Source organism: Crotalus tigris, unplaced genomic scaffold (genome assembly GCF_016545835.1).
Source record: "Crotalus tigris isolate CLP2741 ecotype Arizona unplaced genomic scaffold, ASM1654583v1 scf7180000020033.632256, whole genome shotgun sequence".
Lineage (NCBI taxonomy): Eukaryota > Metazoa > Chordata > Lepidosauria > Squamata > Viperidae > Crotalus > Crotalus tigris.
Genome location: NW_024097828.1, coordinates 364,488 through 632,256, shown reverse-complemented (window position 1 = coordinate 632,256; position 267,769 = coordinate 364,488). Strand labels below are relative to the sequence as shown.

Sequence of the window (267,769 nt, the reverse complement as noted above, 5' to 3'; positions counted from 1 at the left end):
TGCCCTTTCTATGTTTCCTGATAAAATACATGGGAAAATACCATTGTAGGAAAATTTCCACTTAGGGTTAGGGTTACGTCACCGTGAACTCCTAGAGCAAAATGGACATTGCCAACAAACTCGGAGTGCTTGGGTATGGTTAGGAGGGCACTGACCTTTCTAGGCTGCCCTATGTATATTTCCTGGTAAAATACATGGGAAAATCCAATTGGAGAAAAATTCCACTTAGGGTTAGTGTTACGTGACTGTGAACTCTTAGAGCAAAATGGACATCGCCAACAAACTAGGAGTGCTTGGGTATGGTTAGGAGGGCACTGACTTTTTTAGGCTGCCCTTCCTATGTTTCCTGGTAAAATACATGGGGAAATCCCATTGGAGAAAAATTTTACTTAGGGTTAGGGTTACGTCACCGTGAACTCCTAGAGCAAAATGGACATCGACAACAAACGTGGAGTGCTTGGGTATGGTTAGTAGGGCAGTGACTTTTCTAGGCTGCCCTATGTATGTTTCCTGGTAAAATACATGGGAAAATCCCATTGGAGGAAAATTCCACTTAGGGTTAGGGTTACGTCACCTTGAACTCTAGAGCAAAATGGACATCGCCAACAAACTCGGAGTGCTTGGGTATGGTTAGGAGGGCACTGACCTTTTCTAGTATGCAATATCTATGTTCCTGGGTTAGATACATGGGAAAAATCCCCATTGGAGAAAAATTCCACTTAGGATAGGTTCGTCACTGTGAAACTCCTTAGAGCAAAATGGACATTGACAACAAACTCGGAGTTCTTGGGTATGGTTAGAAGTGCACTGACTTTTCTAGGCTGCCATTTCTATGTTTCCTGGTAAAATACATGGGAAAATCCCATTGTAGGAAAATTCCACTTAGGGTTAGGGTTACGTCACCGTGAACTCCTAGAGCAAAATGGACATCGACAACAAACATGTAGTGGTTGGGTATGGTTAGGAGGACACTGACTTTTCTAGGCTGCCCTATGTATGTTTCCTGGTAAAATACATGGGAAAATCCCATTGGAGGAAAATTCCACTTAGGGTTAGGGTTACGTCACCATGAACTCCTAGAGAGGCGAGATGGACATCGCCAAAGAACTCGGAGTGCTTGTGTATGGTTAGGAGAGCACTGACCTTTCTAGGCTCCCTATCTATTTTTCCTGGTAAAATACATGGGAAAATCCCATTGCAGGAAAATTCCAGTTAGGGTTAGGGTTACGTCACCGCTAACTCCTAGAGCAAAAGGATCATCGCCAACAAACTCGGAGTGCTTGGGTATGGTTAGGACGGCACTGACTTTTCTAGGCTGCCCTTTCTATGTTTCCTGGTAAAATACATGGGAAAATCCCATTGTAGGAAAATTCCACTTAGGGTTAGGGTTACGTCACCGTGAACTCCTAGAGCAAAATGGACATCGACAACAAACGTGGAGTGCTTGGGTATGGTTAGTAGGGCAGTGACTTTTCTAGGCTGCCCTATGTATGTTTCCTGGTAAAATACATGGGAAAATCCCATTGGAGGAAAATTCCACTTAGGGTTAGGGTTACGTCACCGTGAACTCTTAGAGCAAAATGGACATTGCCAACAAACTAGGAGTGCTTGGGTATGGTTAGGAGGACACTGACTTTTCTAGGCTGCCCTTTCTATATTTCCTGGTAAAATACATGGGAAAATCCCATTGTAGGAAAATTCCACTTAGGGTTAGGGTTACGTCACCGTGAACTCCTAGAGCAAAATGGACATCACCAACGTACTCGGAGTGCTTGGGTATGGTTAGGAGGGCACTGACTTTTCTAGGCTGCCCTATGTATGTTTCCTGGTAAAATACATGGGAAAATCCTATTGGAGGAAAATTCCACTTAGGGTTAGGGTTACGTCACCGTGAACTCCTAGAGCAAAATGGACATCGACAACAAACGTGGAGTGCTGGGGTATGGTTAGGAGGGCACTGACTTTTCTAGGCTGCCCTATGTATGTTTCCTGGTAAAATACATGGGAAAATCCCATTGTAGGAAAATTCCACTTAGGGTTAGGGTTACGTCACCGTGAACTCCTAGAGCAAAATGGACATCACCAACGTACTCGGAGTGCTTGGGTATGGTTAGGAGGGCACTGACTTTTCTAGGCTGCCCTATGTATGTTTCCTGGTAAAATACATGGGAAAATCCCATTGTAGGAAAATTCCACTTAGGGTTAGGGTTACGTCACCGTGAACTTCTAGAGCAAAATGGACATCGACAACAAACGTGGAGTGCTTGGGTATGGTTAGAAGGGAACTGACTTTTCTAGGCTGCCCTATGTATGTTTCCTGGTAAAATACATGGGGAAATCCCATTGGAGAAAAATTTTACTTAGGGTTAGGGTTACGTCACCATGAACTCCTAGAGCAAAATGGACATCGACAACAAACGTGGAGTGCTTGGGTATGGTTAGTAGGGCAGTGACTTTTCTAGGCTGCCCTATGTATGTTTCCTGGTAAAATACATGGGAAAATCCCATTGGAGGAAAATTCCACTTAGGGTTAGGGTTACGTCACCGTGAACTCTTAGAGCAAAATGGATATCGCCAACAAACTCGGAGTGCTTGGGTATGGTTAGGAGGGCACTGACTTTTCTAGTCTGCAATATCTATGTTTCCTGGTAAAATACATGGGAAAATCCCATTGGAGAAAAATTCCACTTAGGATTAGGTTACGTCACTGTGAACTCTTAGAGCAAAATGGACATCGCCAACAAACTAGGAGTGCTTGGGTATGATTAGGAGGGCACTGACTTTTCTAGGCTGCCCTTTCTATGTTTCCTGGTAAAATACATGGGAAAATCCCATTGTAGGAAAATTCCACTTAGGGTTAGGGTTACGTCACCGTGAACTCCTAGAGCAAAATGGACATCGACAACAAACGTGTAGTGGTTGGGTATGGTTAGGAGGACACTGACTTTTCTAGGCTGCCCTATGTATGTTTCCTGGTAAAATACATGGGAAAATCCCATTGGAGGAAAATTCCACTTAGGGTTAGGGTTACGTCACCATGAACTCCTAGAGCAAGATGGACATCGCCAACAAACTCGGAGTGCTTGGGTATGGTTAGGAGGGCACTGACTTTTCTAGGCTGCCCTTTCTATGTTTCCTGGTAAAGTACCTGGGAAAATCCATTGTAGGAAAATTCGACTTAGGGTTAGGGTTACGTCACCGTGAACTGCTAGAGCAAAATGGACATCGCCAACAAACTCGGAGTGCTTGGGTATGGTTAGGAGGGCACTGACTTTTCTAGGCTGCCCTTTCTATGTTTCCTGGTAAAATACATGGGAGAATCCCATTGTAGGAAAATTCCACTTAGGGTTAGGGTTACGTCACCGTGAACTCCTAGAGCAAAATGGACATCGCAACAAACTCGGAGTGCTTGGGTATGGTTAGGAGGGCACTGACTTTTCTAGGCTGCCCTATCTATGTTTCCTGGTAAAATACATGGGAAAATCCCATTGGAGGAAAATTCACACTTAGGGTTAGGGTTACGTCACCGTGAACTCCTAGAGCAAAATGGACATCGCCAACAAACTCGGAGTGCTTGGGTATGGTTAGGAGGCACTGACTTTTCTAGGCTGCCCTATGTATGTTTCCTGGTAAAATACATGGGAAAATCCCATTGGAGGAAAATTCCACTTAGGGTTAGGGTTACGTCAAGTGAACTCCTAGAGCAAAATGGACATCACCAACAACTCGGAGTGCTTGGGTATGGTTAGGAGGGCACTGACTTTTCTAGGCTGCCCTATCTATGTTTCCTGGTAAAATACATGGGAAAATCCCATTGGAGGAAAATTCCACTTAGGGTTAGGGTTAGGGCACCATGAATCTATGTTTCCGAGAGGAAAATTCCACAAAATAGAGCCGCCAACAAACTCGGAGTGCTTGGGTATGGTTAGGAGGGCACTGACTTTTCTAGGCTGCCCTTATCTATGTTTCCTGGTAAAATACATGGGAAAATCCCATTGGAGGAAAATTCCACTTAGGGTTAGGGTTACGTCACCATGAACCTAGAGCAAAATGGACATCGCCAACAAACTCGGAGTGCTTGGGTATGGTTAGGAGGGCACTGACTTTTCTAGGCTGCCCTATCTATGTTTCCTGGTAAAATACATGGGAAAATCCCATTGGAGGAAAATTCCACTTAGGGTTAGGGTTACGTCACCGTGAACTCTAGAGCAAAATGGACATCGCCAACAAACTCGGAGTGCTTGGGTATGGTTAGGAGGGCACTGACTTTTCTAGCTGCCCTATCTATGTTTCCTGGTAAAATACATGGGAAAATCCCATTGGAGGAAAATTCCACTTAGGGTTAGGGTTACGTCACCGTGAACTTTAGAGCAAAATGGACATCGCCAACAAACTCGGAGTGCTTGGGTATGGTTAGGAGGGCACTGACTTTTCTAGGCTGCCCTATCTATGTTTCCTGGTAAAATACATGGGAAAATCTCATTGTAGGAAAATTCCACTTAGGGTTAGGGTTACGTCACCGTGAACTCCAAGAGCAAAATGGACATCGCCAACAAACTCGGAGTGCTTGGGTATGGTTAGGAGGGCACTGACTTTTCTAGGCTGCCCTATGTATGTTTCCTGGTAAAATACATGGGAAAATCCCATTGGAGGAAAATTCTGTCAGAATACAGCTGGAAGGGACCTCGGAGGTTTTCTAGTCCAGCCGCCTGCTGAAGCAGGAGACCCTAAGTGGAATTTTCCTCCAATGGGCCCTATTAATAAGGTGTTAATACCGTTAATAAAGGTAGAGAATACCGTCATTTTAAAATGCCATTAAAAAGGTTTATTTCTTTTGTTGTTGTTGTTAATTGCGAAGTCGTGTCCGACCCATCGCGACCCCATGGACAACGTTCCTCCAGGTCTTCCTGTCCTCTACCATCTTCTGGAGTCCATTTAAGTTCACACCTACTGCTTCAGTGACTCCATCCAGCCATCTCATTCTCTGTCGTCCCCTTCTTCTATTGCCCTCAATCTTTCCCAGCATTAGGCGCTTCTCCAGTGAGTCCTTCCTTCTCATTAGGTGGCCAAAGTATTTGAGTTTCAACTTCAGGATCTGGCCTTCTAAAGAGCAGTCGGGGTTGATCTCTTCTAGGACTGACCGGTTTGAACGCCTTGCAGTCCAAGGGACTCGCAGGAGTCTTCTCCAGCACCATAGTTCGAAGGCCTCAATTCTTCGGCGCTCAGCCTTTCTTACGGTCCAACTTTCACAGCCATACATTGCAACTAGGCAAACCATGGCCTGGACTATACGCACATTTGTTGGCAGGGTGATGTCTCTGCTTTTTAGTACGCTGTCTAGATTTGCCATAGCTTTCCTTCCCAGGAGCAAGCATCTTTTAATTTCTTGGCTGAAGTCCCCATCTAAGGTGATCTTGGAGCCCAGAAAAATAAAATCTGTCACCACCTCCATTTCTTCCCTATCTATTTGCCAGGAATTGAGTGGGCTGGATGCCATGATTTTGATTTTCTTAATGTTGAGTTTCAAGCCAACTTTTGCACTCCCCTTCTTCACCCGCATCAAGAGGCTCCTTAGTTCCTCTTCACTTTCTGCCCTTAGAGTGGTATCATCTGCATATCTTAGGTTGTTGATATTTCTCCCGGCAATCTTAATTCCAACTTTTGTTTCATCTAGCCCTGCCTTTCTCATGATGTGCTCTGCATATAAGTTAAATAGGCAGGGCGACAGTATACAGCCTTGCCGGACTCCTTTTCCAATTTTGAACCCATCAGTGGTTCCGTGTCCAGTTCTCACTGTTGCTTCTTGACCCGCATATAGGTTTCTCAAGAGACAAATAAGATGGTCTGGTATTCCCATCTCTTTAAGAACTTGCCACAATTTGTTATGATCCACACAATGAAAGGCTTTAGCGTAGTCAATGAAGCAGAAGTAGATGTTTTTCTGAAACTCCCTAGCTTTCTCCATGATCCAGTCGTATCGCACTTCCCTGTGTTACACCTTAAGAGGTTGCTCCTAAAAGTGCACCCCGCTCGCCCCTTCAAACAAACCCAGATGTTTTTATTCAAGCATAGTTTTGTTTGTCCTGCACTTCTTTTTCTTTAAGGAGATCGTACGTATGTAGGTTTGTATTTAGGTTTGGTGTTTCTAAACTATATTTCTTAGAGATACCTATGTATTAATATAAGCGCAATATCAAATATCTATTTGAAATATTGTGTATTTTTATTACGAAAGGATCAATATAAAAATAAATGTAGTTTATTTTGAAAAAGTATATAACCCATCGTTCCCTTATAGCAGGGGTAGGCAACCCAAAACACTCAAAGAGCCACTTGGACCCGTTTCCCACCAAAAACAAAACACCGGGAGCCGCAAAATCCTTTTGACATCTAAAATGAAGATAACACTGCATATATCCTTTTTTACCTTTATTATAGGTGTGTGTGTGTTTGTGTGTGTGTGTGTGTATACTTATGTATACACACACATATATATACACATACATACACATACACATACACATACAGGTAAAAAAAGGATATATGCAGTGTTATCTTCATTTCAGATGTCAAAAGGGTGTCTCTCTCTCTCTGTCTCTCTCTATCCCTCCCTCTCTATCTGCCCTTGATCTGCCTGCCACTCCTCTTCCCCCACTCTTTTTCTTTCTCTCTCTCTCTCTTTCCTATCTCTCTCTCTCTCTCCCTCCCTCCCTCCCTCCCTCTCTCTCTCTCTCTTTCTCTCTCTCCTATCTGCTGCTCACCTGGAAAGCTTCAAGCTGTTGTCCAACAAGATCAGGGTAGGCAACCTCGTCTCTTTTATGACTCATGGACTTCAACTCCCAGAATTCCTGAGTCAGCCTAGCTGGGCTAGCTAGCTCTCTCCTGCCCTTCCTGCTTCCTGCAGAGACACAGCAAAGGGAGGAGCTCCGTCCAGAAAGCTTTTCAGCTCCTCAGAGAACACTGTGAGTGCAATCTTTTACACACACACACACACACACACACACACACACACAGAAAGAGAGAGAGAGAGAGAGAGAGAGAGAGAGAGAGAGAGAGAGAGAGAAGCAGGGAAGCGCAATTGCCTCTCTGTCTCTGTCCCTCTCTGCAAAGGCAGAGGAGGCTGGGAGCCACAGGGGAAGGCTCAAAGAGCCACATGCGGCTCCGGAGCCACAGGTTGCCGACCTGTGGCCTAGTCATTTCTATTATCCATTTCCAGACCATAAGCCAGTACACCTGTGCTTCTCTACATGTCCACCATACATGAGAAAATGTGCCCTTTTTTTTTGCACTTCCAGCATATAGGTGAGTATCCATTATACATTTTAGCTAATCTGGCCGGAGGCAGATGCCATCTATACATCATCTTATAGAGATTTTCTTTATATGATGTCGCCAGTGTAATTTTGTTATTTCTTTCCCATACTTGCTGCCATTGATCCATGTTTATATTATATCCAAAATCTGTTTCCCAGGTCACCATTGTTTCTTTAACCTGTTCCTCATATAGCTTATATTCCAACAAGTATTTATAAATATTTTTAATTTGTTTTTTTTCCAGGCCTAACAGTATTTTATCTAACCCCGTGTCTTGTCTGTTAATTCCCCACTCTTGCTTATCCTTCATGTATCTTGCTTGTATCTGAAGATAGGACCACCATTCCAAGGCTATTCCTTGTTGTCTTAGCTCTTGTTTTTGTTTTAAGTGACCTTCTTCTATCAAGATGTCTTTATATATAATAGCCTTATCTTTCCTATACAGATTGGGATATGTGACTGCCTCTAGTGGCGATAGCCAAACTGGAATTTTTATATAATGTTGGCATTTATTGAATTCCAGCTTTTTATAAGTTCTTGCCGAACCTTATGTCTCAAAAAATACTGGTGGTTTCTGCTTTTCCCTGTCCATATATGTGCGTGCCAGCCCTGCTGGAGATTGTAACCCTCTAAATGTAGACATCTTTTATTTTCTAAAGTAATCCAGTCTTTAATCAATGTCAGGGCCGCTGCTTGGTAATACAGCTCCCAGTCTGGGAAACCTAAGCCTCCTTTCTCTTTGGCAACAATTGATGCAACATTTTAATAAGCCAGGGACAATTAGGGCCATCAAAGTCAAGTTATCTACTTGTAAATTAGCAACAAAAGTTAATTGCCAAAATTGATAAGGAACAAAAGAACAAAACATTCTACAGTAAAAAGCTCCACTTACAGTATTACAGGTTGCAAACCTCTTTCTTTTATGCTTTGACCAGTAGGTGGTGACACTGTTTTGAAATCCTGGATTGTTTAAGAATTATCTTTGGCTCTGCTTTTTTCAAACTAGCAATGCTACTTTGAGCTTCTCAGAAGGTTGATAATAAAATTTCTTTCTGATGACATTTATTTGAACTATTGACCACAATTGTAATGTATTCAAAATATGAAGGATTTATTCTTTTCTAAGTTTTGATTTCATCAGGCAATGTAGCCCCAAAAGCAGCAAATAAAAATAAATAATCCCAAATTAGGCCAGATCTTTTTTCATTTTGAAAAAGAAGACAGCAAATTGGAAAAGGTAGTAAGTAATTAATCAGGTTATGAGACTATACCTGGCAATCTGGGTCATTTTTACTGCACATATTGCATCATATATGGAATTGAACTAAAATCTATTACAAAATCTGACATAGCCATTTCATTCTGCTTGATGAACACAAAAACTTACATTCTTTAATTAGCCAACAGATGGTGGGAGATTTCAAAACTCTGAAAATAATAACATCAACTCCAAAGTTGAAGAGTTTTTATTGGATCTAGTAAGTAACTGATCAACTGTAATCAATATCGATGTCTAGATTTATAAATACTCCATTTGTAGTCATTTTTCAGATTTTTACTTCTAGGCATATGCCTAGAAAATATATAAAGGCAACACTTTTTTTCTGTCCATAATTAACTGGGATGAGCATAACACTAACACATAATACATCTAAAATTAAAAATATCCACTTTGAAATGAAAACTCTGGTTGGAAGCTATGTTGAGCTTGCAAATAAACTGGAGTTGCAAAGCTTGTAATTAAATTCATACAGACCCTTTTCCAACTGATTAGTCAGATATTTTTCTTTGTGTGAATATTAAAAACAAAAACAAGCTAATTTGCTATCTAAGTGACATTAAAGGAAAAGAGGCCCCAAATTGAGCTCCAGGAAATAATAAAGCTCTCTTATGTCCTGCATACATTTTCTAAGCTGCTGGTTTGACTTCAATAGTAAACTGTTGTATTTGAACAACTAATCTCTTAGGATCAATCTTGCTGAACTAAGTCATCTCTGTTCTAGTTTATGAGAATATCTGGTGTTTAGCTAGTCAGATAACATTAACTCATACTACTCTTCTTACAGTCCAAAATCAATGTAAAGGTGCAAACAGCTGATGACCACATTTCAATAATGGGGGAGACACTGGACAACTGGTGTCAACCGGGTTGTAATCTTCTAGGGTAGGTTAAATGAAGACCAGAAGATTTTAGGATTTAAGTGGCTATGATATGCATTGGTCACAACCATTAGTTCCCATCTGGCTATATAAATGGTGCATCTCTATAATATATATTATAGAGTCAGAGAAACATCCATATATATAGGCATTTCAGGCTCTATTTACATACGAAGCTTGTCTCATTCATAGGACTCATTAATCATAGTTCTCTTACCTACTTGTACAAGATTTTCAATAATTTTTCTTCCAAATTTTTGTTTCTAGTTATGGAATTTAAATCTATGTGGAATCCATGCTCAATGCAACTGGACCCATAAAATAGACAGTTCCGCCCAAACACAGAAATATTTGGATCCCAACCTGTGCTGGACACTTAAACATCACCATTACCATCATCTCCAAGGTTTCAGATTGTAGTCTGTTGTGTGATCCTATGGTATGTATGACAGACACATTTGGAAATGACTACTGTCTTGGAATCAATGAAAACTAACGTTAATAGTTAACATTAAAAGGAAAACAGAATTCTACTGCATAGGAACTGTTAATTATATTATTCACACATATTAGAATAAATCTCTAACTCTTCCACATCAGAGAGACTGGAATTCACAATCCCCTAAAAAAAAAAAAAACTAAACATGTCACAGTCCGATTCATAGTAGCATTTTGCTTAATGGAACAGAATGTACAACAGAGCTACTTCCAAAGCACCCATCACATACTATATCACTTGGACTCAAATCACCCCTTTTCCCAGTTTTGAATATTATCAAAACCCTCCCCCCCTTCAAAACCCATACAAGAGTCTTGACAGAGTTTTAATGGCAACAATCCTTTAGCATTACCGCCAGGATATGCCCAAAACTACCATAATGGCTTGTTTCCTGAATTGAATGAGAAATTACAATCCCATTCAATTTGTAAAGAATAAAAAAAAATATTAAGAACTGTGTCCTCGAACCTTGAAGTGGAGCTGAGAGGAGATTCTTGTGGTTTTTAGTATGCTCTGGGAGGAAAAATATATTGCCTGAAATCCAGCTAGGAAACTGGACAAATCCTTTGAGAATCCTGCCTTGTGATGCAGGAAGTAATTGGATTGGGAAGAAATAGGCTAGCATATTTTGACTTGACAACCAATTGTCCTAGGACTGCACAGTAAAATACATATAGTGGAGGAGCATAGAATTGTTGTCCTGTGGTGCACAATATTGAATTTCTGGGATGTCCTGGAGATAAAATAGCCTTAGGATTCTGCTGTGAATGACCTCCTACAACTTAGAAGGGCAGGGCTATCATTCCTAATCGTTTTTCTCAGTAGTTCCTAATACATTCCATTCATTTTCATTTATAGGAGCTACCGAATTATTCTAGCATGTTCACTCCTTCCTGGCTTTTCCTTGTTTAAAGATAAAAGGATAAATTTAAATAAACTCTGTGTGTATTCCTAAAGAGAAGGGTGTGCAGTTTATGCCTTCGGAAAGGAAAGGGAGGGGGCATTTTTCACCAGCATCTCTTCGCTGCAATGTCTCCATTCCTCCAGAAGGTTTGACGTTCATTCGTTAAATTGAGAAAAATGGGTGCCAAAAACTCATGCCTGATAAGAAAAGTTTGCAGAGGTGGAGAAAGAGTGCCAGCCTAAAGAAAGCAGCCTTTGTTCTCCTGCTTGTCAAGGCAGGCGGTGCTCGGCTCCGCTGTTACTCTCAGATCAGACTTCGCTGTCGGGCGGCAGGCGCAGGAGTTGCTTGGAAGCTCAGCAACCACTTCGCCGGCCACATGGCAAGCTCGAGGCTTTCTGCTGATTTCAGCTCGCCCCGCCCCGCCCTTTCCTGGGACCCAGCACCAGCCTGCGGGCTTCTGACTAACCCTACTGGGCCTGGATAACTGCAGCATCGCGCGTCATCCGCCCCCGAATGGCGGGGCTCCGGCCGTCAGGCCCTGCCCTCCTTCACTCTGATTGGCAGAAGTTGGGAAAGCCCGCCCCGCTTTCCTGGAAAGTTCTTGGAAATCTATCAAAGGTATTTCCTTGAACTGAGAGAGCGGCCAGAGGCAGCGCTGCATTAAAATGAAAACACGCAAGTTTTCAAATCATTCGGCGCAGATCTCTTAATATGCTTCTCTTTCCACTCGTGTTTTGATGCAGGATTATTTCTGACCTTAGGAGACCGCAAACCTGAAACGAAGGTACCTGGAATGGCCCCTTCTATTTATACTTTTCTTTCTTTTTTTGTGCCTGTCGGAACAGTGATGTGAATACAATACAATTCCAGGAATTCACCACTTCCTGGAATAGATTAAAAGGACGCAAACAAAAGATTACTGAGTAGTGGTTTCCCCCCTTCGGCTCCCCGCGATCCTCATTTCTTCAAGAGCCGGCGTCGAGGCACAACGGCTGCCCGGTCCGCTCTCTTCTTCTCCCCGAACTTTTTACACGGGGAGAGGTTATTTATTCAGGCAGGTATTTATTATCATTTTTTATTCTAGTTTTTATTCGAGCCGACTTTCCAGGCCACCGAGAAGGAGGAGATTGTTTCTAAAGTAAACGTAATTTTTAATATTTGTTTTTTTATTGCCATATTTTAAAACTCAGCCGGAGTTCACTGGAAAAGAGCTGCAATCCCACGCATTTTTTTCGCGTAACTTGATGCGGGAAAGATTTCTCTGGGACTACCTGCAGCTTATTTCGTATAGGCGATTCTTCAGTGCATTTCAGAAACCTTGTTGGGACACTTCTGGATTTCTGCTAACTTGCGGACGGACTGTGGCAGGTTTTCTGTTTGGGAACAAAGAAGAAGCGCGGCTTTGCCCCATTTCTCTGAGGACTTGATGCTTTTTCCTGGGTCCTGGAGTGACATGATCCTCTGCGTTCAAGGGTAAGTTTCTTTACAAACAACGACTTTTTTAAAAACACAGGTGGGGTCCTCTAAAAGCTTGCTCTGAAGCCAGTCCAGCTTTCAGTGACAGTTTACTCCAGCTCCCTAGAATTTTACTGATACAACCACAAGAAAAGGATAGCAAATGGATTCTCCTGCCCTGGGGTTTTTTGTTTTTTTTTTTGTTTTTTTTGTGTGTGTATGTATAAAATTATGGGCTTCCACTCAAAATCCGTGACCTCGACAAAGGTGATTTCTAACCTATCAAAAGTCTTCACATTTTCTGTACTTTTTCATTTAAAGCAAAGCACAGTAGTGATTAATTATGTACTCCACCACATTTAGAGGTCTCTGAAAGTGAGCATTTGTTATATAGTTATAAAGAAATATATCTTCTAAAGTGAAATGTCTTAAATCCAACTAAAATGAAAAAAGGTGGAGCAGCCATCAAGAAACGGAGAAATCCAGATCTGATCTGGGTCAGAGCACTTTGCTTTGAATAGCTGAGAATACCTGAATTGAAGTGCCAACAAAATATGTTGAGGACAATTAACCAGTGGAACAGCCGGCCTTCCTTCAGAAGTTGTAGGTAGGTGCTCCATCCATGGGGGGGGGAGGGTGAGAAAAGACAGGACAGCCACATGAAATGGTACAAGGTCTCCAGCTTGAGCAGGGGGTTGGACTAGAAAACCTCCAAGATCCTTTCCAGGTCTATTCTGATTATGTTATTAGTTGTGATAGACTAAACCTACACAGATTATGACAGTGGGTAATAGGTGTATGTGCATATGTTGAGACAGGTTAAACATACGATGCTAAGCAAAGGCATTACATGTTTGTTTCAGGGTGACTATTCAGAAGTCAAGGCCATTGAACCGACTTGTAAATGAGATGAGCCTGTACAGAAATGCTGCCCTTAGGGGAATACACATTGGACAATTGGGTTGTTTTTTTTTGCCTTCAGTTTAATCTTCTTCAAGTTCTTCTCTTACTATTATACATGTTTCTAATAACAAATCTTGTGTATTTATATGTTTACCCAACCTAACATTTATTGTTTCTTGGGTCATATATAATGTAAAATGATTACATTGTTTCTTTCAATCTTATGTGGGCAGGCCAACAAACTACTAAGCATGTCCTATAGGCATTAAGATGTTGGCCATTTAAAGCTGTTCTAAATAAGGTATTAGTATTTTTCATTTCTTAAAAGTTACAAAAATTGGAGTTTTCCTTTGGGCGTTTGTTTTATTACTATATTAGACATATTACAATCACATTTGTTTTTTATGTTTAGAATCCATGTTATGCTTTTTATACTATATCTGTTTCTGAATTAATGCTGGATTAAAGTTATAGATTTATACACACTATCCTGGAAACACTGTGCTGAATTACATCAGGCTTACTTAGGCATGTACTGTAAAGTTGCATTTTAATTGTAGTAGTAGTTAGGTTAGTAGAAGGAGATATCTGATTTCTGTATGACCCTCTCTTGCTTCACCATTTAATTGCTTCTTGAGCTAACTTATCACTTTGGATACATTTTACTCACTAGAACAGAGTTTCTCAACTTTGGCCATTTAAGATGTGTAGATTTCAATTCCCAGAATTCCCTAACCAACATGGCTGAATATGGAATTCTGGGAATTGAAGTCCAAACATCTTAAAAGTTTTCAAGATTGAGAAACACTGTTCTAGAGTGACATATAGTACAGAAGCCCAATATCTTATCACAATGAAAATGAGAATGGCCTAGTAACCTCCAGTAAACTTCCTGACTGCACAGGGATTTGAACTTGAAGATTTTTAAGGCTAACTTTGCCAACAGCAGCAGACTCCTTTTTTCACCCTGATGTACACACTTTTCTGGTTCTGTCAATCTTCAACTTGACAGTTCTATTTGTTATTCAGTAGTTTGTCCTGAAGCTGTTTTGGCTGCTGTGGAGTCTTTCCCTGGAAGGTTCTTTTACTCTGGGTGCATAATTCAGTATTGATAGCCACTGTGTCATATAGTTGCATTCACTCTATGATGTTTCCTAACCTACAACTCTGGCAGTCTCTTTCATATTCTCAGTGGATGCTTCTGCTAATTCTCACATGTACATTTTCCCTCTCACAACTTTGTTATGTCCTGCCATTTAATGAAGAACAAATCTGCTGTTTCCCCTTTCCTACTCCTTTCCCCCACCAAGGGGAAAAAAAACCCCTATAAACTGTGGAGCTATTGAACCCCAAGGGATTTATTGCTTGCAGCATATATATCAAGACCCTAAAAACAAAGAAAACAAACAAAAAGCATCTCCTTTAAGCCTCTCACCCCAAAAATAATTAAAATGTGTAACTAGTTTGGTTTTAGGAGTAATTCAGCTTTTAACTCCCTCATTTGACAGTTACATGAGCAAACAAGAGGCTTTTAGCTCTCACAAGTTACACAGAAGGGTTCTTGCTCAAAGAATCCCAGCCAAGTATTTATTCACTTAAGAAAATAAGATGGTTTACAGTGGCATGTGCCCTCTTCTCCTCTTGGCAAGGAAGCCCTAAGATTGCCAGTGCCAACCACACTACTTGCCTCATTAATTGTGAGAGTGAGACAGTATAATTACTTCATTTTCCATTTGTTCATGATTATGAACATTCATTTACAGGGCGGCAATAGTGATGGAAAGAACAGGGACTTTAAATGGTCTACATGTTGAGGCCATGTTGTGGAGGGGGAGCAAATGGCACTGGAAAACCACTGATAAGAGCAGATTCAGGATTCTTCTGCTCCTGAAGTTTTAGATGTTAAGAAAATGGAGGAAGATTTCATTGACAGATGTGTCTTTGTCACTTGTATAGCTTTAGATATTTATATAAAGTACCAGCAATAAATGGAGACTATAATGAGCAAAAAAAGTCAAGAAGTCTGAAATAGACTCAAGTGTTGTAGAGGATTAATTAAGAGGAAAAGGTTAAATGTTATCTCAGTTACAAAAGGGGTAAGTTTTAAAGGCTCAGGTAAAAACATGATTGCTGCAAAAGAACAGCACCAACATAATGTCAAAGATCCCAAATTCCCAAAGATCCTAGGAATAGCAGCAGTGATCTTCATGAGTTATCCTTAGTAGACTATTTGAACATTAATTAATCTTAATTAATTAATTCTTTCTGAAATTAATTCTTTCTGAAGAAATAGTCTGGAAACCTTTTATCCCTACTGTATATTTGCAAAACAAACAAACAAAACCCCTAAAAGCCATCCTCCCAATGTTATGTCTTGTTTTCTCACCCGTTACCACACCCACTTTAGAGAAATAGATAAATAGATAGATAGATAGATAGATAAAAACCTACTTGTTGAAGTCAATGTAGATACTTTCCCTAAAATCAGCAGCAGACTCAGCAGAAGTTATTTTATTTAACCCAATTAGGATGCTGAATAAAGATACCATTCCTTACATGGAAAGGAATCTATATCAGGTTTGTGGAGAAAAGTTGAATTTCAATGTAGCATTTAAATTATTCCAGATTTTATCTAGAGGTTGATTTTTAATCATATTTGTCATTGCATCTCCTTTCTCACTAGACACCAGGAAGTATTTTATAGAAGTGATTTTTGAGTACTCATATACATTTCCATTTTAGGGAGATGCAGAATGCTTATTGGTCAGGAAGTGGTAAAATTTAATTTCTTAATAAGAGAGTTTTCAGTTCCTAATGGATGGTTTTACTTTATGTCTGCTTTTACTTGACTAATAGTTGAACTTGAGTATTAAACTGAAATAATTGCAAAGAAAGAAAAGGCTGAATACAGGGAAGGAAAAGAAAAATAGGAAATTAGCCCTGCTTTCACTGGTAACACATTCATATTGCACACAACCAGTACTGGGGTATTGTTTTAACTATTCAAAAGAGAAACTATATAAGCAAAGCAGAAAGGTATAGTACTGTTACTTGTGGGCCTGTTATGTGTGTAGGGTTGAATGATAAGTAAACTGGGGGAGGGGGTGAATGATCAATTTTCTATTAATGAAATATTTACAGCCTTGTGAGCAGTTGGAAATAATTGTTAATGCATTTATCGGATAGGAGAGAAAGCACCTATCTGTGCTTTTCAAAAGATTTTCAACTGTGTGAAAATCTTTTGAAACTCATAGTTTCCAAGAATATCCTGTTACAACTTAGACAAAGTTACAGATTGGCACAGTGTAAATAAAATGCTTCTTTAATATACCAAAGCAGTTTCACACAATTTGGAATGCTTAAGTGGCTCCTTAAAAGTCACCACCTGGCAATGTGTTTCTCTGAAATCAGATTGTCAAGCATTCAGCCGCAAAGAGAGTCAAATGCTACTGTCTAATATTTGCTCCCTGGCAACTCTATAAGGTTGGATGTCACTACTGAGGATTGACAGTGGTCACCTGGATTGGAGGATAGAGGAGATCAGCTCATCATGTACTTGGAGCCACCACAGGACTATCAGCGTACAAGGGAGACCTATATAAATGGCCATTTCAGATCATCCCATGAGAGAGACTTTCAACATTCACATTTCATCTGCTGTACATTTACACTCTATTAAATAGTCACATTTATTTTAATATTAAAATGAATGTTTTAATTTTTGGAAGGAATCTTTCCAAATACCAGCATGTCTATCATAATGTTATATTTCCTTACCAAATTAAATTTGGGGGATTATCTTAAAGTTGCAAAGAAGCTAGTGACATCATTAAAGGTCCAATGGAAAGTTACATTGAGCTAAGTGGGACATCCTTTGGAGGAAATATGCATAACCCTGCACAGAGGGAGACCAGAATAATATAAAATATAGGATGACAGTTTAGAATAGAGATTTTTTTTTACTTCATGGCTGGCTCACACATGTTCCTACATTTGTTTTTGTGAAAAATAAATTTACCAATTTTCTGATTCAGGTAAGATGGTCTTTTAAAGATTGGTAACTGTAAAATATAGGAAACAAAGAGTTTTTTTTTAAAAAAAAAATCCCTGGAAAGGTGGAATGTTTTCCAAGAATCTATGTTATGTTTTTTCTTTATCTGTTTGTGATACCTGCAAAGCATCAAGATGAATTTTTTATCTTCTTTGCTTTGGTGACTGCCATTAATACAATTGTCTTATTTGTGGAAATGAACTGTACAGACCCAGGTATGTGTTCTCAAAAGTAGTGATGTTGTGTTCAGTGATGCATTCATTTCAGCCAGAAAAGGAATAATCCAAAATGCTCTTCTTTTCAGATCCTATCCTTTGGTATCAGAGGAGAAACTCCGGAGACTGCCAGTTGAAGGCCTTGCAGTGAATATGTCAGAAGAGATGATGCAGCCTCTATCAGTCACATCCTTCCAAGAACAGTCCGCCCCTCCCTTGGTAATGCCCAGGCTTGAAAGCAACTCACCTCAAACACGAGACCCAGAGGAGGATCTGCTATGCATTGCCAGAACATTTTCATTTCTGCGAGAATCTGGTAAGGATCCAATCGGTACTTTCAATACTTGGAATAAGAACCTATTGTATGTTGTTAAAGTGCCCAGTTCCTCTATATCTCCTTTAGGGCATCCTGGATTTGAAAGAGCAGAATTCCAAAAAGGCAAAATGACTCCCCAATATGGTTAGCGGCAATTGTATGGGGCTGCAATTCCATAGCTCTTTTTCCACAAACAAGCCCCACTCAATTCAGGGACACTTCCATAGCTTCTTGAATATATCACCCCAAAGCTGACTTCATAAATGCCTTTTCAAAAATCTGTGATAACTTCCCATTATATATATATAATAATTTTTATTTTTCGGTCACAGACCAAAATACAAGTGCAACAAAAGAAAACACAAGAAAAATATAATCACAAACAATTAACACGAGACGCCTTGGCTAAGGGGAATTACAATGTTCTCCTCTAATATTTACAGCTCTTAAAAGAAATTTAGAAACCTGAGAAGTAATATAGGAGGAGCCATCCCCTAGACAATATAAAACCAAATTACTAACATTAGAACCAGAGGGATCAATTCCAAGGAGAGGCAATAGTTTAATTCTGGCTGTATTATACATAAGGCAGTATAATAAGACATGCTCCACAGTTTCAACTTCAGCCCTATCACAGGGGCATAATCGCTCACTAAACGGGAGCCTCTTGAATCGCCCGTCGAGTAGTGCTGAGGGCAAAACATTGAAATGGGCTAGGGAAAAGACTCTTCTATACTTGGGGATGGTTAGAGTATAGAAATAAGAGGCCATCCTCAATCCATAATTATTAGAATGGCTAAAGATCAAAGGGGAGCAGGTTTTGTTGGCTCTGGCTCTTAAGTATTGCAAATCTATGTCCACAAGCCATTGGACTACCCTGAACTGGGCATCCTTGAGACCATAATCTCCCAGAGCATCCCCCGTAAAACCTAGCAAGTGGAGTTTCTTTGTCAGCTCCCTCTCTCAACGAGAAGTATGAGAGTCAGCAAACACCAGGGAGAGGTAGTTACCAGGGGCTGCTGAAAAGAGCACCCGAAACCACCATTTGAAGGTGTTAATCCACACCATGCATTTGACTGAACGAATGCCCAATTCCGGGTACATCGAAGCAAATCCAACACAGGGAGGAAGACTCAAAAGTTTCCTAAGAAAAACAGCCTGGGTACTTTCAATACAATCCTTGAAGCCTCGTATCCATATGGGAATTCCCTAAAGAGTTTGGGCCAGGGTTTTGGCTTGATATATACGCAGAGCAGAAGGAATAAACTGGCCTCCTTGGGTAAAAAAAAATCTTATAATCTGTTGATGGCTACAGGAGGCCGAATTCAGCACCTGGGTTCGATGATTAGTCCAAGCACAAGTATTCTGAAATTGAATACCTAAATACTTAAAATGGAAAACCTGCCTAAGAACATTACCATTGATAGCCCAGTTGTATAATTTCCGGGCTCTAGAGAATACCAATACTTTGGGTACTTCCCATTATGATACTGGCTAAATAGTACTACTTCGGGTGGGAGTGCACAGTAAATGCCACTATTTGTTCACAAATATATGTATATGCATATATGTCAATAAAATAGAAAATGAACCAATAAATGTTTCTTTCCCTGTTTTTTTAAAATGAATAGTTTGTCCTTCTTATCCATGTCTTTTCTGGGATTCTCTTCCAGGCTGGTATTGGGGTTCCATTACAGCCAATGAAGCCAAGCAGCAGCTCCAGAAGATGCCGGAGGGGACTTTTCTGGTACGGGACAGTGCTCATCCCAGCTATCTGTTCACACTATCCGTAAAGACCAACAGAGGTCCTACCAATGTACGCATTGAATACGCCGATAGCAAGTTCCAGTTAGATTCCAATTGCCTCTCCAAACCTCGGGTTTTGGCCTTCCCGGATGTGGTTAGCCTCATCCAGCATTATGTTCTTTCTTGTACTGTAGAGAGCAAGAGCGATGCTCCCTACCCGCCTCCCATGCCTTTGCCTCCCCCACAAAAGGAGATGATAGCATCGGCAGTACATCTGAAGCTCATCCGGCCGCTCGGCCGCAAGGACATTGCCCCCAGCCTGCAGCACCTCTGCCGACTACAGATCAATCGAAGCACTGGAAAGACAGACCAATTGCCTCTACCAAAGAGAATGAAGGACTATTTGAAGCAGTACCCTTTTCAACTTTAAAGGCAGCCAGTCTGACTGGGACAAGTAACCAAAATAACGTGGGAAAACATCCCATTCTGGCAACAGATGGACTTTGACTCATTGATGAGGTTATGTTCTTAAGTGGGCACAGTATATTAAATTGCCAAAGGAAGAGACTGTTTTTCCCATCATCCTCTCCCTTATTTTTCTCAGTTACCTAATTTCATTCTTATGCCATGGAGGAGGCAGTATGCACAAGGTACACAAATCCAAGGCTAAAAGCTCAAGGCGATTCTCTTTTTTTTTCTGCAGAAAGGAAGGACTCTTGGCATGTGCAGACTACTTGAATTGGGCAGTCACAACTGGTGCAAGGAATGTTCAGGCCTCAGACTGTATTATTTATTCCCATGGTACTCTCTCTTTTTTTGCTATTTCTGAGTACATATAGATTGAATATCCTTTTACTTTTGCAAGCAAGTTTTTTAAAGATGGGCTCAAACTATAACTATGTGAGACAGTCTTGCAGTAGTTCATTATGGACTTGAATGAAGTCTTCTGGCCATTGGCTACTCTATAATCTGTCTTGATATCTTCATACTCAAATATAAGATAAATATATTGGAAGTGTATACAAGTTTGATTCCAGTTACAGTCAACATCCAGTCTTCAGGGTTCCCATTAAGTTGATAAAGGAAAAAACTTGCTTATTCAAGTTTATTGAGCTTGGATTAGTAAGTCCACTTTTCTTTCCCCTTTTGAAGAGGCTATTCCTAATTTGAATCAATTAAATCCAAATGATGTTTTGTTAAAATTACACAGTGAAGATGCCTATATATCTGTCCTATGAAGCATAGCATTGTCCTTGGAGAAATGGTCACATCCTGAACTTTGTATAAAGTTCATTTCTGTAGCATTTTGTTTATATCTTTTGGGAGGGAAAATTCAGGAAACAGGCAATTTTTCTCCTATTACCATATTGGTGTCAACTTGTTAGCTGAAATATTAACTCACATTATTGCTGTATTAGCACAAAGGAGCTTCAGGGAGAACACAATATCGATAAGATTATTTACCACCATTTTTCTGAGTACTTGCCCACTTTCATTCTGATGCTTGTCCATGGGCAGAGAAGATAGCAGGAATTAAGTGTCACTCCAGCTTCCATCTTTTCCAATTGCTCTGATGCACCTTATATTTGTTAGGTAGGAGGCTAAGACACTACATTGTTGGTTGTATAAGGGTAAGAAAGAATTATTGGCATTAATTCTGCCTTCCATTCCTTCCTCTGTCTTACAATAACAGTAGCTGAGGATGGAAAATTTGTGTTGTCAAAAGACTGTCCTTCATTATATGTCAAATCCTCAGGAGAGTTATACATATTTTCATGGTTTTATAGTTCAACAGTGAATACCTCTGCTACCTGTGTGAGCTCCAGGAAGGGATAAAATTATAGGGCAGTTTTTTCTAACCTGGCACTCTTCAGATGGGGGACTACAACATCCTGAATTATAATTGGCCCTGCTGGTGGAGAATTCCCAGCATATCTGAAACTGTCCTAGATACAACTTGAAACAAAAGGAGCAGTATACTCCTTCAACAATCCAACGTGGCTTGGTATATTTAGTCAGCGTCCATTTCTTCTCATGTTTTTTTTTCCAGAATTTGTTGTACATCTGGTTTTATTTTAGATACTTTAATAACTGACCGAATGTGTGTGTGTGTGATGTTTGGTTTGTTGATCACAATGCTCTCCATTTCTGGAACAAGGGCAAATGAATGGGAGACTATCTATTAAAAACAGAAAATACAATAAATGATATTTTTAAATACTAAAAATGTTTAAAGCATTCTTTTCTTCCAATTGCATGCACGGTTAATTTTTAGCCATTACTTGAAGTATAGAAGTGAGTACATCAAATGCATATATGCTAATCTTGCAATTTTAAATATTGCCATTGATGTTTTAAATAGTGTTAAATATTAGAATAAAATTGCCACCATATTGCAGCATTAGGATTGTCCCTCATCTCAGCCTTACAATCACAGTGTTTGGGGTGCTTTTTCCTGTTACCTGAGAAAAAAAATTGAAAGCTGCTGCAGTGATCCCCAAAGGGGAGAATTAGATCAGTGATCCCTCTGCACACATGGACTGCCTGCTGTTTCTGTGCATGAAGTAGATAAACCAGATATGAAAAATGCCAAATAATGCTAGCAGCAGAATGGCAACCTGGTGCCTTCCACAGTCTGGACTCGACTTTCTTCAAATGGTGGAAATTGAAATCCAAAAACAATGAGGCTAACTTGGTAATACCAGCTTTTATGATGACGGTCCAATTTCCACACCTGGTCAATTTTTGTGGGGGTGGAGTGGGTTTGGAGGGGTTAAGCATGCTGCAGGAATACTGGAATAACTGGTAAACTGATCGAGTCAACCAATTTAATAAAACTACAATTGATTAAACCAAGTCAAGAAAAAGGTTACACTAATTACACAGCACTACATTGTGCTATGGGGACACTTAAACTCAGTCATCTTAGACCTGAACAGAGAAATGGCTGAAAAAGTCCCGTACACATCTAAAAAACAATGCTGAACAATGTTCAAAACTCCCTAATACCTACAATCTGCAAGCCATTCCCCTCCAAATATGATACTTGCAGATACACTTCCAACAAAGCAAAAATGGAGTGGAAAATGAAAGAGATACAAAGAGATTCAAAGACTTGCATGTGCTCCTAAATGTCAACAAACAGCCATCAAATAGCTGTTGTGCCCCCCAAATTTAAGTAAGGAAATTATGTAATAAACCAAGGCTAAGCTGCAAGCTACCAACCTAGTCTGGGAAGATTCCTCCATCCCATGATGATCACAGAAATTTCACATATGGACATAAATTAGATAAGACCAGGATACCATGAACTACATGGGATAACAATGAAATAAATTTCCACAAGCATCCCATTCTACAAGCATCCCATCTCCTGCCAGATAAGGTTTTAACAAAAGCCAGACAGCCCATCGAATCAGAAGGAAGCTAGTGTAGTGAAGTGTAGCAGAAGGAAGCTAGTGTAGTGAAGTGTAGCAGAGCCGAAAGCATTCCTCACCTGCCCACACAACCCCTTCTAGCACCCACTGCAAAAAGTCTTGTTAAAGTGGAGCTGGACGGGAAAAGTAGGTGTCATCTCCCAGGATGACTAGAAGCTTTGGACAATTAAAGCAGGAAAAAGGTGGGAAGGCTTGAGCCACCAGCTTAGGAGGCCCACTCAGCTAGAACTGCAGGGAAGCCTTCTCTTCATCCTTTGTCATAAGGAAGTTCTTCAGAAGAAGGCTGAATTTCCAAAGCAAGCAGAAGCAGAACAAAGTGGTTGGTTGATTGTTAGAAGTGAGGGACATAGATGCAACTCAGGAGGTGCCTTTGGAGAAATGATGGTCAAAATGGCATCAGATCAAACATTCTTTGCCCAGCCTCTTTAAATATGTACAAGACTAAGTTGCTTTAAGTACATAGTTGTTTTGGATACTGATGTTCCTGTTTGTATTGTAAAAGTTTCAGTATGTTTGGAAAAAAAATCTAGCAATGTACCTACTTAGTAAAAGATTATATAGAAATTGAAGAAGCAGAGCCTAAACAGTGCTTAGGTTCCACTTTCTGCTCTCTTCCTCCCGTTGAAGACACAGTGCATTCATGACACTAAAAGTATTGGGGATTCAAGAAAAGAAAGAAACTAATATTTAACTAGTGCTATAGAAGACAGGGGAATTTAAGAGACTTCTTGTATAAGCAGCCGTAAGTGGTTAATGACAGAGTATAAACACTATAAAACTCATACCCAGAGGTGTGTGCAGAACTGTTGGCATGGAGCCAAAGCCACTTTTAGAAGAGTGGAACAGTTAAGAGAGGACAGAAAGGATGACTTGTAGACATACACTGCTTCAGCTCTTGGTACAGAACCTACTCTTCTCCAGCAGATTTGGGGGTGGGCGGTGAGAAGCCTTCTGGTTAGTTATTGTGAGTGATAAAGAATCTCATTCTTACAAAGAGAATTTGCTTTAGAAGATAGGTAATTCTGCTGAAGAGGATGAGAAGGGCTAATGATGTATAGTAGTGGTAGTAGTTCATTTTTCAGATGGCCACAAGAGCCATAAGGAGTACTGTATAAATATTAGGTGTCATGTTTGTGAGACGGGATATAGAACTGGGCTGAGACACTTATGCTAAATATTTTCATTCTCTCTTTGTGAAGAGATATTAGGAAATATTGGTAGTTTTGTTCTATTCTCCTCTTTTTTATTTGTCAATCTGTATGCTGCCTCAAATCACAAAGTGATTCTGGTGGCTTACACGTTAGAATTAAAACTTCAATAAATAACAATAACCACAAATTTAATACCTGACACCAGCAAGCTGGGATAGACAGCTACTGCCAGTCAGCTGCAAGCAATAAGGAGGTACTGTAGATAAGTGCTGTCCATTGGCAGGACCCATTCTAAATGGAAAACAAATAGCAAAAAGGAATCACATATAAACCATACATTTTTGGATGTGCTAAAATATTTATTTAGTACATTAATTTAGACTACATGGATACTCCTCTGGGCATCTAACAACACATTAAAATAATTTTTTAAAATAGTGGAATAAAAAAACAACAACAATGGTCACCAAAGGTGAACCCAAGAAGGCAAGAAGAACCCTCCTGCAGCAGTGTTGGCAACAAGATGTGTTAACTTCAACATGCTGATGGGGGAATTCCAAGAGCTGAAGATCACATATTAAAGTTCCAGAGCATAAAATAGCTGTCCATTCCTGCCCATATCCTCTATTTTTCTAGATGTTCTGGGTTTATTCATGTGCTAGCATGATACGGATTTACCAGTAAGAGGACAGGTTGGGCAGTTCTATTCATATGTCAGTATTAAAAGACAATTCCCCATTTTTATATTTTGGGTATATTTTGCAAAGGCAATCTTTTCTGTCATGGGTGGATAATCAGGAGTTTCAGTCGAAAGTGAATTTATTTATACAACTGAGTTATAAAAAGATGTGCATGGATACGAAGACAGAACTTTAATTATAACAGCATGTTGTCCTTTGCTGAACTCTAAATTCACACAGTGCAGTGAAATAAACAAATTGGATTGGATTGTCACTTTCTATATCAAAAGTATTTATAGTACAATGTAGAAATCCACTGGGAACAGTGTACATCTCTGGATAATTCAGAGTTAGTGTGATTGCATGTCTAAGGGAAGCAGCTATGCTTGATAATGAATAACATTCCCAAGTTTAAATGGAATTAGCAAAAATCTCATTATATATCCACCCCACCACTTGACAGAGCTATTCAGACAACAGTTAGGCAATGACGGACACACCGTAGTATGCATTTGTTGGTGAAAGGTGGGTTCTTTTTGTTAAATCTGAATCAAAACCAATATAATATATAATTAAAAGATAACACATTTATTGGTTTTGATTCAGACTTAACAAAAGAACTCACCATTCAGCAACAGGGGTGTGTGTGTGTGTGTGTGTGTGTGTGTCTTTCTCTCTCTCTGTGTTTGTGTGTGTACCTACGTAGATCCATGCATACATACATACATGCAATGTAGAATATATTTAAATTATTTTCTATCCTCAGCATCAAAATAAGAAGAGAAACAGCAGAAAAAACAGGAGTGATCTAGCTATGAAAGGCATCTCTAATGTAAATTACAATTTATCCACTATCACAATAATAATAATTGTTACTATAGCCAAGGGTTACACATTAATCTCCATATTTTAATTTTGGTGTCTTTGAGTCAGGTTTTTTTTTAAACTCGCGGTGACTGCCTTGCCAAGTCCCTGCAGTTTTCTTGGCAGGGTTTTTCAGAAGTGGTTTGTCCTTGTCTTCTTTCTAGGGCTGACACAGAGAGAGACTAGCTCTCTCTTTAGGCTGACTTTACTGTATGCCTGAAGAACTCACAGACTCCTGGTTTCTAGTCTGGTGCCTTAACCACTCTAGCAAACTGATTCAATTGCAGGATTTATCCTATCCAAAACATAATATAAAAACTCCTTTTGTTAAGAAAAACCATGCACTCCCCTGAATTAAGCATGATTATACAAGAGATCTAGATAGAAACCAATATATGGACAGACCATAATTCGATAAAGATGACTTGGAGAGAAGCTAAGAAAAAACTAAGATGCTCTCTGACTCAATCTTTACTGAAAGAGAAAAAATGTATACAAATAGCAACAAAGGAAATGGAATTTTTCTTTAAAATAAACAAAAAAAGAAGAGACAACTCTTCAAAATGTGTGGGATACAGCTAAAGCATACTTCAGAGGTTTGGCTATAACTTACATGGCGAAAAAGAATAAAAGAAAAAAAGCAACAACAAACGAAGTTAAAGGAGGAATTTATAAAACTGGAATCAGAACTACAAAGGGATCCACAAAAGAAAACTCTTAAAAAGCAAATGGAAATAATAAAACGTAAACTTAGCAGAGGCTGAAAACATGGCCCAACAAATTAAAAGGGCAAAACAAAACTTTTTTGAAAATGCTAATAAACTGGGTAGGTGGTTAGCATACAAACTGAAAAAAGAAAGAGAGAAAAAATTGATAAATAAATTGCAAGATTCAAAAGGCGATTTACAATTCCAAAATGACATAATTAAAAAAATAATCAAAGACTTTTACGAAACACTTTACGACACAGAAGAAACTTCTTAAGAAAAAATAAAGCAATATATAAAAAAGCTGACTTACCAAAAATTTCAGAGAACATCCAAAACATGCTAAATGAAAAATATCAATGATGGAGGTAAAGGAGGCCATAAAATGGCAAAAAAAATGATAAGACTCTGGGTCCAGATAGGATACCTGCAGAGTTTTATAAATGCCTACAAGATATATTAAGCCCATTAATGAAAGAGCTGTGTAATTAGGTACTTTTAGAAGCTAAAATACCAAATACTTGGATAGAAGCCAACATTACTTTAATACCCAAAGAAGATTCAGACTTGTCACAGATAAAGAATTATAAACCAATATCCCTATTAATCGTGGACTATAACATTTTTGCTTCAGTAATAGCAGAAAGATTAAAGAGATTTTTGATTGAATTTATACATACAGACCAAAATGGATTTTTACCTAAGAGACAAATAAAAAATAATTTAAAGATTATTTTAGATACTTTGGAATACTGTGAAATGCACCCAGGGAAGCAGATGGCACTAATATTTCTAGATGAACAGAAGGCTTTTGATAACTTAAATTGGCAATTTATAATTCAACAACTAAACGAAATGGACTTTGGAGAAAACTTTAGAAATATAATTAAAACAATTTATTATAGAGAAATAGCTAAAGTAATCATAAATGGAGATTTTACAGAAAAAATTAATATTAAAAAAGTCACAAGACAAGGATGTCCATTATCCCCATTATTATTTATATTAACACTGGAAGTATTGAATAGAAATATTAGATAACACTCAGAAATTAAAGGAATGGAGATAAAAGATGAAAAATATAAACTACAAATATTTGCGGATGACTTGGTTTTTATATTAGAAGAGCCACTTGAGACAAGCCTCAAGGTTCTGAAAAAGATAGAAAAATTTGGAGAAGTGGCAGGACTGAAAATAAATAGAATGATAGCCAAAAACCTTACAGATAAACAAAAAATGAACTGTCAGAAAAAAACAGATCTTCAAATAGTTAAGAAAGTTAAATACTTGGGGATATACTCAACAGCAAGATGTGCAATAAAAGAAGACAACTACATAAAATTATTAAAACAAATAAAATGTATTACAGATGGCACCTTGATCCACAAAAAATGTCTCGTATGTATCCTGACTTACAGCCCAAATGTTGGAGATGTGGTTGTTTGGATGCTACTTACTATAATATTTGGTGGTCGTGTAAAAATATAAAAGCCTTTTGGATTAAGATATGGTGGAATATTCAAAGAATTTTTAGAAGGAGGGTAAAATTTACCCCACAATTGTTTTTATTAGGTATTGTTATTGATTGTGATATTAAAGAGACCACATTGATGTTAAATTTAATTACAGCTGCAAGGCTGCTAGTAGGGCAATGTTGGAAGAAGGAATCTTTGCCTACTTTGCAAGAGTGGTTTTTAAAAGTTTCTTATTTGGCGGAAATGGCAAAGATCTCGGCTTTCTTGAAGGATCAATCGCAGGAGAAGTATTTTGCGGTATGGAAAAAATGGATAGATTTTATACAATATAAGTTGGATATTAAAAAATACTATTTAGTTTTTCAATAACTTATATTTAAAATTTAAAATATTTTATAGATTTTATTCCCTTTTTTATTTTTATTATACTTTCTTTTATCTTTTTCTTTTTTCTTTTTCTTTATTCTTTTTTCTTTCAAGTATTATTCTTTTGGTATTTATGTTTTCTTATACATATATTATTGTTAATTATCTTATAGTTTGTTTGATTAATGTATTTAGTATTTAGATTTATTCATGGTTTATATTTTCTTTTAGATTATTTGAAGAAATTTTAATTAAGCCTATGTTCAGCTCTGGGAAGGTTGGGGGAGGGAATGGGAGGGTTGGGGAGGTTTGGGGATGGGTTGTTTTGTTTTTGTAAAATTTTAAAAACTTAATAAATATTTACAATAAAAAAAATTATTAAAATAAATAAAACTAGACTTGAAAAAATGGAAAAATCTACAACTTTCGATGGCTAGAGAGAATAGCAACCGTGAAGATGAATATCTTACCAAAATTACTCTTTTTATTTCAAACAATAGCTATAAAACTGGAAACAAAATTCTTTGACATTTATTTGGCAAGGAAAAAAAGCCAGAATTAGATTGAAAATGCTACAAGAAGCAAAAGAAAATGGAGGATTTGGGCTGCCAGGTTGGGCTTTATATTATCAAACTTTTGTATTAACATGGTTAAAAGAATGGATAACTGTTAGACATAAAAGATTACTATACCTAGAGGGGCATGTCTTACAACTTGGATGGCATGCCTTCCTATGGTATGGGAAGAACAAAATACATAGATACCTTCAAAATCACTATATAAGAAATGCACTTCTTCTAGAATGGGAAAAGGTAAAAGCGAAAATTTACATCAAAATACCTGGAGGGCTTTCAACAATGAAAGCGTTTCTTTATCCAATTGTGACTTATAAAGACATTTTGAATATTGAAGGGAAACTAAACTCTAGACAAGAACTGGAGGAACAGGGATTGATCTATCATGGTGGCCACACCTGCAAATTCAAAAGAGATATGAAAAAAATGTTAAAACAACTGGATTTTATAAAGAACAGACAGAATTTGACCACATAACATTGACATCAGATGAAAAATTGATTAAGAAACTGTATAAGTATATGTTAAGTTTAAAGATAGAAAGGGAACAAGTTAAAGAAACAATGATAATATGAGCAAAAAACATTGGGCATAACATAGAATTAGAAAACTGACAAAGCCTTTGGGAAAGAAATAAATAAATAACAAAGGTGGTGGCTTACAAAGAAAACCTATATAAAATGTTTGACAGATGGCCCTTAACACCTATGAGGTTAGCAAAAATGTACAAAAATATGTCTAGCAATTGTTGGAAATGTAGACAAAAACCAGGCATATACTATCATGTTTGGTGGACATGCCCTAAAGCCAAAAGATTTAGGTCAAGAATACATACATGGTTATAGAAAATGATAAAAAAATGTAGATTTTAAGCCAGAATTATTTTTGTTAGGTATAATTGTAGGAAATTGTGAGAAAGAATGTGTATATTTAATGTTACATGTACTAACATGCAGCAAGAATTGTATTTGCTCAACATTGGAAAGATGAAGAATTTCCAGCAGAGGAAGAGATAAGAAAATTTTGGACTGTGCAGAAATGGACAGACTTACACTGAAAATGAAAGAAAAAGAAGACTCAGAATACTTTAGAACAGGGGTCCCCAACCCCCGGTCTCTGGACCGCTACTGGGCTGCGGCATGCCAGCAACCGGTCCGTACAAACAAGGAAAGTCTGACCTGCGGGATGTAGGCAGCACACAAAACCATGCCCCTTCCGGTCTGCGGAAAAAAATCTCTCCATGTAACCGGTCCCTGGTGCCCAAAAGTTTGGGGACCTCTGCTTTAGAACATGGGATACATTTTATCAATGGCTAACAAAATGAGGTAGAGCAAAAGGAGTTTAACATTAGTAAGCTAAATATTGGAACCCAGACAACATGTTGTTGATAAAATATTAAGGATTTGTGATTTTAAAAAATTAATAAAATATTTTTTTTTAAAAAAAAAGAAAAACCATGCGCTCCTGAAGCTACTGGAAAACTTGCTGCCATCCGGAGATAGAGTTTTAGACTATTGGGCTGTCAACTGGAAAGATGCTGAAATTAAACAGCAAGGTTTCTTTAAATGAGATGGAATGAGTAGACAATATAATATAAACCAGACATATCTTGATGCTTTGGACTTTGAATCCCATAATTTGAGAGCTGCTGCATTGAAATGGTTAAAAGGTTGGCCTAAGATCTGAGAGACTCAAGTTCAAATCCACACTTAGCCAGGGAAACTCACACAGTGACCTTGCACCAGCCATGTTTACCTACCATTAAAGTTAGTTGGGATGGTGATGGTGGGAATGGGAAAAGGGAGTTGTGTATATGTTGCCATAAGTTCCTGGAGGAAAAGCAGGATATAGATCCAACGAATAGGACAATCAACATTATCATCAAGTTGGGTTAGGCCAGTGATGGCAAACCTTTTAGAGACCAAGTGCCCAAACTGCAACCCAAAACCCACTTATTTATTGCAAAGTGCCAGGACCACATCAGCATTGTGGTGCCCTCAGGAGAGTGGGGGTGGGTGTAGCCCATTGGGTGGGGGTGGCTGCGGTGGTCATGGCAGATGGGATGTGTTTGGCTGGGGTGGGCGGGGCGGGGCCACCTTGATGTTGCTGGGGGGAAGCCTGTGATGGGGGAGATCCAGGGGGTCTCTGGTGGGTGGGGCGGTGGGCAGGAGGCTCGTCCTGTGGGGTGAGGCAGAGTGCAGGTTGGGGGTGCTATTGCCACGGGGCAAGGCAAGGCGAGGCAGGGGCCGGGGCAGCTGCTGCCTGACATCACCCCTCACACAGAGGCCAGCAAGCGCATGAGGGCCGACAGTGTCTGTCAGCAGCCACAGCCTGCCAGCACACTGTGGGGCTCTGCAGCCTGCTGCCAATACTGGGCCAGCCCTCCAGCAACAGGTGGAGAAGGGGAGGGGGAGGCATGTGATGCAGATCGCCAGATGCGCCTACTCTGTCCCATCTGTTTTTGCTTGTGGTTGGAGAGCAGGTCATCTCCTCGGCCCCCTTGCAGATCTTGCCCTTGGCCCATACGTGGAGCCTGTTCCCCTGGCGACCCGACACACCTTGGCCCCGCCTCAGGCTGCCACCACCAGCAGCTTGTGCAGGTCCATTAGGCTGCTGCCACCACCCGGAGTGCCTGGCCCGCCCAGCACAAAGGAAGTGAAATGGCCGGCTAGCAAGCTCAAGTAGAAGTGGTATAGAGCACGTCCACACCCAGCAAGCCAAAGGCCTCCCTGAGCATGGAAAGCCGGATCCCCATCTGCCCCATGGCCTCCCAGTCCCAGCTAGGATTGCGTGCCTACCCCTCATCTCTGCTGGCCCTGGACGTGCTCTACCACCTTTGCGCGGGTCTTCTTAGCTGACTGCTTCGCCTTCTTCATGCTGGATAGGCCTGCAGCTCTGGGTGGCAGTCTAATGGACCTGCGAGAGCAGCTGGCAGCTGCGGTAGGTGCTGAGGTGCATGAGGGGAATGTGCTCCACCTGCGGGCCAAGAGCAAGACCCTCAAGGGGGCTGAGGAGATGATCAGTGGTGACTAGCTCTCCAACCAAAAAGAGATAGGATGGTGTAGGCGTGTCTGACAGTCCACATCACATGGTCCCCTGACTTGGAGGACCGGCCCAGTATTCACAGCAGGCTACGCAGCCTCTGCTGCTGGATGCAGTTGGCCTCCGTGCGCTCACTGCCTCCTATGCGCATGCCTTGGGGGCTGCCGGGCTGGGCGGGGCTGGGGCCAGGGCGGTAGGGAGGCAGTCCCTCCCCATCTCCGAGGCATCCCCGGGGGGCCAATGAAGCTTGTTTGCTCACTTCCTGCCCTGTCACTTCCAAACGCCACGTACTCGCTACTCTGGCAAACTCTGCTAGGGCGACGCCACGCATGCCCATAGAGAGGGCTCTGAGTGTCATCTCTGGCTTGCGTGCCATAGGTTTGCCACCACTGTTTAGGCGAATATGAAGTCAGCTGCAATAGGAATCAGCTCTATGATTCCAAATACAGGCTAAATAGTGCAACATTTTAAAAATTCAGGACTACAGACAATGGAGTTAAAAATAAAGCAAAAAAAGAAATCTGCTACAATCCTTAGAATAAATCTTAGTTTAACCAAATTTCTTATCACTTTGTATGTTGCCATGTTTTTCTCAATTCAACCAAATTCCTTAGAGCTAATATTCTTGGAACAGAAAGTGTTATCAATCCATCAGTAAAAGAAACATCAGGAGATATTTTCACCAGGAGGTATTTATATTTTGTCCATTCATTTATCACAATATTAGGATAACATATCTACTTTCACAGGTTAGTTTCTATTCACTACAGAGATTCCCAAGTCTTTTTTTACTTAATGGTACTGAAGGAATGAAAGACACAATTATTTCCAGAGATTTATACTAAAATTATCCTCAAGTGTTAGGGTAAATTACAATTTAATTAATACAGGCTGTTTGTAATAGAACGAATGGATACAAAAAAATGCTTTCCCATCAGTTTGTGAATCTGAAATGCATAATATCTCTCATTTCAGGATCACAAAGAATGAAAACGTTTTTAACTTTAAAATGAGCTTGTAACCCACCATTATTTTGGCAGATGTTAAAACACACAGATTATAGTTTCAGCTATGGATTGTCAGCTTCAATTGTTTAAAGTACTTACTGCTTGAAGGAAACTGTAGTTTCACAGTGAAATGCAAGTCAATATTAATTAACAACCCAGCCTGCAGCCCTATATGGCCATAGAATGTCTGTGAGTTCATCTATTATCAACTTCATTTGTAGACTGAATTAGAGTAGGAGGAAGCAACCGTTGGACCAAAGAATTTTGAGAGCAAACTATGGGCAGTTCCAGTTCAATCTGTTAAAATGGATGCCAGGTTGAGGCTTTATAGACAGTAAGGAAGTGTACCTTGACAGAGATATGCAAGATCTGATGACAGGGCAACCGTGGATGAAACATATTTTGTCAGACCCAAGCTCAAAGATGACAGAGCAAACTCCAATTGAGCACAATCCTTTATTTGCTTACAAAATCTTGCCAAACTAAAGCTATAACCTTCTAGTCTAATAGATGAACTCAGAGAAATTCTAGGGGGTGGATACCCTAAAATCTTTCCCCCTTCACCCAATTTGGGACTGCACAGTTTCTTAATCTGGGACTTTCTCTGATGAGATTTACTGCTTCCTCCTGGGAAAAGCTCTGTGTTGTCAAATCTCCTATCCATTGATTCTCCAGGTGCACATTCTATCACATATAGTCCAAATAGATATTCAGACGTGGGTCAGCCAGAGGCCCTCTGCAGATTGAAGTCCACAACTTTGAGCAGACTTACTTTAACCCAACAATCTGGAATAATAAGCAACTTGGCAAATGTTCCAGCAGGACTCTTCCAAAGTAGGGATTTGATTCCCATAAACTCCAGCCAGAATAACCAGTGACAAGGGATTGTGTGAGTTATAATCCAAAACATCTGGGGGGAAACACAAAGATGCCTATCCCTGTTTGGAATGCCTTATGTAGCTACTTTGAATGTTAAAGTTGTATGTGGTGGTTACTGAAGAAGTTGCTACCATCTTTTTTACCAGGATAATTTTCAAGATCTTCTGGATCAAGTACATAATTGTGATTTAATTTTTCAGCATTATAATATTATATAAGCTATGTCATTTATTGCTCAATTTATTGAAGGCATTGCATTGATGATAATATGACAATGACTGTAACCTATATCAATCTTCCCCAGTCTAATATCCTTCCAGTAATGCAGCAGGTTCCCAGAAAGGAGGGAACTCATTCTAAAGAGTAGGCTGAGACAAGAGACAGCGCAGTCTGGAGCTGGATTGTGGAAAGACGAAGAGATTTAGGCAGGGCTTTTTTTTCTCATAGAATGCCCAGAACGGAGTTCTGGCACCTTTTTTGGATGGAACCTTGTAGGGTAGGCAAGGCGGGTTGTATGACATGTGTGAGTTCCGGCACTTTTTTTTTTTTTTTTTTTTTTAAGAAAAAAAGCACTGGATTTAGGATAGCCATTCCCTAAAACCTTCCAGGTTATGTCCATTAGGGTAGAGTGACAAGATTTTTTCTATATCGTGTAAGCAAATAAAGAACTGGCTAGATTGTATTATATTGTTCTTAGGCTGGGTCAGACATGAGGTTCATAGACCAATGAGGGCTACTTTAATTACAGTATAAGCCAGTGGTAGTCAACCTGGTCCCTACCGCCCACTAGTGGGCGTTCCAGCTTTCATGGTGGGCGGTAGGGGTTTTGTCCGATACTGAAGCATTTTCCTTTTTTTTAATTTAATTGACTTTAAAAAAAAATTACATAGCATTATTTAAAAACATTTTCATTAGGTTTTCATAAAATTCCCCGTGACAATTTAAATTTCTGAAAGTATACTATTTGTATTGCCCGCGCATAAGTTTAGTTCACGTTATGTAAGTGAAACTAAATGGCACTATAGTGCGACCGCAAACAAAAGAGCCTCGTCTCAGAATAGCTCGCACATCTCCCCCCCACACCACCCAGCTGTAACAGACAAGCAGAGCTGGTAGCCGGCACCCCCCAAACCCAATCCACGATGCGCGAGAGGCATGCGCAGATGACGATACACGGCGCAGGCTCTTTTGTTTGCGGTCGCACTGGTCAGTACGCAGTTAGATTTGTGAGAGTGAGCACTTGCCTACAGCTTCAAACAAAATATTGTGAGTCCATGTCTCAAAAAAAGAAATACGCTCGTGGCTATTTGCCAGAGTATCTGAAGATGGGTTTCATAGAATCTGTTGTAAATAAACAACACCCAATGTGTTTATTGTGTCATAAAACATTATCCAATGAGGCAATGAAGCCAAGTCGATTGCGAGAACATCTTTCTACAAAGCATCCAAATGATAAGGACAAGCCCATTGAATATTTTCAGGAAATATATAAAAAAATTCAAAATCGTTCAACAATCGTTGCATCATTTAAGAAACAACATGCAGCGAACGAAGATGGATTAATTACCACTTATCGCATTTCACAATTAATTGCAAAAAGTGGTAAAAGCTATAATATTGGAGAAACTGTAATAATACCCTCTATAAAAGAATTTATCTCAACAGTAATGCATCAGGATATACCTGAAATTTTAAAAACGTTGCCCCTAAGCGATAGCACAGTAAAGCGACAAATTGAAGAAATGGCAGTTAATGTTGAAAAAAAACTGATAAGTATTCTCCAAAACTTTTCATTTTCCATGCAATTGGACGAGTCTACCATTGCAGATAATAATGCTTTATTAATGGCATATGTACGTTATTTTGATGAAAACAATACATTACGAGAAGAAATGTTATTCGCAATAAATCTCATTATAGACACAAGAGGATTATACTGTGAAATCATACTTTACAAAAAATAATACAAATAATATTTGAATAATATTGTTGCATGCGCTACTGATGGAGCACCATCAATGGTAGGTCGCTATTGTGGATTTGTTGCTTATTTGAAGGAAGAAGTGCCAAATGTTTTATGTATTCATTGTGTGGTGCACAGACAACATCTTGTAGGAAAATATCTAAGTACAAGTCTCCATTCATCATTAACTATAATAATTTGAGCCATAAACAAGATCAAATCCAATGCAAACAATGATAGAATATTTTGTCAGCTTTGCCAGGACAATAATGTAGATTTTATTACATTACTTTTGCACACACAGAAGTTTGTTGGCTGTTAAAGGGTACATTTTTGGCTTGTTTTGTAGCATTATATGATAGTGTCATACATTTTTTTGAAAGTAATAATGAAACCAATCTGTGTGAACAGTTAAAAACAGTAAAGAATGATGCTTTTTATTTGGCAGATATTTTCAAGAGATTTCATGATGTCAATTTGCAGCTTCAAGGAGCTAATAAAACTCTTATAGGTTGCCAAAGTATTGTGTCATTATTTATTGACAAACTTGAACTACTTAGTTATAATCTATTGAAGAGAGAATTTCATCAGTTTCCTGAATTATCATCTATAAAAGATGATGTAACTCCAGAGGATATTGACAGATTCAGTAGCCTCCTCAACGAACTTAAATTGGACATGGAAAAACAATTTGAAGATATTTTGAAATTGAAGGTATATGACTGGATGAAAAATCCTTTTACTGCAAATATTGAAGAGGCTGATACAACTTGCCAAGAAGAACTGTTAGAAATTAGATATGATAAGAAAGTAAACATAAATTCGATAGTGGTGGATATGAAAATCTATGGCGGACTGTGTTGTTTGGCGACCCCCGTGAAATGGTCATTCGACCCCAAATGGGGTCCCGACCCACAGGTTGAGAACCGCTGATTTATACTGTTATAACTATGTATCCATAGTTCTATTACATCAGTGGTTCTCAACCTGTGGGTTGGGACCCCATTTGAGCTCGAACGACCATTTCACGGGGGTCGCCAAACAACGCAGTCCGCCATTTTCCCCCTTTTCCTTAGCTGTGCTACTCCCTTTTATTCTATTGGTTTTTGAAAGCCAATAGAATAGACTCTCTTGAATAGAGTCTAATTCTATTGGCTTTCAAAAGCCAATAGGAATTGTCCAGGCTGTCTCTGCCCTGCTGAGCCCGACAAAAGTCCCATTCTGCAAATGGTGCTGCAAGTTGTCTGCAGCGAAGGCGAGCTGTCTGGAAGTTTCCACCCCTCCCTGCTGAGCAACTACTAAAAATGTAAGTAAAAGAGGGCTAGGGGTGGGAGGTGGGAGGCCGGCAGGCGCAGGGAGGGTTGCTGGCGTGCGTGGGGCCTGGTGGGTGCCTTACCTCCCTTAGGCTGGGCCAGCTGGTGGCCCAGCCGGTGGTTGGCCTGCGCCATCTCTGCCGCTTGCCAGCTACGCCTCGGCTGGCGCAGGGGGTGGCACCACGCATGCGCGGCACTCTCAGGCAGGGAAAGTCCTCGACTTACGACCGGTTGGGTGGTCTTCGACTTACGACCGGTTGGGTAGTCCTCGACTTACGACCGGTTGGGGGTTGCGGCATTAAAAAGGTTGAGAACCACTGTATTACATTCTATTACAAACCATAAATGTAACTACCATGCTCCCCTTATGCTACTAAACTGATCAATCACCTAAATGCTTTTGCAATCTGAACAAAATTTGACTGCATCCAAAATCAGCCTCCGATTATTTGTATTTTGCAATATAGTCATTTCCCCAGCAGAATTTTACATTGATGTTCAAGAAATCCAGTACTCTATACCATTTCCGATACAGTATTACCTTTTCTGATGAACAACAAAATGCAGAGCATACACACTAAAATTTTAGGGAATGTATGGATACACTTATGGAGAGGCTGCGATCTGCTGCATAAGAATTACGTAAGAATAATTCTGCTGGATCTAATCAAAATTGAGCACCCTATTTTCCACAGTAGCTAACAAGATGTAGTATTGATGGGAAATTGGCTAGCAGATGTGATCCAGGGCATGTCCCACTTATGCTAACCATGATAGTAAAGGCAATACTGAATTATCACAATTATATACCTTTATTGTAATGAATTGGCCTAACTCCTTTTAAAGCTGTCCAAGTTGCAGCCATCACAATTTGCTTAAATGTATATTGCATCTTGAATTTCCTTCTCTATATTGTGAAAAGTGGATCTTCCCACGACCTAGCTTAACTCTCTAAGACTTACATTTTAGTGCTGCTTTGAGTTGGTTGGCCCTAGGGAATTTTCCAACTATCATGGCAGGCATGTGAGTAGTGTTCAGTCTTATCTGTTCCATCTTATTTGTCCGAACGTATCCAAGCTGTTCTGTTGGTGCCCAGGCTGTTTCTATAGTGAGATGTCCTGTATTTATTTTTAAATCATTCAGTGATCTTCCAAATTTGCATCTATGTTAGCACATGTTAGCAAACAGGGCTCCTAGTCTTTCAGTTACACATTTTATGGCTATATCTTTACCTTCTTCTCTTTCTTCCAGCTAATAGTATGTCATGATATGCCAAAGATGCTTTTTCATGAGGTAGCTAGACTTTCTTGTTTTTCTTTGAAGACATTTAGCTTCTCATCCAAGAAGCTTCTTCAGCTCTGACTGGATGGTAGGGAAATGGAAGGATTTATACTCCTGACCACTACCTGACCAATACCTATTTTACATACAATGAAGGTTTCTGCAGACAAAAACACAGCTGCGCTATGTGTCCCCCATTGTGGCCAATCTCTACATGGAAGAGGGAGAAACCAAAGCCCTAAACTCTTTCACAGGAATTCTACCCACTCACTGGAATAGGTATGTGGACGATACTTGAGTCAAGATCAAAGCACAGGGATTCGAAGCGTTCAACAAACACATCAACACTGTGGACAGATACATCATATTCACATGGGAAGATGTTAAGGAAAATAATCTGGCCTTCCTGAACTGTGCAGTACATATTAAGGAAGACAGAAGCCTTAGCATTAAAGTTTACAGACACCCCCCCCATGGATCAATATTTACATTTTGATTCTCACACCCACTGGAGCACAAAATGGGAGTTATCAGAACCCCAAACCACCAAGCTGAAGGCCTGCCTACCAACAAAGATGGAAAGAAAAAGAACAAAAACATACCAAGGAAGTCCTCAGAATATGAGGCTATCCCAAGTGGGCCTTCATCAAATACCAAAAAAGACCCAGCAGGAGCTCCTCCATAACAGACAAAGAAGAAAACAATAAACGAAGCAACACTGTCATTCCATACATTGCAGAAATATCGGAAAAGCTCAGTAGGATCTGCAGCCAACACAACACATGTGCGTACTTCAAACCCATGAATACACTAAGGCAGAAGCTTGTCCATCCCAAGGATAAAACACCCAGACACAAACTGAGCAACATGGTATATGTAATACAATGCAGTGAGCCATGTGCAAATCTGTACATTGGGGAAACAAAACAACCACTTCATAAACGCATGGCACAACATAGGAGAACAAACCCATCAGGACAAGACTCAGCAGTCCATCAGTATGTAAAAGACAAACACCACTCTTACAAAGACAGCAAAGTCCACATTTTGGACAGAGAGGACCGCTGGTTTGAAAGAGGGGTCAAAGAGGCCATCTATGTCAAAATTGAACAGTCCTCTCTCAACAGAGGGGGAGGGATACAACAGCTTCTATCTCCAATCTATAACACAATCCTTTCAGCAGTTCCATTTGCACTACAGGTGACCCTGATGACACAGATAAACCTCCAGGTGGCCTCAACCAATCTCTAAAATAATGCAAATGTCTAGCTGTCTGCAAGAAGTATAAATCCTTCCATTCCCACCATCCAGTCAGAGGTGAAGACGTTTCTTGGATGAGAAACGAAATGTCTTCAAAGAAAAACAAGAAAGTCCAGTTGCTTCGTGAAAAAACATCTTTGGGATAACTAGGACCTGGATGCCTGAGAATCTCCATAGACATTTATGTCATAATATGTTTGCTTACTCATAAGCTGCACATTATCAACAAACATGTCCTGATTTTCAGCTCAGAATGTGAGACCAAAGAATAAACATTAAAATGCTTTACTATACAGTATCTTTGATTACATGAAAAAAAATGAAGACTGCTTGTTAACTAAAAAGGATAGTAGTGAGTATGGAGGAGGGAGGGGAGAAGTAACAGATGAAGCCATTCTTAACCATCTTTACAGACTGTTGGAAGAACTTCTGGAATCTGTATCAGTGATTTAAAAAAAATGGGCTAGTTGTTTAATAACTCTGAGAACATGCACTTTCTACAGTATGTGTGTGTTCGAGACAGAGATGAAACGAATCACTGGGTGTTATGTAAAGAGAACAGGAAGGAGACATTATGCTGTTGTTGTATAACTCAATTTTCCAAGAACATTGCATTAGTCAGATGTCAGTTAAATAAAGATAGGGTGGAATATAGAATTTAGCTTTGTTATATTATGAAAGGGCGCGGTTATTTAATAACAGACTTAATTTTATGGGAGAAGCTGATTATCTCTTGAAAGCTTTTGATCTCTACAAGTACTTTCAGTGCTGCAAAACATGAGAATAGAGAGAGATTTCCACAACAGTTGTCTTCCCCACGATTTTTTTAGCTGCTTTTCATAAGTCTCCCTGAACTGGAAGCAAAAGGTAAGATTAACAAAAGAAATGATATCTTGTGTGTATGTTGGTGGGAGTTAGGAATAATACCCATTCAATTTACCAGAAGAGATACCTCAACAGAAAGTCAGGACATATTTTCAGAGCACCATGACATGGTATAACGGTCCTAAGTTACAGGATAGAAAATTCCAATTGAATGTTATGAAGGTATTCTCAGAGATAGGGCAGTTTAATAGGGAGTCAATTTAGATTATGGACTTCCCTTTGCTGGATGTATTCAAGCAGAGGCAGCATAGCCATACTGTATATCATAAATGCTTTGAGTTCTTTTTCTATACTACAGGTAGTGCTCGACTTACAACCATTTGTTTAGTGACCATTTAAAGTTACAATGGTATTAAAAAAGTGACTTATGGCCATTTTTCAAACTTAGGGCCGTTGCAACACCCCCATGGTTTTATGATCAAAATTCAAGTACTTGGCAATTAGTCCATATTTATGACTACTGCAGTGTTCCAGGGTCATGTGATCACCTTTTGCAACCTTCTGATAAGCCAAGTCAATGGGGAAACTAGATTCAGTTAGCAACCTTGTTACTCACTTAAGAACTGCAGTGATTCACTTAACAACTGTGGCAAGAAAGTCATAAAATGGGCAAAATGCATTTAACAACTCTTTCACTTAGCAACCAAAGTTTTGTGTTTAATTGTGGTCGTAAGTCAAGAACTACCGTATTTTTCTGTCTATAAGATGCACCCTTGTATAAGACACTCTGGCATGCAAGTTTCTCCGCGTTGAACAGCTGAGCCGGCAAATCTGGAAGTTCGGCCAGCCGACGATCTTGCCCCCTCCCTTCTCCCGTTAGTGGCAAGCCCACAGGGCCTTGGCACCTGCACCAGGTGGCATGGCAACCCACACAGGCATGCCCTGGGCTGTGGAGGTTACCATTATTTTTCCGTGTATAAGACGCTGCACTTGTATAAGACGCACCTAAGTTTTGAACAGGTTGTTTGCAGGAAAAAATAGCGTCTTATACATGGAAAAACATGGTACTTGTACTAGGCAGTAGAATTTGAAGGCTAATATGGTCCTTTCAACTCTAAGAGTCTAAATCATATCTGTTATTTTATATAAGAAAGAAATACATGCATATAGCCTTTTTTTAAAAAAAGCTTAGGACTGAAAAGGGAATAGAAAGTGAATGTTGTTTGTCTGGAGCTTTACGGCTTTTTCCTCTAATTACATTGTTCTTTCTGCATAGTATTTCCATTTATGAAATAGTGACAATAAGGGGAAAAGTTTGGTTTCACTATAGTTGGATTTCCACACTGCAGTTATATACTGTAAGTTCAGGAAGTTTCAGGAAGTACGCCATACGTCTTGTGTCCCTTGGTGGTCTAGTGGCTAGAACTACGATAATGAAGATAATAATACTTTATAAGAGTTCTGTCTCTATTCACAAAAGGCTCATTACTTCTGCCATGCTAATTTCTTCTGCCATACCAGTTCCTAAAGTTTTATTTTAAAAGAGTTAGGAAAGGTCATTTTTGTATTTGGAATATTATTATTTTATTAAATTTGAAAATTGACCGTCAGCCTTAACCCATTGCACTAGGTTTTGATTTTTGTCTTGCTAGGTACTAATCCTTTCATTTTTTTATTTTTTATTATATGCTTTTCATGGACTCATAATATTCAATATTATGATGCACTCTCACCGTCATTGTCTGATACAGTGCAAAACTGTAATGAATTAAAAGCAAGAAAGAGCGGAATCCATCTTTTCTAGAAAAGGCAGAAGTTATATTTATGTTCTGATTGGTCACCTTCCCTAACTTGCTGAACTCCAGATGAATTGAACTACAATTCCTATAATCGTCATCTCTCTTCTATAAATAAGGCATAGAACAATTAGATATTAGGGTGGCCTACAAAGTATCCTGAAGGAGAAGAAAAATTCTAATATTAGTTTGAACATTCAGAATGGGACTCAAAATGTCAAGGGGCAATATATGACATCAATGGAGGAAATTTGCAGTTATAATTTTTTTGTTATAAAAAAAAATTAGATGACATATATCAATTTTGACACCACAAATGGTTTTGTGCTTTCAGAGTTTAGAAGAACAACCATTTTCTCAGTATTTGATGTAAAGAGACATCAACACCTTCCACATATAATGTAGACAGTCTATAGCAGGGGTGACGTGTTGCGACATATCACGACTTGTATGCCTGGCAATGGGGTGGGTGCGGTTTTGCTATGATGCCTCCAGCCCACCAGCCAGCAGTTTGACACTCCTGGTCTATTTTCCATTTTAAGACTGACTTTAAATTAGAGATATACTGTAAATGCCGGCGTATAAGGCGATTTCCGCAAGCGCTGAAATCGGCGCCAAAGACGGGGGTCGTCTTATACGCCGAGTCATCTTATACGCCGGAAATACTGGTAGTTTCCGCTGTATAAGACGATGTTCTAGGAATGCGGCCCGGCGATAAAGACGGGGGTCGTCTTATACGCCAGGTCGCCTTGTACGCCGGCATATGCGGTACTGTATTCTGTAGACTTAACTTAGTTTAGAGATTGGCTTCTTCCCCATGCCTTTTCTTTTTGCTAACATCTTGCCTGAGGAATGCTTCTAGAGAGGTCAAAAGAAAGTTTGCACATTCCATTTCCATTAAAGCCAATAGTCCAGGACTCAAAGTCATTCTGCCTTGGAGAGAATCTGAGCATGTTTCTTCCCATCCTCATTCAAAATCTGACAACACCCAGGTCAGCACTTCTACTGCATTTTTGTTATGAGGCCAAAATATATAACTGGATATCATCAGCATAATGAAGATACCTGATCCTATGCTGACAGTTGACCTCTCCTGTCGTTTCATGCAGTTACTGGAAAAGTGGAATACTAGAGTGTAGTGGTGCACAGAACAGACATCTCTAAGTAGATCTCTCTTTCCTCTCCACTTTAGACTAGTTCTGACTTCTTAGGAGAAAAGAGAGCCATCAAAGGCTGCTGCCATCACTCCAATCCTTTGATCCAAAAGGATACTATGGCTGATGGTATGACACCATTGAAAGATCAAGGAGGACAACTTTTAGCTTGAATCTGAGTGAATTTGTCTGCCAAAAGTCATGAGAATTTTTCACAATGGGATTCTTCCACATCTTCCTCATCCCTACAGGGAATAGGTTGCCTTAAAAAGGGTCACTGGGCATACAGTAATTCAACAGAGGTAATAAAAATGGCAAAATATTTTCTTTTTGTCACCTAAGTCCCATGGCATAGATTCAAACACACACTTATACCACTGAACAGTAAGATTCCTCCAATAGCATTCTAGATGCCTCCTCTGCTTAGTAGTAAGATCTAATCACCACCAGCTTTCTGGAAATGAATTTTCCAGAAGAAGAAACGGTTCTTAGAAAATTATCTGACTATAACTGGATTGATGCATCTGGAAAAAAAAATAACATGAACTTTCCTGGAACATCCTGTTTCTATTACACTGAAGTTTGCACACAAATATCTAGAACTGTTGAACTTGACCAAATATTGCCAATTCTTTTCCACTTATAAAAGTACTTCTCAAACTTTACTGTTCCTAGCCAGAGGTTTCTCCAAAAACAAAGGAAACAATTAATACAAAAATTGAATTATAAGTTGCCTAGAGTCATTGACTAAGATGAGCAGCTATAGAAAACAAACAAACAAATACATAAATAAATTATCTTTTTCCTGACATTATGTTGCCAAAGTTTAGGAAACATTATGAAATGTTTATAGGAACTGCTGAAATATGTTTTTCTATTTGTTTATATAATCTGTCTTGTTTGCAGTTTCTACTATGTTTATTGTGGAGGCTAAAGAAGCTTCTAGATTAGTATTAAATATTTAGCCCTAAGGATTTCCAGTTACATAGTACAGATTTTTAAATACAATGAACTGATTGCATATGAACAATTGTGTTGCTGCTTTCAAAGAAAGTACACTTGCTACTGTGTTACAACTGCATATGCATATGCAGTTCATAATTACATTAGACCAGTCCTGCTGATTCAGGTCAAGAATCATTTTAATCTGGCAGAATCACTTCTATCCACATACTCTTAAAAACCCCTCTAAGTCTAGAACAGGGGTGTCAAACTCATTTTCATTGAGGGCTGCATCAGCATTGCGGTTGCCCTTGGGTGGCCAGGTGGGCATGGCCTACTGGGTGGGCGTGGCCAGATCTACATCGTTCGCGTCAAGGGTGCCTGTGGGGGCCTGGGCAGGAGTGAGATAGATGTTCGGTCTCTGGCAGAAAGGGGTGGGACCAGGGCAAGAGCCAAGTCATGGTCCACTGGAGGAGCCTCACTGTGAGGAGAGCGCCCCGCTGCCTGCCGAAACCAGGCAGGCTGGGACCTGGGTGGCCTCGCACTTCTTTTTGGATTTGCACTGCCTGGCTCAGCCTCTCGGCGCTATGAGAGAGCACCCCGCTGCCTACCAAAATCTCTCCCCCGAAGCCCATCAAGCTGGATATGTGAAGTAGGCCAGGGCTATTTGCTGGCCATTGTGCATTTCATCATTCCTCACAAAGGGTGACACCTCCCTAGCATGCACCCAGGAGGCGGGGCTGATGCAGCCGGGGCTGATTCCTCACTGTTTCCAGATGGCCTTGTGGAGCTAAGACTGAATGCGTTTCAGCATAGATGGCCACCACAAAATTGTACATGGATGGCCTGGGCCAGGGTCAAGGCAGCAGGGGCTGTTTCATCACTGTTTCCAGGATGGCTTCGCGGGCCACATGAAACCACTTTGCGGGCCGCATCCGGCCCCTGGGCCTTGTGTTTGACATGTCTGGTCTAGAAGATCGGTTAAGGCAGGATTTAACTTTGCAAAATTCATACATGTTTCCTTTTATGAAGTTTGTTCTTCATGTGCTTATTTTTTCTTTATTACAATTTCAACAATTTGCTTGGAATAGATGCTAATGTTTCAACCCTACAATTTTTTAAATGTGCCATATTAGCTACATTCCAGTGTCTGGTACTCAATCTGATTTGAGGAACATATTACATGTTTCTACTAAGAGGCCAACAATTTCATACAGTGCAGTTCAAGAAAAAGCTTTGTTGAAGAAAGGCAATGAATACAGATTTTGTATAATACTCCTACAGAGTATCTTACACAATTTTTTTCTGGAATCCCTCTTGGGCAGTATGACATTTGGACCAATTTAGGCACCACTATGAAAGTCAATATTAGTTACTGAAAACCCAAAGTACAAATAATTGTTTCTGCCAGAACACCATTTCCGATTGCATCATAAAAACTCTAAAACTGCCAGAGAAAAAATTAAGAGCAAAACAAAGTATTAAAGAATTAATTCCCGGAAAGAGCTTGATTCCATATACTTCACCATATAATTAACCAGGAACATTTGCACTTGAGTAGCCACCATTGCTCCAAAATTAAATTAAAACATAATAACATTAAATGACCTGCAAATGAGGATACTGCCTCATCAAGAAAGTGAGGAATGTCTAGGAATCTTCCTATTTCCATTACTCATAATTTAACTTAATCCTGCATGATTGGGCAGCCAGAAATTTCACATTACAATCATGGTAAAAACAGAAGGCAACATTTAAACTTTTTTCTATTGGTAGTAATCAGGATGTGTTTATATAAGGCCTCTTTGTCATATTAAACTATCTTTTAATCAGTCTTTACTTATTCATTAAATATTGCATTGTTTGCTTTCAGAATGGCAATGTTGGTATATTCTTAGTTTATATTTGTTTTGCCTCAGTAAAGACAAATCTGATACATTATGGCTGGGAAACAGTATCAATACTATTATTTTGCCAAAATTTACAAAAATTTTAGCAAAATAATAGTATTGATACTGTTTCCCAGCCATAATACATTCATTTTGTTTACAGTAAAAATTTTCTTCACTTCCTATTCTGGAACATTGTTTTGTCTGTCTGTCTGTCTGTCTATCTATTATCTATATATCTAATTTTTGCCATTATAGACTGTTACAAGCAGAAGACAAGACAACTGTGGATCAACTTTAGAGTGAGTGATTAGCAATCTTGAGACTACCATAATTTCAATTCCCATTTTTAGCTTCTATAGTTGGGAATTCTGGGGATTACAGTATGGCCAAGCTATGTTGTGGAAGAGTAACTTAAATTCTATCATACCAAACCTGTTCAATAACCAAACCATTTTCTATAAGAAAACTGCCTATAAAATAATAGTGAAACAATTTTTTTACCATTGTAAGTTGCAATCTATCCTCTTCTAAAGAGCTTCTAACACATTATAAACAATAACAACTTCATTCAATAATGGTTAATTTCACTGTATTTTCTATAATGGTACTCATAAGATTTCCAGGACTAAAGGAATGAAATATGTTTAGCACTTGGGTTTAATTAACAGGGTTTTTACCATGAAATACTTTTTTTTGTAAAATCCGTACATGCAAGTATAAAATGCATTATAAGTGTAACATGCAAATACATAAAAAAGCAATTTGGCAAATAAAAATATTATATCCTTATTCATATTTATTTATGTAAAACATTTATATAGCTGCTCATCTTATACCAAACTCTTAATATATAATGAAAAGTTATTATATGTGTGACATTACCTTTCATTTCATACATGGCATTCCTGTATCATTTTACAATGTTTACGCTGTTCTCTATTCTGCTTAAGAACATCTAATGAGTTCTTAGTTAAAACAAAATTTGCATTCTTGAAGGTAGTAACTCATATCTGTAATCAGTGTGGGATCTAATTTAGGTATATAACATAGAGCAGAGTTCCCCAATCTTTCTGGCTTTGCAGACCAGGGGGGAGGGGGGAGAGGGGATGGTTCCACGTGAGCGGTGGACAAGCGCACTCATGTACATGGAGTGTGCGCATACGTGCTTACCCACCACTTCCGTGGCCCAGTTCCAAATGGCTCAAGGCCTGGTAATGGGTTATGGCCCAGGGGTTAGGGACCCCTGACAGAGTAAGCAAGAGCTAACCATATTGATGGTTCAGACTGGACAGCCACTTGTCTGAAATGGTATAAGGTCTCCTGCTTGAGCAGGGGGTTGGACTAGAAGACTTCCAAGGTCCCTTCCATTTCTATTCTGAACTGAATTAAATTTTGCAATAATTTTCACTAAGGATGGCAGTGCTAATAATATTAATGGGTGGAAATTATGAGAAGTATACTTTGGCTAATTAAGAAATTAGGATATGTTTTCTAATGGTAAGAATTCTTTCTACAGTATAACTGTTTACTGAGTGGGTGGGTTGTATCTGAACTGAAAATGTTTAAGCAAATGGACAATAATTTTTCAGGAATGCAGCTTGTCTCCAAGTTCTCATGGTGCTATGGTGTATCTCATTGATATAAAATGTGGTATTTTCCAGAGTATAACTATAGCACTCTTTAACAAATGTTTCCAGTAGTTTCATTTTTTTCTTCTGTTCAATTCTTGGAGATTTCTGGACAAGTCCTGCAGTTTTCTTGACATGGTTTTTCAGAAGCCGTGGCCTCCTTCCTAGGACTGAGAGAAAATGACTAGCCCAAGATCCCCCAGATGGCTTTGACCCTCAAGTGGGAGTAGAAATCATGGTCTCCTGATTTCTAGCTTAACCATTATACCAAACTGGCTCTCGATTTAGCATCATTAATAAGTTTAGAAGATGTCTTCTTCAAATTGAAATTGACTTTCTATGACTTCATGATCACATTTCTCTCATTTTCTTGTAGCAGTATAAAAATATCTGCCATTGTTTTCTTCCAGAATTTTTCTTTGACTTTCTAGTCTAGACTTTAACCCAAATATTCCTGGCTGTCTCTCATTTAAGTATAAACTTGGCCTAACTCAACTTTATTTTGGGGATATTTTGGGGCTATAAAAGTGCTTTCATTTAACAAGATAGCACTATTAAAAACTTGCAAATATTTTTCTCTTGTAACTATGGAACATACAATTCTTTTTGCTGAAATATATTCAGCCACTTCTTTATAGGCTTTCAGGGCAAATGAAATACAGATAATCCTCAATTTACAACAGTTTGTTTAGTTTAAAAGTGCTTAGTTTCACTGAAAAAAGTGACTTATTACTGTTTTTCACATTTATGACAGTTGTAGTATCCCATGGTCATGTAAGCAAATATTTATATTTGCTCTATCAAGGGATTTATAAATATGTTGGGTAAAGCATATAGATTTAATTATAAAATAGGGAAAATAACCAGGGCAAGGTTTGAAAAAATGTTTCTATTGATAGATGAAAAATTTCAAAAATTAAGGTTTTAAAATGCACGATTCTGCTGCATTTTATTTAATATATACATTAATGAATAATATCCTTTAGAGATTAAGTATTTCTAGATTTTAAGTATTGCTGATTTCAAGTTGTTCTAAGACATGCAACCTATATCTCAATTTCATTAAATGCTCTTGTATTCTGAGAAATATGTACCTTCCTCTTTAAGTCAAGGAGAAGTCTTTACCACTCAAGAAGAAATGACAGAAATGCCTCAGTGAAGACATAATTGATAAAGTTGAATAGTTACTGAGGGCAACAGCCTCAGAATTTGTATTGTGATGTATTTAGAGATTTCTTTGTCATTAGCTTTGTTTTAGTTACATACCTAGGAATATAGCTAAAGGGTAGGTAAAACATGAATGCAACTTTTTCAATTCAGTTCAATTCAGAATAGAGATGGAAGGACTGTTGGAAGTCTTCTAATCCAACCCCCTGCTCAAGCAGAAGACCCTATACCAGGGGTCTTCAAACTTGGCCCTTTTATGACTTGTGGACTTCAACTCCCAGAATTCCTCAGCCAGGCAAGGGAGTTGAAGTCCACAAGTCTTAAAAGGGTCAAGTTTGAAGACCCTTGCCCTATACCATTTCAGAAAAGTAGTTGTCGTCTCTTCTTAAAAACCTCCAGTGATGAAACACCCACAACTTCTGAAGTCCAGTTGGTCAATTGTTCTCACTGTTAGGAATGTTTTTTTTAATTTCAGGTTGCTTCTCTCCTTGATTAGTTTTCATCCATTGTTTTTTGTCCTGTCCTCTGGTGCTAGGCAAAATAAGTTGACACCCTCTTCCTTGTGGCAGCCACTCAAATATTGGAATAGTGCTATCATGTCACCACTAATCCTTTTTTTCTAGATTAGCTATACCCAGTTCCCGCAACTGTTCATCATATGTTTTAGTCTCCAGCCCTTTAACAAAATTAATGGCACAACAAAATTACATTTAATTTTTCTCAGTACATATATGTCATAGTTAAATAGATTTTGTGTATTTAATGCAGATCCAGAAATAGCTGATGTATTACATTTATTTTTCTTTCAAATGCTTCCTTGTTTCATCAGCAGAGCCAATACAAAAACATATGAGAAGCTGTGGCGTGAATAAAAATTTGTTGGAGCATTCTGATAGCTGGGTGCTTTCACTTTGACATCTTGATTGTTACTATTAGGGATACTTTTGCTTTGTTCATTCTATTTGATGTTTTTTTTTTATTGATCAATGACCAAAATAAAGTTTTGGTCTGTCTATGGAGTGCTATTTATAGTTATGCATGAAAAAAAGCTGTCCATATGATTAGTATTCAATTTTACCAGTTTGCATTTGAATCACCTGGTGACATTACTGCAGTAAGAATCTGCATTTGTTCCATCTGGGTCTAAGAGGCACAAATTAAATTGTGTTGGACCATGGTAGCTTTGTTTTGCTGATTACAAACTTTTAAAAAATCACTACACTTTTAATGGATGGGATTGTGCAGGAATAGGGATTTCTGTTACATGGCATGTAATTAGCTTTGTGCAACACATTTCTACTAAGTAAATCTGATAGATACCTGTAACTATCCTGCAATTATAAAACCATGTAATTATAAAGTCAAAACATAAATTATATAGAATTATAGAATTGGAAGGTGTCATTTATGCCAATATCCCTCCTCAATGAAACATCCCAAAAGCACAGCCCCACAATGAACACATCCATTAAAAGGCAGCCAACTAATTCCCCCTAGTAATAAATTCCACTATATGCTGCTCTTACACTGTGGACATTTTTCTTAACATTAAACTGGAATCTGCCTTTATGTAACTTGAGACCATTATTTATTTAGGCAAGAAAAACCAAATGCACAGCTATAGTATAGATCAGGGGTGTCAAACTGCTGGCCCATGGGCCGGATGCGCCCACCCCATTGCCAGCAATGGAAAAAGTCGTGATATGTCACAACATGTGACATGACGTTGCGAGTTTGACACCCCTGGTATAGGTGGTACCTTGCTCAATAGTAGCAACTGTGAGAGGGATCTTGGAATCCTAGTGGACAATCACTTAAATATGAGTCAGCAGTGTGCCGTAGCTGCCAAAAAAGCCAACACAGTGCTAGGCTGCATTAACATAGGGATAGAATCAAGATCACGTAAAGTGTTAATACCACTTTACAATGCCTTGGTAAGGCCACACTTGGAATATTGCATCCAGTTTTGGTCACCACAATGTAAAAAATATGTTGAGACTCTAGAAAGACTACAGAGAAATGCAACAAAGATAATTAGGGGACTGGAGACTAAAATATATAAGGAATGGTTGCTGGAATTGGGTATGTCTAGTTTAATGAAGAGAAGGACGAAGGGGGACATGATAGCAGTGTTCCAATATCTCAGGGGCTGCCACAAAGAAGAGGGAGTCAAGCTATTCTCCAAAGCACCTGAAGGCAGGACAAGAAGCAACGGATGGAACTAACCAAAGAAAGAAGCAACCTAGAACTAAGGAGAAATTTCCTGACAGTTAGAACAATTAATCAGTGGAACAACCTGCCTCCAGAAGCTGTGAATGCTCCAGCACTGGAAGTTTTTAAGAAGAGACTGGGCAGCCATTTGTCTGAAATGGTGTAGGGTTTCCTGGCTGAGCAGGGGGTTGGACTAGATGATGTCCAAAGTCCCTTCCAACTTTATTATTGTTGTTTTTGTTATTATTATTATTATTATGTGTCCTTACTTTTGGGGTGTGTCAGGCTGGAATAATCTCTGTAGTATTACTTCAGGTACTAAAGAAAAGTGCCATCATATTGTCTTCATTTGTCTTTCCACAAGGTAAATATACCATACTTTCCGGCGTATGACTTTCTAAAGCGTTGAAATCGGCACCGAAGTCGGGGGTCGTCTTATACGCCGAGTCGTCTTATACGATGGAAATTACGGTAGTTTCTGGCTTATAAGACGACTTTCTAGGCATGCAACTCGGCGCTGAAGTCGGGGGTTGTCTTATACGCTGGGTCGCCCTATATGCCGGAAAATATGGTATCTAAGGAAGTCCATGGTAAACTGAGATTTTATTAAAATGATAAAAAGTGTATTGTCATATATTTTCATGCAATCTTGCAGTCTAAATATAAGAGGAAGAGCTTGTGTCATGACACCACAATGTATGTTTTGAATGCTCCTTGCGTGAGTATGCATGATTCATGTAGAAATAGTTCATAATTTGCAACATTTCTTGTGGTTTTCTCAGAAACTGAAATACCCACATGTAATTAGGTGCCCCAAATCTCTAGAACCGGAACAGCATATAAACAGATGAAATTGCCTCTATACATAAGACACATTCTTCCATAGCGTAGTACATTCTCATGTTAGGAAAGGAAGGAGTCCGATTATGGCATGCAATTATGGTGCAATTATATGGGGGGGGGGGAATTTGCATCACAACATCCCTGTATGTGTGTCATCGTTCTGCTACTGTTGTTTCTGTATGACTCACAGCTTGAGTGAACTCACCATGAGGCTCAGGTTTATATGTAAATATATGTATAAATATGGAATTTGTATAATTTTACAGAAATAATAATAATAAATGTTGGAAGGGACCTTGGAGGTCATCTAGTCCAACCCTCTGCTCAGGCAGCTAACCCTATACCATTTTAGACAAATGGCTGTCCAGTCTCTTCTTAAAAACTTCCAGTGTTGGAGCATTCACAGCTTCTGGAGGCAGGTTGTTCCACTGATTAATTGTTCTAACTGTCAGGAAATTTCTCCTTAGTTCTAGGTTGCTTCTTTCTTTGGTTAGTTCCATCCGTTGCTTCTTGTCCTGCCTTCAGGTGCTTTGGAGAATAGCTTGACTCCCTCTTCTTTGTGGCAGCCCCTGAGATAATGGAACACTGCTATCATGTCCCCCCTCGTCCTTCTCTTCATTAAACTAGACATAACCAATTCCAGCAACCATTCCTTATGTTTTAGTCTCCAGTCCCCTAATTATCTTTGTTGCTCTTCTCTGTAGTCTTTCTAGAGTCTCAACATCTTTTTTACATTGTGGTGACCAAAACTGGATGCAGTATTCCAAGTGTGGCCTTACCAAGGCATTGTAAAGCGGAATTAACACTTTACGTGATCTTGATTCTATCCGTATGTTAATGCAGCCTAGCACTGTGTTGGCTTTTTTGGCAGCTATGGCACACTGCTGGCTCATATTTAAATGATTGTCCACTAGGACTCCAAGATCCCTCTCACAGTTGCTACTATTGAGCAAGGTACCACCTATACTGTTCAGGAATTCTGGGTATTGAAGTTCACAAGTCATTAAAGAGCCAAGGTTGCCTACCCCGACCTATACTTTATCTGTGCATTTGGTTTTTCTTGCCTAAATGTAGAACCTTACTTTTTTCACCATTGAATTTCATTTTGTTAGATAACACCCAATGTTCATGTCTGTCAAGATCTTTCTGTATCTTAAGCCTATCTGGAGTGTTGGCTATTCCTGCCAGCTGGTGTTGTCTGTAAATTTGATGAGTTCCCCATCTATCCCTTTGTCCAAATCATTGATGAAGATGTTGAAGAGCACTGGGCCCAGAACTTACTTGAACACAGCTCTTCCTAGTAATATCCTTCATCTTCTTTTACAATTCAGCATCTTTTCTTTTCACAATTTTCAACTTCATAAAAAATTATATTGACAATACAGGCTGATTTATAAAGACCAAAGTAGCAACAGAAATTGAAAGTTAATAAAAGATGGAAAATACCATTTTGATAAACACATTATAAGATAATTTTCCACTGAGAGCCTAATCTAGGCTACAAACACATTGTGGTTAATATTGCAATTGTAATTTTTTCCACATAGGTTTAGCTATGACATGACATTTATATAGGACTGTGCCGTTAGTAAAAAATATATTTTTATGCAGAAGTTTTCAATTTCAACCCTTAGCATCTGTAGGCTGGGGAAAATCTGTCTACTGCCACTTTATATATAAAAAAAATCCAACTTAGTGCCTTATAAATAAGTTAAGACTATGTCTCCCAGGATTCTTATCTATTTGCCATGTTAATTCAGAATTTTAATTGCAACTATACTTCCCCTAAGAAACTGGAGGAGGCTAGCACAGCTCATACCAAGCATAGGTTGGACAACTTAGTTCAGAGGTCCCCAACCTTTGGGGCACCAGGAACTGGTTTTGTCAAGATTTTTCCATGGACCTGAGAGTGCATGGTTTTATGTGCTGCCTGCATCTCGCAGATGGGGCTTTGCTTGTTTATACAGACTGGTTGCTGGCATGCCCAGTACTAGTCTTCATTTAGCAACCACAACTGGGACCACCACTACAGTGATATTACCTAGAGTAGGTGGATAATGAAATGTCTGCAAGCAAACAACCAAATTCGGAGAGCACCAAGGACTCCCTATTTTTCCTCTAGCACCTCAAGGAAGGCCACATACTATTTCCTCCTTCCGTTTTCTTCAGACAACAGCCCTGTAAGGAAGCTTTGAATGCAGAGATGGCTCCAAATTATCCAGGGTGTTTTTATAGATGGTGGATTTAAACTCGAGGTAGGATCTTAAACCAAGCAATAGTATTATACCTCAGGTTAAGAATCGCTGCAAACTTGGATGAGGTACGCGTGTGAATGACTGCTTTCTCCTTCCGCCATTTTAAAATCCTTCGTTTTGTTCCTCCTCATTCCCGCTTTTATTATTTAAGTTTACTTTAAATTGTGTGTATGGGGTGGGGTTGCGGGGGAAAAGCTAGAGATACAATGCACAGACAACATTATTGGCCCCGCCCTTTCGTTGAGCTCTGAGGGGAACGTACTGCATTTGCGTGCAAGCTCTAAGATTAATGCCGTTCTTGGCTGAGCAGAGGTCGCCACCCGAGTTCACCTTTTCTTGAGCTTGGCAGTCGAGCGGCGTCATCTATTAACCTGACAGATATTCCCTTTCCAAGTCCCGTGGCAGTTAACTCTTCCCCCCCCCCTTCTTCCTCGCCGGTTTCCCACACTTTCCCTGCGGAAAGGAGTAGGGAAATGAATCATCTGTACGCCAAGCCAGATAACCAAGCGGCTTCCCCGCCTTTCTGCCAGCGCGGCCCCTCCTCGCGCTGCCGGGATTCTCGTCTTCAGACGTTCTAAGGTCACGGCGAGAGCGCGCTTGCTTGTTGCATTCCACAGAAGGATCCAGAGGATTCCCAGAAGTGCTGCTCCAAGCCCAAGCAGCCACGCTTCCAAGAACTGGAATCGACAGCTGCTGAGTCCACAACCCTTTTCCTAGAAAAGCTGGGCCTGTAATTGCCTCGGGGAGGGCGGGCAAGGAGAAAGAGAGAGAGAGAGAGAGAGAGAGAAATCCTTGTCCCGAGCAAACGAGAGTTCACGGGCAGGGCTTCCTAATTAGAGGAAGAAAAACACTCAGAATTGCCTCTACAGTAGTATACTGTATGTGTTTCTTCCTTTTGTATTTAATTCAGACCCAAGTAAAACCAATGTCTTCCCTTTTCCTATTCAGGGTTCCATAGAAGCATGAGCGAGTAACAGTTGGTGACTCAGTCCCATAGTGGATTTTGCAAGATATTCCGCTAGTAAAGCCTTTTCAGAATTCTTTTTACTGGAGATGAGTTTTCAGAAAGAAGAACTAGTAGTGACAATGCAGTATGTGGTGATACAACTAAATATTCTTAGAGTCTGAATGTAACAGTATTATGGTCCTACACTAGAATACTCTCATATACCACTCCAATTGTGAAGAAAAGTATCATTTTATTTTTTTAATCTTTCCAATGAATCCACTGTTTTCAGCTTCTGAACGTGAACAGTTTCTCAAACTTACTTGAACTGTAACATTCTAGGTCAATAAAATAATATTTGCCTTAGCACTGGGTCAAGAAAAGGATTATAGTAGCCATCCTTTATGTGTTAAGAGATATTTTTCTCTGTTCCACTTCTAAACTTGTTTTCTAGGAAAAGTAAAATAGATTTCAGTGAAACTTATTAATTTAATTGGCTTTAAATCATAGCCTGAAAATGTTTTAAGGCATGAGGCCAACATAGATGCTTACTTAACTTTTGTAAATAATGCAAATTAGATACAGGCTGGGACAATGTTGAACAGTATCTGGGTACTTCTTGGTGCTTGGTATATTTTCTCCCCCATTTGACTTCAGCTTTTTTTTTTTTTTTAAGAACTGGGTTCATTCAAGGCGCCATACACCTATAAAACATGGATCAGTATGTTAGGTGAACATAGCCTAGATATTAGGAATTTGGGGGGTCTAAGCAGTTTTAGGGTGAGTAGACAAGGAAGGTTTGGGAATCATTCATTTGAGGAAGCCAAAAAACTGAAAATAATCCAACTTCTTTTTCTCCATTTTTTTTATTTGAAAATCTCAGTGAAATGTAATTAATGAAATGAAGGATCTGGAACTGTACTGTAACTCTACCTTGTTCTCTATGTTTTGTAGTACTGTACTAGATGATTGATGCATGGCAAAGGTGCCCACAGCAGGAATATTGTAGGCTGCTTTACTCAGATAAAATTATTAATTAGGAAGCAGTGTGGGTGAAAATCAGATGAGACATCATTTGTATAAGACATGGTTTGCTTGTAAAAAGTTCACCTTAAATGAACAGATGGTACATAAATTGTATTGATGCTATTGCTGATGCTTGTTCTGGAAGTCTAAAATTTGATTACTATTCTTCTATCTTCGCTTTTTATTTTTTCTTATGGAAAAATAAAGGTAGCTCTAGACCATAAGAGAAATAAAGATTTTTGTTCTGAAGAGAAATTATTTTAAAAAATAGAAGAATAGAATAGAGCTGGAAGGGACCTTGGAGGTCTTCTAGTCCAGCCCCTCGCTCAAGCACGAGAACCTACACCATCTCAGACAAGTGACTATCCAGTCTCTTCTTAAAAAGTGATGGAGTGCCCACAATTTCTGGAGGCAAGCTGTTCCACTAGTTAATTGTCCTCACTGTTAGAAACTTTCTCCTTAATTCCAGGTTGTTTCTATCTTTGATCAGTTTCCAACCATTGTTTCTTGCCTTGCCCTCTGGTGCTTTGGAGAATAATCTGACCTCTCTTGTCTTTGTGCTAGCCCCTCAAATACTTGAATATTGCTATCATGTCACCCTTATTTCTTCTTTTTTTAGACTAGCCCAGTGGTGGCGAACCTATGGCACGGGTGCCAGAGGCGGCACTCAGAGCCCTCTCTGTGGGCACGTGCGCCATCGCCCCAGTCCTAGGCCTTCAGCTGGGTTTTATAAAACCTTTTCACTTTAGGCCTCCGCTGCCGTGTGCAAAAAAAAAAGAGGTTCAATCAGTCAATTTCAACTTCTCACGGGGGAAAAAAAGATCTTGCAAAGTTGGAATTGATTGATTAAACTTTTTAGTCCCACCCAGTCTGCTGTTACCACCGCAGCCACGCCCACCCAATGGGCCATGCCCACCCGGCACCCGACAATGCATACGTGGGTTTTGGGTTGCAGTTTGGGCACTCGGTCTCTAAAAGGTTCGCCATCACTGGACTAGCCAAACCCAAATCCTGTAGCTGTTCTTCATATGTTTTAGTCTCCAGGCCTTTGATCATCTTAGTTGCTCTTCTCTGAATTTTTTCCAAGGTCTCAACATTTTTTTTATAGTATGGTGATCGAAATCGATTGCAGTGACCAAAATTGGTTGCAGTAGTATTAGTATTCTGCATTCTTTTTTAAGATTCAAGCTAGATACAAATCTTATGCCTTAAATACAGTATTGATACATTTGTCAGTTCATTTTTAAGTTCACTCTTCATTGTGCATATTTGTTTTGCAAGCATAGAAGTAGTAGTTATTGATCCACTAAATAACCAGAAAGGTTTTTTTGAAGGTTAAACTTATTCTTATTTTTCAGCAAAGCAACCAATTTCCCAATTCATATTTTTCCCTTTTGCCTCAGTATGCCTTAGAACAGTTTATTGATGATGTTAACCAAATAAGTCACAAATAGCCTGAGTTATGATGGTTTTCTAAAAATCGTATAATAATGTTATGAAGGGTCTCTTAGAAGAACTAAATCTTGGAACAGTATTTCATCATATTGCCAAGTTCAGCTGAAAGCCTGTGGGAACATTTGGGCAAATTTTAAGGTCAAAATGCCCCAGAACATATTACATAACTGTCATTTTTGGAAAAAAAAAAGAACACAAAATACATGTGATACAGCAAATTGGGTGAAAATAGTGGGTCCTGTGGAGATGGTTGAAAATGTAGATTACTGAATCCATTGATAACAATTTCAAAACCCAAGGTTTTGGTTTAATTTTAATTTTCCTCTGAACTTTGTAGGGTTTTTAAAAGGGTATTTATAGTTTTCTATCATTCAATAAAATCATTTGTCTGAATTTGATTTTTAGAATATATTATTATGCATTTTAGAATATACTAGTGTAAAGCATAAATATCTGAATTTAAAAAACCTTGATGCACTGCTGTTTACAGCTGTTCTGGAACCTTGAAAAGAGCTGAAAAATATGGCCATCTTATTTATTTATTTACAAATATATTAGACTGATGTAGAAAGTAAGGAGGATAACCTTCAAGGGAATATTCAGAAACTATTACTCTTAGACAAAAGGCACTGGAATATTTTTTAAGCCCAGAACAATGTAATAACATTTGGAAGTAGCTTAGGCAGATCCTTCTCTAAATCACTCAAGTATAAGAAGGAAGAAGTACAGAACAATCAGACTTGCCAGATTTTGTTACTATAGCTCAGTGATGGCAAACCTTTTAGAGACCGAGTGCCCCAAAACTGATCCCGCCCTGGCTCCGCCCCCTGCCCCCCACTCTGCTCCCCCATCACCCTCCCGTCTGCCTGCAGGGCCACTCACTGCCTCCAGGGCCCCCCCGCAGATCACCCAGGCAGCCCAGCAGCGCTATGGCAGTCACGCCCTCTGCCCACGCCCTGCAGCATTAGCTGTGCACAATGGGGTGTGGGGCAGAGTCTTGTCTACGCTGTCTGGCTGCCATGTCCTTGGCTGTGCTGCTCTGCATGGGCCACGCTCAGGGGTGACTCTCCTTCCGGGGGGTTGCTGGAGAGGAGGGGGTCACGGGGGGAGGCGAGGCTGGGGCAACGGCACGTGTGCCCACAGAGAGGGCTCCGAGCTCATTTCAATTAGAGTAGTTTTAGCCTTTGGAGTTGATTTTCTGGTCTGATCTATCTGATAGCTGGCCATCTCTGTAGAGACTCTGGGAGGCATATCTTAAAAACAAAGTTACAAAGTTACATGTGGACAGCAATAAAAATTAAAAATGGATACATATGATATGAAGTCATGCATTTAAGAGCTACTTAACATATGCAGAATGTTTAGTTCATTAGAACCAGTGTTCCTGAGTGTACTTTGAGACTATAGTCTGCAGCAGTGAAATGGATTAAGAAAATCAGTTTCATCCATACACTAGGTCCTTTTGTCCAGAAAGAGAATTTTAGTTAACATGCTATAATTTAGATTATCTAGATCTAATGAGGTTTTTTCCCATAAGAGATCTTTCTTCAGCCTCCTTAAGAGTGAGGAATTTATAACCTGGATCCAACTATACACTCCCTTCCTACTAAATATAAATAAACCCTGAGGGACCAGGGTCAAATAAGCATGTGATTGGCTTCAGCCAAGAACCTTGTCTGCCTCATTAAGCCTTAAAACTGAAACCCATTAAAAAAATCTGACCGGTTCATACCCTGGACATTTGCTAAAAGTGCAGAGACTAAGTGGTTATAAATTAATCAATCCTTAAATTGTCTAGTCAGTATGTCACAGTGAGCTATCAAGGGTTGTATATAATCTTGTCAGCCCTCCCAGGTAAACCAATCAAGAAACACAACCAGATGAGCTAATTCTACTTTATTGAAGGATACTTTACCAGTATATTGCAGGTCCCATCACCATTTTTAACAACCTGATCCATTAGGATGGGTCTTTCCTAGGTTTCTGTCCCTGATTATTAACCAACTGCAGGCTCCGCCCTCTTTTTATTTCCTAGGCAGCATCTTTTCCCTTTATCTCTCAAGGTCATTGTCACCTACCACTACAAATCCTTATACTTTTGCACAGTTTTCTCAGAAGTAGATGCCAGTAACTAAAACATGTTGGAGGATCCTACTAATCCGTGCAATGCAGGTTCTTTTCGGTGTTTTTGGAGGTGGCAGGTGAGCTAGCCCGCTTAAAGCTTAATAAAATAATAAGTCCAGATGATATTCATTACAAGTTCTGAGGAAGCTTCTAGGTGTGCTTGCTGGATCATTAACTGATCTGTTTAACCAGTCTTTTCTAACAGGTGAAGTTCCCCATGACTGGTTAACAGCTAATGTTGTACCCATCCATAAGAAGGGATAAGGAAGAAGCTGGAAACCATACATCAGTGAACGTAACATCTGTGGTAGTGAAGTTAATGGAATCACTCCTGAAAAAAAGGATTAACAAACATTTAAAAGCACACAACTTGATGGGCCCAAAGCAGCAGGGCTTTACTAAGGACAGATCATGTCAAACTAATCTGATTTGACTTTTAGGATTCCTCAACCCCATATTCAAAACCACCTCTACCAGGTGAGGAATGGAAACTTTTGGGTACAGGGTAGGCAATGCATCACCAGAACCCTCAATTTGTCTTGAATGTTCAATTAAAATTTCAACATTTTGTGTTGAGAGTTGAATGGACAGGAATCCTGAGGAGAAAAATAAAAAACTTATTTATTAGACTTATATAGCCATCTATCTTATATACCCTAAAAGCTCAAAAAAATAATAACATAAAAATTAAATAAAATCACCATAAGAAAGTAGTAGTGACTTGATTATGGAATGCTTTAGAACAATGGTAGGCAACCTTGCCTCTTCTATGACTGGTGGACTTCAACTCTCAGAATTCCTGAGTCAGCCATGCTGGCTCAGGAATTCTGGGAGTTGAAGTCCACGAATCATAAAAGAGCCAAGATTGCCTACCCCTGCTTTAGAGGAACTGATTACCTAGTGCCTTCTTGTTCTGAATTCCGATCCAAGCATAAGATGAGATGATCCATCTCACTCTAATGGATGACTTTTGTTATGGCCCAGTTGAGGGGAGAGAATGTGTTGCTTCTGGTCTTAAGTCTTCTCAACTGTATTCACTACTGATCATAGCATCCTTCAGGATTTCTGTGGAAACAGTCTGGAGTTGCCATGGAAATCTTGATCTAGTGTCTTGAGGCTGTTAGATTCGAAATGAGAAAAAGCAATCTTAGTCTGAATCCTCTCAAATTGCTGTTTATTTAGAAGGCTTCTGGCTATAATTATAGAGGGGGTGGGACTACATAGGAAAAGGGACTTAGGGACTTGGCGCTCTTCTTAGACTCATAGCTACTGCTTCACAGGCAGGTGAAGCTTGCCCAGGAAGGCCTTTGCTCAATTTCAGCTAGTGTGCCAGTTGCAGCTCTACTAGGAGCAGGAGGCCCTGGCAATAATGATCTATGCTTGTATCAGAACACAACTGGACTATTCCCTGGCACTTTACAGCAGACTTCCCTTGAAGACCATTTTGAAGCAGAAATTGGCTTGCTGGCAAACAGTAGTCATAGCCATGTAGTCCCTGGTTACTAATAGGTTTTCAAGTGCAATTCAAAGTGTTGTTGAATTATAAAGCCCAATATGGATTGACTCTTTAGGCTTCAGAAGTATTTCAGGACTGGCTTCTTTAGTTCTCTGGTGTGCAGTTCCTAGTAAAAATTAATAGTCTCCATTATGCAGAGAATAAGGAGGGATTGGTCTAACAATGAATTTCTGTGGCAGTCCATTAATTATGAAACAGCTTCTTTCTTGAGAAGACCATTCTAATGGATTCTAAATACTAGTAAAAACGAAGCTTTCCCAGAGAGCATTTGGAGAATGATGAATGTGCACAACTTGTATTGCTGTAATTTATTATTATTATATTTTGGACTTGGTTTTAATATGTTTTTGTTGTAAACTGATGGAAGTGTGTACAAATAACAACATGGTACATAAATTGCAGAAATAAATAAAAACATACATAATGTACAAGAAACACATATAAAACAAGATCATGCTAACTTGGTAAAGCAAACAAAACAAAATAGGACAAATATTCAGCAGCAGGAAAGACAAAGAAAAGTGGATCGGTAATTTATCTGAAATCATCTTCTTGGGAAGTACTGGAACCATAAAAAGACAAGGAAGAATTTTAATTCTGAAATTAAGAAAAAGAAGATTAAAACCTTAACACTGCCATCCATGTTCCACATAAGATCCAGGAACAATTTTAGGAAAGTTTTTGCAATAATACAAATCATGGAGGTGAAATAACCATTGTTGGATACATTAACAGAGTGCTAGATTTGAATGCAGCCAAATCATTTCAAGGCAAAAAAAAAAGAGGAAAGCCTCTGAGAAATGTTTTTCAGTATGTGGATATATACTTTGATAAAACGCTTGGAGACCCCAAAAATCCAGAAGAGACAACCCATTCTCAGCAAGACATCAAATGTGCCCGAGAAGTGTTTATTGGGTTTCCAAGGCTCTCCCACGTTCTGTCAGGGAAGTGAAGATCCTTTCAATGACATACACAATTTTATTATCATGATTCCAAGGAGAAATTTTTTTTAAAAGGGGAATAGTTACTCTGAGGAGGGATATTACAAAAGAGTTAAGAAAGCAGCCATTTTTATTAAGATCCCAGCCTTCTCTGTGGAAAATTAGCTGTTCTGCTGTCTTTATCCTTCCTATTTTAAAAAGTAAATATCCATGCTAGCCTAAGCAATGTCAGAACCACCCCTGATGAATTGGTGGTGGTGACTTAGCTCTTTTCACCCTGGATCTATAGGGGGACTAAATAAAATAAATCAGAGGCCTCAAAGGCCACCCTTTTCACAAGGCTACTACTGTTTCTGGCAATTGGAAGAAGGGTTAACACTTTGTTAACCATCTTTTTATGTTTCTGCTAGCCTAAGCAAGGTCAGAACCACCCCTGATGAATTGGTGATGGTGACTTAGCTCTTTTCACCCTGGATCTACAGTTTGGCAGAACCAGTGGCTAATGTTTTGTTGCCCAGGCCCAGAATGGACTTTTGGAAGCAGCATCCATACAGAGAACCCATTGTTCACATATTTGAATCCCACCACTGACCCCATCCCCACATTTGATGTAGCTCAGCATTTCTTCTGAGCATGTTTATCCTGTTTGACTTTCTCTCTATGCTGAGCTTTATTTATTATGCTCTTTATCTGTTGAATTTCTACCCTGTTTTCTCCATCAAGGCAACTTACAGAGACAAAAGCATCATAAAGTCCAAACTGAACATTGATACGGTTGAAATCAGAAATAAAATTAAGTGCTGGAATAATTTGTAGACAATATTAGAATAAGATTGGCATGTTGATTTTGATACGGCATTTGGAAATGTTAAACTAGCAATGATTTAGAAAGGCGATAGAGACCTCCCCTCCCCTCTGTTTTTGGATGACTATCCTGACAGCAGCTGTCTGCAAAGGCTGTACAAGAATATGAGCTCTGAGAAGTTTCTCTTCTCAGCCAAAGTTTCTGCTACTAGCTTGCTGCAAAACAGGGCATCCATCCCCCCCTCCCTTTCATTTGTGCTTCAAAGCTTCCAAGAAATTAGACAAGGTGAGAGCCAAGCCACTCCTTGAGCAGCTATCCAATAAAGCCAAAAAGAGCATGATTCTAAGTAGCATCAGATTCTCTGCAAAGAAACAGCTGCATGATGTTAGGCTCTAGCTTCTTGTGTGGTGGGAACAAATACACAAGGTAAGAGCTTTTTTAAAATCCAGAAGGGTATAAGGAAGGCAGGTTCTGAGAGAAGTTTCCAACACAGTTAATTATGAAGAGGTCATTCATAAAATGCTTTCCTCAGAATGTCTAAATACATGCAGAGATAGTCCTTCCTACTTCTTGACTCACCTAACTCTTAACACCTAACTCTGAAGCTCATAAGCAAATCAGTGTTTAATGCAAAATAAAGGTCTGTCAGATACTTTTTTTTCCTTAAAAGGAAAACTGTTTAAATATATAAACTTTCTTGTGTGGAACTGGCAACAGGAGGACTTGCATAACTCTTTAACTGCTGGTATCTTTTGCCATACCCAGGACCTATGGAATTGATTTTCCTGTCTCCACATAAGATTGTAAATAATTACTTTGCAAAAGTAAATGTATACTTGAAACCACACAGGTGAAAATGAAGCAGACGGGTGCAGTTTGGCCATTAGGAAAGGGTTTACTTCTTTCTTTCACTCAAAATAGCCCTTAGGCATTTATTTTCATATTTTTAAAAAAGATTATTTTAAAGAATTACATTTTATGATTTCTAAAATATTCGGATATGAATTTAATTTAAATATGACAGGACAATTTGTTTTTGATTTTTGTCATTAGAAACAATAAAATGAGATCTGATAACCTGCTCTGATCCCTCTTCACAATCAGATTCTTTCTGTTTTCTACATCTGCTTGACCTCCCCATAGAAATAAAAATAAGGAGATATGCAAGATGAAAGGCAGTGTTTTTTTTAAAAAGCTGGTATCCATAACTGCATGATTGAAACCTTGCCATTTTTCCCTACATGCTTTCCTCCAAATATTAAAGGCCACACAGGTATCAGTTATTTCTCTACTCTTTTTCCCTCTGAAGCAACAACATCCAAAGTAGATTGTTCTGAGTGATAGTATTTGGCCTAAGTTAAGGTCAACAGCAATCTTCTAAGGCCAAGAGTAAATTTGAATCTAGATGCTTTTAGCCCTAATCCAATGCCGATTAAAGCTTAAATTATAGGCTTATATGTTCCTTGCAAAGTCCTTAAACTGGTGGTTCTATCCTACTCACAACAATATTCAGTGATAAAGACCTGCATGTTGGAAAGATACATGCCATTTATTTATTTCTTTAAAACATTTATATAGCCGCCCATCTTTTAACCAGTTCTGGGTGACTCCCAATCAAAGATTTAAAAAACATACAATCATTTTAAAAACTACAAACGCAACTAGTTAAACATAAAACATTAAAAACAACTACTTTCCCTGTACGTTGGTTTAGTGATGGCAGCTATTCTATTCTACGTCATTCTTTCCAGTGAAAGAAAGAAAGAAACAATGATCTTCCTACCTTTGCATAATTGGCCTCTGGACTTGGCCACCGCTACCTGCTTCTGCCTGGTTGATGCCCTGCTTCCTTCTGACTTCCTTTGTTTTTGTTACAACTTAGATGGTGATCAACAATGGATTCAGAAAAGATTACTTATAACAGGTGTCAAACTGCCGGCCCATGGGCAGGATGCATCATAGCAAAAATGCGCCCACCCCATTACCGGCAATGGAAAAAAAGTCGCGATACGTCGCAATACGTCACGTGACATTGTGAGTTTGACACCCCTCACTTATAAGGCATATTACTGAATGTATTTTGCCTGATGAGGAATTCATAGGAATAGGATTCTTAAATAGTAGGAATGGAAAGAGGCAGAAGCCAATCATTGTGGGACAAAATAGAATAATCCAATAAGGTTGGTTCAGAAGATTTACTGGGCTGAAAAGAAAACAGCAATGTGGTTAATTTAACCTTTTGAAAGTTTGCAGAAACCACAGTGCTATCTACTTTCCGTTATGCATAAGTGAAATATTCTTGAGAACTTCCTCAGGTTTCATTTAATTCAAAAGAAAACATTTCAAGCTATAGTATGTGTTGGCACACAAAAATATAAAATATCCCATTACTTCTTAGGATAGTGGAAATTCAGCTAAAATATATATGATAGGTTGGAAAAGATACTGAGAATGCAAGGGTCTGAAAACTGGTAGCAAATAATGTTACTAAACTATTAGAAAAGGGCAGTTTCTATTGCTTGAAAGTGGAAAATGAAAAAAATACATAAATTTTCACAGATAGGATTTAGAGGACCCTCTCTCTAATAACATACAGAATCATATAACTGTGTTAGAAGCAGGAGAAGGGACAAGAGAGTTAAAGAAATGCTAAGTAATTTTCAACTTGTGTGAATTTGGTCTTTGCTGCAGGTATCTATGGCAGATTACTTTGAGGTAGTGGAGAAAACAAATGGAACATTAGAATTTATTGACAAATTGAAAAAAATACTGACTTGAAATAGTCTCCATATGAGAATTCTCAACTAAGTAAAATGGCTGACCTGTCAAAAATATGTAATTTTTCCTAAGATCTTCCTCTCTACCAGAGACCTGAAAGCCATTCATTAAAAGGAGCTCAAAGGAAAAAAATTCATGTAAATGATAATGTTTTATCTGTATTTTTATCTGTATTCTGGATAAGATGGTGAAAATAATTATTAAATATAAATGTATTCAGTATATAAAGGGTTCAGTAAGAACAAACATGGTTTAGGAAAAATAATGGGTTCAGAATTTCCTGAATGTCAACAAGACTATAGACAGAGGTAGTTCAGTAATCATGTAATTGGGCTTTCAAAATCTCTCACTGAAGTCCATGATTTTTGCATTCATGAACAAGAAGATAGGATTTTTAATGGCTAAATTTATACTTTTCAAGGAATTGTCTGAGATATCTAAATTAAGACTAGTGATTTTGAATTTTGTTATGGATGAACTAGATTTGGGGTGAGCAATGCCATTACAAATTGTTAATTTAAAGTGATTAAAATTAAAAAGAAAAAAGAAATTTTTAATGGTCAGATCTGTGGAATGGATAGTGAAATGGCAAATTCAGCTCAATTTATGCAAGTGTAGTGATTCATAATGAGGCAAAAGACCCAACTTCATAATTGTTTCATGAAATTAACCCCATCTGTAAAGATCTTAGGGTTTGGGTGGTCAGTTGGATAATAAAGTTTATCCAGTGTGTAGCTGTTGAGAAAAAAAGTAAAACCATGTTACAGTTTAATTGGAAAGGAACTGAAATAGCTGAAACTTTCATGTGACACACTTGGAATATGAAGTACAATTTTGGGTCAGGAAAAAAGCAATAAAGCATCTAGGTCAATTTCTCCCTTAAAGAAAAAAGCTTTATTTAAACATAAAAAAAAAAGAGATACTAGAGAAGATGACAATGATGCTAAAACATAAAGCTTTTCCCCTTTTCCTATAATGGCAGTATTTCAATGCAACTAATTTAAGTAATGCTGAGAGATTTAGTACAAATAAAAGGAAATCTTGCTTCAGAGCATACAGTTAATCTGTGGGATTCCCTCAACAAGGTAAATTATTACTTGAAATAAGGATTAGACAAAATCATACAAAATAACCTGTCAACAAAATACTAGGATACTCAAATCTTAACTAGAGCTATCTGGTTACTGTGAGATCAAAGTATTGAAGTACATCAGGTTTATTTTTATATTTTTATATTCTGCAGCACCCCCAGGGTCACATGATCAAAATTCAGATGCTTGGCAACTTCTATTTATGATGTTGCAGTGTCCTGGGGTCATGTGATCACCTTTTGCAACATTCTGACAAGCAAAATCAATGGGGAAACCAGATTCACCTAACAACTGTGTTACTAATTTAACAACTGCAGTGATTCACTTAACAATGTGGCAAGAAAAGTCGTAAAATGGGGCAAAAATCACTCAACAAATTTTTCACTTGGTAACATAAATTTTGGGCTGAATTGTGGTTGTAAGTTGAGGACTACCTGTATACATCAAACATGGAATGGGTTCATTGTCTGCTATGCCATGCTGTATTTATCTATAACTGATTAAATGAATTAACAACTGGCTGGATTCACACAGCATCCTAAGCAAAACACAAGCAAACATGGACCATAATGTGTGATTCCAATTGCACCCATCAAAGCTACTCATCAAGAGAAAGGTATGGGACAGTATTTCACATCCCTCCCTCCCTGTGGTTTCTGAAAGCAGATATGCAGAGTCATACTATCTATATAAACCTCCTAAGCAACATTCAGTTTTCAATTTTAAAGAAAAATCTTATATTGGGAATGTTGAAGCTTGGATGCCAAGTAAACAGTTCTACTTGCTAATTGAATTTCAAAGAATGTGGGCCCTTTTAATGTGGCCTTGCCAGTTCTGAGTATTAATTAATGGTATGGCAGGAAAGGAGATAACTGCATATTGGATGGCAATTTATTTGTGTAGATTGCTACTTAAGTACTCTCTTATCTGTTGATTGCTTAACCATGCTGCTGGGAAGGTTCGTGGGATTGAAAGATTGTAGCACAGTGACAAAATTCCTTAGGCATATTTCCTAGAATATGACTGCCTCAACATCTTTGCATTTTATCTAATTTTAATTGAAGGATACCCACTAGGCTATCAAAATATCTCCAGACAAGTATTTCTCCATCACAGTGAGATCTTAAAATTGGCACAGTACATTCAGAAATGGTTTAGAAAACAAACAAGGAGAAGGCTAGTTTAATATTAAACTTTATTAGAATAATGGCAACATATGAGAACAAGCCGAGGTGGCGCAGCAGTTAGAGTGCAGTACTGCAGGCCACTTAAGCTGACTGTGTTCAGCAGGTCAGCGGTTCAAATCTCGCCGGCTCAAGGTTGACTCAGCCTTCCATCCTTCCGGGGTAGGTAAAATGAAGACCCAGATTGTTGGGGGCAATGTAAATATATATATACATTGCTTACTGGTGTACACCGCTTAGAGAGTGCTTGCACTTAAGCGGTATATAAGTCTCATAAATAAATAAATAAATAAATAAATCCAGATAAATAGGTTTAGCATATTTACACTGTATCTTTCAAGAAAATGCATTCACTTCCTCCACCCTATTTCACTGGTTCTCATTTATTTAACTCATTTATAGGTCTTACAACCATTCATTTAGTGCAGGGGTGGGCCTACCCCTGGTTTAGTAACTGTTCAAAGTTACAAAGGCACTGGAAAAAGTGGCTTATGGTCATTTTTCACACTTATGACTGTTACAGCATCCCCATAGTCATGTGATCAAAGTTTGGATGCTTGGCAACTGGTTGCAGTGTCCCGGAGTCATGTGATTGATTACATTTGTGACGTTCTGACAAGCAGAGTCAATGGTGAGGCCAGATGCACTTAACATCTGAGCTATTAACATAACCATAGTGATTCACTTAACAACTGTGGCAAGAAAGGTCATAAAATGGGGCAAAACTCATTTAACAAATGTCTAGCTTAGCAGCAGCAAATTTTGGGCTCCATTGTGGTTATACATTGAGGACTACTGTAGTTAGTTGAGAAGTCCTTGATTCAGTAAAAGCCCCAGAGATGAGAGTCCTCTAGAGTCTGGTGCTGAAAACACCCCATATTGAAAATACCCAAGATTGGATTTTGGCATGCAGTTTTTCTGCCAGCCCCAGAGTGTAGCGGAGTCCTCTCATCTCGGGGAGCTGACAGAAAAAGCTCCACGCTGAAATGCATGCAGTGCAAAACCAGCTCCATGTGGCCCAGGAATATGATGCAAAGGGGAGTTTTGGTGTGCTGCGGCCCCTTTAAGCTACTTTTGCTTTTTTTTGCTTTTTCATTGTGTGAATCCAGCTTTTTAAGTCCAGCAGCCGGGTCAGGCACATCTTGTCAGCAGTGGGGGCAAGAAGACAGTGGCAAAAGCTAGCTAGGGTGGTGGAATGTAGAGTGGCGGGAGGGGGGATGTAAAAGGAAACAAATAGGGGGAGCTAGGTAGGTGGGTGAAGTTGCCCCTGCGGTTGTATGTGAGAGTGGATTGCCAAGTGCCTGGATTTTGATCATGTGACCATGGGGTGCTGCAACGGCTGTAACTTTGGGCATGGGCCAGAAGTCCCTTTGTGTAAGTGTGACTTTATGTCATTTTGTGTAACTTTGAACCGTTGCTGAACAAATGGCTATAAGTTGAGGACAACTGTTTAATGCAGGCTGAGGTAACTGTATTAATTAAGAGTCATGATTTATGGTTCATTCCTGGGTCAAGTAACAATTGCTGCCTATATCTGTTGTGCTAGTTCAAGCTTTAAACTCTATGTATTTTACCTTTTAGAATACTCAAATTTGATGTCATTAACACTTTCTGCTTCACATGAGGAAGATTTCCAAATTCACATGAAAGGGAGCCTTAGTGTACTCATGCAGCATAGCTACTGACTTCAACAATCCAGTTATCTGCTTTTCTTGCTCATTTTAATATTGGAGCAGCAGCTGGCCTGCCACAAAGAGTGGGCTGATTTATCATTTTAAATGAAGAGATGCATGATATGATTTGGGAACCAGAACTAACTTGCAAGCTTAGAGAGTCCAACCTGCCTTTTCTGTTCTGCTAACCCATAATGAAACAACACTAGGAGGAAGTGAGTCAGATAACTCCACACCGCTTTGAGGGGGAGTATGATTCACTGTAGTATTGGCCTAGTTCTCCAAGGGCTTTGCAGGAGGTGATAAAAAATTGTGTAATTCACCAAGACAGCTCACTGTACATCCTAAATGATCTTCCCATGGTAGGAGTGCTCCTACTTAGTACTGTATGTGAGCAGATTTCTTGGAAAAACATATTTAAGCGGAGTGAGCTCATTCAGTTGAAAGCTTTAGTCCTGGCTGTCTGCCCGTACTGACATCTGAACTAGAAACCACAGAAGAATCAGATGAATGACAAGCTCAGCAATGATTTGGCAGAGGCCTTGTATCTAATCTCCCCTTGTGTCTAGTGTACAGATTAGAAAAGCTAAAGAGATTCATTTGTATTGACTGAAAAGATGAAATGACAACCAAGTTATGTTACCTTGGAGACATGTAAAGAATAGAGGAGAAAGAAATGAAGGAGCAATAGATAGATCCTTTAAAATTTTCCCTGGTTAATGGGATTATGCTTTAATTTTGAAGAAAATAAAAATAAGGAAATAACGCCACTTCCCAAACAGTGAGAGATGTAACAACATCCTATTGTGGTTTAATGTAAATGTAACTGACAAGAGGAACCTTGTGGGATGCTATTAGTTACAACCTAGATGTTGAAAAGCAATCACCTAGGGTGCTGGTCAGTCTATATGTATAGGAATAGGATAAGCTACCATTATTTAGATTTAATCAAATCAGTGTATTCAAGCCAAACACACATAGGTAAGCAAAGGCATGAAACAACTAGAATTGGTACCAGCACTCATGACATTAAATAACTCTCCATATACCTGCTGTTGAAGCATTGTCTCAGTAAAGGATTGAATTACTTAAAGAACTTATAGGAGTCCACTAGGTGTGTCTATCAAAATACAACTCGAATATGGCAGTCCCTAACTAGCCCTCACCCTCTATTGGCCCTAAAACAATAAAATAATTAAATAGTAATAATTTAAAAGGTAATAAAAACTTAGATTTTTCTCTTAGATTTGGTGCTTGGACGATTGGAGCTTGCCATCCAGAGAATGTAATTTCCTGGTCCCTTATTAACAATTTAGATTTTAACTGAAATTGTTCATTTTTTGTTATAAGTTTATTGTACAGTATGTTCAAATATTCAAGCTGGGCAGCCATATAAATTATTTTCCGACCCCCTTCCCTGAACTATTTATAGTACTAATAGGCTTATGCAGATTTACAAAAAATATGTGAATAACAGTGGCAGTACTCTGAAGGGAAAGGAAGCTTAATAGAAAATGTGCTGCAAAAGTATTGCTTTGTCTGATACAGGCAGCTCTATGCATAAGCCTGAGCTTCCTATGTGTATGTAAGGTGTAAAATACACTGGAAAGTACCAAATTGAAAATAACTTTGCAATCTTGCCATGCCAGTACTAGTATTCTCATTGAGCACTGAACTGTATTAGGTCACATGTGTCTAGAATACAGTATAGCCCAGAGGATCATCCAGATGTCTGAATGCATCATAGACCAGACCAGTTCTTTATACTCTCCCCAATTATTCTTCTAACCAGATGACATGATCCACAGCTCATATATAGATTCATGAATGATTCCCATGTTGTTTTTCCCTACCCAAGAACCATGCTAGAACATTAAGCTACATTAGATGCAGTCTACCACTACTCTGTAAGAATTATGCAACCCCATTTGCATATGAGAATGGATATTCCAATTATATAAAGAGAAGCCAACCACGACTAATTCCCAATCATTGTTGTGACAGTCATTTCTCCTGTTTCACCTTCCTTTTTACTCCACTCTAAGTAGTCATAAGGGATGAAAAGTAAAATGAGCAGTGGGAGAGATCCCGTTTTTGTTTGACCATCCTAGGACTTAATCGTTCTGCTAGCAGCATTTTAATCCTTGTTTCAACAACATGGCTAATCAAGTTAAGTTAAGGCTCAACTATTGCAATGCACTGTATACGGGGCTATCTTGAAAAACAATTGGAAGCTTCAGCTGGTCCAGAATACAGTGGCACGGGCAGTGAGGTTTTGTGTTTTGTGAACTACATTGCTGCCAGTACACAATTCAAGATCACTTATCTGCCATAGTTTCTACTTGCTTGGTATGTGTCAGTACAGCTGAAGCGTTTGGGCCCCTTCAATTAAAATAATGCCAAAGAAGCATGCCTTCTTTATCAAGGCACCTGCCCTTTGGAATGAGATCTCTCCTGAAATCCATGTTCCTCCCACTCTGTTGGCATTTTAGTCTTCAAGACCTGAGTGAGGTGGCAGGGGCCCCATAGATGTGTTTCTTATTTTTGGTTTCTGTCTCTATATTCCACCTAGATCTATACTGTTTTGATTTTTTTGTATTTTTTATTGTTATTATTTATGAACCGTCCAAATCAGAGTCCAGCAATATCCAAATCAAATATATAAGCCAAAACCTAAAGCCGTTTGGCTGTAACTGACCCTTTCTGTAATAACTCTGTAATAACTTTACTCAGTTATAACTAACCATGTAAAGCAACTATTGAAGTAAAGAGGCCTTCACGATAGAAAGAAAAAATGGAAAACAAAACAAGGGAAACATGTAATAGCAAAATATAGGCTAAAAACTGAAAATCCAGGGCCAACTAAAAGATATGAAAGAGTTGTGAGCAACTTAAGGTACAAAGCCATAAGCAGCCCCTCAGCCCCGCTTTAAATCAGACATTATTGCGGAAAATCAGTGGTATCGTTTCCCACCATTTTGAAGTGAGAAGCACCCAAAAGCAGTCCAAACGTTTCTTCAAAATCTAAAATAATAACCCAGTGTACATGACACACCTTGCTCTGCCATTGTACACAAAGTGTGGATCTCAATCAACCCCAAAATAGCAGGAATGGCTTTAGCAACAAAAAGTGACAATAAAAGTCCCAAGAAAGAATAAATAAGTTCAAGGCTTGCAGTTAACAATTACTGTGTTTCTCCCAAAATAAGACCCACCCTGAAAATAAGCCCTAGCCTGATTTTTTAGGGTGGGCCTAATATAAGCCTTACCCCCAAAATAAGTCTGGGGGGTGGCAAGCACAAGTAGTGGCGCATATGCGGGGGCCAATGGTGTCCGACCGTAGCCGCAGCCCGCCAGCCCCTTGGAGCAATGCAGGTAAGTCCAGCATGGAGGCGGGGGGGGGGGCAAAGGGAGACTGGAACCTTTGCTTGCAAATGGGGTGCTTGGAAACAGAGAGATTCGCTTTGTTTCCAACTGCTCCATTTGCAAGCAGACAAAGCTTCCAGTCTCTACCATTTCTGCGCCCAGGCAAAAAGTGTTTGGGTGCCTATGGGGCATTTGGAAATGGAGTGTGGTGCAGTGAAATGTGATGGAGCTGGAAAGCAGGCTAGCAAAGGAATGCTTTGGGAAAGAGAGGGGAGCTGAGTGGTAGTGCGCCAAGCTCTCCAACTCCATGGCGGTGGAGAAATGCGTTGGAGCTAGAAAGCAGGTGGCAAGGCAAATCCGCCAAGGACTCCAGGTGCTGAAATGGGCCTGTCTCTCTCCAGAAGCAGCCCAGGCCTGCCGGAGAGCAAGGCCACATTTACTGAAATGTGGTGGCATTCTGGCTCTGACAGGGAAGGGGGAGCTGGCATGAACGCTGCAGCAAGACGCCTGCTCATTTCAGCATTCTCCCAGACTCTCCGGGGCTCCACTGGTGCTTTGGCCCTGGGCTGCTGCCTCCCCCCTCACCTCTTGGGTGAGGCAGGCCAGGAAGGCAATCCCCCAGCATTCCTGGGGCAAAGGCTCCCTGCTCTGCCTGGAGAAGCATTGGCCTGCCTGCCCCCCCCCCACTGTGCCCTTCCCGCCACCACCCAGCACGGCCGCCCCAGAGTTGCAGGGGCCGGCCTGGCATGGGAAGGGCATGCACACCCCTCTGCCTGAATTCTCTCGTAGTAGTAGTTGGTCCATCCCCACACTACAAGGTTGGCCCAATTGCCGCTGCACTTTGAAGGTCTGCACCCACCCCATGGGTGCAGGCCACGCCATAAGTCCTGGTCTTATTTTCAGGGAAACATGGTAGGAGAATCCTGGCCACAGAATATCATATGCAGGTGTCTAGGTGAGAGAGAAATTGCAGTTGAAGAACAAAATATTTCATACTGACTCAAAGGACAAAGGCAAACTGTTATGTTGAAGGAAAAGGCAACCAATTAATTTTGTTGAGGCTGGTCAGCCAAAGTACAGCTATTCACTAAGAGCATTTCTTTTTTTAAAAAAACCCAATAGCTGAAGGGGATATATATTTTAGGCTCTGTTAATTTAAAGTCTAGGGGGAGGCTCATGGATCTGAATGCTTTCTCTACAAAAAAAAATCAACTTCCTTGGGCACAGAAACCAGAAGAAAGAGGACTCTGTAATTAAGCTTTATCCCTGATATGCTAGCTATTGTAGCATCCTGAAGATCCCAATTCTTAGCAATATAAAACTTGCATATATACGTGCATCATTTAAGAATGGCCAAAAGAACTCAGAGCTCTTCACTGAAAAATATGAAGGACATGTTTAAAAAAACAAACAAACACTGGCGCTCCATAAGGTTCTGCATGAGTTTTTGGAGGGAGCTTTGAGGGAGTTGCTTTTTGAAAAAAATCATTGCTTCACGATAAATATGTCAAAGAGACTCTTGTTCCATCAACAACATAGCAGTTAACAAACAATTTCCATGCTTTTTAGGTCCAGGGCAGACAGATAAACATCAGAAAAACTGGGGAAAGGACAGTAGAGGAGAGATGGCTGTAAGACTAATCTTTTCCATTCAGCAGCTTCTAGCTACTGAGAATGTCTGTTTCCTGATATAATAAGCCTCACTGACTTCCAGGAACAGAGAGCTAAACTCCTCTGCTTTTCCCAGCAGCATCCGAGGGAGTGGCTAGAGACTGCACAGTTATGTTCTTGGAAAATCCAGAAAAATAAATCCTTGCCAAGGCTACAACATTTTCCCTTCCCACTCTGTCTGTCTGTGAGTTTGGCAACTCCCTAGGCAAAAAGGAGCTTTGCTTAATTTTATCAAATAAACACACAAATGTCATAGGTGGTAATGAAGGGTAATTGCTTAAATGAACAAAGACTAAAATGTGAAGCTTATTATAGTAATTCTCAGTTTTCCACTTTGGAAATGTATGGTCATGTTAGCTTTCATTTTTATTATAAGATCAGAGATTCTAATAACATAAAACATAAAACAAAAACATAATTGTTTAAGCAAAATGAAATAGGCACAAAAGATCAAATGCAGACAACTTGCTAGGAATATTGAATAGTAACTGGCTGAGCCTGAATGGAAATCTAGGTGTTTTTATTAGAAAATAGCTTCTACTGAAAGCAGTGACAGCTGCTTTTGAGTAGAACAGGGTTTATTATTGCACTGATATTTTAAAACCTTTTTTTAAAATTTTGGGAATTCAAAGAGTGGAAGTTAAGAGAGAACTTAACATTAACTTAAGTTAACGAGCCGAGGTGGCGCAGCAGTTAGAGTGCAGTACTGCAGGCCACTTTAGCTGACTATGTTCAGCAGGTCAGCGGTTCAAATCCCACCGGCTCAAGGTTGACTCAGCCTTCCATCCTTCCGGGGTAGGTAAAATGAGGACCCAGATTGTTGGGGGCAATGTAAATATATATATACATTGCTTACTGGTGTACACCGCTTAGAGAGTGCTTGCACTTAAAGCGGTATATAAGTCTCATAAATAAATAAATAAATAAATAAATAAACCACAGCATCTTATGTAACCTCAAATACAGTTGAGTTCCTGAGTCTCTTAGGAATCCTACATAATGCAGTCTTCTGCAAATTTGTTCAGATTTAAGTAAGCTCATATGGAATTCCAATCTGAATATAAGAGTCTCACTGAAAATGATCTTTGAAATATAATCATACCTATGAAATCCCTCTGTAAAGTAAACATTTTTCAGTAATGAGGAGATCTCTGCTAGAAGCTGCTTTATGATCAATATATCATTCCAGTTCCCATTTTCAGAATAGATCCCTTCTAAAGGAATTATATCAATTCCTTATGATTCTCCTATGGAAAAGACCGAAAGTATTGGCCTCCTCTGGTTAGAAAGTAAAACGGATCAGTTTAACAAAAAGATTCAAGAGGTTTCTATGTCATTCTTGCTTAAGAACCTGAGTGGGAGATAAAATGTGTGTGTGTGTGCGCTTCATCTTGAATTTAAAGTTTTCTGAAATCTAAGCTGAAAAAAGAGGCTAATTGTGGAATATTAGTAGACAAGGCAATCCTCTGCATATTTCTAAGTAGCTGCAAATCTAAGGCTAGAATTTAAACAGGCATATGGTACACTTGGTAGAGTTCTGAATGAAAGGCACAATATGTACCAACAAGTAAACGTGGATTTCTCCCTTGAGGTGATGATCACCAAAAACAAATTCATATATTTTGGAAAGGATGGTCTAGAAAAAATGACTGCTTGGCAAGTTGAAAAAGGTCAAAGAGAAAGAAAATGGAAAAGTGGATCGGTGGAATCAAAATAAATTACACTCTCCTTGGAAGAATTACAAGTTATTAGAGAAACTGATTGAGATGGTGTGCATCTGTCTATAAAGTCACCAGGAGCTGGGCCCAAACAAATGACATCTACTGTAACTAACAAACTGGTATGAATTGGGTGGTGTGTGTAATTTTATTGCTGCAAAAGCATTGGCAATATGGAGCACCTTTTTGGGGTTTTATAAAGCATTACATAGATCAGAAGCATGGACACAGTATAAGCACATTAATTTTTATTAGTCTTACCAAGACGTGGGTATTGCATAACACTACAAATTAGCATGATCTGTCAGTTTCTGTGTCTGTAATCATGTCTTGAAAGTAAATACCATGAGTGCTTTGAAAATGATTCTGACATTCTAGGAATAGAAATTGAGAAAGACTTTTCAGAATTTTGTGAAATGATAGCTCAGATGCAAATTTTTTTTGCAGCCCGCAAGAAGTTGTTAAATCATTCTTTCTTTAAAATGTTTCAGTGCTTCTCTGTTGGTAAATGTTAATAATAAATGGAAAAAAATGTTCAGAAATCCTTTTCTTTCATAGCACCATGGTACCTCCCTGACCACAATCTTGCTAATCATTCATAAAGCATAGAAGACCAGGATCTTTGTCAATTGTTTTGTTTAGATTTTTCCTTAGTGACCATTGTAGATTTTTGATTGTTTGCTAATAACAGTTTTTCTTTTGTTCTTTTGAGGCACCTAGAGTCACATTCACAAGATGGGCAGCCAAATAAATAGATTAAATAAATAAATGGACAAATATCTCCTATACATTTATAAATCTCATGATCTCAGAACACTGTGGTATCACTTTTTTGGAAAAACGGTGAAGAAAATTCTCTTAAAGAAGGAGGTTACGTTAAATTAATCATAAATAAAGGTTGATTGGTGGAGAGGCCAAATCAGTAATTTGGAAGAATATGATTACATTTCTTAGCCTTTAAAATAACAGCAAATTTTTCTTGTGTCTGAAATACTAATAATAAAATTACTAGTTTTTATAGTCATGTAGAGGAATATTGTTTTCCTCAAATAAATATTCTCCAAATATTAAATATTGCTAGGTCTTTGAACTGCATTGATTCTATAATACTAATACTTTATTGATTAGCCATATTTGGCCACATCAGAATACAATATATATATTATAGAACAGTAATAAAGCCATGTTGAAAACAGACTAAAAATAATTAAAAGAAATGCAGATCATATTTCTGTGTCACTCCTACAATTTACCCCAAACAGATCTGCACATGCTTGTTCAGAAAAATGCTGTTTATATGTAATTTTTTATTCTGAGTGCACATATATGTGCTTTAATATAAGGATCCTAGTATGTCATTCATCTATTGTACAGTGCAAGATACTAATTTCTCTTTTTCTCATACAACTGACATTCAAATATATATATGTGTTGTGTCTTCTATCTCTGGGGCTTTGTAAATACAAGTCCATTCATTATAAGGGACTTGGTTAAAACATCCTTATTTAACCATTGTTTCCAGATGTTCAAATCTTGCTCAAGTAATTACCTCGTTAGGGCATTTTTGCATTTAAATACTTGGCAATTTTAAGGTATATTTATAGCGGCTTATCAATTTCAATGTGCCAACCTTACTGTGACATTCAATATTCAAAATTATCTATGCAGCAATACTTTTGTGTTCTAAATATAAGAAACAGTGAGACCACAGCTCCTGTACAGTCCAAGAGGTGTATAATTGAGATTTTGTCTGTTCCAACTGCCACACTTTCGGTTTTCATAATAATGATTTTTCACCAATTATTCTATGCCCTGATTTTACACAAACAATGAATTGTTTAAGTTACTAATTTGGCTTTAACTGCAGTATTGAGGACTTTTTATGCATACTCAAGTTACTTCTCAGATGCTACACAATCCAACTTGCAAATACAATAGTAAAATCATATTGTTAGCATACAGCAATATGTTGCAATGTGTGCTGAATGCCTTAGGCATGTATACTTCAGAATCCTTCATTAGTACTTGTAAATTGTTAATGTATAGACTGAATAGCAATTATGCAAATATATACTCTTGACTTATCCCTTTAATCCCAAACTGTACTCAAGTAAATATGTGTGTAAAGGGCTTTGAACACTGTCAACAGTCTGAGAACAATTTCCTCCATAATGTTTCTTTATTTACTACGTCAAATGCTGCATTAAGGTTTATAAAGGTATCACAAAGTTGTTCCCATTTAAGGATAAATTTTGTAATAAGATGTTTCAAGACAAAGCAATTGTTGATAGTGGATCAACTCAATAATAATAGAGTTGGAAGGGACCTTGGAGGTCATCTAGTCCAACCCTCTGCTCAGGCAGGAAACCCTATACCATTTCAGACAAATGGTTGTCCAGTCTCTTCTTAAAAACTTCCGGTGTTGGAGCATTCACAACTTCTGGAGGCAGGTTGTTCCACTGATTAATTGTTCTAACTGTCAGGAAATTTCTCCTTAGTTCTAGTTCCCTGTCCAAAGCCAGCTTGTTCTTTGGCAAGGATGTTCTTTCTAGCTACTCAACTCACAATTCTATTCAAGAGAAATCCGCTCTACATTTTAGACACTATTAGACTAATGGGGCTCTAATTGTTAGAGTCCTTTTTATCCTCTCACCCTTTTGTATATAGAAACTAGTATTGCCATTTTTCACTCAGCTGGGATAAATAAAGTATTAGTTATATGTTTGAATAAACCCACTGAAGAAAGGGCCCAGTAGCTTGGCTGGTCGAAAACACTCACCAGTGTCTTATCCTTTATGATAAGAGATTTGATCTTGATTTCTAATACTGATGGCCAGAGGGGTGAGTCTTCAGTAAGTGGTAAATCACTACTTAAGAACTGTTCCCAAGCAGGTTCTGAGAAAGCAAACAAGATATGATAATAGTTTCCCAATCCTCAGCAAAGATGGGTATGCTGAATGCAAATCTCTTTTATTTCAGGAATCAGGCCACACAGTGCCAAAATATATCTGAATTATCATTTTTTGCTGACAGCTCAAATCCTGACCAAATTGAAGCAACATGGCATTTTTTTAAATTTAATGAGTTTCTTTTCTTAGAGATAGCATCTTAGCTTGAATATAGAAGGAGGAATGCCTCTGAGCAAGTCTCATAGCTGCCTTTAATTTCTTTTTCACCAAACATTCATTTCATCAAACCATGAAGGTCTACCCATAGGCAAACTTTTGAAGAAGGGTTTTAGTTATTAGGTACAATTTTGTGGATGCATTGGAGAATGACTGCCAGTCAGCTGTGGGTGGATTGTTAGGGCTCAAATGACTGCATTCTTTAATTCAGTATTCCCTCATGATTTACTTTGGACTATAATAATCGTTTATTCTGACCCACCTCTGAATTCAGAATTTTATTCTGAGCCACCTATCAGCCAAGTTATATGATCTTTAGTCTGAACAGCCTAGGAATTTCACACTCATTAGCCAATTGTTGCTTTCTCCTGTTGGCTAGATAATGACCTCTAAGGCAGTGTTTCTCAACCTTGACAATTTTAAGGCATGTGGACTTCAACTCTCAGAATTCCACAGCCAGCAATGCTGGCTGTGGAATTCTGGGAGTTGAAGTCCACCTGCCTTAAAATTGTCAAGGTTGAGAAACACTGCTCTAAGGAGAGAGTGGCTTTACTTTTCAATACACAAATAAGATCTAACAACACTGCTCAAACAGCCTCAGTGGAAGCTTATTGTCCTTACCTTCCAGAATATGAAGCTTACATTTACAAAGCAGTGACACCAAGTATATACCCGCAGTACGTATTATTTTTGTTATCTCTTGAAAACCAATATGGATGATTATCAAAACATTCATTCGGGAGACTACTATATCAAGGGAAAACTTGAAAAGATTGGCCAAGTATAGCATTTAAAATTACCAAGTAAAATAATTATTGCTTGGGTATGCCAAATAATTATTTCTTCCCATATTTCTAAATGCATCCAGTAGTCAGAACTTATAATAAGAGAATATATTTGTGGGAATATATACATTTACCATGATAAGCTCAAAACTTACAACAGTGGCAAGAATATTTGTGCAATATTGGAAAAGTGAAGGAATACCACCAGATGAAGAAATAATCAAAAAAATATTGGAATGCGCAGAGATGAATAGATTGACCATGAGACTGAAATAAAAAGAAGAAACAGAATATTATCAAACTTGGGACTTACTTTACCGATGGTTAGAGGAAAGAATAAAGCATTAGGAATTTAATATGTATTAGGGTATTTAAACTCAGACAGCACGTTGGTTGAAAAATTATTATTATATGTATGGAAAAAAATAATAAAATCTTACAAAAAAAAGATAAGCTCAAAACTTTATATCTGAATTTCGCTGCCAGTATTATGCAGATAATCCTCGTTACATTATTCCTCACCCTGCCATTGCAATTCTTCCTTAATAAGAATTGAGAAATGAGGTTCATCTTTTTTTCTTTAATTTTTGCACAGGGGTATACAAACATTGAAGAACAGGGAGTTGTCCTGTGTCATTCTTTCTTGCTAGCCAGGTTTCTCCTCTAAACGATTGTCTCAAATTCAGAAAGGAATTTCACCAAATCACTTTCAGCAGATTCTTTCCAGCCATCTTACATTCCAAGTTACAATTTATATGGGTCTCTCTGAGACAAAATGTTCTGGATTGGGATGGTTGAGTAGAAGCTGAATATTCAGACAGTCGATTTCTTTCTGAGGCTGGAACAATATTGTCAATGCTTTCTGAACATACACAATTATTATAAAATTTAGCTCTCCTCTCATTTTCTAACTGCTGGGCTTGAGGAAAATAGGATCAGATTGAGGGTTTACAGCAGAAAACTGCTCCAATTCAGGGTTCCTGTGGCTAGAACTGGCTTGCCATTATGAATGGGTAGGTGTGGGTAGAACATCAACTTAGAGAACAAGGTCACCATTAGGGCTCATTCTAAAATTGAGCATTATATTTTTAGATCTAGGCCTCGGTAAAAAGCCAGAAGTTTTCTCTAAGATCATTAGAGTATACTTTACAATGAAAAAGTTGTGAAAAGAAGCATATATTGCCAGTCCGTTGTGTCATCTACCCTCATGCAAAGGAGCATCAGCAACTTGAAGCAACATCCTGTGTCTCTGCAAAGTTAGTTCCTCTTCAGTGGCTCCCTTAACTGGAAACTTTCGTACAGTCCACTGAGGTTAGTTTTGAAATACAGTATATGAGTTGCTGTTTGATTCTATCAAATAGCTTTAATAGTTTTCCATTAAAGTCTTTAACCCATCCATTTTTTATTGGCATCCAGAAGTTGATTGACTATAGAAAAAACTGAGCTGTTAAAAGGCAATTTTTAGCAATCAAATCCAAGTCTCCTTTCAAATTACTCCTAGTATAAGCAAAATGCTCCCGTCTATCTCCTATCAGAACCATTTCTTCAGAGGAAGGACAATAATCCACTTCCTAATCTAATGAGGAACAAGAATGAAGAATAAGAAGGATTCACGAAGATTACAAAAGGGGAAGGGGATTTTCATGCATTGTTTTTAAACTGGAATAAGTCCTCTATTTTTAGTTGCCTAGAACAGGGTGTTGAAAGAAAAGTCTTCATCCAGTCCAAGCTGGCAATAAACAAAATGGAGACTGCTCTAGAAAGAAGGTTGTAGTTTATTGAAGAGGTGAGCCAGACAGAAAGATGACCACATGTATTAGGGAATGGTTGGTTTTTATACTTTCTTGAGCTTTTGTTTGGAGTTGTTCCTGTGGCATGAACTTTGACCTGAGTCTGAGTGTGCCTTTCTGGTATTCTGATGGTCGTGGGTTAATCCTATTATGTCCCAAAGGTCATATCCTGCTTCCCTGAGGCTGTGACTGATGGCTGTTGGGTTTTTTGGTGTGAGGGATTGTTGATTCTAGGGATCTTTTGTCTTTCTAATCCAAGCTTCCTGGCTCCAATCTTTTTGACAAGATTATCACATCTGCATTTCTGCAGGCCTGATTTTTGTTTGGGGCAGAGAGACTTGGGGGGAGGGGTTTGGTTTCTGCCTTTAAGATCCTTTGGGGAAATATATTCTGCCTTTTTAATATTTCCCAAAATATTTCTTTCTCTGGATTCTTCCCACAAGGGCTTTTTAACCGGTGGTACCTGGCAGGTGGTACACGATCGTCCTAGACAAGTGTAGCGGGGGAGGAGAATGAGCTGAAGCAGCAGTCTGAGGAGGAGACAGATGGAGCTTGCAGGGCTGTTAGGGTTTGGCAGAAGGCGCCTGCAGCTACGGCTGATCAGCACTTCTACAGGACTATGGGGACTGGGCAGAAGCCCCAGGATTGGCATGCCACCGAAGAAATTAAAACCGGTACTTTTTTCCTTTCCTTTTTTTTAACAGTTTGTAACATTTTATTAGATTATAGAATAAAATAGAAAAATACAAAAGCAAATAGTAGGACACAATGGGGAGGAAAAAGGGGAAAAAAGTGAGGGGGAGAAGGGAAAAAGAAAAGGCATTGACTTCCGACTTCCTTTGTTGCAGTAGAAAGAAGCATTAACATCGAACTTCAACTTTTTACTTTTCCATAATAGTATACACTAGCCATTTCTATAACAACAAATGAATCTAATCAGTAAAACCCAACACCCCCCCCCTTTTTTAGTCATCAAGTTTTTGACACCTTGCTAAGCACTGGTGGTACTTGAATATTGTCAAGTGCTAAAAGTGGTACAATCTGTGAGAAGTTTGAAAAGCCCTGGACTAGAAGTCATCCCAGTGTTAGAAGTAAGGTCTTCATCCTGGTTCATCCAAGCCGGGAATAAATAAGCAAACATGGTGACTGCTTTGGGAAGAAGGTTACAGTTTATTGCAGAAAGATGGTTCTTCAGGAAAGTGCAGAGGAGAGAGAAGGGAGGCAAAGAGGAAGGGGAGATTGAGCACATGGGCAGTAGGTTTTATACCCCCCCTAGCCCTTTGTTTGGAATAGTTTCCTGTTCCTGTGGCATGAACCTTGAGGCTGTTTCTGAGTGTTTGTCTAGGCCTTGATATCTGTGGTTTAATTCTATTATCATATCCTGCTTCCCAGGTGATGGGGCTGACTCCTAGAGTTTGGGTGGGGTATGCAGATCTTCTCTTTTGTCTTCTTGATTGCTCTAGCTCCAACTTTCTGATGGTTTTACATTTGCATTTGTATAGGCTAAAGTCTTGCTTGGGGCAGAGAGATAGATTTGGGGCCAAGTTTGGTTTTAAAAAGTCCTTTTGAGGAAAAATATATTTTTCTGCCCTTTTTAATATTTCCTTCTGGGCTAACTTTCATCAATCCCCCGCTTTGTGCCTTAAGTGTGTAAATTTATGACACACTTATTGGCACAACATTAAAATTGATCTGGTCAGGGAGACTTGGTAGACAAGCTTTTAAACTGTTAAGCAAAATAATAATAATAATAAGACATTAATGGAGGCAGCAGAAAAAGATCCCTTTAGTGGCTCCCAAAAGGGGAGCTTGCACCCATAAAGTTCTAAAAGTCAGGGCAAAATTTTGTTAGATAGAAATTTATAGTGTCCAATATTCTGTGCCAATCATTTTCAAATGTTGGATATCACCTTTAGCTTCCAGTCAGGTTTGCATACCTCCCAAAATTCTTCACAGCCATGGTTTTCCTTAGTATATGACCACTGGCTGCCCAATTTCAAGGGTTGTTTCCTGCCTTAGCTCTTAATTCAGTGCATCTAGGTTTGTAATGCCCAATTGAGGTTAGCCAGTATGCCAGGCTATTAAATTTTTCTTTAAATTGCACATAATGAGCTCTAGGAATCCCAATCTGAGCCCAACAGTGCAAGATATTCAGGGCTGAAGTTTGGGATTTTTCCTGTTGCTTCCTTAGTCAGGGCATATGAATTGCAAATTACCTGAGGGGGCCTAGTTCCCTCCCCCTTGTTATCTGTTGGAGGTTGGTCCCACAAAGCTTTGGTGCAATAGAGCAAAAATCAGCCTGAGGAACTTTACTAAAGGTAGCTGGAGGGGATAGACTCTGAATGGTGTGAATGGTGTATGTGTGCATATGCAGGTATTTCTACAAAACAGGCAATACAAACATTCTGGAAGTTTTCCCTCCCGCCAGATAGAAGTCCAAGGTGTTCAGTACTTGTTCTGCCACTTATTCCCAAGTGCCATCTCTCCACTAATACATTCAACTGGCTTGTTACAATACAAATGGGGCAAGAAAGAAAAGTTTACAATGAGTTTCCACCCTCCCCCCACAGTCTAATTTTCTCTTCTGAGGCTTCACATGGCACCACCTTCCTTCTGCAGCTGTCACAGGCATCTGGGTAAATGGTAGGACTTGGGAAGATGTTCCGCTCAGATTGCATGGTGGCTTTTTAGTGGATGGCTGGATTCAAAACTCAATTCCATGGCTCAAATGGATGGAGGCAGCATCTGGGTCCGTGTGTTCTGCTTCCAAAGGCTTGGGAGAGGGTTTCAGGGCTGAAAGATACAAGAACAAGGTCTCCCCCCTCTTTCTGGGTGGACTCTACCAGGAGAGGCAAACAAAAGGTATGGAGAGCAAAGGGCAGGAAAAGAATTGGAAGGGGGGTAGCTTGCAGACAGTTTGAGAATGCTGAAAACTCCAAATAATTTTAAAAGCCTAATATTTTAATATGTGCAACTTGCCAGGGGCAGGAGAACATTTATTCTAAAATAGACCACATCATTTTAGAGATTAGAAAATGCTTATTTGTTTCAGAAAAGTTTCATAGTAGTTTCACCAGTAAGTTTTAGGATATGAAAAGTAACTTAGGAAAATTATTTCCCCACACAAGCAGACTTGAGCTTCAAAAGGCTCTTGTAGATAGACACACATTTTTCAGGAAAAGGATAGATAAAACACATACAGTAAATGCAAGTGAAACTTTTCCAACAAATAAACTTAAAACAATCCCTCCTGATAACTTAAGGCTGTTCTTGAGCGTACACAGAGAGAAAGAGAAAAACAAACAAACAAACAAACACAATTCTTTTTCTTCACTCTGTTTGTTGGCCAGACAAACAGAGTGAGGTATTTCCTTTTTGTGGCTTATTTTAAGCAGAATTTCTAGCAGAATTTAAAATTCTTTTTCCTTTGGATTTGAAACAGTTAACAGTCACATTTACCTCTCACACACAGACTTTGACAAACATATATACACAAATACAAGAGAACAGAAGTCTTAGTTTTACACATCCTAGTCATTCCCACCATAAATTTCAGATAACTCAAGTTAGGGAAGGCACACATTTTAAACATACCATGTGGTTGCATAGAGAGAGAGAGAGAGAGAGAGAATCACTATTTCTTATTTTCCCTTTTAAGTACCTTTATTTAGCCAAATTGGTTTCCCAGCAAGGCCCTAAGCAAAGTCTATTTTTCTTTCATACGCTACACAGTCGAAGTCTCCTTGTGAGACTTCTTTCCTAACACAGTCGAAGTCTATTTTTCTTTTTTTTCATATAGTTTCTTTACCTACCTCTTTTCCATTCCGGCCTGGACAGGAAGCTGATTCCTGTCCCAGGCTACGAGCAAGCTTTCAACTGGGAAACCTACCTCAGCCCTTGAATTGGAATCTCCCATTCTTATATGATGAGATTTTCCCTTGACGCTAAAGGGCACTACACAGTCAAAGCCTCCTTTTGAGACTTCTTTCTTCCACCACGATTCTTTGTGAGTCCGGTAAAAATGGGACTCACGGAGCACTCTGGATCCCTCACAGAGTTCGTGGGACAGCTCCTCTGAGGGATCCTGCCATGTTTTCAGACCAAAAAGGGGTCTGCAGAGACACTTCTGGTTTCCTCGTTAGAAGGTACTGGCTACTCTTCGACCGGCCGGCTTCACACCACTGTTTACGGACGCCTCTAATGTCCGTGGGCACCTCCACTTGCTCTCGGAGGTAAGTGGCCGCTCCCTTCCTGAGGCTTAATTTCCTAACTTTGCTTTGCTTACAGGGCCTTACCAGCTAGTTGCCCAAATCCAATTCTTTCATTCACTCATTCCATTTCATTTTCACACAGCCTCTCCCTTTTCCCTAACAAAAGGTTCTGTGCTCTGGCCAACCCCCATGCTTTCCAGGTTCTGCCAATTAAACAGATCCTTTCTGCGGCTAGGAAAGACCAGAAGGAGCAAAATCCAATTGTGATTGGGAAAAAAAAAGGTCTTCTCACTCACACAAACAGAAATACACAAATTTTCTTTGTTCCCCTGGGCTTTAAACTTAAAATTTAGAGGTACTCACCTTCATCTTCTTTCCAAAGCAGCCCTTGAGCTCAAACTCTCAAAACTCCCTTTACTACCCTAGCTCCACATGGGCAAGGCCTGGGAAACCCATCCACAGACACAAGGGGGTCTGCTGCCGGCAAGATGGGGCTTACCAGTCTCAGTCCATTGGAGAGGTTAGCTTGGAGTCCCATCTGGGGTGCCAAATTGTTAGAAGTAAAGTCTTCATCCTGGTTCATCCAAGCCGGGAATAAATAAGCAAACATGGTGACTGCTTTGGGAAGAAGGTTACAGTTTATTGCAGAAAGATGGTTCTTCAGGAAAGTGCAGAGGAGAGAGAAGGGAGGCAAAGAGGAGATTGAGCACATGGGCAGTAGGTTTTATACCCCCCCTAGCCCTTTGTTTGGAATAGTTTCCTGTTCCTGTGGCATGAACCTTGAGGCTGTTTCTGAGTGTTTGTCTAGGCCTTGATATCTGTGGTTTAATTCTATTATCATATCCTGCTTCCCAGGTGATGGGGCTGACTCCTAGAGTTTGGGTGGGGTATGCAGATCTTCTCTTTTGTCTTCTTGATTGCTCTAGCTCCAACTTTCTGATGGTTTTACATTTGCATTTGTATAGGGCTAAAGTCTTGCTTGGGGCAGAGAGATAGATTTGGGGCCAAGTTTGGTTTTAAAAAGTCCTTTTGAGGAAAAATATATTTTTCTGCCCTTTTTAATATTTCCTTCTGGGCTAACTTTCATCACCAGTCTTGTCTTGTTTGGGAATTCCTCTCTGCTGAATCTCAGGCTTTCACTTCCCTTTGACCTTTCTTTTCAGGTTCTTCTTTGTTCCTGGTATATAATTTTGCATCCTCAATTAGCATTTGAAATTGTGTAGAACAATCTAGGATAACAGGAAATCTTATTTCATATACAAAGAATTAAAAATAAAAATGAAAGGGTAATAAGGAATTGAAAAAAACCAGGAAAAATACTAAAAGTACTTTATTAAAACTAGATTAAGAGAACTAAAATGAATAGAAAATCAGGAGCTCTTTAAAGAGCTGTCACTCTGTTGTCATCTTGAGTGGGAGTCAATCTCCACTGCATCAATTCTATAACAATTACAAGTAGGTTACACTACTTAAGGTAAGATTTACTTTATTGATTGGAGCTAAATATTTCTTGAAAATAAACTGTTTTTGAAGGCTTATTATTTAGTTTTTCTTTTTAGAAAATCAATATTTTCATCTCAATTTTTAAACTATTCATTGATTGTATTTTATAATTTTGTCACCAGACCTCCAGGAAATTCAGCATTATAAAGTTTGGTATGAGGCTTAATGCACAAATAAACACTGGGGTTTCTCTGCAGACTACCTCATATTTTTTTTTAAAAAGTAAACCATTTCCATTTCCCCCAATATTATTATTCTTTCCCCTCCTACTCCTTCAAGCTGGAAATAGTTTGTTATTTTAACTAGAACACTTAGATCCCTCAATAACTGTTTCTTAAAAATGTGTTTCTATTATTCCCGGATTTAGCACATACCAGTTTAGCTGCTACTCACAAAATTCCTTTGAATATTCTTCTTATTATGGACTAATCTTAAGGCCCATGGCCCTTAGCCTAATTTTAAAGCTTTCTGCAAATTATCAAATCAAATGTCTGGGAACAAAAGTCTGATCCTCCTCTGATAATGAATCAACCACAAACTAGCTAAGTACATTTTAACCTAACATATTATTTGGACTCAATCTATGGAAATAGTTTATGACTGTCATGTGGGCATAAACAGAGTGATAAAAATGATGGTCTTACAGAGCCCTTGTTTTGGCTTATGCAGATGTGGCTCCTAGTAAACTATGGCACTCAGCACACAATATTTTGAAATCATTCTAGAGCAGGTAAAGGAAAATCTGTTATATTTTTGTTTTCTTTATAAAATTCTTTTCAAGACTATATAGATGATAATGTTGTTGATGATCCGCCCACATCAATCCTCTGTCACTGAAGGTTATGGACCAAAAACTACCATGCTGATCTATTAGAAATTGGTAGATATATGTTCTCCAGCATGATGAGTATAGAATCCACCGGTGGGTAATCTCAGCCTTCCTGCTCAGTTGAGACTAAGTCAGAAATCTGCCACGCCTCCTTCTGGGCTGGACCTTGCCCAGTTTTTGACTTAGTCTTAGCTCAGAAGGACGCAATTTTCTTGGTTCCTCTGAATACTAGATTAAATATTTAGGTTAAATATTTAGCAGCTAATTAAATTATTTAGTTAATCCAAATTAATTATTAGTCTTACTGGTTAATTTGGCTCCAAATTGTATAGGATAGCTGGCAGCTGACTGCAGCCTCGGCTCTAGCGAGCCTTGCAGGCTCCACCCGAGCTGTCCTTCCTCAGACTCACAGGCCTCCAATAACATCGCAAAAAGAATTTCTCCAGATCTTCCTTCCAGGAGGCACGGGGGCTAGCCTCAGCTGAGCGATCCCCTTGGGAGGCTGGACGGCTTCACCGGAGCCCGTTTTCACCGCAAATCATCCAGACGCGATCCGGATCACAGCGGAGGCTGCACAACACTCCGAACTGCAAGTGGCTTGTTTTTCAGCCTCAGAGGGAGTGAAATAATTACAAAATACTTTTAGCAGCCCCCTCGAGGTTCCCCTGGACAGGGAAGGCCCAGCCGCCTCACAAACGGCTGTTATTTTTGGTGCGGCTGCCATTTTGAAAGCTTTGCAAGTCACAGCCACCATTTTGGGAGCCGCACAACTCCTCAGCGAGGCTTCCCGGCCCACTAGGCCAACTCTATTAATACCCTGCCATGACAGGCATGGATCGGGGGGACGAACTGGACAGCACTGATTCCTATCCCTTTCCATTAAAAATTTAGACCACAGGCCAGTGTACCTGACCATTGGTGACATTGGTGGCAGACCGCCATTTGGGTTCCCCAGTCAACTTCTTGGCCTATCAGCAATCTCTTGACCTGCGGCCTTAACACCTCAATAGAGGTCTTCCAAGCCTTACAGGGCCATGGGACAATTTGTCACGGCCAACTCACTGTGGGACAACTTGCCATGGGACAAAAGTTACATAACGTTGAAGAAATGGTGAAATAGAATCATTAAAGAAAGGATGCAAAAGGAAGGACAAAATGAAACGTGAATGACAGCAATTAAAATAATTGTTTAATTAGTTTAAATAATTAAATAAAAATTTTGATTCGTCCCTTGGCAAGTTGGCTATGGCGAGCTGGCCACGGTGAACTGACCATGTTGAATTGGCAGCAGTAAGTTGGCCACGGCAAGTTGTCCCATTCCGAAATGAAAGGAAATGAAACTTTTTAAATAAGTTAGAAAGACAGATTCACTAATAAGGAATACTTTTTCTCTGTATGTATGTAGGTTTGAGGAGGGGAGAAGGGAATATTCAGGAAGAGATGGATAGTGTAAGAATAAAAATGACAGGTGTACCTCAAAGCATCTTGGATGATGAAGTATATGGGTGTGTGTGTGTGTGTGTGTGTGTGTGTGTGTGTTTGTTTGTTTGTGGAGGGAGGATAATATAACTGCAACTTTCAAGTTAATACAGAAGATTGATCAACACCCTAAAACACCCCGATTTCTAGGAACCCAGAGAGACAGATGGGCTCAGATGGTGCAAGAATATTTAGATTTTCATTTCACTTCTCTATGGAGTTTGATGACAACTATTAATTAATCTCTATATTTATTTTACTGTACTCTATGTGAAGCAATCAAAATGAATCCTCAAATAAGCGCTTAACAAAAATAAAGGTATTGATTACTTTGTTGGAATCAAAGACAAAATCATGAAAGAAAAGAAGGTAGAAGGTTGATAATAATACACTTTAACTACCGTCACTTACTGTAAGCATACTTTCCTAAAGCCATACACAATGTGACTGTGCCCCAAAAGATTTGTGGTTATATGACATACAGGAGGCCTACTAAAAGTTTAATAATTCCAAGATATTTCAATATTACCGTTTATGCTGGAGGAATTAATGCCTATATACACACTGTTATGTATATTGAGAGTTTTGCCTCATTATGGGCATTTAAAGAGTTGGTTTCATAACTCCCATGGGAAATGCAAAAGTTACCAGTTTTATGAATAGTCACAAAGAACTAGACTAGACAGTGGAATTCTTACAATTTCTTAGGCTTCCTGGAAAGTTGTCTGCCGGGTCACGTGAACTTTCAAGCATATCATTAAGCCAGTTATTTGATACACCAAATCATGGAGTTGGAAACAACTTCAGAGATTCAACTTCCTGCTTATGCAGGATCTGTTAATGAATTTCAGAAAAATGGCTAGCCAGATTTTGTTTGAAGTCCTCCAACGAAAGAAAACCATTAGAGGGACAGTTCTTATCATCAGAAAAGTAGTTATAATAGCCAGCCTGAAAATATTTCTCTATGGTTCTGCCCTCTTGGGCAACACAAAAACATTTTCAGTCCCTAATATATACGATAACTATTTAGAAATCTGAAGACTGCAATCCTCTATTTGCTCAGTCTTCTCTTCAACTGGCTAAACATAATTGTTTTTCTTACAACTTGGCTTCCATATCCTGCATCACCTGGATTACCCAGAATTTGCTCCAATTTGTCAATGCCTTTTTTAGACTGATGTTCCGAGAAATGGACATAGTATTTTGAGTGGGGCTTGGCCAAGGTAGAGTGGAATCATTTCTTCCTATTGTGACTGTATATCAATGTATTCCAAACTACCATTTTCCTTTTTAGTAACTACATCACAATGCTGGCTCCTTTTACCCAATTTTCCATGAGGATACCCAGATTTCTTTCACATGGAATCAACTACTATAAAGTCAGTTTGCCCCGATCGTATAGTGTTGATTTTATTTTTCCTCTCTAAAAACAGGACATTGCATTGTTAAATTTCATCCTGTTCATTTTGACCAACTGCTCAAGCATGTTTATATAGTTTGAATCTTCTCTTTCTCTTCTAAATTGTTAACTACTTCTAGTTTTGTGTTTTCTGAAAATTTGATATTTGATGTGGTGACTACTTAGTAGATTCTAAGAACAGGCATGGATGTACTTTATGGAAAGTATTACTTTATGTTTTTACATTACTATGTTATAATAGCTCAGTTCCTCTACTTAGAAAGCATTCTTTGATCTTCATTTAAAGGAAATATTTATTCCCTTACTAGTCGATAAATAGATTAAGTTCAAGCATCTCTCTAAGCAAAAAGTGCATTATGGCTTAGAATGATACATAAATCCAGCTATACAGTAAAGCAGAAAAAAATGTGTGTGTGTTAGTCCCATTTGATAGACCAGACCTAGAATTCAACTCCTCAGGAGGGCTAAAATTGTCTTTATTAGATTGGCTATATAACAATAAGAAACCTTTGCAAATCTGATTGTGCTGTATCTCTTGACCATTCTTATATTCCCATGAATCACAGTAGTGTCTGTCTGAGCTGTTTCCAAATATTATCTCATTTCTCTGGACTGAAAAAATGTTTCCACCCTCTTTTCCCTAGGTTTTTGCATTTTCCATCGAAGTCATATTTCTTACCTTCTACAATACATATATGTATGTATGTATTCATGTTTTTATGCTGCATCTTTCACCTAACTCTATGTGGCTTACCATAATAAGATCAAATACATACAATAACTATTGAATTATCAACATAACAATCAATTTGGTATAATAATCAGTTTATTAATTTGATTTGATAAGTAATAATCAATAGAATAGCGATCCCTAATGTTTCCAGCTTTGTGGATTGGCAAGTGAGAGGGGGAGAGAGAGGGATTGGTTACATGAGAATGGCGGGTGAGTGAGCACAGTTCCATTTGCATGAACGGTGGGCACATGTACTCACTGCACACACAAATGGAGCTGTGTGTGCGCATGCGCTCACCCGCGACTTCCGTGGCCCGGTTCCGAATGGGCAAAGGCATGGAAGGGATTGGGGATCCCTGCAATAGAATATCAAATAATAAATACAATTAACATAAATCATAATATAAAAAATATCTTATAACCCAGCCTTGAACAGTGAGATGGGAAGCATATAAATTTAATACATAAATAAATAACTAGATTCAAACTCCTATACCTTGCCTGTTCAAACCTCAGTGTACAAACACTTATTGGAAGAGCTATCTTTTACAAATCATCTTAAATATTAAAGTACATTATCAAGTACCAATGCCAGGTTTATTATGTAAAATTCTGGAAGTTATTACCGTTAGTGCTTGACCATTTGTTTAGTTACTGTTCAAAGTTGAAAAAAGGGACCTATGACTATTTTTCACACTTATGGTCATCACAGTTTCCCCATGTGGACACTTGGCAACTGGCTTGTATTTATGACAGATGCACTGTCCCAGAGTTATGTGACTTTTGCGATCTTCTGACAAGCAAAGTCAATGGGGTTACAACGGATTTATATTTTAGGGTAAAGAATGTAAAGATATTTCCAAGGACACTGACAGATCATAGTCCAGTATGGATGGAACTGGTTACTGAAAAAGAGGAGAGAAGATCTTGGAGGTTGAATGAAAATTTGTTTAGGCAAGAAATGAATGTTCAGAAACTTAAAGAGCATTTAAAGGAATATTTTGTTTTAAATATGCATAAGGGTACTTCAATGTCAATGGTATGGGATGCAGGTAAAGCTTATATGCGTGGGGTATTGATGCAAATGAATAAGATTCATAGACAAAAACAGGTGCAGAAACGTAATGAGTTGGAAGAAGAGATTAAATTAAAAGAAAAAGTCTTAATTTCGAATCCTACAGATGAGAAGATTAAGGAATCTATAAAACTGCTTAAATCGCAATTTAATATGTTAATAGCAGATCAGACTGCAACTAACTTATTGTATATGAAACAGAACACATTTTGTAATGCTAATAAGCCAGGGAGATGGTTGGCTTATCAATTGCAAAAGAAACAGAAGTTGAGAATTATAGACAAAATAAATTATAAAGGTAAATTGGTATTTCAGAAGGAATTGATTAAGAAATCTTTTTTAGATTATTATAAAAAATTATATATGGGTAGGAAAGTACAGGCTTTAGATATAGATAAATATTTACAAGACGCTCATTTTCCTAAATTAACAGAAGATCAGAAACAAGAAATTAATGGATTGATTACTACAGAGGAAATTGTGAAAGCAATCAAAGAATTAAAGTTAGGTAAAGCACCTGGTACTGATGGACTGACATCAATTTATTATAAGACTTTGATAGATGAGTTGATAGAACCTCTAAGGGAACTTTTTAATAATATATTACAGGGTTTAGAGACCCCCTTGTCTTGGGGCAGAGCTTTTATATCTTTGATCCCAAAAGAAGACCAAGATCTTACGTTACCAAAGAATTATAGACCTATATCTCTTTTGAATGTAGATTATAAGATTTTTTTCAAAAAATTTAGCTAATAGACTTATGATTGTGTTGAATCAATTAATACACATGGACCAAACTGGTTTTATAACTGGAAGGTATATGAAAAATAATGTCAGACAAATTATTAATTTAATAGAATATCTGGATAAGAATAATCAAATTTCTGCAGGATTGATATTTTTAGATGCTGAAAAAGCTTTTGATCAATTAAATTGGCAATTTATGTTAAGATTGGTCGAGGAGATGAATTTTGGAGATAAAATTTTACAGGCCCTTCGAGCCATTTATCAAAAACAAACGGCACAACTTATAGTTAATGGAGGTTTATCAGAGGTATTCCCAATTGAAAAGGGTACTAGACAGGGTTATCCATTGTCCCCATTGCTGTTTGTTTTAACCTTGGAAATTTTATTGATCAAAATTCGGGAATCATCGAAGATAATAGGAATAGAAATTAATAAAAAAGAATATAAATTAAGGGCTTTTGCAGATGATCTAGTTGTTACATTATCTCAACCAACTTATTCTGTAATGGAGTTGTTACAATTGATAAATCAATACGGACAAGTTTCAGGTTTTAAAATTAATAATAATAAGACTAAAATATTGCCTAAGAATATGACCAACTTGGATAAGGAGACCTTGGTTAGATTGACAGGTTTTGAGGTTGTTAATAAGGTAAAATATTTGGGTGTTATTTTATCAGCTTCTAATGTAAAACTGTATAAAAATAATTATGAAATGTTGTGGGTTAAAATACAAAAGGATTTGGATAATTGGAAAAAGCTGCAATTGTCCCTCTTGGGGAGAATTGCAGCGATTAAAATGAATGTTTTGCCAAAATTTCTTTTCTTATTTCAAATGATATCTATTTTAAAGAAAGAAGCAAATTTAGATGAGTGGCAGAAAGGCATCAATAAATTTATCTGGGCAGGGAAAAAACTTAAAATTATACAAGATATATGAGAGAGAGATGGACTCAAGGTACCGAATTTGAAATTGTATTATGATGCTGTGGTTTTGACATTAATTAGTGTTTGGGTTAACTTAACAAATGTAGATATACTCCTTCTGGAGGGATGGGTTTTACTGTTTGGATGGCATGCCTATTTAATTTATAATAAAAAAGTTGATAGGTTTTTTAAATCTCATATTTTAAGAATTTCTTTACTTCGGGTTTGGAAGAAATATTATAGAAGTGACTCAAGAATTCCATTATGGGCTATTCCATGGCATGCAATAGAAGGAATAAGGAGAGGAGTTAAGATGGATGCTATTTCTTATACACAATTACTTAAGTGGGATGGTAAAAATTGGCAATTAAAATCTATTGATGAATTAGTACAAGAAAATATTATCTATTCTTGGTTTCAGTATAGATAACTATCGGAAAGGTGGAAGATAGATTATAAGGTGGGCTTGTTTAGAGAGGATGAGAATTTGTTAAAACAAATCAGAGATCAAAGTCGAACTCACATTAAAAGAATTTATGGTGTGTTAGTGGAATTGGATTCAGAAGCAGAGTTAGTTAAAGACTGTATGGTTAAGTGGGCACAAAATTTTGATGAACCGATTCTATTAGACACATGGGAGGTTATTTGGGTGAGGAATGTCAAATTTACACAAGCCCAAAATCTACAGGAAAATTTTTATAAAATGTTTTATAGATGGCACCTTGATCCACAAAAAATGTCTCGTATGTATTCAAACCTGCAGCCTAAATGTTGGAGATGTGGTTGCTTGGATGCCACTTATTATCATATTTGGTGGTCATGTAAAAGTATAAAAGCTTTTTGGATTAAGATATGGTGGAATATTCAAAGAATTTTTAAAAGAAGGATAAAATTTACTCCACAACTGTTTTTGTTGGGCATTGTTTCGGATTGTGATGATAAAGAGACTATTTTAATGTTAAATTTAATTACTGCGGCTAGGCTGTTAATAGGGCAATATTGGAAGAAGGAATTTTTGCCTACTTTGCAAGAATGGTTTTTTAAAGTATCTTATCTAGCGGAAATGGCAAAAATTTCGGCTTTCTTGAAAGATCAATCGCAAGAGAAGTATCTCTTGGTGTGGAAAAGATGGATAAATTTTATACAATATAAGTATGATATAAGAAAATACCATCTAGCTTTTGAATAATTTATATTTAAAGTTTAAGATATTCATGTAGAAGTATAATTATTATTATTCTTTAATTTTTTTTATTTTTTATTTATTTTATCCTCCTTTTTGTTTTTTACATATAATGGAGTTAAAGTATGTCATAATTTGTTTATTGAGTGTAATGATATTAGTTTAAGGTTTATTTGGGTTTAAATTTTTTTTTTCTTTTTCTTTTAAGTTCTAGTTAAGCCTGTATTCAGCTCTGGGAAGAATGGGGGAGGCTTTTGGGGAGGGTTGGGAGGGATTGGGGAAAGGGTTTTTATTGTAAAATTTTAAAAACTTTTAATTAAAGAAAAAAAAAGCAAAGTCAATGGGGGAAGCCAAATTTCCTTAACAATTGTGTTACTAACGTAACAACTGCAGTGATTCATTAAATAACTGTGGCAAGAAAGGTCACAAAACGGGGCAAAACTCACTTAACAATTGTCTTGCTTAGGAACAGAAATGTTGGGACTCGGTTGTGGTTGTGTGTCGAGGACTACCTGTAGAAATTCCACCATTTTGTTATTCTTTCTGTTTTTGTTGCCATAGCTTTCCCATTAATGCAGCCTTTAAAGGCTTGGAGATTTTCACGAGACTTCTCATTATATTCTGTAATGGAGAAGACAGAATTAGTCCTCCTTCAATTTTGTTTCTGATAAACATGTTTCCCTGGCTGAGAATTGATAGCTTATTTAATGGAATGAAATGTGTAACATGCTTTTCCTTGTCCCCTCAAAAATTTTATGCCAGTTGAGATAGTACTTAGCAAGCAAAGTGATTAAGGAACATATTAGGAGAGGCATTTTTAGCATGATATTTATCCAATGTCATAACTGAGTATTGGGTGAGATTTTTGGAAGAGAGCAATAGGCCTTTTTCAGATGGAAATGAATGAGGGTAGGAAGGGATGAGGACAGAAAGGGATTAGAGTCTATTTTTTCATAGAAGATATTATAGTAGTAAAACTAAGACAAAGTTTTCCAGTGTAGCCAGTGCTAATTGATAAAAGGAAAAGAGATACATTGACTTTGTCTATATTTGTATGAAGGAGAGAGGAGGTAGGGTTAGTGTCTGACACACACCAGATACAAACTTCCCTGATGAATATCCATTCTATATCTACAAAACTTGCCAGGTATTAATTATGTAAATTGAACATTTATATGAGGACACTTTATATAGCAGCTTTTTCCTATCCTAAGATAATTAGAGAGTAACAGTAGTAGTGTAGTAGTAGCTGTTTTATTTGGACATATTATCAGTATGTAGGTTATCGCTTTTAGTTAGAGCTCTGTAAACTCCTACTTGTTTCACACACCCATGTTTCATATTTTAAACATCATAAAGCCTTCTTCATTATAAAGATTGATGCAACAGATCAGTTAAGCAAATGCGTTAATGCAGTCTTTCCCAACCAAATATTATTTAGACATGAGGATTGCAATTCCCAGAATTTCTTGCCAGCATTACTGAAAATGCACAATGTTATTAAAGCTGGGGTATGTAAAGGTTGATTAAGAATTCATTTAATCACTGAAAGCATGGCTTAAAGTTGGTAGATACCATTAAAAATATTCAGATGATGAATTGGAACCTGCTAGCTCACTTAATGGTAGTTATAAAAGAAAATTGCATTTATTTATTTAAGAAAATTGGTATGGCCGCCCATTCAGACTCAGTGATTCTGGACAGCTTACAAAAATGTGTATGTTATATGTTTATTAAGAGTTCTGTATTTTTGTTACTTTAAACATGCTTAAATGATGCTGGTGAGATTACTGGAGCAAACTATATATGGTATTTACACGGTATGCTTGTATAAATGTGATTTGAAGTGAAGGAACTTCAAGTTTTTATTTTCAGCGCTATGAAAGGATTTATATTTATAAATTATATTCTGGTTAGACTGCTGCAGATGATCCTTTTGGGTGGAGTATACCGGCTCCACAGATGCTTGTGGAGAGTATAAAATATGGGTCTCTTCCATTTCACTATCTAGGCCTGGAGAGCATCTCACTGCAGGATAATGCCAGCTATACTAGTTGTCTATTCATTTTTGTATGCAGTGCTGCTTTTTAAAAAATCCTTTAGTATATTAGGACTTAATGGATGCTTGAACATAGATGAGGCTGTCTGAGCTAAAAACTGGCCTTTTTTTGAATGTTCAGTATTTTTGCATAAATGTGACCAAAAGTATGATCTGTTTGGGCACCAGGGACTGCTTCTGTGGAGAAAAGTTTTTCTGCAGCCCAGAGGGGGCGTGGTTTTGTGTGCTGCCTGCATCCCACAGATGGGGCTTCGCTTGTTTGTGCGGAATGATTGCTGGCATGCCGCAGCCCAGTACTGGTTCATGGACAGGGGGTGGGGGACCCTTGGTTTAGAGGAATTTTAGCCCATTTCTTCTTACAGAACAGCTTCAAGCCTGGAATGCTGGTGGATTTCCTTGCCCAAGCTACCTGCTTCAGGTCATTACATTTCTTCTGTTTTAATAATTTTTTGCTTGTCCTTCATTACTATTTTGATGTTTGGGCAACAAAATAGGATCATATATTACAACTCATTACAGATAGTCCACAACTTATGCCTACAATTGGGTTCAGAACTTTCATCTGATTTTATTAACTTTTTCCTCCCCATGAACATTAAGCAAATCTGGCTTTCCCCTTTGACTTTACTTGTCAGAACCCCCCTGGGAATGGCGATCATGTGACCCTGGGATGCTGCAACTGTTGTAAATTCATGTTGGTTGCTAAGAGCTTGTTCATGTGACTTCTGGGATGCTGCAATGGTTGCAAATGAGAGGAGCAATCATAAGTGACTTTTTGGAGCAGTGTCATAACTTCATAAGGTCACTGAACAAATGGTCATAACGTTGAGGACTACCTGTATATTACCTGAGGAGGATAATAATTATCTAAACCCAAGGAGTCCATTTCAAAGGTTTTCTTTTTCTAGGTTTGTAGATATTTACTGATTTTTGAAATTTGGAGATCACTATAACGTAACGAATGGATCTGAATTCATGTTGCTTCCTGCTGTATGATATTGGGGCAGTCTTCTCTTAATTTGCTTTGATGTGAAAGGATATTAACTTACTAAGAAAAAGAAGAGAAGATATAATTAGCATTGCATCATCTCTACCATAAGGCATGATGGCCTCCGGAACATCTGACTCATGTCGGTAAATTAGAAAGGAACAGAATTACTTATGATCTCTAAGCCTAAAGGATGGGACAGAAATTCTAGCAGCACTGTAGTCTATTGCAGCATGGATATTCCTGTAACATGAATGGTAGGAGAACTCAAATGTCCCCCTCCTGGTTCTGCACTCAGTCTTGCTCTACCTCTTGTGGTTTAGTGGCTTAATGATTACTATTGGCACCACCTCTTCCAGGGTGGCATCTCTCCTGCTGTTTTCCCTGTATCACTGGCATGTGAGAAAGACTGGGCTCCTACAAGCTATACTGTTTTCCTGGTAGTTACAAGGTAAAGATGTAATAAGTTAATTGCAGTAGTACCACTCGCAGCTATACAGCGTGAAGCTGTGCGATTGGGATATTAACTTCCTCCTCTCCAACATCTTGGATGATAGATCAAACTCACAAATGATAAATAAAATCAAACTTTATTAAAGGAAAATAAACAATCACACCTAAAAGCCTTGTTTAATTTTAAATTTGTTATTGTTGTTGTTATTGTTAATTGCGAAGTCGTGTCCGACCCATCGCGACCCCATGGACAACGTTCCTCCAGGTCTTCTTGTCCTCTAATTTTAAATATCAACATGCAAATAATCAAAGTTAAACTACCATAGATGCTGAATGGCTTCACAACTATTATTTTTCAGCACAAGAACTTACAACCATGTTCTGCAGCTGCCAAAAAAGCCAATGCAGTCCTAGGCTGTATCAACAGAGGAATAGTATCAAGATCATGTGAAGTATTAGTACTGCTATATATCGCCCTGGTGAGACTAACTTGGAATACTGCATCCAGTTCTGGTCACCATGATACAAAAAAGATCTTAAGACTCTAGAAAGAGTTCTCAGAGAAGCAACAAAGATAATTAGGAGGCTGGAGGCTAGGACATATGATGATCTGTTGCAGGAACTGATATGTCTAGTTTAACAAAAAGAAGGACTGAGACATGATAGCAGTTTTTCAATATTTGAGAGGCTGTCACAAAGATGAGAGGGACAACCTATTCTCTAAAGCACCTGAAGGCAAGACAAGAAGTAATGGATTGAAACTTATCAAAGAGAGATTCAACCTAGAACTAAGGAGAAATTTCCTGACAGTAAGAACAATTAATCAGTGGAACAGATTGACTTCAAAAGCTGTGTATGTTCCAATACTGGAGGTTTTTAAGAAGATATTGGACAGTCATTTGTCCAGAATGGTATATGGTCTCCTGCTTGTACAGGGGGTTGGACTAAAAGATCTCCAAGGTCCCTTCCAACTATGTTATTTATAGTCTAAGCTAGTTCCGATAGGAAAGGTGATAAACTGGCATGTTGAGCAATAATGCACTGTTGTTTAGATAGTTTAAATCAATGTATTCTGCATGCTGGATAACAGAAAACAGATCTGTTGCCGTTTGTCTGATCTGTCTTAAAATGTAATACCTGGAATTGGACATAGTGCTTGGGATGGGGTCTGACCAATACAAAATATAATAGAACTACTTCTTCCTATTCTTTGGATGCTATACCTCAATAGTGCAGCTTAAAATTGCATTTGGCTGTTTTAGCCATATTGTTGCTGATTCATATTTAGCTTGTAATCAATTACTACTCTAAGCACATTTTCACACATATTGTTACCAGGCCAAGTACTGCTGTTCCTATAGATGTGAATTTGATTTTTCCCCATTACATTTGCCTCTATTAAATTTAATTCTGTTATATTTAGCCAATTATCATTTTGAATCTTTTTTTTTTTTTTAGAATACTAGCTGTTCCATCTAGTTTTGCATCATCTGCAAGTCTGATAAGCCTTTAATCCACCACTTTGTCTGAATCCTTACAGAAAGTGTTGAAAAGTACTGGGCTCAGAACCAACATCTATGTCATCTCACTCCAGATTTAAAGGGAAACCACTTTTCAACAATTTAAGTATGATTTTTAAGCCACTTGTGGATCTATCCAAATAGTAGTAGTAGTAGTAGTAGTAGTAATAATAATAGACATGACTGAGTTGCTAAATTAATCCACTGGGCATTGTGTAAAAAATACGACTTGCCTGTGTCCCAAAAGTCGTGGGAACACAGAGTGGAAAAAGTTGTTGAGAATGAGAGGGTGAAGATCTTGTGGGACTTTCGAATACAGACAGATCGCCATTTGGAACACAATACGCTGGATATCACAATTGTAGAGAACCGAAGCATACAGCTGATTGATATCGCTGTACCAGGAGATGCCAGAAAGTCGAAGAAAAAGAACTGGAAAAAATTACGAAATATCACGACCTGGCCATCAAAACTGCGCGATTATGGATGAAACGTGTAACAGTGGTATCCATTGTCATCGGGAGACTGGGCAATGTTACAAAAAACTGCGCTACTCGGAACATCTTATATTTTAAGGAGATACCTGGTTGACACCTAGGATACTGCTAGCAACCCGGTGTCAACTATCAGCGCCAGCCAATTTGAATGTTCAGTTGACTGAGGTTCATGTTTAATGAATAAAAGATAATAATAATAATAATAATAATAATTTGAAGGGACCTTAGAGGTCATCTAGTCCAACCCCCTACTCAGGCAGGAAACCCTATACCATGACATCGTGCAACCTATCGGGAGAGTTTTCCATTGCCGGCAATTGGGTGGGCGCAGCTTCCGCATGACGCGTCTGGCCCACGGGCCAGCAGTTTGACACCCCCGCCCTATACCATTTCAGACAAATGGCTGTCCAGTCTCTTCTTAAAAACTTCCAGCGTTGGAGCATTCACAGCTTCTGGAGGCAGGTTATTTCACTGATTAATTGTTCTAACTGTCAGGAAATTTCTCCTTAGTTCTAGGTTATTTCTCTCTTTGATTAGTTTCCATTCGTTGCTTCTTGACCTGCCTTCAGGTGCTTTGGAGAATATGCTATCTAGGTAATATTCAACTATTTTGTTAATCAAAACATTGCTATATAATACAATGTTTTGCTGAATTGCAATATATTATGTCTACACTAATCCCAGATCCTACTAAGGAAATTATCTGATGAAAAATGTAATAAGATTAGCCTGCCACAACCTGTTCTTGATAAATCCATCACAGATAATAGCTATTACTGCATTATTTTCAAGATGTTTATAAGCCAATCACTTTCTAATCTATTCTGTGGTTCCCTAGATCCATCTTAGCCTGCTTTTTGAAGAGCAGCATTTGTCATACTCTAGTCATCTGGTATGTCATCAGTTCACGAGGTTTTCTTCAGTGGGTTGGTTAGAGATTCAGCAAGACTTAAGCTTTTGGAGATATGAATTCCTTCAAGGTCAATACATACTCCCTGACAATATTTCTATCAAACTCAGGCTACAATCCCTCCCGCCAATATGTCATAACTGCTTCATGGGACATATATCCTGGAGGGCAAGGATCTCATTGTTGGAATGTAAAGACTGACTGCAAATTAAAACTGGGGAGCATGAAGCTTCAGCTTAGTGGAAACAAACAAATTTCATTTGAAAATATAAGAAACAAATAAAAAAAAAACCCCAGCTAATTCTAAAGCAGGCAAGTCAAATTGCCGGCTCATCAGCTGAGTGCATCATGCCGAAACCGTGCCCACCCCATTGCTAGCAATGGGGAAAAGTCGCAATACGTCGCGTGATGTCACAAGTTTGACATGCTTGTTCTAAAGCATAGATCAAAGCCTGGTATCAAGTAGCTTTTCTCCTCTTAATCAGTTTGTACACCATATGCAAATTGTGCTTGGTGTCTAACTCTGAAAAATGCATTGTAACATGATAGAATTAGACAACTGATGCACCTGGCTTTTATATTCTCGAAAGTGATAAACATACTACTAAACCATTCTCTAAAAAAGAAGTAGTTATAATATTATTACTGTGGGCAAAGAGATTTCTTTTTTCAGTTGTGTACCATTGTACATATCACTAATTGTTTATTTCTGAAAAAGCCAAAAGCAAAGCAAGCATGGCTTGGCCAATCTGTTTTCTGTTTGTAGCTTTATTTTATTTTTATATTTTTTATTTTATTTTATTTTATTTATACACAGACATACATACATACTTGTAAACTGCTTCAATTTAGATGAGTCTGGGCAAACCAATACAAAATTAATATTTCCATACCTTAAAAAGAGCCCTCAAGATTATAATAAGATTTTCAGAGAGTTGGGTGGAACACACAAAGCAGACCAGAAATAGGTAGTTAACCACAAACCAATCATGTTTTCTCATTGGTTAAGTCACAGCTGCAACCAGAAAGCCAACAACGTCTTGTTTTCAGATTGTATGTTACTTCCCTAAAAAACACTCAAGGTTTATTCACTGAACAATACACCAAGTAAAAAACAATACCACTTAGATAAATTCAGTCATTTTACAGCTTAGATCAGGGGTAGGCAACCCTGGCTCTTTTATGACTCATGGACTTCAACTCCCAGAATTCCTGATCCAGCATGGCTCAGCTTGGAAACCTCTCCCTTTCCCCTTACCATGGCTGGCTCAGGAATTCTGGGAGTTGAAGTCCACGAGTCATAAAAGAGCCAAGGGTTGCCTACCCCTGGCTTAGATGAACTGTGTCACTATTAAAAAAAAATTGTGACAAAAGACCAGTCTACACTCTCCCTTCTTTGATTTTCTCTTCATTGGGAGACTCCTACCTTCACCTATGCAACCAATATTTTGCCTCCAGGTGTGTTTAAACAATAAGTGACATAATTAACCAGCAGCTGTTCAAATGACATGTGATGGGGCAGAGAATTTCAGTCTAATACTGAGTTAAGATCATTGATCTTAACGCTACAAAGAAATGGTGAAGTCAGGCTATGCTTCCTCGAAAACAGCCAAAATCAATTACAGGTAGTCCTCGTCTTAGAACAGTTCATTTAGTGACTGTCTGAAGATACAATGTAACTGAAAAAATGTGACTGTTTTTCACACTTACGACCATTGCAGCATCACCATGGGCATGTGATCAAAATATGGATGCTTGGCAACTGGTTCATATTTATGATGATCGCAGTGTTTCGGGATCATGTGATCACCTTTTGGGACTTTCCGGCAAGTAAAGTCAATAGGGAAGCCAGATTCACTTAACAACCATGTTACTAAATTAAGCCCTTCAATGATTCACTCCACAACGTTGGCAAGAAAGGTTGTAAAATGGGGCCAAATTCACTTAATGACTGTTTCACTTAGCAACAGAAATTTTGGGCTCAATTGTGGTCGTAAGCTGATATTTTTTACTCCTTCCTTCACCTAATTTTTTTAAAAAATCCAGTCAATTAGTGCTTGTGGGTCTGTAACAAAGTAGGATTGCATTTATCACAAGTGCAAGTCCTCTGGCTTTGAATCAAGCATTTCAGGCAGTAGACTTAGCAGAAAATACAAAACTATTTTATACAAGACCGTTTCAAGAGTAGTTAGAATCTCCAAAAAGTTAATTCGTATAATAACTCTACAAAGTCTTGGATTTAGTCTAAAAAAGCAACTTGCCTACTGCCCTTTCAATTCTATGGTTTAGATTGTTATTTTTAAACCTTGGCAACTTTAAGACAAGTGGACTTTAACTCCCAGAATTCCCCAGCCAGCGTTGCTGGCTGGGGAATTCTGGGAGTTGAAGTCCACCTGTCTTAAAAGTCCCCAAGGTTCAGAAACACTGGTTAGATGAAATGAATGAGGATATCCAGTCTCTCACTTTGCCCTCTTTACTGCTAGATCAGCAGTTCTCAACCTGCATTTGGGGTCGAACGACCGTTTCACGGGGGTCGCCAAACAATGCAGTCTGCCATTTTTTCCCCTTTTCCTTAGCTGTGCTACTCCCTTTTATTCAATTGGCTTTTGAAAGCCAATAGAATAGACTCTCTTGAATAGAGTCTAATTCTATTGGCTTTCAAAAGCCAATAGGAATTGTCCAGGCTATCTCTGCCCTGCTGAGCCCGCCAAAAGTCCCATTCTGCAAACGGTGCTGCAAGTTGTCTGCAGCGAAGGCGAGCTGTCTGGACGTTTCCACCCCTCCCTGCTGAGCAATTACTAAAAATGTAAGTAAAAGAGGGCCAAGGGTGGGAGGTGGGAGGCCGGCGGGCGCAGGGAGGGTTGCTGGCGCGCATGGGGCCCGGAGGGTGCCTTACCTCCCTTGGGCTGGGCCAGCTAGTGGCCCAGCTGGTGGTCGGCCTGCTCCGTCTCTGCCGCTTGCCAGCTACGCTTCGGCCGGCACAGGGGGCAGCACCAGGCATGCGCGGCGCTCCCAGGCAGGGAAGTCCTCGACTTACGACTGGTTGGGTAGTCCTCGACTTACGACCGGTTGGATAGTCTTTGACTTACGACCGGTTGGGTAGTCCTTGACTTACGACCAGTTGGGGTCGCGGCATTAAAAAGGTTGAGAACCACTGTGCTAGATCAACCAATCTTTGACTTTCATACAGGGAAGACTATCAGGGTGAAACTGAACAGACGCAGTTAGCAGGGCAATATTTTGTTGAAGTCTCCAATCCTAATTCTGGGGATAAAGAAGTATAATCCTCACCTGGTCTCTTATTAAGAGTTTAGACCTCTGATTAGGCTGAAATTTCATTTGCACCCTTGGAGCAAAGTGCCTCTCTCTCAAGTCAGAAACCACAGCAACTTTCTAACTTTACTTAAGTTCCTCTTGATAATTACAGCCAGGTATCTACCACTAGAAGCACTGTGCCACCACCTGGCACCAAGCCCATGTTATTTCTAAGAAAACTGACACTGTTGAACAGCTATAGTATACTCATCTACTAGCAGCTGCAGGGCAAACAAAACCCAACCTCTGCACATTCATTGTTGAAAACCACTACCTACTTTCTTACCCTTGTTAATTCTACAAGGAACTGAAATCTGTGCCAGCTTGTACCAACAGCATAACAGCATGTTTTATGACAAAATTACTAAGTTTGGGAGAGCTCGTAGTTAAATAATAAAAGCTTTCCGGGTTAGAACCTCCCCTCAAGGGACATCGGATGGGTTTGGGAATGTCACACTACTTACAGGCTGCCATGTTAACATATTTTATGAAAGGCATCTGTAGTCTTTTGCCAAAAGTGTATCAGATGTTATGGTACACACTGTAATGAAAAAGACAGGTTGCTCTTTATCAATGTACTTTGGCAAAGAATCCCACCATGTGCAAGAAGAAATGGCAATTCCATTTGTGTCCTTAAGCGAGGGTCAGTATTTGTGGTATCATTTTACAGATCACTGGCACAAGGTTGAGGAAATGAATGTGACCAGAAAGAAGAAAACAGAAGAACGCAGTACAGCGATACAGGCAGCATGTACCAGTGGAAAGTTATATTCAGATCCAGCTTCGAATTTCAATGAACCTATTGGGCAAATTTTTAAAAAATGCAAACAGCTGAATACAACAGAGTGCTTTTTTCATTCCTAAAATAATGCACTGGAAAACAACAACATGCCATTTTACAATAGTATTTATCAAAAGGGAAATTAAGCAGCAAAATCCAATACTAATACATTATCAAGCACAGAGTACACTTTGAAGCTTCCCTCTGACATGTACTAATTATAGACACATACACATTTTGTTCAGCAAATTCAATTCCTGCTTCTCAGCACCTGAATTACAGATCAAAAACTCTAAATAGGCAAACACTTAAATAGCAATTAGGGGACAATGGAATGGAAAGGAAAAACAATCTCTTTCTAAGTTTCTCCTTATGATTTAAAAAAATGTTTCTATATCTCATGTTTCTATAAAAGTATTTTATTCTGCATTTATAGTATTTTATTCTTACCTCCATTCTACGCCCTTAGTTTGAGTAATGCAAAGTGATTATAAGATAAAAAATAGCAATTATACATTGGATATAAATGGTATATCTCACGTAACAACTGGAATAACCACAAAGTAACTTGAAAATTTGAAATAAATCCTCCTCAGCAAAATGCGAGTTAGCAGATGTTATCAAGAGACATCTGGCTTCCTTAGAACATACAGAACTAGTCATGATCTTCTTTCCTACGTTTTTGAATGTGCAGAAACCTTGGCCTGGATAAATGTAAGACAAATCACAACATTAAATCTTACTAAGAAGAGCATAGAAGTTTAAAAGGGAACTTTATAGCACTTTAAAGACTAGCACATTTTACAGTATGAGCTTTCTTGGAATTTATTAGATGTTGAAAGTTTTATAATCCCTTAATAATATGTTAGAATGGTTTTAACCAAGAACTGTAGGTTACAAAGAGTTCATGGGATTGTTTGTTATCAGGAGATCAGTTAATTAATTTTTTCATGATATAAATCAATTTCCAAGCTGTTCTTAAGTTTCACAAGAGTCATTTTACTACTCCAGGTGTTCAATGAAAAGAATAAAGTACAATATTTGGCCCAGCGTCTGCATAATATACAAATAAAGTGAAAGATGTTCAACAACATTTCTCTGTATTCTATGCAGAAAGCAACATCTCTCCTCAATGTTTCCTATGCTTCCATGGAACTGTTTGAGGCACAGCATTTATATACTTGGCTCAACTTTGGCTTCATAATATACAGGTAGTCTTTGACTTACGACCACAATTAAGTCCAAAATTTCTGTTGCTAAGCAAGACATTTGTTAAGTGAGTTTTGCTCCATTTTTACGATCTTTCTTACCACAGTTGCTAAGTGAATCACTGCAGTTGTTAAATTAGTGACATGATTGTGAAGGGACATGATCTGGCTTCCCCCTTGATTTTGCTTTTCGGTAGGTTGCAAAAGCTGATCCCATGACTTTGGGACAACTATCATAAATATTAATCAGTTGCCAACCATGTGAATTTTGATCACCTGACCATAGGGATACTGCAATGGTCATGTGAAAAACGGTCATAAATCACTTTTGCCAGTGCCGTTGTAACTTTGAACAGTCACTGAATGAACTGTTGTAAGTCGAGGTCTACCTGTATTGTGGGCTGCCAATACAACTTGGTACAAGGGTTCTATAAGACGCTTGCTGCATAAAGAAACAAGAAAAATGAACATCTAGGAATCTTCCCCATCTTACTTTCCACAGAAGTCCTTGTGTGTAGCAGATACAAAGAGGTTCAAATCAGGATGACCGGACAGCCAATTTGTTACCATTTTGGGGTGCCTGGGGTCAACCTCCAAATACACACTCCTGAAAGAAGAAAAAACAACAACCATCTTTATTAAAACTTGCTTCAATGAAAAATACACAAATTAGCATGTTGTGAATCTGGTTCCAGTGGAGTTTTGTAAAGGCATACTGGGGTGGTTTTTGCAATGATTCAAAGTCCCTAAACTTCCAATTTAACCATATTTATGGCTTGCTTTTGGCAGCTTTTTGGTTTTATTATGAGTATGAGTTAAATGAAAAATTGGATAAATGCTAATGCAAGCATATGCCCCTTAGGTGCAAGTCTCTCCAATCAGACACTAGGTTATGAGAAAGAACTCTCCCAGTTCATTGTGCAGTGGATCCTACATTCTTGTAGAGAAAAGTCCATTTAATGCAGTCTGTGAAATCCATTGTTATTAATCTCTTTATCAGAGAAAAATAAACCCTATTTCTTTTATTATATAAACTGATGAATATTTATATGAATAGTACCGGTTTAAAGTTTGGTGAGGTCTGATGCTCTCAGGGGCAGCTTTGCCCAAGTGACTTCCCCATTTTTTTTTTGTGCCAGCTCCTCCCTTCCATCACAGCAATTCAAGCACTTTTACTGTAAATCATTTCCTCATTTATAAAAATGTGAACATGATTATGTAGTCATATCACTGTACGTTAGTCAGTTTTTGGTTTTACTAGTTTTACTGTTTATTTTATTGTTGCATATATTGATTTATTTTTGGATGGTAAGCCACCAGAGATTTCCTTGGAGATCTTAATTCATTCTCTTTTATCTTTATATAATTTAGAATCATTTGCATCTTCTCTTGTCTTTTTGTTCAGCATTTTGTTCTGCTGAATAATTGCCTTTGCATGAATGCTTTACTGCCATCCCATACTATTTTATTATCAGTGCACTTGTTGAAATTATTCTAAAAAAAAAATAAGACCCCTTTTACATTTTTTCACTATCAATTTACATTGTAGTAATATTTCATTTGATCTCCATCTATAGGTCCAACTTTCTTCTTGTATATTAAAATCTAGTTGCCCGCTCTCAAAGTGAAACACATACACACCTAAAACATAGTATTATACAACATATGTATAGACCCACACCTCTACATGTACATAACAAATAAATATTAAATACTGTCCATCTTGAATATACAATGAAAGGAGGCGGCTTGAGAGAATTTATTTAGTAATCAAAAAAGAAATATGAACTTTGTATAATTTTGGTATAATTGTATAATTAAACTTTGTATAATATAGATCACAATGTAAGTGATTGATTTTTGGATGCAAATTTTCTTATTTCCTGTACAACAAAACTTTAACTTACTTGTAAGAAATTATCTATTTCAGTTACTTTTTAACATTGTTTTGATGTGTGTGTATTGTATACATAACATAGTGTAATTATTTTTTTTTCATTTGGACAAAAATATGTAACTTCTCATTTGATAAATAATTTTGAAATTTACATTTTATACATGTAAAGTATATTATGTGCTTGTTTTGAAAATACTTTAGCAAGGACAAAGGAATCACAAAATGCACAGTGATGATGATTTAATCATTTTGTATCCAAACTCATGCCTACACTTACTCACAGCATTTTGCAGTCCACAAAATAACTGACAACAAAAGAACTAAAACAAAGTAAAAATTCTATTTTTCACCCCAAATGTTGTGTCATGTGTCTAACTAATGAAACACTTCAAAGAACTTTCAGGCATGGTTTAACCTAAAAAAGCCTTTATTAGTGTAGAGGTGTGTCAGCATGGCATGATGGATGCCAAGATCTGAATTTCCTTTCCCTTTACACATAACATTCCAGGCATTTCCCCTCCCCTATTTTAGGGTCATGATTTAAATCTTCCAATTAACCTGGAGGGCAAAGATTCACTTCCATTCCTTTTCCCGGGCTTTCCTTACTAATCTCCTCCCTTTCTCTGTCATCTGAATTAACTCTAAAAATACCAGACAGTTCTGCATATTTTGTCAAAGCAAGAATATTCAATATTAGCAGCATTGACACACTGAATCAATCAGGCTCAGTTAAATTTACATATGGAAGTAGTTCACATCAGCAAGAAAAAGAAATATTTTCCTCTCTCTGTCACTGACTTCTCTATTTTGAAGATAGAGATGAGAGAAAGAATTCATTTTTTTGAAAAAATTATGACCTTGAAAAATAATAGTTAATGACTCAGGTTACAAATGAAAGTTCTCTCAATGAAACTGGTTCCTCTTTTCTTTAAACCGGTCTTCTAAGAGAGGGGGAAAGATCTTACCAGCTTTTACTCTCTTATGCTTTAGAAGAAACATTGTATTTTCTCTTCAGTGGAAATTATTTGAAATTTTCAGTCTTATACTAAGCTTGACAAGAGTTTTATGTGTTAAATTCTGTGTTGTATATATTAAGAATTCCATTCTGTTCTTCTTTCTATAGTATATACTAGAATACTATAATAAAGATATTGGACTGAAATATAGCAAATATTTTGTTTGCTAGTTTGAACTGTATTTGACTTGTAAACAATGAAACCCCCGAGAATTTCTCATCTCCCAACCTGTTTTCATGCAGATCACTAACAACAGAGCAAGATTTTCTGGTAAACAGGTGTGTCCATAATGATAGGATGACACACCAAAGCCAAAGCACAGGATGATACTGGGAGAAGCTGCCTTTATCTTCCCCAAAGGAGCTTTCGCAAATTGCTATAATTGTTTATGAACGTAGTCCAAGAACACAGAATACTTCCGCCCAAATGGTTTATCCTTTTTTAATGTTTCATTTATAAATTCCATCTTTTCCACTATAATTTTCTTCAATTATATAATCCTTAAATCTCAAAGATCCACAAGCATTCTTGGAAACAGCAGTTTCAGTCAATATTACTGGTAGTTAAGGATTATGTGAGAAGGAAGTTTTTTATTCTTATAATTTCACATTTTTAAAATTGTCCAAATTCTCAATGATGCTGGGCAATGTACAAATTGAAAACCAAAGAAACAGAACAACAATAGTCAACAGAAAAGCAAGATGGTCACCCTGATGGAACAGACACAAGAATCCCTCACAAAAAGAATCCACATTTTGTCCTAGCCTAAAGCCTGGAGGAAAAAGCCTGTTTTCTGGGTCCCATCAGATGACATCGTTAATGAACAGGACCCAGATCATGCTGACTCCATTTAAACTTATAGGATAGGCAGAAAAAAAGGGATGGTCCCTCAAATAACGAACCTGATGCCATACAGAGCTTTGTAGATGACAGCTAAACTTTAAATTACACTCATATGTATATCAGTAACCAGTGTAGGTTGCACATTGTGTTGGTGATAATTTTCACTTTGTGTAACTTGCATAGAATAATACTTCTGAGAAGAAAGACAATGAATGTAATTTAATAGTTCGTCTAAGATATATGGTAATGTACGCTTGTGAATAAGAATGGAAAGCAGAGGAATAATGACCCGTATGTATGTATGTATGTATATGTATGTATGTATGTATATATACATGTATGCACATATGTATATATGTTTGTATTTATAATACACCTTCCTCTTCCTATTTTCCTCACAACAAAAACCCTGGCTAAGGTGGGACTTCAACTCATGATCTCTTGCTTTCTAGTCTGAAACTGGCTGTCATATACGACTGTACATGTTTTTTTCCTCTCCTTTCCTACTCAAAAGGTGATGGGGAAGGGCACAGAATTCTACCCAAAATTAAAAAAAAAATAGTTTCATTCTCTATCTCTCTTTTTTTCTGATTTGCAGATTACTAAACAGGAAGACAAAACCAAGACAAGTCAAACTTCTTGGACATGTGGGAACTTTTTCAATGTTGGAAATGTGATAGAAAACCTTCCCATTCCAACACTCCAGAGAAGCATGTCACAGGCATCCTCATAAGTGGATGTCATATCTCACCCATTCAAAAAATGATTGCCATGGTGATCAACAACAATCACAGAATAATCATTTATGAAAAAGATTTATGTATATTCCTCAATCTTGGAGTTTGAAGGTTCTGCACAGTGTCTTAGCTGTTCCCAGCACTGCACTCTTCTGCACAGACTGGGACCACTTTGGCCTTTACTTTTCACATCCTCCTGGTACACATCTAGCTCCTGGTACACATCTAGCTCCTGGTACGTTTCCAGCTTCTCATACTCTTTCCAGATGTTGCTGACACTGGGCACTGCTATATCTAGTACCACCATTGTCTTCTGGTCCTTGTCTATTAACACGATGTCTGGTTGATTGGCTAGTCTCTTCTTGCCATTTTACACCCTGCCACTAATATGTTGGAGAGTCTTTGAGGCATTTCTGCAGTTTGCCCTCTGGGTCCTGTCTGGTATGGTAGACCCCTGCTTCTATGGATCTGGTGCTTAATGTCAGGTCTAGGAAATCAGAAGCCAGATTAGAGTTCAAAAGCACTACAAGTTTATTTCATGCTACATTTACTAGAATCCGATTGAGGCAAATTGGTGCCAGCTAAGAGTCAACAGGCTTCATGGGGGGGCTGGACTTAGGTTTTTTTTTAATGGGGATGTAGCAGCTCCAAAATGATGTGGTGTTTGACCCCACCCCCAAGCTCAGTCTGGTCATTTTTACACTTAGTGCCTGTTCTTCTACTGCTATGATCAGTATCTAAGTGCTGTCTTTTAGTCCAGCCCTTTCCAGCCACTGGTAGAATTTCCCAATGTCTGCCACCTCAGCCATCTGTCAATGGTATACCTCACCTAGGATCTTATTTTGCAATGGCACTTTGATCTTTTCCATGTCTGCAGGCATTCTCTTAGCAGCTCATCTTTAGCTGTCATTTTATTGATGCACACCTGCTTGCTCTGTTTTTGTCCAGGACAATGGGTTTAACACTAACAGACTCCATCTGCTCTCTTTCCGGTTGGTGTACAGTCTCTGAATTTGGAAATTTCTGTACATTGTGAAGAGCTCTCTTCTAGCATCTGGTCATATTTCTCCAGTCCAAATGACATCCTGATGTTCTCACTGTATATCCATATCGGGTAAATCAGTGAACGAATGTCTCGTTCACTCTTAGCATAGAATTTGATGTCATTCATATAGAGGAGATGACTGATGGTAGTTCTACTCTTTAACTTGTATCCATATCCGGTCCTTAAATATCTAAAACTACAAACCATCTTTAAAGAAAATAAAATTTAGGTGAGGCAGGAAATCCATGTTGCTAAATGCTGCTAAACATGGTGATATTCATAAGCACCTTGCATTCTAAGATTTGAGTACACTAGCAAGAATAGGATTTTCTCTATTTCTTCTCTCTCTAAAATTGGGAAACAACTGGGAGAAAAAAGCAGAAGTTGCTCTCTGATGAGCATACTTCTGTGCCACTCTGCATAGATGATTTTGGCTGCAAAGTACAAGACAGAAAATGTCATTTTATTTCTTTGATAATGCTGTCTGTTCAATTGTGTCTGATTCTTCGCAATTCTATGGATGAGCGCTCTCTATTTTCTGATTTGAAAGGCTTCTTTCAGTTGTTTTATGTTCTGGCTGGTATCGGGTTTTATATCGTCTAGCCACTGTGTTTATTTGGCAGCTTTGTTTTCTTTTATCATAGAACATTCTGAACATAATGCCTTTTCCAGAGAGTTTAAGCACATAACAGGGTGGAATTTTGTAATTTTGCCTTCCAGTGATATGTCTGATTTTATATGCTTCAGTACTAGTTGTTTGTCACCTTTGTTGTCCAATGAATTTGAAGAAACCCTCTCTAAACATCATTGCTTGAACAAGTTGATTTTCCTCTGTCCAGTTCTTCTGTCCAGTAGACGATTCCATGGTCCAAAATTCATAACTGTAAATAAATATGGGAAACACAATAATGCAGACTAATCAGGATTTAGTTGCAAAGCCAATGTCCTTGCTTTTCTATACTCTATGCTCACAATTGCTGTGTGATTCAGTGCAATTGATGATTTATTTTTGGTCTGCATTCACTGCTTTTAATCAATCTACATTCCTAGAAAAAGAGGATTCTTACAGGCATTCAATCTCTTTGTCATCAATTGTTATTTTGACATTTTCATTCCTGGCAGTGATTGTAAGGTTGGGGTTTTTTTATGTTCAGGAAGAGGCCAAATTTCTCACTTTTTTTCTTTAATCCTTTTGAGTTTAGGCCTTTTTTTTTGTTTTCCAAGAGGAGAGTTGTGTCATCAGCATACTGAAGATTGTTGATGTTCCTTTCCCCAATTTTTACTCTGATTTTTGATTCTTCAAGTTCCAGCTTCCTCATGATCACTTCAGCATATAGGTTGAATAAAAAAAGGTGGAAGAATGCAGCCTTGCTGCACTCCTTTCTCTATTTGGAATCAGTGTTTCCACATGCACAGTGACTTTGTATGGAGCAACTGCACCAACTTAACCAGATGTGTCGACATTCCCAGGTCTTCTAGAGCTCTCCGTGGCTTTTCATGATAGGCACACTCAAAAGCTTTCTTGTAAAAGCAGATGTAGGTGTGGTTTTTTTAAATATATTTTTCTCTGATTCAGTGCAGATTTGCTACATGTACCAGTACTGTGACTCCTTCTGAAGATAATTTGAACACCTGGTGATTTCCTTTAAATGGTCAGCACCAAATATTGTTGTATAATCTTAAGAAGAATCTTGACAGCGTGACGGATGAAGGCAATTGTGCAGTAATTGAAGCAATTCTTAGAGTCAACCCTTTTCACAACAGAATGAACAATGATATTTCCAAACCTGTAGCTATATATTTATTTCTCAGATTTTCTGTCACATGATTGTGGGTAGTACAGGCCTTGGCAATTCTGCAGGGATGATATCAATAGCTGGGACCTTGTTGTTTGGCAATTGACTCATTGCCCACATCTTACGGAAGGATGGCTGGTTCTATTTCTGTTTTCCTTTCCTCAGCCTTGAGGAGGCTGGACCTCTTCGTTGCTCTTCTGTATATTCTTGGCACCGGTTCTTGATACCTTGTTGATCAGATAGTTCTGTCCCTCCCTTGTTTTTGATGATGCTTTTATGAACAGTAAATGGTGTTTGTAACTTTTTGAGTTGCACAAATGCATTCCTGGGGTGGCCCTTCATTCAGCCCTCTTTTATCTGCTTGCAATGCTAGTCCCGGTAAACTTTGTTGCCTTTCTTGGCTGCTCTTTGGAAATGTGCTGTCAATCTCCTTGCTTCCTCCTGTTTGCCTGCTGTTTTGGTTGGGTTTTTTTTCCCCACCGGTTCCTTAGTCCCTTAAAACAGAACTTATTTCAAAAGAAGCAGTCAGTATCAGAACTTACCCACAATTCCTGAGAATGTAAGAGGCCATTTTCAGAATCTCTTTGATTATGCTCATCCCATCCGTTCCTCCATCCAGGGCACTGAGGTCCTCAAACCTATAAACCAAAGACACATCTAAAAACCAGGTCACATCCTGGGTTTACAGACAACAGAAAAGCATACTACTTCAAGGGCAAAGGCAAACATGTCATTAGATTTGGTCATTAGGAACGAGAATGGAAATTCTTGGTACTGAATTTTTATTGGAAAACTTAGGGGCTTTCCAGTTGGAGATGATAATCATTTTGGAGATGATAATCATTTATTTTAGAGATGATAATCATTTATTGCATTACTGTCAACAAAGGTATTCACAGAAAAAAATTACAGCAATACCAGCTTTCAATTTTAACAAAACTAATGTGACTAATTTATCCTTACTCCACCCACCCACCCTCCGCCTGTGGCCCACTACTGGGCCATGGCCCATTCATAGCCAGGCTGTGGAAGTGGTGGGTGAGCGTATGCAAAGCCCCATTTGTGCAAATGGCAGGTGTGCCTGCCTGCCACCCATGCAAATGGAGCTGTGCATGCTTGCCTGCCCGCTTGGGTGGAGCCATCCCCTCTCCCTTCCCCGCCAGTCTGCAAAGCCAGAAAGGTTGGGGACTTCCTATTAGGCAAACTAGGCATGATAAAAAAAAGGTCCATTAATTTAAATACCTATCTTTGAATCACACTGAAGATAGCGTTGGTTTGATTTTTTCCAGTAAAAGAGATGAACAAGTCATAAATGGAGGACCTGATCATGCTTCTCTCCAAACTGAACACTTTGCTCTAGGCATGGGACTAAATAAGAACAGGCCTCATGGGGACTGACTAAGGCAGGGGTTCTCAACCTTGTCAACTTTAAGACTTGTGGACTTCAACTCCCAGAATTCCTCAGCCAGCAAAGCTGGCTGAGGAATTCTGGGAATTGAAGTCCACAAGTCTTAAAGTTGACAAGGTTGAGAACCCCTGGACTAAGGAGAGATAAGCTGAAATCTATTATTTGTCTAACATTACAGCGAGAGAATTATAAAGTCCTTTGATGAATTATTTACGGTGTCAATAACAGCAGATCCTTTAGCCAAAAAGAATTCAAAATCCTAGAATGCTTTGTTTAACCTAATGGCTAACTGAAAGGTTAACTGAAATATTTCTAGTTTTCTAGAGTCTGAAACAGCCTTTTTTTCATTCCTAAATCTCCATGTTAATAGATTTTGAAAAGAGCCAAAAGGACAGCAAAGGACACTCATAAAGGAAATCTCACTTCATTTTTCAATTGCCAATAGGAGACCTAAGCTGTCTGGATTATGATATCAAAGGAAGGTTTGTTTGGTTTTTTTTTTTAGAAAAACTTTCTAGGCAATTTTCTCCTTACAAATTCTCTTTGCCATGGTATTAAAAAATCCAATTATCTGTATGGAATCTAAAATCAGGAGGCATCTGCTAGCACTTTTTCAGATTAACCAAATTGATTAAAAAGCATAAGCTTTTGTTGAGACTTTCTGAGATGAAAATAAATGTGTTCGCCTGAAAAAGCGCTTTAGATTCCTTCTGATTTTGGGGGGCTAAAATCGACTAATACAACTTTCTTTCTACAATGTCTATTCTTCCTCCCGTGCAGAAAATAAAATTGTCAGTGGAAGGGAAAACATAGCTGAATTCAGACAGGGGAGAGATTGCAGTTGCCATTATATCCTTAAAAATTATAAGAGACTGTATTAATGCCAGGGCTTTCAACATCACAGTCTTTGGCTTTAAAAGTTGCAGCAAAGGGAAAAACAAAACACAATGTGGAAAATAAAGAAAAGATGAATCTACCAGAGAATTTCTGCCGCCAAGCCACTCATATCTTCATGAAAAATGTAAGGTGGATTACTGATGATAGTATCTACCAAACCCCAAGGCTGTAGGCATTCCCAAGAACCTGCAATGAAGAAAGCATGAAAACACTTTTTAGACATTCAAAGGAGTAGGCAAGCATTTATTCTTTTATTTTAAAACTTCACAAATGCCCATGAAAAAGAGCTTTTAACGTTCTTTTGAATTTTAAGCAATCCGATTCTAAGCATAATCCTAGTAGAGTCTATTTCAAGAACTGGAATCCAATAAGAAAAAAAGACTGTGACAGGATTATTTTCATTTTCTCATTGAAAAGAAATACCTATCCAAAAGAAAATTGGAAAGTATAATGGAACAGCTATAGTTGGGTGAATTAAAAAGAGAATATATGTAAAGTATGTTAATTTTACAAATCATAACAATAATGATTACAATGTATGGGTGAATTTCCATATAAACTGCACAAATAATTTGATAATCCATTCCTCTGGATTCAGTCCTTAAAACGATGAAGTAGCCATAGCTCCATCAATACTTGGAACAGTTTCTTAAACAAAGAATTCATTCAGGTGAAACTGAATGCATTCAAACATAGATTAGACTTTAATCAGCAGAATTAGACTTGATAGCCTACATCGCTCCCTCCTTTTCCACTGATAGCCCTCTGTTATCCACTTAGAAGAAGGAGATGGGCGGCTAAGAAGTATGAAATATAAAAAGAACAATACCTCTGATTTACACACATATCTCACTTATCACCTTATGATTAATTTTAACAGTGGTCTCAATCATAGTAAGTTAACATTTTTGATTGCATAATAACTCATTGCACAGATCTCCATAGCACTGAATTCTATGTTATTCTCCATAGCATTGATTTTATGATATCTATAACAATAAGAAGCTGTAGAAAATCATTTACAAGGAGAACATGAAACATTTAAAACTGGGACAGAAAAGGTCTTTCATAAAGCCTAAAGCCACTAGACATCCAAAAGATAACACTAGGTAAAAAGGGAATGCGGATTTCCAGAAATTAAGGGTGGATTGAAAAGGCCCTCTGTTATCCATTTAGAAGAAGGAGATGGGTGGCTAAGAAGTATGAAATGAAAGAAAGAAAGAAAGAGAAAGAAAGAAAGAAAGAAAGAAAGAAAGAAAGAAAGAAAGAAAGAAAGAAAGAAAAGGAATTTGTTAATGCACATGTAGGTTGATGTGGAAGATGATATTCCCTCAAGTATGTCATTCCACAATTATGGAGAGCTTTAAATTTAAGTGCTAGGATTGTGCAAATCACCAACAACCAATTCAAATAGTTGAGTCACTGATTTATTTTGAGTGGTTGAGTGTTTGCATGTATCCAAAAGTCTATTATATTGATGCATTGATTTGAAGATACTCAATTGAATATATCTATTTGACTAAGATTAGATTTGATTCAATCTAATTGTTATTAAACTGGATCACTGAATTGAAGTTGCATTAAAGATCGCACCTCTTCCCAGTGTGTATCTTGTTCGATTTCTTCCCATCTTTGTCCATTTTATCATCCATTTTAATGTTAATATTGTTTTCAGGTTTTTAATGTTATCTTGTTTTTATTGATTGTTAGCCACCTAGATTCACCTCTAGGTAATACAGGTGGCATAGAAGATAGATTGATTGATAGATAGTTAATTATGGACAAATAGTATTCATTCACATGCCAATGCAGTCCAAACACCTTTTTAAAATTTAAATTGAAAGACTGTGCATCTCAACTAGTAAGCATTTACACTTGGGAATGCATTCAGAAATAGACCAGCAGCCAGAGAAGCTGTTTATACATCCACTGACAAGATAAATTCCCAGTGCTTAATCTCATTTACTAGCCTAATGTTTCTGTTCTGAGCCCAGCGCTAAAACTGAGCACATTTTACACTTACAAAATTGTACATAAGAACTTCCCATGCTCTATTTCTTTTCTTTAACACTGTACCATGCACAGAAAAATGTGCAGCCTGACCTTATAGTAGAAGTATTCATTTAAAACATGTATCAAGCTATGAGCATATACTGGGGAATAAATTTTTGGGGGAGATTCTGAAGCCATCACTTCATTTTGCAGTCATTGTGTGATTAAGTAGATTAAAGACCTTTTCAGCTTTCTTATACATTCTTGTAAGGGAATGTTCTTCTCTCAAACCATTTACAAGGGACAATTAAATATATGAAGAGAACTTACATGAAGATATATCATGGTGAAAAATATGGATTCTTTCCTGTAGATGTAACCTATAAAGGGAAGATTTGACACAATACCTTTTACATACATATCTCATTTATCATCTTATGATTAGTTTTAACAGTGGTTTCAGTCATAGTAAATTAACTAACATTTTTGATTGCATAATAACTCATTGCACAGATCTCCATAGCACTGAATCAAAACAATAACCTGAGGTTACTGCAACCCATCAATTATGTACTTTTATTATGCAAGAAATGTTGCACATGTTACTGCAATCCCTGTTTTGAAACATGAGCCACTTTTGCTCAATTCCTTTCTTATACGCAGCACATCTGATAGTAGTCTTAACATAAGACTTAACCATAAGTAGTCTTAACTTATGGTGGCAGACAACAATTAAGAAAGACTAGAAATCAAAAATCTAAAGAGGCTTTTTGTGCACGGGTGTGTATCTATAAGTACATATATCTAGGGAATTAAATTTATACTTAATCATCTTCATTCTATTGTAACTTTAGAATCATGCAGTTCACAATTCACCTGCCCTGAAAATGTGCATAGCTGCACTGTGCAAGAGCACAAATTACTTTCTATTACTCCAAAGTATCAAACTTAAATTTTCCTGAGATATTTTTCTATTTGTAACCTGCCTTTATTACTTTTTTTTTTTTTTACAAATAATTCAACCATCTAATCCTGACAAAAGACACATCTGCTTTAAGAAACTGCATGTAGGAGCTGTGTGAACACCCCAGTGGGTTCCAAACCATCTTCCAAGCTGATGCAATACATTACCCCAACAGAAACTATAAACTTAAGCCCGATATTGCTGATGCTGGTGCAGGGCTATGCCAGACTTGCAGAATATGTTTGATTTGGATTGTTGAAAAAAATCCTGAGGCTTTTGCTCAGATCATTCCATCATTTTCCCAGGGTTATTGTGACCCTATTCAGCTCACTGAGGGAGCAAATAGGAGAGCAACCAGCTTGGCAGATGAAGCAATTTTCATTGATTTTACTCTTCTTCAGAGAAACATGGAGAGAACTGCTCTCGGAACCTGCAAAGCACATGATGTTTATTTTCTTCTATGAAGCCAACAAGGTCTTTACATGCTAAAAGTACACCTAATTGTACTACTAAAAAAAAAAAAAAAAAGAAAAAAGGTCTAGTGGCAAAACTTTTCATTTTTCACCTTATCTGTGGATTCTTGTACAGGATATAGGGAACACTGACAGAGAAGCATCAAGAAACCTTCCAAAAGATAGAAGACTCCAACTCTTGGAACTGAGGTCATGGACAGAGAGAGGATCATGACACAAAGACTCAAGCCTGACAAGAAGAGATCTTATACTCAGTAGCTCAGAAATAAATTCAGGGTCTTACTGTTCTTAATAAAGACTAAGAAGATGATTCTGCAAAGGGACGATTCCTACCTGTTTTCTCAACTTGGAGCAATGATAGATGGTCATCATAATTACAGATTCCCTTCTGAGAAAGACTGAAGCAACAATCTGTTTGTCAGAAGCTGTCAAAAGAAGTATGCTGCCTTTCTGTGGCATGCCTTCAGAAGGTTACAGAAAGGCTCCCAAGATGTTTTAAGGCAGCGGTTCTCAACCTTTGGGTCGCGACCCCATTTGGGGTCGAACGACCATTTCACAGGGGTCGCCAAACAACACGATCCGCCATTTTTTCTCAGCTGGCGGCACTGCGCATGCGCGCCGCGCCGCCCATGCGCCGCGCATGGGGCAGCACTGCGCATGGGACGCCGCCGTGCATGCGTGGCGCGCGTGGGGACGATGGCCGTGCATGTGCAGCGCGTCCTTATGACCGGGGTCACCGGTATAAAAAGGTTGAGAACCACTGTTTTAAGGCCTCAGACAAATATTCCTTTCTAGAAATCCATATGGGAATGCATGACATAACTATAAACCCTCTTGAAGATACTGTAAGGGACAATAACGCACTGAAGGAACTAGAATACAAATGATGTTTTATTTACATTTTTTTGATTGAGGAACATGGCCCAAGAAGAGAGAGAATACTGGAAATGAACACATGGATATAGAGATGGTGCCAATGTGAATTGTTTCAATTCTCTTGTAAAAACATTTTTCAAAAATGAACATCTTCTAACAAATGTGGGTTACTCTTGAAAAGAACTGGGAACAATGTGTTCAAAAGGCACCTGGCAAATTTCATTTAAATTGGATCCAATGGGGGCCAGAAAAGAGAATCCAGATACTATGTGGATACATAGGAAGTTTGATTGTGCTATCAAGTTGGTAACAGCTATTATAAAATCTTAGATAGATTTTCTTCATGATGATCCGTCTCTAACCTGGTCTTCCAACAGTGCACTCACTGCCACTATAAATCACTCTACCCACATTGTTTGTGGTCATCTTCTTCTCTTTCCTTCCAAACTTGATCCAATATAACCTTCTATTTTGCCTCACTTCCAGATTAGTTAGTAGCCTCTCCACGAGGCACGGGTAATCTAGTATCAGATATGCCTTGGAACTAAATTGTTATCAATTGATGATCACTATCCTCCCTCACGTGGGTTTAATGTCTGTAAACAGCTTAGACTTGTTTTGCATAACACATATATAATCTTAAAAAATTAAACTGCTAGAGTTTCCTGAATGGCATGTAGAAAGATATATAAAACTAGTTTCTTCACTTCCTAAAATATGGAGGTTGCCTTTATAGATCAGGGAGACCAGTTGTGAGCCTCCCTTATTTCTAGAGGGCCAGATTAAGTCATTTATATGATAATCCACAAACATAAAACTCAGGTGACAGTAGCTTTAGGATGATTTAAGTTTTCTAGATTCACAGTGTAAATGGTTGTCTAAGAGGATACCCACTCATAATGATGTTATTCTAGCCCTAATGCATCTAACTTTTCTATGTCAATGATATTCCAGGATTCCTTCAGACACTCATATACCAAATATCCATGATAAATTTATTAATATCCTTTTATATGCTGATATTATTATTCCAATGGCATATTATCAAATAGGCTGAGGAGACTGTTGTGAAAACTAAATGCTGTGTTCTTAATCCTTTAAATATCAATAAAACCAAATCTAACATTTACTTTAAAAAAGCGTGGAATATAAATGGCAGATAAATGGGGAGCCTATTGAACAAGTTAATTTGTTTACTCATTTAGGAGTGTTTTTTTTAATCAATCCATGGTTATGAGCAAATCATTTAAAATGAAATTTGTCAAGGGCTAAGGCAAGCACTAAAATATTATGTAAAGTATTTAATTATAATTAACTAGACATCTGGAACCCCTGAAAGTATTCAGGCCAAAAATAGTTCCGATGCCAACTTATGGTGCAGACATGTGGGGGCCTTACAAAAGCTATCTTTATTGATCAAGTTCAGACCTGTTTTTTAAGAAGCAAACTGGGAACTGATAAGTACATCTCAACCCCTGCAGTCAGAGCAGAACAGGTATCCATTCCATACATAACCAATCAATAATTAAAGTTTTCACACACTGGCAGAAGATCCATTCAATGGATCTTAATAGACTAAATATATTTAGCGGAATAGTTAAGGATGGTTCAGCCCAATTCCTGGATAAGCTGACTTTCCAAAGTTATTTCACAACATTAGTTTTCCACCCAGTTTTTACTCTCAACTGCCTCCCAGGAAAGAGAAATTTTTAAACAAAAGTCCTAAATATCAATGCTCAAACTGGCATCGAGTTATTAGCAAAAAATAGCTGTTTACATTGGTTGGCTAATTAAAAAACTATTTTCCAAGATACCTGGCAATGAATTTAATAATAGTAATAATAATAGTAGTAAAGTTGGAAGGGACCTTGGAGGTAATCTAGTCCAACCCCCTGCTCAGGCAGGAAACCCTACACCATTTTGGACAAATGGCTGTCCAGTCTCTTCTTAAAAACTTCCAGCGTTGGAACATTTACTGCTTCTGGAGGCAGGCTGTTTCACTGATTAATTGTTCTCACTGTCAGGAAGTTTCTCCTTAGTTCTAGGTTGCTTCTCTCCTTGATAAGTTTCCACCCGTTGCTTCTTGTCCTGCCTTCAGGTGCTTTGGAAAATAGCTTGATTCCCTCTTCTTTATGGCAGCCCCTGAGATATTGGAATACTGCTATCATGTCCCCCCTTGTCCTTCTCTTCGTTAAAATTTCGTTAAAATTTGACACAACTATTAATAAGGGCCTGTCCTAGAGCAAGATTTGAGTTGTTGGACTCTATGGCCAGATATGGGTGCTCCCATAACCTGTCATATCATGAGAGGATGTATCATGTTTTGTTTAACTGTCAACTATACGCCGCTTTTAGGCTTAGATATTTAAGCTCACTAAAGGGGGCACAATGGCCCAGCAATTAAAGACACTGAACTTGTCAGCTGGAAAGATGACAGCCTGGGTTTGAGACCCGAGCGCCGCACATCAGGGTGAGCTCGTTACTTGCCTCAGCTCCTGCCCATCTGGTAATTTGAAAGCATGCAATTCAAATAGATAAATAGGTTCCACTTCGGTGGGAAGGTAACAGTATTCCTTGCATCTCAGTGTATAATCATGCTGGCCACATGACAACAGAATCTTCTTCGGACAACACTGGGTCCCTCCTCTAGTTTACTTAGCCTCACTACTTAAAAGAAAAGCCCACTGGGTTCTGAACTGCAAATTATCCTATTTCCTCCTAGGTTCTACTGCTAAGTTTATGTTAAGGCACCTCAGTTCAGAACCTGAATAAATCAGGGTATCATGTAAAGGTGGGGTACTTATCGGAATTTTTTGTATTTATCACATATGTATTTTATTACTGTATTTTCTTTTATCTATTTTACTCTGGAATTAGATTCTGTATTTTGTTGTTGTATTATATTATGTGGTCATAAGATGAATCAATTAATAAGCTACTACTATTTTTTCTTTCCATCTTTCTCAGCATTAGGTCTTTGCACAGCATGTTCATACTAGGTCATTTGTGCCTTCAATGAGAACTCTAATTTGTTTAATGATCTGTTTGTTTATTTGTTTTCCTGGATGTCCATGATATTCTTAGAAATCTTCTCCAACGTCAAAGTTCAAGAGTTATCTTGCTCCTTCGAGTTCAACTTTCACTTCTATAGAATATCACCGGGAATACCACTGCTTGCACAATTCTGATCTAGATGCATCATGGCATTTGAATATAGATGTAATTGTCAAATTACCAAAGATATGTACTAGCAAGTAGATAACGTCTGTGGAAAGAACATTTATCCTACAAAAGCAACTTAACCAGGCAAAGGAAATGATAAACAACAAAAAGGTCATTTTTAGCTATGTAAATTGAAGAAAAAGGAAGAGGTGAACTCAAAGCTGTAAGAAGATAACAAGCAATGGGGAGAGGGCAGGACTTCTCAATGCCTGCTTTGTTCTGGTCTTCTCCAAAGGGGAACTACAAGTAGTCCTTGACCTACAGCCATAATTGAACCCGGAATTCCAGTCATAAACCATTGCTGCTGTTAAACGGACCACGGTTGATCGCTTCTAATTTTATGACCTTTTTGTGGTGGTTGTTAGGTGAACCCCACCGTTGTTAAGCAAATCCATTATACCCAATGGGTATTTTTTGTTGGAAATGGGAAGTAAATGCCAGTTTCTGGCAAAAAAAAAAGAAGCAAAAAATCATGGTCATGTGCTTGAGGGATGCTATAAAAGGCCACAAATGCAGGCCAGTTGCCAAGTGCCCAAAATACAATCACATGACCGCAGGCATGAAGGTAGCTTTTGGAACTCCAAAATTGGATTACAAATAGCTCTGGGGAGGTCGATTGTAATTTTAAACAATTCTAGAGCAGATTATAATGTAATTGTTTTATAAGCATTTAGAAAAAGAAATGCATACTGGCAGTAAATAGTGTGGGTTCATTAAGGATAAACCATTCGTAAACAACCTGATCTTTTTTGATAGTGACCAGTTTAGATGCTCAAGAAAATGTGATGGACATAACTTAGTTTGCCATCAGCAAAGATTTCCAGTAAAGATAGCACAATGTAGGTTGCATTGTTAGAATGGATACAAAAATGGTTTGAACAATCATGCCTAATGAATGAACCCAATGGCTCCATGTCAAGTTGAAGGAAAGTGTTAAGTAGGGTATCACCAGGCACCATTCTGGACTACACATTGTTTACTAGATTTATAAGTGATTTGGAAGCAGAGTTCTTGAGAAAAAGATGTCAAATTCCACAGCCGTGCCCAGATATGACTATCGAAGATTCTTAAGCCTAAGGCAGATCATAGTTAGGAAAATAGGATCAAAACAGAAAATTTATTCTGTAACCACAAGTCTTTGAGACATTCAGGTGGGGCATCCCATTAGTAGAGAATGATTCTTATTTGCTTTGCCCACGGGGAGACACTGACATTTTCACATGCAGGACAAACCTATAATTGTCTTAGATTGGAAGATAACATGGCTTAACATGCTGGTCTCAGGGAAACGGCTGCAGGGAAATGAGTTTGGCAGAGTTATAGCTAGAAATTAAAAAAGATGAATGTGTTAAGTTCCATGCTGATTTTCCACCAGCAACTCTTTATCAGATTCTGCTGCTAGCAGCTCTGAAGACAATTTGCCAAACTGCAACACACAAAATTTGGGTTTTTACCTTGAGCACCAGTAATCCGCAAGGCATGAAGCCTAAGTAAGAAAAATATGGCATCTCCTCTTCTAAAACTACCTGATGTATTAACATGGTTCAGTTTTTATCCATTGACATTATTAATAGCTTAGTAATCAATTTTTTCTAGTCATGATATAAAACACGATATAAATTTAAAGCAGTAAAAACAAGCATAGTGCATTATTAATTCACCAAAGAAATTCAGACTAATTATGCTGAGATTAAAACTGCTGAGTATACAAAATAAGAAATAGGTCATTTGGCATGCTCCCCTCCAGCCTACACTTCAAAATAAAGAGGACCTAGATTGAGAGCAAGGGTGGGGACATTCAAGTCCTTTCAGTATCTGATTTAATCATTCAGCACAGTATATAAATATTAAACTTAGTGCAAACTGATTATATCATCCTGGAAAGAGATCTGTTGTGCTTTTATTAAAGGACTTTGTGTGTGTGGCTTCGCTTACAGGTGGGTTATTCTGCCTGTAAGTGGAAGAATAATTTCCATTGGCATGAGGGAGCCCCTTTTAATAAGAAGCGCAGCAGCAAGCAGTGGCATTCCTCAAAATTGGGGGTTTCCATGAATGGAAAACAGTGACACTCTCTCTTCTACAGGTATGAGCAGATGAGGAAAACACTCATAAACATTACTGAATTTACATCCATGAACAATTAAAGCACCACCCATCAACAAATGCTAATGCATTGATTTCTGGCTACCAATGTTAAAACATAAGAGTGGCACAAGAGAAGAGGTCATAGCTCAACAGAGCTTCCCATACATAGCATGAAAAGAATTTCTAGCTCAATTTCTATGGGAAAGGACTTCAGGTTATTGGTGGAAAGAGCCCCACTTAAATTGGGGTGCTTCTAGAATTAGAACTAGGTTGCATTTTTACATAGTTGAGAAAATGCAGTGACTTTACAATGAAGGGGGCAAAAATATATGTGGAAAAATCCTTGCTTGTGCTTGCTCTTGTCCCTGTTTTTCCTGATCGGTTACTTTTTTTTTATGGCAAGGGAGGCAAGGCCTTTTCAAGTCAAGATAGGCTAACAGGAGATCTTCACTCTTATTCTGCAGGATTTGTATTATTCCGGAGGACAGTATTAGGCACAAAGGCTTTATACATTTGCCCAACATTATTGTCAGTAGGCTCGCGTAAGATCAATTCTGAATATGCTTCAAGTTTTTAGCTGGAAAGAAAAAGAAATATAAGTATCTGCCTTATGTCAAGTCAGATTATTAGATTATCCTGTTCACTATTGTTGAATTCAGTTTCCAGGCAAATGTATTTCCTCAGCTATAGCCCCAAATGCATATAAAGCATATACTCTATTGTGCTGCTTTGGCATTTTATTGTTCCAATTCAGCTGAGCACTAAATGACAGCAGAGAAAGCTGTGCTAAGGGGATTGGTTATTAAATTCAGGAGACACATGTGTTCCACTACAAATGCTAATCTTCTGTGTAACAGTTGTTTTCCAAATTATTATGACTTTTAATAAACAGACTTTTTTTTCTGTGGCAGTTTTGAATTATTTTGCTTACCTACAACAGAAAAGTTAATTATATTTGTAAATCAGAACTGATGTTCTCCTACAGAGAATCCTACAGTTCTGCTATTCCCATAGTTAGGCACTGGTATTACAAAACAGTCTTTCAATTATTGTGGCATTACTTCAAATATGTATGAATGCACTAACAGAAGTATAGGTGAGGAGTTATCATTCCTCTTTATTCTGTGTTGGTCATACTGTATCTGGAATACTGCATACTGCATTTTAGGATAAATTTTAGGACAAATTTAAAGCCTATTTCCAGAAGACCAACCCAAAAAACAGCATGGAATGAAACATGTGTGAGGAAGTGTTCAATTGGTTTAGTTAGCCCCCAAAACAGTAGATTATGGAAGATACCAGAACTCCATGGTCCCTTTGAACATTTATATTTTATGATACTGAGAAAAAACTACTTATTTCAAAAATTAACAGTCACTGAATGAACAGTCAGCAAGTGAGGACTAATTTAATTTAATTTGGCCAAAATGACTTAGGTGGACCATGGCCTATAGTCAAGGCTTGTTTGATAAATTAAATTTAGTATTTTTTTTAAAAAATCAGACAATAATTATGGGGTGGTTTTTTGACTGCTCATTTTAGACGCCTTAGTCATTGAAGTATTTATAAAACCAAGCGTCTGCCTCTATACTGTCTGAAATTTTGAAAGCAATCCATCTGTTGTGGTCTGTAAGTTCAGTAACTTTCAATAAACTGTTGAGAAATAGCTAAGATACCACAGATGCAATATTTCCCCCTACATATTTCTTTGAAATGTGTCCAAAAGCCTCTTGCTTTCAATGTTTATTCAACATCCTTTTTTAAAAAAGTGTAAGTTTACACTCTTGAAACTTTAAATGGAACCAAATTGTTTGATAGTTTCATTGCAATGTTCATGAGAATGTTCAATTAACTCTTTCAAGGAAGAAGTTCTTCCATTGGGAAAGATTATGCTGCCATGTCTGGAGTACCAGATGCATCAAATGTTTGAAAAGATGACTTATTATTATAATAATAAAACGAAATTTATAAACCTAGCAAAACTTATGCTTATTCTTTGCATTGTTTCATGAGTCCCACGGTGTGTTATTGGATACTTGGATCAACATACAAACTGCACAAAACAGAGCACAACAAACATGGAGTGTTTGTCTGAAGCTCCAGGTATTTTTTGCAAATCCTGGGTTTTCTCAAACCTTCTGGCAACAATCTTCTTATCCCCCAGAGAATGCTGTTTTGGCTAGTTAAGGATCCAATTCAAAGAATGTGTTCACTGTAATATACACGATAAAATATTTTTTTACCGTTCAGCATTTTCCTTGGTGAGTTTCACAGCGGCTTCTAATTTATCAATGGCAATGAGCTGACTCTAGGAACAAAAGAGACAAAGCATAATAAAAGCAAACATGAAAACATTTCTCAGAGACAGTAGGATATCCTTGGGGAAAAGCAATTCGAAGTGAGCGATGCTAAATGTTTTGGAAATGACCTTTTGTTAATCTATATCAGGGAAAAGGATACACTTTTCAAATGCAAACTACCGGTAGCAAATTTTACCTGGTTATGGCTTTCCATGTGCTTTCTGGTAAAATTGTACAATGGTATAAACCTTGCTTAACAGAATAAACTTTGATTGTTGGAACATGCAACATGCTAGGCCATAATCCATGGTTTCCAAATTACCCTATGTCCATGCACTGTGCTAACCTATTAAATAAGCAAATTGCACTAAGGATTATCAAGCTATAACAAACCACTTTCTTGTATGATCACAAATCTGTTTCTAAGAAAACAAGAAGAACCATGCAGGACCAGATTAAGATAAAGCTAATCCAGGATTCTGCTCACACAATCAGCAATCGAGCCCACAAGTTTCATATAGACCAAGAGACCTACTCTACAGCAACTGGTGTTTAGACCAAGTTGCTCCTGATTCTGGGGGTAACGCAAAGTCAGCTTACTCAGTAAAAGAAGAGAACTTCAAATGGGACTTTGAAGTCAAAGTGCTCATCTTTCTTCTCCTTGTTCATTTTTGCTCCAAGAAAAAAGGACAAAGTTAGCATGATTTATAGTTTGGTGTATGGGTTAAGGCACCAAGCTAGAATCTGGGAAACTGTGAATTCTACTCCTGCCTTGGGTACAAAATCAGTTGGGTGACCTTGGGTTAGTGACCCAGTGTTTCTCAACCTTGGCAACTTTACGATGTGTGGACTTCAACTCCCAGAATTCTCCAGCTAGTGTTGCTAGCTGGAGAATTTTGGGAGTTGAAGTCCACACATCGTAAAGTTGCCAAGGTTGAGAAACACTGGGTTAGTCGCTTCCTCTCAACCCTAGGAAAGAGGCAATGGCAAATCACTTCTGAAAAATCTTGCCAAGAAAACTCAGGTACTTGTCTGGGCAGCCTCTGAGAATCGGACACAACTGAATGCAAGGGGGAAAAAATCCATCTAATGAAATGACACTTACGTGAGGAAGCTTTTTCAGAAGACTTAAACCAATTGCCCCTGAGCCACAGCCAACTTCCAAAATAACTGGACCACAGGTCTCTGAGAAATCCTGAAGGTCCTTGCTGCATGCAGAAGTCAATCTTTTTCTGTGTTCTTCATCCAGAATGAGTGAAACCAGTTCCTAGAAGATACAACTATTTATTTACTAAAATTTGTATGCTGACACAGTCATTAGACATTGGATGACTCACAATTACATAAAATCTATAGTCCAGAATCAAAATCAAAACTTTAACTATTACCCCAATTCTACACAGATTCCAAAGCTGAGAAGGATGGATAGTCTTTTTGCATTTCAGTGCCAAATGGCTGCACAAGACAGACAGAAGACAGCAGATGAAAGTGTCTGGGAAGTGGTGAAGATACAGTACTAGAATTTTAAAAACTAAACTGTGTGTTAAAACTTAAGGGCACTAGTAGAAAAGTTTAAGATCACTACAGTCAAAACTGCATTTCAACAGATTCTATGTAATACTGTAGCGCAGCATTTATTTTTACTCAGAAGCAAGTTCTACATTTCTCTGATAAGTCCTTGTAGGTCTGCTGCCTTTGTTTGTTAATGGGTCACATTTACCTCATAAAATTTTCTTCCTTTCTCCAACAGAATTTGAACTCCTGGCTGATGCTGGAAGAATAGGAGGTAGCCATGGCTAAGAGGGCCTGTGCACACCTTTGGGTTGTGTGCCTTTATCCCATTCTTGGACCAGTAGGCTCCGCTCACTATCATCATGCTGTTGTGATCCCATTTGAACTATTGCTATGCGCTTTAAATAAGACTGCCCTTGAGGAGTATCCAGAAGCTTCAGCTGATGTTTAGTCCTGTTGCTCCTGATTCTGGAGGTAACACAGAATCGGCTTAACTATTAGCTGTTTAGTATCTGATTGTTAATAAATTTATCTAATACCTTTTTAATGCCTCTCAAACGGGCAATCATTGCTAACTTTCTGGAAGCAAATTCAATAGTTTAATCATTTTAGAGTTGTAAATGCTGTCAGCTGTTTGGCTTATGAAATATCACTGCCTCAGGGGTTACACTGGTCACCAGTGTGCTTCTGGGTGAAATTTAAAGTGTTGGTTGTCATCTGTAAAGCCCTTCACCGCATAGGACTGGATTACCCTGTCTTCTCCCAGCTGTTTCTATCTATCCAATCTGGTCTAGCAGGATGGGTATGTTCTGGATCCCATGAACTATTGGATGTCAGCTGGCAGGGACCAGATGGCCCTTCTCTGCCATAATGCTTGCCCTCTGGAACATTCTTTCTCCAGAGAATGACTCTGTTGGCCTTTGGAAGGCCTTGAAGGCCTGGTGATGAGCCTGGGCCTGGGATCCTGAGTGTGTGAAGGGCCTTGTTTCCCTGGTTATGTTGTCACCGACAGATTATAGTATCTTCTGGCCTGCTATTTGTGTTTAATTTTTTCTCTGTATTTTAATTGTTTTCCCGGTTGTTCATCGCCCAGAGTTACTAGTTTGAAATGGGTGGCTATACAAACTGAATAAACAATCAAATTAAAAAATGCTTGGTTCTAGTTAAAAAAAAAAAACAGCTTCCCAATGTTTCTATATCTTTTAAAAATCTGAATCTAACCTTTGTACATGAACAAAATCCACAAAGAGCACAAACGTTTGTAGGTATGAAAACATAAAACCGAAAAGGCTTTTCTTTAACTCCAACAACCATCTGTAGTTTGTAAACAATGAACTGGCATGAATAAGTCTGTTTTTTTTCCCTTATTTTTGCATTAGGTGCTGAATGACTCGAAAAGCAAACTGTGTATTTGTATACCTAGTGTTCACAGACCCCTCCTTCTCCTCCTCCTCTTCCAGCCAGCCAGCAATACAAAGTAGGTCATAGTGCAGCAGAGGCCACAGAAACCTAGAAGGAAAACTTTCCCATCTCTCCCAATTACTCAAAGGGAATAAATGTAATTGTGTGGCACTGTAAGTGACCACTGTGGAAACATTTCAGACTTTGTAAAAGGTAATAAAATAAAGCAGCTGGCACAAATGAGTTCTTGAGAGTGCAATTACACCCTATAGACTTATTTAAGTGAGAGTGCCTATCACCACCCATCTCTGCCATTTTGGCCGCTCTATGCACCGCTGTCCTTGCTCTGCTTGCCCGTTGACCTTCATCATCTTCTTCTTCCCACTGCTAAAGTGCATCTGACCTGTCTCTTTGTGAAGCTGTGCAAAGCTTATGCAGCCAGTAGCTGCCTCACAAACCGCCCGGTGAAATGCGCCTTGCCACCAGTGGGAGGAAGAAGACTATGAAGGTCAGTTGGGGTGGGCTAGGCAGTGGAGCACAAGGTGGCTTGGAGTGGTGGTGGTGTGGTGCAGGAACAAGGGAGCCCTGGGTGGCCAAAATGGCAGAGACAGGGGTGGTGAGGGAGAAAGGTATGGGGGGGGGAGTTGAGGCCAAAGTGATCTTGGCAGGGCAGAACGAGTGTGAAATCTTGATCAAACTATTACAACTGGGATTACTGAAACTGTTGTTGCCAATGCTATGTCCACAGGATGTTTCAGTTAGCAGCGGAAATCCCAATCCCAATTAGGATCATTAAACAAAGACTTCCTGCAATTTGTAACCCAGTATAAACTGTCTCTTATATGTAAATTCTAGAGTCCCAATAAGGAGCAAGATGTTAATACATGCATACAACTCAGATTTCTCTAGTCAAGATAAAAGATCAGCAAAGGTATGACAGGACTAAGAGATGCTTTCGGGACAATCTAGCAAACCATTGTGAACTTTTTCTAATCTGGGCAGTCTGTAAGCAGTGAAATACTATTACAGACTCTGGGCAGTCTGTAAGCAGTGAAATACTATTTTTCTTATTAAATGATCAATGAAATTGAATCCTGTATATGTGTCTTTGTATTTGTGTTTTCCACTCTTCTCCTGAAAACTAAAATAAAGTACTAAAAGTAAAAAAGACCAGTTTCTTGTATAACTAATAATATATCATCACCTCCCCTTTTCTATTGCTTTGAGGGATAATATAAAGCAAACTTTGATCTGCTAATTGATTTCATTGATTTTAGTCAAGTCATCATTAAGGGATCGTGATAATTTTTCCACTGAAAAATGCCCAAGATATTCAATATTTCTTCTTAGGAATAGCAAAAGCCATTTTTTAAAAGATACCCAGTTCTGTTAGAAGTTTTGCTAAGATTCAATGGCATGTTTTTACAAAAACGGTCCAATAGCTATGCAATGTTTTTCAGAAAACATGTAATATTGGAAGTGCATTGCAGTAAAACAGAAACTGCAGTGCAGATAGGACTCAGCCAAAGGAGCCAATGGACTAGAAAATGTGACTGCTTGCTTCCCTCCTCTCCTTATCAAGTAAAATAATTTGGCCATGAACCGAGGAACCAAATAGTTCCATGGCATTTTATACTGTAGAACCAAAATACACTGATGGAGCAGATATCTGGAAGAAGGAGAAGAGATTCAAGGATTGTAACTATTTTCACCATCAAATTATAGAGGATCCACAAAGCCCAAATACACACACAGAAGGCCAACTGCAATGTCACAGGAAACAGCCAAGGAAGACATATCATAGGGATCACCACTTGGGGTTTTCTACGTGAAGAAGGCCCAGGTTTTAATTCTAGGCACATCCAGGCATCCTCTCCTCTCCATTTTTCTGCCTGTTCTATTTCTTTCATGCAGAATTTAGGCTGGAATTGTAACCATACTTAAGAAAGAATCTAAGACTAGCTCTGTTTTGTGTCTTCTGAAATGCTAAAGATCTGAAAAACCTCTGACCTGGTCCAAACTGTTTCAGGAAAACTGCTTTATATCAGCCAGAGCCTGACTCATGTCAAGAGTTACCACTGTAATTCACTCAAAATTCAAAAGCCAATAGAATAAATTACTTGTATTCAGTAAACCACTTATTTCAGTCATTTGCTGTGGGAAAGCTACAGTCCTGTTGTAAAAAGATGAAAGTACCCAGAATGGTTCAGAAAGGTTTTTGAGGCGTATTAGTGCGTTTCTCTGAAACAAAGGAACAAAGAACAGGAACAAATATTTCTAGAAGAAAAAGTAGGTTGTAAAATAAATACAAACTTTGACCAAACTTACTTTCCTTTTCTCTAAAAAGCGAAACATCAATAGGGAAGAAGAAACAGCAGGAAGCCTATTAAAACAGCAGAGCAATAATTCCTAGAAGTCAACCCAATAAAATAGCTGTTCTCTGAATTTAAAACCAATCTGCCCCCTAGTGGCCAGCCCCCCTTTTTTTTACAGAAATAAGCAGTAACAAGACAAAGCATACAAAAATCCCATTTTTCTACATCGCCCATCACTTTATTCTTTTTCAGGAAAACCAGTTAAATAGTAGAAAACAGTAAGCTATATAAATTAAATGCATTACATCTACAAAAAAAGGAAAAAGAAACAGCTGAAACTAGTTTATACTAATACGATTCAGTATTGGAACCAAAGCAGACAGACTTCTTAGATCTGTTATGGGCACCCTTGCTCTAGCTCAGTGGTTCTCAACCTGTGGGTCGGGACCCCATTTGGGGTCGAACAACCATTTCACGGGGGTCGCCAAACAACGCAGTCTGCCATTTTTTCCCCCTTTTCCTTAGCTGTGCTACTCCCTTTTATTCTATTGGCTTTTGAAAGCCATAGAATAGACTCTCTTGAATAGAGTCTAATTCTATTGGCTTTCAAAAGCCAATAGGAATTGTCCAGGCTGTCTCTGCCCTGCTGAGCCCGCCAAAAGTCCCATTCTGCAAACGGTGCTGCACCAGTTGAGTAGTCCTCGACTTACGACCAGTTGAGTAGTCCTCGACTTACGACCGGTTGGGGGGTTGCGCCATTAAAAAGGTTGAGAACCACTGCTCTAGCTATTAAGAACTTCTTAAAGGAGCTATAGCTTCACTACATGGGCTCATAAAAATACCAGTTAAGTTTAGGAGGCATTAGGGAAGCAGTGGTGGGTAACACTCGCTTTCTAGCAGGAAAGGAATGGGGCTCCTATTGTGCTCATCTATAAACAGAAATTCAAATGCAAAAACAACTCATCCCTTAAGACTACAAAATATATCTGAGGACAAAAAAACAGATTGGATAAAATGGAATGTAGAAATGTTGAAAACATCAGAGAGAAAGAAAGTGATAAGAGAAGCAAAAAAGGAGAAAGAGAAAAACATTTTCAAGAAACATGGAAAAGCAAAAGCCTCACATAAAGAAACTTTATTCAATTTACTTCTTATACCTATAGCAGCAGTCATGAATATATGGAAAAACTTTTTGATTCAGCAAAACACATCGATTAAGAAAGATACTGGTCAAAGGAAAAAGATCAAAGTGAAAATTAAGAAAATAGATGATGGGATCTACCAGAGAGAATATTTAAAAAAGAAACATTTGTTTGAATATGACTAAAGAAATAGAAAAGATTCTGAATACATATGTCATTCTAAGAGAGATGAATTCCTTAAATAATACTGTATGTTTCCCCCCCTTTTTATTTTATTTCTTGATATAAGTAATATAATACTGCTGAAATGGCCTAGATGAAGGAAATGTTTTAGATAATTAAATGTGTCTGAATTTAGGGAAATTATAATGTATAAAAAAGAAAAAAATGTTTTGAATAAGACCTAAAGAATTAGATGACTAGGCACATTAAATGGAATATTTAAAGATTAAATATAATTTATCAAAATAATAAGAACTATATTATTTCAAGATTTGCAAAGAAGACATTTTGGGGAAAAGGGGAAATCAACTAAATGTACTATGTGGATTATGGATTATAGAAACCAATTGTTAATGATTTTTCTTTACAAATGTAAACCCAGCAAACACACTGTTTACCAACTATTAAGTGATTTATGTTTTAAAAAATCAATAAAATATATGGAAAAAAATACTAGCTGAGTTCAGGAAGCATTAGTGAAGCAGTGGTGGGCAACACTTGGCTTTCTAGCAGCAAAGGAACGGGGTTCCTATTGTGCTCATCTATAAACAGAAATTCAGTATTGTAAATAAGTTGCTAGCACGGCATTCCAAGTCTCGCAAAAAAGAAGTGCAGTCATTTTGGAAAACTTTAATAATAACAACATCATAAGAACAGAGCTGGAAGGGACTTTGAAGGTCAGTCCAATCCTCTACTCAAGCAGGAGATCCTACACCATTTCAGGCAAATGGTTGTCCAATCTCTTCTTAAAAGCCCCCAGTGTTGGAGCACCCACAACCTCTGGAAGCAAGTCATTCCACTAATGAATTGTTCTCACTTTCAGGAAATTTCTCTGTAGTTCTAGGTTGCTTCTCTCCTTGATTAGTTTCCATCTATTACTTCTTGTTCTCCCTTCAGGTGTTTTGGAGAATAGGCTGACACTCTGTTCTTTGTGAAGACACGAATCCAAAGAAATAGCTAATCTTACAATAAATACTGTACACACAGCACTGGACTGCAATACCATGCTTATTCCTTTACCTCTTTAGGAACCCAAAGGAAGCTCTGTTGGGTTACTGTTCCTTCCTTATTTCCTTTTCTTCTCAGTCTGCACTGGAGTACACATTAGCTAAGGAAACAAGGAAAATCTTCCATGCACATAAAACACATTATTAACCATTTTCATTTGGAAGACTCCCTGAAAATTTCATCAAGCAAATTGGTTGATTTATTGTAAATGTCATCAAGTTTTATAAATAAATATTATGGTCAGCCAATTAGAGAGCAGAAAAAGGCTGTATGTTCTTCTGGTAAACAAAAAAAGAGAAGCATTTTGTAGCTGCAGTTTCTTTCATCATCTACCATTTAAATGACATTCCTGGAAAAAGACCCACAAGAAAATCCTGTTGTTTTGAAATAAGCAAAGTGACCTTACACAGCCTATGAACTTTGAGTGATTAAAAGACTGGCCAGCCACTCAGCTTGTGCAACAAGATTTATATAAATATTGTACTGGTCATTCTTGGAAGACACACAGTCATGTAGCTCTGTCTTGCTAGGTGCTGCTTGGGCACTTAGTTTTTCTCTATTCTTTTTGATCATGGTGTACTTTTTTGATTAAGCTGCATGAAACTCGCTCGCTTGTTTTTATCACTCTTCTCTGATTGCACAGGAGCGTGGTCATGAGGTTCTCTATGTTGCATAATCCTTTCCTTTTCCCCATCTTGTTTTGTTTCATTTTAATTTCGGCATGTGGGGGGGGGATTATTCATCTCACTTTCCAATGCCTTCACAGCCTGCTGTCTCCTTTGCCGCCATCCCCTTCCAATGCGAGCATGCACTTGGGCTGCACTTCCGTCCTACATCTTTTGGGGGTAGGGGTGGATGAGAAGGGGACTGCCAATGGGTCCAAGATCTGAGGGGCAGATTGCTGCGAAAGTGGAAGCGGGATCAGAGGAAAAAGCAAAACTGGGGCTAAGCAGGCATTGGCTGAGCCAAGAAGGTGTCAGTGCTGGGCCAACAAAATTGAGGATGGGGCATGGGGTGGTGGTGGCGGCGGGGAGAAGACGTGAAGGAAGTCAGAGTACGATGATGATGATGATGATTACCAATACACCCAAACCTAGCTAAATACATTAAATCCAAGATATGGTAGAAATACCCAGAATCATGGAGCACATCAACCTCTGCCTCTCTACCTGCTTTCAATTTGATGGACAAATATTACCAACAAATCAGAGGCCTCGTAGCAAAAGCCCTTATACAGTCTCTAGAAATACTACTAAAAATATGGATCTGGCTTACAGATACGTCATAATAAAAAAGGGAGAACTAGAGAAGACACATGAAACAATCAACAACATCTTCAAAGAAATAAAATTCACAATGTGAGAAGAAAATATAACATGCTGCTCTCCCTAAATATTCTCATCAGAAGAGGAAATGATAGCAATTTAGAAATGCAAGTCTATGGAAAAATAATCTGCATTAATCAAATGCTATTATCAAAGTAATAGTCATACCTTCCACAAGAGGAGCTGTGCAAGAACATTATTCAGACAAATGCGCTGCAGCAATACAGAACACCAGAAAAAGTAACAGACTGCCTATACAACAGCAGTCCCCAACCTTTGTGGCTTGTGCAAGCAGTGGGCTGGTGTGCATGCATGTGCATGCACAGCTCAATTCATGTGAGTGGTGGGCCAAAGCACACATACATGCACACGACTGCAAGTTGAACTATGTGCGTGTATGCAAGCCCACTGCTTGCATGAGTTAAACTGCGCATGCGCATATGTGCCAGCTTGCCGCTCATGCAAGTCGAGCCGCAAACACATGTGTGCCGGCCCAATAGTGGGCCGTGGCATGGGGGCTGGGGACACCTGCTATACAAAATCTCCCAACAAAATGGATACCCACACAACTTTATCAAAAAACCTACTATAGCACAAGCAATACAAGCTATGAAAAATAGAACAGTACTATACATCAAAAATATTTTAGAAACAACCGACAGATTATTACAACCACACAGCATCACTGTGGTAAATAAACTAACGAAAGCCCTCCAAAACAACTTAAACCAAAAAGCCCAGTAGCCCAAAAAGGAAAAAAAAAAACCCAAAGGTATTTACAACATACAGTGTGACTGTGACAAGTGTAACAGTAGGACAACTGGGCAGAAGACTACAGAGTGCATCCATGAAGACCACCTAGCACAGGGGTTCCCAATCAGGGGTGCTTGCATCCCCTAGGGGTGCGAGATGATATTCCGGGGGCGCGAAAACTTGGGTTTTCAAAATTATAGTGTATATGCATAATTTGTTGCCGTTATTCAAACTTTTGTAAGGGGTGCGAGAATATATCAGAAGTGTTCTAGGGGTGTGGAGTATAGAAAAGGTTGGGAGCTGCATACCGAGCAGTTAGAAGGCACAATGAAACTCCTTAATATCAACTTCCAGTCTTGCATCGTAGCGAGGGATTGCAAAGTTCTGCAGGTTTCGCCCTGCCAGGGGACCTTAAATGGGTCTAAAGTCGCCCTGGAGAGGCAACGGAGGGTCCCCCCTGCTGATGGCAGAATGATGGCGGTCAATCCGTTTGATCCAGGGGAAGCCCTCCAACCTGACAGGAGAAAGGCTAGCCACACCTCGGTGACTAGCACAACCTACTGAGAGCCGAAGTCCAAACGCACTAACCAGAAGAATTGTGAACAGCGTGCTTGGAACTAGGTGAGAATATCGATCTTCTCTCTCCTATTTTGTAACTGATTTTCTGGAAAACATCCTGAAGAAGCAAAAAATCCTCCGAAAGTGAGAAGGCAGGGGGCCACACCCCCACTCTTCCATAGATGGAAGCAGCGAATTAATGTTTATGGGGGACAAAAATATATTGAAATGAAGTTAATAATACTACAGTCTGGATAAATCTGAAAATTATGAAAACTGTTAAGTATTGATGAAATTATAAGAAAATAATTATTTGCCTTAAAAGTTGGAAAATGAACAGCTACTGATATCTACTGGAGGATTAGAGTGTAAAACTACAGCTACATTGACTCAGAAATTGGCAAGATGCCAAGAAATCAAGAAAAACTTGTTCCTTTGAACCTTAGTGACTTTTAACCAAATAAAAAACAGCTGGGAACATAGGAAAGAAAATACACTGGGCTATCTACTACAGAGTGAGAACTACATTTGTTTTAAAAACTGCTGACCTTCTGGGATTATAAATACTTACTGAACTGTGACTTCTAAGCTCAAGAACTGTTTGCAGAGAAAGAAAAACCTTGACTTTTGGCTAATCTTCTGGGGGGAATTTACTGGAAAGCTCTTAGGTGGCTAAATATTCTGGATTGCAATTTTGGCTGGTTGATAATTGTGACCCCTGAATAGAAGAACTGTTATAAAATACTGCTTTCAATGATGCTTCGACAATTGGAAACACATCGGATTGCAAAAATCATATGTAAAGATAAAAACTATATAAGATTTGGTTGTTTGGATTTTAAGATTGGCTGGTTTCACAAGGCTAATCACAGAGACTATGGTACCGGTGAATGATTATCTGGAGGGGGGAGACAAAATGGATGTTGCATACATATCTAAAAGTGACAGGAAACCACACCTAATATTCCCTTCTGAAGGTCCCAGCCTGGAATATCAGACATCTGCAGGAGCAACACTCCAAGACAAGGCGAATACCTTCCAGGAGGAAATGTATGCAATGCTGTGATAGATTCAAATGACAATTGTTTCAAATCATGAGATTAAAAACAACTTTGATGGCATAAATGAGCACATCTTCATCCTAAACCTATAATTTAAAAACACTCAGAAAATGACGATAAAGAATGAACAGACAAATCAGATAACAGAACATAAACCAGAGGAAAGTGACTCAAATAGGAAAGCTACAAATGAAGAGAACCACAGCTTAATAAAATCAAAGGAAAATTTGCAAGATTTCGCCAAAGTAATGAAAATGGAAAAGATATTTTATCTTTCAGAATTTCAAAACAAACTTGAGGATAAGAAAGAAGATCTAACAAAATGGATTACAGAACGGCCAGGAGAATCATTAGAATTTGGAAGACAAAAAAAGTACATCCTACTTAATTTGTCTTTTCTATTCCCAACAATACTCATAAAAATACAGGAAGATCCCCTGGCAAGCGGAACATGCTTACGTGGAAAGATACATGGAAAAAGAAGAAGGCCAGATTCAAGAGATTTGTTTCGACTTACCAGATGGAGTTCTATATGACTAAACACTTGTTTGAATATGATTAAAGGCATAGATAAATTTTGGATATAAAGGGGCCCTACAGTAAGAAAAATAAAATATATAAGTAGTATAGTGCTTTTTATAATATATGAGATGTAAAAATATTGGGATGATGTATGTGAATGAAAAGTTTGGATATTTAAAAATAATTAATTTTGAGAAAATTATGACTGATAAGAATGGTTTGAATACTGAGGGGAAATTAAGCTTAAGTAAGAATCTTGAAAACAGGACGTATAGTGACTTAATAAGATGACTTTTACAAATACAATTGAAACATAAGCCGATTAGAAAAGATATTATATGTGGATGTTATTGTTATTTGTACAAACACAAGAAAAATGTTTATATCCAACCTTGTATATATCTAAAGTATTAAGAATTATATCCGTTTAATGTTGACAAAGGAGAATATTACCGGAAGAAGAGAAGATCAAAGAAATATAAGATAGAAAAATGTGGGTTAGACAGCATCACCACCAGATGGATCCATAGCTGGCTGACCAGCCGTACTCAGCATGAGGACTTCAATGGAACCGCATCTACACGGAGGGAAGTGTGTAGTGGGGTGCCCCAAGGCTCTGTTTTGGGCGCAGTGTTCTTCAACATCTTCATCAACGATTTGGACGAGGGGATAGGTGGGAAAATCATCAAATTTGCAGACGACACCAAGCTGGCAGGAATAGCCAACACTCCAGAAGACAGGCTTAGGATACAGGAGGATCTGGACAGACTTGAACACTGGGCGCTATCTAACAAAATGAAATTCAATGGTGAAAAAAGTAAGGTTCTACATTTAGGCAAGAAAAACCAAATGTACAGGTATAGTATAGGAGGTACCTTGCTCAATAGTAGTAACTGTTAGAGGGCCCCGGGAGTCCTAGTGGACAATCACTTAAATATGAGCCAGCAGTGTGCTGCAGCTGCCAAAAAGGCCAACACAGTGTTGGGCTGCATTAACAGAGGGATAGAATCAAGATCACGTGAAGTATTAATACCACTTTACAATGCCTTGGTAAGGTCACACTTGGAATACTGCATCCAGTTTTGGCCACCATGATGTAAAAAAGATGTTGAGACTCTAGAAAAAGTCAGAGAAGAGCAACAAAGATGATTAGGGGACTGGAGGCTAAAGCATATAAGGAAAGGCTGCTGGAATTGGGTATGTCTAGTTTAATGAAGAGAAGGACGAGGGGGGACATGATAGCAGTGTTCCAGTATCTCAGGGGACTGCCACAAAGAAGAGGGAGTCAAGCTATTTTCCAAGGCGCCTGAAGGCAGGACAAGAAGCAACGGATGGAAACTAATCAAGGAGAGAAGCAACCTAGATCTAAGGAGAAACTTCCTGACAGTTAGAACAATTAACCAGTGGAACAACCTGCCTCCTGGAAGTTTTTAAGAAGACAGCCATTTGTCTGAAATGGTATAGAGTTTCCTGCCTGAGCAGGGGGTTGGACTAGATGACCTCCAAGGTCCCTTCCAACGTTATTATTATTATATCATTAACTAATATACTGATTATGGAATTATAGAAATTATTATTGTTTTAAAATATATGAATCCAGACAACACACTGTTTACTAAGCACTAAATATTGCTATTGTAAAAAATCAATAAAATATATTAAAAAAAGAAAAAAAAACTTCTTACTCTCACAATGCACAGAGAGACTCACCCATAATTTGAACTGGGAAACTGTGAGCATCCTAGACTGAACTAGATCTAAAAATGCTAGGGAATTTCTGGAAGAGTGGCATTCAAATTCAAATCAGCTTTCAATAGAGACATAGAGATGAACTACATCTACAGACTATTCAAACGAGACAATTAAAAAAAATGAAACAAAAAGATCAGAACTATCCTCTCCAGAGTCTACACCCAGATAGGAAGGGATTAACATCAGGTGAACAATGAAGAGAAGACAATACCCTAATCAAGGAACTCTCAGGGAGAAAGCCCCACTTCTGCCAACACAGGCAGAGCAAGTATATAAACAGGGAGCAAACCCACACTCACTAGGACTGATGGTTTTATTTAATCAGGTGATGAAATGTCTGTAAGCAAACAACAAAGCTCAGAGAAAACCAAGGACTCCACAGATATTTTTTTTCCCTGTATCTCTGCTTATTTATACAAACAATAAACTGAGCCAGTAATATGAAAGCATTTTTAAAAAGAATGTTAAAATAGCACTTACTTAGAGAATATCAAGTGTTAAAGTAGCTGTAGTATTCCAGGAAGATAAATGAAAAAATATCTGGTTCTAACATTATGCTCTTCAGACTGTCAGTCTCTGTTACCCATTACATTAAATGTACATTTTATTGGTAAGAAGATCATTCAAAAATTAATACAGTGTAATATCAGTAATAACTTATAACAAACTGACAAATTCCATACATTCCCTACATTCAGTTCAGGTCCATTCAGGAATTTGAGCAAAGAGAGGGAGGAGAGAAAAAAGAAGCCCACTGCTGTGTTTTGAAATTAGTCCCACATAATATCTGATATGTTGGCAAACACAAAGATAGAACATGACAGTGTACTTAACTATAAATCAGGCTGGCCTAGGTAGATTTCAAAATAGTGAAAATACTCTTTTGTTTTCCCTATGACTGCTTGCATCACATACTTGTTTAAAAACCGGGTGGGCAGGCTGCAGCTCTGTGACAATGAGGGCTTGGCACAGAAAGTAACATTATGATTGTCAGTTTGGGGTTGGGCTATTACTTTTAAGCTCATTTTGCAAAGGAAGATTTGGCATCTAGATTATTAAGGGATGTACTGAGGTTCAGATATTTTGTTAGAATCTGGGATCTATAAGGGATCACAAAATAATTTGTCACCATGTTCCATAGTAAGGCAGAAACTATCCTTGCCCAATGGATAAAGTGTAATTTCCAACCTAGAAAACCAGAGGATCTGGAAACTGTTAAACTTTTTGGTAAACATCCACACTCTAGACATCAGGTTTGTGAAAAAAGTGAGAAATTCAAGAGAAAAATTGCATCACGGGAGATAAGAAAATGGCAATTAAACTTATTCTGAAGTTTATTTTAAGTCAGCAGACAATGGGACCAACATACACATGTAAAATTCCTTTGCTTATGAGAAGGCAGAGTCAAGAACAGCCTCCTGTTCCTATTTATGTTCCCTCAAGCTGGCTGACCACCATTGTGCTTCCTTCAAAACAAAAGGTTGCAGACACTTATATGCATGCAGGAAACAGCTGCAGTTTTTCCTTTCTAATAACTTGCCTCTGTCTCTGGTCGAGGAATGAAAACTGGAGGCTTCATCTTGAGTGTCAGATCTTGGAAATCCCATTCACCGAGAACATACTGTACTGGCATCCTGAAATAGAAGACGATTTGTGTGATACTTTTGGCCAAAGTTGTAAGAATGCTATTATCACATTTAATTCACCGCCATTTGCTAAAACACAAACTGCACTGGCAGTTCTTTCCTCCGTGAGTGAAATGGGAGGCAAGAACGTCCAGTTCCACCAGACAGCCTTTTATCATAAATAATTTCTAAATGTACCTTGATGTCATTAAGAAGCTCTTTTACTTTTGAAGCAAAAATACCATCACCACAAGCTTATCCATTACTCTGCCAATTGTTCAATTACAACCTCCTATAACATCGTTTTACTTGACCTTTAGAGAATAGTTTAACATTCAAACTTCTCAAGATCTAAGACAATTCTTCACAAAAGAGTTCTGCTTCTCATCAAACAGAAAGTACAATAAAACCTTAAAGCTTCATAAGCATAATATTGTAACTTATTTCAAAGTACGACTATGCTAATAACCAGATGCTGTACTTTCTTTTACTATGGAAATAGGGCTTTAGTAACTAGCTCATGCCAATTGCCACATGACAAAACTTTTCCCATTGTTATGGGAAGTGCTTTATTTGTTGTGCTTTATTTGCTGTGAATCTCATAGACACATATATTTATATAGCTATACATACAGATTTTGAGTGTAGCCCTCTCTTAAACTTTTGCATTGGGTGGATATCAACTAAGTAATTCTGTCACTGCTGTAATTATTTTTTCTTCTCTTTTTATATATTTTCCCCTTTCCCCTTCCCCCAATTTCCCCTTTCTGTCTATAAGTTTTACTTTTTTTATATAATATAGATGCTGCCCATTATGTTGTAAGCTATGACAGTAATAAAACAGATCACCCAAATGACCTGATTTTTTTTCTTCCATTATTTCAGGACACGGACCTCAGTGAAGGTTTTGAATCAGCTGATGTTGCAATTTGGCTGCTTTAGTTTCTACGTGTTCCATGTTTATAAAGAACTCCTAGATCAGGGGTGTCAAATTTGCAACAACACATGACGTGTTGCATCATGTTTGCTGGCAATGGGGTGGGCGCGATTTCTCTATGATGCATCCAGCCCGCGGGCCATCAGTTTGATACCCCTGTCCTAGATGAAGGAAAAAAGTCCAGAGTGCCTACCGTTGTAGTCGTTTAGCACAGAGTTGTTGGATCTGTTTTTGTTGCTTTGCTGAAAGGGGAGCAGATATGCTGCTGGCATTCAGACTCTGGAACTGAATAAATATTTTATTTTAAATTAAGAATCCACATTCTTTGTAAAATGGTCAACTACCCACCATAGATATATGGTCATTATAAAAAAAACTATGGAAAAACTAAATCTATCTAATCCAGCATGTTGGATTCCATTCTAACATGTCATCACAATTTGATGTCATCTGGAAATACTGGACTTTTTACAGATGTTGATGTGTCTTCCCCCATAGAGGAATTACAGAGATGGCCTTGAAGAAGGAATTCAACCACCTTTACATAAACATCAGCTTAGCCCAGATAGCTCAGTTTCTCTCCTTTGGACAGCTAGTGGTGAAGGCTGAACTGACATCAACAAAGGAGGAGGATAGCCACAATTCCAGCATTGTAAATTGCTTTCAAGGCTATACTGCTTCTAAATGCAAGAGGCTCATAATAACTTGTATGGTAGATAAGTAGTATACAAGTCTAATTTCCTTTTTAAGTAACCACTGGCAAAAAAGAGGTTCAAAGTTGGCAATATGAAGGCTGACAAAGGATGAATTTCTTATCTACTAGCCTTCCAATGGTCAAGTCCAACGGGCTGTTCAATACAGGAATCTAAATTAAAAGCATATTGACAGATGCCTCTCCAGCATCCAATGAAGAGAAATTCAATCTCAGCATACATGGGTCCACTAACCAATTGCTCTATCATTTCCTTTAACGAGAATAGCTCATGAAGGCTAACTTTCATTGAATCAATTATAAACACAGAGGACAGATGGTATGTGCCCATATAAAGTAAGGAAATTAGGTGAGTACTTTAATTACTCTTCTGCATTTCCCAATTCAACACTCTTATTTTTTGTCTTTCCTCAATCCTCTTCCGAATAAAATATTAAAATTCATTTTTGGTCATATTTCACACATTCCAACGATGTTTTTTCCAAAAACCTAAACCAAAATTTACCTTCCTGCAACTTAAATCTATTATTTAGTATACCATACTCTGAGACAAAGCAATATAATTAATGTTAAATATCCATATTAACAAATATATAGCATGGGGAATGATAAAATCAGAGTTGGAAAGCTTTATTTAAGCCATCACATCCAAGCAATGGATGGAAACTAATCAAAGAGAGAAGCAACCTAGAACTAAGGAGAAATTTCCTGACAGAACAATTAATCAGTGGAATAACCTGCCTCCAGAAGTTGTGAATGCTCCAACACTGGAAGTTTTTAAGAAGAGACTGGACAGCCATTTGTCTGAAATGGTATAGGGATTCCTGCCTGAGCAGGGGGTTGGACTAGATGGCCTCTAAGGTCCCTTCCAACTTTTTATTATTATCATCATCATTATCATCATCCAACTTCCTGCTCAGTGCAGGAATCTAATTTAAAAGCATTTCTAAAAGATGGCTGTTCAGCCTCTGCTTGAACACATTTAGTAATACAAACATCACTATCAATCTTAGTAATTGGTTCCTTTTTTGATACAGCTGTTAGGATATTTTCTTAGTACTAATATTTACCTGTATTCTTTCAGTCTTCTGCAGCCAGCATGGAAATTAAAATTATTAGCTATATAAAATTGTCTGATTATTTATTTTTATTTGTTAAATTTTTATGCCGCCCATCTTCCCCTGTAAGGTGACTATTTATTTTTGTGGGTTTCTTAAAATATAAAGGCAGTTTTTAATGAGCATCTTTTAAGAAGAAATTGCATTTTATATATGCTAAGCTACGTGACACAGGTAGGATTAAGGCTTACACTTTTTCTAATTACTAAAAAAGCCTTTTATTTACTATACTATTTATTATTTATGAAAGCACTTATAGCTGATGACAATGCTATAAATGTTAGTATCCAAGAAAAAAATGTTGGTATCTAAAGGAGAAGAAAATGAAGTAATAAACACTTTAATAATGCCAAAAATGATAAAGCTGCAGGTAAAGAATATATAACTGAATAAGTGTTAACGTGGGTTTGGACTGCTTTTGAGACTTGCTTAATAAGTATGTATGAAAACTGCATGATTGGAAAAATATCATTATTGTTTTATTATGGAAAGAGAAAGATAATACAAATACATGTACAAAATGCAATGGGACCATTTAATTAATGCTATTAGAAAGATATTTGACGAATCCTGCTTAAAAACCTTGAATTGGTGACAGTGAGCAAAATTTGGAAAGTCACTGTGACTGTTGGGCAGCGCCTTGTGCAGAAGAGATTTTAACTGATTTAGTTTGCTGAGAAAGATATTAATGTGTGAAAAAAATGGGGAACATGGACATGATGGAAACAATGATGTGAATAGACAGAAAGCTAGGGAAAGTTGGAGTTGATGATGTTCGTGTAACCTAGCTTCTGATGTTTTTTCTTACCTCATGCCTTCACTGTAATTTCATTATCTAACTATTTATTTTTCCTTCTCAGCACTCTGCATATTACTTATCCCCAAAGGAAATAATGAAATGAATGTTCATGTATGAGCATGTCCTTCTAACTGCTGATTAAATCTAATTTCTAGTAATGAAGCAGGAGCAGTAGTTTAACCATTATAATCTATGGCAAATGAAAACACGTATATATCTGAGGTACTTAATAATCAAGAAAAAGATATATTAAAAGCCAATCCCACTGCGAATAGTGAACATTTCCATGTATTTTGACTAGCACAATTCTTTGGAAGCATGCCTAAGCTACAACCTGCCTGCAAGAAGTGCTACTTATCTCTTAGGGAGATTTGTTATGTGCCAAAGGACAGGTAAATTGATCCTAAGGGATCCATTTTGATGCTTGGTACACACATACACATACACACATCGTATTAGATCATCCAGTTCTGGGCTGAAAATATATGGATAATCACCACAGTGTAGCAGGGAGATAGAAAAACATATAAAATATATTTCAGTTACTGCATTTAATGTTAATCTATAGTTTTACAGATCTTGTATTATAGCTCTAATTTTGCCCATAGCACTTAACTGTTTTTGCTCCCAGGACATGGGAAACAATATATTCAGAAGATGTCTGCGCTTCTGGGATATTGTTTACCTCAAACACCGCTTGCCAATACTTGACCACATCAACAGCTGAGACCAAATTGGCTTTATAATAGGAGTAATTTCTCAGACATCTATGCCAGGGATTTAGAAGAGTATCTTTAATTTGATTCATTCTAAAATATCCATGGTAAGAGAATAGATACAAAATCTTCCTGTAATAAACACTACTGAAAGTTGTCATTGCTTCAGAAAAATATCAGTTTTTAGGTATAAGCATCGATTCTCCTTTGCAGGACTATTGAAGGGCCTGTCTCAGTAGTCTGGTATAACAGTATACATCACCATGGCACAATATTCTGAACTCATCATTTTTGTAGAGAAGAACATCAGTGTCAGATTCAAATTCCATATTGTCCTAGTAGATCACTAAGAGATGGAGAGATAAACAAATGAATCTTCTCAAATTCAAAACAGGTTTACTTTGCACAGAAAAAAATAGACCATTATAGTATCATATATTATGTTAACATGGATTTTTTTTTATTACAACTGTATCTCTAACCATGTTTTTCTGAGTGTGTACCACCGGGGTGGCAAAGTTGCGTTCACTGAATACAGCACATTAAAGTCTCCTTCACTTTTCAAATAATTTCATACATAGCCACAATTTCTCCAACATAGACACATTATATATTTGAAGTTATTGTCAACTGATGCTTCTTAATACACTTAGGCAGATAAATTATGGTGAAATAAAATCAAGCATGATTAGCTCTAGCAAATGCTTTTGAACCTTAGCAGTGTATCTCATTTTAATCCAATGAGATAAAAAGCTTTTGCAATCCTGTGTGGCCTCTGCGCATAAAAAGTTGAAAATACTATAGTGAATTTATGCTGCATATAATACACTGCTGAACTGAGCATGTGAAGAAACTTCACCCTCATCACACGAGGCTGTTATTTGTTTAATCATAGATGGCTGCATAGACAAAAACAGAGGTTTTGTTACACACTATCATTATTTCTGAATCATAATAGCTAGATTCACATAGTTTCCAACAAATCAATTATACTTTAAAAAAACTGAGTGTCCTAGCTGAACAGGTTAGTTAGACCAGACGAAAAAAGAAGCTCCTTCCTTGTATTTTCCTCATTCTAAAAGGCAGTTTGTTTATTCCATAAAAAGATTACTTATCCTTTGTCCTCATTCATTTCCATGGAACTTATAAAATCTGTTTAATAAATTTTTTATTACATTGGGATCTACAATTAACCTATAACCTTAATCTAAATCTTTAATTATTTGGAAGAAACGTTTTGAATCTTTTCTAAGAATCAATCCATATTTTGAAAACTTTCCAGCTTTCGCAGAGCATTTGCAAGTACGCAATACAACTGACCAAAGTGTATAGGAAATCAAACACCGACGACTTCCTAATACGGATTTTTTTTTTTAAAAAAAAAAGTCATTTAAAAAATGACTTTGTATTGAACGAAAGGAGTAAAAACGCCATATACGTTTTCTTTCAGATGCGAAGATCGGCACAACAGAGACTTTCAGCTTTTACCTGTAAAAAAGGGGAAATTGCAAGTCCTGGTCGGATAGTGGAAATAAGATGCTCGGGAGGGAACACTCTTCCGGTGCGAGCAGCAAAAGCTTCAGCTCGACCGCCAACAGCGCCATCGAACTGAAGTTCCTAGCGAGCCAACGCTCCACCTTCTAAAGTGCCATTATCCATTTCAGAGCGCGTTGAACGAAACAAGGGAGACGCCGCGTGGAAACCGGAGGTAATTCTGCTAAAGAAGTTCAGAATTACGAAAAACTGACGCCACCTTTGAATCGAGCTTGAATCTTGTAGACTTCATCGGTAATTTTCTTGGCAGTAATACAGTATAGAAGTGGCCCCATCATACATTTATTCCCAGCCCTAAACTATTCTGTAATTTGTTTGGCTGAGTTCAGAGCAAATTAAAACCATTTTTTTCCCCTAGTAAATCATTGTTAAGCACGCTAGAGGTAAATGTGATCCCAGCGTCTTGTTTAGCAAAGCGTAAATAAGCAAACCATGGCTTGGCAATATGCATACTCAATCCAAGGCTTGATCAGATAGCATCCTGATTAGTTTTATGTGTGGACTAGGATGACCTTGTTTCAAAACAATTTCTAATGACTTTCATTGTAATCCCGAAAGGAAACTTCATCAGAGTAGAAATTTCTTATGAAGTGATTGCCACTTGCAAAAATGCGGGGATGGGGGGTGAGGGAGCAGAAATGCCTTTTCCACGTCCATCACACGAACGATTTTATCAAGTACATATATGTTCCACACTTTGAACATATATAGACGCCCGATTTCCAAAAGGTAGAAAAAAAATCATCGTCTTTTCGTGCAGGATGGTGGGTGGATTCCACAAAGAAGGCACAAGAAGGGAATCCTGGGGAGTGAAGCATAATCCCTATGAGATCGTGCACGTCCCAAGGTATCACTTTCACCTGGCCGAGCGCGCGACGCACCTTCGCCTAAGAGCGAGCCTGGACCGCATAAATCTCACTTTGCATTCCCGGACTTCGGAGCTTGCAACAGCCATCCTCCTCTTTCTGAGTGACATGCCAACCGGCCCAATCCTTAACCAAAGCGCTGTCCTGTGTTAGCCAATCCTGGGGAAAGGAGAGATCAAAGCAGGAGATTAAGAGGGGCAGCGGCAGAAACGGGGTGAGGCTGGTTGTAGCATCTTGGAAAGCACAATGGCACGTAAGACCGTGCTAGCACCCTGGCAGCTATTCATTCCTCTCCGATGCAGGTAATCCGAATTGCAGCAAAGCGGTAGATACCCGAGGCAGCCCAGCCTCCAGCTAAACAATCCGATTACTGCTGTCCCTTCGGACGGCCATTGAAACCCTGCTTTAGTGAAAGAGGGCCGGGCCAGAGTCTTCCACTCCCCGGGACACGCATCCACACAACCCATCTTCCTCACTTGACCTAGTAGTCTGTGTCAGTCCTTAAGTTATAGGTGGGAAGTGAGACAGGCTGTCTCTTTCCGAAGGCTCCAAAAACAACGAGGGAGGGGGAGCTGTGGGAAGAAGGGTTACTCTCTTCCCGTGTTGCAGCGATCTTGGCCTGGGGGTATTTTCTTGATCTGAGGTGGAGCCCTGGGACAAGGGCAGGGCTTAATTCCTCTTCACCTAGACATCATCTCAGTAGGTGCTGATGCCCCGGGCTGAGCTTGTGATAGGCAAGGCACACCTAGCAAGGAGTTGAGGGCATGGGTGGGAACAGAACAGGTCAAAGGGAGCAGGAGCAATAAAGGGAGGGCAATCCCCTACATTCTGCTCTGGGGCTGTTCCCTCCCCCCCCCAACTGTCTATTCCAAGTTTCTTTTCCTCCTGCCCTGGGAAAGAAGAGAGATGCTAGATTTGGTTCAGGTCAGACTGCTTCCTTCTGCAGGCATTACAATATGGAAAATTCCTTTTCCTTGAGCGTGGAAGTCTGAGCAAGGCCTGACTAAGCAACCAAAGGAACCTCAAGTTCAGCAGCACTTTAGGCATTAAATTGGACTGTTCTTTTTAATTACTCTTATCCAGTCTGCCTGCAACAAAACTAATCTGGCTAGCAATATAAACTTGGTCATAATCAGTTTTTGGCATGTTTGAGCCACAGAGGGGTTGCATGTTGGGAAAAACTAGCTAAGACAATTGTCCAAATTGCTTTTTGTTTTACAGTTTACCATTTTTTTTAGGATTAAAGTGCTTAAGTTGAGTTAATTTTGTGGATCTTTAGTTAAAATAAAGGTACAGCAAAGTCAGACCTTATAAGTGATGGCTAAGAAACTCTAACCGTATCTGTACAATAGTTGAAGAGTTTGAAGTAGCACTGACTTTTGTGAGAAGAGATGTTGCGATCATGGTTGAAAGTTCTGTGAATGGTTGACAGAGACAACATGGGAATGAATTTTTTTAGATAATAAATACAAAGAAATAAATATAAAATGTAACCAAGGCTACAGTATCATCCATGATGTCATCACATGCTGGCAAAATAATGCTTAGATTGTTCAGTAAACATTAGAATCTTATACGGAAAGGGAGATGCCAGATTGTCAAGCTGGTTTTGGAAAAGGCTGAGGAACAAGAAACATCATTGTTGATGCACAAAAAATACAAAAGAGAAGGTAGTATATGCTTCATAGAAAGTCCCTCATGTATCAATCATGCCAATGTTAGAGTTACTTTTGGAAAATGGGAATTCCAGAACATTTCATTGTCCTCGCGAGAAATTAATGCACAGGATAGGAAACTACAATCCAGACAGAAAGTGTGAAACTGATTGGTTGTAGAGTCTATGATTAAATATAAAGAAGACCAAACTAATGACAAAAGATATAATAATCAGCCTTAGAATCAACAGTGAATCAATCAAGTGGTCAAGAAATTGTCACAGCCAGCACATAGAAGAGTAGCATTGAAAGCCTTGGAAAAGATATTCAGATGCCATAATGTGTTCATTCCCTTAAAGATTAGAATTAATGAGGCAGTGGTTTTTCCTGTGAGTCTATGAAGAATAAGGATAGTGTTAATGTTTTTGAATCTTGGTGTTTGGAGAGGACTGTTGAGAATGCCATGGACAACAACGAAAAAAAACCCAAATAGATTATTGGACAAATCAACCTAGAATTCTTGCTTAAGGCTCAAATGACCAAACTCATATTATCCTATTTTGGACACAATGTGTGAAAACCTAGTTTTCTTGCGAAGTCTACAAAGCTGGAAAAGGTGAAAGGTAAGAGAAAAAGAGAATGCCAATATCAACATAGATGGACTCAGTTATGGCAGCGAGGGATACACAATTGGTTGGGGACAGATCATCCCAGAAAATGACTTGCTGGCACATAATTGTAAGCTGCCAGAGTCATTGACTAAATTGAATAAATAAATAAATAAATGAGTCAAATTATAAAGTGTGTAAGAACTGCACTTTAAGGTAAGCATGTTTCAAGTTACAAAATGTATGACTGAGCCTTACTTTCTCCTTACTGCATCTTTTCTCATCATCCTGTGTTTTATAACTGCTTTTCAGGTGATCTCATAGAGCAAATCAAAGAAAGTAGCTTTGCATTGTGTAGATAAAGAAATACACTGAGCATGTTCTGTTGTTCAACTTGCTTTTGCTGTCTTGATCCTTAAAAAGGCTTCCTTTGCATGAGTTCCATTTTCTTATTTTAAAAAAATAAAATAGAGTGAGCATTTAAAACCATATATATATATATATATATATATATATATATATATATATATATATATATATATATATATGTCTAATTAATCACCCTAACAATAAAATGGCATTTAAATTTGCCAAGGAAGAAGGCTGCAGCGCTAGTCATTTGGACTCTCTGGAGTTACCCTTGTCTATATTGATAGCATTAATAGATAAAAATAAAATTAAAATCTATTAAAAATCCAACAAATAAGAAACAGAATCTGTATCAGGGCAATAGAATAATGTAAAATAAATCCAGTTACATGTCCTTTGTTTCCCTTTCCCTGACCCTAATCACACTCCAGCCTACACAGATGATACTTTTGCAGTAACCCAGTCATATCCTCTAAACTCTAGCAACCTTATAAATACAGATAATCCTAGCAGGTTAAATATCTTCCTCAGTGAGTGATTGGCTTGGTTTGAATAACTGTAAATGCACTGATAGGACATAATGGAAATATTAAAAGTCTTCAGAGCTTCCTCAAAAAAATGCACTGCATATGTCAGCCCTTAAAGATAGTCCAGACAGGAAGCACCAACCATGAGTACTAACACTACCCTTATTATAAGGTACAGTGGCAGAATCTTGCAAGTTTAAAAATACATCTCTTCCCTCTTGTTTTTACCATCTAAGTCCCATTCCTTCTGTGGGCTCAGCTGCTTCTTATCTGTTGCCTAGTTCCTACTCTGCCTCCTGTCCCTCAAGGACATTTTCACACACTTAAGAGTATTCCTAAAAATTAATCTGTTCTTGGTTGCAGACAAAAAGACGTATATCAATAATAGATCTCTTTATTCCTTATTGTCTCTTCTCTGATTCTTAGCACTTTGATCATTTGAAACTTGAAATCCCCACTCATCAACAATCCCAACAGACCTTAGAGCAGTTTCTTTCTTTTTGCAAGTCCTGCTTCACAGGGTGGTCAGATTAAAATTCAGGAGTGAGGATGCTTTGTTCTTCTAAACATCTTGGAGGAAGAGTGAAATATAATTAATAATAAAGTAGGAACATGGGAATGTCATCACTATTGTCATCATTTAGCTTTTGTAGTTATTACTTATTGGTTGAGCACAGGATCACGATTCTGTAATATTAGTGCAAACCCTGGCATTAAATTGAATCCTCAAACAAAATTTATTTAGAAAGAGGAGGGTATCCATTGGTCCAGCAAAAGAGAATGGAAAAGATCAACTCAGCAGGACTTTTGAACAGAAGAATGGATATACATCGTTAGTGTTGTGATTAGGAAGTCCTCAGTTCAATTTTCATTTTGGTCAGGAATAAATTTGCTTGACTTTAGGCAAAAAGTCTTCTCCTGAGGTTTGTATCTGTGATGTGGATACAGAAATGTTTGCATCTGTGGTGTGGGTACAGAAATGTTTACTAAGATAATTTGGGAGGCAAATTATCCCATCTCTCTCTCTCTCTCTCTGTCTTTCTATGCCTAGGCATTAGTCAACACGACTTCATTTTAGAAGAGCTATTAAAGATAATAAGAAAAAAAACTTTCCCATCTTGACAGAAGAGAAATGATGAGTTCGTAGCTGAAAGAGAAGAACATTGTGGTTGAAACCATCATTCAAGCAAACAAACCAAAAAGAAATAAAGCACTCTGGTTCAAGATGAATTATAGAACACCCACTCTAAGCAATCTGTACCTCAGTGGCATTACCAGGCCTGAAGCAGACCATGGGACAACCATTGATGAGACTGTATCAGAAACTGTTGCAATGACACCTGAACCCAGCAGCTTTATCAGCACCAAAATTCCAGATGTGGTCAGCAATGGCCCAGTCATGGAAACCATGCTGTTATCCTTTGGCATCATTACTGTTATCGGGTTGGCAGTAGCAGTGGTAAGACTTGAGACTGTGTTTGGGAATGTCACTACCAAATTTTATGCCAATTGAACTCTTGAGCTTAAGGCTACAAAAAATTCTGTGGAAGGAATCTAGTTCTTGCTTTAACAAAGAATTATAGTCCCTTTGCTATAATTGTTAAACTAGTACATGATTTAACAAACAGATATAGTTGTAAACAGATGTATAGATTATTTAAAAACTTGCTTGCATCTGTTTTCTCCTACTCGGGACTGACGAGGTGGGCCCTGCTCACACCCGTCAATAAAATCTGTGAAAAAAGACAGAGACTTTCTTGCAGTGGCTCCATTTTAAGAGACAATATGCTGGATTGTGTCCCTCTGGTTTGATTCGTTTTATAGTTTTAATTTATAGATGCCAGTGATTCAAGGCAACTGTTTTCATCAGTCGTTTTAGGTTGTTATCATTTTATCTTGTAACCATGGTGAGAAAGCCTATTTGGAAAGGCAATACAATTAAGTTAAATGATTTTGGCTATTCAGTAGAATATACTTATGCTAAGATTCCAAATAATTCCTTTCCTCTCATTAAGAATAAGAACTGGGTGACAGCAACATCCTTCCCAGTATGCAAGTCCACCATACATAATTACACCCCCAATTAATTATATTAAAGCAAGCCAGATGTATTAAGTGTGGGCAAGTTCTAGTCCCTTGTCCACACAGAAGCCCACTGGGTGACTTTGGCCAGTCATTCTTTTTCAGCCCAGCCTATTTTACAAAGTTGCTGTTGTAGGGATGAAGAGCAGGAGGGAATATCATCTTGAACTTTTGTATAGGAAGAGTGTTATAAATCTAATAATTCATGCTTTCCCAAACCTTATTGCTTTTTTCATAAATTTGTGCACATGTATTTACTTGTTACTTTTATATTCTGCCTTTCTGTTCAAGAGCAAAAAGCAACATAATCTTTCTTCCTCTTACTTTCCCCCCCACAACCTTTTCAGGTGGATTGAGAGACATTGATTGACTCAAGGTCACCCTATGAACTCCCATGGCTAAGGGCACGTGAGACCCAAAGCTGGTCTGACCCTTATACAACTACACAACTTCTCCCTTTTTCAAGTACACATTACAATTATTTAATGCAAAAGATCCCGCTGAAAAAATGCTTACAACAATCATATTTTTCTAATTTTTTTCCTCTAGGTTTTGTATATTCGGAAGAGGAAACGGTAAGCGTTCTGTACATATGAGTTAAGCAGTTTGTTTATCTCTTGTTTTTGTTTTCTAGAAAGCTCCCTCCAAAATCTTCACATTTGAAACACATTTGAAAAAAAAAAACCTGTTTTTCTCTTCCCAACTTTAAAAGTAATAATGCATTGATATGCATATGATATATGATTTTTGCTCAGGAGATTTGGTTCCTAAATAGTTACTGAGTAATGCCTGGAAAGTTTAAATTTTCTCTTTGTTTGATGTTTCATGGAGTGGATATCTCTCTCTCTCTCCCTATCCCCCCCCCTCTCTCTTTCCTGAGTAGATTGGAAAAGTTACGACATCAGCTCATGCCCATGTACAATTTTGATCCTGCAGAAGAACAAGATGAGCTGGAGCAAGAACTTCTAGAGCATGGCAGAGATGCTGCTTCTGTTCAGGCTGCCCAAAGCAAGGTAATACTTTTTCTCCCTATCAGTGAAACCTCTGAGGCAATTTCTCCTACTCTCAAATCCTGAGGTTTGTGTGTGGCCCCAAAGACTGCCCAAATCAATCAGAAGAAGCTGGAAGGGACCTTGGAGATCTTCTTGTCCAACCCCTTCTTCAAGCAGGAGACTCTATATGAGACAAGTGGCTGTCCAGTCTCTTCTTAAAAACCTCCAGTGATGAAGCACCCACAATTGCTGAAGGCAAACTGGTTCACTGATTAATTGCTCTTACTGTTAGGAAGTTTCTCCTTAACTCCAGGTTGCTTCTCTCCTTGATTAGTTTCCATCCATTGTTTCTTGTCTTGCCTTCTGGTGCTTTGAAAAGTAAGGTGACCCTCTTTTCTTTGTGGCAGCCCCTCAAAACACTGGAATACTGCTGTCATGTCACCCCTTGTCCTTCTTTTCTCTAGGCTAGCCATACGCGGTTCTTGCAACTGTTCTTCATATGTTTTAGACTCCAGGCCTTTAATCATCCTAGTTGCTCTTTTTTGTACTTTTTCCAAAGTCTCAACATCTTTTTATAATATGATCAAAACTGGATGCTGTATTCCAGGTGTGGTCTTTCTAAGATTTTATTTATGAACAAATTGTAATTTGGAATATGCTAGAAAGAGACAATTAGTAAACATATGACTGGAGAGTAGCCATATATTTGATTGTAATTGTTCAAACATAAATCAAATTAGATTCTAATGTTTTTTTTTTCTGAACCTTCCTTCCATTCACTTTTCAAATTCAGCTCCTGACAAATTATTCAAAGAACAAGCATGGCCCTCAGCCTGGAAAAATTGTGCAATATTGTGTTATCAGATATATTGAATTTTAGCTTTCATAAATCCCTGCCAGTATGAGCACTGAACCATTCCCACCAGGCTGAAATTATGAGAGTTGAAAACCTATACATCTGGAAGACTAGTTTGAGAGGATACTGTAGACTAGATGATGGTGAGATTTTGTCTCCTGGACTTGAAGCTACAGCTGTTCTCATATTGCCAGTTTTAGAATTAAAACTGGCAGGTGGGGAGGAGGTTCATCCTGCTGGGTGAGGCGAGGCAAGGCAAGGTGAGGCAGGGCAGGGGTGCTATTGTCACAGGGCAAGGTGAGACAGGGGCCGGGGTGGCTGCTGCCTGACACCATCAGCCCTTGCACACAGAGGCCAGTGAGTGCATGGGTGCTGGGATGCATCTGGCCATGTGGGATCTCAGCGAGTCAGCGGGTGGCTGGTTGAAGAGGGACTGTTGCCATCTCCAAGGCATGGCGTGCGTGCCACAGAGAGGGCTTTGAGTGCTGTCTCTGGCACGTGTGCCATAGGTTCGCCACCACTGTCCTAGGACCTTCTCTACGGAGAGTCATACTCTAGTTTAGATAGGTCTTCTGGAAATCTCTATGTAACATTCGTGCTTTCCCTCTCTTCCTTATCCTCTGTTCTAAAGCTCCAAAGCCATGAATTTAGAGCTTTATTTACAGAAATATTTACTGATTCAGATGAATATGCGAAATTTAATAGTAATCAATAAACTGGCTCCACATAATACCTCTAAAATTAACCAAGATGAGCATGTTGTACCAATACAGCATAACTAAGTCTCAAATTGACTTTGATAAGCATTGTGGGCAACCTAACTTCTTGACAGCTGTTAGAATGATTCTTTCTTGCTAAGGGAGTGAAAGATGAATTTCAAGTTGTTTTTTTATTACTACAGGTGGTCCTCGGATTACAATGGCAATTGGGACTGGAATTTCTATCTAAGTGATGTGGTTGTTAAGTATGACATCATATGACCACATTGTTTAGCTCTCACAATCCTGGCAATCCAAGTTGCCATCATAATCCTAGGACTATGAAGATCATTAAGCAAGGACCTCACATGACCACAATGTGGGAAGGAGCAGCAATCCCAGACAAGCTGGCCAGCAGGTAGGAGTTAACAAATGGGTGGGTGGATAGGACAGGTGGATGCTGCAGGGATGAGTTAGTGGGTGGGTGCCATGGGAAGATGCTACGGAATGCAGGTAGGTGGATGGGTGGGTGAGTGCTGTGGGCAGGTGCTACAGAGCAGACCTGTGCAAGTCCTTCTCATTTAGCATTGCTATAACTGAACAGTGGTCATAACTTGAGAAATATCTGTACTTACATCATGCTAAAAATGCATCTTTAAAAATATATAGTTCTGTCAATAGGATTTTTATTTCTGTTAATCCAGTAGTGGCATGTTTATTGTGCAATACTTTGCAATCTTGGGAGAATCGTATGAAGATAAAATATTCATGCATTTCTCTTCCCCTCTCCATTTTTTTTGTTTTGTTTTTGTTGTAGGCAAATCAAGGTGTTCTCCAGAGACCCAGTCGTCTTGTGTTCACAGATGTTGCGAATGCCATCAGTGCATGAAGAATGCTTCCCCTACACGAGATACAGGAAGAGGACACCAGCCAGTTAGCAAGCTACTGTGGGATAGTGACTATCAATTCTCGCTGGGGAAAAAAGGCCAAGAATCGAGACTGGCAGCGCTCCTATTGCCAAGAAACTGCCCCATGCTGCAGAGTTTGATTGGCAATGTTGAGGGACCAAGTAATGTATGATAGAAGATGAGAGGTTATTTATAGATACACTGATTGGAATGAATATAGTAACAGGCTTTGGAAATATAGCATCAATTCCTAAGGCCTTCCTTCCTTGAGATATTGATAAAAGTATCTAGAGTTTGAGACTGCAGATTCACCTAGTGCATATTATGCAGTAGACCCAAAATATGATCCTGTTGGTTTAACTCCTAGGAATGTGGAACGTATGAAGTTGTCAACATAAATCGGTGTCATCCCATCTCATGTTCTGGTGCAGTAAAAGCTGTTCTTCAGTATAATCGTAACAGTTAGCCATTGTCTTTCCATTAGATTTCTACAATGTAAAATGTTCTACTAGCTGGTTCTTTGAGGAGGAATAACCTGCAATGAAGGCACTGCTAATAGTAATCTCTGTGTCTTATGGAGGCAGGTAAACTGGGCATAAGGATCACCTCCTGTAGCACTAATTCTTACTACAGGGGAAGAATCTTAGAAATAAGAACAATGAAGCTAACTTGTAAATCCTGAGATGATTTACTTCAATCAGCTTTGGCTGAAATGAAATGAAAAAAAAAATGAAATGAAATCATATTTGGAAAAATAGTGTTATATGCATGTTCTTGCATATATTAAATAATCAGAGATCCCCACATCTTCATATCGAATGGGCTAATAATTCAATTGAAATCCATGGGAAAGTCTCAACACTTTTTAACCTTGGCAAGAAGAACAGTTCTAAATGGAGGAAATAACACACTTATTTTACAATTTAAGGGGGAAATGCATCTGCTTATTTAGCTTATTTGTTTATAGATAAACTGGGATGCCACCCCTATGGTGAAGATTATTTATTTTGCTTATACCATTTGCAACTGGGTGAAGTGCTTAGTTACTTATTTTTTAAGCTAATTTATTTTCTTCTCGTCATTTAAAAATGAATATTTATTTATATAATTTATTTATTTGAGTTCAGTAGCTGCCCAGCTCAACAGATGACTCTGGGCAGTGTACAATTTGCAAGAGGTTTGGGCACAGAATTTGGGTTTTGTTTTCTTCCAGTTTGGAAATGGGAGGCAGAGGGAGTTGGGAATTGGGTGCAAGGAAGAAAGGCTTGAAAGCGATAATTGAGCAGATGCCAAGAATCCTGTGCTAAGCAAAGGCCCATGTTAAAGAAAGCTTTGCATTTTTTTTAACGGGTTAGCAAAAACAGTTTGGAAATAGTTTTATTTACATTTATCTCACACCAGGGATGGCATAGATCCTCAGCAATCTGCAAGAGCAGCCAGCCTCTGTGCTACATTTTGCTTGGCGGCATGACCGTGACTCTGCTTGTTTCTGAACCCCCCTCTTACATTTATGTTTACATGTCTTGTCTTTCTATTGCTTTGTCCAGGAAGGCAAACAAAAGAGCCACTACAATAAAGGGACAGAGGAAAAAAAAATAAAGAAAGCTAGGGCACACAAGAAACCACTGTATAAACGAGAGTTCCTGATGAAAAATTGGAAGGCTGGGTTAACAGTTACAGCCTAATTAGGTATTCAAGAAAAATACAAAGAAAATACAAAATTTCAGATCTAGCAAGTCAACTTCCCCGCCCTGTTAACCGTTACTGCTGTGAAAACTAATGTTAAATATCTATGCATGTTTATTGTAGCTTCAGTGAAAAGGAGAGGGGGAGCACATTCCCCTCTCCTCCTTGCAAAGAATCAGACCACGGATGCTTTGGAGCGTCCCATCCTTCAGAGCCTGGGCGGGGGTGCATGCCTGATATAAAGCCATTTGCTCTGGCAGTTTCTAAAAGAAACCACCTGGTGAAGAATCAGTAAGGACAACAGGCCCCAATAATGGGTTCCAGCTGCAAGAGGCAAATGAAAAAAAGAGGGCCAAGAGTGTTTGTGGGCACTCAACGCCCTTTCCAGCAGATTTTGGAACTCAACCATAACACACTGGCAGAATGCTTACATTTGTCTGCTGTTAATCAAGGCAGAAGAAAGTGCAGATAAGTACTAATGGGCGTTCATGCAGTGATATGTCTATGTGTCTCTGTATGTTTTCCTGGCTGTTCCTTTTGGTGTTTTCAAGATAGTATACTATCTGCCATCTCTTTTCAAAAGAAACATTTTTAAAATGCTTCTCAATCCAATTCTTCCCTGAATTGTGTAGGAAACTGTAAATCACATAAGACCAGATCTGTATGATGTATGCATAACTTTTGGCTGTCATACCAATGAGTTAATGGCATAATATATGTGGTACGGGTATCTATATATATCAATGCTATCGCTGTCCTGTCACCTAATTTTTTTTCCTATGCATGTATTCTGACAAGTGATTTTCTCTGCAAACACAGAGCAATTCCATAGAAGTTTATTATACCGTACATGTGGATGGCTGTGTTAATACAGTGATTAACTCCACAAAATATACCTCTTAACCAAGTTAGCTCCTCCCCCTTCCCCATGCCACATCCTCTTGAAAGACAGTGATCATACATAAGGAGATTGTGATAAAACCTTCCTTAGCCAAAAGAAGTTCTTTAAGAGCAATCATACATATGAGTAACAATTCCTTCCATTCCACTTCTGCTCATTCTTAAAAAAAAAAAAAAATCAAATGACTCCAAAGGACCCAAATGAATCTATAATCATCAATTGACAGCAATTCAGTTTCCACAACTCAAATCAATAAGCCAGAGCCCAGTCTTTGGGCAATTCGTCAGAAAATGCCTGAGGAAATTGTGGGCTTCTAGGCATTAGTAGATTCTATTTCCCTTTGTCCCTGGCCATTGGCTTGGGCTGTTAAGCATTTGAATAAATGTCTGGGGAGATTGTGGTTCCTCAACCTTGTTAGAGAACTGCTGGTAAAAAAAAGAAAAGTATGGTATATCAAAGTCCTTACTTACATTTGTTCCAATGACCACCATGCAGTTGCTGGTCCACCATGCCTACCTGCGCTAGATCCTGCTGTTTGAGACCTTTTAGTTTGCATTCCAATTAGCTGGCTGCTGATATTGCACATGAACCTTTTGGCCAGTTTCTTTGTAGGTAGTAGCTATGCCAGTCATCTCTAAACTTACAGCTGTCAGATATGGTGGAAATACAACTCCCTGGAAATTGTGGGAGTTTCTGCCCCAAAATAATTGATGTGCTCCAGGTTGCCAGAGGCTGCACTGTGGTTTGCAATGCTGCCACTGCTAAATAATATCGGGTTTATTTTCTTCTGATTTCTGTTTCTCAGTGGCAGCATTGTCTCTTTTTCAATTGCTATCATTAGCAATGCAAAAGATGCAAAAAACAAAACAAAACTGGAAAAATACATTTTGTAAATGCAACGAGATGTTCAATGAAGTGCCATTAATGGAAATCCTTCAGTTCTTGGACACTTTAAATCATAGAGACTGAATGATTAATTTACTGAGTATTTGGTACAAACCTGCACTTTGGCCCACAGATTATTTCTGTATGATTCAGTAAGTCTGTATGAATGAATATGAGTAGAGAAAGGGCTCTTCCCTTCTGTGTTGCAGCCTCTCTGATTGTGTTGTATCACTAATGACTAAGAGAGGAATGCAGAGATTTGTAAGAGTTCTACCACCGTATTCTAATGCAATAGCTCTTTCTAACATGTATTTGGATAAGTGTTATACTATGTTCTTGTATTTGAAATGTTATTAAAATATTTATGTGAAATCAAGAATTTTATTGGACCCTCCTTCACTTTGGTTGATCCTACAAACTTTCACTCAGGAAGAAGGCACAATTGTTTTGTCTGGGGCATAATTGTCTTTTTATAACATTGAAAACCGTAACATGCAGCAGAATGTCATAAGCTAGCAGAAAGGCTCATCCTTCCTTTCCCTCCATGCCTTTGTGGTACTACCAGAGGGGCAACAGGTCTCTAGAAGTTCTAATCCAGAGTTCCACAACCTTTTGGGTACCAGTGACCGGTTCCATGGAGAAAGGTTTTTCCATGGATCGGAGAGTGCATGGTTTTGTGTGCTGCCTGCATGGAGCTTTGCTTGTTTGTGCGGACCAGTTGCTGGCATGCCACAGCCCAATACTGGTCCACAGACCGGGGGTTGGGGACTCCCGTTCTAATCCCAATCAGTTCTAACCAAGTTCTAACCTGGCCAATAAGGATTGCTGTGCAACAGCATCTGGAAATCCATACACAACTTTATTTTCACCCTAAAAGTGAGAAAGATTCTGATCCCTGTAGGCAACAACAAGCAACAATTTGTTGGGATCTTTTCCTAATTCCATTGCTTCCTGGGAGAGAGAAACTAGAACAATTTGATGAGCCCACTTTGGTATAAAAATATTAGTCCTACTAGGTGGAGTAACAAAATGAAATTCAATGGTGAAAAAAGTAAGGTTCTACATTTAGGGAAGAAAAATCAAATGCATAAGTACAGTATAGGTGGTAACTGTATAGTAACTGTGAGAGGGATCTTGGAGTCCTAGTGGACAATCACTTAAATATGAGCCAGCAGTGTGCTGCAGCTGCCAAAAAAAGCCAACACAGTGCTAGGCTGCATTAACAGAGGGATAGAATCAAGATCACGTGAAGTGTTAATACCAGTTTACAATGCCTTGGTAAGGCCACACTTGGAATACTGCATCCAGTTTTGGTCACCACAATGTAAAAAAGATGTTGAGACTCTAGAAAGAGACAGAGAAGAGCAACAAAGATGATTAGGGGACTGGAGGCTAAAACATATAAGGAATGGTTGCTGGAATTGGGTATGTCTAGTTTAATGAAGAGAAGGACGAGGGGGGACATGATAGCAGTGTTCCAATATCTCAGGGGCTGCCACAAAGAAGAGGGAGTCAAGCTATTTTCCAAAGTGCCTGAAGGCAGGACAAGAAGCAACGGGTGGAAACTTAATCCAAGAGAGAAGCAACCTAGAACTAAGGAGAAACTTCCTGACAGTTAGAACAATTAACCAGTGGAACAACCTGCTTCCAGAAGCAGTGAATGCTCCAACACTGAAAGTTTTTAAGAAGACAGCCATTTGTCTGAAATGGTATAGGGTTTCCTGCCTGAGCAGGGGGTTGGACTAGATGACTTCTAAAGTCCCTTCCAACATCATCATTATTCCATCAGGACAAGTAGTTCCAGAGAGCATTGTATTGGTGGTGAAGGTTGCTAAAGATATACAAAGAACATGTGATTATATTTGCCAACTGCCTTGTCTTGGTGATGCAATGGCAGTTTACAATTTTAAATAGTAAGAACTGAATCGCAACTTTTCCTGTCAGTTTCAGAAACCATCTCCTCATTATGCTCCTCGTTCACATTTTATAAGCCTTCCTCATCTAGTGCATTACAGTATACAGTTGTTGGACTTTGGGTTCCATCAAACATTTGGGGGTCTGATCGATTAAGCCAAAGATAGATGGAATAAACTACGACATGATCCTTTTAATGGTTAAATCAGTCAAAGCTTGGCTGTTATATGCAAATAGTCTACATCCTCACTTTTTATCACCATTTATGGCAAAGTACAAAGTTAAGGAGAACTGGGAACCAAAAAGGTGCTATTGGAGATACAGCTTTATTAATAATAAAATCAAAGAATACTTCCCAAGGCATAATCTTTTTTTTAATATACGAGGATCAGTTATCAAAAACCGCCTTCAATCCTCAGATGAAACAGGTCTCAGTGTCTCTTGCATTATTGTAGTCAGTTATCTTTTGAATATTTAAAGTCACTTATCTTAACTGCTTTCTGCCACCTGTATTTCAAAGTGTTCAACTTCAGAAGAATGTCCAGGGTTCTTCAGATGTTAGGGCTTCAGTTCTGGCTGAACTGAATAACTTGAGATGTGAATGCTGATAAAGCATTCCCATTTTAAAAATAAAAGCATCAATCTGTTTAACTTCAGCTGCAAGATGCATAAAATGGTATATGTAAATCATTCATAGGTGCAGATGTTTAAAGAAACAAATTCATATTTTTGGTTTTCTTTTGTTTTGTGCAATTTATAAACTAGTTACAGAGGCAAGTTCTATTTTGGGGCTGGGTAAGATACCAAGAGATGCAAAGAAGCGAAATAGAAACTGAATGAAAGTAATTTATCTTCTTTTTATTATTCAAAAACTTGGGGTGAAGGGTCATCCAGTGCAATTTGTTAGTAGTAAACTCACTGGTCTTTTGTAAGAGCTCACATTGTTGCATATTGCATTATTCCTATTTTTTTTCTTCCCAGGAACTATTGATTATTGACTCCCCCCAAATCCAAAACTCTAACACCTAATCCTAAACCGTAATGTTTCACATACATAATTTTTTTTTCAAAGATAATTTTTATTAAATTTTGAAATTTTACAAAAACAAAACAATCTTCCCCCCAACCTCCCCAACCCTCCCATCTTTGCCTACTTTGCAAGAGTGGTTTCTTAAAGTTTCTTATTTGGCGGAAATGGCAAAGATTTCGGCTTTCTTGAAGGATCAATCGCAAGAGAAGTATGTTGCGGTATGGAAAAAATGGATAGATTTTATACAACATAAGTTGGATATAAAAATATTACTTAGTTTTTTAACAATTTATATTTAAAATGGAATATTTTCTTTTTTTTCTTTTTTTTGTTCTTCTTTTTCCCCTTTTTTTTCTTTTATTCTTTTCCTTTTTAAGCATTTATTTTTTGTATTCATGTTTTTATATATATATACTATTGTTAATTATTTTATAATTTTTCTAATTAATGTATTTAGATTTCTAACTAATGTTAGATTCATTTATGGTTTATATCTTTTTTTAAGATTTTTTGATGAAATTTTAATTAAACCTATATTCAGCTCTGGGAAGGTCGGGGGAGGGAATGGGAACATACATAATTTTTATGATATCTTCTGCCAGAAAATGGCCAGTAAATCAATACCTTTAAAGGAGAAAAGACAAATATTTGGAAAATAAGTTATCTCAGTGCTATATAGGCTGTAATTTCACATCTCTGGAAGAATGGAGCCTGGCAAGATCTTGAACTTATGATGCTCCTGCTGTTTTGCTATTGGTACTCAATGCCCACAATGAGGAGAAGAAAAAAAGATATTGGATGATCTAACATTCTCCAGCACTATTTCTCTGTACAACACACATCTGATAAGAACCACTGATTCATGATTTGGTCATTACCGCTTATTTTTCCTGTATATATTGTCTATAGCTGCTGTCTTCATTGGATTGCAAGATGAAACTCAAGCTTTAGAGGCCACTGACTTCTAGGGAGCAGCAACTTCTGGAGACTTACCCTCAGCTAGGCTGACAGATTTTTACAGAGACTGCAAATATTAGTACAATATTTGAGGGAGCACTGGCATTCCAATCTTACTAAAGATTCAGGAAAAATAGCTAGAGAAGAAGCTGCTTTGTAAGACTTGAAGATCCAATCTTATGGTGAAATTTCTTCCTTTTCCAAGAATCGACACACTGCAGTGTGGCAGATAACTGTACAGAAACTCCTTATTGTGGCACACGCCTTCCCTAACAACAGGATGTTGCTCTGGGTTAACTCCATCCTCTTGAGCCTGGCAAATTGATGCAATCACAGAAATACATCTTTATTACTCAGTCCTTAAAAGAAACAAAAACCTGTAAAGTGACATATACCTTACCTTCCTCCAAAAGGTCTTGCATTGGTTGGAATTACATGCCATTTTAACATCATTGCTTCTTTTTGGTTTCTATCAAGCTCTAGGCCAATCTCTAAGTCCATGGTGGCGAACCTATGGCACGTGTGCCACAGGTGGCACGCAGAGCCATCTCTATGGGCACATGCACCATCGCCCCAGTTCTAGGCCTTCAGCTGGGTTTTATAAAACCTTTTCGCTTTAGGCTTCCGCCACCGTGTGCAAAAAAAAAAAAAAAAAGGTTCAAGCAAACAATCAATTTCAACTTCTCATGGGAAAAAAAAAGATCTCACAAAGTTGGAATTGATTGATTGAACTTTTTAGTCCCACTTGGTCTGCTGTTACCACCGCAGCCATGCCCACCCAATGGGCCATGCCCACCCAGCACCCAACGATGCATAAGTGAGTTTTGGATTGCAGTTTGGGTACTCCGTCTCTAAAAGGTTCGCCATCACTGCTCTAAGCCAAACTCTGGCCAGGAATCACTCCAGAGTGGGCTGTTTACTGTAGTTTGTAGTCCTGGCATTTGAGTGAAATAGCTCTTTTGCTTGCCTGTAATAGTTGCTCCCTACTTTGTCTGTTTGTGGTATTCTTCTCTTTCTCTCATATACACTCAGTTGGGGAGAAGCTACCTATGGACATCTGCATGTTCCTAAAAATACCAGGATGTGTCTCCCTAGATACCTGGAATGTTGGTATGGATGCTTGTGAGTAAACTGTGAAGAGGGGGAATGGATGAATAACTCCACCTTCTCTCAAATGTCTAGGGTGGTATATGTTTACAACCCTTTGGGAGAAGGGATGAGCTGAATCTATCCTTGGGGAAGTCAAGACAGGAAGTGTTCCTGCCCAGCTGCAGCTGCTTTTCTGAAATGTAGACAAATACTCCAGCTTAACTCCCTTACACTAGCAACTTCCCACATAGTGTGCTTAATAGCTGAGAGGCCAACTGTTGCACTAGTAAAATGTCATCAAAGCATACAAATTGCAAGTAAATACTCCAATATGTGTAAACAGGCTTGCAGATGAATTGAAGCCGCATTTCCCAAATAACTGATCTCAATTGTTTGTCATCTAGAATAAAATTGGACACCACTTTACATCTGAAAGTATATGTTTAGCAAAAAAAGCCATTTTAGTTAAAAGATAGTTTTGAGCTTATGACCACAATTGAGCCCAAAATTTATGTTGCTAAGTGAGAAATCTGTTAAGTGAGTTTTGACCCATTTTATGTCAAGCATCCAAACATAAATCACTTGACCATGCGGATGCTGCAATGGTCACTAGTTTAAAAAATGGCCATAACTCACTTTTTTCAATGCCGTTTTAACTTCAAACAGTCACTAAATGAACTGTTGTAAGTCAAGGACTGTTCTGTCCCAGCCTACATGAGTCCTTGTTAAGCTCACAAGGAGAAATCCTTCTTCCAACAAGCAGGCTGGAACCACAGGAAAAAATCAATTCCCTTTTATTATTCACAGACCTGAGTCCATGTCCAAGGCAAACAAAACACAGCTCACAGAAACTTGATCCTCAACACAAACGGTTGCCTTTGGCAACCAGCACCTCCCACACCTTCCTTTTTATTATGCAGCCAAGGCTTCCTAATGCTTCTCCTTTGCCTTTGGAGCCGCCCTATTGCATTCCTCTGTCTGACTCTCTTTTCTTACATGCATCCTGGATAGCTCTCAGCTGTGAGTCATCACTGTCCAACTCAGACTCCCAGCACAGCTCTGTCTCAGCCTGAGCGCGAGTAGAGGGGCCAGGCTCCTCGTCAGACTGTAAGTCCTGGAGCTCCTCAGAGCCTTCCTCTGACTCTGATGTCACTCCAGGTCCCTCCTCCTCCTCCTCTGATTCCTCTGACTCAGCTGCCAGGTCCATTGGCTGGCGAGGAATCACAACAAGGACTATCTGTCCATGGAAACTGGTTCGAATGGGTGATGCCTCATAGATGCATGCAATCCAAGGCTTCAGAACTTCCAGTTTGTCCAGGAAGAATAGGCAGAATACAAGCATAGTCTGGCAGTGATCTAGTTATGTACAGTATATACAAGCCAGACTTGCACATTCGAAACTTGAGTGCTCTCGGAAGTTGCTTCTGACAGCCTTTAAACTACAAGGATGGTTCCTGCCACAGCTTCAACCCATCAGCAAATGATGCCCCAAGTGGCTGAAATACGCTGACCTTGGGTTTCAGTTTCAGTCTTCAGTTTCAAGATGTCATCCTTCTGCAAGAAGTGAATGGAGTATTGTACAGGGTAATTTAGGTTCTGAAACTTAAAACCAAATCTCACTTGAGTTGAACTCAACTCCTAATGACTACATAAACATGTCTATGCAGTTTCATTGGCAGCAATACAGAATGATTTGTAGTGCCTTCTTCCAGAATGATTTAAAAAAAAATCCAGTCTCATCTAATCTATAGACTGGGGTTTTCTGGTCTTATCTCAGTATAAATGAAGTTTACTCTGTTTAGTTTTTTGAGCTCAATCCAAGATTAGTTATGTGCTGCTACCTAATGCAGACCTTCCCAGAATTCCTCTTAGATTAATGTGAAAATCTAGAGTCGCTTTGACCAGAGATCATAGCAGGAAAGATACATCTGTGCACACACACTCACTGTCTCATTCAGTGGCACTCTTATTACAGCCTTAGGTGTTGTAAGTCTAAGGATTCTATTAAATAACCAGCCTTTCCATTTTCCTTCTCTTCTGAATCTAATTTAAAAAAGTATCTAAGATAATCAGAGCTTTTTTTTGTCTGTTAACAATCCATTTACTCACCAGGACACAATAAAAATGCTGTTTTTATTAGTTTAGAGCAGGTCTTTTTTCAAACTTGGCAACTTTAGGATGTGTGGGTTTCAACTCCCCAAATTCCCCCAGCTAGCATGAATTCCCCAGCTTGTTTAGACTTTATGAAAGAACACTAGACCTACTTGGGCCAGTGCTTGCCCCACTAGTGCTTGCCCTATTTGTCTAATGCAGAGAATGATTGGCCAATCATTGCTTGCTATATGAACAGGGTGTCCCCTGCCCTGTTCCAGGTCTTTGCTTTCCTTCTCTTTGCAGAGAAGATTCCATGTTATTTATCTTTTCCCATGCTTCTGTGATCACCCTGGTGGCAACTTTTCATTACTTTCTTAACTCCTCAGTGTTTTTCTGCTGGCAGTTATGCATTTGGGCTCATTTCATAATCATAGCAATAGACTGTTGCAATGGATTTGCAGGAATTGGAAGATCAAGAAAGCCAAGAACTCTACCAAACTATGTATAGACTGTTCCTTCTTACAAAAGGCAACAATCTATTGGCATGAACTGAAGGTCATAAAAGCTTTTTAAAAAAAACCAATGACAGATGCAACACCACTGGAATAGACTGTTGAGCCCAACTGCCCCAAATAGTGATAACATAATGTGATTGGCAGACAATTCCTTTTGTCCCCCAAGTACTACTACTCCATTGTTTGAAAGTTCCCTTGGAATATATATACAAAACAAATAAAATTAGTCAACAAACCCATTGTTCCAGTTTATGCAACATGGTGGACTATAAACTAAGTCTACACAATGAATATGTACAACATGCTAGGCCAAAATATTTTATAGTTTATGATACCCTGGTTGCAACGTAACATGCTTCATTAGGGCAATTAGAGACACAATTGTTATGTCTGTAACAACATAAGGTTATCTAATATTAACTTTAGTGGGGAGATTGAGTGGGAATGGTTTATATATTTATTTATTAATCAAATACATTTGGCATATTGTTCAAATCCAGTATCTTTATATGACTTGCTCAATCATAAATTAAATATACTGAAAACATGCATTAATCTAGTAACCAAATTGAGTGTTGTGCTGCACCTGTCCTGTTTGTCAAGTGAACTTGGCATAAATGTAACTCAAGGCTGCAAAACTCAGCATTCTTATTTTTAAAAAGTATTGCCCATAGTGGGATTTCTGAGTAAGCATGTTTAGTTAAGAATTAGTTCTTTCCCATTTCTTAAAATCAAGATCTTGGCATCCTAGAATAATTAATGTTTCCAATGGTACAAGACTCAAATCAACAAAGGTTTTCAAAACACGTAACGTTGGTCGATTTTCCTGCAAATAACAATTAGATCTAACCCCCCTTTGTGGGTGAAGACCACTGTTACAAATGTGAATGACTGAGCTTTGCAAGAGGCAGTTATTGGTAAAGGTAAAAAAAAAAATTGGGGGTGGGGGAGCTTTACTTGGTTTTACTTTGCACACGGCAGAACAGGAATTTAATTCATTTTGCTCTTGTGACACATCAACAAGGAGACTGTTGTTCACTCAATGTTCTCCTGAATTCTGTGGCTCCCTTCTTCATGTGACAGCCTTTTGTAGATGTCCCTAAGGAGAATATGAGATGAAGAGTGAATTGAAGCACACTTTCTACCTTTACTGTTTGTTTATAAAGAACTCTTGAACATGAAAGAGATTTTGATATATACTCTAGAGCAGGGCTTTTCAACCAGTGGTACAGGTAACACCTGTGGTACATTGGCACCTGGCAGGTGGTATGTGACCATCCTAGAAAAGTGGTAGTGGGGGAGGGGAATGAGCTGAACCGGTGGCAGCACCGCACAAGCCTGAGTGAGAGATGGCTGGAGCTGCAGGACTGTCAGGGCTCAGCGGAAGCGCCAGGATCAGTGCCAGCTCCAGCTGATTGGCGCTTCTTTGGGGCTGCCAGGGCTTAGCAGAAGCGCCAAGATCAGTGCCGCTTTCCAGCTGATTGGCACTTCTTTGGGGCTCTCAGGGCTCAGAGGAAGTGCCAGGATCAGTGCTGCTTTCTAGCTGATTGATGCTTCTTTGGGGCTGTCAGGACTCAGTGGAAGTGCCAGGATCAGCACCAGGCTTTACCTGGAGCTTGGCGCTGATCCTGGTGCTTCTGCTGAACCCTGAAGAATCACCAATCAGCTGGAAAGCAGCACTGATCCTGGTGCTTCTGCTGAGCCCAGAAGAAGCGCCGATCATATGGAATGTTGCAGCATCTCCAGGGTCTTGTGATTTACATTCAGATGTTTGGCAACTGATTCATATTTATGACGGTCACAGTGTCCCAGGATCATGTGAAGTGACCAAAACCTGCTGCAACCACCAGCAGACGAGGGGAATAAAAACCAAACACCTCCTCACCCCACCCCCACTGTCAATCCTCAACAGAAATGCTCACAACAATGGAAACCTCGGACAGGAGGAAGAGCACGGTCAGGCGGGCAGGCAGGTGTCTTGCTCGACTGTGGCTTGGGGGGCACTTTTTTCAGTGCCATTGTAACTTCGAACAGTCACTAAGCGAACTGTTGTAAGTCGAGGACTACCTGTACTTCATCACTTTTTTCCTTTTTTTTTTTTGGTCATCAGGTTTTTGATACCTTGCTAGGCGACTGGTGGTACTCAGATGTTGCCATATCCTAAAAGTGGTACAATGGGTGAAAAGGTTGAAAAGTCCTGCTCTAGAGTTCCCCAATCAGCTGTCAGGGGACCAAAACATTATAACTACTCTATGGGGGCGGGAAGTTGGTGCTCTCTTTCTGAACATAGTGAGGAAATTCTATAAATTTTCAGAGAAGTACAGGGATTTCCAGAACATCATTGTGAAAGTCCAAATGTCAGAGTACCAGACGGAGCTCCACATAACTAGTCTTATTCAGATAACTGACAGAAGGAGAGAAATTTATTTACTTATTAAATTTATATGCCACCCCTCTCACCCAGTGATGACTCTAGGTCAGGGCTTTTCAACCTTTTCACCCATTGTACCACTTTTAGGATACGGCAACGTCCGAGTACCACCAGTCGCCTAGCAAGGTGTCAAAAAAACTTGATGACCCCCCCCCAAAAAAGAAAAAAGTGATGAAGTACAGGTTGTCCTCGATAAGTTATCTAGAATGTATAAAGGTATTTCAAATGAATGTTGGAAATGTAAATGTAAAGAACGGACTTTTTATCATTTATGGTGGATATGTGATAAGGCAAAGAAATATTGGAGTAGGATTCATATATTAATGCAGAAAATTCTTAAAGTGAATATAAAGATTAAACCAGAAACTTTCCTTCTGAGCCTAATGGAAAGAGAACTGGAAAAAAAATTGGAACGCTGAATTTATATATGGTGATGGCAGCAAGATAGCTCTATGCACAAAAGTGGAAGTATGCCTCGATTCCTACCATGGACGAATGGTTACAAAAGCTGATGAAATTAGCAGAGATGGCCAGATTGGCTATGCTGATAAAAGAAAAGAACATAAGTACTTTTGTTTCTACTTGGAAACCGCTTCTGTACTTTGTGCTTGAGGTGGAAAAAAAATGATATTATGATTTTGGGTTTTACCGATTAGACTGATTTGCCGATACAGAAATGGCTAGTGCATACTACTATACAAATGTAAAAAGTTGAGATTTGATTTTAATGTCTGATTTTACTGCAACAGAGAGAGTCAGAAGTCAATGTCTTTTGTTTGTCCTCTCCCTTCTTCACACCCTTTTTGTTTCCCCTTTTTCTACTGTTGTCCCCTACTATTTGCTTTTGTATTTTCACATTTTATGTTATAAATGAATAAAACTAATTAAAAAAAAGACATTTGAGCTGCACCCATACTCTTCCCTAGGGCTTGGCTCCATATTTTGTAGAATTCCATGCCTGTACTGTATATCAATGCTTCCTTCCTCTTTTCTTTCCTACAGTTTATTTTTCAATTTACTTATATTTACAATTTATTTTATTAATGTTAATGGGGTTAAAGGGTAACACATCATACAGACATTTTCTAAGAGATGTCAGTTAGTTCAGTTTCAGTTTAATGGCACTAGATAGGAGTTGATCTATATTTGCACCTAAACAGGTAGGCAAGAAAGGAGATTTTCTAAACAGAAGAGGAAAGGACAACATGTTGTTACTAGTGTTTTGAGTGGTTATGAAGGAAGTGCATGAGATACTGATTTGGCCGAGATCTGGGCAGGATTTGAGGCACAACAATGAAGTCTGCGGCTGTGCTGATGTCACCATACTCTTTAGAAGTAATGACAACAGGAGTCAGAGAGGAAGTGGAGGTTAAACGCCTCCAAATTTATCAAGTAGCATCTGCACTAACTTATTGAAAAAAAATTCAACAAGACCCTGTTTGGCTGCTAGACAGTCATCAGCATATTCCATCTATAACATGACTAAGGTAACAAAGAGGGTGAAGATGAAGAGTAATTTCATCCACTGCTCTGTAACCCAATTTCAACATCAAATCCATTCAAAGCAAGAGCTAGTTCTTCTCGCTGAAATGTCTCCATTTAAATTTTATTTATCACATGTAGCTATTTTATTTGGGAAATTAAGATGGTGCATATCAGGGTCACCCAATATGGTCGATATTGATTCACAAGGGTTGATGGGACTAGTCAAAAGGTAGATTATATTTGGTCACACAATCAGCCAGCATTTTTAACCACATATCAAATCCTTTCCAAGGACCTGGGATAGGCAGATGTTGTTTGATGGTACCATCGCAGGATGTAAGCTGTTCCAAGTAAAGCTGTCTTTTGTAATTGACTGATAGTGATTTTCTCAATGCGAGTTGTGTTCAGGTAAGGCTCCAATTGTTTTGGGATTGCACTTAAGGTGCTTATTAGTATTTGCAGTACTATTAATTAAAGTAGTATTTATTAAATTATGTATATATATATGTATGTATGTATATAAAATCTAATAAATATTTTGGGGTTAATGAGCAATCTGAAAAACTCTGCTCATAGTTTTTCTGTACATCCTGTCATGTAAGCTGGGCTGAGAAAGAATGGATATAGCAAAGAACACAGATGGGTAGTATTTGATTCTGGAAAACACCATCCCCCAAACAGTCCACATCCACCATCTTAACCATGATATAACACATCTTATCATGTTACTTTTCAAGGGTTGGGAAACCTTAAATAGGTAGTGAATAGCCTGTGAATAGGTGGAGAAACCTGATTAGTGGTTTTTAAGTTTGTATATGTATATGTATGTATATATATGTATAACATTGGTTTTATAATTAGAGTATTGTGACTATTAAATATGCTTGTGTAGTCATAGTTTCATGGATTATATTGCTGCTGTGAACTGCTTAGAATCCTGGTGATTGAAGTAACACAAAACATCTGTAATCAACAGACAAAGCATTGACCAAAGGAATGAATTATTACACACCTTCTGTGGTGGGGCATGTATTAAAACCTGAGTTGCTTTCCCCTTGGACTTCAGTTTTGTGATATTCTTCCTCAGGGACAAAAAGCTGTAAAGGAATTATAAGTATTTGCTAGGATGAAACAACATGAGAACCCTCCTTCAATGTGATACCATTGAACAGGCTTTATGAAATGTTTCTTAAATGATCCTCAAACCAGATAACCTATAGAAGTGATATTTCTCCTTCTTACCTTACATCTATACACAGCCAAAGTTTCACATGTTTCTTTTCTTTATTCTCACTTGAGAAAATGCTGTATATTTGAAAATATATTTATGTATTTTTGCCCCTTTGTTTACTTCCTAAACATACCTAGTATTCCTTAAACCTTTACAATATTTTCATGCTATAATAAAAAAAACGGATCCTTCTTGTTATATACATACAAACACAACAATGCCGGAAAAGCAAAGGTTTAATTGGATTTCACCTTTATGCAGATCTGATTTTAGAGTTCAATCAAAAATTGTATTCTCCCCTCCATAGGCTAATAGTGAGGAGTTTCAAGAAGGTTAGAAACAAGCTCAGATTGTTGGTGAAAAGGCAGACATAAACAACCTGATGGACTCTAGATATTATATACAGTATAAAACACATAATTAATGTATATAAATCACATTTAAATGTTAAACGTTTATGCTCTTGTTGTGGGGCTGCATTACTATCTGTTCAGTGCTGTATGCAGCTCACGGACCACAAGTTAGACACCTGGATTAGAGCAAGAATATGAACATTTGAGTCAACATCATACAAAAGGCACACTGATTGTCTACCATATGCGCAGAAGCTATATTATTTTACAAGAAAAATGTAACGAAAAAGAGCCCTTCTGCATTTTGGTATTTATTTTTTAAAAATGCTTGTTTTGTCTTTTTCACTCACCCAGGCAATCCCCTTTCAGCAGTTTACAGAAGCACTTCGGCATGACAGTTTAGCAATCTTCATTTCTACACTTGAAGAGCTGGACAATGCTTGCTGGAAAGGGAAATCTAGAGTTCTAGAACTTTTTGTGAACTAGAACTTTATAGCACAGGTACAACTATGCTATACCTGTGGTCAGGGCTTTTTTTCTCATAGAACGCCCAGAATGGAATTCCGGCATCTTTTTTGGATGGAACCTTGTAGGGTAGGCAAGGCGGGTTGTATGATGTGTGTGAATACTGGCACCTTCTTTTTTTTTTTTTTTTAGAAAAAAAGCACTGCCTGTGGTAGGTTCTAGAACTTTATAGAACAGGTTCTCCAATGCACGATGCCTTCTGGGTTCTAGACGCTCGATTTTTTTTTCTTGAGCAATCATATGAAAATAAACCCTCCTGATTTTCATAAGATGTACATATACACTGTGGATAGAAACGTAATAATAATAATAATAATAATAATAATAATAATAATAATAATAATAATAATAATAATAATTGGAAGGGACCTTGGAGGTCATCTAATCCAACCCCCTGCTTAGGCAGGGAACCCTATATTATTTTGGACAAATGGCTGTCCAGTCTCTTTTTAAAAACTTCCAGTGTTGGAGCATTCACCACTTCTGGAGGCAAGTTGTTCCACCGGTTAATTGTTCAAACTGTCAGGAAGTTTCTCCTTAGTTCTAGGTTGCTTCTCTCCTTGATTAGTTTTCATCCGTTGTTTCTTGTCCTGCCTTCAGGCGCTTTGGAGAATAGCTTGACTGCCCCTTCTTTGTGGTAGTCCCTGAGATATTGGAACACTGCTATCATGTCCCCCCTTGTCCTTCTCTTCATTAAACTAGACATATCCAATTCCAGCAACCATTCCTTATATGTTTTAGCCTCCAGTCCCCTAATCATCTTTGTTGCTCTTCTCTGTACTTTTTCTAGAGTCTCAACATCTTTTTTACATCGTGGTGACCAAAACTATATACAGTATTCCAAGTGTGGCCTTACCAAGGCATTGTAAAGTGGTATTAATACTTCACGTGATCTTGATTCTATCCCTCTGTTAATGCAGCCCAGCACTGTGTTGGCCTTTTTGGCAGCTGCAGTACACTGCTGGCTCATATTTAAGTGATTGTCCACTAGGACTCTGAGGTCCCTCTCACAGTTACTACTATTGAGCAAGGTATACTATACCTATACTATACTATTCCTGTACATTTGGTTTTTCTTGCCTAAATGTAGAACCTTACTTTTTTCACCATTGAATTGCATTTTGTTAGATAGCGCCCAGTGTTCAAGTCTGTTCAGATCCTCCTGTATCCTAAGCCTGTCTTCTGGAGTGTTGGCTATTCCTGCCAGCTTGGTATCATCTGCAAATTTGATGATTTCCCCATCTATCCCCTCGTCCAAATCAATGATGAAGATGTTGAAGAGCACCGGGCCCAGAGTCTTGGGGCACCCCACTACACACTTCCCTCCATGTAGATGCAGTTCCATTGAGGACCACATGCTGAGTATGGCCGGGTCAGCCAGCTACGGATCCATCTGATGGTGATGCTGTCTAACCCACATTTTTCTATCTTATCAAGTAGTAGGCTGTGATCTACTTTAGCAAATGCCTTACTGAAGTTCAAATAAATTATATCCACAGCATTTCTCTGATCCACTAATTTTGTCACTTCATCAAAGAATGCGATAAGATTTGTCTGGCATGATCTGTTTTTGACAAACCCATGTTGGCTTTTAGTAATGATTTTGTTTGCCTCTAGGTGTTCGCTGATTCGTTGTTTGATTATCTTTTCCAGAATCTTCCCAGGTATTGAGGTCAGGCTGATAAGTCTGTAGTTTCCTGGATCCATTTCCCCCCCCTCTTTAAAGAATCCTATCTTCGGCTTGCATTCTTGCATGTCTCTCCTGAACCACCATGCACTCTTTGAAGACCAACACATTCTTTTATCTAATGGCAATGGTGTGGGAGGACACTTGAAAGGCTTTTGTGTATTAATACATTCAGATGTCTCTTTTGTCCTCCATGGCAGTAAGCCAACAAAGCTAATTGGGGACATGGCAGGAGAGCTGCACATAGCAGCTTTGAAGGTGACACTGATTATTGATGCCCCTTTGACAGCTTTTAGAGCTGTACCTTGCATTTGGTATTTTAGAACTAAAGGCTGTGCATTGGGCATGGAGCAGAAACATTTGCAAATCCAGCTCTCTTTATGCCTTTTTCCTTTCCTCCTTTCTGAAAAGATTCCAGCTTGAGCCACTGCTTAATCGATGCTGGGTCACTGGAAAAAAAGCTGAACTTTAACTATTGCAGGCCATTCCTTCTGCTTCAGATCCCACATACTCTCCTGCCCTGCAACAGATGTACTAAGCAGAGTTTTGAGGGGTGAGTCATGACTGAGACTTCTGCTCCCCTCTATGCTGTTGGCAGTTTAACCACAGGCCAGCCTGTGGCAGCAGGTGTCGTACAGTTGGCCACTGCAACAGTTTTGAACATTCACTTGAGATCCTTAGTAACAAAGCATGCAGCCTCCTGTTTTTATTATGCAACATTTTTTTTTTCAGGAAGGAGGAGGTTAAACAACATTTTACTGAGACCACTCTAAAAATCCAGGATAGAAATACTGTAGAAAGAAATATTTTAAATAAAAAAATATTTAGTCGTTTGACATTGTGTTTCTGCTTTGATAAGCAATCTCCTTCTGCAAACTATTGCAATCAGCCAATCTATAAACAGTTCCCTTGAAAGAAATATAAAAAGGCATGACTATAAAAAGATAACAAAAACTTCACTCTGGAACCATTGCTTGTCTTTGCGTGCAAGCATAGACTGACTTTCACAAAGCCCCAAAGAGAAAAGATTAAAAGTTATTAGAGATGAAAGACTGATATTAATTTATAAAAGACTTGCTTGATATAGAATTTTTGATATGTTTACATGGGAATAAGTTGCATTGTGTTTAGTGGAGCTTATTTTTTGCTGTGAATTGCAATGTGACTATATCCTGCTTTATCCAGAGCTATTCCTTCACTGCCTTTGATTTTATAAATTGAAGTGAAGTTTTTGAAAACAAAAATTGGAGAGGATTTAAGAAAACGTGTTTTCTTTTTCTGCCTTTACTGTAGATATTTCCAAATTCTGCCATGACCAAACCAGTTGTCACCTTGCTCACTTACGCTGCTGGCACACCGAACACCTACATCTAACCCTCAGTTATAAAGGCTGAGCTGGATGGTCAATGTTTTTGTGGTTGTGGGCTGGAAAATCACAATACGGCTTCCATAGTAGGCCTGGCAGTGACATAAAATCTCACTAGGGGAGCAGGACTAGTTTTTTTTGGGGGGGGAAGACCTAATTTAGGAATAATTAGTTTTTTTCCAGAATGTTTATGGAGATCCTTGATATACAGTTGAAGGATTCTGAGATGCAAAATAAGGAGCAGTAAAGCTGGAGGCATCATCCCATAAGTCACAGGATACCTATGCTTTCTCTAGACAGATGAAAACATAATTTTTCACAGCTGGTAATTTGTGCATCAGCAAAAAAAGTGACTTGTCTTTACAAATCAGAACATTTTTCTAGTTGGTAGTGAAAATATTCTTCGTCCTTTGTCTATATGAGCAATGACTTGAAAATCTGGAAATCCTGTTTATGATAAGCAAGTCTGTCAGCCCAATTTTACATCACAAAATTATTGTTATGGGGCGACACTGAAGGAGAGAATGGTACTTATTCTGTCTTGAGTACCTAGAGCAGACTGGAGATACCTTCCCCCTGGATGTGAAGACTGCACCTCCCAGAATTCTCCAGCCAGCATTATGATTGCTATGAATGCTGGGAAATGAAGTCCACATACCTGGAAATTTGAAAAACAAAATCTGTCCTAAAGGAAAATCAAGCTATAAATCTAGTGAATAAATTAATAGCACAAATATGTTGGAAATGTTCTGAAAAGCCACAATAATAGTGTGTTTGATTCGTTTGCTTTCCAACTCGCCGGCTCCCCAGCTAGATTTTTTTCCAAACTGTATTGCAGAAATATAATGAAAGGCACTAATACAGTCATGTTTAAGGTTTCTTTAGACTTGGAAGCTCTAGAACATAACTTAGCTCTCCAAGCCTTGGTGCAAACCCCAGGGACTTTTGTTGTTACCAAAATGTAATTTTTATTGTAAGATAAGAAAAATAATAATAAATAACTGAAGAATAATAATATTAGTTTTAATTGAAGCTACAATTCTATTTTGTTTTCACTGAGGCTATACTCCTGACTTTCTAAAGTGTAACCTTTATTTTACTACTGAGTGACGGAGGACAGCCCTCAGTCCTGGGAGGACAGCCCTCAGTCCTGGAAAAAAATGATGCATTCTTACATTGAAAGAAGAGCTGCTACTTAAGAAGAAAAAGAAAGCATGCCCCAGTTTTGATTCTGTACACTTACCCACTTTCGTGGCCTTCCCCTGGGCTTTTTTGCAGTAGAGATGTGCCCCTGTAATATAGAACAACAGCAGCAGCAACAACAACAAAAACAGCATGTCTCTTAGGCAATATGTACTCTTTGTAATCAATACATTAAACCCCAATTATCATTTTCTTGATAGGTAGTCTCTAATGATTCAGGAAAGGAAAAGGAATTTTGAAAAGATAGTAGAAGAAAGACTTGCATCTAGTGACCAAAATCAACACATTAGGGCTAAAAGAAAAGAAAAATTGGGAGATCGCCATCAAAAATGTATTGGCAAGTTGAAGCTGAGAAATGAATGAATATGAAAGAAAACTGGGCTAGTACATGTTTGAAAAGCACAATGACCTAATTCTCCTTCTCTGCCAGTGGGTCCCAGTGGGCGTTTATATCTCATTTTTCAGTGTTAAAAATAAAATAATATCAGTGATAGAAATGATAGCAGACAACCAGAGCAACAACGACAACACAGTATATACATTCCATTCAGTGGTGAGATTCAGCCAGTTCACACCAGTTCGGCAAAACCGGTAGCTAATTTTTTGTTGCCCAGGCTCAGAATGGACTTCCGGAAGTGGGATCCACACAGGTTGTTCACATATTTGAATCCCACCACTGATTCCATTGGTTGAGAACAGTAAAGGGAAAAGTTCTCTGATTAACTGACCTCTGAAAGCAAGGATATCTTCAGAAAGGATTCCTCAACATATTTTAATGTCCAGAAAGATTCCTAATTTAGCTGCCTTGATGGTGATGTTCTAGGCACTACTGGATTTGGGTGGCCCTCATTTGTCTGTTGTTTAAAACTTCTGTGAAGACCTGGCTTCTTCACCCAGGCCTTTGGTGAGATAGACTCCTTGCTTAATTCCATCTGGTCTCTTGGTCTTGCCATCTTTTATTTTCCTTTTAATGGGTTTTAATCTAATTTCATTGTTTTGATTGTTGTGAGCCACCCAGAATTGTTGGGAGTCAGATGGCATACTTTAATCAATTATTAATACTAATAATTATTACTGGATGTGTTAGTCAGGCAACTCTTTGAAAATCTCATAATGTCTCAATAGAATCCTAACATAAAGGAGCTGTATCAATGGCAACTCCATGTGATGAAAGAGATATAGGAAATAAAGAAAACAAGTAGAAGATATCAAAGTTGATAGTAGCAGTCATCATTACTTTTGGAATCAGAGTACAAAACAATCACTGTTTAACTGAAAAACAATATTCTCAATGGCAAAGGAAGATATGTGACATTAGACAAAAAAGATCAAGGAATCATTAGAAGAAATGGGCAAAGAATAATGGTGGAGAATGATGGGTTGTCGGTTGATGGGTTATATTTAATGCATTAGTACTGGCATATTATATGACAGTCAGTTTGGTGTAGTGCAGTGTTTCCCAAACTTGACAATTTTAAGGCATGTGGACTTCAACTCCCAGAATTCCACAGCCAGCGTTGCTGGCTGTGGAATTCTGGGAGTTGAAGTCCTCATGCCTTAAAATTGTCAAGTTTGGGAAACACTGGTGTAGTGGTTAAGGCATTAGGCTAGAAAATGAGAGAACCTGAGATCTAGTCCATCTTTAGGTGCAAAACCAGCTGGGTACCTTGGGTCAGTCATTCTCTCTCAATGCTAGGCAGGAGGCAAACACAAACCATTTCTGAAAAAAACTAGTCAAGAAAACTATAGGGGCTAGTCCAGGTAATTGTTGGGAATCAAAAACTGATTCAAAGGTTCAGAAAATCTGGCATATAATAAAGGGAAACTTTTAAATTATATGATTTACATACAAGTACTTGTATATTTGATTTCAGTTCTTGGTTTCCAGGTCCAAAGACCATCAGTCCCTTTTCTGTATCAGAAAGTAAAGAAAATTGGAGCAGAGCGTGCCAATCTGATTGTTCTTACCATTGGTCCACAACCAGCACTCCTCTTCTTGCTTCCCTTTGGCCGTCCACGTGGTTTCTTTGGGGGCAGAGGTCCAGTTGGATCCTTTTTGGATGGAAAAGCGGGGAAGGTTATTATGAATGAGAAGGACGGCTATCTCTACTGTAGGTCTTATTTTTCTCTGTATGTAACTACAGAGAATATTGCGAGATAAAATCTAGTGTTACACCAGATGAAATGAATAAAACCTCCAGGACATACACCCAGAATCTTTTGGTGGCAGATACTGAACAGGTTTCCTGAAGGCATCAAGTCTAAATAAACTATTAGACAGAAGTGCCTATTACTGAGCAGTAGTCTCAATAATTCTCATGATGCAAAAAATGACTTCTACCATGGATATCAGCTTTCGGGTAATGCCAAATTGCAAATCAATTGGACTCAAAGGTGTATGTGATGAGAAGATTATTTGATTAACCAGGGATCTTCTATGGCACCAATATTAGCAATAGAGAAGAAAATAATCTATTAATAGTTAAATGTGGAATCAAAAGCAGTGCTTTTGTTAGCTCTTCTTAATTACTTTTCCAATGGATACGCCTCAGTATTAGTCAAAAGGAACACTTGTCACTGACATCCACTGGATACAACTGAAATATTCTATAGACATCAACATGTTACTTGTCTGTGGGTGGCTATGGTTGTTTTGGAGAACAACGTAGAAAATAATCATCTGCAGTTTTATTGCAAAGCAATCATTCTTTTCTTCCTCAGAATGTGCATGCTTTGGCTATGCTTAGCATACTAGAAATCTGAAAGACAGCCTACTGTGTAAGCAGGCTGAGAACTGCTGTGACTTTTCTGTCCAGATGTAAGGACCATCATCTGATGCTATAGAGTATTGTTCAGGAAAGTGAATGAGTTTATTGGTTTATTGGTAAAATGGACATTTGTTTGTCGGTTAATCATCTGGTTTGCTGCAATCTTTATGCCCTTCTGGAAATATACCTAAACTAGACTTCTGGAATAAATATTCCCCATAAAAAAGCACGTTGTTGTGAATCTTTAATGCAACCAAAATGACACCCTGAACACATAACATCAAAGTTCAGGGAGATTTAAGGTTTGCAAAAACATAACAACAATTTTTAGTAGAAAAAAAAATAGATGTACCACTTACTGCAGGATTTTATTGGTTTAAAAAGTTGGTGTTCATAAAACCAATGACCTCATTTTAACCTAACATATTGGATCAACCTTATTCGTGTGTTTAGTTTATTGTTCAATATGTCAGGCAAACTCAGAAGAGTTGGTTAATTCAGTGATCTGTACTTAAATTAACCACAGACATGAATATCCTGTGAATATAGATATAGTAGGTATCACCAAAAATATACTTGACCAAAACAACATATACAACAATGGAAACCAAACTTATCAAAAAAGAATATCAGTACAGAAAATATTTACATTTGAATAAATATTTAAAACATTATGAAGAATGTTGTGCATATTTTGAGAATCTTAATGTTTGTACATAGTTTGACATAATTAAAAGACTAACTAATATACCATACGTGCCACTGTGCTCACCTCCTTCCTTATACATTGTATGTGAATGTAATCTCATTCTTTTCCTAATTATACTACTGCTGCTGCTACTACTACTACTACTACTACTACTACTACTACTACTACCATCACCACCACCATTACTATTACTACTATTAATAATAATAATAATGGCTAAGACCAGGAAAGTTGAAGAAAGAGAAAAAGGGCTAATTCTGGCTGTGCAAGACCAGGCCTTAAGAACAAATGCATACACAGCCAGAACTGAGAGGACAGTAACAGATAGCAAGTGCTGTCTCTGCAAAGAAGCTGAAGAAACAGTGGACCATCTGGTTAGCTGCTGCAAGAAGATTGTACCGACTGACTACAAACAACAGCATGACAAAATAGCATCAATGGTGCACTGGAATATCTGCAAGAAATACCATTTGCCTGCAAACAATGGTGGGACCACAAAGTAGATAAAGTAATAACAAATGAAGATGCTAAAGTGCTCTGGGATTTCAGAAACATAAGCACCTGCCACATAACATCCCAGACTTAACATTGGTCTAGACAAAAGACAAAAAAAATCTGGATAGTGGATGTTGCAACACCTGGAGGCAGCAGAATAGAAAGGAAATAATTGGAGAAAATCACAAAATACAAAGACCTGCAAATAGAAGTAATAATAATAATAATAATAATAATAATAATAATAATAATAATAATAATAATAATAAAGTTGGAAGGGACCTTGGAGGTCATCAAGTCCAACCCCCTGCTCAGGCAAGTAACCCTATACCATTTTGGACAAATGGCTGTCCAGTTTCTTCTTAAAAACTTCCAGTGTTGGAGCATTCACTGCTTCTGGAGGCAGGTTGTTCCACTGGTTAATTGTTCTAACTGTCAGGAAGTTTCTCCTTAGTTCTAGGTTACTTTTCTCTTTGGTTAGTTTCCATCCATTGCTTCTTGTCCTGCCTTCAGGCGCTTTGGAAAATAGCTTGACTCCCTCTTCTTTGTGGCAGCTCCTGAGATATTGGATATCACGTCACCCTAGTCCTTCTCTTCATTAAACTAGATATACCCAATTCCAGCAACCGTTCCTTTTATATTTTTTTAGCCTCCAGTCCCCTAATCATCTTTGTTGCTCTTCTCTGTGGCAAAAGAGTAATGCCTTGGGTGCAATCCCAAAACATCTGGAACATCACTTGAACTTCATCGCCATTGACAAAATCAAGTCAGTCAATTGCAAAAGGGAGCTTTACTTGGAACAGCTTACATCCTGCAGATGATACCCTTAAAACCATCAGACAACAACACCTATCTATCTCAGATCCCCAGGAAAACTGGGTAGGTGGGTAAAAATGCCAAAATCCAGTCTAAATATCTGGTTGATTGTGACCAACCATAATAATAATAATTTATTACATTTATATTACCAGCTGGCTCCCAGTGACTCCAGGCAGTAGGAATGCACATTGTACACCACTTCACAATCCTCTAAACTAAAGTAACTACAGTTTTGTCCAAACTCAGTCTCTATTGCTCAGAGGGCAGAACGATGGCCTTAAATTAGAGAAAGGTAGATTCTGACTGGGTGTTAAAATAAACTTCCTAACAGGAAGCATAGTTTGATAATGAACTTCCCTTGATTGGATGAATTCATGTAGTGGCTGGACAACTATGTGTTGGAGATCTCTTTTGTAGATTCCAGCTCTGAACAGTGGTTCAGCTTGATCATATAAATTGCCCTATACATTATTATGACACACCTACACTGATAAATAGAAAACGATCTCTAGCCTTGAACAAAGCAAAGTTGGCTGGAATTGCTGAGACTGTTTCGGAATGCAATCTTTGTCATCTAATATCATTTCTATTATGGTCAGAGAGTATACTGTTTATAAATCTTAACTTAATACAAAGGCAAAGGTTTAACAGAATTTTCTGAGCTTACTAAAGCATGAACTCTTACCTGTGGATGCTTCCTTGGCCGCCCCCTTTTTCTTTTGGGCTGCTCGGCCAGAATGGGGGAAGCTGGAGCTATTGGCTTTCCAAGGTTGCTCATGGTGACAATTCAAAGTTTTGAAGGAGCCGTTTCTTCTCAGGTTCCTGTAGAAAGGAAGGTGAAGGATCTCAGTTTGCCCCTTCTTTATCACGGCTGCTTGCAATTGTGTTTTATTGCAGAGCTGGAAGGCTGAAAGAAAGCCTTTCTGACTTCATGGTTAAGAACTATTTAATCTTCTTAAATGCTGATTTAGTAATTTTCAGCATCCCACCAGAATGAATCTTATTTTTTTTTAAAAAATAGCTATCTTCTTCCTTTCTTTGGCTGTTCTGTAAAAATTGATTGATCCATCAATCTGGGGCTCAATCTGCAGCACACACTATGATTTCCACCTCCTCTAACCAGCCTTAGGAAGTCTCAGCATTGGTAAACGTTCTTGCATAGATCAGCTTGAAAATCGTGTGCGAGATCTTGCGTAAATGATAAGAAATGGTGGCAGTGGTGTGTAGGTGTGGGTTGGTGGGCATGTACCAGAGGCCCGGGGGCGGGTGAGGGGGTGGGAAATGCACCCAATCAGAGGAAACCAAGTCAATGGATTTTTTTTAAAATCAAAGACCTTTGCAGGTAGTTGTACCCATGGTTAGTTGCCAAGCATCCAAAAGAAGCATGCTTCCTTTCCTCCTTTGTAAGATTAGAGATCAAAACTCACAAAGAACGCTGCTCTTTAGTAGCATTCTCCCCCCCCCTTACCACATCAAGAATATATTAAGAATCCTGGCAACTTTTAGGCAAAGGGGATTGTCCATTGTTCAATCTATAATCAACCCTGTGCACATTTTCAACCCTGCTTCAATAAGTGATAAGGGAAGAGCAAATTTACCTGTCAAGAACCTGGGTAGCTCTGCTTACTCTACCGCAGCACCCTCAGCCCTTCTAAAGAAGAGAGGGAAGGAGCAACTCTATGACTCACCCTCTTCCTGCCCTGGGGAGAGGCGGAAAGTGCTTGAAAGCTACATGTGTTCATTTCAGGAGCTTGGCTCTTTGTTGTGCCTATCCAAATTGTGCTGTCAGTTAGTGACATGGAAACAGATTGAATGCTGCTAATTCTTATCTTGACTTCAGGCAGCAAATGAAACTTGTAGAAGTTCACTTTTTAACTCAGTTTGCGTCTGGTAGTAAACTGACAGAAAGGGAGAACAAACAGAGAAACCATCAACTCAGCCAGAAACAGCCAAATCATACAAAGAAAGAAAGGGTTTTTTTGAGGGACAGAATTTGTTTGTGTTTATGTGTGTGCATGTGCGGAGAATAAGCTCAATGGAAAGAAGATGTTGTTTCATGCAATTGTTTTGCATCCAACCGGGGAATGGTGATTCTTGCTTCTCAAAAGTGTCCTTCTCATTTGAAGAAATGAAACATCCGATGAGTCTAAGGAGAGGTATAGTAATTCTAGGTCTTCATACACAAAACCTTTAGGGGCTTTTCACAGTTGATGATGATATGCAAGAATGAAAGTGTCCAAAGTAAACTTTGCTCAGGATTTTATTCAAGAAGACTTCTGCCAGGCAGACAGTTTGAGCTGCTGTTTGGCTTCTACAATGAGCAACTGAAAACACAAGAGATATTATATTTCTTCTCTCAGGGTTATTTTTTTCTCCAGAAAAGTAGAAGGCAAGCTTCATTGGTTCCTTTAATCTTGTCTCATCAGGGAACTTAATTTGTGGTCTTTAGCAGGCAAGTTCTAGTCTAGCAATAAAATAAGATAGAATATCCCTGAAGAAAAACACCTACTCAGCATGCATATCTCTCTGTTTTCTTCCAATTATTCTCCTTTTTTAGAGGAACTCAGCATTAGGAGGTCTGCTGGACTTATTGAATATGGTTGATCATTATTTGAGAGGATCAAGTGAACTCAAAACAGCTAAGATAGCATCTTACTTGATGATTGGTCCATTAGCATCTGCTCCAAAATATAGTTTCTCTTTAAAATATTCATTCATACAGGGACCTGCAACATGTGCCATAAGGCTCCTTTTCTCAACTCATCAAAATTGGTCTAGTGGTTAGGCATCAGGCTAGTAACTGGGAGGCCTTGAGTTCTAGTCCTGCCTTAGGTATGAAAGCCAATTGGATGACTTTAGGCTAGTCACTCTTTCTTAGCCCAACCCATCTCACAGGGTTATTGTTGTGGGGAAAATAGAATGCTGGAATAGGTCTGTTTGCCACCTTGAGTTATTTATGAAAAAATTATAAAGGTGGAATACACATAAATACATTTGTGAAACAAATGGGACTGCATTTCTATATCTGCAGAAAGCCACTCTGATAGGGTATGATGGGATTAGCACATCTGGAGAACACCAGGTTAGTGGAAGATCATTTTACAGAAATAGACTATTAGGTGGATAGAATGTTATATATTATTTTTATTCAAACTTTAAAAAAAATAACTCTGAAGGTTTTCTTTAATGTATTATTGATTGTTTACATATTTAGAGAATCAGACATTTTTTATGTTTCATCAGTCAGAACAGTTTTTAAAAATATTTAATATTTGATAAGGAGACCCTTCAGATGGCCACTCACATCCTAATCATCCCATGATTGGATTATTACAATGTGCTGTAGTTGAAGACCATCCAGAAGGTAGAGCTGATTCAAAATGCAATAGCAGTTCAAGATATTGGCTATTACTTACAGACCTTTTCATGGCTTAGGGGCTGGTTATTTGAGGAACTGCCTGTCTCCGGTTCTTTCTGACCATCAGAGGTGTTCAAACATGTACTCCAGGTCTCTGAAATGTTATTATCTTGTCAGACTGAGGAATCATGACTCTACTGTCATAGCTCCTGCACTACACATGGCTCCAACTCTCCAAGGATTCCAAGTACCTTAAGACCTGAAATTGTTCCTGGACATGGGGTTAAGTTATTGTTGGAACCCATATCATTTTTCTGAATGTTGGGGATTGCTGTTTTAGTCTGGGCAACCATATTGTTTTTGTTGTGCTTTTAAATTAATGTATGGATACTTTTTGGAGTAGGGTGGCCTTAACAAATCAAGATAATCCTCGACTTACACCCAATCGTTTAGTGATCCAGATTTGAAGTTCTGATGGCAAGGCCGCTAAGGTCACATGATCTCATTTTGGGTGCTTGGCAACCCTCCTGGAATTACGGCAGTTGGCAGCATCCCAGAATCACGTGACCATGATCTACAACATTTTCTTTTACTGGAAGCTGGCGTTTATTTCTAGGTAAATTCATTTCTACCTCAAGACTCTCTGAATAATTTACTTAGGGAAGGATAGTGATAAGGAGTATTGTCCTATCACCTTATTTTCTTCAGCTTGATGTCTGCGGATAAGAGTTTAGCCCTGATGTAGCATATGTGATACAATCTAACGAAAGAAATCAATTTAGAAACACGAGTCCAAGGGCCAGAGAAGAAAAGCAAAGTCCATCACAAGCCCATGTCTCTTACTGACATGTCTGTTCCCAAAAGGAGAAATATTTGCTGCTTGGATCTGAGCCCCTAGGGAAGAGCAAAAGTCTTGCTTAAATGTCAGCTGGTTATAAACACCTTTAATATTAGGACAAAATAAGCTAGCATGCATGGTGGTGGGAAAGCCACTCAAACTAACGCCAACGGGAAACTATTTATCTTCTGAGAAAGATAATGTTAAGACTCTTAGATAGGCTTTTCTAAGCTCAATGTGGTTTCTATTTTATTTCTGAATGATAATAATAAAAAAAACAAAAACAACCCCCAAACCCTGTGGCTTTATGTGTCAGGACTTCCATGCCCCACAGCTTGTGTTGGAAACAATGACAGCTTCCTGATTTCACTCATAGCAAATGATCTATGGCCATGCACTGCATTTTACAGAGGAGAATGTTTTTAAGTCACTGCTCCCTGAACCTGTGCAGATAAGGAACACAAGGAGGGTTTCCCCAGAACACCAGGTGCAGAGAGGAGATTAACAAGGGCATGTGTAAATGCATTTATCCATAGAGTCTGACTGGAAGAGAAAGCATGGAGGTGGAGACAATTTTAATTACTGACACACTTAAAATAGGAGGAAGAGAAATTTCATAGGGTCAATTGTCTCCCCAGGGTAGCTTCCTTGACCTGTCATCCTCCACTGTGTTGAGACTGGAACTCCTATCATTCTAGCCAGCATGAGAATAGAAGGCTAACACATCCAGAAGGCACCAAATCAAGGAAATTTGACATGCAGAATGCTGACAAGAAGGACCCCTATCCAGTAGACATGAATGTGGAAGCACCAAGAGCCTTCCTAGCTGAGAATGCTGGCCTTGGCTATGAAATTTTGCATATCGATGCTATATGCGGACATTTTCTTAGAGGTCAGCTGCTAAAGAATATTATATTTTGCATCTCCTCATGTTGTGTCTCTGGACTTCATGCAATTGGTCAACTGCTCATTTCAGTCCCTTGATGAAGGGTATAGTACTGTAAAGCACTTTTTGAGATTCACACAGTTTATTTCGTTAGGACAAGATATCAAATGTTAAATGGTAACATTCAAAGGCAGAAATTGTCTGAGGTCAGTCCAGTCCTTTGAGCATCATGTCAAGAGATGCATGTTCAGCACAAAGTATATGTGCGGTCATAAATAAGCAAAGCAAAACCCTGAGTTCAGTTTAACGGTAATGAAATATGCAGAGAATGTAAGTAATTAACAACAATTGACATTATTATTTTTCATGCATTTAATGGGGTAAAAAGAGCAAATATTACAGTTAGGTAGCAATATTTGGAGAGCTCTGGAACTATATATTATCCACCAAATAAAATAAATGGAACATCTCAGAACATCCATACTGATTTGACTAAAGACCTGAGTAGCCTAGTATTCTTCTCCTATTTTCTCTAATGGCCATCCATACCCTGATGGGAAACCCTGAAATAAAAGATGAATTACCAGTGGCATCCTTAAACCCCTCTAATCAAAAATATCCCTCCCCCTCCAAACTCTGTAAAATCAAGACTTAGGTAGAATCTACAAGAATATAATACTGAATCATGGTTGGGATATTTGAAAAAGTTCATGTGGATCAATTTAGTTCAGAATGTCTATAAATTAGGAATAAGCATGCTGGTATTCAAAACCCTGGAGACTAAGATCTGTTCTCATCTTGGCTCCTTTTGTTAATAATGCAATAAAGAAATATACCTTCTGATCCACCTGTGGTGGAGCTGTCCTCTTTTATCAGTATTCTGAAAACAAATGTTGCAAATTTTTCAGCGATAAGATAACTGTAATAAGGATTTAGGGTTCACTTCATCTTAAAATAAGTTTCAAGTATTTTAATGAGCTGTGTAAGAAGCCAGAACTGATTTTTCCCTTTAACAACTGCATCAAGATTTGGATCTGCTCTTAACTGGATGGAGAATGAGAAATTAGCACTATTGTTTAATTATTTTTCATGAATCCATTATATCTGTTGAAGAGGAACTGCAATGTTACAGAGCGTGCCAATCCACAGGGGAGTAACTACACATTCTTTCTTTGTTTGTACATCAGGTTTTCCTACTGGAAAATATGAAGCCAACATCCAGGGCTGATCATCTTATCTTTTGCTTGCCTCTTTAGCCCTACTTGATGGGAGTTTAGAGTTCCTCCCTCAAGAAGCTAAACCATTTTGGACTAGAGGAAAAACAATAGTGTTAAATATCAATGGATGGTGATACGGTCTTGCACCCTATAGAACCATGGCTTGTTTATTGACTGAATGACAAGGGAGGGCTTTTGCACAGAGTACTATGTCATAAACCATCATTTACAAATCATAGTAGTGTTAAGCACACTAAGTCAGAATAAAGTAAATCCATGAACTGAACTGAATAATAGAAAGGAAATAATGAAATTGAAATATTTTCAGAATTTTATATTGTTTGCAATGTATTGATTTTTTTTTCAAATAAATGCCCGTAGCTTAAAGGAGGAAAGGATAATTTTTCATGAATGGAATATTAAGCTTGACTTTCTGTGGTATAAAATAAGTTAGTTTATTCAGTTAAACTTGTGGCATTCAGTTAAAGAACAAAAGAGGGTTAAATTTAGTATTATTTATTTTGTATTCCACCCTGTTTTTCTCTTAAACTGTAACTCCGAAATTTATAGATGAAATCTATCAACATGCTATTGTACAGTGCACACAATTAAAAATATCTTCAGGAAAGCAGTAATACATTTTCTTTGGGTAATTAAAAATGCAAATGATTTACATTTTAAAGGGTTTTCTGCAATTCTACCCTTACTATCTGCACTGCATATAACTACATTCAAAGAAACAAACATGAACTCTGAGATATCTGTCATGCCATTTGCCTCTTTAAATTGTGGTAAGCTTTTCCATTATAGAAATATTCTGTTTTGTAAAATAACTGACAACAAAACAATAAACCACTCCACAGCTTTGACCCCCTTTATGGCTATGTTACATTGCCTTTTCTGTACTGAATAAAATCAATATGATTTTTAAAACATTGTTTACACCACTAGTCAGGTTCGTATATTTTGGGATAATGATAAGTTTTTTTGGCATTTGGCTTCTCTATCCCACCACATCAAATTTAAAATGAAACATTCAAGATATGAACAAAATGAAGACTTTCAACTTTAATTCAAGAGGTTGGACAAAAGTATGGCATTAACCATTGAGGAATTACAGCCTCCAAAAATGGGGGTGGGTGTATTAAAATGGCAGTAATTCCTCAATGGTTAATGCCACACTTTTGTCCAACTCCTTGAATTAAAGCTGAAAGTCTTCGCTTTGCTCCCATCTTGAGTGTTTCATTTCAAATTCAATGTGGTGGTGTACAGAGGACAAATGCCAAAAAAAATTATCATTGTCCCAATATATATGAACCTGACTATATATTTATTTACTTGCCCGGAAAATAATAATTAATATGCTTCAACATATCACACAGATAGATACAATTTTCTTTTTTCTACTTTTTTCCTTGATGTAGCCTTTTGGTGCAGAAGAATACAGTGATGCAAAATGGCAGAGCAACTCATACTTTGAAGTTTTACAATTTGTCCAATAGGGAATAAATAGCTGAGGAATTAAACAAGTACTGGATTATATATTTCTACTAGCCACATGGTGGGGCACTTCCACCACCATTACTCATGAAATTTCTCTTTATACTTTTTACAAAATTGGGACAAATATAAAACGATGGAGTAAATGCGGTATTTCAAAATTCCACTGATGAAAACTGCAGAATTTTGTAATCCATTTATTTAATGGTCTATTTAGTTCTATAGTTTCTGGGCTGGCTGGGCTTTTAAATGGTGCAGTTGATTTTTTTTTTTAATTCAGTAAACTTTTAAAACCAGAGGGAAAGGTTGGTGATATTCAAGAAACAAATACATACCAATAAGCATCCCCAATGTCTACCTTAGCAAAACTTTGCCTGGAATACCAAAAGCATAGATCACTCGAAGCTTCACCACAAATGCATCTTGTCATTATAGCCAAATGATCAAATTAGGCAATAGCTAAGTTGTATGCTTTTTGTTACCTCTGAGATGGTGTTGGTAAGAGGAGGTAGACATTTCAAAGTGATGGCCAATTCTATGTCATCTGAGGAAGATAAGGTAGGCTGAGTGAGACTCTAGGCACTTTAAAGTCAAATCTCTTTGGAATGAAATCTGATTCCTGATGACTATGTAGCTATCTTTATGTGGTTTTCTTGGCAACAAGATGGAAGCAATTGGCCATTGGCCTCTTCCTCAATGGCTTTTTGGAAGGATTCATTTATAAGGAAGGACAATTTATAAAATGAATGAGGGGAAATTTGCTGACAGCTGTCACTGAAACAGAGTTGGAAGAGGCAAAGTAGATCAAGCCAATGTCCTGCTCATAATTGGAATCCAAATTAAAGCATCCTGGTCACAAGGCTATTTAGGTTTCATTTTTAGACAGAACCATTCTTACTGTTCAACTGTTAACATTCGTTCCCCCACCCTCCAAATTCATTTGGAGTCTGTTTTTCTGTAACTTAAATCTATCATAATATACATAATTCCCATAGAAAAAGGGGAAAACATGTGGCTGAAAGGACTGAATTTTACCTTATATTATAATTTAAAGGAGAACTTTTTAAAATTATCTAGAAAAATTATCTAGAAAATAGAAAGGTATTTCAAATTTATGTTGGAAATGTGGAAAATATGAAGTGTCTTTTTATTATGTCTCATCAACTTGCAAAATAACCAGAAAATATGGGGTTCAAATACATTGCTAGAAGGCGATACAATTTTTTAAAAAAGATTAATATTCAATTGAATCCAAACTCTTCTTGTTGGGACTAATGGTAGATAATTAGACAAGAGTTATGAAAGATTGTTTTTATATAGGCCAGTGCTTTGAGATTATTATATGTACAAAACTGAGAAGACTCTGAAATACTGACAACGGAGAGCTGATGAAGATAACAGATTGGAAGAGATGGCAACATTGATACGTTTGATTAGAGAAAGGACAATAATTACATTAATGATTGGAACCCCCTTGTGGTCTTTTTGCTGAAAAAATTAATAATAATCAGACCAACAAGATGCAACCTGAACAATATAATCATGCCATGAAAGTAAAGAAGATATCAAATGGGTTAGAATGCCTGAAAAACTTCAGGATGGATATTTGTGTCATCATTAAAAATGAACTAAGCAAGAATATCTGAAAATGCAAAATAAGAAAAAATGGCTCTCTGTTAACATGTTACTGTTGAGTCCTTCGCGAAATGGCAAGACACGAGAAGCAGTTGTAGTTCTCAGGAAACTTCTTTATTCTTTAGTTCAGCTTACAGTTAGAAGACGCCGACAACGCCCAAACTCCTGGCCTCTTATATAGGCCCTTCCCAGGTCAATCTGCAACTTTTGGCGCGCCAGCACTTGCGCATGCGCACAAGTGCTGGCGACAGCCTGTCTGGTCCCGGGCAACTTGCACCTGCCTGGGACCGTTTGCAATGCCCCGAGCCTGCTTGCACAAGCTCAGGACATAACACCCCTTCTCCCCGGGCTAAAACTATTCCTCATACCATAATAACACAGAACTCATTTCTTTAGTGTAGTGCCATACTCCCCAATACCAGGTGTTCTCTGTTTTCCATCAGCCTCAGTGCTTTACTTTTCTACTAGCTCTGTTTTGCCAAGAGGGTTACAAAATCCTCCAAGTACTTAGGAGATTTCCTTGCTCTCTGTGACCTCCTAAGCTCTGGGTGCTTGCCAAGTACCCTTTGACTGAGGGGTGATGCGTGCCTGTCCTCCCTATTTTGCCTTGGGGGTTCCCAAGGGCTGTGCTCCACTGCCTGGCCTGCTTGCTTGCCCACTGGGCTCATCAGGCCAGGACTTTTTTCTCTGTGTGACCTGCTTGTCCCGCCTAGCTGTAGGCTCTCTGGCCCTTCTAAGTGACTGTCACTGTTGGGCGTTTCAGTAGAACCTCCTAGGTCTGTCCAAGACTTGTCAGGAGGCTGTCTGTCCCCTGAAACCCGTTCTGTGTCCGGGCTTGTGTGGTTTTCAGTACTGTCCCAAAACTCAGTTGTCCCCTGAGTGAAGTCAGAGGTGTTGTAGTCGGGATTTGGTTCCTCGACTACCTCCCTGTGTGTTTGCCCCCTTCTGGGGACAGGGGTAGTGTTGGGCCAACTAGAAGGAGTGTGTGCCAGCTCTCTTGCAGGGTATGGATTGTTGGGATGCTCCCGGGTATTCTCCCTGACTGGAGTACTGAGTGATGCGGGTGAGTAGTGATTATGCCCCCAGGGTGATTCCCTGGCTGGAGTAGGCGTTGATGCCTGGTATCTAGTTGGGCTCCTTGAATTCCTGTTTGGAGCACTCGCGGAATCTTGAGATGGGCTGTTTGTAGCTTCCCCATTGATAATGGGCATCATTCCATGCTCCTCCCTTTGCCCAAAGGGTTCCCCCTCCCCTCCCAGGAGGGTTCCCCCTCCCCCCCAGGAGTCTCAGAAGGAAGGTCCTGTCGAGGGCGAAGTTGGTCAATGTGCCGACGCAGGACACGACCGTTGTCCAGGGACATCTTGTAGGATAGAGGACCCATGACCCTGGATATAGAAGCGGGGACCCATGTATGACCAGGCCCGTAATTACGAGTCCAAACCGGGGCACCCACAAGTAAGTGCCTAGGTGCCCTGGGGTGTGAGACAGAAGGAGGCAGTCTGTCCGGATGCAACCGGTCAAGCTTGGTAGTCAGTTTGCGCCCCCAACGAAATTCAGCTGGGCTTCTCCCTGTAGAAGTGGACGGTGTGATGCGATAAGAAAGGAGGAAGTCAGCCAACCTGTGATGCCAGTCTCCGGAGGTGAGTTTCTTCAAGGCATCCTTGGTGATGCGAACCATGCGTTCAGCCATACCGTCGGTGGATGGGTGGAAAGGTGCAGAGGTGGCATGATGAATCATGTTAGCCTGCAAGAAAGCTTGGAATTCGGAGGAAGTGAATTGAGGGCCGTTGTCAGACACGATGACGTCAGGGAGCCCGTGTGCAGCAAAAATCCCCCTCAGTACCTGAATAGTCTTTGCAGTGGTGGTGGATGAGACAGGTACAACCTCAAGCCATTTTGAATGGCTGTCAACGAGGACCAAGAAGAATTGACCCTGAAAGGGCCCAGCATAGTCAATGTGCACCCTAGACCATGGAGATTGAGTTTCCTCCCATCTATGCACAGGAGCTTGGGGCATTTCAGGGTGCGAGCGTTGACAAAGGTGGCATGCATGCACCTTAGCTTCAATATCTTTGTCTAGGCCAGGCCACCACAAGTGGCTGCGCGCAAGAGCCCTCATTCGTACAATGCCAGGATGACCCTCGTGGAGGGAACCTAAGACCCTAGTCCTCATTGAGGTGGGAATGACAACTCTGCTTCCCCAAAGCAGACAACCCTGAGAGGTGGACAACTCGTTCCTTTTAGACCAGAAGCTCTGAAACTCAGGACTAGGACAGTGCTCAGGCCATCCAGACAAAACCCAAGAAAGGATACGTGAAAGTGTGTGATCTGTGCCTGATTCAGCAGCTATATCCCTGGCATTCAGAGGGGACTCGGGCAAGGCTTGGATAGAAAGAAGATTGGTAGCTGGCGCGGGGTCAGCTTCTATTACCGGCAGGGGTAATCTACTGAGCCATCAGCATGGCCCATTTCCTTCCCAGGCTTGTGAAGTAGGGAAAAATCATATGCAGACAAAAAGATAGACCACCTGAGCATCCTGGGGGAGATGATTTGGGGGGTTTGCTTACGTGTGGTAAACAGTCCCAGCAAAGGCTTATGGTCAGTGAAGACCGTGAAATGCCTACCATATAAAAAAAACCATGGAATTTTTTAATCCCCGCAACAACAGCTAAAGCCTCCCTGTCTATTTGAGCATAATTACGCTCAGCAGAAGATAATGTTCTGGAGTAATATGCAACAGGAACCTGAGTTCCATCAGACCTGAGGTGGCTCAGTACAGCTCCTATCCCATAAGGGGAAGCATCACAAGCGATGCACACAGGAAGGAATTCATTGAAATGTGCAAGTACACTGTTAGAAGTGAGTAAGGCCTTGACCTCATTGAAACTTGCCTCATGCGTTTGTGACCACTGCCACACAGCCTGTTTATCTAATAGCCTGTGAAGAGGCTCAGCTACACTAGCCTTATGTGGAAGAAAAGAATTGTAGAAATTCAGAAGGCCCAGAAAGGCCTGAAGTTCGGCCTTAGACTTTGGCCTAGGGGCATGCATAATAGCTTTTAGTTTGGATTCAGCAGGGTGAATCCCAGCAGCATCAATTTTGAACCCCAGAAAATCAGTAGAAGGCACCCCAATTTTGCATTTGTCCTTTTTTAAGTTTGAGGCCTGTTTTCCTGAATCTTGACAGGACAGCCCTCAGCCTTTCAGCTAAACTGTGTGTGGAGTTTCCTGCAATTAAGACATCATCAAAGTAGGGGCAAACCCCTGGTATGCCCTGTAGTGTGTTTTCCATTACACTTTGGAAAATCCCAGGAGCGACATTTACTCCAAATTGTAGCCTCTTTACCTTGAAGGCTCCTCTGTGGGTCACAATGGTCTGAGCTATAGTAGCATCATCATCAACAGGCAGCTGTTGATATGCTTGAGCTAGGTCAAGCTTTGCAAAAACACGCCCCCCCTTGAGGGAGGCCAGAATATGACTGACCACAGGAACAGAATAGGCATGTTGCTGCATGCCTTATTTAGAGTGCATTTGTAATCAGCACAGATGCGAATGTCCCCATTTGCCTTGAGAGGCGTGACAATGGGGGTCTCCCAGGGACTGGAGTCAACAGGTTCTAGAATTCCTTGTTGGATCAGTTTATCCAGCTCAGTGTCAATTTTACTCTTTAAAGCAAAAGGGACCCTTCTTGCTTTAAATCTAATGGGAGTGACAGTGGGGTCTAGCTTTAGTGACACAGGGGGTCCTTTGAATGTGCCCAGCTGGGGGCTGAAAACATCTGCAAATTCTTTGCAGACTTCCTGTAGGTCGAGTGTTTGTAGACTGTTAAGCCCTGTGACGTGTATCCCCAAGGCCTCAAACCACTCGAGTCCTATGAGACTCGTTCGTTCACCTCCTACTACTAATAGGTCTAGTGGACCCTCAAAATCCTTATATTGCACGTTAAGGGTGGCCTCCCCCTTAACACACACTCTGGAGTTTTGAAAGTCTGTTAGCATAATGTCAGAAGGCCTCAACTTGGCCTGGATTCCGCTGCCGGAACAAATCTTCCTAAATGTATGCATAGAAATGATTGAAAGTGCAGACCCCGTGTCCAGTTCCATAGTTAATGGAACCCCTTGTAGCTTTACCTTAAGTGATAGCTTTTTCTTAATAGGCTTGTGTGTGCCTGTCCTATAGATGCTTCTTCGCGAAGCGCAATACCCCACCCTATTCTGGCTGGGACCCCTGGTACCTTTCAGGTGCAATTCTTCCTGAGGTTGTACCTTTTGACGGCCCAGGCACACAGCTGCAATGTGTCCTTGTTTTCCGCACGCCCTGCAGATAGCGGAGCGGAACTTGCATCGGCTCTCTTATGGCGACCTCCACAGCCGATGCACTTGGGGAGAGCTGAAGAGCTTCCTTTTTGTTTCCCTTCCTTTGTGGGGTGGAGACGGTCGACTTCCTCGTCCGGATCCTCCTCAGAGTTTCTTTGGACTTCTTCCTGGTGCACGGATGCAGCATCTGGACTGTTCCTGATCTGCCGCATGTTCTTGATGGCGCCGCCCACTGCTTCTTCTGCGGTGACCTCTCTCAAGGCATCTTGGAAAGACAAGTCCTCCTTAGCAAAAAGTCTCTGTTGTAACTCTCGATGCCTTAACCCGCATACGAATCTGTCCCTCAGTTGTTCTTCGAGGTCCTTGAACTCACAATGTTTGGCGGCTTTCCTTAATGCGGCAATGTATTCCTTGGCCGATTCTCCGGGTCGTTGATCCCTCTGTTCGAATGTGTGGCGCCACGTGATGACGGACATCTTAGGCTGGAAGTGCTCCTGCAGTAGTTTTTTTAGATCTGCGTAGCTGACAGAATCTAAAGGAACAGGTGCTGCAAGGTTCTCAGCGATTTCGAATGCGTCTTGACCGCAAATGCACAGCAGGGTGGCAGCCTTCAAACTATCTTCCCTCACTTGGTTCACCTTGAGGTAGTTTTCCACCCTGGCTACGTAGGACTCCCACCTCTCTGGATGTGAGACGTCGAATTCCAAAAGCCTTCCAATTTTTGCCATTTTTGTAGAAGGAAGGGTCTATCAGCCAGCCTACCCCCGAATGCATGCTGGATTGGCGGGTAGCTGCCGAGTCAACACTGTTCCTGCCTCTCAGGACTCACTCGGGTAAGCTTACAACTTTTCTTCTTCGATGTAAGGCAATCCCACCCTCGTCGCCAGTGTTGAGTCCTTCGCGAAATGGCAAGACACGAGAAGCAGTTGTAGTTCTCAGGAAACTTCTTTATTCTTTAGATCAGCTTACAGCTAGAAGACGCTGACAACGCCCAAACTCCTGGCCTCTTATATAGGCCATTCCCGGGTCAATCTGCAATTTTTGGCGCACCAGCACTTGCGCATGCGCACAAGTGCTGGCGACAGCCTGTCTGGTCCCGGGCAACTTGCACCTGCCCAGGACCGTTTGCAATGCCCCGAGCCTGCTTGCACAGGCTCAGGACATAACAGTTACAGGTAACTAAAGAAAGGCAGAAAGACAGTAGAGACAAAGGACAGTATGATTCTCTAAACAGTGAGTATGGGGAAAAAACAAAAGACAAGGAACTAGAGACTAAATAAGCAATGTAAAGAAATTGAGGATAATTATCAAATGGGAAGAACAGAGGTTTATATAAGAAAATGAAATAAGTAAAGTGTTTTCTCTAAAGATTGATACAATGAAAGACTAAGAAGTCAGAGATCTATGGGAGGAAAAAATATCAAAAAACAATACGGAAATATATGGGAAAACTATATAAAAAAATGCAAAAATCATTTGTACATATAAAAGGTTTGATCGCTGTATTAGTAGTAGAGACTCTGCAAAATGAAATAAAACAGATTTTCAAAAATTTTGCTAATGACAGATTGATGAAGTTATCAGGAGAACTGTTTAAAATATATTTCCAGTGTTGGAGCATTCGCAACGTCTGGAGGCAGGTTGTTCCACTGATGAATTGTCCTGATAGAACAATTAACCAGTGGAACAACCTGCCTCCAGAAGTTATGAATGCTCCAACACTGGAAATTTTTAAGAAGAAACTGGACAACCATTTGTCTTAAATGGTATAGGGTTTTCTTCCTGAGCAGGGGGTTGGAACTAGATGACCTCCAAGGTCCCTTCCAATTATTATTATTACTATTACTATTATCGATCATCGCACAGTCAGCCAGATGTTCAGACTGGATTTGGCATTTTGTCTACCTATCGAGTCCTTACCCAGGACCTGGATAGGCAGATGTGGATGTTTGATGGTATTATTATTATTATTATTATTATTATTATTATTATTATTATTATTAATGTTTTTATATAGAGCAGATAGATGACAGGTCAATTGGTTGCAAATAGACTTGTAAAAGTTTATAAATTGTAGAGCTGCAATGCAAGAGGAGAAACTATCACTGTTGTAATACATATATCAGTATTCAACTAGGGGAGAAAATTTGAGATGAGTCTGAACAAAGCAGTATCAAATAATCATAATTATGCAACTTAAAATGGCATTTGTCTTTTTTGCAGCTACACAGCTCTGCTGGTCCCTGTTTTATTTCTAAATAAACAACTAGCATTCTGCTATCTTTTTCAAAATTTCATCAAACAGCCAAATATTCTCTATTCTTTATTTGTAATTTTGATTTACTTTTCCTAAATGAAGAGCTTTGAAATTTAACAAAGACAAGCACATCCTGTTACTTTCAGCCATATTCTGAAGGAGAAAAATGTCATCAAGTCAAGACATTTCCTGAACGGGCATGGCGCAGAGAGTTTGTTTCCCCTATAGATGTTTTTTTTTTTTTTTTTTTTTATTGAAAGTTTTATAAATTTTACAAAAAAGGAAAAATAATACAAAACAAGAGGCAACATATACAGAAAAATAAAACTAAACAATACATATATTAAATAAAAAAAAAAAACCCCATCCCCCAGCCCTCCCAAAAAAAAAAAAAAAAACCCCTCCCTTCCCCCCCCCCTGAGCTTCCCAGAGCAGAATATAGGCTTAAAAAATAAAAATAAAAATTAAATTAAAAACTTTATATTTATATATATAAAAAAATTATCTATAATATATATGAAAATAAAACTTATGAAAAAAACTATATAATATTTTTGTATACCCAATCTAAATTGTATAAATTTTATCCATTTATCCCAAACAGCAAAAAACTTCTCGTGCGTTTGTTGCTTTAAGAAAGCCGAAATCTTTGCCATTTCTGCCAGATAAGCTACTTTAAGAAACCATTCCTGCAATGTAGGCAAAGATTCCTTCTTCCAGTATTGTCCTACTAACAGCCTAGCGGCTGTGATTAAGTTTAACATCAATACAACCTCCTTTGTATCACAATCTGTAACAATACCTAACAAAAATAATTGCGGAGTAAATTTTACCCTCCTTCTAAAAATTCTCTGGATATTCCACCATATTTTAATCCAAAATGCTTTTATCTCTCTGCATGACCACCAAATATGATAATAGGAAGCCTCCTTATAACCACATCTCCAACATTTGGTTTGCACGTCAGGATACATATAAGACATTTTTTGTGGATCAAGGTGCCATCTATAAAACATTTTATAAAAATTCTCCCTTAAGTTCTGTGCTTGAGTAAATTTGACATTTCTCACCCAAATAGTTTCCCAGGTGTCCAATAAAACTGGCTCACCAAAATTCTGCGCCCATCTAATCATACAATCTTTAATTAGTTCCCCTATAGATGTTGATATTCAATGCCTCCCATCACTTCAGTTTCTTCTATCATTGAAAGATATTTGGTTTGCTTTTGGAAGGGATCATCCATATCTTCTCTTTTGACTGAGCATAATCATCAGTATTGTTTTGATTTGTTTCTCCATTTATTTTAATCCAGATGCTCTCCACTGTATTCCACACACATTCATTTGGATTTCTAAATAGGGAATTTATGCTTTTAACATACAATGCAACTCTCTCTTGCTTTCTTTTGCTTCTGTTCCTTTTGAATAAATCATAACCTTCAGCTACTCTGCTCCAGTCATTGGAGTCCTCCCACTCTGTTATACTTATTAAAAGATATTTGCTTTTCTATGCTAAAAGCTCAAGCACACCTTGTTTACTTTTTCATATACATTAATATATAAGCAACAAGGTATGGACTTTTGTAAACCAATGCTAACTGGATTCAATCTGAAGTCTAAATACTTAAATTCACCATTCTTTGGCCCAACATATTTTACTATTCTTTTAAAGGTATAATCTTATTTAGGCCAGCAATCCATCATCTAGATCAGGGGTCCCCAACCCCCAGTCCAAGGACTGGCATCAGGCCATGACATGCAAGAAACTAGGCCGTGCAAACAAGTGATGCCCCATCCACGGGATGAAGGCATCATGTGAAACCACACTCCCTCTGGTCCGTGGAAAAACCTCTCTCCTGGGAACCAGTCCCTGCTGCCCCAAAGGTTGGGAGCAGCGTATTAGATATCTCTGCCCATAACCCTGGAAACCAAATATCAGAATTAGTTGATTAGCACAGCCAGGTAGCAATTTGTATTATTTGTCCTCACATTGATCAGTAGCAAGGGATAATTGTCAGATGATTTGGAAGGTCTTGGCATGTCCCTGATCCTTGTTCTTCCAATAGTTTTCCTGTGTTCTTTTGCTGCTTAACTGGTATGTTAAAATGCCCCTTTGCATTTTCCCATATTTCCAGTGTTCAGACTTCAGAAATCATTGTTTATGTAGCCAAAATGACATCATCTACACAGACATAGTTTTCGCTGCTGCAACAATTCCTTGATGTACTTGCTTTTGAGTACAGGTAGTCCTCGACTTACAACTATTTGTTTAGTGTCTGTTTGAAGTTACACTGAAAAAAGTGACTTATGACAGTTGTTCACACTTATGACCATTGCAGCATCCCCATGGTCATATGATCAAAATTTGGATGATTGGCAATTGGCTCATATTTATGACAATTGCAGTGTACTGGGATCATGTGATCACCTTGTGCAACCTTCTGATAAGCCAAGCCAGATTCACTTAACAAGTGTGCTACTAATTTAACAGCTGCAATGATTCACTTAACTGCTGTGGCAGGAAAGGTCATAAAATGGAGCAAAATCACTTAACAACTCTCTCCCTTAGGAAAGGAAATATTGGGCTCATTTGTGGTTGTAAGTCAAGGAGGACCTGTAATGCAAGCCGACTATTGGTAGGGGCAAAGTACAGGTAGTCCTTGACTTACAACTGGCCACTTAACAACCATTTAAACAACAGCCTCAAAAAGGCTCCTGGCTATTGTCAAATGTCATGCCTCCCACCTGCAGTCATGTGATATCAATTTGGGTGCTTGGCAACCTGTTTGCACTTAGGTGCAAACTTGCATGCTCGCCATTTGCAATGTTCTCTGTCGGCTTCCCTGAAAGCTGCCTGCTGAGGGGAGCTGAACAACTTCCTTGGCAGGTGAAGAAACATCACTCAGGTCCCAAAGATCCAAGCTTCATTCTAGCAATCCGCTGGAGCAGTTCCCTTCCAGAGGGAAGACGAACTTGACAGGGAGCTCTTTCACTCTGTCTGCTTAGGACAGTGTTTCTCAACCTTGACAATTTTAAGGCATGTGGACTTCAACTCCCAGAATTCCACAGCCAGCAACGCTGGCTGTGGAATTCTGGGAGTTGAAGTCCACATGCCTTAAAATTGTCAAGGTTGAGAAACACTGGCTTAGGAACTTGGGAGATTGCTTAATGACAGAAACTAGGAGAGCCAGGTTTGCAGTTGTTGAGTGAAACAGTCACATAGGTGTCTTGCTTAATGACATTTTCGCTCAACAACCAAGATTCCAATGCTAATTGTGATTGGAAGTCTGTATTAATCTTTTGTTCTTCAGTTGACTTTAGCAAGAAAGACTTATTAAATTACTTATACATCACAGATTTATGTTACTCATTTTACTTAATAACATTTCTTAATTACTGTTCAATAAAAATAAAAAAAAATTAAAAATACTTTCTGCTATGTCTTGTTAAGATTGGGAGAGATTTTGTAGCTAATCGTGTATAATTAATTAATACTTAATTCTTACTGAATGCCTACAGCACAAGGGTTCTAGCCTGTAGTGAGTCAGTACTATACTGGGTGACCAGCAATACTAAAGGTTAGAGCCAAATGTCTTGCTTTGAAAATAGAGATTATTGCAAAGTGTGCTTGTGTGTGTGTGTGTGTGTGTGTGTGTGTTTAAGAAATGTACCCTTTGCAAATCATAGTTCTTTTCTGTTGAGAAAAAAAGTATTGATGCAATATGGTTGAGGACAGCTTTAAGCTATGACTAGCAAGTGAAAAAGGAAAGTTGACCTGATGCAATCATAACAGTTAAAGGTGGCAAGAGACCAAGTAACACACACATCATCCAGGTTTTGTTACTCTGGGACTCTATTGAGCTACATTATATCCTATAAATTGTTGATAGCAATGTGGGTAAGGTATTTGTCAGTATTAGGACAGCTATTATTTTTTAATTTCTCCCTCCTTTTGAAATCAGGAGCAATAAATATTCAGGTGCCAGATCTGCAGCAGATATATGCACATTGCATCCATGACTCGTCTTAAACTGTCCATGTTTTGCTCATGTCTTCAACTGATTTTATGCAGGATATTCTTCCAGTACATTTTCACTGGGTGGAAAGTTATATTTCCCGTGATAGTATATCTTTCGTCTTCCTGGATATTTCCTGGCACAGCAGGGATTTTGCCAAACCTGAGAGCTCCTTAAGCATATCATGTTATATCTTCTACAGTTGTTACTGAGGGACAAAAGTCATAGGAATCTAGAATCTGTAATGTTTCCAATTCCCCTTATATTTCAAAAGGTAAAATCTTTGAATGATGGATGTTTGTCAAAACACCTGCTTGTCGTTTTTTCAGTAGCTGAATTTCTGTCAAAGGGAAGAAATAGGCTCTCTTCTGGTACCAAGTCAAACATCTTTGCTCACAACCTCAGAGGATATGGTTAGAACTTTAAAATTTTATCATTAGCATCCTGATCTTGCCTGACAAGTTTTGACTGTAATCTCCTGTTTGATAGACATCAGCATTATGGAGAATTCCTTGGATTGACTGGCTTCAAAGGAAATACATGAGCGAAGCTTACCTTCTCTTTTTTGCAATGAGTTCTGGTAAGTGGGTGGGTGGGGGGAAGCAGGAATATTTCCTCTCCCCCCAAGGCCTGCAACCCACAATTGACTAAAAGGAGAAAAATACACCTTTAGTAAAGGAATGGCTAGATAAATGTTAGCTATGTCGTGAAGCCTTTGTTTGCTCCGGACTGACAATCATGGGTGCTGATGTTACCATAAAAAGCTAGTTGAGGTTATTGTCTTAAAATAAATTGCCAAAGTTATTATTGCAACAACTGCAGTTAAATATAGAAGAGCCATAAAAAGTTGCAATTAAATAAAATTACCCTGAAATAGCTATTTCAAAGGCAATCATATGAAAAGAGAATGAGAGACAGGCAGAATGTTGCTTTGAATGGGTATCTTTTTACCAGACGAATCCACCAAAGCAAGCAACCAATATGTATCGTGATTTATACTTTCTATATCCCTGTCTTAAGCATGAATTATACATTGTTCAAATAAAATAATGAAAATTAAATTACAGTTACAAAAGCGGCAACTCAGAACAGATGAAAACCAAATTCAAGCTTAAGGAAAGAGGCAAAAACTTTTTTAAAACGACAAAAGAAGAATAGGTTTGGGGAGAAGCTCAAAAGCAGCAGAAAACACATTCAAGAAATACATACCGTGTCCTCTCGCCAACTGCCACTTACTGAATTTCAAAACCTGGAAAAGGTGTCCAAGGAAAAATGGCTGATATTGATTTTAATAAACGGGACATGAGACTTGATAGGAGGCAATCTGGAAGCTATTTCAGGACTCAACGACTTTAAAGATAAAACCAACTGACTTAATGCTCACTTGGGTAATGTAAACTAAGTGACATTGAATGCATTCCACAAAATGTGGTTAGAGAAGTACTGGTGATAGAAGACATAATGCACAGGAGTTCAACTGCAGCTCTCTTTATATCTTTCACATTTCAGAAGAATCTATCTCTTGATATTTTTTCAGTAGCAATTCAGTTATATGCCATTTCATAGACAGATGAGAATTTGGTGAGCCATCAAAATTTCAGTTCTAGAGGAAGAAATAGCATTGGGTGTATGATATTATCAGAACGTCTATGGAGATTCTCAGTCATCCAAGTCATGGTTTCCTCGAAGTGCTTCTTCAAAAGGCAACCGGACTTTGTTTTTTTCCTTGAGGAAGAAGACATTTTGCTTCTCCTCCAAGAAGGTTCATCAGAACTGATGAAGCTTCTTGGATGAGAGGAGAAACGTCTTCTCCCTCAAGGAAAAAAAAAACCACGGTTTCAAAACATTTGAAAAAGTAATTTTGAGACTCCTTAAGAGAAGTTTTTCAATTTAAGGAATCAGTGATTGTCATGGAGTGCTTTGCACAAAATTGCTACAGTTATATTGTTAACCAAAAAAAACCCCATGCATATTAAACTTACATCCTTAAGAATTGAGTTTTGTAATCAAATTGAATCATTGCAGTACTGGAATTCTGCTAGAACTATGTACCAGAAACTAATGATAGTCAACATAAGAGAAATATAATTATCAATAACAGCAGATAAGAAAAAGTCTGGGAATAACTATGCACAGGATATTGATAGAAAGGTAACAACTTTAATTAGTGATAGTTCTCACAGCTGTGGGACCAGACCAGGAGTTCCCAGTCTTGGCAATTTTCAGGGATGAGGGCTTCAGCTCCCTGGACTAGACAATGACTTTCCTTATGCATTTCCAAAGAGAATAAAAGTTAGTAGTCAATTTGTTTTTGTGTTAGGGATTCATGTTGCATGGAACTGAATGGAAAATATTTTGCATGTTTGTAAACGCTTATATAAAGCCAAAGCATAAAGCTGATTTATAATACTTGTAATAATAACCACAACCTATATTAAGTTCAAAATTTATCACACTGTGAAAACACACAAATTTTAAAAAGCCCGTTTGCATCTATGGGAAGGTGTGAATATTGTTCATGTACTTTATTCAATGAAATATAACCTTTTCTTATCCATTTCCCTGTAGCACAGATTTCATCTTCAAATTCAAAAGTCTTTCCCTAAAAGCATCCACACCAAAATTTATGCTTCCAGATGGGACAGGACATGGCAACCGCAGTCCCCATACATCTGGAGAACATTGATTTAGGGAAAAGTATTCTAGGGCTGTGGTTCCAGCCATGGTCTCCTGCTTTCTGCCCTCCAACTGCAGCATTTTATGAACAGATTTCTCTCTCAGGCTTCACACAGAAGAGCAAGTAAAATAATCAAATCTACTAGGCAGGTTTTTTTTTTTAAAAAGCAATAGAAATTATTTCCCAGCAGACAATAGTATAACCAAGGTCTATTATCAGTAATAAAGTATTACTATAACCTATCATAAATCTCCACAAAGTTGTCCTATACTTGGTATCAAGGCACATTACTAGCCCATGTAATAGTTAATTCTCAGACTGACAAAGATTTGAGAGACTGCTATATAGGTAGTCTTCAACTTACAACAGTTCATTTAGTGCCTGTTCAAATGGCACTGAAAAATGTGACTTATGACGTTTTTCACAACTATGACCTTTGCAACATCCCCATGGTCACATGATCCAAACTGAGATGCTTGGCAACTGGTTCATATTTATGACCGTTGCTGTGTCCCAAGGTCATGTGATCACCTTTTGCAACCTTCTAACAAGCAAAGTCAATGGGGAAGGCAGATCCACTTAACAACTATGTTGCTAACTTATCAGCTCCAGTGATTCAGTTAACAACTGTGGCAAGAAAGGTCATAAAATGGGGCAAAACTCACTTAACAAATGTCTCAATTAACAACAGAAATTTTGGGCTCAGTTGTGGTTGTGAGTTGAGGACTACCTCTATAAATAATGAAATGCAAACTTCTCACCACTAAATTGTAGATTTGCTATTAGAGAGAAAATCAGGAAATCTCTGCACTAATGTACACAAGTGTTTGTTGATCCTAAATTAAAAAAGAGAGTGGTCATTAGGGCCAGGCTAGAAATTGGGAGACTGTGAGTTCTAGTTCCACCTTAGACACAAAGCCTCTTTCAGTCCTAGGAAGGAGTCAATGGCAAACCATTTCTAAAATTTTGCAAGAAAATTGCAGGGATTTGTCCAGGCAGTCATCATGAGTCAACACTGACTGGAAGGCACCTAAAAAAAATTGACAAGTTGAAAAAAACTTGTCTTCTGATCTTATAAACTCACCATATTTTGTTAAAGAAAAACTCTGCCAAGAGTTTGGAAGTTGGAAAAGATTATATCAGCTGCTGAGGAGGCTCACAGGCCAGGGCATCCACAAGGGTTCCAAACGGCAAGAAGGCAGATGTGACCAAGTAATAAAACTCCATACATATTAAAAATAGTGGGACTTCTGTCACACAGTTATGTCCACCATCTTGACTTCTGACATTACCTCTTCATATTGTAGATGCCTCTGTTAATAGGCTGTTATAGAAATTTCTCTGGTATTCAACTGCTCTCAGGTAGTGGCTTAAATATTGGAAGGTACTGAGCATATTCACAGCAACTAGTTTAGATCAGAACTTTCTCTAGGAACTGGGCTACTCAACTGGGCTATTCTGAGTGCACCTCTATTTCTGAGATCTGCTCTTGCGAGTACTGTAGCCATAAGCATCAATGAGAGGAAAGGGGGTGCAAATGGCAATGTGTGCATCATGGTGTCTTGACACAGAATCTTATGTCAGATGTTGGGAGATAAATATGTAATTGTCAAGAATATATCACTACATCACTGCATGCATGCTATCTATTTACCTGATTGTGGCTTGCTGCATTTGCCAGAGAGTCTGTTCATCTGAATCTCCTCTTTGACTTTGCATATGGTGACCTCAACATCCATGAAGATGCTTTTGAGAAAGGTGCTTTTTCAAAAGACAACTGGACTTTGTTTTACCGTGAAGACCTTTCGCTTTTCATCCAAGAAGTTTCTTCAGTTCTGACTGAAGAACAGAACTGTCAGAACAACCATGACTGAGAATCTCCACAGACATCCATGAAGGACCCAGGATTGGTGAGCCAGGTATGATGAAAAACAATTTTGTTATAATCTCAAGACCAAGCTGTAGTACTGCTGGACCAGGTCAACAGATTCTTTTCTCAGCTCCTGTTCTTCCCTTTTCTTCTTGCAAGAGGGCTCATTTGAGGGAGGTATAACCAAAGTACTTTTTTCCATTTTGATCTGGGGAAGAATTTCAGAGGGGATAAAATTTGAATCATTTGTCTGTGTCGTTCCAACTTTAAACATCCTTCTCTGACATCTTCCATCCTGCAATGAAAACTGTTCCACTCTGTGCCAAATCTGCTAATACTGCCTTAATTATTGCTTCCTGTATAGATCTCATTCAAGATTCCATCCGGCTATTAATTCTCTCATTGCAAAGCTGAATTCCCCATTATTTTATTCACCCCTATTCACTTATGAGATCTTCAATGCTTGGATAAACAACTCAGTCTTGCATTTTTTGATTTTCCCCCATTGTCTCTTTATTAGACTGACCCTTTGGAACTCAGCTGCTCTCACTCTCCTGTGGTGCCAAGTGTAAAATTAATATTGACTTAAAATCTGGGCACCATTTTCTGGATTTAAAGAAGCTGTTTGGAGTTAATAGAAATGCAACAGTGTTTCACACCCACTGCCAGCACTTAACTGCTTGCAGCTCATTTTTTAACTGAAGCTGTTAACTCTTAATAGACTTCAACATTTTTAGCTATTTCTAAAAGACAGTTTGTTTCATAAAATCCTACCGACACTGTCACAACCTTCTTGACATTCCAGGAAGAATTCACTGACTGTTCCAATTGTAGCTGCCCAGTGCAGCAGGGCTCATGTTTATGGCAGGCAGAAGAAAATGAAGAAGCTAGAAGCAATCTAGGCTTTAGCAAAATCATCAGGATGGTTTTCCCCATGTTGGCTGGAGGTGATAGGAGCAATACTGATACATTTGGGGGTGCCCAGTTGGGGAAAACTGCACTAGGGTTTGAGCAACAGGTAGATCAGTAGTGAAGTGGTATTTATGGATAGACCAGACAACAAACACTGTAAGAACAATAGGTTCAAATTCCAGTTCATTAAGGAGAAGGAGAAAAAAATAGAAGACAGATTAAAAAAAACATCTATGACAGTCCACCAATAATTAATTACTATGTTATTCTGAAGGTGGGAGAGTGGTTTCCTATACTCTTGAGTATTTGTTTTTGTTATTTGAACTTAGGGATGGGTACAGAAATAATAGGCAGAGATGGTCTGCTTCTACTGTGATTCAGAAATTATTAGCTACTTGTTTCATAGAAAGGAGCTACATTTCTCCTGGGTCATGCTTCTCTGTTTGTCCCTGGGCAGATGGTGGTTCACAGTCCAGTTATATATTTTACATTCTAGCATTTCAATCAGTAGCTTATCTGATAGCCAATATATTACAATTAGCCTAGAAATGGGAGATCCATTCAGGCCCATCTTTAACTTGGAAGCTTGCTTAAGTGACTTTGGACAGTTATTATTTCTCAGCCCAACTTTCCTCACAGGATTGTTGCTACTGCAGGGAAAAATCAGAGTAGAAACAGCTATGTATGCTGTCTCAATGTCCTGTAGGTAGAGCGACATATCCAGTAATGAAGTTATACAAATTAGACTTCAATCAAACAATAATCAGTTAAAAGGTAAATGAGTTGCATGAACTGGACATGTTTACAAAATGGACATGCTTTGCAAAATGAAGGCAATGTTTTAGTGACTACTGTAGTCTGAAAACAGAATAGTTTTACCCGTTCTTTTGAGTAAATTCCCATGGCTTTTCATGTGCTTGGATTCTATGGATTGCAAAGTGCTATATGTCTGTGCAACATAATTCCTTCTATGTTGCACAGATATATAGCACTTGGCAATCAATAGAACCATTTACCTTTTAACTGATTATTGTTTGAATGAAGTCTATCTTGCATAACTTCATTACTGGGTCTGCTCCAGTAGCTGTAGAGGTAGTCAGGACTATTTCCCTTCCTCCCCCCCCCAAATTTTCATCCTTGATTTCATAACAGATTGAATTGTCAGAAGCATTTGGAGAAGGTTTCTTTGGAAGTCCTTATGATAGATAATCCAATAGTCAGGTTTCCTTTCTATACTGAATACCTCTCCCCCATGCCCCCCTCCGAACTGTTATGTAAGGAGGAACTATAGTAATTGTTTAATAACATTATATTTATATATTCAAAGTTGTCTATCTTAAATTAAAAATAGCTGAATGTATTTAACCATATATTGGCAGAAAAAGCTGCTGCTTGAATAACACTCAACTTTGGGGTGATGTACTTTGACTACTATGTTAATGGATCGTATATTTTCTTCTTAGCATTTGATGAATATAATCAACCTGAATTCATATTTCACGGAGCTTCTCCCCATCTTGAGTTAATTTAAATACAGGTTTCTAATTGGGGGCTTGGAATAGTAATGAAGGATGGTCACTGATTGCTTCCATTTGTCATGTTTTCAGTCTAATCAGAAATATGAAAAGTGAGTTTTGTTTAATGTAGCAGAATCTGTGGAGCCCAAGGTGAAATACTTTGAAAACATTCATGTGTGTGAAAAGAAATGTTTTGTATTTTAAACTGGAAACCTGATCTGGATCTAAGCACCATTTACTTCAGTGAGATTTACTTCTGAGTAGATATGTTCAGTAAAACACTCCAGGTAAGATATTTGAATACTTAAAAGATTAAGTAGAACATTAATATTATTTTTGTAGTTCTTAATGTAATACCGAGGGGAAAGCTTATTACTCCTATAATTCATATCATTATGAAATGATTTCATTTTTCTGGATAAGATGCAAAAGAGGAACAAAACAGGGTTGATTTGCTGTCTTACAATTAATCAGATATGACACAAAAGGAATGAAGGAAAAAGAAAAATCAAGCAAAACAAGTTACCAGTTTTGAGTTATATGGCATAGGATTAAGAATCATTCCTACTTAACAGTTCCAGTAAGCTTTTGTTTCAACAACTGGAACAAGGGGATTGGGTCCATACAAAAATGTCCAACATTGCAGTTTTGAATCCAAAGTTCCAGGCTTCATTGACCGCAAGAAAAAAAAAAATCCTGAGCTCACGAATCCCAATGAAAATGGGGGGGGGGGGGAAATGGAGGGAAGGAGAGAGACAGAGACACACACACACACACACACAGAGCGCAGAATCAGTGGCTTAGATATAGATTCTGTGCTGATGTTTGAATTATTTTTCCTTCTTTCTTTTGATATATAGAGTGAGGTAACAGAAAGCCACCATAGATCTTTCTAAAGCCCACAGTCTTATTTTCTTCTTAGAATCTTTACTGCTGCTCTCCTTCTCTTTTTGTCCATCATTCTTTCTATCCTTTCTATCCTTTCACTACTCCTTGTGATATTTGGTGGCCAATGCATGCAAGATTTTAACTTTTCCAGGAATTCACATTAGAGAAGACATTTAGATTTTGATCGTCTATGCTGTGAGACTGGTTGGCTACATCTGGATAGCCTTTATAATGACTATCATGCTGTACATGTAAGTATAGCTGGATATTTCGATCTAGCTATTTAATTATTTAAATAATCAGTTATTTAATTCCTCTTTTGATGCAGCATTTTTTCCAGTTACTTTTGGAGGACACTTTTGAGGGTTTCAAGAGCAGATCTGAAACTGTATTAAAGCAACTGAAATGGACTCTTTCTATCTGTGAATCTGTGAGTGGATCTATCTGGTCAAAGAGGGTTAAGGTGATGATTCAGAAAAGGAAAGATGAAATCTGGCTCTGGAAAAAAAGCCGGAGACAGGATAGAATAAGCGGATAAAAAGTAGTCAGACTAAAGTGGAACAAATGATAAAGAATGAACCGTGGCTGAGTTCTAACCATTTGGCCATACAGATACAACTGTATGTTCTACATTTTATATTCAAGGTCACTGATAGACTATTAGGAATAACAAAAAGGCAATGATTGGGGGCAGAAAGAAAATGCAAATAAGTCTTGATTTAGTAGAGACCTCTTATTTGAATTCCTAGCTATTTGGCTGAATTAAAACTAACTGCCCCAGCACTAGAAATGTCATGCTTGGGAGAGACAATTAAAGATTTTTAGAAGAACATATTATCATGGTAGATATTTAGATAGCTCTTTAAGCTGCTGATCTGTTGTGAGGCAAAGATTATTCAGTTTTGGGCCATGAATTCTACCAAGACTGTTAATTTAATGATATTGTCATTTGTGGCTTAATAGGTTCAACTTCTGACTTCAAGTGCAACCCTGAAGAGCATTTTCCCCTCCCCCTCTGCTCCCACCTAATAATAAGTAGAATTAATACTACAGAGGGAGGAAGAAATGGGCTCCAGGCTGTGTCAAACTGTGTGCAATAGTCTTGTGCAAAATGCTTTCTAATGCAGTTGCTAACTTTGCAAATCAGTTTCAAGGAACAGAATGACATCTATATCAGTCTTAGAAATAGTTCTCCTTCCATTCCTCAGACCATTTGTCAGTGGATGTAAATCTAACTCTCCTTGTGAAACTCTTCCTCTTTAATACTTAGCACTTTTCAGAGCAGAGAAGTAGTTAATCTTTCCCTTTATATAAATTTAAAATTGGCCACTTCTGAGGCAAAATTAAGCTAACAAATGCAGTTTGACTGGAAGGAAGAAAACCTGAGCTTAGAACTAGTGAATCAGCATCTAGATGACATCAGCTAACAAGAGATGGTACTTGATGCTATTTTTTTTCCTCCTTCAGTAGTTGTGGCTTTAAGACAAGCACATAGCGGGGCAGTACTTCCTCTCAGTTTGTGGTAAATAAAGTGAGCATCGATTTCCTCTCAGTCTCCGAGCTTGCATTGTGCTATAGCCAGGATCTGGCAGGTCCCACAATTCACAGAGCATTTGGGATTTGGAACTGAGTGCCAAAATAGTCAAGCCTAAAGAGAAAGATCCTGAGGTTGAAACCCATGTTAGGGTTAATGAAGCAGATAATAAGATCAATTGTGAATGACAATGAGAAAGCCAGTATACCAACTCCATTGTCAAACTCTGATGCTGCTGTAGAAGCTCTGAGACAGATGACAGGGGCTTGTGTAGCTCATGTGCTCTGGAACGTGTTTCAGCATCTGCTCTGCTCTGGAAGAGACTTGTAGGAGAATCCCTGTGAAGTTTTGCAATTATGGTATAGAAAGCCAGGCAAAAGAGCAGGACCATGGACAGCAGCTTGAGGAGCTGGGATAGACGAGCTAACTAAGGAGCACAAAAGCGACAGATAAAAAACCCGTGCACTGAGAAAGAAAATCAAAGATTCATACTGAGGCAATGCTTTCTCAGAATGAAAGAAAGTTTACAAAAGAGTTACATGCTTTAGTTGTTGAGAACACTTCATCAGGCAAAAAGAAAAGAAGGCAAGATAGGAAAATGTGGCTACTATAATAGGGTACTATAGAAAGAGGAATGGTGAATCACTAATCGTACATATTACTGATCATAGCAGATACAGATGTTTTATCAAGGTGCATTATGGGTTCTCCCAAAACGTATTGTTAAGAAGAAACAAGCAAATGTCACTGTTCCTTATTTTTGGAAATATAGAATCTAGCAGTTAAAGTTAAAAAAGTTGCAGCCTTTGTGATATACTTTGATATGCAACAGAAATGAGAACTGGACTACACAATCATATTAATAAATCTGGTGATAGTGTAAGCTGCTCTAGTAAGCCAGAAGTATCAAAATAAAGTCAAGTGAGATACAGCATGCAGTTTCAGAGAATAGAGGCTCTCCTACTATAAAAGATCTTATCCCACCACAGCTAAACTGGATATTTAACCAGATAAAACTGGTTAATTCCAAGTCTTATAAGAATAATAGCAGCTGGTCTGGTTGTGAAAAATAAATCAAAATTAATATCAAGCGAACATTTCTAATGGGTCAGCTCTAGGTTTACAAAATAAAGATATTGTCTCCATTAGATTCTTGTGATGTCTTAAAAAGTATGGCACAAACATTTGAAGAATATAGAATAGAATAGAAGTCTTTATTGGCCAAGTGTGATTGGACACACAAGGAATTTGTCTCCAGTGCATAAGCTCTCAGTGTACATACAAACAACAAGGTGATAAGTCATAGATCATAAATCATAGTTACAATCATTAATCATCAGATACAAACAAGTAATAAATCATAAGATACCAATAGGAGAAGGTAATAGGAAAGATTGAAGATGAGAAAGATGAAAAGATGAGAAAGATGAGAAGGATAATATCAATACAGCCCTACTACATGGGTAAATATCTTTAGGCCTAAGACAGTGTTGTGGGAATTAGATGATCAGCAGAATGATGGCATGGGGAAAAACTATTTTGTATCTAGTTGTTTTGGCATGCAATGGCCTATACTGATAATCTGAGGAGAGAAGTTGAAATAATTTATGTCCAGGATGTAATAGGTCTGTATATATTTTCTCAGCCCTCTTGCTGGTTTGTGCAGATCCAGTATATCTATATACAATATATGCAGTATATACTAAGGAAAAATTTCCTGACAGTTAGAACAATTAATCAGTGGAACAACCTACCTCCTGAAGCTCTGAATGCTCTAACACTGGAAGTTTTTCAGAAGAGACTGGACAGCCATTTGTCTGAAATGGTATAGGGTTTCCTGCCTGAGCAGGGGTTTGGATTAGATGACCTCCAAGGTCCCTTCCAACTTTATTATTATTGTTATTGTTAGTATTATTTATATAAAGCATAATATTAAAGTAAGGGTGCTAGATGTACAAGATAGCTACTGACGAACACAAAGGAGAGTGCTTTCAAAAAGTATTGGATAACCTTTCCTCAGGCTGTATGTTGGGATTAAGGGAACTGTAGTCCAACATTTAAAAATGATGAATTAGACAAGTCTGCCTTATATATTATATTATTAGGCTCTATTCAGTTTTGCATGGATTATTTTTAAATTTATGAATAAAGGACTTCTTTTGGTCTATCAAATTTGGAAAGCTAGCATGCACACCCAGAATTGCATAAAGCTAAAGATTTAACTTATTTAACCTTTTCATTTATTTATATGGCCATTCATCTTGTGCCACACAACTCTGGGTGGCTAACAATAATAAGAACAGAAGCAGTAAAAGCAATAAAACCAAAAATCAAGAAAAATCAGGTGCCCAATCCATCATCTGTATCTGTTCATCTACATAATCACTGAGTCCAACTTGACTATTAAAGTGATGTGTGTTTGTGTGAGCCAGATGTTTATAGTTTTCTGGAAGGTTAAGAAGGTGTGTGTGTGTGTGTGTGGGAGAGGCTACCAGAACTTAAGGTTTACCATAGGGCAGAAGCTGTTATGGAAAAGGCTAAGATATGTCACGTAATCCTGAGGATGTACTGTTGCTTAAGAAAAGACATATTCATTTTTCTGTTGATTTTTGTATACCTAGGTCTATTTATTTAATTTCAGTAACTCTCATCTCAACCAGTGGCTTTAAACAGTGTGCATCATTAAAACATAAAAAACCTATCAGGTTATGAGATGACATTAGAAATGGAAATGTTTCATCTATATCATCCTTTTAATATATTAATGGCACAACCAAGGACAGTCTTTTATCATGTAAAATGTGTACAGGATATTCCTATGTCCCTGTGTTCCACATCACATTACAGGATGTTCTATTTGAGCATTGACTATCTTATCAAGTAGCCACATATCTGGCAGAGTTTTTTTTTTTAATTAAAAATTGGGAGTTTTTATACATGCTGTGGATGCTGAAATCTTTTTGGCCTTAAAACTTTTCCAGATTTTTTTGGCCTTAATTTATCCCTCTAAATTCTTCATTTGTTTCCATTTCCCATGAGATCTATGCATACTTTGCTGATAATTTATATTTATTTCAGTATTGGTAACTAATAGGTCTTGAATTTGTTGACTTCGAAAAGGAAAGAGTTATCTTGTATGGGCTTAGATGAGCTTGTGTTAAATATTCACTTTGCAGGTCAAAAATGATGTGTTCAGGAAGGAACACATTTCTCAGCTGCTGAAACATATTCCTCAAACATTTTCTTCTATGCCCATTCTACCTTCCAAAACAATTTTTTTTGCCATTTTAAATCTGATGTTTTTTTTCAGTGCCATTCCCCTTCCCTTCCCTTTCTTTCCCTTCCATAGTATCATCAATATGCATTATTTGTATGGCTAAATATATATTTACAGAAAACCTTTTATTTTTCGGCTTCTTTGTGGCTATAACACCTATTTTGATATGTGGAATAGGTAAATACTTCTGAAACAACAATTTAAGAGGTCTCCAATAGACAAGCAAGTAAAACCATGATTCCTTTTGACTAAGTATAACTTCAAGAGCTAAATCTGCATCTTCTGTAAAGAATATACAAAATATTTAGGTCAAAAATTTTTTCCAGACGTACATGCTTTATAGCTGGTCATCTTGTTGAACTAGTTCTGGAAATTCAAGAAAACCTGCAGGCTTGTTTGTCATTGTAGTTTGTGATTTAACCCAGTTGTTCACTTCAGCTGACTGAGGCTGTGCTAAGAGCTCTAAGCTGTTTATACGGATTCAATGGCCCATGCACTGCTCCTTCTCCTTGCTCATTTATCATGTGTGCTTGAATCTTGAGAGATGAATTAAGATAGCTGGCAGGGGGAAATTCCATCTAGCCGTTAAATACCAACTAAGCAAGTGTGATTCTCTCCCTAATGTGGAAATATTTTAAACATTTACATGCTGGATCCATATTTACAAGGGCCTTTGAGAGACTGATCATTACAAAAGTTCCTCTGATGCCAGTAAATTACCCTTAATGGGATAATGAACCTCAACAGAAAACTTGACAGAAAGATTTCCCCCCTACTTCACAGATCTTGTAAAAACACAAGGCTCTTAAAAACATGCTATATTTGGAAAGGCAGCATGTGACCAAGCCGATGATTTGGGCTTGGATTGATAGCCCATATGGTGGAGAACTGCTCCAAATCTCTCAATGCTGACATCATTCTCTCCCCCCCCCCCCAGTTTTTACAAGTCAAAGATGGGAACTGTGGTGGTTATTAGACTCTTGGATAGCACCCTTAAATTAGTTCACAAGCTGTTAAGACTCATGAATTATCCGTTCACTTCAACTGGAGAGTTTAATTTTAAACCAGTATGTTCCTACTAGCCTTGAAAAGACTTAAGTGAAACTGGAATGCAGCAAAAAAGTCATGAGGAATGGTTCCCCTTTCATTTTTCTTTCTTCTCCTAACTGCCTTCAGAAGTGACCTGCAGATGAAAGATTGGTGTCCAAGGAGCCTGATGGAGAGATTTATCTTTCCCATGTTTAATTTCAAAATCAAATTACCTCAGCTGTCTTTCAGAATAAGTTCTGTTTTGGTGTTGTCAGCAGAGTAACATAGCTTAAGGAAAAAAAAAAAAACCCTCACACTATTCTGAATATAGATTATCTCCAGCAAGCCAGGTAACAGAAAACAAGCTGCTATTGTAGATGTGATTATTCGGGATTCTGTACCTAGGCAGGCCTGCTGTTAGAAGAATAATGCATGATTTCTTAATATCCATTTTTAGAAACAATGAATTTGTGAATTTGGAGAAGGAAGTTTGCATGTCTAAAACATGCAGAATTCATGTCAGTTATATAAACATGAGTTCAGTACAGCATTTCAGTAGTAAGATGAAAATTATATAGAAAGCAGATTTTGATTGTTGCCATTTCTTCACTGTGCAGAAATGGGCTCCAGGCAATATAAGTCAGCTTCCAATTGGACAGATTAGAGATGCAGAATGTGTAACTCCTTCTCCTTCTCTCCTCCTTTTCCTCCCCCCTCCTCCCTGAAATGCCATAAATTGCATGCTGACCATTCTTGTAGAATAATTTATTATATACATCAGACATGTCAAACTCATGATGTCATGTGACATCGCGCAACATATCGGAGCTTTTTCCCCATTGCCGGCACTGGGGTGGGCACGGTTTCATTGTGATGTGTCTGGCCCGTGGGCCGGCAGTTTGATACCCCTGATATATAACTATTGATTCAGTTCAGAAATATATAATAAAAAACTCAGATGATAAACCACAGATAAAATAAATCATAATGTACAATCTAAACATGATTAAAATTATGAAAATGTAGATGCCAGGCGAACCTCTTAGAAGACAGCATTTTAGTATCTGCATTTGCCATTAGCCTGATCTCATTTGGCATTGGCTAAGGTACTCAGAAAAGGATCTTAGGTGATGGCTTCACTTCTGATTCAGTTTACTTGGCACAATTTTTTTAAATAATGAAGAAAGGAAGCAGATATACCTATAAGTAAGAGCAACTCATACAATCTAGCTCAGTGATGGCGAACCTTTTAGAGCCCGAGTGCCCAAAAACTGGCCCTGCTCCCGCTCCACCCCTGCCCCATCCCCGTCCCCCACCCTGCCTGCCCGCAGGGCCACTCACTGCCTCCAGGGCCTACCACAGATCACCTAGGCAGCCCAGCAGCGCCATGGCGGCCACGCCCTCTGCCCGCACCCCGCAGCATCAACTGTGCGCGATGAGGCATGAGGGCAGAGACTTGTCCACGCTGCCTGGCTGCTATGTCTTTGGCTGCGCTGCTCCACGTTGGACATGCTCGGGGGCGACTCTCTGCCAGGGGGTCTGCTGGTGAGGAGGGGGTCATGGGGGGAGGTGAGGCTGGGGCAACAGCACATGTGCCCACAGAGAGGGCTCCAAGTGCCACCTCTGGCATGCGTGCCATAGGTTCGCCACCACTGATCTAGCTGAAACATGCTCACCATCTGGATTGTTAGCTGTATTAATATATGTTTTTAAAGGACCAAGACTTAATTCATTCATTCCACTAAACTGACTTTTAAATACAACTTACTGAACAAGCCAACAACATTCAAAACTAAACTAGACCAAACTATATCATATTATAGCTCAGTGCAATGGTGAATCCATAATTACAGAGCAGTTGTAAACAGCTCTATTCGAAAGTGTAAATTACTTCAATATGGCTTATTCCTAACTGGGAATAGGGTTGAAAAGGTTGTGCAATGGCCTGGATATAATGCTCTTAGACCAATATTTGTCAAACTTGGCAACTTTAAGAGGTGTAGAGTTTAAATCCTAGAATCTCTCAGAATTCTGGGAGTTGATGGCTGCACATCTTAATGTGACCAGGTTTGACAAACACTGCTATCTTGGATTGGTCTGAAGATAGAACATCTCAATGTAAATGATCACCATCTGACTTCATCCTAAAAAGGAAAGACTGAGGACTGTTTCAACAGTTATTTAATACTATTGAATCAAGAGATGGCTCTTACAGGATTTGGGGCACCCCTCCCTGCTTCACTGACAACAACCTCTGTCCCTTCAAAGTAACATTAATCATTTCTCCAATCCATCCACTAATACACCCTAATTTCCTAAAGGAGAAAGGTGGGGTATGAATCTAGTCTGCTGGTGGCAAATCATATTTTGTGGGGAACACTATCCACGAGCAAAAAAACAAAAAACAACCCAGAAAAATGTATTTTTATCTGCAAAATGCCTGCAGGAATATCATCTTTCCCATTTTTCCTTAACAGGATAGGATCATCTTGAACAGTCACTGGACAAGATTCTGCACAAGCAATACAAATGAAAAAATTCAAATATTTAGCCATAGTCAGTGTAGGCTTGAAAGAAGTCTTTGCTCATGTTTATATCTCTTGTTTTCTACTGCCCTTATTCTAAGCATTGATTCTACCAGCTTCTTGTTCTCCATGAATCGGGTTCAACTAGGAGTGAACCAAAATCCCTCTGAGACTGGTAAATAAGGAGATACCACTTAGGAGTAATCTCAATCTTTTCAGTGCTCTATGAAGTGCAAGGTGGAATTGCCTGACAAATCACTGCTGAAAACCAACTAGATCCATAGAATATAGAGATTGAACTGATGAAATCCAAGAATTCAATGAGGGATGCTAATGGGCAGTGGTTGGTACATGAGCAATATACCTAACTTGTTCAGCTGAACTCGAAGTCCAACTTCAAATGCAGGTGTCAAGATTGAATTGCTTATTTCTTCTGAGCTTCTATCACTTTTCAACTTGCCAAACAAGTGGGAAGAGGGAGGAGGGAAATGGAATGCTAAGCTTTTGTCTACGGACCTTGAGAGCTGAACCTCACCAAGGTCCCCTGGAGGTGCTAGACGGAAACATGGATTGTTCCCATAGTAAAAGGGAAACATATAATTGACCATGTGAACACCCAGGGGTGGAGAAAAAGGGAACCTGTTGCTTAATTAAATGATCTTTTCCACGGGAACCCTAGAGCTGGTTTTGCTTCTGCAGTACCAAGATGGTGTATCCAATATAGTTATACTTCTGGGAATTCAAAGCTCCCAAGAGTCTACTTCTTTTGGGTTCGCTAGTCAGGCCACTGACAACAGATTGAAACTCACCTTCAAATAAAACTTTGGTTACCAGGAAAGCTTCACACAGGATCATCACACCCCTAGCCTTGGAATCATGATAGCTAAAGGACCTGAAACCTTGGAAGGTATATCTGTGAAAGGCAACGTTGCTTGCCCAATCTGTTTTAAGTGTCAGATCTGCATGCTCCATCTAGTTACTAACAGCTGTCTGAAGTTACTGGATCCAGCCATGCAACTTCTCCGGTCCAGGGATGAGGCAATTGGACTGGAAAGGAAACTGACATTGAATTGTTTACTCTTCTTCCCCTAAAATGGCCAGCCCTGCATTTTCTCTAATTCCTCCTTCTGCCAGCCACAGTAAAAATTAATCTTCACCCTCATCACCCCTCTGTGACTTTCTGCACCTCTCTCTACTCTCACAAACTGAAACATTATGTTCAGTCAGTAACAATCCTCCCATCACTTTAAGCAAATGAACCAACAGTCTATCTAAAAGCTTTCCTGACAGCCTACTTTATACCTCCCCAATACAACTTTTCACCAATGCTAACCAATATTCACCAAGAATATTACACTAGGCACTTCTCTAACTTCTGAACCCTAAGGTCTCTAGGCTGAAATGCTATCACCCAGTATACTCTCAGGCCAGGTAGTTCTCCACAGCCATTCCCTGTTTCATCCATAGAGTAGTATTCGTCCCAACTAACAGCTACTGAATCTTTAAGCATAGCCATGGCAAGTAGCAGGTAGAAGTGACAGGTGGCACCTCTTCCATGTCCATGCAGTTAAAACCTTCAGTCTCAGCAGCAATGACAGCAATGTTTGTAACAGCCATGATACTGAACAGGACCTTACTGGGTTTGTTATCCTTTCAAGCAGCAATGACAGGATCAATAATTTTCACCAGTAAGCTGAGCTGTACAATCTCAGCTCAGTATTTCTTCTTCCACTTTGACCAACTATGCAGTCACCAAATAATAACAATAGCAATGGTGTATAAATAACATAAACAATGGTAAATCTCTATCCATATACCTCTTGTCTTATATACCATGAAAGACATGACAATGCATCTGACAAACTCTCCCTCTTCCACCTGCCAATCATTTGGTTTCTCTCCTCTCCTCTCCTCTCCTCTCCTCTCCTCTCCTCTCCTCTCCTCTCCTCTCACCTCACAAGCCTGTACTGCAACTGAGATCTTTTTCCCCAATGTCCATTTATTTGTTCTCTTTCATTAAACTGTATTTCAATAAGCTACTGCATGAAACCCAGAAGACAGAATTTCATTTTGAAATTTGAATAATGAGCATCCTATCTTATGAAAATCTGGCAATATATTTTGCCATATAGCCCATAGTACTATTGGGTCCTCTATCAGAGGCTTAGGAGTTTGAGGGTTCTGAACAGGATCTTAGTTGTATACACACCCTACCCTGCCCTGCACTGCACTACATTACATCTCCTCTCTGTCTTAGAGAGATATAGTTAGATAGATATAGATACCTACAAACACACAGTTTCAGTATTAGATGTACTTAAAATGTGTGCAATTCATGGACTTTAAGAAGCAGCCCTAGATGAAACAAAAAGAAAAAGCTATACTTTTATCACTGTAAAAATTCCTATAAAGCACAAGATAAATGATTAGCCAAATGAATAATTTCTTACCAGTTCATCTCCATCAATTTATATTTCCCTCTGAAAATTTTGATGTTAAATAGAGGCAATAAATCATTCCATTTGCCTTTATTCTTTGGCCCTGATCAAGACCCATTTCTATAAATGTTCTTTCTGGCTGCAATCATGGACATTTACTTGCACTAGTGGAGTACTCTAAGGAACTAGTAGTTAAGTTCTGTTGAAAGGAATCACACTTGCGCTAAATGATTACTTATCTGAAAGGCCCCTGATTGCCCATTTCTCAGAGCACCTTTGTTGGCATCTGTCTTGACCATTAGATATAACAGCTTTGGGACAATAGAACTTCAGCACAGGAGACTTTTCCAAAAATGCAATTATGAGATGGAAGGACACGTCTCTCTTCCAACAGCCTATGCATCTATTTTCTAAAGTTAATGGTCCAGTATATAACAAAATGGCTGCAGATAGTCCATCTTCAAGAACCATTTCAGGCAGATCCTCCTAATAAGCAGCAAAAGGCTGCTGTGGCTGCATGTTGCCCTTTGGTGTTCTTTTTCCAACCCAGCCATTTGTTATTCTAAAACCTATCTTATAATTTCACCCCCATGAAAAATAGTATCCAGCCATTTGTTGGTGTTGAACAATTGATTGCATGGTTCTTGTCATTCTCAATCCCTCCTTATGTGTTATCTCCCTGAAAAAAGCTGCCACTGAAACTTATGTGGCATTTTACACATTGTCAGGCTGACAACAGAGCATATTAATCTATACAACCAGCTTCTAAAGAAATGCTAATTTTTCCAGCAGAGCAAACAAGGGCAACTCCGTGCAGTTCTCACCTCTGAGCAGCATTGACAACTATTTCTTAATGGATTTCCTGTACTCACAACTCAGACATGCCCTCGTTCCCCATACAGAAAGCCTGGCTGTTGCTACATTTTCTTGAAAAGGCATCAAGAGCATTTACCTGCCACCACTTCCAAGTTTAAATGTCCTTTTAAAAATAAACAAGAATCTTCAGTCCATTCTGATCACTTCAGGAAGCATTTAAACAGAGAAGCATAATAGGAAGGAGGCTGGAGATACCACAGAGTGCAATTTACTACTGGCACACATGGCTCTCTGCATCTCATTCAGGCTTGCAGAAGAATTTAACTCAGAACTAATTAAACCCACCCACCCCACTCACATACTGTCACACTTCTGTGTTAAATATATAAAATGTCCTGTAGCCATAAACCTTCTCTTCAATCAGGTTCCTTAGAGTGATATGCAACCAGCCATGGTTCTAATCCACTCTATTAGTACTTCACATGGTGTGCAATTAATTGGTTTAACTCATGGCTACAAGATATGGCAACAACCTCTAGCTTGGAGGCAGTCTCTCCCTCCCTCCCTCCCTCCCTCCCTCCCTCCCTCCCTCTCTCTCTCTCTCTCTTTCTCTCTCCATGAGTACCTAGGGAGCAAACAACAGAATGAGGCTGTTGCTGTTATGTCCTGCTTTTGGACTTCCTAGAAACATCTGGTTGGCCATTAGAGGAAGCAGGAAGCTGAACTAACTGCTCTTTGGCCTCTTGTTATATTCATCCACTCAGAACCCTTTTCACAATTTCATGTATGGGGTGGAATTAAAGAAAAACAAGAGAAGCAAAAAATTGTTACATTTCACATCATCAGACTTTCTAAAGAAGCCCAAGGGAGGGAGCAAAAGAGTTTTGTTGCAGACAAGGTTATACAGTGGTGGATGGGTGGATAGTTTCATCAACACAAAGATCCAGATTTGCCCAAACCTGCATGCTAGTGGCCATAGCAACAGAAAGAAGTAGGCATAAAGGCATAAAGACAAGGTACAGAAGGGAGGGCAGGGCCACCTTCAAGGGGTTAAAAAGTAGTCAAGGCAGAAGCTGTGAACAAATGATCAAAGCTTCAGCAATTTTAAACACGTTGTATCCCAAAGTTTTTCAGATTGCGTGAACTGTACAAAAAGAACATCTTCCTACATTCCCAGGCTTCTCTTCTTGCCAACCCCAGCAGCTATTTATTTCCTTCATTTTTTAAAAAATGCTACAATGCTAGAGTATAATGCTAGAGCAGTGGTGGCAAACCTATGGCACGGGTGCCAGAGGCGGCACTTGGACCCTTCTCTGTGGGTACACGTGCCGTTGCCCCAGCCTCGACTCCCCCCGTGGCCCCCTCCTCTCCAGCAGCCCCCCTGAAGGAGAGTCGCCCCTGAGTCTGACCCGTGGAGCAGAGAAGCCAAGGACATGGCAGCCAGGCAGCGTAGACAAGACTCTGCCCTCACACCCCATCATGAACAGTTGATACTTCAGGGCGCGGGCACAGGGCGTGACCACTATAGTGCTGCTGGGCTGCCTGGGTGATCTGCAGTGGGCCCTGGAGGCAGTGAGTGGCCCTACGGGCAGGCGGGGTGGGAGATGGGGGGTGGAGTGGGGGCGGGGCAGGGGGTGGGGCCAGTTTTTGGGCACTCGGTCTCTAAAAGGTACTCCATTACTGTGCTAGAGTATAAAAGATATAAAAGTAGTTTATATTATTTTTGAACATTTGTGCATTTGAGCTTAAGCTGTTTATTAAATATTAAATATTAAATATTAAAATAAACACCTAAAAATAAGGCATTTTTTAAAAGTGGCTGTACCAAAAATTCAGAATGTGGTTCTTCACATATTGTACAATGGCTAACATCTTCCTGAAAACAACCAAAGGTCTATAGCCTGATGTATATCATCTCTAGGTAAAGATCAGACAGTCATATGTCAATTTTTTGGGACTGAATTGCTTAGAGACAACTGTGATTGACATGGTATAAAATTCCCTCAATTAATCAGTAAAACATTTTTGGCAGGTCAGTTGCCAAAGGGCTCAATTCAAATTACATTTGGTATTCATATTACTATGTATGTGTGTTGTGTACATGCCTACCGTATATACGGCACAAACTTTGATAATTAGTTGAGCAAGAACTGTATACTGGAAAGCGGAAACAGATCATCAACCTTTATAGACTGAACCAATGACACCATTTTATATATAGCTTTTACATGCTTCTAAATATTGGTAAGCATTTCTCTTCTGTTGAATCTGTAATGACAGCACAGAAAGTTAATAATCAGAACAGTTATGCACTGGAGGCCAGAGGCAGGGGAGTGGAAAGGAAGGAGTGCCTCATAGTCACATTTGTTTGAAAGTGATCAGCTGCCATTGATCAAAGAAGGCATTGATCAACAGAAACATATATGTGCCACCCTCCTGGTGCTTGTTTTGAAGGGTTTTTGCAATTCTCCACAGCATTAATTTTGCAAAAACTGCAAAAAGTTGCTAATTTGATGAGCTCCTCCCCCAATCCTTTTAGACATGGCATACAGCTGATTTCTCGTAGGAATAAAAGTGCCCATGACTCAGTTAGTGTGCTATAGGGTTATTGATCTTTCAACTCTCCAGATCACCACACCCTCTTCCAGTTTCTTAAACCATATCTCTTCAGTTTATAAGCTGGTTTATTTGTGAGATGTTCCAGCAACAAATCATTATGAGACCTGATGTATCTGAAGCTTCCAGATACTTTTCAAGAGGAGCCCCACGTAGAGCATGTTGCAATAGTCAAGAAGGGAGATGACCCAGTGTGTGAGTGACCAAGAATAAGTCCTTCTTATCCAGGAAGGAGAGTTACTGGTGCACAACATGAAGTTGAGCAAAGGCCTTTCTAGGCATGTCTGCCACTTGCACTTCAAGCAGGAGCTGTGAGTCCAGGAGGGGCCCCAGCTTATGCATTGGGTCCATCTGAAATAATACAACACCATCCAGGACCAATGATGATAAGCTTCCAGATACAGAGGGGCACCACCCACAACCACTTCAGACAAAGTTCTAAGATAAGCCACAGTCTTCCAGTTCTTACTGTACATTTCCTGTTGTCTAAACAACTTGCTGGAAGAAGAATTCTTAACATCTCATCAGCTTGCATTATTTCTAAAATCTCTTTTTGCAGATATACATGGGTTTTGGATTTTGTTTCGTTAATTTCAAGGTCAACATAGCTTCTGAGTTTTTATGGGACTCTTAGTAAATGGAGTTGGCTTTGGTTAGGGATTGATAAGGGAACCACCAGAAAAGGCAAGACTGGAAGTGGAAGCAGTGGCCAACACTTTTCTGATTGGCCAGAGGGAGGTCCACCGCACTAGACACAGCTGATAAAAGAGATGTAGCCACAAGCCACCTCTGTATTATTGCTCAGAAAATTATATGGCTGTATCCAAGTAGTCTTGAGCTTGACTAAGACAAGACTTTCCCCTTTCCTTATTATACAGTTCTATTCTGTTCAGCTATTTGAGACAGAATTTTTTTATTTTAAAAAAATCAAATTCTAGTTGCATAGGCACAAAGTGAATGGCAACTATGGTATGGTAGATTATATTCAAACAAGGTATAGAGGCAATTAGAAAGCTTTTCAAAAGGCTTTGGGACCCTTCCCCCAGGCCTATTTCTTCTTCCTTGTTTTTTGCCCTCGGCCAGAAACATTGAAGCCGAGCACCCAACCAAGGGATAGCCAGAAGGGTAAGGAAAGGGTCCCCTGCCTGCTCTGACAGCCTTTTTCTGAGGCCGCGGAAGAACTGGCTGCTGCTGGAGCAGAGAAGCTGGAGGGAACCGATAAGCCTCAGCACAGCGATAGAAATCGGCTGACTGGTTATCAAGGAAGAACAAATACCAAATAGATTTTGATGTGCTAGTTACCATTTTGGGGTTGTTGTTTTTTTGTTTACCCAAGGAAAAAAGAAAGACGAAAAAAGAGGGGTGAAAGAAAATTCTGTTTCCCCTCCCTTTGGCCAAGTGATTTTCCCAAAGGAAGCATGCAGGAGCCTGATGGCAGAGGAAGGGCTGATGGTTAGCTGGAAGCAATTGAAAGTGAGAAAGAGAGATGCAGGAGTGATTTTTCAGGCCTAATGCTGAGGAATGGAAGACTCCTCCACTCATCATGGCCATAATTATTGGCAATGCAATGCAGAGAAGGATGGGCAATCTTTTGGTGGGCTTTGGGAGGGATGAGAGTTGCAGTAGGCAAGCTGTCAACAGATAGATAAGACTGTCCCACCAATATAAGTGAAGCCAGCAATTAGTTAGTTTATTTACAGGTTTACAGTGTTGCCTTCATGAACTGACCAGCTCAAAAAGGCAAAGAATACTGCAGCAGATTCAGGGGCTGCATACAGTTTTGGGGGCTCAGATCACTCAAATCATGGATAACATCGGTGGAATAGAATAACAGAGCTGGAAGGGACCTTGGTGGTCTTCTAGTCCAAACCCCTGCTCAGGCAGGAAAAGTCATACCATTTCAGACAAATGGTTGTCCAATCTCTTCTTAAAAACTTCCAGTAACCACAACTACTGGAGGCAACTCATTCCACTGGTTAATTGTTCTAACTGTCAGGAAATTTCTAGGTTGCTTCTTTCCTTGATTAGTTTTTATCCATTGCTTCTTGTCCTGCCTTCAGGTGCTTTGGAGAATAGCTTGACTCCCTCTTTTTCGTAGCAACCCCTGAGATATTGGAACACTGCTATCATGTCACCTCTAGATCTTCTTTTCATTAAACTAGATATACCCAATTCCAGCAACCATGTTCTTTATATGTTTTGACCTCCAATGCCCTAATCATCTTTGTTGCTCTTCTCTTACTCTTTCTTGAGTCTCAACATCTTTTTTACATCATGGCGAGACCAATACTGAATGTAGTATTCCAAGTGTGGCCTTACCAAGGAATTATAAAGTGGTATTAACACTTCACATGATCTTGATTCTATCCCACTGTTAATGCAGCCTAGAACTTTGTTGGTTTTTTGGCAGCTGTAGCATACTGCTGGCTCATATTTATTGTATGTGATTTTCCACTAGGACTCCAAAATCCCTCTCATAGTTACTACTATTGAGCCAGGTACCACCTATACTATACCTGTGCGTTTGCTTTTTCTTGCCTAAATGTAGAAGCTTACTTTTTTCACCATCAAATTTCATTTTGTTAGATAGCGCCCAATATTCAAGTTTGTCAAGATCCTTCTGTATCTTAAGCCAATCTTCTGGAGTGCTGGCTATTCCTGCCAGCTTGGTGTTGTCTATAAATTCAGATGTTTCATCTGAAACATTGATGATGATGTTGAAGAGTACTGGGCCTAAAACAGATTTGGGGTACCCCACTGTATACTTCCCACCATGTAGATACAGTTTCATTGAGGACTACACGTTGAGTACAGTTGGTCAGCCAGTTACGAATCCTTCTGGTAGTGATGCTGTCTAACCCACATTTTTCTATCTTATCACATAGTAGGTTGTGGTCTACTTTATCAAATGCCTTACTGAAGTCCAAATAAATTGTATCCACAGCACTCCTCTAGTGCACTAATTTTGTCACTTTGTCAAATAATGCAGTTGACTTTTGGTTATGACTTTATTTGCCTCTAGGTGTTCACTGATTCATTGCTTGATTAGCTTTTCCAGAATCTTCCCAGGTATTGAGGTCAGGCTGATAGGTCTGTAGTTTCCTGGATCTATTTTTTTTCCTTTTTTGAAGATGAGAACTACATCAACTCTTTTCCAGTCCTCTGATAGTTCCCCGGTACTCTAAGATCTTTAAAAGATATAGTTTAGTGGTTTTGAGATCATGTCTGCCAGTTCCTTGAGAACCTTGTGGTGTAATCCACCTAGTACTGGTGATTTGAATTCATCTAGAATGGACAAGTGCTCACTTACCATTTTCTTTCCTATTTTAACTTGTGTTTCTAATCTGTTTTTATGGTACTGTTTTTGATAGGTTGGATTGTTTTTTCCCTTTGTGTAAAGACAGATGCAAAAAACCAAGTTAAGAGTTTTGCTTTCTCCCTCTTGCTTGTTACCTTCTTGCCACTTTCATCCATTAATGGACCAATCATTTCCTTGACTTTTTTTTACACGTTGAAAGAAGTGGGTCTTTTGTGTTATTTTTGATTTTTATCACAAGCCTTTTGTCACAAGTTCATTTTGAGCCTTAGCTTTTCTCACTTCATCTTTGCAGGCTTGGGCTATTTGCTGATATTCTGCCTGAGCTATGTGCCCCTCTTTCCACTTTTTGTACTTGTCCTTTTTGTATTTCAATTCATCAGATAGTTCTTTATGCAGCCATGCTTGTTTCTTTTGGTGGGCTTGGAAAATCTGTGTGCTGTGGCATGAAACTCTTAGGAAATGATTGGCTTCCCAATCAAAAGGAAAAATGCCATCTTGAAATGCTGGGTGGCTGTTAAGATTGATCAACAGATTCAGGAAACATTTGATTAAAGTCACAGCTGCTAAACAAGGCATCAGTGGGAGCAAAGCAGGAAAAAGATATTAGACTGATTATTTGATTGATTGATTTTATTGGGCTGAAATACTGCAGTCAACTCTGAATGACGTACATGTTCTACAAGCAAAGTTAAAAGCAATTAGATAGCCACATCCTTAAGTCATTTAGGACTTCAAAGGTTGGGAATAGCATCTTAAATTTCACCTGCAACTGAGCAGGTGAACAAACTTTGTCATATGGGAATGTTATAATTCTGATATCTTGCATTGGTTAAAAGTCTAGTTATAGCATTTTGCACCAACTGAACCATTTGACATTTTTAAGAATACCCTCATATAAACTGCACTTAACATCAGATCCTATGCAGCTGTTAAGGGTACAGACATAGAAGCAGAAAGCTTAATGTAAGTTATTAGGTGAATTAGTCCAGTGTATCTTAACGTTAGCAACCTTAAGATGTGTGAACTTCAACTCCCAGAATCTCCCAGCCAGCATGCATGGGAGTTCAATTCTGGAAGTTAATATCAATACATCTTAAAGTTGCTTAGGATGATATATCCATCCCAAACATGAATTAACTTTACTAAACACTAATGCCATTAAAATCAGTTTAGTTTTATTTTGCCAGCTGCACTGTTGAAAGATATAACCGGACGTTGCATGATGTTCAGAACTGTCCAAGGGCAAATATATGGATCCTTCTAAATTACAATTAGCTGTCTCATTGCTTCTTTGCAATCTTCAATACCATAAGAACTTCAGAATGTTTTATACAGAGGGAAATAGCATTAAGTTAAAGTTTTTCTGCAGATTGTCTTTGGATACTGAATTCTGGAGGCTGCTGTCCCTGAAGACTAAACGGTCCTTATCTAACACTTTCCTGGGAATCACTTATTAATTTAGTGAAAGTGCTTTCGTGGGATCTATTGTTTGAGTTAATTGATTTGTTATCAATATCTTGAACTGATTAGTCCTTGCAATCTGACAACTATTAAAGATGAAATGGTGTACACAGTTGTTCACACTTGCCTGGGAACAGTTCTAAATTCTGAATATTTTAAAAAGAATGACTTTCCATGTCATTCAATTGCCATGCAAGGAAGAAAAGTATGATATAGGATTTTCATTCTGATTTATTGAGCATGGGAATGCAGTACATTTACCTAACATCATTGGATACATTTAAAAGCTCTTTCACTACACTTAGCTTAACTTCAATCAGCCAATCAGTCAAACAATCAATCAATGTTGCTTTGCTTCAAATTGCCCAATGAACAACATCAATGAGTTTTACATAAACCTCATACATAAATAAACAGACCCACTCTTTAACTTGGCCCTTCATTTTTTCTGTATAGGAACAAGACTACATTCTGAATGAGGCAAGAATTTCTTAAGGAAACAGGGCCCTCTTGGTGTCAGGCTGGGCTATGGAATTCTCTCTTGGTAGAAGTAAAGCAACTTTCGGCACTTAGTTATGGTGAATCCTTTATAAAATCTTTTTATCTAAAGAAGGCTGTAAAATATAATGTTTATTTTTAGAACTATATCCCACTTTTCCTCTAATAAGTCAACTCAATTTTTATATATATAGTATTCCCTATTCTAGATCAACAACTGGGCTGAAAGGGATGACAAGCCCAAAGTCATCAAGTGAGCTTCTGTGGTTGAGGATGATCAGATATTTGGGTCTCCCTGTTGCCAGTCTGATATCTTAACCACAACTATGCACTGACCTTTGTAAATTATTGTATTTAATTATTCTATTATTCTTTTGAAGTTAGGATGCACCTGGGGGGGCATATGAATGGGCATTCAACATCAGAGGAAACACTTTTTCTGGGGTAGACTTTCTGTACGACAGACAGTAATTGGAAAATAGGATCCGCTTATTGAGCTTAGCATTAATCGTTACTTACCCACTGAATATTCTCCAGATGAGATAATAAACAACTAGCCATGGTTTGATAGTCCTATCTCAGTAAACATTGGGCAGGCTGTAAGTTCCTGTTTGATTATTTATTGCAAAGAATTCAAAAATTCAGAGATGAAGTAGCTACACCAGTTGGAGAAGATTAGCTTTTCTCCCAGTTGGTCTTTCTCTCTCTCTCCCTCTCCCCCCCCTCTCCCTCCCTCCCTCCCTCCCTCTTTCTTTCTTTCTTTCTTTCTTTCTTTCTTTCTTTCTTTCTTTCTTTCTTTCTTTCTTTCTTTCTTTCTCATCTAATATTTCTTTATCTCCAACAGTGTATCTTTTATAGCTCCCAAATAGGAAAAGCTGCAGCAGGATCAATTCTGCACAGGCACTCTTGTTTCTTTGAGGGAACTAATGGTTGTTTAACCATTAACCTACATTAGGATGATATGTCAGTCTACACTTAAGATAAGCTGACCTACAAAATTACATGGTTGCAGACACCTATTAAGACACTTATCCTTAACCACACTTTGACTCATGGTTTAGTTTGTGATGACCAGGGCTGTCTGTGGAGTGGGATAAAAAGTCAAGGTGGGGACTGCAACTGCACAATAGAAACATTGGGCCTTTTTTACCTGCATCACAACCACAATGCACAATGTTCCATCTTGTATCCTCTGTGGTTGATACAGATGCCAATCTCCCAGTGGTGGGATTCAGCTGGTTTGCATCAGTTCGGCAGAACCAATAGCTAATTTTTTGTTGCCCAGGCCCAGAATGGACTTCCTGAAGCAGCATCCTCACAGAGAACCGGTTATTCATATATTTGAATTCTACCACTGCAATCTCCAATATAGCTTAGCAGATCATGCATCTATTTTTCATCTCCCTGAGCTTTTTCAGTCTTAGCTGCTCCTTAAGATTGCCCTGTCTGATTTGAATCAATGTCTGTGTTTCCCCATTTCTTTTTATCATTTTTGTCTTTTAGACTCCATGCTTACCTTTAGAGTTTAATTTGTTAGTTCCTGATCTGATGATTTGGGATAGTAAAATGCTTAAAATACAGGCAGACATATGTACAAAAATGACCAGATAATACATTTTCTTATCCCCATGCTCAAAAAGCTAGACCCCTTCCCCTTCAAGTGGCCAGATTCTTTATCTATTAAAAAAAGTATAACAAAGCAGCTGTGGTTAAATACTATGTAGAATTCCATGCACAATTCAATACAGGCAGAAGAGTAAACAGGGCTTCCACATTTTAAGGCATACTGTGATGTCAGTGACAAGCTGGTTATCAATGGGCACAGTATTATCGCCTGCACTGGGGAGGAATTACATACCCCCAAGTTTGGAGTGGGGTAGAAACCTGGCATTTCAGGCTGTCCAATTTTTTGGTAATATTCCAAAGTACAGCCTGGAGAGGGAGGGCTGATTTAGGCTATATTATAGTAATAGCACTTAGACTTATATAGTGCATCATAGTGTTTTACAGCCCTGTCTAAGCAGTTTACAGAGTCCGCCTATTGCTCCCAACAATCCAGTCCTCATTTTACTGACCTTGGAAGGATGGAAGGCTGAGCCAACTTTGAACCAATCAGGATCGAACTGTTGGCAGTCAGCAGAATTAGCCTGCAATGCGGCATTCTAACCAGTGCACCACCACGGCTCAGGTCTGATGACTTTTCTTACAGTAGGTTCTATATCTTAATGAGGCCCTGCCAGTACAAGCATTTAACAGATCTTAATAAGAGTGTGTTCCCAGAGTGAAAAATCAAGATAAATATATTAACCATCTACACTCAGATCCAATATAAAGGGGGTGCATTTCTAGACAAGACCCTGACTAGAGATATTGTAGTAAATAGTTTAGATAAGGTAGCTTTTACTTTTTACTAAAATTAAAGAAGACAACATTTCAGTCAGATGAGGCAAAGATGTGATCAAAGATGTGCATGAAACATTAATGTCCACAGGGAAGATATTGCCTATTCTCCTTGTATTGCTTTGCCAGTCCTCTTTTTTTCCACATATGCAGAAAATTCAGTATGTTTCAAAGCAAATAGGAGAGTTCTGGTTGCAGCATCTGCAATTGGGAAGATATACAATATATAATAGATATATAAAGAATACTGTGATTGTATAAACTGCAAATATGGGAAGAATAAAATTAAAATATAGAAAGTTTACTTCAGTTTATTTTAATCTAGCCCCTATCTTACACTATATAGCATGGTGTTTATAATTGCTGCATTATGTGGTAGGCAGAAAACTAACAAGGGATAATATCAGGATTGAGGAAAGTGATAGTATCTATCTGTATCACAATGACAAGGCCACATTCTGGTAACCACAATATAAAAAAAGATGCTGAGGCCCTTGAAAGAGTGCAGACAAGAGAAAGAAATATGGCGTCTAAAGGCTAAATCCTATGAAGAATGAGTAAAAGAACTAGTTATGCTTACCTCAATGAAGAGAAGATTAATAGCAGTCTTCTAATACTTGAAGGGCTGCCACAGTGAAGAAGGTGTCAATTTTTTTCTCTGTAGCACCAGAGGGCAGGACAAGAAGCAATGGGTGGAGGGAGATCCAATCTGAAAATAAGGAGGAATTTCCTGACAGTAGAAGCTCTTAAGCAACGGAGCAGCTTGCCTTCTGAAGTTGTGGGTGCTCCATTGCTGGAAGTTTTCAAGAAAAATTGGACAACCAGTTGTCCAAGATAGTATGAAGACTCCTGCCTTGGGTAAGGGGTTGGGCTAGAAGACTTCCAAGATACCTCCCATCCCTAGGATTCTAGGTGTTATCTTTCTGGAAGAGCAATCAAAAAAACATTATTCTTTTTAAATTCTTCAACCAGGTTCACACAACCAGTTCATAGCATCTATTATTTCTTATTGAGTTATGTGAATCCAGAGTTGTAATTTATTTGACAAACTATGGATATACGAATAATGGTTGAACATAATATGCAAATGCATTTTTCATGTTATGCAGTGATTGTTGGTCAGGCAAAAGGAAGTGAATTGATACAGTCTACCCAATCTTGATAACTAACATTTCTAACATATGTTTTCACAGCAGTAGTACAGACAAAACTTGTGGTAAACTATCCTAGCAATGGGGGAAAAAAATGATGGAGAACCTTTTACTGTGAAAATGTGGCATGACCACATTATGTAAAGAGAAGAGCAGTAGAGCCAGTAAGAATGGGAGCAAAGTTAGCTCTTAAAAGGCATGCAAATGGCCAGCTCATAACAGAACAATTTGCCTCTGGGCTGCCATCTCATAACTATAGATGAAATGGCTACTTTTCTCAAATTGTTCTGTGTGATGGGGAAGATTCCCCTCCCAACCAAAATGGAGTGAATTAAACTGGTCAAAGGTAGCTGAAAGATACAATTGTCTTTAGTGCTGGCCATTATCAGAGGAAATGACCCAGATAGGCTTGTCATATATTGGAGGATTTTGGAGAATTTTCCTTTTCATCAGTGTACTCAGCTGTGAACTTACTCCCCCCCCCCCCGTTTTAAAAAGCAGCATTGGTAAAAGAGAGTCTGGAAGAAAAGCACAAAGGAAATGTCTGATGCATATATAGCTGTAACAGGCTACTGGAGTAAAAGGTCTGTCAGTCTGACCCCATAAAGCTTCTTCAGTGTTAGAGTTAAGTCAAATCATGTTGTACCAGCCAGTGTACATAATAACAAGAGATACAAGTCAGATCCTGTATCTCTCCTGGGGATTTGCTTTCAACTCCAACAAGAATTCAGCAATGCTTCAAGGTCTCTAATGTCGTAATACAATGAGAAAATGAAAGATTGGAGGCAGCAGCATATTATAAGCAATGCAGAGTTGCTTTATTTCTAAGCAATTTTAAACCTACACATGCACATATACACACACCTATCGTTCTGCAAAATATATTCATTTAGCTGCTCTGAGTTAAATTAACTTGTATCTTCTTCCCATTAACAGCATAGCTGAAAACAAAAGAATTGCAAGTTTATCCTAACATCCTCTGCAATATTCATCCCTTTGGTACTTTGACAACATCATCAGTATTTAACACATGATGCTTTCATTTCAGATCTGATTTTTCAGGACATATCATAATAGTAATGTAATAGCACTAAAGTATAGCATCTAAATTTGAAAGTTATTGGTATACCCAAGGAGTGAGAGAGGCTAAAAAAAGTGAAAAGGTCAGTAGAAGGATGTCTAGTAAAGCCAATCAATAGCAGACACTCGGGCCCTGTGAGTTTCTCTTATTAAACAGCAACAGCAGCAAATACATTATACTTGTTTCATTTTGTACTTTTGCGTCCTCCCTGTCTGAAAGCATCTTGCAGAAGAGACACTGTTAAGAGCCTTCTGGGTTCTGTGTGCGCTGAAATGCTTCAGTGCTTTCCGGGGGCACCACTGCCTTCCTATTGTGGCCTCTGTCTCAAAGACTCAGAGAACACCAACAATTACACAGTACTTTGGTGCAAATCAGGGATCGAAACCCATTTGTAAGAAAAAGAAATAGTGCCCATAGCACTGGACCTTACATATCAATTATTGCTTTGTCTCCTATTTGTACAATTAGCTTGTATCACAAAGCACTGTAGGTATGGGGCACACCTAAAAATGAGAAATGCAGGCTATTTGTGAGTAAATTTCTTTTCCTCAGCCTTTTAATAAATACGACTCTAAGAGGACGTTGATCCCACATTCAGCACTCCAGTGAGTGGACAGGTGGGGCAGGGCTTTCATTTGTGTCACTTGCAATTGATTGAATACCTTCTTCCAGTCACATCATTGCCCTTCACTTTTCCAATCTTTCCACCTTTAGGGATGGAGCTAAGATCCAGCTTTTCAATCTAGCTTTTTTTGAACACTCCCCTTTCTATATTCTTTCTTACTGATTAGATGCTTTTTTTTCTCTGAGAAGACTCTGGGCTTGGAAAAGTTTCTTGCTTCCTAGAAGCTATTGTTGGATTTCTTGCTGGAGAAAGATAAAAATGAAATTTTGATTTTGGGATTGATGATTAGATTTGAATTGATTACAGAAATACTGTAAAAGTTATAGTTTTTTTAATGTATTCACTTAAATTTAAAATGAGAGGTTATTTGTGTTATAATTTCTAAGTTATTGTTTATATCTTTATGTGTGTGTGTGTTATATTGGCAAATTATTCTTGGAATTTATGTTTGAAAAAGATAAATGAAATTTTTGGATTGGCTAATTAGATCACATTTGATTAGAGAAATATTACATATGTATGTTTTGTTTTCATTTAACAATTAGTGTTTTATTTATTGGTTAAATTTAACATAAGAAGTTATTTTTATTGTATTATTGTATCTTTTTAATATATTTACTCAAATTTAGAGTAAGAGGTTTCTTTATTGTATATTTGTATCTATACTGGAAAAAGTCAAAAGTTAAGTCTTTTTATGTATTTGTTTTATGTATTTTTGTCATCTTTTAAATTTCACTCTTTCCCCCCTTTTGTGTATTTTGTATTTGTGGGCGACTCTGGCCTTGCTTCTTTAAGCGTGTCCAAAGTAACATTGACAGAGCAATCCTGTCATATTTACTCCGGATCAAGCCTACTAAGTTATTGGGCTAACTCTGAAGTTAATGTGAACAGCTCTATTTTTGCTCTAGTCAACAGTCTTACAGTTCACCATACATTCTATCAAATAATCCTGGCCCCACCATGATAGAAAGGAGGACAGATAATTGTTTCAAAGACATTTCAAAACACCCTGCTTCTTTACAGCTCTAATGCATTCAGGCAAGTTTAAAGCAGGGCAGGCAAACCTCTTGGTGATGCTGGACTTCAATATTGCAGACTCACTGATCCTGTGGAGAGCTGGACTTCTCTTGCAGCTAATACAACTCTAGCTGCACTTCAGTGATACCACCTGAAGCCTGGTGTTAGAGAGTAGAAGCTCTGTGTACGGTCCCATTCTGGGCTCTCCATTTACTCAGGCAAATGGCTGAAGGCTGCTAGAGATGTCCTTTCTGCTGCTGATGATTGATGGTTCTGGGACAGCTGACAACTCTGCCTCCCTCCCCTCTAGACTCCTGCTGCATCTCACCAAGGACACACACAACACTGACCGAGAACTGTGCTCTAAAATATGTGGGTATGGGGTGAAAGTGTCAGCATGTTATATCTGGACTTTCCTTTGAAACAAATCATAAAAGTTAATTATCTGATAGGTTTTTTTAAAAAATAAAAGATCTGTCGTCCCCCCCCCCCGGTTTGCTCTTTATGCCCTTTTCTATCTTTTTAAAAGCTTTGTTCCTTTGTAATCTTTGCCTTCTGTTGACAGGCATCTATCTGCTAACACCTAAGGACAGTTTGCATTTCTCCAATCTGCTTTGTTATAAGTTGGGTGAAGTTTCTGAGTCCTCGACCATCTGGCCCCATCTATGTTAAAAAGTTCCTTCAAAGAAGGTTGAAGTTCTTCTTTCCCCTGACTTTGCAATGAGAAGCATGGAAATTGCTTTCTCGGTATTATCTAAATATTGGCACCACTCAGACCAGGATCAGAATCAAATACCACTGCCTGATATGGTGAAAAAGGAACTGACAAAACAATAAACCTGAAATGACAGCTAGAGAAGAAAGAGGTCCCTAACCTTTTGGGCTCCAGAGATCACTTCTGTGGAGAGAGGTTTCTCTGCGGACCAAAGGGTGTGTGGTTTTATGTGCTGCCTGCATCTCACAGATGGGGCTTTGCTTGTTTGTGTGGACCGGTTGCTGGCATGCCGCAGTCCAGTACTGGTCAATGGGCCAGGGATTGGGGACCCCTGAGCTAGAGAATATTTGCTCTTTTCTTCCTCAATGAATACTAATTTTCCACACAATTGGAGAGTCCTTTTGTTTCTAAAGGCTCGGTAGTATAGGAAATGGATTTGTCTTCAATGTGGCACCATTTAAATTATTTTGCTTAGCTGAAGACGGAGAAACTCACCCTTTAACTTAGCTTTCCCCAAGGTGATTCCCTCCAAGCTTTCCAACCAACTCTGGGAGCATAGTTCAACAGAGCTGCAGAGGCCAAGTTGGAGAAATCTACTTTAATTAATACATCACAGTTACTCCATATGGCACCTGGGATAATATCCAAAGACTTTCTCAGCTCAGATTTCACCTGCTCACGTCATGTATAAATACCTACAACAACACAGGTCATGGGTCATTGAATGGCAGTCAACTGCCAACCACCCCTGTAAGGGAAGTGCTAGGATTGTATTGTATCAGTATAATTGGTTTTTCAAAGAAGAAACAGGATAATGGGAGACCACTCTTATATAAAAGTACAAAATGCTGCCTTAACATTTGTTTCCAAGCATTTGCAGTTATTTTGTTCGATTACTCAGGATGGATTGGGAGAACAAGAGGAATGCCTGTGCAAAACAAAAATAAGTCTCAAGCAAACAGGAAATTCCAGTGATATATACTCTTCATATTCACATATAGTAGTATAGTAGCTAAATGGAGCTGTTCTCATCACCTTTATAGATCTTTATGAACTTCTCCTATTGAAGTTATAATTGCACTATTATTAAAGGCACAGAAGCCTTTAATAATCTTATGCCAGGCAATTTGAATGGTTCATAAGCACAGATTTGAGTGTTTCTTTGTTTATGTTTTTAATATATCCAATAACTAAAGCTGTCTTATAGGCTGCTTTAGGTGATCTTGCACAGTTATGAGAAGGCAGCTGGTCTTGATCATCCCTTGGAACTCACAGCTCTCACTGAACCCAATTAAAAATGGCTATAACATACAGTAAATAGGCTAAGAAATCTAAACAGATTTAGGTGATTTTCAAGGATGACTCATCTTTATTTTCACCTTTGAACAAAGGAATGGTAGGAACAAGGGATCTGTGGAAGAAGAGAACTAAATGATATGTCACCTCAGAGAATTAAATTGATTTGCACAAGAACCCAAAGATGCTTTTTTCAGGAGGCAATTGGACTGTCTTGTGTTTCTCTGAAGACATTTTGCTTCTCATCCAAAAAGCTTCTTCAGCTCTGATGAGCTGGTGGGGAATGGAAGGATTTATACTGCTTGCAGATAGCTGATCATTTGCATTCTTTTAGAGAGTCATTGAAGCTATTTGGATGTTTATCTGTGTCCTCAAGGTCACCTGAATAGTTCAAATATATGTGGAGCCTTTTTTTTAATTGAAAAATTTTATAAAAATTACAGTATACACCCCAAAACCCACCCACCCTAACCCCCCCTCTTCCTCCCTCACTTCCCAGAGCTGAGTACAGGGTTACAAATATAATAATCAAACTCTAACTAACATTAACCAACTATATAAATAACCAAGTCCATAATGCGCTTTAACTCCCCTTTAACATAAATATAAACAAATTAAAAATAAACATAATAATATAAACAAGTCAATATTATTAAACAATACAATATCCAAATTGTTAAACAATACTAATACTAAAAATAATAATAAAATTCAACTATAATAAACTATTAATAATAATAATACTCTAAAATTTACTCATAAACTAAATGGAACTTTTTAGTCCCATATTTATTCTGAATATAATCTATCCATCTTCTCCAGACCGAAATGTATCTTTCTTGTGAATGATCCTTCAAGTAAGCAGAAATTTTCGCCATTTCTGCTAAATTTGACACTTTAAGCGTCCATTCTTCTATAATAGGCAAGCAATCCTTCTTCCAATATTGCCCTACCAATAACCTTGCAGCTGTTATCAAATTCAACATCAAATTAATTTCTTTAGCATCACAATCTACAATAACACCCAATAAAAATAATTGTGGGGTAAACTTTATTTTTCTCCTAAAAATCTTTTGAATGTTCCACCAAATCTTAATCCAAAAAGCTTTTATATTTCTACAAGTCCACCAGATATGAAAATAAGTAGCATCCAAGCTACCACATCTCCAACATTTGGGCTGTAAATTGGGATACATACAAGACAACTTTTTAGGATCCAGATGCCATCTATAAAACATTTTGTAAAAATTTTCTCTTATTCTCTTATTTCTGATCATTTGCATTCTTTTAGAGAGTCATTGAAGCTAATTTGAACATTTATCTGTGTCCTCAAGGTCACCTGAATAGTGCAAATATATGTGGAGCCTTCTTGATTACAGGATGTTTTCTTCCCTGTGTCCTTTCACTGTGAAGACAAGCACAGGCTGTTGGGGATGAGTCTGTGTTGTCTGAATCTCAAACTGAAGCACAAATAGTTCCTGTAGTCTGCAATATTTTCTGAAGATCCATTCATACTCTCTCACCATTTGAAGGTGTTCATCCCAAAATGCATAGCTAAATGTCTCTGGAGATTCTCAGTCATCCAGGTATTGTTGTCCCAAAGGTGCCCTTTTCAGGAGGCAACTGGTGAGAGAGTATGAACAGATTTTCAGAAAATATTGCAGACTACAGGAACCATTTGTGCTTCAGTTTGAGAGTCAGACAATGTCTTGTAGGCTGTATTTTACTCACCCTAATTTTATAGCCCAGGAGACTCCTGACGTTACAGTGCTGAATGGCCCATGAGAAAAGGCCAAATCTTCTTATCTAATCTCCTCTGGTGATAACATTCATGAAACAAAGAAAAAGTGTCCACTTTTTAAAAATAAAAAAACAGTTTGAATCCAGCAGAATGTTCTAAATAGATTTAGAATGGAGCTTTGTAAATAGATTTAGAATGGAGCAAGCCTTGGTGGTAGCTGATTTGTTTCTTTGTTTTTTAGTCTTTCAAAGAGTTTTTGTCTAACTGTGTCTTTTTGACTTAGTAACTTCTGGCATTGACTCATCATCTTTGTCAGCAGGAAAACTAATGTCCAAATGAAGATTGAGAATGTTTGGAAAGATTTTGATTAGAGAAAGGTCATTATTGACATTCATTAATGACTGGAAACCCCTTGTGGATTTTTTCCATAGAAAATGATTTTCTGATTTATGATTTTGATTATTAGAATAGGTTGTCGAAAGAAGGGAATTATGTTGTAATCTTAGAAAGGCTTAATTAGAATTATGTCTATAATTGCCAAGAAGAAAATCGGAAACCACTTGTTTGCAGGTTTTTTCATGTTTTCTGTTCTGCTTGGTTCTTTTATTTTCTTTTTTCTATCTCCTTTTTCTTGTCCTTTCCTTTCCATTTTTTGGTCTACTTTTACTATATCTTTCTTTGAATGTATTTCTTATTATGTATGTTATGTATTTAAATAAACCCTCCTTTTAAAAAATGTTTGGAAACACTGTGTCATTATATGGATTTTAGCAGGAAGATCCTGGGGTCATTAAATAATTGCACAGTTCTATCTTTTACTGGATAAAACATTTGAGCTTATAACAACTGCCAAAGGGGTTTTCTCCTCTAAAGACGGCAACTCTGTCCCTGGGAATGCTTCACCCGTCTCTTTTTGCCTGCCGTGCAACTGCCACTCCTCTGCCTAAAAAAGGAGGGCAAGTGCGCAGCACAACCATGCTAGCCAAGCCCTGTGTTGCTGTTGCAGAGAGAATTTGTGTTATTTTATATTGAGCACCTAAATATCTCAAACTCCTGCACGGCATCCTCACTCTTAGGGAGTGGATAGGGTAAAAATGAGCCATGGGAGCACATTTTGCTCTCTGTTGTTGAAAGAAATCCAGTGTTCCCTCTGCTCCTGAAGAGAAATCAGTAGATCAATGACATTTTCACTGTGCTGTCAAGTGCGGCGAGTATGAAGGGGGGGGGGGGAAGTCCTTACCAGAATGGTGACAAGATGCCGAGTGCTCTCGGGGGTTGACAGGAGCGTCTGCCTGGTGCCGTGTTTTATCCTCCTTAGCAAAATGACTGGCTTTTGTCTCTCATTTTCAGGCAAGCAAACAGAGAAGCCTCCCTGAAAGCAGGCAGGGGCTGGAGAATTTGGCAAGCAGCACAGAAAGCAGGAGAAGGAGGACAAGGAAGGCTGTCACACTATCCCAGCCCCTGCTAACCAATCTGGTCAGGAAAGACAGTTTTGGGATTCTAACTTTGTGTCTGTGGAGACTAAACTGTTGCCCGGGTTAAACTATTTAGGCAGATTTTTTTAAAAAAAGAAAAGAAAAGGGGGTGACAGCTGCTGCTATAGAAAAGGAAATAACTTCATCAGATCCAGCCACGAGATTCAGCATCTGTCCTCTGACTGATATGGTCACCTTCAGCCAGCAACCTTTGTTCATTTTCTGATATCACAGACGTCAGATGCCATTAGCAGAGAAACTGATCACCATTTGGTTCACTGGATTTTTTAAAAATGCCTCTATTAGGACCAACCAGGAATGTCACCTGGTACAGTCAGATAGGTTGTTTTTTTTAAAACCCACCATCCTCTAATCTTTCAGCTAGCAATAGGCTGCATTGGCATGGATGACGTGGCCCTCACTGTGAATCTCTTTCCTCTAATGGTGCTGGGGAACGAGGTGGTCCTTATTGTTGCAGGGCAATCTAAGGAACACAACTGGTAGGATCCTCTTGGCTTCACTGTCTCTCCCATTGAGTATCGCCTACCAGCAGGAAAAACAAATCCCAATTGCTCTCATTAAAGTGTAGTGAAGAAGGAGATGGATGGAGGTAGGGCAGTGAGCCATAGGAATCACATTGTAAGTGAGATAGCAATAGCACTTAGAGTTATATAGTGCTTTATAATGCTTTGTTCTAAGCAGTTTACCGAGTCAGCATATTACCTCCAACAATCTGGGTCCTGGCTGGCTGGTTACAGGTCCGGAGGAGGTGTGCAGGAGGAAGTAATCAATAATGAGACAGTTCCACTTTTGGCTGTAAAGGAATAGCAGCAAGTGGCAGTCCTGGCAGCAAGTGGCAGCAAGTCACGGAACTGGGATGATAAAAAGCTGTTCCCTTTCTGATGAATAAAAATGGCAAAAAGCACAGCCATGCTAAATAATTTGTTGGCAGAAATAGAAACAAAACAAAACCCACCACTGGTAACAGAATTAGCAACCCACAATTGGCAATGCCTGATTCTGTTTCCAATTTAAATTGACCTTCTGTGGAACACAAGACTAGTTCGTTCTCTCTCTCTCTCTCTCTCTCTCTCTCTCTCTCTCTCTCTCTCTCTCTCTCTCTCTCATCCTGCTCCTGTTTTTTTTAAACACAGGCCTCTATTGCTCTTTCAAAACAATGCTAAACCCGTGGGTTTAAGGAGCTGATTTGACAATGAAGAAAGCACCATCAAGCAATCCAAGAGCTGATGTTTCTGAAGAGTCCAGTCTTTCCTGCAGCTCAAGCCAAAATGGGAGGGACCTTCTTCTGGACCAAATGATCAATAGGAATGAGGCAGAATCCACTCCTGACTACTTCAGCAATCCCATAATTGATGAAGTGTGCTAAGCAACATCACTAGCACGAATAGTAAAAGCACCATTTTAATAGCAAATACAACTTCAGCTGAGAGTTAGAGATGAGAGAAAGGCAACATTTTAAGCAGGTGGTGAAAAAAATGTTTATTTATTAGGATATGTTTAGGTGAATGAGAAAATGAGCTCACAGGATGATATAAGCTTTTGAGTTCTCCAAAACTCTTCCTCATGCAATGGAATGGGAAGAAGAAAAAAAAAGGTATGTATGAATGTATAAGCCACCTGTTTCAATGATGAAGTCCCAAGTCAATCCCAAATTAGAAATTCTTGACTAGCATTTAGGGGTGAATAAAAAAGTGATATTGCCTTGTCCCACGGAACCACTGATTGGTTCAAAATTGGAAAAGGAGTCCGGCAAGGCTGTATACTGTCACCCTGCCTATTTAACTTATAGGCAGAGCACATCATGAGAAAGGCAGGGCTAGATGAAACAAAAGTTGGACTTAAGATTGCCGGGAGAAATATCAACAACCTAAGATATGCAGATGATACCACTCTAATGGCAGAAAGTGAAGAGGAACTAAAGAGCCTCTTGATGTGGGTGAAGAAGGAGAGTGCAAAAATTGGCTTGAAACTCAACATTAAGAAAACCAAAATCATGGCATCCGGTCCTCTCAATTCCTGGCAAATAGATGGGGAAGAAATGGAGATAGTGACAGATTTTATTTTTCTGGGCTCAAGGATCATCTCAGATGGGGACTGCAGCCAAGAAATTAAAAGACGCTTGCTCCTGGGGAGGAAAGCTATGGAAAATCTAGACAGCATACTAAAAAGCAGAGACATCACCCTGCCAACAAAAGTGCGTATAGTCCAGGCCATGGTTTTCCCAGTTGCAATGTATGGCTGTGAAAGTTGGACCATAAGAAAGGCTGAGCGCCAAAGAATTGAGGCCTTTGAACTATGGTGCTGGAGAAGATTCCTGCGAGTCCCTTGGACTGCAAGGCGTTCAAACTGGTCAGTCCTAGAAGAGATCAACCCCGACTGCTCTTTAGAAGGCCAGATCCTGAAGTTGAAACCCACCTAATGAGAAGGAAGGACTCACTGGAGAAGGGCTTAATGCTGGGAAAGATTGAGGGCAATAGAAGAGGGGGATGACAGAGAATGAGATGGCTGAATGGAGTCACTGAAGCAGTAGGTGTGAACTTAAATGGACTCCAGAAGATGGTAGATGACAGGAAGACCTGGAGGAACATTGTCCATGGAGTCACGATGGGTCGGACACGACTTCACAATTAACAACAACAAATTGCCTTGTCCATTGGATTTCTCAAGTTTTGGATTTCTCTAGAACAGTGGTTCTCAACCTATGGGTCGCGACCCCATTTGGGGTCGAACGACCATTTTACGGGGGTCGCCAAACAACGCGATCCACCATTTTTCCCCCTCAGGGGGCGGCGCCATGCATGCACGCCGCGCATGGGGGCGGCGCCGTGCATGCGCACCATGTCTGTGTGACCGGGGGTCGCCGTATAAAAAGGTTGAGAACCACTGCTCTAGAACTTTCACTGGGTAAGAATTAGAGTGTGCTGTATTTTGTTCCCCACTTTGATGAAAAAATCACAAACCTCTTTGGAGGAATTTATTCAGAAATGAAATCTATTTCATTGGCAGGCTGGCATAGACTGAATGCACTCAACCAAACATCTAAGTCTGTCTCTCCATGTTAATAAACCTGAATGCCAATATCTCCTTTCACTTATCCTGCTTTATTGCTACTTTCTGGATCTCAATATAATTTTGGATGGATGAGAATTCATTTCAATTAATTAAGAATGAATAACATTATTTAAGAACTTTCACTGTTTTTATGGATAAAATATGGACATGTTCATTAATAGGGGAACATAATTTGAATTTGGGCAAAGGATATTTGGTAGCTATGCTGTATTTGAATTTCTGAAAAGTAAGCAATATATATGATATTAAATTAGGACTGCCATTTTTTCCCCTGATGGATGCCTCATCATTCAGCAGGCAGCTATGTCATGTTGGCAATTGGCCACTGCAGAAAGGTAACAATTTTGTTCAGCTTTGGTTTTTAAGGCAAAACCCACCATCCACACATTCTTTCATAAACAAAATTGTTTTGTGTTGTTTTACCAACAGAACAATAATAAAAATGAGAGGTTAATCTATTCCCCAGTTTAATTTTGCTAATACTACAGCGTACCTTTCTCTAATGGCTGAGTTAGATATTGGTCTAATTCAGTTAGAACAGATGGGAGAGATATTCCCTCCCCATGTTTACACCTCACTGACCAAGAATGGCCAGAGATGAAGGTCAGAGGAAATGATGCCAGACTAAGCAACAGGCAGACATTGTCTGGATTGACTTAGGGAGCCTGATATTGATTGCTGTACAGTAGCAGCAGCCTCCTGAAATAATATAACAAAGAAGAATGTGTGCATTCGTGCTAACATAAGAGGAACCAGAATATGAAAGTAGCTCCTCAATCAAGAGTCCCATATTTGGTTTTGCACAAGACAATCCTGAAAAGTACTGTCCAGCTTGTATTAAGATGTTTGGCCAGATGTTTGTAATTAGTCTGCTTATTGATTGAAGTTATTTGTAATGCTCCCAACTCATGACTTGTGACACTAAACCACCTACGTAGTGTGAATAAAAGCAAGCATGACTAGTGAACATAAAATCTACAAAACATAATACAATAATACAATCCAGGTCAAACTGCAACCATATCCACATGCTTCAAGCAGTTATAATATCATGCCTGAGCAGGAATTCTAGGTTTTTCAAGGCCTACAGAAGGCCAATGGGGTTGGGGCCATTTGAATCTCATGAGGGTGGGACAAAGAAGACATGCTTTCCAAGTCTCACTAGGTGGTAGTGTTGCACAGAAAAAAATGCAAAACACAGCCACTCTGTCACATCTCATGGGATGAGTAGAAACAATTGGAGATAGATGAGTTTGCAAATAACCAGGCCCCAGGCCACATAGAGCTTTATAACCTACAGGTAAACAATATCTTGAATAGCATCCAGGAGCCTATAGGAAGTAAGTGCAGATGTCAGTCCTTTGAGTAGTCCAGGCAGAGAAACAAAACCATGAGTAATCATGCTACTTTTATTTTAAGGTTACAGTAACAAAATCTTGCAACTCTGAAAGCATTTCCCCCACTTTTGCCTTTACTTTCTAGAGAACTAGAGAGGGTCCCTTGTTGAAGCACATGCTGCTGATCTAACCCAAAATTGGAGAGAGAGAGAATGAGAGAGAGAGAGAGAGAGAGAGAGAGAGAGAGAGAGAGAGAGAGAGAGAGAGAGAGAGAGAGAGAGAGAGAGAGAGAGAGAGGAGTGAAAAAGTCAGTCAAATTCTGAATGGCTGAGGGGAGAAAATTTGGAAAGTGAAGTTATATAAGTGCGTGGAGCTGTGTGGTTCCTGGCCAGAAAAGGAGAAGAATAAGTGACTTCCCTGAAGGAAAGGAAGTGAAGAAATCTTTGAAAGAGGACACCTTTGCCCAAGACCCAAGATGGGAAAGAGGAATTGGGCTGTCCACAGACAGCAACTTCATATGAGATACAAAATGGGAAGAAAGGAATTGGCTATCATTGGCAAAGCCCTGGTCTCTGGAGAAGGACTGGGCAGAATACCCTGAGAGAGATTCATCCCCAATGGAGGGAGAGGTGTTTGGCTGAGTAGGTTCTGCTGACACATAAGTATAAATCCAGAGCATTCCTTTCCTTTCATTCTCTCTTCATAAGCCCAGAAATGGTTGGAAAAAAGAGTTGAAGAGGGAGGAACTGAAGCATTCAGCAGAAGAGCTAGAAGGGAAAGTCATGAGGAAGGAGACTTAGAAGGCAACCTGACACCTGATGAAAGCTGGGATTGTGCATAGATACCTGTTGTACATAGTCTTTATAAATAGCATCACTATTTTTAGTCAGAAAGCATAAAAAACTCCACTTTTGTATTTCTCTGCATCAGTTGCCATCCTTGTAAATCAAAATATACCTCCAGTTCTATCACACTGTGACAAACCTGAACTAAAAGTGATACTTGATCCCATTCTGATAGATAACATCATCCAATGGTGTAGATCAGGCATGTGACCCTGGACAGCTACTAATGCAGCCCCATAAGATCACAAACTTTTTGCACAGTGCTGGAAAAATGAGAATATACCATCAGAGGAAGAATTGATAAGAAAAATCCTGGACTGTGCTGAGATGGACAAATTAACAAAAGAGATAAAAGAAAAGGAAGATACAGAATACTATGTAACATGGAACAAGTGGTATGACTGGTTGGAGACTTGAAATAATAGAGGAGAAAAAATATGGAAAGGTCAAAAGTGAAAATATGTGTTTAATAATGTATAATAATAATAATATGAATTATTCTTAGTAAGAAGTAGAATATGAAGGAAGACAAATGTAAATAAGAAACAACGGGGCAATAAGGACAAATATTCTAATGAAGAATAAGGGGGGAAATATAAATAATAGAAGATTACCGTTACGTAATCGCTGTTTAAAAAGGGGGGAGTATATACTGCGTTTGTATGTGTGTTATGTTTTGCTTTGTTTTGTTTTGTTTTCTTGGTTAAAAATAAAAATTTAAAAAATTTAAAAAAAGATCACAAACTTTTAACATTATTTAATGATTTATATACATTAACTATATTGTATATTTTACATACCACCCTAGACAATTCCTCTTCAGTCAATGTGGCCCAGGCAATGATGTACCCATGAGGTAGATGTTAAATAGCAGTGGAGATAGTGGAGAACTATGAAGAACCCCACAAAGCAGAGTTTTAGGACTAAATTTCTCTTCCTTCACCCATGCTATCTGGAACCAGCCCCCAATGAGGAGGAATTACTCTGACACCTCTTCTGAGACAAAAGCCATAGAGGGTTCAAGAATGATCAGAAAAGATGCACTACCCCCCTTCTGAGTCATCTGCCCCATCTCAATACTAAATCTAGTCTGAAACCTGGTTAAAAAGTTACAGATAATCTATTTCCTCCAGTAACCTCTGAAGCATAAAAGTAGTTGTAGTTGAGGCACTGACTTTTCTCTTGGAACTTAGAATAAATGGAAGTATCCCTATTATAATGTCTATAGCACAACCCTGTGAAGTAATTTGAACTAAGGGAGAGAATGACTAGCTCATCCAGTGAGATCTATGATCAAGTGTGGATCTGAATCTGGATCTCTAGACTTCTGCACCCTTTCCAAAACATCGCAAGATATGTGACAATGTGGAAAAGGTCAGTTTTCTTCATTCTCACTGTGGGCCTCAAGGAGACTCACTGAATGTCATTTTAGAACAGTAGTGCATTTTTCCTGGCACATACCTCAAGGGAAGCCATTTGACATTTTCCTGTTATACTACTGACTTATGGCAAGATGCATGGTTACTTAGCTGCCCAGGTAGCATGAGGATTTAGTATGTGGTGCTGTTTCTCTGTTCTAAATATATTTCTCTAAGAGCTGTGGCTGTGGTTGGGAATTATAGGAAGTACACTTAACTTCTATAATTGCGAAAATCATTACTGAGGCACATGCTGCTCTCAAAACCCTTCATGAAGATTGGAGGTAGGGTGAGAACAGCCTGTTATTTTTCTGATAAAAGACACCAAATTTGTTGCTCCAAATATCATATAAGAGAAAGTAAAAGATAATACAGGAGCCGGTTTGGTGAAATGGTAAAGACATCAAGGTGGAAATCAGGACACTGAGTTCTAATCCCACCTAAGTACAAAGGCAACTGAGCGACCTTGGGACAGTCACGCTCTCTCAGACCCAGGAAGCAGGCAAGGGCAAACTTCTTCTGAAATTTTGCCAAAAAACAAACAAACAAACCCCAAGATAAGTCATACAAATGTGTATGTTTTTACTAAAATGTGAATGTATCTCTATCTTTCAGAAATCAAACTTTAGGGCACTATCTCAAATTATAATCTTAATGAAACTATGAAATCCCATGCAATTGCTTGAGCATGGATGGAATTATTTGCTTTTCTAGAGATGTTTTCGGTTGTAAGTGGTACTGAATATTAGAAAATGTGCTGTTTTTCCTGATTTGTACAAAAGTGGGGAGTGGCTTAATTTTTTTTTAAAGATAGATGGAATTGGGTGTATTCTTAAACAGACATGCTTTTTAATATTGAAATGTATAAAAGGAGTGAGAGGTCTTGGTAGGGGAGGTTAATACATATCCACAATATGAAAAGAATGACGAAAGTTGGGCTTTTAAAAAATGTGGTACTTTTCTGCCCTCTATGCTTATCTAGATTTTTGCAGTTCATATTTGCTTTGGGACCATCTGTAATGTTTATTTAATTTTAGTTTATTTTCAAGCAACTAAGGCTTGTAAATCATGTTTGCATTTAGCATTATAAGTGAACCATGGATTATGGCTTAGTCAATAATCTGTGGTTAAATAAGTTGTGATTTATTCATGTATCCAATTTACTTGCCACACATCTTGTGGTTCAGATGCCTCTATTATGTGATATCTGCTAGTGGAATGGCTGGTCACTAAGTTTTACAGAAAGTTAGTAATGATTTTTTTTTTGCAATGTTTAGACTTAAGAAAGCTAAGATGGAATGCTTATTAAAATAGGAGATGAGAAATGAACTGCACAAGCAGTTTTCAAATCAATACACAGAGAAATTAGTATGTTATATATCATACATGTTACATATATACACGATTGTAAGTATAAGGTATATTTTAAAATGCATCCTATGTCATACTTGGGCAATATTAATTTTGAAAAATATTTCTGAAGGCAGTTATTTAAATAAGTCTCTGATGGACACAGACCCATACACAGTGGTGAGATTCAAATATGTGAACAACCGGTTCTCTGTGTGGATGCCGCTTCCAGAAATCCATTCTGGGCCTGGGCAACAAAAAAATTAGCTACCGGTTCTGCTGAACTGGTGCGAACTGGCTGAATCCCACCACTGCCCATACATAAATCAGCCATACTGATTTCTTGTCTTTGCATTTAACTGATTTAATAAGTGTATTTTGCCTTTGTCACATGTGTAATCTGTCTTTATCAGAAGGTGAACATTACAGAGGAACACATATCCACAGAAACACACTTCTCCTATAGACCAGACATCCATCAGGATACATTCATTTAAAGTTGACTATTTTTGTACACCTAACAACCCCACTCTCAGCCCCTATCCCTGTCAGACTCTTACAATATATATAAGCAAGCATACTGCAGGCAATTCAGTCTGAAAAACATACCAAGTGCACAGCAATTCAGTGGCAAATCCCAGGCTGCAAGGTCTGATATAATGACAGATTAGCTGACAATTTAAGCGGAACATGTGGGTGGGCAAGCATTAAATTTATTCCCAGACATGCAAGCTTGATACTTAAGTCATATGAGAAGAAGTTGATGAAACAATATAAAATTATCTAATTGTATTAGGCAAAAAGAACAAGTTATCCAATTCTTGTGTTGTACCAACAGAAATCCAAACTGGAGCACACAGGATTAGGATTTGTTAAATGCCCAACAAGATGAACGACAAAGATAATTGTTATCTGCCTCCACAAATAACAGACTTGGGATTTTTGTTCCTCCAATAAACAACGTGGCCTCTTTTCAACAATTCCCTGTTCAGGTGCACATTGGTACCTGGCTTCTGAGGACAAATAGAACCAGGCAATTTCATTCAGTACTAAACGAAAAAGATGCTTTGCAAGAATGGACCACTCTTTAAATTCTATTGGCACAATGATGGCCATTATAGCTTAGCTGGGAATTTGGCTTTTGTCTGCGATGGAATCTTTTGTTTAAGGATTGTAATGATCAGGGGTTCAGACATAATTTTAAACACTGAAGTTAATTCTGGAAGAATAGTGCAAGTGTATTTTACTGAAGAGCAAATATCTACCATTCTCCTTCATTCCTCTTTTTGTGCAATTCTGGAGTTCATATGCATATTTATGTAAGCATATATGTTCAAATATTTTTTCTTCCAGTCCATAAACATATGAAGTGCCTTTGCTGTTCGTGTGTGTCTCGTAATAGAAGTGATTTGGTTTTGGTATTCCATGTTGTGTGAATCCAACCACCATTGTTGTTCAGTTGGATTTTATGGTTTAGTACTGTGAAGGTCATGTTTGCTGTAGGATTACCAGGCTAGAACTTGGGTGGCTATGCGTTCTAATTCTACCTCAGACATGAATTCTGGATGACCTTGGGCCAGTTTCTCTCTCTCTTTGCCCTAGAAAGGAGGCAATGAGAAAACACTTCCGAAAATCTTGTCATGAAAACTGCAAGGATGAATCTAAGCAGTTACTAGGAATCAACACTGACTAAAAGAGATTTTTCTCACAAACAAACAAACAAATCCTGCATGAAAATTAGGACATCATGTTTAGGTTAACATTCCCATGATTTCTGCAATATTTGAACTTGATCACTATTGTGCAAGAGAGACAGATATGGGGCAAATAATATTACATACCAATGCTATGAGCAACTTGAATCCCAGACACTTTCTATGGGGAAGTAGTTTGGCTAGGGTTTAGTTGCCTTTAAACAGTTAGCAATGACTTGCATTTGCAATTGTTGCATTGATTGATGTGTGAACAGATATAACAAAATGGCAATCCACTCCAAGTATACTGCAAGCATACTTCTCCTCTCATATGGTTACTAGAATGCATTGTAAAAATATTTCCAGAGCTCTAAGTTTCAGCAATCTGGCTACAACTAACCTCGTTTCATAGATTAAATTTCACTTTTCTCAGGTAACTAGGAGATATTTTGTGGTCAATAAGATCCATTGATTTAACACAATTGGAGTTTGTCAGCCAAGGCCTTCAATGGATCAAGCTTACTGTATCATTAAAGTTCCACCATAATTTCTCATGGATACATTTTTGTCTCAAAATAGGAGCTAAACTATTCAGGAAATGGTTGCACAGGGGAAAGGAAAACATCAGGCAACTTAGAATACTAATCTGATCTACCACTGCACTAGGAAATTCCTCATACTCCAATTTATCTTTCAGCAGTAATAAATATTATCACACTCCAGCCTTCTCCTCTTGCCTCTTAAGACTATATACAGAACTGTTTCTTTGCTTACCATGGATGACTTACAAAAATATATCTTACTAGTTTCACAATTTCATTTATTAACATAAACAATGTTCTCCATGCAACATATACCTCATTTTTTTTCAAAGCCTATCAAGCTAACTTAATTAAAAAAAAAGGTTCTGCATTCAGGTAAAAATGGATGGTGAGAAACTGACAATTGCATACTTGCTTCAATGACTTTCAAAGGAACCTGATCCCAGAACTACCACCAACTTACTGAAAAATAATATAAAAGAATTAGGAGCAGCATTGATTCTGTTTTTGAAAATGCCAAACAGAGCAGAACTGGTTAATATTTGGAAATGCCAAGAAATGCAGATTATAGGAAGGCATTCTGCAGCTCCCATTCTGCATTTGTTGCTTATCTCTTTTTAAAAAGGAATCTTGATACTACTGATTCTTCTGCTTTAGTCACCTAGGGTTCCCAGGCTTTTGAAAATCCCCAAAATTTAATCCATGACTGGAAGGAACTACCTTAATATTTTGCTTTTTCTGGCCTTAATTCACAGTTTCTAGTTTGTAGCTTCTAGTTTTAAAAGAATCAATCTTTACCTTTTCAGTAGAAGTAGGAAGTGCAATAATATGTCCTATCCATAGCCATATCCAGCCATATGATTCTATGTTTTCTGTGTTTTTAGGATATAATTGGGAATGTCTGCTATGCATATCATGAGATATGTGTTCTAGGTTCTACTAGCTGGTATGAGAAGTAGCTTCATGAAACTGTAGTGTTTCAGAAAAACTGCATGCTAACTCTACAATGAACTTGGCTGTAGCCATTTTGCTTGTTCTAGGTTGCTACAAGAATGGGAGGGTGTGTGGAGGATTTCTACTAGTCTAAACATTTTACTGTCCCATGGGAACCAAGGTCATTCCTGTCAGTAAGATGGGGGCGTGAACATTTGGTTAGAAAGCCCAACAAACTCTTCTATTGGGGAACGTAGCTGATTGCATAGCATTGGGGTGGGAAGTTAACTTTGTAATATTGTTTCTCTTTGAAGGGAACTTCAGACTTGGTTTCACTTTTGATGGGGATGATACTATGTAACCAATAAATATGTTCTTTGGGGAAATCTCAAGCCTTGGAGTTCTGATTTGATTGGTCTTGTCTATTGGAACCTTGACACTGCATATCTATATTTATAAAGCCATCAAGAATCCCGCTTGAGATGGTTATGTAATAGGGGTGAGAACTAGTCACAAGATTCAGCTTGAGCTTTTCTCAGAAAATTAGCCTGCTTTTCACTAAAACACAGGCTTCCAGAATCATCTTGAGCTCCATTGTAATGCAAACATCCTGCCTTTCTCTTCCATTGACTAGCACCAGAAATCATAAATAATAGCTTTTTTGCTTTAAAAGAATTAAGTTGGAGTTTTCAATCATAATCAATAATGTTTGGTCTTCCCTCCCTTACTTCTGAATGAAACTTGTTTTCAAACAACATAGTAAAACTCACTGCTACTGTTGAAGGAACTGTATAATATAGTGATTATTTAGCACAGATGTGTTAATCAATTTTTTTCCTTATGTTTCGCTGATCCTTTTATTTCCAAAAGACTTTTAAAAACATATTGTCTTTTTTAAGATTTTGCCCTAGAAAACCTTTGTTCTTCCACTTTGAAAACTCAAGGTCTTGGTGACCTAACCACCACACCAAATTCGCTCTCTCTAGGTATATTTTTAGGACCATGCCAAGTAATTGCAACACTTTCAAAAGTCTTGTCTCATTTGGCCTTGGATACTTGAACGACTTTCAGCGTGTCTTCAACAGCTAGATAACATGTTTTTTGTTTATAGTAGGCTATCCATGTTTGAGAAGTGGTGCTACTTGATTGAATTATAAGACCTTTCTGACCTACAAGGTCTTAGTTACTTAGGAAGTGCCTGTTACTGTTGATGCCAGCATTTCACCAGAGACACTGTACAAAAAAGCTTTGTCTGAACCAAATGAGGACTTATTAAAACTCCTGGTCTGCTGCTGTCAAATGTATTGTAATAAGGTGCAAGATATCAGATAATTACATCATTACAGACAAGCAGTTACAATAACAGAATGAGGAAATAGGAACAGTTACAAAATGTTCAGTCAATAGGTTACAGGATGTAAAGCATGCAAGGAAAAAGAATTCTTGACAGATGGCAGCAAATTGGCAAACCTTATACTCTTATTACTTTAAACAAATGGTAGAATTTAATATGTCTCTGTCCAAAGCAGATTATTAGCAATGTGGTCAGGATATTCAGAATGAGGCACAAGGATGCTCCGAGCCATATTTTCCCCATTGTGATGAGTAGTGAGATAATCTGGCAACTTCGTTAGAAATGAATTAAAAAATGCTTAGCGAACCCTATGATAACTCTTTCTTTCTTTTCCCTGAAATCGTTCTGTAACATCTGTGTTCAGAGGGTCATCTGTCTAGGTACACAAATTCTTCCTTTTGGGAATATCAAGTGATTTTGTTTACTGGTTTTTAATGTTACAGTTGAGCTTAAACCAATAGTTCTACTTTTCTATCATCATTACCACCACCACCACCACCATCACCACCACCACCACCATCATCATCACCATCATCCCTACATTGCCATGTGTATCCTAGATGAGTCCACCCATTTATTAATAACTTAATTCAACACTATAGTTACTCTTATCCTCAAAAGTAAAATAAGTAGTTCATAGGAAAATTAGCACCCTTTCAAATTTGAAATTCACTTTTCAGGAATACCATAGGCCAGGGGTAGGCAACCTTGGGATTGAAGTCCACGAGTCATAAAAGAGCCAAGGTTGCCTACCCGTGCCATAGGCCAGTGTTTCCCAAACTTGACAATTTTAAGGCATGAGGACTTCAACTCCCAGAATTCCACAGCCAGCGATGCTGGCTGTGGAATTCTGGGAGTTGAAGTCCACATGCCTTAAAATTGTCAAGTTTGGGAAACACTGCCATAGGCCAATCTGCTGCTTTTTTTTTTTTTTTAAATAATCCCAGTGCTCTAATTTCTGGTTCCTATGTAAGTCATACAAAACTGACCAAAAACAGTTTACTATTTCTCCCTCGGTACCGTTTTCTTCCTTTGTGACACTTGGGCAAATTATTATTTATGTTCCAATCTGGGGTTCAACTCTGTAACTCTATAATTGTGGTGGCATTGTCACAAGTGAAAAAGCTCTTTTGCTATGTCTTACCCATTTTATCTGTTGAGGTAAGTTGGCATGTGAGCGTGATTTGTGAAACTGCTGGAGTAACTTCAAATAAATTCTAAATATCCGATCAGGGAAAAGACTCTAACCCCCTCCCCCAACCTAGAAAAGACAGGACCAAAGATGACTAAGAATGTATTCAGATTATGATTGAGGTGTGAGGGAATGAGAGTTATGCTGCTTGCAGAAAATAAGGTCCACCAATGAGGCTGATATTTACAAAGCCAGGGTATCCATAAAACTCAACCTAATATGGTGAGGAAAACTGGACCTAGGCTTTAGTGTGCTCATAGAAAAGTCTTTGCCACACTGACTCTAATACTGATTATTTGATTATAATACAGGGAGGGAGGAGAGAAAAAAAGGGCAGGATGAAATTGAAAAAAATAATGCATGACTTCTTCTTGCCTTGATTGCAGCAAGCTTTGAAAAGGATTGCATATCCCCCACTGCATCTCCCTGCTAGCCATATGATTTCCTCATCCAAGGCTATTTCTTCCTTTCTTTCAGATACATATTTGAAAAAGAATGAACATAACATTATTATACCTTTGTTGAAAACAATGAAAGCAAAGGCATTGGAGAGATTTGTGTAAGCAAGCAATGAAGCTGTGTTTTTTTTAAGTCATCCTTAGAAGTAGCCATAAAGCCAGTCAGCATCAGAGCCTCTTTTTCATTAACTAGAGCATATCCTTAAAATGCAGCGAAGCAAAAAATCCATAATGGCAGCACACGTTCTCTCCCTCCCTCCGTCCCTGCCTTCCTCTCTCTTAGGCATGCACATGCATATCAGGAAGGCCTAAATCCATATTCATTTTACCTGGTAGCAAATTTCGTCGGATGGACACTGCAGTGGAAAAAATAAAATTGTAGCAGGAAAACCATTGCTGCTTTGAAAGCTGCCTCAAACTCTCAGTAATCTCCATAGCTGTGATTGCACCATGAAATGATATGGCATCAATATTATTGCTTGAACAAAAGCTGGAGGATGTGGGCTGTTATTTAAAAACAAAAAACAAACAAAACTCCACCCAAACCTAAGCCTCCACAGTGTCAAAGTAAAAAAGTATTCTCAATTTTTGATTAAAAAAAAAGAATAAAAAGATGCATGCTTATCTTAGCTATTCCTTACAACAGAAGTTTGTAGTTCTGAGTTAGGACTTTGTCTTGTCTTTGGTTTAATCAGACACCAAGAAGAAGAATGGGTTACAGATGTCCAATAAGAATTGTAATTTTCCTGCTTCCCTTTCCAAACAATGCCCTGGGTGCCATTCTGGGTTATGCTGGTAAAAATCTGGAGTACCCTATGGAAGAGAGATGGGATATCATGGAGGCACTGCAAAAACAAGAAATTAATAGATTGCGGAGGGGCATTTTACACCAACTAAATGTCTTCTCCTGTAAGTAAACTGCCGCTAATATAATGTAGCAAGGTTTTAGATGGTTTTACACTTATGGTAGACAGGAAAAACCAAAGGTACAAATACAGATTAGGTGAAACCTGACTCAAAAACAGTAACTATGAGAGGAATCTTGGAGTTCTACTGGATGATCACTTAAACATGAGCCAGCAGTGTGAGGCAGCAGTCAAAAAGGCTAATTCAATCCTGGGTTATATAAACAGAGATATAGAATCAAAATCACATGAAATATTAGCACAGTTTTAAATAGCCTTAGTAAGGCCACACCTGGAATACTGTATCCAGTTTTGGTCAGCACCTTACAAAAAAAATGTTGAGACTTTGGAAAAAGTGCAAAGAAGAGCAACTAAGATGATTAAAAGCCTGGAGACTAAAACATACGAAGAATTGCTGCAGGATTTAGGTTTGGCTAATTTAGAGAAAAGGACTAGTTGAGACATGATAGCAGTATTCCAGTATTTGAGAGGTTTCCACAAAGAGGAGGGGGTCAAAATATTTTCCAAAGCACCAGAGGCCAGAACAACCTCAGCCATGGAAACTCACTGAGTGACTTTGGATCAGTTATGCCCAGTGGTGCCTATAATGTCTATCTCAAAGTTTTAGACTCTAGAAAGAGTACAGAGAAGAGCAACAAAGATGATTAGGGGACTGGAGGCTAAAGCATATAAGGAAAGGCTGCTGGAATTGGGTATGTCTAGTTTAATGGAGAGAAGGACGAGGGGGGACATGATAGCCATGTTCCAGTATCTCAGGGGCTGCCACTAAGAAGAGGGAGTCAAGCTATTCTCCAAAGCACCTGAAGGCAGGACAAGAAGCAATGGATGGAAATTAATCAAGGAGAGAAGCAACCTAGAACTAAGGAGAAACTTCCTAACAGTGAGAACAATTAACCAGTGGAACAGCTTGCCTTCAGAAGTTGTAGGTGCTTCATCACTGGAGGTTTTCAAGAAGAGACAGGACAGTCACTTGTCTGAAATGGTGTATGGTCTCCTGCTTGAGCAAGAGGTTGGACTAGAAGACCTCCAAGGTCCCTTCCAACTCTATTCTGATTGATTGATTGATTGACAGCCTAGAGAGTTATTTTCCACATGGCTATATAAGGAAAGCCAAGATGTACATTGCAGAAATATGATGCAATGGCTATGAAGACAATCATCTTCTCAGACGGAAATGATGGAATCTTATTGGAAAGATGAGAATAGCCGAGAGAAACATTTGCAGAAGGCCTGAGAGAAACATTTCATCAGGTATCCCATGGAGGACAGCATTCTTCTCACTCCAATCTCTTGAATGATATGATAATGCAGGTCCTTCCGCCAGCTCTGTCCTTTCTGAGGTATGGAAATGTAGAAAATGTTGACTGCATTGAAATGGTATAACATATAATTAATCCAGTTCTCTTCACAATCCAGCCTTGTCTTGTTTGAGCTGCAGGCAAGTACAGGTATTATCCTGCTAACAATCTGCAACTCAGTTGATTTCTGCAAACATTTTGTTCTATCCCCTAAGTTCTTGACCCAACTTCTATACAGGTGGTAAAGTTGAATAGCCAATATCTGAAATGAATCTCCCTAATTCTGTTTTTGGTGTTCGGGAATTAACAGATGACACTCTTCATGCTAAAAGATAAGTGTGGCCATCCACTAATGGCAGCAGATTAAGTTAATGGCACTAGAACAGGCTAGACAGTTTTATTTTGTCTTTTATCCTAGTTACTTGGCAACCCTGCTGGCAATGCCAGAGTCTGCTGTAAACAATCTCTAATAAGACTTTGATTGAGTAATTTTTCCTTTGCTCCCTTCTTTGTATTTGTTTGGATTTAGGCCGGCCCTACCATTAGGCAGAGAGTGATGGCTATGCCACAGGCACCAGATGCATAGGCTGTAGAATAGCCATGTTGACTCTTTCTCCCCACATTACTTCCTCCATTTCCCCTTCTATCCCATCTCCCATAGTCCCAATGCAAAACAAATCTCTAGTGGGTTCTTTATCACAGGACCCCAATGTAGTGCATAGTTTGGCCACATACCATTGAATTTCCATACCTAAACATTTTTAGGGAGCACAATGGCTCAGAGGTTGAAGATGCTGAGCTTGTCAGCTGGAAAGCTGAAAGCCCAGGTTTGAGACTTAAGTGCTGTGTGATGGGCTGCAAGCCCAATTTCCTTGCCCCAGCTCCTGCCCACTTAGCAGTTCTAAAGCAGGCAAATACGAGTAGGTAAATAGGTACCACTTTGGTGGGAAGCTAACAGCATTCCTTGTACCTTTGGCGTATGGCCATGCTGGCCACATGACCAAGGAAATGTCTTTGGACAACACTGGCTCCCTTGGCTAAGAAACGGAGATGAGCACCTCCCCCTAAATTTGAACATGACTGGACAGGGAAAACCTTTACTTTAAATCATTTTACCATAAAGCATTGTATTTTGTTTTTCCTATGAGAAAGGGATAGTAAAGAGTCTCAATCAGGGTAAATAAAGGGATGCAGCTCTCCCTTATGTCACTTCCACTTCATAAAGTTTACATATCAGCCTTCTGCCCAAAAGCCCATAATGAGGACTTCAAAGGCAGAAGCAATTGGAATGAATTGGAAGCGGCCCATGTGCCTTGTTAAAGCTTTCTGGCAAGACACTTTGTTTTGCTGCCATGGAACAGACCCATCCATGCCTCTGAATGCTGGGCCCAGCCCAAGGAAGGCAGCACACATGGCTGGGCCCAGGTGGTGTCAGTAGAAGTTTTGTTTAAGAGGAAGCCGAGTCTGGTGACATGGATGCTGGCTCTTCACGACCTCTTTCTGTCTGCTGCAGAGACAGAAAGACAAGCCCAGCTTTTTACAAACAGCAATGAATATATCAGTAAATTAAACAGCAAATCAATCCAATTTAATTCTTCCTAGGAAAGCAGACTTTGGGAGAAGGAAGCGGAGATAAAAAAAATTATGTTCTTGAGGTCTTATCCTTATAGTCCTGATAAAACCAAGTGGCTGTGGATGTTTAGGTCTTCTGGCTCTGGGATTTTCCATTTTTATTCTTGGATGGAGTAGCATTTCACCATTCAAGGTTGGTGAGCAGTAACAATATTTTTGGGGATTCATAGCTTCTGCTCAAAGAACAGGTGGCAGCTATGATCAAGAGGGACTTTGCTCAGATTTATTTAGTGCAGCATTAGTGCCTAATCCTGGATAGGAAGTCCTTCACTCACACCCTAGCCACCTCAGGAAATTGGGACTGCTCTTGAAGATCACTTAGAAGCTTCAACTGGTCTAGAATGCAACAGCATAGACAGTGATAGGCATGTCTTGTTATGCTCATGGGATACTTCTTTGTGAAGTATCCAAGGTTCAATCCAAGGTACTGGTTATTATTTATAAAGCCCTATCAAGCATGGGGCCTGGTTAATTAAAGGTCCCATTTAGGTATCAGTCCAATAGAATTGGTGAGCTTCAAGGCCCCCCCCCCCCATTAAACACTATCATCTATCAGGACTCCAAAATCATGTTTTCTTTATTGTGGTGCCTTCCCTTTGGAATGAGATTTCCACAATAGTCATGTGGCTTCCACTCTGAAGACATTCTGAAAAGCCTTAAAGGCCTCGTTGTTTTCCCAAATCTTGAGGTAGGGTGCATGGACAGTGCGTAGGTATAACTGCCAGATCTACTACTCTTTTATTCTCTTAGAGTTATTGTGCTGTTTTTCTATTTTTTGTTATATACCATCCAGTTGAAGTTGGATAGTATCCAAATAAATTAAATCACTGATGCCTTATAGTTGTATAATATAATACCTACATAGTTAAAAAAATCTACAGTCATTCTCCATGAGCTCCTCTGCTAAAGCAATAATTGTGTAAAAGAAATGCACAAATGATGCAGCTAAAAATAAAAACAACAATCCTTTTTTTCAAGGTGAAGCTTCCTGTTAACTATTATAATATGAATCTTCCTTTCAATTTTTGCCTTGATTCCATTTGAAAAAGCTGCTATACTGCCAAGGGCATTTCTCCCCATCCATGGTCATGTCTCCATTTACTGCTCACATCCCTTTGACAGCCCCCCAGCTTCATTCTTCTTGGCAGGGAAGGCGTGGCTGCTATTCCTCACCTGGCCGGCAAATAGTTTGCCAGAGCAGTCTCCCAGACAGGAGAGAGAGAGAGGTGAATTCCAGTATTTGAGGGTCTGCCATAAAGAAGAGGGGGTCACGTTAGTCACCAAAGCACCAGAGGGCAGGACAAGAAACAATGGTTGGAACATGATCAAAGAGAGAAGCAACCTGGAATTAAGGAGAAACTTCCTTAATTTAACAGAAAAACGAAAAAAACCAAAAGACTGGGAAAAGCCTTTTTTGATGAACTGAATACAACAATACTGAAATTTATCTGGCAAGGAAAAAAAAGCTAGAATTAGACTGAAAATGCTACAAGAAGCAAAAGAAAGTGGAGGATTTGGACTGCCAGACGGGATTTTATACTACCAAACAACTATTTTAACATGGCTTAAAGAATGGATAATGCTTAGAGACCAAAGACTATTATATTTAGAGGGGCATGACCTACCAATTGGTTGGCATGCCTTTCTGTGGTATGGGAAGAATAAAATATATAGATACTTTCAAAACTACTTTATAAGAAATACACTTCTTTTAGAATGGGAAAAAATAAAAGCAAAAATGGAAGCTTTTGCTTACCTTGTTACCTTCTTGGAGGAGGCTTTGTGGTATCTGTAGCAGAACAACCAGATTCAGCCATAGTTTCATTCCATACAGCATTAACCTTGTGAACTCTCAAGCTTCCTCCTTCCATTATATATTCAAGATGGACAATATTTAATATTTATTTGCTATCTATATGTAGGGGTGTTGTACATAGTTGTACATATATGTTGTACATAGTATGTTTTAGGTGTGTGTCATGTATGCGTTTCACTTTGGGAGTAGGCAACTAAATTTCATTTTTGATGTGTGCCGTTGTGCCCACAGTAAAAAAAAAATGACAATAAAGGTTATCTTATCTTACCCAAATTTAATTAATTACGACAAAGTTGTGACCTATAAAGATATCTTGGACAATGAAGGGAAATTGAAAGACAGATAAGATTTACAAGAACAAGGTATTGATCTATCATGGTGGCCATATTTGCAAATCCAAACGAGATATGAAAAAGATGTTAAAACAATGGGATTTTATAAAGAACAGACAGAATTTGACCAGATACTATTAAAAACAGATGAAAAGTTGATTAAGAAACTTTATAAATATCTGTTAAGCTTAAAGATGAAGGAAGAACAAGTAAAAGAAACAATGATAATATGGGCAAAGAACTTTGGATATAATCAGTGCTTTTTTTCTAAACAAAAAAGGTGCCGGAACTCACACCTGTCATACAACCCGCCTTGCCTACCCTACAAGGTTCCATCCAAAAAAGGTGCCAGAACTCCATTCTGGGCATTCTATGAGAAAAAAAGCCCTGGATATAATATAGAATTAGAAAACTGGCAAAAGTTATGGGAAAGAAATGCTAAATTAACAAAAGCAGTGGCATATAAAGAAAACTTATATAAAATGTTTTATAGATGGCATATGACACCAGTGAGATTAGCAAGACTGTTTAAAAATACTTCAAACAAGTGTTGGAATTGCAAACAAAGACCAGGTATTTATTACCATATCTGGGGGACATGCCCTAAAGCAAAAATATTTTGGTTAAAAATACATTTATGGTTGCAGAAAAGGACTAAAAACAAGTAGACTTTGAGTCAGAATTATTTTTGTTAGGGATAATAGGAGCAAATTATGAGAAAGACTGTATATATTTAACTTTAATGTACTAACTGCAGCAAGAATTGTATTTGCCCAACATTGGAAAAATGAAAATTTACTAACTGAAGAATTAATTAAGAAAATTTTAGAGTATTCAGAAATGGATAGATTGACTTTAAAGATAAAGAGAAAGAAGACTCAGTGTATTTTAAAACATGGGATAATTTTTATCAATGGCTAGAAAAATGAGCTAGAGAGAAAGGAATGTGATATGTAACGTTGAATATATATTAGCAAGAAGAAGACCATCGAGCGATTAATTAACATATTGTTTATGATAATTAACTACTACTCATTGTTTTTTTAAATACATGAACCCAGACATTATGCTGTTTGCTAAATATTGAGAATGCTATTTTTTAAAAAACCCTAACCCTAACCCCAACCCTAATCCCAACTCCAATCCTGACCCCACCTTATTCCTAATCCTATAAAAACTAAGAAAGAAAGAAAGAAAGAAAGAAAGAAAGAAAGAAAGAAAGAAAGAAAGAAAGAAAGAAAGAAAGAAAGATTGGAAACTGACCAAAGAGAGAAGCAATCTGGAATCAAGGAGAAATTGCCTGACAATGAGGACAATTAACCAGTGGAACAGCTTACCCCCAGAAATTGTGGGCGCTCCATCACTGGAGGTTTTTAAGAAGAGACTAGACAGTCACTTGTCTGAGACGGTATAGGTTCTCCTGCTTGAGCAGGGGGCTGGACTAGAAGACCTCCAAGGTCCCTTCCAGCTCTATTCTATTCTATTCTATTCTATTCTATTCTATTCTATTCTGTTCTGTTCTGTTCTGTTCTGTTCTGTTCTGTTCTGTTCTGTTCTGTTCTATTCTATTCTATTCTCAATGGAGAAAGTGCTACTTGACGTGGCATAGAAGTACCATTTTGGAGAACAAAAGATGATTAGCCGAATAAAGGCAGGAATTAATATTTCAGCACAAACTGAGACCAGTTTGTAAGAGCAGCATTTAACACTTAATCAAAATGGGTCTGACAATACAGAAATTAGGTTTTTGACTGCCATTATTGTTTTATAATAGCTTCAATTAATATCACTCCTATTTCTGTTTTGTTCTTTGCTAATCATTTTCATTCCACTTCCTTCATTGTTTTAGGCTGCTGTTGTACTGTTTTAAATATTTAATTATACTCAAAGCCATCATCCTTTCAACACATTCTAATTGATCTCGACCTAAAAAAATAGGACTTGTCATTTCTGTTCCTTTGTTACACAGCTTCTTTACACCTAGACTAAGACTGTAAAGGCATATATAGTCATTCATAATTTTATGCAGTGCCTTTTGAAATCCCCTGGAAAGCGACAGACTTGCTATTATCAGATTGTGAGAAGCTGATGATCAGGAATGTTGACCACGGGTGAAATCCAAAAAGTGAAAACTGAAGCTCCATTCATTTTTTATTTGTGACTTACGAACTTCTGCGGCATTGTTGTAGCTGCCATCCTGATTTTTTTTTAAATTGCACCTTGCAAATATTTTGGGTATGATCATGGCAAAAAG

The 267,769-nt window shown here is 38.6% G+C and overlaps 4 protein-coding genes and 2 long non-coding RNA genes across 15 annotated transcripts; 3 read left to right on the top strand and 3 right to left on the bottom strand.

Annotated features, from left to right (window-relative positions):
* Window positions 1-11,514: 11,514 nt before the first annotated feature.
* On the top strand, window positions 11,515-21,790 carry CISH (cytokine inducible SH2 containing protein). The gene is made up of 3 exons (XM_039365325.1): window positions 11,515-12,350; window positions 17,591-17,817; window positions 19,491-21,790. The coding sequence occupies exons 1-3, from the start codon at window positions 12,304-12,306 to the stop codon at window positions 19,991-19,993; spliced, it is 777 nt and encodes a 258-aa protein (XP_039221259.1). The 5' UTR covers window positions 11,515-12,303; the 3' UTR covers window positions 19,994-21,790.
* An 18,423-nt stretch (window positions 21,791-40,213) lies between these two features.
* Window positions 40,214-133,740, top strand: LOC120318083. Of its 2 annotated transcripts, none has more exons than XR_005559404.1 (2): window positions 40,214-40,430; window positions 131,410-133,740. It is a non-coding gene; the product is annotated as an uncharacterized LOC120318083 (long non-coding RNA). The 2 variants fall into 2 exon arrangements; XR_005559405.1 differs by lacking the exon at window positions 40,214-40,430 and adding an exon at window positions 63,454-63,515.
* On the bottom strand, window positions 59,710-65,117 carry LOC120318084. Its single transcript, XR_005559406.1, has 3 exons — window positions 64,873-65,117; window positions 60,725-60,944; window positions 59,710-60,158 (listed from the first exon to the last, which is right to left on the bottom strand). It is a non-coding gene; the product is annotated as an uncharacterized LOC120318084 (long non-coding RNA).
* Window positions 106,958-150,967, bottom strand: HEMK1 (HemK methyltransferase family member 1). Of its 6 annotated transcripts, none has more exons than XM_039365330.1 (13): window positions 150,626-150,967; window positions 149,107-149,483; window positions 147,575-147,592; window positions 145,986-146,077; window positions 144,771-144,864; window positions 130,765-130,926; window positions 129,603-129,667; window positions 120,070-120,119; window positions 117,828-117,933; window positions 115,985-116,080; window positions 114,411-114,527; window positions 108,602-108,715; window positions 106,958-107,604 (listed from the first exon to the last, which is right to left on the bottom strand). In XM_039365330.1, the coding sequence occupies exons 2-13, from the start codon at window positions 149,296-149,298 to the stop codon at window positions 107,556-107,558; spliced, it is 1,155 nt and encodes a 384-aa protein (XP_039221264.1). In that variant the 5' UTR covers window positions 149,299-149,483; window positions 150,626-150,967; the 3' UTR covers window positions 106,958-107,555. The 6 variants fall into 6 exon arrangements, with proteins under 6 accessions (XP_039221264.1, XP_039221267.1, XP_039221263.1 ...); XM_039365333.1 differs by having other exon boundaries at window positions 149,400-149,483; XM_039365329.1 differs by lacking the exon at window positions 147,575-147,592 and having other exon boundaries at window positions 149,038-149,483.
* Window positions 150,968-151,585: 618 nt separating this feature from the next.
* Window positions 151,586-161,241, top strand: CUNH3orf18 (chromosome unknown C3orf18 homolog). Of its 3 annotated transcripts, XR_005559403.1 has the most exons (6): window positions 151,586-151,859; window positions 155,768-156,175; window positions 157,348-157,373; window positions 157,682-157,811; window positions 159,548-159,762; window positions 160,162-161,241. XR_005559403.1 is itself a non-coding variant. In XM_039365336.1 (5 exons), exons 2-5 carry the CDS (start codon window positions 155,942-155,944, stop codon window positions 159,596-159,598), a joined length of 441 nt encoding a protein of 146 aa, XP_039221270.1. In that variant the 5' UTR covers window positions 151,586-151,859; window positions 155,768-155,941; the 3' UTR covers window positions 159,599-161,241. The 3 variants fall into 3 exon arrangements, 2 of the variants coding, with proteins under 2 accessions (XP_039221270.1, XP_039221269.1); XM_039365336.1 differs by having other exon boundaries at window positions 159,548-161,241; XM_039365335.1 differs by lacking the exon at window positions 159,548-159,762 and having other exon boundaries at window positions 151,591-151,859.
* A 9,507-nt stretch (window positions 161,242-170,748) lies between these two features.
* Window positions 170,749-188,100, bottom strand: LOC120318080 (high mobility group protein HMGI-C-like). Of its 2 annotated transcripts, none has more exons than XM_039365328.1 (6): window positions 188,084-188,100; window positions 187,081-187,217; window positions 183,573-183,656; window positions 181,645-181,692; window positions 176,252-176,336; window positions 170,749-172,422 (listed from the first exon to the last, which is right to left on the bottom strand). In XM_039365328.1, exons 2-6 carry the CDS (start codon window positions 187,171-187,173, stop codon window positions 172,340-172,342), a joined length of 393 nt encoding a protein of 130 aa, XP_039221262.1. In that variant the 5' UTR covers window positions 187,174-187,217; window positions 188,084-188,100; the 3' UTR covers window positions 170,749-172,339. The 2 variants fall into 2 exon arrangements, with proteins under 2 accessions (XP_039221262.1, XP_039221260.1); XM_039365326.1 differs by lacking the exon at window positions 188,084-188,100 and adding an exon at window positions 187,994-188,051 and having other exon boundaries at window positions 170,750-172,422.
* Between the last annotated feature and the right edge of the window lie 79,669 nt (window positions 188,101-267,769).

Bases quoted from the DNA above. Each gene is read 5' to 3' on its own strand.
- CISH (XM_039365325.1), top strand. From the start codon at position 12,304: ATGCTTTTTCCTGGGTCCTGGAGTGACATGATCCTCTGCGTTCAAGG. The intron at 12,351-17,590 runs GTAAGTTTCTTT...TCTTCTTTTCAG, and splicing joins ATGATCCTCTGCGTTCAAGG to ATCCTATCCTTTGGTATCAG. The intron at 17,818-19,490 runs GTAAGGATCCAA...ATTCTCTTCCAG, and splicing joins TTCATTTCTGCGAGAATCTG to GCTGGTATTGGGGTTCCATT.
- HEMK1 (XM_039365329.1), bottom strand. From the start codon at position 149,298: ATGACAACTTTCAGTAGTGTTTATTACAGGAAGATTTTGTATCTATTC. The intron at 129,668-130,764 runs GTAAGTGTCATT...TTTTGTTCCTAG, and splicing joins TTCTGAAAAAGCTTCCTCAC to AGTCAGCTCATTGCCATTGA. The intron at 116,081-117,827 runs GTAGATTCATCT...TTTGGTTTATAG, and splicing joins TTGGCGGCAGAAATTCTCTG to GTTTGAGGACCTCAGTGCCC.
- CUNH3orf18 (XM_039365335.1), top strand. From the start codon at position 155,942: ATGAATTATAGAACACCCACTCTAAGCAATCTGTACCTCAGTGGCATT. The intron at 157,374-157,681 runs GTAAGCGTTCTG...TTTCCTGAGTAG, and splicing joins TATATTCGGAAGAGGAAACG to ATTGGAAAAGTTACGACATC. The intron at 157,812-160,161 runs GTAATACTTTTT...TTTTTGTTGTAG, and splicing joins TTCAGGCTGCCCAAAGCAAG to GCAAATCAAGGTGTTCTCCA.
- LOC120318080 (XM_039365328.1), bottom strand. From the start codon at position 187,173: ATGAGCAACCTTGGAAAGCCAATAGCTCCAGCTTCCCCCATTCTGGCC. The intron at 183,657-187,080 runs GTAAGAGTTCAT...CCATCCAAAAAG, and splicing joins GGCCAAGGAAGCATCCACAG to GATCCAACTGGACCTCTGCC. The intron at 172,423-176,251 runs GTGTGTAATAAT...TATTCTCCTTAG, and splicing joins TACATGCCCCACCACAGAAG to GGACATCTACAAAAGGCTGT.